This window comes from Notolabrus celidotus, chromosome 9 (genome assembly GCF_009762535.1).
Source record: "Notolabrus celidotus isolate fNotCel1 chromosome 9, fNotCel1.pri, whole genome shotgun sequence".
Lineage (NCBI taxonomy): Eukaryota > Metazoa > Chordata > Actinopteri > Labriformes > Labridae > Notolabrus > Notolabrus celidotus.
The window spans coordinates 13,940,097-14,182,731 of record NC_048280.1 but is presented as its reverse complement, the minus strand read 5'-3'; the positions used below and the strand labels follow the sequence as shown (position 1 = coordinate 14,182,731).

The 242,635-nt window shown below is 40.1% G+C and overlaps 11 protein-coding genes across 24 annotated transcripts; 7 read left to right on the top strand and 4 right to left on the bottom strand.

The window, feature by feature from the left end:
* Positions 1-2,024: 2,024 nt before the first annotated feature.
* c7a (complement component 7a) lies at positions 2,025-11,485 on the bottom strand. Of its 2 annotated transcripts, XM_034691150.1 has the most exons (18): positions 11,315-11,475; positions 11,034-11,095; positions 10,839-10,917; positions 10,543-10,684; positions 10,312-10,456; positions 10,080-10,218; positions 7,860-8,003; positions 7,514-7,757; positions 6,808-6,924; positions 6,546-6,709; positions 6,194-6,422; positions 3,875-4,046; positions 3,630-3,717; positions 3,250-3,382; positions 2,979-3,167; positions 2,746-2,845; positions 2,473-2,657; positions 2,025-2,384 (listed from the first exon to the last, which is right to left on the bottom strand). In XM_034691150.1, the coding sequence occupies exons 1-18, from the start codon at positions 11,318-11,320 to the stop codon at positions 2,200-2,202; spliced, it is 2,523 nt and encodes an 840-aa protein (XP_034547041.1). In that variant the 5' UTR covers positions 11,321-11,475; the 3' UTR covers positions 2,025-2,199. The 2 variants fall into 2 exon arrangements, with proteins under 2 accessions (XP_034547041.1, XP_034547042.1); XM_034691151.1 differs by lacking the exon at positions 2,025-2,384 and having other exon boundaries at positions 2,513-2,657; positions 2,746-2,842; positions 3,055-3,167; positions 11,315-11,485.
* Positions 11,486-15,278: 3,793 nt separating this feature from the next.
* On the bottom strand, positions 15,279-41,212 carry plcxd3 (phosphatidylinositol-specific phospholipase C, X domain containing 3). Of its 3 annotated transcripts, XR_004632406.1 has the most exons (7): positions 37,794-37,943; positions 27,896-28,152; positions 27,463-27,636; positions 25,147-25,322; positions 24,437-24,538; positions 18,388-18,549; positions 15,279-15,522 (listed from the first exon to the last, which is right to left on the bottom strand). XR_004632406.1 is itself a non-coding variant. In XM_034691958.1 (6 exons), exons 1-6 carry the CDS (start codon positions 40,899-40,901, stop codon positions 21,734-21,736), a joined length of 879 nt encoding a protein of 292 aa, XP_034547849.1. In that variant the 5' UTR covers positions 40,902-41,212; the 3' UTR covers positions 19,472-21,733. The 3 variants fall into 3 exon arrangements, 2 of the variants coding, with proteins under 2 accessions (XP_034547849.1, XP_034547848.1); XM_034691958.1 differs by lacking the exons at positions 15,279-15,522; positions 18,388-18,549; positions 37,794-37,943 and adding exons at positions 19,472-21,890; positions 40,889-41,212; XM_034691957.1 differs by lacking the exons at positions 15,279-15,522; positions 18,388-18,549 and adding an exon at positions 19,472-21,890 and having other exon boundaries at positions 37,794-38,074.
* Positions 41,213-41,297: 85 nt separating this feature from the next.
* oxct1a (3-oxoacid CoA transferase 1a) lies at positions 41,298-94,209 on the bottom strand. Its single transcript, XM_034691956.1, has 17 exons — positions 93,983-94,209; positions 92,398-92,506; positions 91,788-91,878; positions 87,133-87,268; positions 86,755-86,904; positions 86,156-86,262; positions 84,458-84,518; positions 71,959-72,066; positions 71,438-71,552; positions 71,045-71,139; positions 70,327-70,375; positions 69,081-69,153; positions 67,867-67,942; positions 55,262-55,351; positions 54,324-54,404; positions 42,280-42,381; positions 41,298-42,181 (listed from the first exon to the last, which is right to left on the bottom strand). The coding sequence occupies exons 1-17, from the start codon at positions 94,085-94,087 to the stop codon at positions 42,146-42,148; spliced, it is 1,584 nt and encodes a 527-aa protein (XP_034547847.1). The 5' UTR covers positions 94,088-94,209; the 3' UTR covers positions 41,298-42,145.
* Positions 94,210-96,155: 1,946 nt separating this feature from the next.
* Positions 96,156-99,007, top strand: c9h5orf51 (chromosome 9 C5orf51 homolog). The gene is made up of 6 exons (XM_034692012.1): positions 96,156-96,288; positions 96,980-97,089; positions 97,795-97,941; positions 98,159-98,290; positions 98,434-98,548; positions 98,662-99,007. The coding sequence occupies exons 1-6, from the start codon at positions 96,195-96,197 to the stop codon at positions 98,895-98,897; spliced, it is 834 nt and encodes a 277-aa protein (XP_034547903.1). The 5' UTR covers positions 96,156-96,194; the 3' UTR covers positions 98,898-99,007.
* A 111-nt stretch (positions 99,008-99,118) lies between these two features.
* fbxo4 (F-box protein 4) lies at positions 99,119-106,019 on the top strand. 2 transcript variants are annotated; one of them, XM_034692010.1, is made up of 8 exons: positions 99,119-100,099; positions 101,580-101,854; positions 101,935-102,155; positions 102,386-102,461; positions 102,549-102,721; positions 102,852-103,051; positions 103,160-103,245; positions 103,866-106,019. In XM_034692010.1, the coding sequence occupies exons 1-7, from the start codon at positions 99,935-99,937 to the stop codon at positions 103,241-103,243; spliced, it is 1,194 nt and encodes a 397-aa protein (XP_034547901.1). In that variant the 5' UTR covers positions 99,119-99,934; the 3' UTR covers positions 103,244-103,245; positions 103,866-106,019. The 2 variants fall into 2 exon arrangements, with proteins under 2 accessions (XP_034547901.1, XP_034547900.1); XM_034692009.1 differs by having other exon boundaries at positions 103,160-106,019.
* Positions 106,020-114,213: 8,194 nt separating this feature from the next.
* On the top strand, positions 114,214-152,045 carry ghra (growth hormone receptor a). The gene is made up of 10 exons (XM_034692883.1): positions 114,214-114,787; positions 126,131-126,255; positions 139,986-140,115; positions 140,242-140,408; positions 142,014-142,192; positions 142,850-143,003; positions 143,159-143,249; positions 143,495-143,564; positions 146,192-146,427; positions 146,828-152,045. The coding sequence occupies exons 2-10, from the start codon at positions 126,135-126,137 to the stop codon at positions 147,597-147,599; spliced, it is 1,920 nt and encodes a 639-aa protein (XP_034548774.1). The 5' UTR covers positions 114,214-114,787; positions 126,131-126,134; the 3' UTR covers positions 147,600-152,045.
* A 3,065-nt stretch (positions 152,046-155,110) lies between these two features.
* Positions 155,111-158,919, bottom strand: selenop (selenoprotein P). 3 transcript variants are annotated; one of them, XM_034691720.1, is made up of 5 exons: positions 158,792-158,919; positions 157,924-158,154; positions 157,419-157,631; positions 157,192-157,309; positions 155,111-157,060 (listed from the first exon to the last, which is right to left on the bottom strand). In XM_034691720.1, exons 2-5 carry the CDS (start codon positions 158,124-158,126, stop codon positions 156,230-156,232), a joined length of 1,365 nt encoding a protein of 454 aa, XP_034547611.1. In that variant the 5' UTR covers positions 158,127-158,154; positions 158,792-158,919; the 3' UTR covers positions 155,111-156,229. The 3 variants fall into 3 exon arrangements, with proteins under 3 accessions (XP_034547611.1, XP_034547610.1, XP_034547612.1); XM_034691719.1 differs by having other exon boundaries at positions 157,924-158,157; positions 158,788-158,902; XM_034691721.1 differs by having other exon boundaries at positions 158,788-158,846.
* Positions 158,920-163,287: 4,368 nt separating this feature from the next.
* Positions 163,288-170,546, top strand: znf131 (zinc finger protein 131). 4 transcript variants are annotated; one of them, XM_034691991.1, is made up of 9 exons: positions 163,288-163,418; positions 167,012-167,159; positions 167,245-167,346; positions 167,490-167,634; positions 167,777-167,885; positions 168,037-168,228; positions 168,312-168,687; positions 168,790-168,920; positions 169,510-170,546. In XM_034691991.1, the coding sequence occupies exons 2-9, from the start codon at positions 167,030-167,032 to the stop codon at positions 170,035-170,037; spliced, it is 1,713 nt and encodes a 570-aa protein (XP_034547882.1). In that variant the 5' UTR covers positions 163,288-163,418; positions 167,012-167,029; the 3' UTR covers positions 170,038-170,546. The 4 variants fall into 4 exon arrangements, with proteins under 4 accessions (XP_034547882.1, XP_034547883.1, XP_034547885.1 ...); XM_034691992.1 differs by having other exon boundaries at positions 163,301-163,418; positions 167,009-167,159; XM_034691994.1 differs by lacking the exon at positions 163,288-163,418 and adding an exon at positions 163,533-163,651 and having other exon boundaries at positions 167,009-167,159.
* A 754-nt stretch (positions 170,547-171,300) lies between these two features.
* On the top strand, positions 171,301-185,793 carry nim1k (NIM1 serine/threonine protein kinase). 5 transcript variants are annotated; one of them, XM_034692000.1, is made up of 7 exons: positions 171,301-171,636; positions 179,126-179,670; positions 180,428-180,782; positions 181,349-181,461; positions 183,165-183,286; positions 183,469-183,615; positions 184,177-185,793. In XM_034692000.1, the coding sequence occupies exons 3-7, from the start codon at positions 180,469-180,471 to the stop codon at positions 184,933-184,935; spliced, it is 1,455 nt and encodes a 484-aa protein (XP_034547891.1). In that variant the 5' UTR covers positions 171,301-171,636; positions 179,126-179,670; positions 180,428-180,468; the 3' UTR covers positions 184,936-185,793. The 5 variants fall into 5 exon arrangements, with proteins under 5 accessions (XP_034547891.1, XP_034547886.1, XP_034547888.1 ...); XM_034691995.1 differs by having other exon boundaries at positions 180,347-180,782; XM_034691996.1 differs by having other exon boundaries at positions 171,302-171,636; positions 180,411-180,782.
* Positions 185,794-186,992: 1,199 nt separating this feature from the next.
* Positions 186,993-193,229, top strand: creb3l3l (cAMP responsive element binding protein 3-like 3 like). Its single transcript, XM_034692888.1, has 10 exons — positions 186,993-187,131; positions 188,430-188,570; positions 188,710-189,109; positions 189,285-189,394; positions 189,618-189,710; positions 190,009-190,115; positions 190,821-190,889; positions 191,002-191,086; positions 191,207-191,300; positions 191,588-193,229. The coding sequence occupies exons 2-10, from the start codon at positions 188,430-188,432 to the stop codon at positions 191,983-191,985; spliced, it is 1,497 nt and encodes a 498-aa protein (XP_034548779.1). The 5' UTR covers positions 186,993-187,131; the 3' UTR covers positions 191,986-193,229.
* A 3,445-nt stretch (positions 193,230-196,674) lies between these two features.
* gadd45ga (growth arrest and DNA-damage-inducible, gamma a) lies at positions 196,675-198,294 on the top strand. The gene is made up of 4 exons (XM_034692968.1): positions 196,675-196,835; positions 196,944-197,045; positions 197,157-197,367; positions 197,520-198,294. Exons 1-4 carry the CDS (start codon positions 196,783-196,785, stop codon positions 197,631-197,633), a joined length of 480 nt encoding a protein of 159 aa, XP_034548859.1. The 5' UTR covers positions 196,675-196,782; the 3' UTR covers positions 197,634-198,294.
* The last annotated feature ends 44,341 nt before the right edge of the window (positions 198,295-242,635 follow it).

The following is a 242,635-nucleotide window of genomic DNA, read 5'->3' as shown; positions in this document are numbered from 1 at the left end:
TTGAACATCCCAAAATGTTAAGTATAATAATCTAACTTTTGTCTTGTTTGTCCCACTCTTGTAAACATTTTTATCCTGGAGGTTATATGGACACTCAGACAGAGTCACACAGGAGAGGAGAAAGAAAAGCCAAATCATCAATTTAAGTCCAGAATAGTTTTTGTTTGTATTTACTCATGGATGGAATAATAGAGGCAAAGAGAAAGAGGGAATAGAAGGAGAGATTCCTGCTGCCAGACCTCGGACAGGATCCACCTGCTCATTTACTTTTAAGATGAGCAGTAATTTTTCTAAAAAAATTAAAACTCCAAGGTTTACTCCGCTTGCATCAGTGGCTGATAAGTTTTATTATATAAATCCTAATTGAGTCAAAGTCAGTACGTGTGTAGTTTAAGATTTAACTTTAGACAAGCAGCTTAGCTTCCATGAGAACTCTAAAGTTCCTTCAGATATTTATGTGAGCATGAGTGTGCGCCCTTTGACAATCAGTGGACGTGTATCAAACATGCAGCAACATACTAAAATCTGCCCACACACCATAGCAGCATTAGCTTGTTAGAATAAAAGGATGCTTCTAGGGATACTGAAAGTAGTTTTAGAAACAGTGTAATATCTTCTAGATGCATTTTTCTTTGTCCAATGAAAGCGTTTTATCTCCCAGCTCTTAATTTGGTAGAAAAATTCAGGTTTGAGGATTCCTGTACAGATGATGAATTGATCCGATTCTTAAAGCTCCTGTGAGGAACTTTTTGTTTGTGACAATTTTGACTTAATATGTATAAGCCATCAAAGACATAGCCAGCAGTGGTCTGGTCATCACTCCTTCTAACACCTACCCTGCCGCAGTGGCTTCAGACAAAAAATAACAACATGGAAATAATAAATCTTCTGGCTGATGGTCTTGTTTGATCTTGTAGGTCACAAAGTTACATCTGTATCAGTCTGTTTCAGTCTGCTCCATAACCAGCTCAAACCTCCTCACATGAGCTTTAAGTTCAAAAGTCCTATTTTAAGATGGTTTTTTTTTTTTAAATAATCACTTGACTGATTTCTGAGCTTGTAGAAATTTAACTAAAAACCTGAGATATCATGCATGAAGGGTAAATGCTGTCCTGTAAATTCACTCTACGTGTACAGATGACTGACAGAGGAGCCCTGCAGGACCATAAACAGATAAGAAAACTTTAATAGTAGAGTGGAAAGATATACAGTAGACCAAGGGTTATTATACATGTTACAAAAGGTAACTGAAAATTATATTGAAAATTAAAATGAAGTGTTGTGGAGTTATTCTGTATTGATTAGTCATTAGTGATTTTTAGTTGATTTATTTCACAGGACGGTGATTGACCTTCCAGTAAAGAACCAGATACTCTTAAAGGTGCATCGAAGCTGTTCTAGGCAGCTTTTCTCAGCCCAACACATTACTTCTTACTCATTTCATTCAAGTTTTTGATGTAATAAGGTTCAAAGCTCATGGACAGTGAACACCTTCCTGTACATTCCTGAATAAGTCCTCTAAAACAAAAATACATAATTAACTAGTTAAAAAACACATATGTCCGTATGTCAGCTTGTGTGTATCACCCTCTATGAGCACAAGAGTCTGTACCAGCTCGAGTGCACTTCTAGCCCTGTCCTCTCATCCAGCAGCCTTTGGTGTAACTCAGGGACAAACAATCACCTTCATGGTGTGAGGAGACAGTAAGAAGCTGGTATCTTCACACACTTTTTCAGGCATGTTCAAACACAAACACACTTACGCTTGCACTCACACAGTGTGAGGGCAGTGAGCCAGTGGCAGGAATAGACTGTCAGCAGGGGTTTGCTTGGCAGGTGGAGTGCTGTCTGGTTTCAAAGCACAGGGCATCTTTGGAAATAGACCATATCAGTGCAGAGCACAGATTTTCAGACATTGTCTTAAGGGACAGTCAGGAAACTGGTTTCTTGCACACCCAGACTTATACAAGGTGTGATGTGTATGCAACTCAAACAGTGTGTAAATCTACAAAAAAAATAGTCAATTATGTACTGTGCAATTTATTTTTAGTCATGCATTTTTACATTATATTTATATGCATGCAATAATGTACTTTTACAATGTACAAAAGAGATGACACTAATAGTTCTCTGGGAGAGTATTATGTTGCATAAATATTTAGAGGACATTAACCAGTCATCAGGTCACATCCTTCAACTTCAGGCAACACAAGGCACAATACTGAGCACTGACACCTTTTCTCCTTTACATCTTTTCAGTCCTGCTTCACACTCACTCATGGTCTGAGGTGCTGTACTGTCATCCTCCCCTACATGGATACAGACTTGTAATCCTGGTATGGAGCAATCTGCAGAGTCCTTACAGCGGCATTCATTTGTTTGATCTGCAAGGATGGCAAAGAGACATATAAAGCGAACGACAAAAAATTGCAAAACTTTCATTTCACTGTGGGCTGTTTTTGACTTCCCTACCATCACAGGTCTCCCACGTGTGACAGTTGTTGCAGCCTATTGTGGTGCGCTCTGGCCAGTTGCAGGCGCTCTCCTCAGTTATTGTGTAATTCTTCCCCATACACTGCAGTGCGTGCATTTTGCACACAGTTAGGAGAACAGATTTTCCAGTCACAAGAGAAGTCCCACACATCTCCAGAGATGAACTGGTGGTACAAAGACATCAATGTAATCCTTTGATTTGATGCAAAAAAGTTGCATAGTGCTCTCTTTATGTTAGAAGAGGAAGTATACCTGCACTCAAAGGGCATTTTGCAGACACATGTTCCTCTGATAGACTTCTCCCATGGTTGACATTGCAACGTGGGAAAATTGGGATTTTGTGGCTGACCTACTGTGGGGTACAAAATCATTCTTACAAATTGTGTACTAAATTATATCCATGAATGCAATGATAAAAACAATGAGAATAATTATCAAGATATGCCATCCACTGACTATCTAAGTTAATCTTCTGTCATATCTACCAGGAATGCATTTGCTGTTTGCAGGGTCAGGTGAGAAATTAGTGCTGGGGTCACAGAAAGTATTTGCCTCTCCTACCAGCTGTTTCCCTGCCGGACAGGACAAAGTGACTATATCCCCAATGTAATAGTTCTGATAAAATGGTGAAGCGATGACATCTTCGGCGAGAGACTCTAGTGTGCACCTAGTTACTGAGAGGAAAGAAAGGTAGACTTTAATAAAAAACACTGGTTTTCATTGTGAAAAATTTTAATTTTTGTAACAGGTGCTTACCTGTGCACAGTCCAGGACCTGGAGACCAGGTCTGATCAGCATTGCATTTTATGGTGGTAGCACCAACAAGATAAAAACCATCAGTGCAGGTGTACTCCACTCTACTATCCTCAAGGTAAAAGTCCTTAGGATCCTGTGGAGCACGTGTTGAAAACAAAGAGGTAAATATCCGTTTTGCATCTTCACCTTTGTACAGAAACTCAGGGAGAAATCAAGAGGCTGAACATTTCATTTAAAAAGTGACTCAAATGATATGATATGTGGACCTTCCAGGAAAAGCTGAAACAATAATGAAAAAGTTACAATAATTGTGATTATTAAAAAATGTAATGTTGGAACATTTTTTCCACACTATGCTTCAAGTTGTTCTTCATCTGTACCAGGATGTAGCCATTGACCAGTGCTGGTGGCGTTCCACATCTCTCAATTGCTGCAAGAGTGTGATCAAAGCACTGAGGCTCCATTGTTCTGAAAAAAAAGTTGATAATAAGATGTTTTATAACTGCACATCGATTAAAATCTATATGAAACTTCTTCTTATTAGAATTCAAAGCGTGACTGATGGTGCAAATTGCAAAAATGTCGTTAAATTCACACTGTAAAATACACTAAATCCTCCCCTGACCGTAAGTACTGCAGGTCCTGATCCTCACAGTCAGATGTCTGAGTAGCTTCTCCATTACAGTGTTGTCCCTGATTCTGAGGAGTGGGATTGGAACATGAGCGACTCCTTGACCTTCGACCCCCAGAGCATGAGGACCAGGCAGTCCAGCAGGTCCAACTTCCATGGATCACTCCTTCATGAGCAGAAAATGGAAAAGGAAAGTGGGAGGATGTGAGTAATCGGGCCTGTGACTAACACATTTGTTGCCCTTGCAGCACCCATGGCCTCAATGTCAGAGGGCTTCTCACCAGCATTTACAAAGCTAGTTGTTTCAGTGGCTTTATATTTAGGCAACTGCATGTTACCAATGTTCCTGTTTAACTTTAACCAATAAACAGAATACAAAATCACTTCAAGGCAAGGCAAGGCAACTTTATTTTTAGACACGAGGGCAACTCAATGTGCTTTACATTAAAACATTAAAAGCATTGGGAACATTCAGACAAGCACAAAAGAACACAATTGAAATGACAAATATAATAAAACAGAAATGAAAAGTAAAATTAGAAATATGTTAAAAATAAAATTAAAATTTGCATTTAAAGTGATTTAAAATAAGCTAAGATAGGAAGGCAGTAGCAAATTAAAAAGGTCTTAGTCTTTGATTTAAAAGAGGTGAGAGTTGGAGCAGACCTACAGCTTTCAGGGAGTTTGTTTTAGATATGTGGTGCATAATGACTAAACACTGCTTCACCATATTTCGTTCTGACTCTCTGGACTGAAAGCAGACCAGTACCTGATGACCTCAGAGGTGCAGATGGTTCATGGAGTAGCAGCAGATCAGCCATGTATTTTGAGCCTAAACCATTCAATGCTTTATAAACCATCAGCAGGATTTTAAAGTCTATTCTCTGACAGACAGGAAGCCAGTGTAGGGATCTAAGAACTGTAGTGATGGGATCTACTTTTTTGGTCCTTGTTAGGACTCGAGTGGCAGCATTCTGTATGAGCTGCAGCCATGTGATGGACTTTTTAAGGAGTTCTGTAAAGACCCCATTACAGTAGTCTAGTCTGATAAAGATAAATGCATGGACACGTTTTTCTGCATCCTGCTGAGACATAAGTCCTTTAATCCTTGATATATTCTTAAGGTGATAGTAGGCTGACTTTGTAATTGTCTTAATGTGGCTGCTGAAATTAAGGTCTGAGTCTAAGACTACACCAAGGTTTCTGGCTTGGTTTGAACATTTCATCATTGCAGATTGGAGCTGAGCAGTATCCTTTCACCTTTCTTCCTTGGCTCCAAAAACAATCATTTCAGTTTTTCTTTGTTTAACTGAAGAAAGTTCTGGCTTGTCCAGTCATTGATTTGTTCAATGCATTTACTTGGCGTTTGTATGGGACAATAATCCCCTAGTGATATGGTGATGTAAATGTGTGTCATCTGCATAGCTATAGTATTTTATTTTGTTTTTCCTTATTATCTGACCTAAGAGGAGCATGTAGATGTTGAATAGCAGAGGCCCAAGAATGGATCCCTGAGGTACTCCACATACAAGTTTCTCCTGCTCAGATGTGTAGTTACCTATAGACACAAAATAGTCCCGGTCATTTTAATAGGACATAAGCCATTTTAGTACTGCACCAGAGAGTCCCACCCAGTTTTCAAGTCGGTCCAGTAGTATCTTGTGGTCAACTGTGTCAAAAGCAGCACTAAGATCAAGCGATGCCAAAACTGAAATTTTGCCACTGTCTGTGTTTAAATGAATATCACTGAGGACCTTGACAAGGGCAGTCTCTGTGCTGTGATGTGATCGGAATCCTGATCGGAAGACATCAAAACAGTCATTTATCATTAGATAATTGTTCAATTGTTGAAAAACAGCCTTTTCAATAATTTTACTTAAAAAAGGGGGGTTTGATATCGGCCTATAGTTGTTCATTTCTGATGTATCTAAATTGTTCTTCAGGAGTGGTTTAATTACTGCTGTTTTGATGGCCTGCGGGAAGACACCTAATAAAAGAGACATGTTGACAATTTGAAGCAGATCTGAGGTCATGCAGTCTAAAACCTTTTTGAAAAATAGTGATGGTAGAATATCAAGGCAGCAGGATGAGGATTTCAAATGTTGAATTATATCTTGTAGGTTTTTGTAAGTTATTAGATTCAATTGTGTCATAGTGATTGAGTTGTTTTTTGGTGGACACACAGGTAACACATTCCCAGTACCTCGTACAATAGCTCTGCCTGCTTGTCTGATTTTCTGAATTTTGGCAGTGAAGAAGGCAAACAAAAATTATTTCTTAATAGTGAAGAGCTGTTCTGTAGGTGAAACTCACCCTGCTGAGCCTCTGCTTCTGTTCCCTGCTCACAGGCCGCTCCTGATGTGCCACCCTTGCAGATACACAGGCATGTAGCACCATTCAATACAGCCATGCCATTGTTGCTGCAGGGCCGGCAGTGGCAGGGGTCGCTCTCAGCAAGGTACTGCTCTATGGCCCTGCGAAGGTAAAGTTTCTTCACACCAGCACACTGAACCTCCTTCACCAGCTCTGATATGGGCCGCAGCTGGAGAAGAAAGTGTAAGGATAGGAAAGAAAGACTCAAGAGGGATAGGAGGATCATTTAATAAGATTATACACTGAAGTGCATACAAATTAATTGATTTAGAAGTCAAAGATTATGTGTCACCTTTTTTTTGGTGACCCTTGGAAACGACCGAATAGAGTCAGCCCAGTTTGAATACATTTCCCAGTTCTTGTCTGGGTCATTCAGCTCCAGTCTCTGCAGTACTGCTATGTATTCAACGCCACCACCCACCACATCCACTTTGTTCACCAGATTTGAATGTGAATCTGTTTTCAAAAGATTTTACAGATGGTGAGTGATAGAAAGATTAACATTTAAATGTTGTTATAAATGCTGGAATATTTGTTAACATTCTTCAAAGTACTGGAGGATTGATCTTTTTGTTGAGATTGACCACTCCTGCAGCTCTCTGTTGTGATGGGGAATATAAGAAACCAACGTTTGGTCCTTTCACATTCATCATACTGCGAGCTCTGTCTGTCTAAAAATCAATGGAAAATTGAAAGAGAAAAACAGATGAAAGTGAGATTTTTTTCATTTTTGTTATGGATGTCAGCATAAGGTGATTAAGTTTGTAAGTAAAGCATGGTGTAACTTCTTGCTGCCGCCATGATGGAAATAACAACACCACAGCGCGTACGAATACCTTAATTCACTTTTAAAACCGTCCAGATGGCTCGGTTGAAAACTCAAAATGTCAAACAGTATCAAAATATTATCAAGATACTTTGAGTTTTATCTACACCTACGAGCTAAGCATGCAGGTGCTGCTAATCAGACTAATTTCAGGGGAAAACGGCATGACAATAGCTGGTAGAGCACTATTTTGGATTTGGAAAACTAAATTGAAGAAAGAATTAAAGTTTGCTAAAGGGACGTTTGGGTTTCTACTCTAAACAGTCAAGAAATGCTAAATTATGTAAATTTAAATGTGATTCAAAATGCTATTAACTATTGAAATTCAGTATCCTCAGCATACCATCACAAATATGAAAGGTTTTCATGTCTAACGAGGAACTTTTATTTATTAGGGCTGCTAATGAAGTTGCCAATGATTTTTAAATCCTTACACATGCTTCTTTCAGTTGTTTCATCAATGCTCATGACGACTTTGAAGGAGCCTCCGAGGGTTCCCTCAGACATGTAGTGTGTTCCAAACCTCTCCAGAACTTTCTTGTATGCAGAATAGTCATAGACTGATGGGAGTTTGGCCAGTGCCTTCCAAAATTCTTCGGATATGGGGAGGTACTTTGGAGAGTTGCTCTGGAATTGAGCTACCTCAATGTTGTTCTTCAAAACCACAAGTTTGTGTGTCTGGTGGGGAAAAAAGCATAAAAGGAGGAAGTTGAATTTCATAGATTGACTTTTAATTAATTTTTCATAATTACAGTGACTTTATCTCTGATTCCTACGCACCTCAGACTTGTCTTCTGTTTGGTGAAAGTCATAGTTGCTATATCCTGATGTAGTCCCGGTTACTGTTTCTCTTTTGACCTCGTCCTTTGCATAGTGCCATCTACTGGTGTACATCTCATCACTGAAGTCGTTCTGAGCTGTAACCTGAAAACAACAATAGCTTAACATGTTCCACTGAGTTCAACAGACTTAATCGTAATTTTACACACAATTGAGAGATGTACAATTCCTGATCACAAAGGATGCAGAATTGAGGTAACATTAACACTTATTTGCTCCCAGGAGTAATTGGAAAGAATTTGGGTCGCTTGATGCATAGATATCAAGACATCCTGTGTACACACAACTCTGCAGACTTCAGGGATAGTTGTAGCCACTGTGCTGTCATTCATTTGTTGCCATCTTAGGTTTTTGGAATTAGAAGACACTACACATGATTACTTGGTAAATACGTACTGTGATAACGTGGTTGCTAAGTTACTGTGGGAATGCCTCACTAATCAAAGTATACCAAGCCCTAGTGCCAGGGGCGGAGCTAGATTCTCATCACAAAGGGGGCTGAGCATCCTCAAGGGGCCCTTCTGATTCTCTGTCAAATTCACAGCTGTAAAACAGCTCATAAATTTTCTTCCCTACTTATCAATAAAAAACACAAATTCTCACTTATTGATCCAAGACATCCCATAAATAGCAACAGGTTGCATGTCAGCTGCGCCAAGGACAGCACACAGCAATCTACTGCATTGATTAATAAATGATTCAGCACAGAAGCCGATCAACAGCAAAGACAGGTGCATTGTCCTGTTTTCTCAGGAATACGAAAACATAAAGTAGGTAGAGTACACAACCATAACCCTAACCCTTATCATAACCATAACCCAAACCCTATTCTTAACCCTAACCCTAACCCTATTCATAACCCTAACCCTAACCATCACCCTAACCCTAAACTTAATCATAAACCTAACCATACCATAACCCTAACCCAAACCCTATTCGTAAACCTAACCCTAACCCTTTTCCTAACCCTATCCCTAACCCTATTCCTAACCCTAACCCTAACCCTAATCATAACCCTAACCCTAGCCATCACCCTAAACCTAACCATAATCATAACCCTAACCCTTATCCTAACCATCACCCTAACCCTAACCATAATCATAACCCTAACCCAAACCCAAACCCTATTTGTAACCCTAACCCTAATCATAACCCTAACCCTAATCATCACTCTAACCCTATTCATAACCCTAACCCTTAACCTAATCATAACCCTTACCCTATTCATAACCCTAACCCTAACCCTATTCATAACCCTAATCATAACCCTAACCCTAACCCTTATCATAACCCTAACCCTAACCCTAATCATAGCCCTAACCCTAACCTTAATCATTACCCTAACACTAGTCATAACCCTAACCATTTTTATACTCGATTAATTGTTAACATCCCTAATAGTCACCTGAAAACACTTTACAACCACAGTCGTAACAAAGGATTCAATAATAATCATGGCCGAACAATATAGCTAATCACTTACAGTGATAAGATGTAGAAAAAATGCTCAGTCCATTTGTAGCCTCCAAGGCAATTATTATTGATTTGTTTGTAAACTTTTTAGAGAAGAAATATACAATAAATACGTTATTTTGTTGTGTAGCAAAATACAAAATATGTATGACGCTGTTGTGCAATATGGGAAAAAATATTTCTATGTTTGAAATTACTTTGGGAAAAATTTGAAGGACACTCAAAGTTTAATAGGCTAAAAATGTTGTTTTCACATGTTTTAGTTTTTTTTCAAAATAAGAAACTTTGTGCAATAAATTTGCACCAAAACTCCTGATGTATCACATATTATACAAATTAATACTCATATATGAAAATTGCTATTTAATTTCTTTTTTCTTTTATTCGTCAGAAGATCTAATAAACACTCCATTTTGAAATAATTAGAATTTTCTAGCAATTATTTGATGGTTCAGGCTTTATAGGGTTAAGCGAGGCAACATGGCTAATCACCGCACCACCATACAGGGTACTGGTTTAACAAATCAGGTGAAAGGGAGTTTATTTACTCATCAGGTTACCTGTGGTTGGACTTTTTTTTAAAACAAATAGAGTTTCCCCCTGTTGGCAATTAGAATGAATACAGGTATCTTAGCAGTATTAACTTAAGAGGAATAAATACAATGCAAGTACTTCCACAGGACCTACCACAAAGCTGTATTTGATAGTACTGAGAGGCAGTCTGTAGAAAGTGTTGTGGACACCACTGAAAGTTAGGCGACACTGGCCCCCATTGCTGTTTGTATTGATAACACTGGCCCTCCACTTTCCTGTTACCACATTAAACCTGCAGACACAGAAAAGGGCCCCATTGGTTAAAAAGTGGTTCCTGCTAATTTGTCCTTGAACTGGTTGTGACTTTTCAAGATTTCACACTTACCCAAGTCCTAGGTGGTCAGTGTTTGGGGGTGGAGTTGATAGTGAGCATGTAATGTATTTTTTTATTTCACAGACACGTTCGTCAAGGCCATCTCCCTCACAGTCCGGATCCCCATTACACAACAAGGACCGACTCACACACTTCCCTGATGGTCAAAAGATGGACAAATAGCTCAGTGAATGTAACTTTATTTGTTATGATTACTCATGTTAACTAATTTTTCCTTCTAACCTGATCCACAGCGAAACCAGTCTCCACATCCGTCCTCAAGAGGGCAGCCTTTTGTGGTTTCACATGACCTGGTCTCAGTGCGACCTCCTTGGCAGGGGTTTCCACCAAACTGAGCAAATACGGCCATGGATCTGCTTCTGGTCTGTTACAAACCAAAATATGACATCTATACCAATTCATCAATCAAATATATATATAAAAAAAATCATCTTAACACAGATTGAAAAAGTCTCACATTCTCTGCACTAATTTTCTCATCAACTATCTAAATATAGAACTGCATTGATCCTGCTGACCTGTAATTTGGTGCAGCCATCACACTCTGACCAGTCACCAAAAGCTGCCCATTGGCAATCAAGCCTCTGGATACAAAACCTTAAAAATGGATTAGAAATCAAAGTAATCCAACAAAGAAATCGAATAATCGTTCCAAACATGTCATTTATTGTGTTTGGCTTTCAATGGTTAAACAATAAAGAGAACAGATTTACCCTTTATCAGAGAACAGGAGCAGCAGCAGTGGTACTACTGCAGAAAAGAGTTGTGCAATATTCTGAAAGAGTGGAGAAAAACAAAGAAGAGAAGAAGAGGAGGAAGACATAAAAGAGAAGTAGAGGAAAACAAAAAGAACGAAGATATGAGGAAGAGGGGGTTTCATAAGTAAACTAAGGACACAAAGTAAAATCAAGAACTTCTCTAAAATCAAATCACAGCTGTAATCTCAAATTATTTATCTATAGACTAATTGTTATTGAGAATAAAATCAACTAACCTTCATAGTGAGTGAGGAGCAGCAAAGTCTTGCATGGGCTCAGATTCCAGTTATTTATACCAAGTTTTTTTCCGAGCAAGGGAGTGTAACTCTTCAGGGGTCCTTCCATGGAACTCATGCAGATGCTTTGGACTGGAGAGAAGAAAATATTTGTACTACCACCACACTCTTTCAAGAGGTCATTCTGAAACTGAAAGCAAATATGTCTCACTCCTTTAAAATACTGGTATAACCATGTTTATTTAATATGAAACCTGCTAATGGTGCACCAGAAATTATAAAAGCTATAATATACGGTCCAATGTCGTCCTTTTATCAGTAAGAGGGGCAGCACATGTTTAAATAATCAACTCAAATGGCTTCAGTCCATTTTGTTATGGTGCCTTAACTCAGGGTCTTTACTACATGTTGTGCAACAGACATTTTTAACTGCCAAGTATCCGTCTCCCTTAACTCATAATTCAAGTCTTGGTAATAATATTTGTCTGGAAATAGCATCATCATGCCAAATATGATTGTTATGCAACATTTGGGCTCTGCACAGAAAGTTTTGTCCAGTTTTAGCTCATCTCCTTCACTGACAAAACACTCTATTTGTATCGTCCACTCAACAATTTTGATTTTTCACTTGTTATATGCTGAAACTTTACTTCAACTTTATGGTTTCATTTGATTTCCATCAGGCTTCAAGACACAAAGACTGCAGAAAGTGCATCATAAATGAAGATACAACATTTCCACAGCTGAAGTGAAGACAAAGATACTTCTACTACCACACTGAACCTGATACTATGCAGTTTGAAAACAGAACAGTAAAGTGCATTGACAAATGAAGTTAAAGTGTTAACTTAAATTCAGGAGCAGGACCACGCCTAAACCACACCCTCAATCACCTGACAAGCCTACTTAAATGTAGCCAGCCTACTCCAACTGCTTTTCCGTGATTCTTCAACCCACCCTCCCTCACCTTACGCTACTGCACTTAACCTATTTCCTTATCCTCTCCTACTCAACTTGTGCTCACTTCTTCTATGCCCTTGTCCACCTCCAGGTACAACCTGGGTCAAGATCAGCTCCGGCAGTATAACGCTGAGACTGAACCCCCATCCTGAGTCTCCTTCTGCTGGGCACACTACGCACAACTAATTCATTAAATGCTCAAACTTATATCCTTGTGTGGCGTGGCCCTTGCTAGTGAAGTCAGATTAAGTGCTGTGAAGAGGCAATAGATAAAAAATGAATAGTAATAATAAGTCAAGGTATGATAAATAAATAAATTAGCAATAAATCATCTAAAATTGTTAACTGTTCATTCATGCACATGAATCCAGGTAAACGTAAAAATTTCACATAGAAAAATATTTTACCAAATTAAGCATGCCAGTGTCAACAGGGATAAAGGAAGCTCTGTCTCTGTTCTAGACTTTCTGAGGGGAATGGGTGGTCAAGACACTTTAGGGTTTTTTGCAACTTATTGATTACACACTCACTGTAAATGTCATGTGGCCTAATGACAATCTCCCTACTTACTACTTTGACAAGCTTTGTCTGCATTGTGAGACAACCAAACCAAGCTACAACGTAGTAGGTGGTGGTGGACAGTAACAAAGTAAATTTACTTGAGTAAAGTACTTTAGTACATTTTTTGAGTATCTGTACTTTACATGAGTATTATTTTTTGGGGGAACTTATTACTTTCACTCCACTACATTCAGAAGACAATTATTGTACTTTTCACTCCACTACATTTCTATCAATGCTCTAGTTACTAACTACTTTTGCTTTGACGTCAGCTCATGAATTTCCTTCTCTTTTCTGAAATCTGATCCCTAAGACAGTAAAATGTGTTTGTGTAGTTCTGTTTGTCTCAGTGGTTTAGTCGCACCTGTATATTGTGCGGTTGAACATGGAGCAAACACAGAGCAGCTCACTAGGATCAGGCAGTTCATTTAGAGGTGGTAATGATGGCTATAATTCTGCACCTGAGCACCCATGTCCATATCTTCAGCTCGTGTTAGAGGTTTTTGAAATGAAGAATGATACGTATCGTGTGAAATGTTCTCCCTGTTTCCCACTCTGCACAAACATACAAAAATTCACTGTCCAATCTGAGAAAGCGTGTTGAGCTATAACATTTAATAATGGTTTCTAGATAAAAATATTGTAACTCAATGTACTCCTGTGTATTCTTGACTGCACTTATGTATTTTGAAAATACAACGTTTTGCGATTTTTTTAAGAAGTACTTTGAATACTTAAGTATTTTTAAAAGCAAGTAATTCAGTACTTTAACTCAAGTAATAAGCTGACAGCAACTTTCACTTGTATTGGAGTAATATTTGACATGGAGTATCTATACTTTGACTTAAGTAATGAAGACGTGCACTTTGTCCACCACTGGCAGTATGTGTAAACTGACTCTATAGCACACTGATAAAACATTATAAAACATTGCACAGCTTCTCAAAAAGGTCACTTGGTGCTGGACCCTTTTACTAAGAGTGTCAGTGTTGGGTTCAAAGCTTGATGAGTTATTGGTAATGGTTCTCAAGTATTTGTAATGAGTGAAAATCCCATAATCCCTATCCTGAATGACAGTTTGAGTAACAATTGGACTGTGACCTATGAAAATCGATAACCTTAGTCTGAGATATAATCATTATTTAAAGACTCACAATGACTGTCAGCAAATTTCACAAGATGCCTTTTATGAGTACATCTACTGTATATGTGATATGATGTGAATATGATGTGTGAATATCAATATGATGTGATATCGTCCAGCCAACACTGGAGGGCAACAGAGATGTAAGAACTGTTTCCTCTTCTAGGCTGAAATGTGATTCAGGCTGAGCAAAGTCATGAATATAAAGTAGCACAGACAAGTTATAATCCTGGATAACTGTAACAGGGTTACCCGGATTGTCATCAAGGCATTATTACACAGCTGAAAAAGGTTGCAATTCAATTTGTTTATAATATTTTAAACATTCCTCTCTGTGATTTTTCCACAAAGAGAGAAAGACAGAGAGGCTTGAGTATGAAGTCAGTGACAATCATATGTGTAACTGCAGACAGATATTTCTTACAACTTAACTTTAGACTCTCTGCTGTGTAGTGCCAAAGTGTCCCCGTATGTGAATTGAGAGCCAACCTCTCTGTCTAATTATGGATATATACTTGCTGTTATGCAACAGGTGGCCAAACTGTGCAAATGCTTCTCACGCTGGTACTTAAAACCAAAGAGCTTGAATGTTTGAAATGTAAATGTGAAATATGGAATGTGTCATTTTCTTTTAGTTCGGACTGATTCCAGGTGCCTGCCATGTATAGAAATACAGGCAAGTCAATTTAGTCCTGTATCTAAATTAAGGATGTCAAATGAATGTGAGACTGAATTTGAAATGACTCACACGGTAAAGGTTTATTTAACCGCAGTGGTAATGAGTTTTGGAAATGAGAACACATCTCCTGGTTTTGAACCAATTTCAGAAGAATAACATAGAGGAAATTAGGTAACACAACCTTTAAACAAATGCTTTACTCCTGCTATCTCAGCCCTTCTTTCTCGGAAAAATGAAGGTCCCCTCAGGGAGGTGTTTTATTCAAGAGTAATTTTCCAGGTACGGCAATTTAAAAGCAATGCAAAAATTGTGAGGTATTTTCTTCTTCCCTGTCATCTCTGATGAGCATTTGGAAAAGTGAAGTGTCTATATAACAACAGACAGCAGCATTCTGTATTATGGCACGGGGATAAAGTTCATTTAAAGCAGTATCTGGCATATATAAGGTGACTCGGTAGCTCCATTATTCTTGGTACCATAAGCCCTGTGCTTGGTACCTATCACTATCTTAAGTAAATTTAATCTCTGCCTGTAACACAAAAGAAACGAAAACAAGAAAAAGGTTTTATTAGAGCAAGATGTCACTTCAAACTCAAGAAAAACAAAAGACAAGTCATGCATGCTTTGTTCATAATAGTCTGGGATCATGACTTCAAATGACCACTCAATGCTAAATGACTCAGCCACTGTACAGCAGCAAGTCAAGTCCCTGCACTGCAGGCTAGAATAACAGTTGGCTCAGACAATAGGCCACCAGACCGTGCCCTCCATTAGTGCTGCCTCTGTGCCTGTCGTGATGTTCAGAGGTCATATTTGATCACCATCTGCCCCTCAAGTTTGGTCAGCCAGAGAGCGTCAGTCTGTCTGGCTAAGACAGAAAAAGATGTAGTCAATGAATATGCAGCGTATGTGTTCACTCTCCTCAAGGGTCAGGTGTAAAACATATTCAACAAGTTGTTTTGGTGAGATGATACATGTGACCTGAGATTCTAGTGGTTAAAATGAAGGCTGTGTGTCTGCCTCAGGGCTGATAGACCCTGGGAAATCTGCTGAAAATCAACCCCACATTTTCTCTTGGGTTTTACTATGTGACAATAAATATATAAAATTACACAAAAGAAGACATTTCTTGTATTTTTTAGATTTTATGCATAGTATATAACAGCAAAAACTAACAAAGCATAACAACTTGGTTGTTTATGCTAGTTGTATAGCATGCTAAAACTTAAGCCAATGGTTCCTACACCACTGGAGGTCCAGAGCAGAGCACAGTTGTTGTTTGTTTGTAGACACAGAAACTGATGGATATTCAGTAGTAATTCCTCCTGAAGCTTTCACCTATAGGACGATTTATACAGAAGCAATTCTACATTTAAGAGATGCCTGATTTTGGAATGAGGATGTAACAGAACAAAATGTAAAAAAAAGTGAAGGGGTCTGAATACTTCCCGTACCCACTGTGTATATATATATATGTATATATGAATACTTTCTGTACCCACTGTGTGTGTATATATATATATATATATATATACATATATATATATATATATATATATATATATATACATATATACATATATATATATATACAGTGGGTACGGAAAGTATTCAGACCCCTTCACTTTTTTTACATTTTGTTCTGTTACAGCCTTATTCCAAAATGGATAAAATACATTTTCCCCTCAACATTCTACACACAATACTCCACAATGACAAAGTGAAAAATGTTTTGTAGAAAATTTTGCAAATTAATTCAAAATTAAACACTCAAATATCCCATGTGCATAAGTATTCAGACCCTTTACTAAATACTTTGTTGAAGCACCTTTGGCAGGGGTTAGAGCCTCCAGCTTTCTAAGGTATGATACCACAAGCTTAGCACACCTGGATTTAAGGAGTTTCTCCCATTCTTCTTTGCACATCCTCTCAAGCTCGATGAGGTTGAATGGGGAGCGTCGGCGCACAGCTATTTTCAGGTCTTTCCAGAGATGTTCGATCGGATATAAGTCCGGGCTCTGGCTGGACCACTTGAGGACATTCAGAGACCTGTCCTGAAGCCACTCCTTTGTTATCTTGGCTGTGTGCTTAGGATCATTGTCCTGTTGGGAGGTGAACCCTTGCTGCAGTCTGAGGTCCAGAGCACTCTGGAGCAGGTTTTCATCAAGAATCTCTCTGTACTTTAATGCATTCATCTTTCCCTTGATCCTGACTAGTTTCCCAGTTCCTGCCGCTGAAAAACATCCCTACAGCATGATGCTGCCACCACCATGCTTCACTGCAGGGATGGTAATGGCCAGGTGATGAGCAGTGCCTGGTTTCCTCCAGACGTGACGCTTGGTATTCAGGCCAAAGAGTTCAATTTTGGTTTCATCAGACCAGAGAATGTTGTTTCTCATGGTCTGAGAGTCCTCTGTGCCTATTGGTAAACTTTCATGTGCTTTGTACCGAGGAGTAGCTTCTGTCTGGCCACTCTACCATAAAGGACTGATTTGTGTGCTGCAGAGATGGTTGCCCTTCTGGAAGGTTCTCCCATCTCCACAGAGGAATGCTGGAGCTCTGTCAGAGTGACCGTTGGGTTCTTGGTCGCCTCCCTGAACAAGGCCCTTCTCCCCCGATTGCTCATTTTGGCCAGGCGGCCAGCTCTAGGGAGAGTCTTGGTGATTTCAACTTATTTTATTTACCTATGATGGACACAACTGCGCTCTGAGGGACCTTGAATGCAGCAGAACTTTTTCTGTACCCTTCCCCAGATCTGTGCCTCAATACAATCCTGTCTCGGAGGTCTACAGACAATTCCTTTGACTACATGGCTTGGTTTGTGCTCTGATATGTACTGTCAACTGTAGGATCTTATATAGACAGGTGTGTGCCTTTCCAAATCACGTCCAATTGATTAAATTTACCACAGGTGGACTCCAATCAAGTTGTAGAAACATTTCAAGGACGGTCAGAGGAAACAGGATGCATCTGAGCTCAATTTTGAGTTTCAAAGCAAAGGGTCTGAATACTTATACACATGCGATTATTGAGTGTTTTATTTTGAATTAATTTGCAAAAATTTCTACAAAACATTTTTCACTTTGTCATTATTGGGTATTGCGTGTAGAATGTATTTAACCCATTTAGGAATATGGCTGTAACATAACAAAATGTAGAAAAAGTGAAGGGGTCTGGATACTTTCCGTACCCACTGTATATATAAAGGGTACATGTATGATTGGGTTGCATGTCCTCTTAGAGCCAACAATGTGAGTACCTCAAGCAGGTTATGCAAGGTGGCAGCTGCCTCCCTGAGCCTCCGTATTGTTCTGAGAAAGCCGTCCTGATTTAATTTTACATTGTTAAACCTCCTACAGCCAGCCTTGTAAGGCCTGCTTTTTGTATAGGGCTATAGGGCTCTCACTATTTTCCTTTTTGTCAACTTGCTGTGAGTGTTGCCTTCTAGCTGTCATTGTCTGGCAGCAGGGTCTTTTAATTCCTTACCCTAAAACACCAACCATGGTACACTAACCCTAAAACCTTAACCCTAACACTATACTTCTAATCCAAACCTAACCTTACACCCATCTCACCAACCCCAACCCAACTGAGCCCTGTCCTGTTTTCTTGTTACACATTCCCCCAGTTTCCCTTTATATGTAATGCCTCCATCTTTATTGCTTTTTAATAACTAACTTGTATTGTAGTTTCATAATAGCAGACAAATGATCACACTGTGTCACGCACCCTCTTGAGAAGCTGGTAGAATTACTCCTCCTCCTCTTCCTCACACTCCAAATATTACTAAAATGACTCATTTGGTTGCTGCCCCTTTTTAAGCTGTCTGAATTCCATCATCCATTTCTTCCTCCTCCTACATCTCTTCCTCCTCCTCATCTGTGTGTCCGCCTGCGTGATCGTGACAGAGAGAGATAGACAGACTAACACATACACTCACACATGCATAACAACACAATAATAACACTGTGCATTTGCATTTTCTCACTTATCCAGTCAATTATTGTTTCAAGTGAATCCAATGACATAAATTACTGCTCTTTCTTTTACACATCCCTCAGCTGTAATACTGTGATGTCCAATCAAAGCAGTCAAAGCACCAAATATCCATCCGGTCAGCTAGCCTGTGGTTACCAACACAATCAGCTTTGAAGTATGTGTGCATGTTCATACTTCCTCTTACAATGATGACATGCAGTGGTCTTTCTCTGGACATGTAATTATAATAATTAATACTATGTAGTCAAGTTTTTTACTGCCCCCTCCTGGTTGTTTAGTAGCATTGAGATGTAGGGAGTACACGGAGGACCAACATCTGTTTACTAGTTGTCTTGCATCCAATAAAAGCATCTCATTGCAGGGAAAGTAGATGGACTAAAGTACTTGCTTAAGGAAAATTATTTATGATACCTTTTTCAACCAAAGAACTTCATGTTTTACTAAATGATTGATGAAGATTTTTTTTGTACAATGAGATGTATACAAACATACAAAATTAGCCAGTCATGACCCCAGTTATATATGTGTCCTCTTCTTAACTAACACCTGCTGCAGGACAGCAGATGCTAAGGTACAAAACACTCAAAGAATGTCATCCTGAGTGCTGCTGCCCACCCACCTCCATCCTTATCACTTTAGAAAGTGTATGATTTTTAGCTCAAGTGCTGCAAAACTAGTTATTATTCAAAGTTCTGCCATCAGTTTCATAATGATAGTTTTCATGATGATTGCTCTCAGGTGAGCAACCTAACAACCAATCACCAATCAACCAGACAGGACCTGGTAGTGAAATAATACTTCATTAAGTCAGTTGTGAGGCTTAGAAGCTTTATTTGATTGGCAGTTTTTCACTAAGAACGGTGTCACTTCTATTTCAACAAAAGTTTTTGAGTTTTACAACAGCAAAGGACTCTTTTTACACCAGAACATAAAAGCAGTGACAACAGTTTGGACAAGGGAAGACACATAAGTCCTTACAACACATATTGCAAGTCTTTTGAAGTCTGTTCATGTGTGTGGGTGCAGTATTTATCTGTATAGGGTAAGAGCAGTGCAACATTTAAAAAATAAATAATTTGAAGATTTGTCTTAAAGGGTAAAAACATTTCCAGCTGAGATGAACCCATGCTCTTAAGAAGTGTATGCAGATTAACTACAGAAAAACAAACGAAGAGATGCACAGACCTTAAGTACCTAGTTGGGTTTCAACATAAAATATATGTAGATTTTTTCAGTTCATGCACAAAACACAAAAAACAAGAGGCAGTCTGACAGCCTGACCAAGGTTTAAGATAAGAAAATGTTATTAATGACTATTTTCAGTATTTTAAATCATTTACAAGTCATCAGCATTTTGCTATTTGCAATTACAGTATGTACAAACGTTCCACAATATAAAACATTTTAACGTTAAACCACACTGAAGTGAAGAAAGTACAGTTTGACCTTTAAACATGAAGTCATTATTACATTTAAGCATACGTTACAAAAATAATGCCCAATCACCTGATCAAAAGATCACACACCTTTAAAAATGGCACATTTACTCACAAGACACATACATTCACAAATTAGATTATGAGTTAAGTTTCCCAATTTGGTTTTACATGACCAAAATATTGAACAATGTCCCTACAGAATACATTCTCTGCAGAAAAGTCCTGGCTGATCAGAAGGTGTGTGATGCATGTTATTTATGCATTAAACCTAGCAATGAAATATGTTGTACATGGGGGTCATTTATCTTAAATGAGACACTGCAGGGTGTACAAAAACACATTTAACAGAAAACAAAGTTAATATATATTGCACCAGTACTGACACAGCTCAGAAACATAAAAATAAAGTGGACACCAAAGAGCTGCATCTTGTATTATTTTCTAAGTGTCAAAGCATGGCTGTTACATCAACACAACCTGACTCAGAATGATGATAATGATGCCTATCCTCTTCTGGTTTGAAATAAAAAAAGGTCTTTGAATGACTGTTCAGCAACTTTATCACCTCTTATTATGAAAGACAACACCATGATACATCTGATGATGACTCACATATACTACCGTACAGCGGTAACTATAGATGCACACACAGAGAGCAAGCGTTCTGCAGAGGAGACACAGACAGTGGATGGACTCTTGCACCCAGCTGTACTGTATTTCTATACTTAGCTATCACGACTCTGCACCCACCACACATTCTGGTAAATTTGTCACGCTTTGCCTAAACTATTAAAAATGGCTGTTGGCACTGATTGCATTTTTATCTGTCTTAATCAAATCAATGGGGAAATCATTTTTGTGTTTAAATGCACAAAAGTTAAAGTGCACATGTCGTGATTTAGTTTTCTCTTTCTTGGTAAGTCAAGCTGAACTTTCATGGGTATTTCTCTGCCGTAAAAGAGTCAGGAGTTTAACAATATACAAAGGTGTCTGATCAATGTCTTGGTCTAAAGCTGACTTGATAGAGACTTTTATTAACTATCAATCAATAGTTACTTCCAACAAAACAGATGGAAATATTTTCATTTCTGATCTAGGTCTTGATTAACACTTTTTTGACACTCTTCATTCAATCTGCCTAGTTTTACTAGAAAACAACCCTACAATGATCTGACCAGGGCTGCATATTTCTAGAACTTAAAACGTATCTTGTACAAATTTCCCAGGACAAACAAATGCTATCTAACTACACCAGCGGGTCGGGAATACACAGACTTAATTAGAAAATAACTGTCACATTTACTTGAATACTTAGACTGATGTACATTTAGCAGAAAGTGGGTTTGTTTTAAAAAACATCACACTTTGAAAAAAAATATCCCCATATTAGGAAATAAACAAAACCTCATTTCTTTGAGCTCCAACCAAACATCCACATTGTTTCTCCAAATCCAAACGTCTCTTACTTCAACCACCTTCCACAATTTGATCTCTCATTTCACTATAGCCCTAACGAAAGTGAGAGGAGCAGTGCTGCTTCCTTCATGAAATAAATGCCAAAGAGAAAAGAGTGAGAGCGCACACCAATCCACTGGTGGTGTCTGTGCTCCCTGAGCCCCCCTCCCCTTTGCACCCCCTCAGGTGGCATCATCTTCATCGTCATCCAGGTGATAGTTGAGAGTGATGACGGCGCTGATGAATTCTCCGAGCTCCACAAAGTCAGCTGTGATAATGTTGATGCCACTTTCCCCGGGTCTCTGTGACCTGATCCACTGCATCATCCCTGGTAAGGCCCTGGTGGGATGCAAGGAAACATATACATACACATACACACAGGCGTCAGAGTGAAAGAGCAGGAGGTAGGAAATAAAGTCAAAACAGATATAGATGGGATCAGAAAGAGGGATGATTTATGGTTGGCTGGTTTGACGCAGAGAGAGGGCACGCTGTGATAAAAGATCTCTGTAGCGCAGCATGGGATATCTGCAAGCCAGACACCAGCTGTGAGGATGACTCTGTGAACAGATGCTGGTCATGTTCATGTGATGTGTGCACCAGGGCAGGGTGTTACCACGGCAGGGGCCTCGCCCAGCTGTCTATACAGTGAAATAGCTGATCCACACGTCACAAAACTAATGGATTGAATTAGACTGGAAGCCTATATCACAGTAACCACACACCAAACAGAGGAGCTATCACATGAATTATTCATGACAGGAGAATTGATCGTTTTGCTGCTGAGGCTTTTACCAAACCAGGGACATTAAGAGAGGGTGAAATACAAAGCTGATGGTAAACCCGAGAAATAATATTCCCACCCGGAACTGAGAGGATGATGGTATAGGCGCCTCGGTTAGTGCAGTAGTGGATGAAGTACCTCAGAGCCATACTTGCAGAAGTACAGACATCTGCCAGAAAATTACTATGGAAGAAGTGAAAGTCAGGTATGCTGATAATACATGAGTGAAAGTCTTTAAGTATCTGATATTTACTCAAATTAAAGCTCCAGTGAGGAACTTTTGGTTTGTGCAAATTTCAGCCCCCGTGTAAACTAAGTGGTACGTCTTAATCTCTTTGCTGATCTTATCCTTTACATGTGTGGTGTTTTCTGACATGGCAGAATGCATCGCTCATTAAAAAATGTTGCCGTGGAAAATGAAAAACAGGTAGATTTGCAACATGATGTTAATCACTTTGTCTGACATCAACCCTTTGGCAGCAGTGTCAAATATTAAAATACCTAGGCGTCATTATTCATTTCAGTCTGTTTTATAATCAGTTACAAAATAATCACAGGAGCTTAAAGTGCCAAAAGTATTTTTTAAGTTTTTTTTTTTGTCTTATTCAATATGACAGTTGTAAAGAGACTGACAATAAGGGAAGCACAGAGTGGGGGAATGATATGCAGCAAACGGTGGCAGGGGTCAAAGAAGAACTGTAGCCTCTATTTTTGGGGCAAAAACATTTATCACTTGGCCGAACCAGCACCCCAAAAAACTTTATTTTAATCTGTAATTTAGCCATCTAAGAAACACAAGGTCTTCACCACTTGGTGAAAATTTTATTTGATCCTTTTTAACAAAGTGTTCTAATAGGACAGTGTATTTAACCTCAGAACTGAGATATACCAAAGACAATCTCAAGAACACTGATTAAGACAGCCAGTATTTCAAACACCGCACATCTAAGAAACACTGCTGTCTCTGTCCTCATCATTCATCTAGTATCATCGTCTAGAAATACTCTACTCAAGTTGTTCCCTCTCTTGCTTCTGACACACCTGGACTTGACTTTAAAATCTACTGCTGCTTTGAATCCTTTGTGAATGTTTAAACTTGATTTGCTTTGCATCTTGCTTCCTCTCCTTCCGCTTCAAGGACAGTATTGCTTTAATAACGACACACCCCCTCCAGGAGACCATCACAACACTTAGTAACCGTTCAGTGACAGACTTCTTCATCTGCGGGGTCTCACGGAGAGATACCGCAGGTCTTTTCTTCCTGCAGTCGTCAGACTATATAACCTATAATATATACGTATATATCTTGTAAGATATGCTTATTTTTTACATCTTTAATTTTAATTTTGATTGCTAATAACTTTTTAATAATTGTTACTTTATAGGCTCTTGTTTGCTTTATATATTTTATTTTTGCACTGTCTACTTAGCTGCTGTGGCACTTGAATTTCCCCGTTGTGGGATGAGTATAGGACTATCTTATCTTATCTTATCTTATCTAATATAACCCTCAGTTTTTTACCTCTTATTTTCCAGTCATTTTAAGCCAAATTTTCACCAAATAATATGTCCGACCATCAGATTTCTCCTGATTTCAGTAAAAGGTTAATTGAGAATACAGGTTCACATTCCACTCAGAAATATGATGGACTAACGTAAAGTAAAGTGAAGTAGACAGAAATGTAAAAAATTGAGTAAAATATAGATGTTCCCAGAAAGTACTATCCTATTGTTATATAGTACTTTTATTTTGTTATGTTTTACCACAGAGTTTGTGGCAGCTTTTAAAAAAAAAGTACTGCCAGATGCCTGAGGATACCTGTAGAAAAAACATCCTGTCTCTGTATTAAGTCATAGGATGCCACAGTGACTCACTTACAATGTTCCTGCCAATGAATGTCTGTTGTCAGGTGTTATGGGTAAACATGTCATTTGTGTCAGCTGAGGTGTTGTAATAATTTCAGTCCAACAGTGTAAAGTCATTTTGTTTGTCACGATTTGAGCTAACCCACGACTTTCTTTTATTCATAGTGCTATACTTAACATGAATATCACATGAATATAAAACATGAGTCTGTCTGTCACACACACTCACACCCACCTCTCTGTGATGGTCTCTCTCAGTCCGCTGGCCACACCCTTCATCACAGTGCTTGCCTTTGGTGTCAGAACAACCTGGGATACAAAGAAGGTCCCCTTCCTCCTGCAGGAGACACATCAAGCATTGAAACAGTTTTCTTTCCCCCCTTTTATTCGCTATATTCCTTTTTCTGAAGTATTTATGCAGAATACATAATGCCATCTGCTGCAGAATTGTGCGACTTATATTGAAAACCCTGCTTGATTTCAGCATGATTTACTTTGAGGGCCCACACAGAGACAAAATCATTTTCTAGTCAGACAAAAAAATGTCAAATGCAAATGTGTGTCTGTTTTTTGTTTCCATTAATGACGCTGAATGTTTGGACGGGGGATTGTATACAGGAAAGAATATATTTTGTGACGACAGGTTTGTCGTTGGTATGAGTGTAACACAGTCCCAAAGGTTGAAGGACTTGTGTATTTCACCCATCTTCCCATTCTCTAAATGTTATTGCTATATTGAAGTTAATGTAAGTTTTATGAAAAAAATGTCTGTCTTGCTAGAACAGTCCATTATAGTGCTGTAAAACCTTAAAATCAGATGATGATTCTTCAGTCATGCTAACTAAAGCAAGCAAACAGTAATTGCAGAATTAGATTTTGTCCTAATAAATCCCAAGTATCAGGGACATAAAATACCAACATTTATATATATATATAGAGTCTGACCTGCGATCAGTGACAGACGCCTGGAGAAACTGCACCAGCTTCTCTGGGTCGGTAGTGTTGGCCCAAGGAGAGGGCATCATCTGGCCCGGCCACAGGAAGGGCACCTCCAGGGCCATGGGGTGGTGGTAGAAGACCAGCACCTGATACTCCTTCTCCCACAGGTACTGCAAACTCACCTGGGGAGGGAGGGAAGCAGTGAGGGGTATGTTCAAGGGAGTCAGAGGTCAATTTGGCTGCATCACTCCTAAAATGTCAAGTATACTATTCCTGAAGACAGACATTGTCACATTAACAGGCATGATTTTATGTCCAATCAACAACAACAACAACAACACACAAAACACAAAAAAAAGAAAGAGGAAGAGGAAGAGTGTGAGACATAATTTAGATGTGTAATTATAGTGAGGGTTACTCAAGAGGCAAAACATCATTTAGAAACACTTTACAGAATAACAGAACAAGAGTGGAAACCACCTGTCAGGAATGACATCACTTCAAAGACATGTTTCTTTTGTGTTACATTAATGCCATATTTTTTTTTGCTGCCATCAAATCACTTTGATTTTCAATGGTCTGTGTCAATGATTCTTAAATGTCGTCCCTCATGATGTTTTAATGTCTTTTGTGAAGCTTGGTTTTTGGTTGAATGTGCTGTGTACATGAACTTGCTTTGCCTTGCTGGAAAAATTACTGTTTAAATACTGTGTGCTGAATAAGCAGGTGCTTTGCTGCTGCTGCTACTGCATGCTGAAAGAGTTGAATTTTATAAGTGACGCATGAAAGATGTTGAAAAGATTAGGCTTAACTGATAATACAGCACTTGAAAGTTGTCAAACGTTAGTGATGTGTGAAAGATGTTGAATGAACAGCTCACACTTTACTGCTCATAGAATATAAATAGATATTTTATAGTGATATGTCTGCAGTTCTGCAAGGGTTTCAACATGAGCAACATACCTGATGGTTCTATGGGTATGCCACTGCTGTAATATCATAAGTAAAGATATCAGCCAAAAAAAGAACTATGCTAAGAACAGCAGCAATAAAAAAATCTTGTTTAAAGTGACCCTGTTGTAAAGTGAAGCTAAAATTAGACTGTCCATTTGATTCTCCTTCGTGAGGTGAGGATTATTATTATTTCTCAAAGGAAGCCAACTACTGCGAGAGAAGAAGACTGTGTGGTAGGGAGATTTTGTTACAGACAAAAACTGTGAGGTTAAAGTGGTGACGGGGGAGTAGTAGAGTAAATGTAGTTAAAGCAATATAGAAAGATAAGAGAGGAGTGAGTATAATACCTGTGGAGGAAAGAACACTTACTCACAACATTTGTAGAGTCTAAATTTAGACACCACCCTAGATGCCCTCTAAAGCACTGTGAAGAAGGTCATTATGTTCCCAGAATCTCCCAGTCATATTGGCCTTTCCCTCTCATCTACACTTTAATCTCACTGAGCAGCAACAGAAGCAGCACCTGACAGGAAACTATGATCTGAGAGTGGGGATGTTGGCGTGGGAGGTGCTGAAGGGCTGATGAATTTTAAATGTGATTTGGTGTTCTCTAATGCGTTCCTCATGTGCACCATCACCTCAAAGGTGGAAGTGGGAGAGGGTGATGATGCACCAAGAGTTGGGAGGTGGCAGAAACAGATTAAAACAAAACATTGATAGTTGTTTGGTCACTTTTCCAGCGAGGAGTGCACAGTGTTTTTAGCATTAAAAAAAACAATGAGAAGTATAAAAGGCAGCAGAGAGACAATTATGGGAGGACTCTTATGCAAAAAGAGCAGACACTGAATGGATGTAATAACCATCATTCTGAATCTAAAGTGATAGTTGGAGCTGATGTATGAGCAAAATGACACAGAGATGGGCTGCGAGTCTGAGACCTGTTCATTAGAACGTCACAATCCCATTTTATATCCTTCAGAAAAGTGATGTTGCTCAATATCTTGGCTGGGCAGATCATGTATCCATCACAAACAGTCTTTTGGTGAATAATATCAGGCTTTTATCCTGATGCATGCTTGCTTAGTGTCCTGAGAAATCACACACACAGTCTTCCTGAGACATGTTCTCAGACCCTTTTCCTGGCTCACATGATTGCTTTCCTAGTTGACAGATTCTGTTTACAGGAAGGAATGTCCCCAGTCTCTAACTGACCTTACGAGACACATGCAAAAGTGACGTACTTCTGTGATATGCTTTTCTCAAGAGCTGTTAGGGTGATGAAAACTTCCCAAAAGATAGTCTGAGGCCAGCTACTCTGCCACTTTTAATCCTTCACTCTGCTAAGGGTGTATCTGAATCAGACGGTACCTCCTGTGCAAAGACGACCGGGCAGAGTTTGTCTCCGAACACCTCCTTCAGCATGGCCACCAGCTTTTCATGGTGAAGGTTCTGCACGCCGTAGAAGTGGTTGAAGTCCAGGAACACGACCTCTCTGGCATGAGCAGACAGGAAATTACTAATCTGCTCCAGACCCTCTCTGACCTTAAAAACACAAATATGAACAACAAGTAAATCCGTGTTTTCTTTAATCACATCAGGATTTGACATATGAATGGACAAAAGAATTGAGATCAACCTTAAATCTCTGCAGGACTTGTGATTAAGCTCTCAGTCTGCTCTTACATATAACTATGCTGCCACATACATAGAAATGCAAAACAATCACTTAGCAACAACAAGCATGGCAAAATATTCATCACTTTAAAAAAAACAAAAAACAAACTCAGTGCTCTAAGCTGACCGTGGCACTGAAGAGTCCGTGGGCGAAGTACAGCTCGTTGTCGGGGTCTCTGGGCTTGGTGGATATGCGCAGGTCAAAGAAGCGGACCCCGGCCTCGAGTTGGCTGTTGAAGTTCATTGTCTGTGTAGCTAACCACTTTCTCATTAGCTTCTTTGCCACCGTGCCAAAAACAGAAACAAAGTTCTGCACCGTCTCTGGCTGCTCTGGGCCCACGGGAGACGACTCATCGATGTAGAAACTGAAGGAATCATGGGAACCTGGGGGGAAGGAACACAACACAAGTATGAGCGTGTGTGCAGGTATTGACCGTTGTCTGTTTTCATTTCTGTGGTGGGACACAGCTGGAGGAGAGGGGTCAGTGCTGGAAAACAGCCCGGCACCATGGCAACAACACTGACAAAGGGAACAGAAGCACACGGGGGTCGAAGTTATGAACTCTGGCAACTTGAAAAGAAGCAAGTGTGTGCTTGCATACACTGATGTTTCTTACACAGCATGTTTCTCAGGTAGAGTAGAGCTCCCAGAGAGCAGAAATGTTGTGTTTCAATGATTATTATATGACAGTCTTCTTTTATAGCTTTCAGTGAATATTTTGTATGCAGAATTCTCAAATGCAGTAGTGAGGCGTTCGCTTCAATCTGTTTTGTTTCTCTTTGTTCCTCCAGAAACATTAGTCTAACATTTTTCCGGTTCACCCTGAAATTATCATGAGATGTTTAAAAGGTGGAGGCTGAACTGCTAAAAGAAACACAATGCAATAATTCTTTAAAAAAGTATGCACACGTCCACATGATAAGGGGCATTAGTTTATTTGTGTGAATTTGTTTTTTATAGATTAATGTCTCACTGTTTCCTTTGTGTTTTTATGTATATATTTTATCAGTGATGTGCAGGACACCCATGGGATAGAGATTCCAATACAAGTAGGTCCTCTCTGCTAAAATAAGGATAATAAATAAATGTTCAACAGTCTGGAATCTTAAATTGGTCTTGGAAGTTATTTCTTGACCTTTGAAATAACAGTTTGAAAAGAGCACGAGGTCCAATTAACTTGTTGTTAGCAAAGCCTGTGAGCCTGTAAAACAACATTATTTATCTTAAATGGACGGCCACACACTTAAACATGAATATACCAACCCCTACTTTGATACGTACCTATGCACACTGCTTTTAATGGTAATACTTGAAACTATCTGCTTCTTATAAATGAACATTTGTAACATAAATGTAGTTTTATCATCATGTTTATTCCGTCATCGTTTACACTCCTCATCATTGCACTACTGTCTTATTGTCTTATATAGGTTTGTATGCACTATTTTAATGCTTAGGGTAATCCTGTATTCATTGGTTATATGTTTAACGAATAATGTAGGCTTATACATATAAGTAATAATTAGTCAAAAACCAGAGTCAAATTACTTGTTTGTGCACACATACTTGGCCAATAAAGCTGATTCTAATTTTGGCATTTCAGTTCATTCTCATTGTTTTTGAGTCACTGTGAACATGTCAGAAAAAAATGATTTACTTTGAAGCTAATTTTACAGGCATGCAAGGTGATAATGTAAAAAATCCAATGTATATTATCTCATTAGAGGCAGTACAATAAAATTGGTGGAATTGTCTGTCAGTGTGTTGCTGCAAAGGTGACACAGGTCACGTGGTCTCGGAAGGACTTAATGTGTATGTGTTTGCACATGTTGAGTGAATCACTGTGACAGTAATTCTGGTATCCTCCTTCTGCTCTCATCAGTGCAATCAATTTCTTCTCCTTTTTTCTCCCTCCCTCACTGCAAAGGAAAAAAAAAGTACTCTCACCTCTGCCACAAGACACGCACACACAGACAGACACAGGGCCTGAACTGACCTTCAGCTAATACTCCAATGCCAGATCTCTGCATTAGACCCAGAGAATGACCATAAGCAGGGCAGACAGCTGAGTCCAGAGGCAAGGCAGCAAACAGCATCACTGCCGGCTGAGCTGTACCACCGGGGTCACTGCGTTGCAGTTTGACCTTAACCAGTCGCAACAGCTGCCTCTACTGTTGTTGCAGAGGAAGAGTTCTCTTGGCTCTTTCGCCCCCAAAAAATCAACATTAATTATTCTAATTATGTAGTTTCATATCCTTTTTCTTCGAATGACAAATCAATAAGTCAACTCATAGTTCTCATGGCTCTAAAACAAACATTGTTTCTGTTATTACTATGCGTCTAGAGTTGCAAATTAATCACAACGTTCCTTATTGTCATGATATGGTTTGTAAAGAAGCACGGCTCATATACATTATGCAACAGTCTCCTATAGGATCATAGAGCCAAGTATATCCTTCCAGGACCATTAAATGCTAAATACCTAAGGCAAACTAATAAAGCCTATATGTGCATTACTAACACTACATTATATATGTATGACACAAAGCTTGTGCATTATGGCGCACTGCGGAGAGAAACAAACACACAGGAAAACACAGACTCTCTCTTTCCCGCGTATGCAGAGCATCTGCAAGAATCTGCAGGGGAATCTTTTTCTATCTGAGCTTTGAACATGATCATTTATTGTTCATGTCATGAAACGATTTGCTCCAACCGTGCAGATAATGAATTTTCTTTCACATACAAATTTCAACAAATGATTGTGTCTTAGTTATCCGCCTTTTATTCTTGTCTACAAGACCAAAAGCTCCTCATTCATTAGATGTTGTATCAAAGGCTGTATTCTTCTTTCAACTGTTAAATTCTTGGAAAATAAAAAGACAAAACAGCAACCACACCTTCTCTCTCTATAAATAAAGCTCTTTTAGTTGGTAAAGACTTGCATAGAGATGGGGCATCAATTTCCACTGATCCTGCTGATTAAAAGGGCCATAGCCTGTCTTTTGTCATCTGTCTGAACTAGCTGACCTCATGCTGTTTGATGGCTTTCACTATGACAGAAAGTCCGAGAGGCTGTCACAGCAGCCTAACAGAGCAGCACTCTCTTAAGTGCAGGATGTGAACTTTTTCAGCAACATAATCATGTAAGACAAGGACATGAAGAAGCTCATGGGGCAGAGAAGATGTTAAAAGAGAGAGACAATGAACGAGACTGCAGGAGAGAGACTGATAAATGTTAGAGCAAGCTGTGACATCGATAACGCAGAGCTTTACTTAGTGCTGATAATGATGAGGAGGGGGATGAGGAAGACGGGTGGTGGGTGATGACTGTAACTTTGGAGAATTGACCCGTGTTAACTGAGTCACTGCAGCTGAACGATCAGAACATTCAGCGACAACAACAGGTGGTTTATGTGTTTTTCTTTATGAAAAAGCATCAGTGTTCACAAGGGGCTCTTTTAAAACCTATCTGAGGAGGCTGAGAGGAGAGGAGAGGAGAGGATGAGGGGGAAATGAGAAGTAACAGTGCCAAGATGAGCTAAAGGACACTGAAAGATAGTTATGACCTCCACACTCCTTATCCACTCCACACTCTCCCTACATGGTTCTTCTTCGATAGAATTTTATCTTAAAGGGTTGCACCTCACATCCACTTGTGCAGTCCTTGTCTTTAAACTTACTTTGTCTCCCATCTTTGCTGCACTTTTCCATCTTTTACAAGTGGCACAAACCACATACATGTTGACATTTGTAATCAAAATAAATGTTCTCGAGCAGAAAACTCATTTTACTGCCTACACTGAGACAGCCTGGTGAGAACTCACACTGAGCCATGTGCCTGTTTCTCAGATATGATATTTGAAGGAAGATATTACTCAAACACATCTAATTGAAAAGTTTGCAAACATCCTTTTTCATATTCTGAACACAGAATCTCACCACTTTTCTGGAAATTGTAATGCTGAAGCTAAAATAAACTGGCATCTCTGTCCAAAATCGGGAACTTAAAATAGGAGGAATAACCTCCAAGTCAAAGGCAATGACCTTGGTCAAGCCTAAGATGAGCTTAACAGAGATACAGATGGATCAGGACTCTTGGGGACTTAACAATTATAGAAAATATCTGTAAAATTCAAACCTCTTTTACCAACTATTTGCCTATTTTGGCTGGAAGGATTATTGTTTCTTGCACATTTTCATTCCAACCAAAGTATTTCTCCTCCTTTGTTTAATTCAATTTCACATCCTTCGATTTTCAAGTTGTTTTTTTTGTCTGAAGCTAAAACATCTCACTTCTCTACCAGTGTTTATCCTTGAATCTGATACCATTCATCCTTCTTGTTCAAGGGCTTAAGAGGCAGCAGAATGAACTAGTCAAGGGACTGACAGATTTAAGGCTACAAGTCTTTGGCTGGCCTTTCCCTCTGCCTCAAGAGAGCCAACAAACATGAATTTGCCTCTTTTGAATTAGATTCGATTTTGCTTGCAAGACTGTCTTACCTTAATACAATTGCTGTCTCCCTTTTCCCCTTGCCTGAGGTATGCTTTTCATTTCTTAAAGCCTAAAGAGTTACAGAAAGCTATTGGAGAGGTTAAGTAGGGCCCCATGAGCCATCTTATGCATATTTAACACGCTGGCTCAATGTAGGCAATGTACTATCTCTAAAGTGGTCGTTTATTCCCTACAGTGGTTTTGCATCTTTGAATGAAGCCAAACAAAATGTTATCATCCCCAGTAGCAAATACAGCAGTTTCAGTAACACATCATTTATTATATATTTTTAATCTACTAATATTAAAATTGAAAGTTCAAAATAAATACTGTACTGACATGTTTGCATTTATTTAACCTTTATTTAACCAGGTTAGTTCCTTTGAGATTAAAAATCTATTTTTCAGTCAGCAGCTAAAAAAACACAAAGCTGCAGCCATGGACACACAGGAAACCAGAGTACAATTCACTGGCTGTCTTGAACAAATCACTGCAAATTACTGTAATGTCAGATTTCATCATTAAAACATTAAAGATTGTAGTGGTCAAACATTTAGAAGGCTAGTTTTAAAGTTGCATTGATTAATATTGTTTGTTAAACATTGCTGTTAAACATTAAACTGTTGCAACTGATTTAAACCCATATGAAAAATTTGCATACAGTGCTAAATGAAGTTTGGCATGTTTTGGGGGTTTCCTGCCCCCTAGTGGCCAAAAATGTGTTCATGAAGCTTCAAAAAACCAGAAATTCAAAATTGTGGATTATTTTCACACGTTCCACTCATTCAGATATAGGTATGTATTTTTTTGCTTGGTGAATTCATACAAGAATAACATAAGCACCATAAATGACACTGAACTTAACACACATGTTTAGATCTTGTGCACACCTGTCAGTTGAAGACAAATGCTCATGCCACTCAACACATACTCCAAATCATACATCACCCACTCTAAAACTACTCAGAATCCAATTTAATTTCAATCGCAGTGAAATCCCCCACCCTGCAGTAAAGCCTGTTTCATGGTGGCAGGACCACAGAGAGACAGACTCACAGCACCTCTGGCAGCACAGCCTTTTTGACTACCTCAGTCAGATGAACCTGCAGCCAGGCAGTCTACCGTGCTCACCTAGTAGTTTTAACAATAGCCTCAGGTCAGCTTTGGGGAAAGGGACCTGGTAACTACTCCTCTTTCTCCTCTTTTAGTAACTGCATTTTTAACCTGCCATCCATCCTTAACTCATTCAGTTGGCTATGGGGTAGAACTGCCTTTCTAGTTTGAATAATTTGAGGCCAAAGAAGCATGTTAGGTCAACAGAGTGAGCTGAGTCATGTCTGAGAGCTACCATGTTCTTCCCTCACAAACAAGTTGCTCTGACCAGCAGAAAATTGGCAGGATTACATTCATGAAAAAATGTATTATCCTTATATAATAACCACACTGTCTTGGCTGCTGCATTATGTCATGAGTCACGGCATAATAACTAACTCTAAAACTGTATTAACTTGAAATAAACAACTCACTTTCCTTCGTGCTGCTTTGTGATTAGGAATCCCTCTCTAAATCAAGCAGTCCTCAATAACCTCTCGTCTCAAATTGTTTATTTTTTAAACCTATGGTGTCTTTTCACAGCTCCTCTCCTTTTTTGGAAAAATTTCATTTAGGTCTCACAACAGCTCTGAGTTAGCTCTCTCTTCGGGGTGACAAATAATTTATTGGCGTCTTTGGACTCTGAAAATCATGCAATTTTAATTCAGTTGGACCTCAGTGGCTGCTTTTGACAAAATCGATCATTAAAATCACTCATATTGTCAACCATGTTGTTTCTTTTTAATTCAGGCTCCGGGCTGGCATTGGGTTGCCTCTTACCTCCAAAACTGATCAGTTAAGAATGGAAATGATGACTTATTTTCCCCCTCTACATTCTTCTCTCCTGACTTTCTTTCTTACCAGAACTTCACTCTCTAACCTTCCCTGACATCACCTAGAAAAGCTGCATCTGAGAACACAAATTGCCCTATCTGTTGAACCGGAAATGATAAAGACCTTACCCCTCCAGTCTTCCACTTTAAAGTGTGCGCAGTGTCTGGTTGAGCGGATGTGTGAACAGGTAGAGAATTCACCATGCGCAAAAGGCCATGTTGATGCAGACATTGATATAACATTGAGAACGGCTGAATACTTGTATTTCACGCATTTGTTAAAATTGGGGATGCAGATTCCAACCACATACCACATCACTTGCCTAAAAACCAAACAGAGTATATCCATTTGTTGAGAGCAAGTCTGATACTGACAACCTCCCACGTGTGCTACATGAATGAAAAGGCAACTCAGGACAATCTCTGATCTGTTCAAATGTAAAAACTGCTTGGGTGCACCCCAGGGCTCTACTTTAGAACCCGGAATGTTCTCAGGAAATGTCTTCTATTGGATTTATCTTGCATATGTTGTTAAAACTGATAAAATGTAGTTGAATATGTGTGAACTGACCAAAGGTATATAACTCTTACTGGCTGTCTGAGGGATCTCATATACTAAATTGCTAAAATCTCTCCACAGCTTAGCCAGAGCAGGTTTCCTCACCTTTGATCGCTTCAAATTGCAACTCTTTCGTATGAGGCAGGTCACTCTATTTGAGGAATCTAAACATTTTCTCACATCTAAGCATCTAGAGACATGCTTTTATCTCTTTGCCCATTGATTACTGTAACTCTTTGTCTGTGGGAGTCAGTCAGTCGACCCTGTCTCGCCTGCAGCTTTTGCAACATATAACAGCAAGGCTGCTCAAGATGAGAGACTATCCTCCTGTCTGTGCTGGATTCCCTTTATTTGCCTCGAATTGAATCAAGGATTGATTCTAAGAGTCTTTCATTTTTTATTTCCTCTTCAAGGCCTCGCAGGTATTTTGGACAGATGTTTTTCATTCATTTCTTTTTTCATTCCCTTTTTCATTCTGATTTATCAGTAACCCCAAGGATGACTGAACATACAGTATTCCATCACTGACTGAGTAAAAGTTTACCCTTCATGATCACGTCTTTTTTGCTCACTCTTTTGAGTGTGAACATACTTTTAGTTCATTGTCTGACTTTGAAATTCCCTGTAAAGCCAATTTGGTCAGTATTTGCATTTTTTATGTTTTGTTTTGTGTATAAAAATTCTTCCCTTGACTGTAAATTAATGCAGCCTTTGATTTCCAAGATCTGCCTTTAAATAAAGTTACTAGTATATGCAGGTTGTTTCTTGTTAGGTTTGCTTTGATTCACTGGCACTGTTAGCACTACCACATCCATAACATGGACTGAGGCAATATCCTTTGGTTTATTAACTCATTTGAGAGTGATATTTAATCTGTTTTAGTTACACACACACACACACACACACACACACACACACACACACACACACACACACACACACACACACTAACACACAATAAAAGTAACAAATAAACTAAAAAACTGAAACTGACATACCATTTCATCATTCTGACCAAAGAATCTGCAGCAGAAGTGATCAGCATACATATTATGTGTGCTGTGGTTTATAAATTGTTTTCACTTAGAAATTTCTGGGCTTCATAGATCTAAGACAGAAGAACTGCACATATGGGTAGATAGATATCTGACACACACCAGCTGCTGTATCAAACACAGATGCTAGTTTGAGAATCTATAATGTGTTAAGATTATTACTATTTACAGTTTTTGTCCCTGAACGCAAGCCAGTTTCTTCAGCACATACCTAATACTTCAAGCATGAGAAACATTCAGTATAAAACAATCTTTTCCAGGCTTCTCTGTCATAATGATAATTTCACAATAAGCCAGTCATATGCAAGATTGTTTGCACTAATGAGTACAGCTGTGCAGTGTTGGCAACACAGACACAGTAGGCACTGTTTAGCCTTTGGGCACCAGCAGCGCACCATACCATCACATCAGCCCCTCATGGAAGAGTGCTCCAAATTGTCAAAACACTTTGGCCTGGATCAATGAGGCTGTCGGCTGGGGAACTGTCTTTTTTCCCCCGGAAAGCAAATAGCATCTCTGAATCACAGGCCACAGAGGGTACATGCTGAGGGTTTTATGACAGGAATCAAGCATGAAGGATACTAGCCTCCTCCAACTAAGAGGTAGTGTGAAACTTGTGGTGGAAATAATGCAGTTGTGTCTTTTGTTTCTTGTCTCTTTCACTTTAATTCTTGCCTGAACAAAAGCTTTTTATGCTGCATTGCAATGCGTGACAAAAGGATTTGATATTGGACGCACTTCTGAAATGGAATCATACAAACGCTTCAAACGGGAACACATGGTTGGTGCTGAATAAACATTCATAAAATCCTATGGATTATTAAATGTATCAAATGTTTCCATCACAAACACAAGAAAGTGAAGAGAATTGAAGGATGTTTCCAGAATCTGTTTCCAAGTAGAAGATAGGCTCAGAGCAGCTTTGCTTCAGGCTGCAAGGCCAATGACAAGTAATGATATCTAATTCGATAAAACAGAGTATGTTGCCTTGGCATATACTGCATGTCATGTGATTCAGCGAAGTATGAGGTAATACATGCCATGCTGTTTGTCTGTCATTGGTAATTGATTGAACCCTTCATGAATGGCATGTGTCCTGGCATTCTTAATAGCAGTGGTCAGCTCTGGTAATATGCCTCATTGGACACCAATCTCAAAGCCATCTGCATTTGAAATGTCATCATAGCACATGCCAACCCTGAAGGCACCAGGTATGGGAAGCAAAAGAGAGAAAATGAGAGACTGGGGAGGAGGGACAAAGGATTAGATATGCAAAAATGAAATGAAAAAGAGGAAGAATGGGAGCACTGTGTGGAGGTGTGATAATCACTAGGCAGCAGATATGGAATTAACTGGCTGCTAATAAGCTATTCCATCAGTCAGGTCTGTGTTGAGCCTTACAACCAGTTTCCACTTTGAATGGAGTTGAAGGAGACCTGTGCGCTGATTGGCTACAGGTCCAACAGCTCATTTTCCACTGGAGCAGTGCGATCATCAGAGTGAACGGACTGAATCCTTTTCTGTGCGTGCCTCTTCTTCTCTCTGGCCACCACCCCAGAACACGCAAACCAGGAGTCCTACTCTAAACACGGGAGCGTAGTACATCTGTCGTCGGAAGTAGCTTCCAATCACGATTATTCTTTCATAAGATTTTCTGATCACGTGCAATGATATAGGTAGGACATTATTAGTGGGTAGTATTTCTACAACATGGGGAAGATGAACTATTTCAAATGGATGGCACTTCTCACGTTGCGCAACAGGTCTTACCCTTTGTTGCAACAAGAATCAAAAAAGTCTATCTAGTTTGAAGAGATGCACTAAGTACATTATCTAAGTTTGCAAAGCAGCTAAACATTAAACATGAGTATCTCATTGATATTTGGGCTGATTATCATCTAAGGCGACGTGCATTGCGCATGGATAAAGAACGAGATGGACACACTCCTCACCCGATCACCCCATGGTAACGTTTTAAAAAAACACCTACCGGGAATAGCCAAGTTGGTTAGCGGGATGGTGTGCATACTCTGAGGTAAACTTGCCATCCAGTCAGCAAACCGAAGGTCACTTCTCCCGTGAGACGAAGCCATGCTGCAGCCGCGCACTACGCTCCGTTCTCCGGGACCGGTGCCTGCGCCAACCTAGAGTGCACTTGCACTCTCTCTCTCTCTCTCTCTCTCTCTCTCTCTCTCTCTCTCTCTCTCTCCCTCTCTCCCTCTCTGCCTTTCTCTCCACACACACAGAGCCACTCACAAGCAACGTGTTACTGCCTCTCTTTTCCACATACACACCAATGTATTAAGAACCGGTCCACACCCCCCTGAGCAGCACACAGGCGGGTAGCTCGGTTATGAACATGTTGTTCATTGGAGCGTTTCTAACATGGCATCACTTGGTGGTTTTCTTTCCAGTTATATAAATTAGTAACACTGCAACATGAATGTCAGTGTCAAGGTAAACTTAATTTGCACAAAATGCAAAAGTATCAAAACAAAGAAATGTTTAACATAATTTTTAGGGCACTATAGGAGCAACAGAGATGTATAATTGACATACAGGGAATTTCTGATCACACACACTCAAATACCCCCTTCAAAAAGGTACACATTCAAATGTGGTCCCACAATCACAGTTGTAAGTACAGAAGGTAGGCATATCCTAAGGATAGCAGCCTTTGCAGCATCAGCGATGGGCTTCATCTCACTTTATACTTCTTGTAGGAATAAGGTGTTACTGTTATATAAATGACCTATACGAGCATGTCTGAGGTCAGACACTTGATTGAGTGTGAGTCATATGGCAGTGATTCATTTTACTGCAACTAATATGACAGTGACAATGAATAACTGACACATTCACTGCAGTGATAATCAGCAGACATGCCACCTTAAATTAGCCATTCAGCAAACTGGGTCACTTTTGAATGAAGATGAAAATTCACAATATATATTATGAACATCAATACATGCAAAGCTTTGTTTGGCAGAGCATAAAATGATGTTTTTATAGTTTCATCTTGTTTGTGTTTCCATGTTTGAGGAGAAGTGACATGGCAGCATGAGTTGATCATATGAAACCAGGGAGTACAAAATCAATATTACAAAAATAACCACCTAGCATGATCTAAATCATTTACACACTGTCAAATAACATAATTTGGTCAGATATGATCAGACATCACTGTGGTTTACAGTCACTATTTTCCAGACTGGATGTCACATCCTGATTGGATGAACAAGGATCAAGTTTGGCCAAATATGGTGGTGGGTAGAAAATAGGTAGAACTGCAAAACAGCTCCTATTGTGCCATAATTATAACTAAAGCAAAGCCTTTCTGCTTTCTTCACACTAACAGGTTAGAAATTAGTTCAGCAGTGAGGATCTCAAAATGCATAGTTGAACCGAATAAATCCAACAGGAATGAGTGGATACTTAAAGAGAGAAATATATGATTTATATTAAAGCAACTTTGATACATTTTTTGGTGGTTATAGATCAGTCTGGAAACAAAAACTGTTGCATCTTAATGACCCACAAAAGCATTGAAAACCATCAGGACAAGATGAACTATTTCTAAATAGTCCTTATTAGTACCTGAAAATGCTGCGGTGCAGGTAGGGTGATGTGTAGCACACTGCTGAAACAGACTTTACTAAACATTTTACATGGCAAAGATTCTTGCTCAAGGAGACATTTGGTCATTTCTAGAAAGCAGAGATTTTGGTTCACTAGACACATTTGTACAGGACTAAAACATGAAAGAGATAATCGGGATCGCTTTGTCCACAGGGGGTGCCAAAATTGATAAAAACTGAAACTTCCTCACTGTAGCTTAAAGCTGGGGTTGGTAATCAGATTTAGATACACTTTTTGTTCTACTGGTTAAATTGATCTTTATGTCCTGATGGCAATCAATACATAATGTGTTCTTAAAAAAGAGCGAAGAAAAGCTGCTATCTACAGCCGGAGTAAACCTGGGAAAACACCAACCAATCAGCGTTTTTTGGGTGCCAAAATTTTAAACCATTCAAATCCCGTCCTGCCGTTCTGCCCGCCTCCTGCGTGTACATTTCCCCGGCGTGCACTCTGAGTCTCCGTCTCCTGCCTCTGCTTCCCCTGACTCTACTGACTGCCCCTCTCGCTCGACCTCGGGCCTGTCCCCTCTGACCCGATGAGGTGCTTTGCTCAGGACTGTAGTCCGGATCAGAGTCTAAAAAGCTCTCACCACGGGGCTCTGACAAGCAGAAGAATGAATGGCATTTACTAAGTCCTACAGAAAATGTAGATGTATTGTAGCGTCCGTCTGGACACTGTAGGGATGACGAGCCGATTCGTGAACACGTTGTGTTTTAATAACGGGTCACTGTCGGCCGTGATCACGCCAACCAACAAAGCAACAATCAATGTTTGAATGAATGAAGAACTTCTCCTCTTGTCTCTCCCACTCGCACACTCTACACCTCTCCTGATGCCTTCACTAACTGTCAACACTGTAGGAATTAAGAACATCTACACTGAACACGTTTAATAAACAGTAGAGCTGTTACAGTATTATATGTGTTATAACTTTCCTCCTGATATCGTGTCACCGGTACAGCTGGATAATGCTAGAATGACAGTTGTGAGTACTAACAGCAGCCATATTTATTTGTGTTTTTAACTTTCACTATGATAATGTTTTGGTGAGGACCGGTTTTGAATCAGTCACCATCATATGGTCGCAAGTCAGCGGCGCTCGTGCATGTGGGGGGGGGGGGGCGTCGTTTTGGAGGAGCTCTGAGGGGAGGGGTGAGGGGTTAGACGGAGTCATGAGGACATGCTACATTCAAATTCATGCTAGTTTTCCGAGACTGCCAACCCCAGCTTTAAAGGATTGGTGACACCATATAGTCCAAAACAGTCACCATGTAGCCAACTGCATATTCAAGAAAAGTACAGTAAGAATGTTTTCAATTGTAATGGCTGTAAAGAACTTATTGTATTGCTTTTGTCTTTTCAGTCATGTTATGAAATCATTTTTCTTGGAATTGGATTACAGCCCTAGAAATAGGTAAAAAAATGTAGGCTTATAGGGTAACACACCAATTTGATGCATGAAGGGATGTGCTGGATTTCAACCAACTGCCAGTGGGAAGAGCCCCTGTCACTTTCTTCCATTTTTCTGCTTGATGATCCAATCCAGTCGATCTTCTTGAACCCTAAAGCCCAGTGGCTGAATTCTTCAGTTATGTAACAGCCCCCAGGTAATGGCAGCGCCTCTCTACTCGAGTGGAGAAATCACATCAAGAATGTCAATGCAAGAGCACAATCCGTATATAGAAAGCTCTAACCTGTATAGTGTCAGGAGCCATCACTCTCAGATCACCCATTTGCTTTTAATCATTGTCTGACCTGACGAGCTGAACCACTTGAAACTGTCTGTGAAGGTTCTTGAACATTTTTCAGAGGCTTTTAATCCAGAAATTATGAAATTTAGACAGAAAAAACAACATTTCAGTTTTTAGCTCAGCACACGACTGTATTTTATTTCTGTACAAAGAGAAGAAAGAGGATGGTAAATGTCTGTGTACAAAATGTTAAGGCTTCATTTTTTCTAGCTCAACTACTGTCGACTCTGATACATGTGAGGCTGAGAGAAGAGACTCTTAACATTTCCTCACTATGGCAGAGCTTATTATTACAAACATACTACAGTCAGGTGATATTTTACATCCTGCTTATTTTCCCAATGAAAGAAAACAGACATCTTACATTCCTTCACATTCTGTGGCACAATTTTAAACAACTAAATACATATTTGTTTTAGTATTGAATTAAAAATTAACCTGACTGGCAGCACACAAATGTTTTCTTCATTACATTTCGGCTCTTGAGTGCATGTTTCAGTAACTTATCTATCTACAGTTAATACAATTCATCTTCAAATATCAGCATCCCTTGTCTTCATAGGTGGAGTAGTCTTGGAAGACATACAGTATTAAGAATATTCCCAGATTTTTTGTGTAATTTTCTGATAGATTTTTAGTAACAGCTTTACAAACATTAGAACAAAGTTAATAACTTAACGGTGTGATAGGCAGCAAAGTAATTTCCCTTTTTGTCAGAAAACATCACAAAAAAAAATACTCATGCATTTTGGATCATGTGAATCCCTGTCAGTGAATGTAAGTGAGCATTAAATCCTTCTGAGGTTTGCATGCCGATTACCAAGGAACTGAACATAGCATGTCTGGTTTATTAGCTTATTTGACCAGTCTCAGGCTGCTAAATCAACAGCTGTGTACCACGCAGAGATAAAATGAGAGCCACTAACACTTCTAAGATCCCTCAAAAGCTCCTCTAGATCTGCTGCATGGGCCTCAGGTTAGGAGACACCTATGGGATGGACAGATCAGAGGGATGTGTCATGGTTACAATGTTTGAAGTTTGAAAATCAAATATAGTGCTGGTGGCTAAACTGTTAGGTTACTTACCTCAAACTCAGTGCCAGTGCATGCCTTGATATCCTCTGGAGTCAGCCCCTCCCACACTTCTATCAGAGTCAGGCCTTTTGTCTTATCCACATCAAACACAGCCTGGTGAGCAGAAACAGGGCAGAAAAACAGGGAACAAAAAGGATGAGATGTTCAGGGTGAGACAGATAAAGGAGAGTAAAGACACAAAACAACATGATGTACAAGAGCTTTTCCTTAAATGTGGGGTTTAAACTCTTTTTTTTTGTCACAGGGGTTATAGACAAGGATGAGGGGGAACCTCCATTATGACAGTGACCTAAAAGAGAGCAAAACACCACAAATAACATCATGGCCACAGGCAGACTGGCAGAGCACCACTTCAGTGTCGTCCACCGATGATAAAAAACATTGCAATTTTTGATGACACATCCATGACACACCTCACAGAGTGGTCCTTGAATCTCTGGACCACTAGAAAACAGTGGGCAATTATATTATATTGTTGCACTCCTTTAATATTTGAAACAAAAAGAGAAAAATAAAAATAAAAAGAGGAATTATTGAGTTAGAATTCAAAAGCACTGTCCAAGGTTAAGTTTATCTATTCAGCAAACATAGTTGACAGTCATCAAACAATCAAAAATGTTTCTCTATATTCCGTGGTTATTCAGGTGTTCGTATTTGTTCACAATGAGGAGCTGTTCTTTGTATGTACAAACCTTCACAAGTGCAAAACATGTCCTAAACAGTGTATCCAGAGTTCAGAAAGAGGATCCAGGATATTAAGAGATGTAAGAGTTATGAAATTCTGTGGATGGCCATACATATCAATCAGGAAAGCAAAACTTCAGAAAACTGGCGAGAAAAATTCTGCTAGACTTGTCATTTACACTTTAAGACATATTACTGCAAAATACTGGAAAAGGATCCAAGCAGAGAGTATTTTCTTTTCTGTCTTCGAAAAGAATAAAAACAAAAAGACATGTTTGCCATTTCTGTGTTTAGGACCAGGGGTGCTACCACCGATTTTTTGGCCCCATGAAAAATATCACATGGGGCCCCACTACTTCCCTACCATGAATACTCAATTATTTTATTAGGGCCTCTGTCAGTGATAAAGTCTTCATCCTCTGCACTGTTGCTACTCCTGACAATTTTCCATGATTAGAGGCTCTTGAAAATTGGGGTAGTCTCTCAAGAAGCAAAACCTGTACTTGATCATTTATGACTCATTACTGGAAGACTTTTGCAAAGCTGCAACCTGTGGTGTTAAAAAAAACATTAAGCCGATGCGTAAGGGCAAAACCCTGCAGCTCCTCCACTTTTCAAGATCTATCTCAAGTGTCCACTTGAGGCTGGTTCCAAAAGCAAAGGAGACCCAGTAGGAGTCAATATTTAATTGCTTAATTTTATCAGCAAAATTAAACATGTTTTCAGCATTGTGAAAAAATGGGGTTGGTCTCTACAGCTCATTTATATAATTTCGACAACTGTTCAGGGTTGAATAAGAGTGCTAAGAGTTATGTATAATGCACACATAATCAGGGGCGTGGCTGATTTCAATGACAGGTTGGTCAGAGGCATTGGAGCTTTCTGCTATGGGGTTTGGCGATGACCTGAACTTCATCTCTTTGCTGCTTTATCTTATGGTGCGTTCACACCAAACGCGAACGATTGCACTATTCGCACGAATATAGACGCGAGAATGTTTTGTGTTTACTCGCTCAATTCGTGCGTCAAAACCGTGTGTGAGGTGTAAATGAGTGCCAAGACGCGAATATACACAAGAGGGAGGGGGGTTCCCACGCCCCAGCTGTCTGTTGTCATCAAACAGAATACGGTGGAGGCTGGCTTGACTATCGTTGCAGAAGTGGAGGCTGGCTTGACCGCAGTAACAAGGTTGAACTAGGGGACATTGAATGGAGAAGCCGGTTATGCTAAAGGGGGCAGAGCTAACTTCCTACTAGAACCGATAGCAGGATTCAAGTGACAGACAACGTTTTCACAACTCACCACATAACCCTCCTCACTCTCTGCCCTCAATGTCTGTCCTCACAGTGAGCTTCTGTTTATTCCTGATCCCATAACAACAGACTTTAGAGTCACAGAGTTTGGGGAAGCTACACAGTGATAGAATCAAAGTGTCTCATATATTCCAGATGAGGGAATCTCCGCTGGTCCATACGTCACACAACACACGTCACCGGGTGATCTGCACACTGATTGGCTATCGCGCCGCTCTGGATTCGCTGGGGTTCAGATATTTCAACTCTCGCGAATCATTCGCACGAATGATTTCGCCCTGTACGCGCGTCGCCAATCCACGGGATATGCGCCGCCAGACCACTACTCACGTCTACCTGCGGCTCTGCATTGACTTTACATGTAATTCATTCGCGAATGATTTTAATCGCTTTTGGTGTGAACGCACCATGAGGCTGATGGTCTTGTTTGCTTTTTTGATGTATCAAAGTCACTTAAACACTCATCACAGGAGCTTTAAATCTGTCCATGAATACTATCAGTTACATGATTCTCAGGTACCTGTTGTAAGTACAATAATTCCCTTCCTCTATCAACAGTTCTATCTAGCTTAAGATTCCAAAGATATCAGTCAGGGTTGGTGTTGCAAACTGAACCTGGTGATGTTTTCAGCCAACAGACTGCTTTTCCTCAACACATGTCTGACATAACACATTAGCTAGGTGTACATACAGAACAGCTTATACAATAAGCCTTTAGAACTGAATCTGGGTCAATATCATTATACCTATTTATGCACACCATGCAAAAAATACTCTATGAAGACAGGCCAGGCACACAGCCGAGCTGGTTCCTGTTGCTTCTCTCAGCAGGGACTGACAGGCTGAGCCACAGTCACATCCAGACGAAGCCCGCCAGGACTTTCAGCTCATTAGGACCGCACACACAGCGACAGGGCAGGAGGCAGATATCTCACTCCCATATAGCAAGACAGATAGAATGTCACATGGAAAAAGGGTCTGTGGGTAACACAAAAAATGACATGCATCCCTAATCGAGACTGGCGTCGCTAGTGAATGAGGATAATTTAGGATTCGTCAAAAAAGTGAGTGATGCTGCATATAGGTGCTGTAACATTTTGAATATTGGTAGTGCTGTGAAATGTCAATGCTGGCTCCGAGTTTGATAAACTAAGATCGTTTTGTGTCAAGATATCAAGCATTTATAGCTCTTTTTAAGCAATTAGCTACAGACTGACCCAGTTTCTGAAATCCCAATTTAATATAAAAAAACATGCTGTGCTTTGCAGAGCAGCCTTTCTACTGCGATACTGTTGAGTCACCTTTCTTCTCTGTCCCCAAACTCACCATCATCATTAACCAGATTGATGCCAGATAGTCAGTAAGACGCTGCTAGTCTGACCCATGTGTTGTCTAGCGAGGAGTGGGCAGATAGTCATGTTACAACAAAAAGCCGCCATCATTCAGCCCACTCACTGCTTTAGACGAATGTGAATACAAAAGAGAGACAGAGTAAAAATTAGCATTTACCCTCCAACAAATAAACTGCAATAGCACGCCCAGTATCCTGTCAGTGCACTACAGCAATTACAAGGTGCTGTTTTTTTGAGTCATTTCAGACAAAAACTCACAGTAGGACCATAAAAGAATTTCAATTTGGTTGCCGCAATTATATTCGCTGTCATTGGCACTGCTTTCATTATGGAAAATGCCATGGATAATACTTCTCTGGGCCCATTACGATGATTGAATAATTCAGGAGTTGTTCTGCCTCATTTGTGAATGAGTGAGCAGTGACTTTTTTTCTTAAATAATCCCCTAAATAGCTGTTGAAAGGAGCAACTTTTTTAATGTAGAACCATCACTGCAGCAAAGCACTATGGGCAATTTACTCGACACTAATGTTGTATACAAAAATATTTAGCAATTGATCATTTTAACGGCAATGCCCCGAGTGAGCAAGGATAGCTGTGGTTAAGGGAAAAGAAATGGCAACCTGGTGGGTAAAATGGTTCAAGCATACAGAGAAGCAGCAGAGACACTGCCTGAGGCAACAGGTTTCCTCCCACCCTGGATCTCAAATCATCGCAGCACTAATAGGACAACACTGGAATTACCATCCCCTCAAATCATCTTGGACAAAGAAGTATATTCTGTTTTTTATGTCATCTTTATAAGTGTTTATGGATGGGGGAAAAACAGTCTTAGTTTGTTTATTTATAAATCCTCCTTTCATTTTGCAACAGCTATTTTAATCATGTAGAGCTAGCAAAGGAAAACAAACGTGGAATAACAATTATCAAGCTTATTAAAGGCAACTTTTATAGGAACTTATTTTCTAATGTTGATAGTTTCTTCCAGTGATCACAACAATAATAATATTCTCACAGCCCACAAGTAATTTGGTACTTGGTGTTAATGGCAAAATAACAAAGGGCTCCAGGGTTTAGTTGTTTGGGTGTTGTATGTTTTTTATCAAGCCAAAAAGTTTCTGAGTGAAAAAGTTTTCATTTCATATCACACTTCTAATACTAATCAGTTTTACCTCCAGTGTATTAACAGTGGATGATATACTGCCTAACACTGTAGAAAGTATATCAAAGTTGTGGTATTAACCGGTGATCATATAATCTGTTTGCACGTAACTTCAACATCCTGTGAGATTATTAACAAACGTATAGTATAGGAGTATCATGAAAGAATTGACTTTCTATAGGGGGGCATGGGGCTGCACGGTGGTGCAGTGGGTAGCGCTGTTGCCTCACAGCTAGAAGGTTCCTGGTTCGAATCCCCGCCCGGGCGGGTGCCTTTCTGTGTGGAGTTTGCATGTTCTCCCCGTGCATGCGTTGGTTCTCTCCGGGTTCTCCGGCTTCCTCCCACAATCCAAATACATGCTCAGGTTGATTGATCACTCTAAATTGCCCGTAGGTGTGAGTGTGTGCATGAATGGTTGTCTGTCTCTCTGTGTTGGCCCTGTGATAGGTTGGCGTCCTGTCCAGGGTGTACCCTGCCTTCCGCCCGAAGCCAGCTGGGATAGGCTCCAGCCCCCCGTGACCCCTAACGGGATAAGCGGTCAAGATAATGGATGGATAGGGGGGCATTTTCAACTATGCTTTAAATGAACATCTACCTTCATTGATATGTGTTAACCATCAATCATAGAACATTGTCATTGTCGTGAGTGTTGATCTTCTTTCTGATGACTCACTGGTTAAATAATACCGCTAGGACTCCAGAAATCACACTGGCAATATAAGAGAAAATAATTTCCTCTCATCAAACTTTCTAATTGTGGGTTTTTACTGATTCTAAGTGTGATGGCTGTTTTGAAAGTCAATTCTTTTTTTCATCCATTTCTTTTTTTTTCTAAATATCTCAACTGGAAAAAAAGGGTGCACATTAAGGCATAGAATCTGTAACTAAACAGCTTTGACCTGAGTTCAGCTTATGGTAAAATAGTAAAGTAAAATCTTCAACACTTCTTTATACTGAACATCTGTTGAATGGTACACATTATAAGCTCTGAGATCTCACTGCCATATTGGTTTAGGTATTGGCAAGCACCTCACAATACCATTTGTATTGCAACACTTTGCTTTTTTCAACATAATTACTGAAAATGTAAAAGTAGAGCTGAGATTACAGCTTCTGTGTCATTGAGTCAAAAGTATTCAATTCAAAACTTCCACTCTAATTTATAGGGACATCGGGCTGTCACAATACCAGAATTTTAAACTCCATTATGATACCAGTAACAATAACATCAATACCTATTTCAATACCAGGGCAACAAAAATGAAAGTCCTGGTATCCAAATTTGACACGCTATCCCTCATGTGCTTTGTGTTGGTCTGCTAAGGCACAAATGTAACTGCATCTGAATGAGACGCCAAACAGACTTTACAAAAAGTCTGTGAATTAAAAAAGTTGTGTCATTGCTGTGTGAGAGCTGTGGGACTGACAGAGCCCATAGCAGAGACACACAGCGAGCAGTATGAAGAGCAGCTGTACACAAACAAAATTTAGCTCCTCCTTGCATGTTTGTGTAGAGTTGTAGATGTGTTTATTACCTTAATTTAGAGCAAAATCAGCCGTGAGAAACTGTGAATATAGCAACTTGTTTCTGTCTTCACCACTTTAACTAGCAGTGCTAGCTCTCACTTAGCTCTAACTTCCCCTCGATGTCATGCAACAACAGTTTCTCTTTCATTAACGTTCTTCCCTTGCTTATATGGTTGAATCTGTACTCCACATTTTTTTCGGCTAACCAAACTCATTTTGATTAAATAGGTAAGGTTCATTACTTGCAGAATTCACTGAGTAGTGCTCCCAGTTTTGAAATTACTGAAAACAATCGGATGATTCCTGACAAGATTTAGATTAAATTGCTGTATGAAAAAAGGCTTCTCTTGTACCTAATCCAGGTTTCTTGCAGTTCTTCAGGTCAGATGGTTCATAGTGAGGTACCATAGACTGTATAAATAATGGACGTAGTCCGTGACGTCACCCATCTGTTCCTGAGCGCTGTTTTGAAGCCCATCGACAGCGGCAGCCATATTGGAAGCATATTATGAATGTCCCCTGTGGCTAAAATGGTGTAAACATTGTTTATTGATCAAACTCAATCAATTCAATTAATGCAGAACAATGATTTAATGCACTCTGGAGTTCAGAGGGGTTTCACATTACATTATTTAAAGTTATGCCATTTAGGGAACATTGCGTTTCTCACACAGAATGTAAATTAGTGAGGAAACATCAGTCACATTTAAATTTAATTAAGAGACTTCATAAAAAGGCCTGAGGAAATGTAGATCGGGTGTTTGGCATGAGATGACACTTTGACATCAAAGTGGTATTTGATCTTTATTTTGTCTTTCAAAATGCTAGATTTATTTTGTGTTGTCTGGCAGCAATTAACTGTATTTCAAGCTAGTAGCTAACTGAGCTAACAGTAATTGCTGAGCTGCTGCACAGAAGAAACTGAAGTCCCAGTTTAATACTTGAGCTCTTTGACTACAGAAATAGACAAACATGTCAATATGACAACACTTTTAGTGTGCAACTCAGTTGATTGATTTTCAATGCCAATCTCAGCAAAAGCTAGAGATAGCATTCACGCCGGGTACAATTATTTAGGCAATATCTGAGAGGCTGTCGAGCTGACTGTCAGGTGTCAGCAATTTTCCAGAGGCTTTTTCTTCCCCACTCAAAAAAAGGGGGACTGTAATTGCCAGGAGTGTTTGTGAGGGGAAAAGTGTTTTTAAAATGTTACAGTCCCTGTTTGTTCAGGATTGAGGTCATGCAGAGAAAACATATTTTCCAATGTATTTACAGTGGAGGAAAAATTACATCAGATTCATTCAAAATGAGAAAAGGGGATGCTGTGGTCCGAATAGATGTAAGGAAGACAGAAGAACATGAGAAAGGAGGTCATAAAGAATGCAAGGATTTAAGTTATTACAAAGACACAAAAAAGCTGAGGATATAATGAAAAGAGAGGTTTCTAATGGATGAAGAGGAAGATGAAAGAACAGGAGATTAAATGAGACAGATGAAGAATAAGAGGTGGTACCAGTGTTTGCAATTCTGTAGAAAGAGCTTTAACCTTTATAGATATTGACAGAAATCTGCTGGGTGAGAAATGTTGCACAATAACAACCAAAAGCAGCAGAGTAAGGAGGAAAATCAAGGAGAGAAAATGCACGAAAACGCCCCATGACTTTTTGCCACTGACAAGTCAGGTTTTCAATGAGGCAGTAACCACCAGAGGCTTACATGGTATTAACCAGAAAACATGGAAACACATAAACCACATCAGCACCCAGCACTACTCTGTCTGGACTTTCTTCTGTCTTGCCTCCCCCACAGTTTTTTCCAGTCAGCATTTCTACCTCCTCTCCTGACCTTCCTCCTTTCCCTGTAGCTGCCCTCTACCCTCCATCCTAACTTGTCTGTATCTTTTTCAACCATGTTCTTTTGCTTACTGTCTGCCTATTCCCCTTCAAAAGAAAGCTCCACCCTTGCACTATCTAAGGCATCATTCTGACTGCTTCTTGACTTTTCCTGGGATGCTAGGATTCTAAGATTCACACAAACAGAGGGATGTTAATGATAATATAATAGCCTGTTCCCAGGCTTTTCCCTCTCCTTCATTGTATGGGCTACAAAATATGATAACATATAGTGGTGGCCACGGACAATATTCAAAAGGTTACACATGCTCTAACATTCTGCCCTCACATTATACAGGACCCAAACTGTGGAGTGCTGATGAAATTCAAAAGCCGAACAGAAACAAAGCTCTTCACGCTACAATGAAGACAGTGGAGATGGAGATTTGCCTGCAGGCTAAGCTTCATAAGCTTTTTGAAAAAGATTGAGCGGTAAGATTTATAAAAGTACACATTGTGTTTAAAAATGGGTATTCGTCTCAGTCTATAGGCGTAAAGTTGTTCCTTAAGGTAACGCAACAACAAACAGTCACTCAATCCACACCAAGTAACAATGTATAGAAGCTTTTCTTGACAACCCAAAAGACGTTCCCCAATTCTTTCATAGAGGTTTTCAAAACTTCCTCAGTGTGGCCTAAAGCCTGGCAAATACATCTGCATTAACTGCACACTGTAGCTAAGCCGTAGTGGCATATGCCTTCATGAGCACTACATACTTGTGCATTGGAGTGTATACTATGTTTACTGTCTGATTGATTCCAGTCTTTTAGAGAGAAATGTGAATAACAATAGCTTGGTATTGTAACAGTAATAACCCAGCTCTTTTTTATCAAATGGAAAAAAACATGATATCAGCCACTCATGGACACCATCTCTAATTATCAGCCATTTGAAAACCGATATCAGTCGACTACAAATGGAGACTTGATTACTTAGTTTCAGTTTTATTAGTAATTTACTTTCAAATTTCTTTTTTGCTGTAGAAGCTGTGTTGTTCAAAATGCCTGCATTTGTACAGCTGTCCAGACGGATTTGCACCCAGTATACAGTCATGGCCAAAAGTTTTGAGAATGACACAACTATTAATTTTCACAAAGTCTGCTGTTTCAGTTTTTAGAATGGCAATTTGCATATACTCCAGAATGTTATGAGGAGTGATCAGCTCAACTGCAATTAATTGCAAAGTCCCTCTTTGCCTTGAAAATGAACTTTATCTCCAAAAACACATTTCCACTGCATTTCAGCCCTGCCACAAAAGGACCAGCTAACATAATTTCAATGACACACAGGTGTCACACACATTAACACAGGTGTGGGTGTTGATGAGGACAAGGCTGGCAATCAATCTGTCATGATTGAGTGACTGGACACTTTAAAAGGCAGATGGTGCATGACACCATTGTTCCTCATCTGTTAGTCATGGTTACCTGCAAGGAAACACGTGCAGCCATCACTGCATTGCACAAAAAGGGCCTAACAGGGAAGTTTATAGCAGCGAGTAAGATTGCACCTCAGTCAACCGTCTATCGAATTATCAAGAACTTCAAGGAGAGAGGTTCAATTGTTGCCAAACAGGCTCCAGGGCGCCCAAGAAAGTCCAGCAAGCGCCAGGACCGTCTCCTGAAGGTGTTACAGCTGCGGGATCGGGCCACCACCAGTGCAGAGCTTGCTCAGGAATGGCAGCAGGCAGGTGTGAGTGCATCTGCATGCACAGTGAGGTGAAGACTTTTGGAGGAAGGCCTGGTGTCAAGGAGGGCAGCAAAGAAGCCACTTCTCTCCAGTAAAAACATCAGGGACAGGCTGATATTCTGCAGAAGGTACAGGGACTGGACTGCTGAGGACTGGGGTAAAGTCATTTTCTCTGATGAATCCCCTTTCTGATTGTTTGGGGCATCTGGAGGAAGGCTTGTTCGGAGAAGACGAGGTGAGCTCTACCATCAGTCCTGTCTCTTGCCAACAGTGAAGCATCCTGAGACCATTCATGTGTGGGGTTGCTTTTCGGTCAAGGGAGTGGGCTCTCTCACAATCTTGCCTAAAAACACAGCCATGAATAAAGAATGGTACCAATACGTCCTCCGAGAGCAACTTCTCCCAACCATCCAAGGGCAGTTTGGTGATGAAGAATGCCTTTTCCAGCATGATGGAGCACCTTGCCATAAAGCAAAAGTCATAACAAAATGGCTCATTAAGATTTTGGGCCCTTGGCCAGGAAACTCCCCAGATCTTAATCCCATTGAGAACTTGTGGTCAATCCTCAAGAGGCGGGTGGACAATCGAAAACCCACAAATTCTGACAAACTCCAAGCATTGATTATGCAAGAATGGACTGCCATCAGTCAGGATTTGGTCCAGAAGTTGATTGACAGCATGCCAGGGAGAATTGCAGAGGTCTTGAAAAAGAAGGATCAACACTGCAAATATTGACTTATTGCATGAATTCTGTGTAATTCTCAATAAAAGCTTTTGATACTTATGAAATGCTTCTAATTGTATTTCATTATACCATAGAAACATCTGACAAAAACACCTAAAAACCCTGAAGCAGCAGACTTTATGAAAATGTAATATTTGTGTCATTCTCAAAACTTTTGGCCATGACTGTAGTTCAAGTGGCAACCATTGGTGTTGAAGAGTGAAGCCAATGCAGGAGCAAAATAAAAATGTAGTTCCTTGAGTGTCCACTTAAGTTTAGCTCTATAGCAAAGGGAACTCTATTGGGGCAAATTAAAATGCCTATTTTTGCAGAATGAATCATACTTACAGCATTGTACAAAAATGGTTTTGGTTTCTACAATTCATGCCATTGAATTATAGTAATGCTAAGACATATGCATAACTAGGGGCATTGCTAATTTGACTAACAGTTGGGTGCACTGTCATTGCATGCCAGGTGGTTAGGCTGTGGCCTCAACTCGACCTCTTTCAATATGGCAACCACCATCTTCACAAACCACTATTTATAACTACTATTTATATAGAACTAAATCCCAACAATAATCAAATCAACCCAAGTTTTTACTCCTGCAGCCACAGATTCTGAAGTTCTTCAAGCCTTCTTGACCCTGTCTGAGGATTTACAGATATATCTTAGCTAAACTTTAACTTAATAATAACAATACATTTTATTTTTACAAAGATCTGCTTAGAATTTCACCAGAGAGACCACAACATCAATACCACCAGCATCATTATAAAAAAAAGCCCAGAGGCAGGGGTGGGAGCATTGCTCATAAACTCATTATTGTAGGGAAACCCAACCCTCAACGTGAAAATTAAAAAAAGGATGGAAAAACACAAGTAAATCGATATCATGCCTCTGCACAAATATAAAATGATTGAATTAGGGTTGATTCAATAAAAGTAATTTCCATCTACCCGTGCTGCTCTGAACCAACACACCTGCTTATCAGCTACAGTGTGATTGGTTACGTGTTTGTATGTGTGAAGATGAGTTAATAAAGATAAAGATACAACGTGTGATCTGTGTGTTGGGCTCATTGTGTGCCTCACTCATCATTATTAGTAGTGATAAAATAAGAATGTAAAACCATCCCACCGCCAAATGTAATCTTTGTATATTCATCCCATCAGTTTTGACTGGAAGGTTGGAAAGTGTACCCAATAATTTACAAGGTAGAAGCCAGTCTTCAACTAAAAAACACTGGACCACGATTTAAATGAACTGAAGTGAAAAAAAGCCTTCAGCTCGTCATAGACTTAAAGCTGTCAGGAAGGTAAAGCCTTGATAAACGCATTTAGATCAATCCATCAGGAGGATTAGCTGGATGTGACTCACAATCAACAGAGAAGGAATCCGCTCAATGAGGTGATGTTGTTAATAAGCAGGTAATAGTTAATCAAACACATTTATAATGACTGTGTGATTATCACAAAAGGTCATGCATACTGCACAGCCATTGCTAACTCATTGGCTCTGTCTATGCAGAGTAAGCAGTGGAGGTTTATGACTGATGGCTCAACCATCCATACACACAGAACATGCCAATCCATCCACTATTTTTGAAATGGGGTATAACTAGAATATAGGTTTTAAACATATGGTGTAAACTCTTTATATATACATTAGACTGATGGTTAAACACACCTTTTCTGTGATGATCCGATCCACACACTGCTTCCCTGTCAGAGGCAGGATGCATTTGTCCAATATCTTGTGTTTTCCCCCCTGCAAGAAAAGGGTAGTTGGTTAAAAGAAAGGAGTCATGCACTTATTCCAGTGTTTTTATACACCCAGGGACTTTGCTTTAATATTTAATTTATCCTGGGCTGCAGTTTGTTATGTCCACCCATGCTTCTCCACAGGGTAACGGATAAATATTCCACATTGTATATGTGTGCCTCAGTTTCCCCTGCGAGTTAAGAAAAAGCACACATCCAAACGGCTGTGAAGCTGCCTAAGAGGCAGCCATCATACATCACACAGGCTTCCCCCTATTATAAATGAAAACAGGCTTCAAGGCAGTAGATTTATGTTCACCTGCTGCACCATCTGGAACATAGCTGGGCGCCAGACATGCACCCATTAGGACAAAACAGCATGCGTCTTTGAATGCTGAATGTTACGTTGCCTTTGCATCATACCAGTTTTGACTTTCCAACAGTAAACTGATCGGTTGGATCAGCCCAGTGTGGTTAATCAGCTGTAGCTGCAGCACAAGTCTAATCCGCCCTCCTGAAACACTGAGTCTAATTCTAGAATCTGAAATCATCCAGAGAAGAAGAGGAAGAACTAGGAGATGGTTTGTGCGCTCTACCTCATCAGGATGAGCTTGTGCTGGTGCTCTCTGGTAAAGACGCATTTAAGCAATCTATTAACGGAATTATCTTTAATCAGTCATAACACTCACACTCATTATCGTGGAAGCAGATATGAGGTGTGCTAGCCAAGGCACTACACAGGAGAAGAAAATTGCCAATTTAATCCTCATTTCCTGAGACAGGTCTTTAGGGAAAGGAAACATTGGTTAGAACAGGCATGGCAGAAGCACACCAACATGCGTGCACTGCTTCATGTATACAAACCTTGGCCGAGTGCTCCATGGTGACAACCACTTTGGTGCCAGCGCTTGCCACCAGATCCATGGCTCCTCCCATCCCTTTCACCATCTTACCCTAAGAATGAAGATAAAGAAGTTCTCAGTTATATCATTTCTGTTAGGGTTGAAAGAAAAACCTGTAAGGCTGACTGTTTAACCTAAGCCAACCCAAAACCCTCAACGCCTTAAAATCAACATCAAGCTCAATATATAAACCATACAAACTAACATTAATCAAAAGCATCTATTAATTAAGAGGGCTTGGAAGAAATGATAAAAGAATTATTTTCTTGTCTATAGTACTTATCTAAGTAGAAAGCTCTCCCAGAAGAAACTCCTTTATTCAGATTACATACAAGTTTTTAAATTGGCTCCTTGGTTCTGTCTCTTCAATGCAAAGCTATCTTCTAAAGCTCTGTGCTTTGTTCATCTTTATTTTATCCCTGCTCTAGCAAGACCCTGAAAAGTTTCACAGGCTGAGACAAAGAACAGGAGGAGGAGATGAGAATGAATCTGCAGCATTAGAAAAAATGTGGTTAGCTTATGGTGGCAACACTACAAAGGCTTGCAGATTAGACATCATAACCATTCTCTGGAAGAGAGTAGTGACAACTGTACATTGAAGCAGTGAGGCTTTTTATGGAAAAACATGTTTCTCTCTAATCTTTAATGTAATTTTTTACATGCTGTGAGCAGCACAAACTTAATTACATATACTGACTTTGTCTAGGGCCACTAGCAGAAATGTCACCGACAGATGTCTCAAAAGCTAGGCAAATTAAACCTCAGCAATCTGCACAGAAAGATACCAATGGAGGTGAGGGAGAAAGTATGCCACTGCAGTTGTGTGGACCGAAGCTTTAGGCGTGTGAATCCCGTCCTGAGAGCTCACTTGATAGAATAAGGCAGGCAGAGGCATTCTGGGTGCGTATTTAATGGTTAAAGCTATTAAAGCTATTAAAGGTCACTGTAAGATGTAGCAGCAACAGGAGTTAAGTATGATAATAGAAGGCATCTTAGTGCTTTGATGGAGCCTTTGGTAAATGGCTTTCACAGCCATATGTTTCAAGAAGATAGCTAGGTTTAAACAGAGGTTAAATGCAAGTCAGTCATCAATAGATAGTAGTTACTGCTGAATTTATGGCAGACGAAAATATTGTTGCACTTTATTATATATTGAATAAATGTGGCTGTAAGCCCAACTTTAAGTGTTTAATTTTATTTTTCTTATAATTTCTTAGATAGCAAATACATAGAACTATATAGAAGTTCTGTCTAGTAATAATTTGGGAGTTATGTAAACTAAATGTTACCCAAAAAAAAAAAAGCTTTGAGTATTTTGTTGATTTTAAAAGGAGTGTCAAGAAAAGCACTTTCACAATAATGAGCAATCCACAAGATTATCACAGAGACAGAGGAGCTAGCATGTTGAAAAATTGGCTCCTACTCCCTCATTGTTCCCAATAAAGAAGGTTTCCAAATAGGGAGGCTGACATGCAGATATGGCCAGAGGGTGACGACTGAGTAACTGAATTAAAATCCCATTTGCTCATCAATCATGTGAAGAGCCTGCTTTGCTCTCCGCTCGATAACCAGAGGATATATATGCCAAGTGTGGTGCATCATAAGGATGCTGTCTGCCTCCAGGGGGGCCAGCTGGGAGGAGAAGATATCAACAGAGAGCGGAAGGAGGGCTGGGAGAGTGGAGGCGGGGCAGAGGAAGTGGGAGAAAAGCAAAGAGTGAGGATATGGGAGAGGCTGCTCTTAATTAGCTGGACTTTATCTTATAAAAGACTAATCGAGAGTGGCTCACCATAGCAGCTCATATGACATGCTGAAATATAACTCCTTATATCTTTCATTAAAAGCAGTATCCACTTTGGGTTTTCACCTTCAAGCACAGTCTTAAGACCTTTCATCCTTTCAGTGGTCAAAAGTGAAAGAGTGTTTGGTGGAGTGTTCAGAGGCCTCAGGAGGAAAACACTCTTTGACAGGGCATTAGCAGGACTCACATAGTCCTGAATCCAGCTATGTGAGCCAGACACCTGCTTACATACAGCACTGCCTGCAGCAGGTAGGTAACTGTAGGTCAATGAGGACATGACTGCTCAAAATAAAAAAACATGGTGAATTACCTGACTCATTGTGATCACTAGATGAGACTACAGTCATGGCCAAAAGTTTTGAGAATGACACAAATATTACATTTTCACAAAGTCTGCTGCTTCAGGGTTTTTAGGTGTTTTTGTCAGATGTTTCTATGGTATAATGAAATACAATTAGAAGCATTTCATAAGTATCAAAAGCTTTTATTGAGAATTACACAGAATTCATGCAATAAGTCAATATTTGCAGCGTTGACCCTTCTTTTTCAAGACCTCTGCAATTCTCCCTGGCATGCTGTCAATCAACTTCTGGACCAAATCCTGACTGATGGCAGTCCATTCTTGCATAATCAATGCTTGGAGTTTGTCAGAATTTGTGGGTTTTTGATTGTCCACCCGCCTCTTGAGGATTGACCACAAGTTCTCAATGGGATTAAGATCTGGGGAGTTTCCTGGCCAAGGGCCCAAAATCTTAATGTTTTGTTCCCTGAGCCATTTTGTTATGACTTTTGCTTTATGGCAAGGTGCTCCATCATGCTGGAAAAGGCATTCTTCATCACCAAACTGCCCTTGGATGGTTGGGAGAAGTTGCTCTCGGAGGACGTTCTGGTACCATTCTTTATTCATGGCTGTGTTTTTAGGCAAGATTGTGAGAGAGCCCACTCCCTTGACCGAAAAGCAACCCCTAACATGAATGGTCTCAGGATGCTTCACTGTTGGCAAGAGACAGGACTGATGGTAGCGCTCACCTCGTCTTCTCCGAACAAGCCTTCCTCCAGATGCCCCAAACAATCGGAAAGGGGATTCATCAGAGAAAATGACTTTACCCCAGTCCTCAGCAGTCCAGTCCCTGTACCTTCTGCAGAATATCAGTCTGTCCCTGATGTTTTTACTGGAGAGAAGTGGCTTCTTTGCTGCCCTCCTTGACACCAGGCCTTCCTCCAAAAGTCTTCGCCTCACTGTGCGTGCAGATGCACTCACACCTGCCTGCTGCCATTCCTGAGCAAGCTCTGCACTGGTGGTGGCCCGATCCCGCAGCTGTAACACCTTCAGGAGACGGTCCTGGCGCTTGCTGGACTTTCTTGGGCGCCCTGGAGCCTGTTTGGCAAAAATTGAACCTCTCTCCTTGAAGTTCTTGATAATTCGATAGACGGTTGACTGAGGTGCAATCTTACTCGCTGCTATAAACTTCCCTGTTAGGCCCTTTTTGTGCAATGCAATGATGGCTGCACGTGTTTCCTTGCAGGTAACCATGGCTAACAGATGAGGAACAATGGTGTCATGCACCATCTTCCTTTTAAAGCGTCCAGTCACTCAATCATGACAGATTGATCGCCAGCCTTGTCCTCATCAACACCCACACCTGTGTTAATGTGTGTGACACCTGTGTGTCATTGAAATTATGTTAGCTGGTCCTTTTGTGGCAGGGCTGAAATGCAGTGGAAATGTGTTTTTGGTGATAAAGTTCATTTTCAAGGCAAAGAGGGACTTTGCAATTAATTGCAGTTGAGCTGATCACTCCTCATAACATTCTGGAGTATATGCAAATTGCCATTATAAAAACTGAAACAGCAGACTTTGTGAAAATTAATAGTTGTGTCATTCTCAAAACTTTTGGCCATGACTGTATATATGAGAATGTGACTATGAGCTGGAAATACAAGTGACTGTAATAATTATTAGGAGTTACTTGTTCTAAACAGTGTAAGCAAATGAAAAGATGCAGCTACAGTGTCTGTGCTGCATCCAAGTAACAGTAAGCAAGCAACAGGCACAGCATTTCAGCAGGAACCCTGATTGTGTGAGAGTGTACACATGTTAAAATGTCTCACTAATGACCTTGTTACTTATAAAACACCATGACAACATTGCTGTGGAGACCTGCTGACATGTATGGGCTCCCCTGCTTTCTCAGGATTGTCAGTGACCTGAATAGCTGCTAGGATTGGTCTTTGCTTTCTTCTGATTGACAGCTTGGCATATGGTTATGTGACCTGCTTTGATTAAGCTGCTGCATAAGCTGTAATAGCAATAATAACAATGCAACAGCTAATAATTATGTATAGCACTTTAAAAAAAAAGCAGGAATTAGATTTCAGCAGCTGCTTTAAAGCTCCAGTGAGGGAGTTTTGTTTTGAATCAGTTTTTGCATCCCCTGTGAAAAGGCAAGCCATACCTCCCATCAGGCATACAGGCATTAAATATTACAGTATAGAAATGGTATTTTCACTGATTTTGCAGGTTGTAAAGAAGCATCAATATTAATTCCAGTCTGTTTTTAAAACGGCTAAAAGCTCATTTAAATACACAATGGACTCACTATTTAACAAACTAAGCTTCATATATCTTACTGGGGAAGACAGTTAAAAAATTTAAAGGCAACTATCTTCAAAGAAGCCACCCGTGGATTCAAAGTCAGCACATCAAACAGAAAAATGCCTCGATCAGATGAACATTTTCTGACTGCCATAACAAGGGCTCAATAACTTTGCAATGTGTGTGTGAGGGCCGTGCATGGGCTAAGTATTTAGTGCAGATTTGAAATCAATTCTTTGTTGTTAGGGCTGTCTCAGGTTTGGACCAGCTCTTAGTTATGCTGCTTTAGGCTTAGACGGCCAAGGGAACTGACACTGGGATCTTATCTTTCCCCTCTCTCTCCTCTGTCTGCCTATCACTTACTTTAACTCTTCCTGTCTCTTAAAAGTTACTAACCATAGACCTTTCTGGAGTCCCTGAGCTCCCTTGTCTCATAGGTTCCTCTGAGTCTCTGCCATAGACTGCCTGCTGCTACAACTACTTCTATCCGTCTCACCACTGTCAACTTTCTCTCTCTTAATCTCCCTGTATCCCTCTTTCCAACCCAAACACGGGTTGAGTCTGGTTCTGCTCGAGGTTTCTGCCGGTTAAAAGGAAGTCTTTCCTTGCGGCCGTAACTTGCTAAATGCTGCAAAGTGCTCTGCTAATGGTGGATTAAGATGAGATAAGACTGAGTTCTGTCTGTGAGATGGGACTAGATCTTATCCTGCCTTGATGTTGGGTCTTTGTTAATAATATAACATAAAGTACAGTCTAGACCTGCTCTGTCTGTAAAGCATCTTGGGTTAAAATATGTTGTATGATTAGGGGCTGTGTAAATAAAGATTGATTGATTGTTGTACCAGAAACCAATGAAGGAACGAGAATTGGTGGGTGAATGAAAACAATCTTTTGTTTTGAACATTTATAGTTAAAATTAAATTATATGTATAATTAAAATGTTTTAAACGTAACAAAGGAAAAAGTTCTAAATAATCTTTTATATGTTGTTTCCTAAAGTAATGTTATTCAGTGAAATGAATCCTCAGCTTTTGTTTGGACTTGTTTAGTCTTCCTGCTTGACTTCATTTGCTGCAGCCTCAGATTGGACCTCTCTTAATTACTTTCCTTCTAAAATTGGACTTCACACAGATTGAAAGAGTAGTAAAGTGCCAATATTATATTGTGCCAATATTTAATCCAGACGCCAAGTCCCATTAGAGACTTTTGGAGGTGGATGCCACAGCATCTGGCTTACAGCCCAAACAAACTGCAACAGCACACCTAAATAGCATCAATGTAATGTTGGAACAATATCCACAGGAAGAAATAACCTTCTGCTCATGAAGCCTACAATAGAGAGAGCAATTTAGTCATTTAATTAATGTAGCTTTGATGATATTAACCTTGTAGGTCTGACTGAAGCCCCACAGGTTTTTAATTTCCCCACCACCGAGCTGTAATCTCAGCACCATTAGGGTAGTCGGATGCCTGACCTTGTGTATCTTGCCACATTTCATTAACAGAAGCCATAGAAACATGAAGATACTCTATAAAGCAAAGAATTTAGCTCCATTTTAAACTTTAGAGCAGTTGTTGAGTTGTTGCTCAGCGTAATCACACATTTATCAAAAAAACTGCTTGAGAGGGGCTGTTTGTCTCATACAGTAATACAGAAAACCTAATTAATTACACATTTGTGAAAAATGCTCAGTTACATAAAGTATGAGGATTCAAAGGAACTTTAAGGTTTACTTTACAGTTATCTATTTTACAGCTTCACATGAGTGCAAGTAATGAGAAAATCTGCTCGCACTTTCTCCCACAGGAGGTCTTTTTCTGTCTGAAACAGCCATTTTATCTTTTATTTTATACTTCTCATACAACTATGTCTTTGAAATTAATCCTTGCCAGCAGCAGATGTACACTGTAGACTACCCATGTGCTAATTAAATAGGCGTTTAGAGAGGATGTAAGTAATGGAGCATCCAGTCACATAATGGCTTTTAAAGTGAGGGATGGTGTGGGGGACTGCAGGAGGCAGCATCAGTGGTGTCGAACCCTGATAACAGTACACGTCTTAAGTCAAAGCTCTGCTGAGATGACACCTATCATAACATGGGACAGCAGAGACAATGACACAGTCAGTCCCACTCCGCCAACAAGGCTCTCTCAGCAAGTCGCCAAAGGCAAAAAACAGAGGCTATTTACATAAGACTTACAAGGCTTTTAAAACAGAATGCATGGAGCATCAATGACACAGCACTACAATGTTTTCACACAAAGATTCCCTCAACAAGTCAAGGAAAACAGGATGTCTGGTAGGAGAAATAAAAGTCTGCTTAAGAGCAACCTCTGTATGCAAACATGTTCACATCCACTACATTTTAAGAGGTAAATAAGAAGGCTCAAAAGATATGGCATTGGTCATCCAAAATATGCAGCGGTTGCTTCAAAGCATGTGATAAGCATTACGGGAAGCATACTTTGACTAGTGCTGTATTCTCTTCCTAGACATAGGGGTTTGCTGGCATTTTTTGTGTTGCCATGACGACAGAATATTCTCATTTGTTGTGTTCACTTTCCAGTCAGCGGCAGACACACCACAGAAAATGACCCCCTTCCCAATCCAAAAGTTCCCACTAACCAACTGGCTTCCTCTCCTTCTCCCCCACAAATTCTCTGACAGTTCTTGCGCTGTCTGATACAAATGACTCTCTATTTAATAACATAGCGACGGACCGCCACAAGCCTTCGTTACCCGGACAACTAATGAGAAGAATCACAGGGAGCGATGGGACGTGACAGGGAGACAATAGAAACCCAGTTCAAAGTAACTGGAAAACGTTGCTGTTTATAGAGTATGACTGATGAAGGCTGCGGGATCTGTGGATAGAAAATACAAACATTTTCTCTTCAAACAACAACCAATAACCTTTGAATTCATTTAAAGGAGCATTGGAACCAGAGGGGCAGAAACAGGCAAAAGTATGCCCTTGTTAATAATCATAATCCAGTTAAGACAGACCATGTGGTCAAATCTATTTCTCAATTACAAACATTCTCAATGGCAACATCCGGTCTTGAGACATAAATGAGACAATGTTGAGGTGCTACAAACTACAGTTCCTTGAGGGTCCCTCTGAAGTTGGCTGCAAAAGCATTGGAAGCCACATGCATATCAATTCATAAGAGCTCATCTGAACAGCAGAAATAAACACGTCTACAGCCTGGTTCAAAAACGGTTTGAACAGCTAATTTCTCTATCCGCACAAACTGCAGTGTTGAACTTGTTTGACAACTCATTTGTTTCAAAGATATTGAGGTTACGAGTTTGGCATAATTAGGGCCCCAACTGGCTTGACTGACAGGTAGGTACAGAGTAGCTGATAGCAATGAAGCTATAGGCACGCCTCATCTCCACCACTTTGTCTGTTGTTAGTTCGATCAAGAGTTAAGTTGAGTCAGCATTTCAAATATGGTGGCTGCCATCCATTGGCTTCAAAACACTGATTCAGAGACCAATGGGAGTTGTCACTGAGCCTATGTCCATGTTTTTGTTCATACATAGCTACATTTCAAAATTTTGACATGCAATAGCATTAATAAGGTGTAGCAATAGCTATGGAAACAAAAAGTTGGAAAAAAAACGCTTTAAATTGTCAGTGGAGCTCAGATACAAACATTGAAGACAAAAAAACACTTAACATTTGTGAAAGATACAGACCATGTGATGGTTGGAATGGTACAACATATATAAAAGAATATCCTTCACTTGTGAAAGCCTCTCTAACAAGTCCAGGTTAATCTGATTATGCTACAGTAGGATAATGAATAAAGCTGTCAGAAGTAGCCCCTTCATAAAAGCTGCTTTTAGGCCTTGCAGTGTGTACTTGAGCCACTAACTGCATTTTAATAGTCCATAGCTTGAGCTATTGCAGCACTTCAGCTGATGTTACACTGAGGCTCCAGTGGTTTGGAATGTAACAGATGTAGCTTTTGTTTTTCTCAGTTTAAAGTCAAGGACTATTTGGATTCTGCCATGAAACTTTTTTTTTGTTTGACCATATACATATTTATGAATCTGTTAGTTTAAATGTGTTCTTTTATTTAAAAACCTAATTATGGAACGCTAGGATGCTGTGGAAATGTTAATAAAAACACAACTAGATGGTCTGTAAATCATTTAAACTCCAATATTCAATTTAAAATAGTGAAAAGACAACATATCAAATGTTGAAGCCTAAAAATAATGAGCATGCTTATTTTAAATGTTATGCCAGTCACAGATTTCAAAATAGTTGTGACAGTGGCATGTTTACCAGAGTGTTGCATCACCTCTTATTTTAACAATACTTTGTTAACATTTGGGAACCAAGAAGACCAGTTTCTGGAGATCTGAAAGTGGAATGTTGTTCCATTTTTGTCTGATACAGGATTTCAGCAGATCAGGATCTCCATTATCATGTTTTTTGCTTCATGACGCATCAAATGTTTTCAATGGGTGACAAGTGGGATCCGCATGAAGGCTAATTTAGCATGAGGACTCTTTTACTACAGAACCATGCTGTTGTATTGCATGCAAAGAATGGGGTTTGGCATTATCTTGCTGAATAAGTAAGGTCTTCTCTGGAAAAAGCCTTTTCTGAATGGCAACATATCTTGCTGCAAAACCTAAATAAATGGTTCCGTAAATCCATGGTGCCTTACCAGATGTGTAAGCTACACATTCCATCGGCACTTATGCACCCCCATACCATAACAAACGTTCAACTGTGTACTGATAACAAGCCTGGTGGTCCCTCTCCTCTTTGGAGCAAGAAGGGATTTTGAGCCCATGCTCAAAATCCCACTAGAGAGTCAAGACTGTTTATAATGCAGTGATGCCTGAGGGCCTTTCTCGAGATTCTCTGAATATTCTAATGATATTTGGCCGAGTAATGACAAATTCACTGCTATTTTTGGTTCAGGATATGTACTCTGAACTGTTGAACTATTTACTCACAGTCTCTCACAGAGTGGTGAACCTCTCACTACTTCAGAGAGACTCAGAGTGCCCTTTTTATACCCAGTTATGTTACTAACCTGTTGCAAATCAACCTAATTAGTTGGAAGATGTTTTTCGAGATGTTTTTTTTTTTTAACCTTTTACAACATTTTCATTGTTTTGTTATTCCTGTCCAAACTTTCTGGAAACATGTTGCTGGCATCACATTTATTTTGTTTTGTTTTAACATCTGACATGTTTTTATGTTAAGTACAATATTTCAATATATTTTGAAAGATTTATGAAACTGCATAAACAAATCTGAGCAGAGATACATATGGCATGAAACCTTAATGTCTGCATCTCCTGTAAACAGCTGGATACAAGCTTGCTTCATGTAGGACAGCTTAATAAAGCTCCAGCAGCTCGAGGATAAAATGGTGAACCGAATCCAAAATACCATGCTTTAGTCTATTACCCCTTCTCCCAATATTGTTTTCCCAGATATTTCAGGCTGAGTGGAGATGTAAAAGCATTTCAAATCCCTCAACTGGAAAATGTTCATCTGCACTTTGCATATTAAAAGCGTTCAAAATCAACATAATCACGCAGAGAATACTGCACCCTAGACTCCTACGTACATCTCCAATTTCACGCTTTGTACCCATCTATAGAGAATGAATAATTTTCATTGTTCAAGAAGGTGGGAAATGTAACTCTCTTCATAAACCTTTAAGGGGGGGTTGAAGATGGAAGTGTAGGTAGAAGCAGAGGTGTGTGAGCCTGTGTTTCTGTAATAATTGTGCTTCATAAACTGTCCAACACGTGAATGGCCAAATGAGATTACACTCCCACTAATCAATTACAGCTCCACTGCAGGTCTTCAATATCCACGTAGCTTGCTTTATCAAGGGCTAGTTAATTAGCAATCACCAAGACAAACAAGTACAACTGGAAAGGTAAAGAGAAAATAAATTAGAGTTCAGCATCAAGTACATTATTCCTTTCCACAACACTGCTTTACATTATGCACAAACTGCATATGTTATCTTTGAACAACATTGTTGTTTTCACAAGGTCCCTACATGTCAACTTCTACAACACTCTGTTTCTGCATCCACTTGGCTGCTTACAAGAGAAGCATCCAGAAAACGGTGCACAGACTGTAACAACCTTGCATGTGCACTCCAGTCAAGCAGAAAACAGCCGCGTGCCAGGAGGCATTCTGGTCGAGCTCTCCCTTATTGTAGGCAGAGTTTTAATGGGGTCTTGACCTTAGTAATCACAGAGGAGGACTGTGGCATCTGTGGTCTAGAGATCTATTGACCTGATGAAACGCTGAGCAATATTGTTGGCCACCCGTTATCCTTGGGGCTCACACAAGCAACCCCAACTCCACAATTCACAACCAAGGCTGCACTTCAGTAAATTAACAAAGACACCTCATACACTAAGAAATGTTAAAAGCCACAATGTTTATATCTATCAAAGGAATCGAGCGCCGCCTGCAAGCTAGTTCAGGCAGACAACTCGAGCTGCGCTCAGTCATACTGACACGTCATCATCCTCCCTATCAGTTGATCTCAACATCCTCATTTGGCGGTCTATTTAAGCTGCATGTCTCCCCGTCTCTGTCTCTGCCTCTGCTTTGCAAGTGCTCCTGCTGTCCTGCTCAGTGCTGTGTGCAAACTTTGTACCCACCTCCTCCCCGGCATCCACCTGCGGGCTCCGAGGGGGGTTAGTCCTATCTCATTGCTCCTAAATGTACGCATTTAAATAATGTATGCTGAGTAATGAGGTTCGGAGCCCATACGCCAAACACAATACTGTATGCTGCAATAAACTTTATCTTAAGTGAACGTGAGTTGTCGTACTGAATTACAATTATTACTAACCGTCCAAAAGATAAATCATGTCGCACAAGAAATGAAAAAAATGTATAAACCAACAATGACCAATAAAGATCTTTTTACATTTAAATTTAGATTTTAAAAAGGGCAAATTAGAGATAAATTAGCTATTACACAATGCATCCAATTAGTAGGTAGTAGTAAGGTGGTTGATTAACAAATACTTAATTTACAACTATTTAATTATTTGTTCCCTGGAGGGATAATGCTAAATAATACAATAGAAAATGCACAATCTTAGGATAATTTCCAAGAGCCAAGTACATAAGATGTTACTTGCATGTGAATGTGGTTGCATTTTATATTATTTTGTCTTGATTTAAGAGCATTGTATGAATATCAAGATTCTGTAGGGACTGGCAAATTAGGTTTCTTACCTGTGACAGTCATTAGTCTAAAAAATAGAGATTGAGTCATATGACATAAATCTAAGGACACAACAGGTTCTTAATAGCTTGTGCCCTGTAATTCTGTATATCAGAAAATAACATGTGAATCAACAGAAAAGCACTGAAAGCATCTGGATCCTGCCCATGCCTTAGTAAAGGTCCAATCATAAACTCCACACTGAGTATCTCACAGACTTTATTCTGCATTCCCCAGTAAGTGTGTGAGCATTTGGTGCTGTCCAAAAGTAAAATCATCAGGACACACTTAAAGAGTCTGACTCTGCAGACCTTACTTTGAGACTTTACCCAAGTTCACTGCAAACATGGTGATGTGAAGGACGTAATTGCATAGCCTGCCACTAAATACAAACAAATTTTCATGTATTTATGTTGTATTCCGTAAAGTTTGAACGAAAAATTGAATTATAAACAAAGTAAGAATGGATGTGACGAGAAAACACAGATACATTGATTCAGTTCCATCAGTTTTGTGGTTTTCTAATCCATGTCTGTAGAGTTGTTTATGTTTCTCAGCTAATTATTGGCACAGGATTTGAATTCATGGATTTACTGATTTTTGACAGCTTGCTAAATAGAAAACTGAAACTGGGAAGCACAAATACATACTGGAGGCTGCTCATATTAGTTCATGGTGCATCTTGTTTCCAGGAAACCTGTTATGTCATGATAGTGCGTCCCATTCCTCATTTGAATACTACCTCAGGCACTCACAATCTAAAAGACACAATTGATGCTTCACACCAATCCCTGAGGATTCAGTGTTCAGGCGTTAGGGTGCAGATTGGGATTGGACCGATGTTACGTTCCAGACAGCAGATGGGGCAGGGAGTAAGAAGTTAGAAAAAGAAAACAGATGTGATGTATGCAGCCAAACCCAAACTTACTGGAATCATCCAGTTGGCTAGGTCTCCGTGTTTTGACACCTGCATGGCTCCCAGCATTGTCAGGTTGACGTGACCTCTGCAGAGAATGACACGACAGAAGAGGACAGCTGTCAACTTCAGAATCAGTTGCACTTATGAACTCACTAGTCCAGTCAAAAGAAGAACGAAAATACTTCATTTTCATCCCCCTTTCAAACTTTTGTTTCGTCTTACTATTTTTTTAAAAATATTTTTTTACTATATTCAATCTCTGGTTGGAGTGGACTGGAGGGGGCTCCAGCCTCTCTGTTGATATCAATTTGCTGTATTAGCACACATAACTGAAAGCAATCTCAACTGGGGAAAGAAATTTCATCTCTCAATCGATGTGTGATTCGGTGTTGACAGAGAAAAGTTACCTTCTGCTTACACAAAATGTCATGGTACAACTTAAAAAGTGAAAAATCAAACAATGCCTCAAGAGCAGATAAATTGATCATTCCGATGCTTGTTGTTTAAAAGTACACTAGGATCTACGACACTGCTGTGTAGAGGAAAAGCAAAAGAGTCATGATTTGTTTCTCTGCTGTGAGTGAAAACATATAGCAAGTGGGCCATACAAAAACACAAAGACTGCAAAGTGATAAAGTTTTGTGATGAAGCTGTTCAAGTCAAAATGTGATCCCTTCCTGAGAAGTTACTGGTGTGGCTACATTGTTCACAATCCACCATATGGTGTGTTATTCTTTCCCAGCAACTCTAGACTTTTAACAGCAGACACACACACACTCACATAACCAGCGTGGTTCTGTTTAGTCCCTGCCAGTGACTGGACAGCACTATTTATGAGCACTATTGGATTTTCACTGGGGGGACAAACAGAACTGATGCTGCAGGGAGTGCGGGCGGGCAATCTCAGACAGCTGGCAAATCAATAAGTAGCAGGGACCTTGAGAATATTGACATGGCTGTTGTCTTGTTCTACTGGTGACAGTGGCTATTTGTTAATACCTACTGTTACAAATCATGACGGTGTCCTGCTCTGCGGCTATTGCTGGCTTGTGGTGCTATGTGCTATTTTCTTTTTGGATAAGCCCCACTAAGAAGTTTATAGACAGGACTCATGTTGTTAGGAAAATTATTTGAAAGTGTTAAGCTTTCTCAGATTAAATTCAGAAATTTCAGGTGTATCTTTCTTATTATTAGGTTCAAAAGCTTCTGTTCCAGGACCTTACCCTCGGATCATGGCGAATGACTCATCACTGGAAAAATAGGCGGCCCCAGGGAGCACAGTGACAGTCTCCTTCCCTGAGGAAAAAAGGGTTGACAAATTAGATTTTTGGCAAAATAAAACCTTTTGATTCATTTATTAGAACAGCAAACTTTGATACAAACACACTACAAATATTAGCAGAGACAGTAAACAAAAAGCATTAACTGAATTGCCCTACACTGGAGGTGTATTTGAAGCATAGTGAAGAACAGCCTGGAGCAGCTAGACTTTATAGACGGGTTACAGTGCCTTTCTGTGGTTGTTGTACCGCTTATTTGGATAGTATTTCATGATTTTTGTGCTTTTAGCATTAGTGAGTATGCTATGTTGTTTAAAAAAATGATTTTGAAGGTTTAAATGCGTCTCATATTTATAAATATGTTCTCCTTTGTTGTGCTGTTACCATCAGACAAAGTTAGCAGCTAAAACCCTGTTGTAATCTGCAAAGATCATGAATATTTGTAGCTGTTAACAATATATCGATCATCAATAAGTATTTCTCATATATATGATCTGATACGGTCAAGGGTCTGAGCATGGAGTTTTATTTTGAAATTGAGTGGCTGGTTTATGATGTTCGTGTGCCTGACTTCCTGTCCAGGTCAATCTTCTGTGTTCAGCTTGACGAGTGCCGGGCACAGGCTCTGTCGAAAATAGACTCTGAGATGCATTGCGGTGCCCCTTATGGAAACACGAGCATTGACTAGAACGGGCATGGATCTACTCCACAGTGCGTGACACTGACTGACAGAACGGAAATGGAAATTGGACTTTTTTGTGATATTGTAGTCATGTGTCAACAGGTGGGTGAATATCAGTTTAAACACCACCTTGTTTTGTTGGAGGATCATTACAAAATTACTAAAGTCTGTGTGCTCAAGCAGGTAATTGGACAAAATACTGTATGTCACATTGTGTTGCCAGTACTATACTGTTTAGAACAAAAAAATGTATGCACAGTTCAAGCCAAACATTTTTTTGCCTGCTGTGACAATAAAGTATGTGGCACCTTATGGTATCATATTTTATTGATGGGTGTAACATGTTATCATATGGCATCATATAGTTTGATATCGTATGGTATTGCATTTTATTGTGTTGTTGCTGAAAAGCTCTGCTCTTTCTTCCTTGAATAAGAAAGCTAAATGTTTCCACAGCTTTCCACCAAAGTGATATTATTGTGAGATCTTCATTAGGATAACACTCACCAGCGTTAATCAAGTCTGCATCCACTGCATCTTCAGTGGGGTATGGGCCCTGAAAAGGGAGGATGAAGATAAACAAGAATTTGCACACAGCTGTGTAGTCACACACACACACACACACTCCCACATATGTCAATCATCCTGACCCGCCATGATCTTTCAAGGGAGGGACAGACACAATCACATTTTTCTGATTAGATGAGACATTGATTTTCTCTGTGTTCAACAAAGGGGGCAATCCTGTCAGACAGACATGGGAGGAGAGAAGAGGAGAGAGGAGAGAAGAGCCTCTTTAAAACTGGCAGTAGTAATTAAAAGAAAATTTGACAAATAAAGCATTAGCATGGGTGCCTACATTCTCCTGTCAACACAACTGATTGGGTAGTCATTCCAAAGCAACAGCAGCAGCAATCTTTGTTGAAGTCTCAGCCAGCAAATAAAGATTGTGAGAAAGCAAAATGGAAGAGAAGGTGTCAAACTGTCACTATTTGTTACATAACAAACCCAGCACATTTCAAATGAAGGCCCTGACTAGGAATGATACCACTCAACTGAGCCACTATTTATCTTGCTTCTTGTGCAGAGGAACGGTGATGTTTAAAAGAATTTACTGCTGCTTTAAAACAGCATGTTCAGAAAATATGCTGCTCGTTAGCTAGTTTGGTTGGAGTTCAAAGCGCTGAAAGCTGAGGGGAAAGAAAGGTTTCTGTAGGCGTCTCACCAGTCCCAAAATTCCATTTTCACTTTGAAGGTGTACAGTGATGTCTGGTTTCATGAAGTTGCTGGCCAGCATGGGGATACCGATACCAAGGTTGGCTGATGGTTTCTTTGTTAAAGATGGTCACGACTATGTGTCACCATGCAATGAAACACAGGGATAAGAGATAAAAAAAAACATATCCAGAATTATGCTTAAAGCTGCTTTACCAAACACTTAGACAAGCACTCATTTTTAACCACCTTGTTGAGTCATCATAACAATCATGTTATGTAAATAAGCTTAAAAAAATGTCATCTGGACAAAGAACAATAGCATTGAATTTTAAATCTCAACACTTCTAAGATACTAAATCATGAACATGTATCATCTGCTTGTACTCTTGTAAAAGGATACCATACATGCCATCCTCAAACTCCAGAGCAGCCCTGCGAATGATCCTTTCCCGAACAATGTCTGAGTCCTTCTTTGGTTTGGGTTTCTCTGCTTGGCTTTTCTTTACTGTGCGTTTCTGGAACAAACAGAGGTACATAAGAAAGTGGGAGAAAGCATCTTTTAAGACTATTTCTGGCTGCACACGAGGACGCATATGGATAAGCGCTGGTATGTGTGTTTCTGAACAATGATTCAAGGGTTAAACCAGGCTACGATGGCTTAGTTAGAGAGGGTTTCCTCTCTATTGTTACAGGATTAATCTTTTTTTTTAATCAATTAAAGCAACTGTTAAATGGAGCATAGTTTTTGATGATGTAATTGTACTACCTAGAAAATAGGGGAGGGGGGAATCGGTGCAACATTTTGAACAAGTCAATCTAAGTGATGACATAATCAATAAATACAGAGAAAACATATACAGCCTGACATTTCATTGCTTTCACCTATAACCTCTGCATCCATGCAAAGGTCTTATTTTGTACCTCAATCCTTTTCTCGTAGCCGGCTCCCTTGACGACCCTGTGTACATAGATGCTAGGTATGTGGATGTCCTCTTCAGCAAAGGTCCCAACGTCCACCACCTCCTCCACCTACACAGAGACACAGAGAGATAAGCTCCATCTTCCCCCCATAAATATCTCCTGACCCCTGAGATTAAAGCGCAGATATGAAATGTTGCACTAATGGAACTGGGCGACCAGGAAATAACCTATGCCCAGCACAGTATGAAATTTAACAGATTGGCTGATAAAGACCAGCGCTTTCAAATCTGATAAAGGTTATTTAAATGCTGAACCCTAATTTCTGTGGACAGACAACTCATTTTGATTCAGCAGCTCCTCAAAATATACATAAACAGTATGTATGTTTCTGGAGTAAAGCAGCCCCCTATAGTGAGTACCAAATATACCAAAAATTGACATTGGAGTTATTTTTTAGACTTTCATTTGAAATGCAATGCACAACATGCAAAACGCAGTGGAGCTGCTTTTTCTGTTATTAAAATATTACGCTTCAACCCAGAACTGTATGGTTTTGAAACTTTTCTAGCTTAATAAAAAGGACATACAGTAAAAAAAAAATTAAAATCTCTCAAATTTTAGAGGTGCTGGGATTCAATTTAAAGGTGCTTCAGCACGCCCCAAAATGGGCTAGAAAGGCCTATGCCAGTCAGATTTTACATCCTAAATAGTGCTATAAAACTAGATATTTGTTCTCCTTATATGGTCTCACTGTTTTAAAATTCTGCTACTGAAATGTCTTTCACAGGATAGTGCGGGTATATATTTGTGGGAGATGGTGTTGCGTGTATTTATATTTTTGCCACTCAGTGCAGCGTTAGTCGCCTGTGCAGCGAAAGCCAGCTTGGCTGACTGAAAACACAGGAGGATCATCTGACACAGCAAGCCCAGGGTACACAGCTTGATCCGAGGATCAAAGGCGGATGAAACAAGACGGGGTGCATAGAGGATACATATTTGGCACCGAGGAGCTGTGGTTAAACCGAAACACAAAGGTCAAACAAGGCGATGCTTCCAGCTCGCCCATGTGGAGAGCAATGTTTGGCAACTTATTTTCATGCTCAGGTAATTTCCACAAGCACTGCTGCAGGACTCTTTTACAAGGTTTGCATTACAACTCAGCTTACGCATAGGGCTGCTCGAACACATTCTCTAAATACACCCTCATTTAACTTTAATAATTCTCACATTTGACAGCAAATTCAGAAAAGAATGTGGTCTTAAACAAACAATATATTCATGAATCTCATACAAAAGGGCGCCATCCTTAGTAGAAACAGAACTGAAAGTGTGCACATAAAGAGGTTATTCCTGTCTAACTAACAAGGCACAGATGGAAATGGCTATTGATTTAAGCAGAGCTGGGTCAACATGACTGGGATAAGAATCCAAGAATGAACACACCTGCTCCCTCATCCGTAAGTGACATGAGGAAAATCTGCTGAACTGATTCTCCTGCTTCTATTTATTGCTTGATCATGTGTGGTCTCTGTTTAATCTTGCGGCCCATAGAAGTGTGCTCTAGCTCCTGAAATTCACAGCTTATTTACATATTTACATTTACATTTACTGTCTGCAATTTGAAGTCAAAATAGGAATCAAGCAAAGCTTTAAAGGCATCGGCAGTAGGTTTTCTTCAGAGAGCAGATTTTCCTTTCTCAAACACAAGAGCTCCAATAGGGAGGAGGTGCAGTTTCATTCTCCCTGAAGATCCTTCAAAAGGAATAAGCACTTGAAAAGACAGAATTAAAAGGGAAATATCACGGGAGAGCACAGCAGAGGTCTCATCATATCTCTGGGGTCTTAACCATGACAACATAATTCTTGCCTTTTTACGTTTCCCTGCTTCACCCCTGTGTGGCTCAGAGTGTAACCTATTTATTCCATTTACATGAGGGGCAAGCAGCCGTTCAGAGCAAATTGAATTGAAACTCTCCTTATCTCCACTTCCTCCCTCAGCACTCTCCGCTGACTGAGAGGAGTCAATGGCTAAGAGTGGATCCCATCTTAGCGTTGTCATGGATACGCAGGCTTTGGTCTGCGGTGAGCAGGGGCCACTCAGGACTGTAAAGTGATTTAAGACTCTTTTTCTGGTTCTCTCGCAGTCTGGTTCTGGTAAATCTCTGATGCTCCGCAGCGAAAAACGAGGCCATGCACGATGAGATTGGTAACGCGAGAGATTTGATACAGCAGTCCCACACATCCACCCACAGCTTTCTCTGGGGGCTGGATGTGTCTTTTGTGAGAGTGATGATTTCCATAGACATCTTCATCAGGCAAGACGAGGCTCATCACATTACGAAACACTAACGGTAATGAAATACAGAAGACTAAGAGGCGAGGGAGTCACTGAAAATATGGAATGTGGCATGAAATTCAAGGCTTCAAGTGACTGAATTCAATTAACAGTATCAATTTGTAATTTTGCCTCTTCCCTCGAAGATGGGTTCCTCTGTATCTGTTTGTGTTTCTCGCACACACATGCAAACAAACCCAACATTCAATTTTCAATTACCCTTCCGAAGCTAAGTAACAGCACAATAACACGCTCATGCAATTTAAATGTGCCGTGTACATAAAAAGCCTCTGTTCCTTTCATCTAGGTGGTGTGTCCTGGCTGGCAGCGGCGCTCAGATGCAGTTCAGACAGGAGGTTCAACAGACAGGGACGGATCAAGCATTAAATAAAATGATAAAACTACACAAATAAATGCACACACACACAAATGAGCAGGTGTGGGGAGTCGGCAAAAGAGGCACACGCTACCACACAAACATTGATATTCCTGTATCTGTAGAATGATTTTCACATCAATGGAAAGCTGAGCAAGGCATGAAGTGAGCTGGCAGGAGGATAGAGGGAACCAAAGTGCCCTCAGGGGACACACAAAACGGTTCTTTTGAAGGTTTGTGCTTTTTTAAGGCTGTGAGCCTTGTCAAATCTTGTTAATCTCAAATTGATTAGATACATGCTATACCACATTCCAGGAATAAACCACCAATGATGCTATTGCATACAGTGTTTTCTCTGCGATTATCGACAAATGCTGGAAACAAGCCATTGCTTTCATTAATGTTTGCTCAATCAAAATAAAACAGGGTGCTACATTGAGAGTTTGAGCACGATCTTAAGTAGAATGAACAAAACAATGATAAGTAAATGAAAATCACCAGAATGCTTTCAGACAGGAATTTAGATGCCAAGACATCTTTTCAGAAACAAAGACTAACACATATTAACAATGGGGGCTGCAAACATAATATTTATATCACCAAAGATGGTTGTGTATTTAGATTCATTTCATTTGATATTTCTTTGATTTTAAACAGTGTCAGGAAGAAAACAGCTGGTAGATTATACAATGCTAATTACACATTGAATTACAAAGACAATAGACTGAGAGAATGGAAAAATTTGTCTTTACATGTGGACTACTGTTCCTGTTTGATTGGACTTTTCAAGAATCCCAAATATGTTCAGTACATGTAACTGTTCTGGTTTCAGAAATCTGGACAAGGTCTTATCCAGGTTTTTAAAAACCTGGGCTTTCTCCCTTGAGTAACAAAAAATACCCTGGACTACTGCAAGGGCCTGTGTCTATTAGTTGTTTGCACAACTAATGCTTAATTCTGTTCAAAACCAATGAATTTCAGCGTTTTTCACAATTGGTGTCCAAAGGGCAAAAACGTCTGTGGTGTGAGTTGAAAAGCAAGAGAAGGGAGGTAATTTGGATATCAACTTTGTAAACCACAAAGAAGAGGATGAGCTAACCTGTATTTTTTTTAAGGATACAGTTTTCAGGTCTTAGCTGCTGCTAAAGCCAGTACACAATTCTTTTTTTGTATTGGTTTTACATTTTCTTTGGTTTGTCTTTGAAATAAAGTTAATTTGACATGAAACAATTTTTGTAACCTTGGAATGGTAAATGCCACTGAGAGACCATCTCAAGTTGAAGTCTTAAGCAATGCCAGTGCAAAAAAATGTTTGTGGACACAGGCCCTTACACAAATTGAAGAATATGAACAAAGCTTAAAAAAAAAACAGAATACTAATGAGCATGTCCATACACTCATTGCTAAGTTTTACATTTAAAAGGCTTTCACTCGATTGCTTTGTGATTTGAACAAACCCACATGATAGGAGTGAAATTTGTCCTTGAGGGGTCACAATAGGTAAAAGCAAGAAAATGTGTTATTCTTCAATTCATTGATACATGTAACACATTTTCCTGTGCCTAATCTAAATGAACACTCTGGTGATAGGGACTGGCCAACACCAAAATCATATATGAAACATCTGCTTTGTTGGCTTTTATTTTTAGCATACTGGATCAAAGAACTAACAACTCCACTGAAGCCCCATCACTAGATAAACCACAGACTGTATATAGTCAGTGGTTATAGAAATCGATTTGAGACAAATTCAAATCAATAAAACGTCTTAGAATGGAACCATGTATTTGAAGTATTGATTTTCAGTTAAATCAGATTGTAAAAACACTCTGGCAGCCTGAGACACAGTGTTAATACTTCAGTGGCTAACACCATAATAGTGGAGCTACCCAAGTTTATAATCCATCATGGCTGTATTGTGTTTGTATGCGCATGTTTGTGCATGTACCAATATGGAACTGTCAGGAGAAAGAGACGGTGTGGCCATGGGCGACAGAGCATGAGGATGACAGCGACACCGCACTCTCATTACCCTGTGTATTTATAGCCTCTCCATTTTCCTCCCAGTGTGTGTGCGTGTATGTTTGTGTATGTGGGCACTTGGCCATGGTCTGCCGCCACTTTCGGGGCTCAGCTACTGCTTTATCCTCTAACCCAGAATACTCACAACATGGGCAATCTGTTTCCTCTCAGTAGAAGCCTGCCTCGCCTATGACAGCCTTTACGGGATCCAGAAAATGAGAGACAGCTAGCTGTTGCAAACCCTGACAGCATTACAGAAACTAAAAATACACTTTTCCAATGGCACATGCAGCACATGGACGGCTCTACTCTAAGTCTATTGTTTACATTTCATGGAACACATAAGCCGCAATGCAGTTTGCTTCAGATTGAGATGATTGATGTTTCTATGGCCCTTTGAACTTACAGTCACAGAGTGTATAATGTGCAAATAGGCTGTTTCAAATATTCAGTTTGTACATATGTTCAGCAAACCTGGCGTAGCAATCTCTCATATTCATATTCTCTGTCACCTTTTCTGTCTCTCTGTTCACCCACTTCTGCAGTGACCTACAGTTGATTATAAAACCTTAGCTCTACAGGCTGTCTAGAGCAGATTAGTCATCAGTAAATGTCAGCACTACACATGAATATAAGTCTATTTCAAACCTCACTTACTCTAACACAAGCCAAAGTGAGGTAATGTTTGCTTCAGACTGAACATGACCAAAAAGGCCCATTGTGCCCTCTCATGCTAGAAAGTACATCCTTCATATTGTGGCAATGCGTGAGCAACATTTTTGGAACAGTAGATGTAGAAATACTGTAAGACAAAAGACTTAAACGGATAAAGTACACAATACACTCGTAAATAATAAGCTTGTCTTCAAAATGATAATCCTGAATTCATGGGATTCAAAATAAATCATTATTTTAGAACAAGAACTGAATTATGCAGTCGTGCCTCAATGGAAATACACAAGCAGATGACCTTGCAGAATTTAAATGTATGACCCAACGTTGTTAAATTCTTCTGATTGGTTGAAACTCTATCAAATGGTGATTTATTCTCAATGGCACAATACCAAACCTTAGGCTTGTTGTAAAGCAGAGGGAAGAGTAGAAAAACAGTTGGAGTAACCCAAAATTACAGGAAGGCCATCAGGAAGAAAATGTATGTTATATATGTCATTGAACAGCTGAAAAATGTTATCCCAGAAACCTAGAAGTTTAGGACATGAAGAGAAAAGATGGCCAAGGGTCCTTTCACACAACTTGCTTGGCAAAAACATTTTCTTTAGCTTTCCAAACTGGAGAAATGGTGGCAAAAATCGTATTGTTCACCTTGTCTCACGTCACTTTCACTTAAAATGTTTAGTTAAATGTGCATTGTGTAAAACTATGTGGGAGAATGTAAAGTGAACAAGTGGTTATGCAAAATAGAATTAGAATCCCGATAGGGTGAGCAGGACTTGTCTTGTTGACAAGTGACATACATTATCCTGCTCATCACCCAGCTATCAACATACCTTACTCAGAGATCTTGAACATAAAAGTAGAACATCATCTGATCTAGTAGCTCTTCTAACATTTCATGCTAGCACACAAGAATATAAAAATGATGTGATGAACATCAGAGAAATTAATTCTCTCAATAGCTTATTCAGTAGTAAGGCCAGGTTCACCTTTTTATCAATATTTCATTCTCAAATCTCATTGCTTGGCCTACAAGATAGGAGTTAATTCATGAGCTCACCTTGTTAAGTGTGCTTCTTTCAAGGCTACTATAAGTGAATTTTATAACCCAGGCGGCTCATTTGTGAATGAATGACTGATGAACAGTTTCATCCTAAGAGTCTCTGACACATGCATATCTAAAAACAATTAATTCCATCCGTGTCCCTATGAAAAATCTTCCTTTCAAACTTGCATTCAAACAACTATACGCAAACACTGAGGGGTAAAAGGTTTTAAAAGCTTTCATAACCATCTGTCCTTTGATATTACAGCAAATTGCTAAAGTTGTAGGGAGGCCAGCTTGGCAATTACTGCCATTTGCCCTGAAGCTCAAAGTCAGAGAGGTGAACCATGCTAGGGGCAACTTTTGCATTGTTGCTGCTGTCACATCCTATGGCACATCAGAAGGTAGGGTTCAGTGGTGTGCAGTGCCTTTTAAGGATTCTCCTACTAAACAAGTGCTTTTGCTATATTATGGCACAATCTGGGCCTTTAAATCAATTTTGACTCAATGCCAAGCTACATTCTATCGCATATGAATCGTATTTCAAAGTTACAGATTGCTTCTATGGCACTGTTGCCAAGGGCTCATAAAACAGAATTACATAGACAACATGTGCATTTTCCATAATTTGTGAAAATTCAGGCAGAAATAATGTGGGCACTCAGAGAATGCAGAGCTCTTTAGAGGCTGGGGTCAAATGTTCTTTGATATGCAAATCTGCAGGTGCATCCATGATATTTGTTGAGTGATTTCACACTTTGGTTGAAGGTTCATCTTCTCAACTAATTGGAGATATTTCACATAGATAACAGACTTTTGTCCAAAGTAGACCATGATTTAAAATTTGATGTTAAAGCTGCTGTTGGTAGTCGTGATATAAACATCAGTTCGGAGAAAGATTTTGAATGTCAACACTAACCCCCTCACCAGATTTTGCCTACTTCTCGTTTGCATTCTATGAGGAAGTAGTGCCGGCTTCCCAGCCAATCAGGACCACATAAAAGGGGCCGCCCCTTGCTTGAAACAATGGCTTGGGAAAACACAGAGCTTTCGCCATAATCTCAAATTACTTCACTTACTGATGAGTAACGATGGGTAATATGACTTTTTTTTCCAAACCCAGCACAAAAAAGTATCATTTTCTTACCCCATTACTACCAACTGCTCCTTTAAATGCTTAGATTAAGGTCAAACCAGATTTTTGGAATTTGTAATCAAAATACTTAAAAAAATCTGTGATGGTTGGATCTACCATTTAGAAATGAGTGTTATAATTGCTCAATATCATTGCAAACCACACTGAAACATTACCTTCTTGGCGGAGGTAATTAAGACATTCATTGCACAGCTTATGCACTGAACAGCTTGTTCATAAACCTCTTTAGGCCAGGGAAATGATGTGGAAAATGAGAGGATTTATAATTATTTGCCAACAGTAGCTTGAGTAATGGAGTTAGTCAGGGGCAAAAGTCATGGTCAAGGCAAGAAAACTCAATCAGGCATGATAAGTGCTGTAAAATAGCATGAAAACATGAGGGCTGGGATTAATAAAAAATGCAACAGTGGGCTAACAAGGCTTTTTGTGCCATAGAAGTCTTACTGAGCCATTGTAATACCACTCCATAGGCTCCAACATCGATATTCATAAGTCATCCTTGACCTTTCAGAGGTTCCCACTTCTTGATTTTGAGTGGTACTTTTAAATGTGTGAGATTTTGTTGCTATTTTGATTTCAACACAACCGTACAACAGAACGCTGAGGCTGAATCCCTTCAGGAAAAGAGGTCACTTATACATCCAATCAGGCCTCTAGCCTTGTAAAAGAACAAATCACACTCACACATACATTCATTCAACTCATGCATGCATGACTGCATGGCTCTGTGCACACAAACACCCACACATCTACACAACACTGCCACGGTGACAGAATACAGTTGAGTCATTTACTGTGACTGATGGTCGAACAACAGCAGAGCCCACTGCTTTGATTCAGTCTCTGGTGCATTGTTTCCCACAATGCACTGGGGCCTTTCACTGTACCTGCGATAAGGGAATAACTGGACCAGCTGGATAGTGGATACTGTGCAACATTCAACAATTGAATAGCAGGATTTGGTTGCCTGGCAACCATGGCAGGGGCTGGCGATGATCTGGTAAATCTCAAAGTGCTTTGTGTTATCTGGTTCTCTGATACACTTCCTGCTTCTTGGGGTTCAAATTCCTTTTGAAAAAGAGTTGATATGCAGTACATATTAAAGACTACAAGACTACAATGCCAGTGATCACTGAACTGAGGCAGTGAGCAGTAGATAGCTTTCGTCAAAGTTTAATCCTTAACTCATGGAGAAAAGGACTTTGCATGATGGAATATGAAAGAGAAGAAAAAGTAAACTTGGTGAATCTGGTGTCTCTTGTTTGAAAAGAAGCTGGACGGTGAGTCCAGGGTTACTCATACACTCCCGGGACTTCAGATGAATTTGCTTCCCAGAATGTTCATCAATGTGTGACAGAAGTAAAGTCACTGAGTTACATATCTTCACATCTGTTAGCCCCTGAGGACTGAATGAAATTCACACATACACACTCAGTGAGCCAAAGGGGAAGCAGTTGCTTGGAATTCAGATTGACTTAAAAGTTTTCTTTGATGACAGAGAGCTGAGGAAACCAAATATTTAAATTAAATACGCCTGTAAGGATAATTATAGGAGAATATAATAATATAGCATAAAAGTGTACCTGCAAAACTTGCAGGTTTACTGAAAAAGTTGGACATCTGATTCAGCAAGTTAAGAGTTCAAGCAGAGGTAATTCATGACAGGCTAAACAAAGTTTTATTCAGGAGGCGAATAAGCACCAGGTTTTGCAGTGTGTCAAGGAATGAAGCCCACCATTATTTGTCAGAATCATTCTGACACACATCATTGTTTAAAATATCAACCCCTGTTGAACTGATTCATTTGTTTTGCAGATTTGGGAATTTACATGACTCTTAGGGGGCGATATATCACTGACACTGGCCTGAGCTGCCACTCTGAGCAGTAAGCAAAATAAATAGCTTGAAAACCTTAGACCCCATCTGTTGCTTAACCAGTGCACCAAGACTGCAGGGTCAGTATTGACAGCACATCAGCAGATTTATGACCGAGCACGCACAGACTCCAGAAGATACATTTATTTTCAGAGAGAGGAGGTAATTGCTTCAGAATCACAGATAAAAGGCTTTAATGGCTATTTTAATAGAGGCCAACACTTAATTGATATCAGTAAGTAGGCCTGTCAACGATAATGTTCATGTGTAACCTGCGCTGCTATTAAAAAAAAAGCACCATAAAAAAGGTGCCATAAATACGTTGTGGACATGATCTGACATATTGCCTGTTAAGACAGCAAAGCAGTGTTCTATAAGCTAGAACGGTATCTCAGGTACTTTAACACATCAATGAATGTGCTTTTTAAAACACACATTTAAAGTTATACTTAAGTGAATGCGATAAATATATCATTGATTTTGCTAAGGGAAATTTATTCTCTATATTAAAAATAAAGCTTTAAGTAATTACTAAGACTGAGAGGTTTTGCTGTGCTATTTTCAAAAGAGCACGTAAGAGATTCTTAATTGCTGCAAAGTGTGAGGACGACATTTTGAGATGTACTCAATGACAATGCAGCATTTCAGAATCCTGTCTGAGCTTATTTGTGAGACAGCGACACAATTTACACTGAATTCCCTGACAGTTTGAAGCATTACTCGGAGATGTGGATGACATGTGAGTACTGGTTTGCAGAACGTGACATGAAAATAGAGTAAAATGCAAAATTTTTGCAGACTATGATTGTTTGACACACTCTTGTTTTAGTCCTGACAGGCAGGGAACATAAAATTGCATTTAAATGGATTCATTTAAGTCACAGAAGCAATTTGAGAGTGTTCCTCCACAAAACAAGATGATTTGTGTCAGGCAGCAGAATGCATTTTTGAGTTAAGTTAATTGATTGGGATGTGACATTAATTCTTTCAACAAACAGGCTTTTCATGATTACATTTCTTCAGGCTAAACATATTTCTCTAGAACCTAATTAAAAAGGTTCTGTTTATTTAGTTCTTGTTTGAAAAGTAAAGTCAAGCAATGTTTTTGACAACTTAGGGGTTTGCAGAGGCAGTTTGTGTACTTTACTTCTCTATTCCTATTTTAACTCAAGTATGTCAGATGGACGCTGGTGGCTATTGATACTGTGGGATCTAAAACTTGCTTTTTATCCCATGTTCCTTTGTTCTTCTCTTCACTATCATCACTGCCACTTTTACTGTATGCAAGTAGAAATACCATCCATCCCCAAAAAATATTCCCCATACATGCTCCTGGGAATTAACAAATATTCTGTTCAACAGTCCAAATTCAGCCTTGGTCTCTTAATCGGTTTCCTATTGTTTCATCCTCTCTACTCCCCAAAAATCACCCTGGGCAGAACATTTACAGTTGAAGCAGACAGTTGAATATAAAATCCAACAAATGATGCATGCATCTCATAAAGTAGCTCTCTTTGGAAAGCAGCATTGTCATTCAAGTCAGTACTCTCAACAACACAACTCCAGCAGACCTCACACACTGACACACACATTTCTTGGTAGCATCAGTGATGTCAAAGCGACGAGACTCGTGATCCATGAAGAAGAGAATTGGGCAATTTCCATTAGAGCATAGCACTTTCTTCATAACTGGTTTAAAGTTTTATTGCTATCCACCATAGCTGTTGTCCCCACACATTCATAATGCTAAATAACTGCATTTCTTAGTTATTTGTGGCTGTGAAGTGTGCAGCACTGTGGCCTAAAAAAACATTAATAACTCAGCTACTTAGTGCCATAAAACAAGTTTTAGTGATCAGCCAACCATAAAGCCCCCACACAATCTTTGGTGGGGGAAATTTACTCCCCCAATTTAATCCCAGACATTTCTAATCAACAGCAGACTACATCTCAAGTCCAGCGACCGAAGAATAATTGAAAATGTGCTTTGTGAAACCCCATTAGATTTATGAGGGACCCTTTGCTGCTGATTTATTTTGAGAAGGCGCCTGTGTTTTATGGTTTTCACACACACAGTTTTTCTCCCTGCTGCTCTTTGAATCAAACCGTGTCTATATGGGAGGTGTGAAGCTGTTTGTGTGTTGGAGGGATGGCAGACACACACACACACACGGAGGAGAGGAGCAGTCGGATATTTTGGACTGTCAAATGGTAGACAGGAGGGTAACTAGACAGATAGAATAAAGCTAGGTATGGCGCAGACTCGAAGGACACTTGTGCTGCTTTTTTTGACCCAGACAGTGGAAGGTTAAGGCATGTAAAGTTGTAATCTGTGATATGGACTAAGCTTTTTAACTTCTATCCAAAGCAATATATTAAAGTAGTCTTTTCAGCCCAATAGAAAAACCTGTTCTGTCACCTGTAAGATGTTTGTCTGAAATTTCAGCTTCTGACCTTGTGTTAATAAAAGCAACTACCTCTCTGTCTACCTAGTCATTTCAGGGTAATTACATACTGTACCTGAACAGGAATTTGTTTTCAAGCTGTAGCAGCCACAGCATGCACAGAGCACAATTGCTTTTAAGAGGTGGGTTTCAAATGTCTAATTTGCTTTCTTTAGCTCTTTTTCTCATATCCACTGTTCAATGTAGTTTAAAACTTTTTTTAAACCACCAAGATACAGAAGAAAGGGGCCGACAATCCTATTTTAGTGAAACATAAATTCTGACTTGGTCTGATTCCAGATCAGTTCCAGACAGCGCTGGATTAAAAGAGTGGAGTTCATCTTAATGGTAAGTAAGAAAATATGTTTCACCCTTGGCACATTTCGACTGTAGGGGTTCAGAATGAAAATACACCTAGGGAACAGATGGCTACACAATAACAAATATGCATGAGAAAGAGTGAAAATGATGAGCTTTCACCTATTTCCTTGGGACAGTGAATTTAAACTGATAGATACATGTCAGTAGACGGGTTTCAGGTGGAAATCATTGCGTTTTAGGAGATGCATACCTCAACGATGGTGGTTTTGGCCGCCTTGCACATAGGGTGGTTGAAGTTCCTGGCTGTTTTTCTGACAGAAAAGAGCAAAACAGAAAATGATCAAATCCATTATGAGTATGGAAAAAAAAAATCAACATATGCATAAAAATAAGCAGGTAAACTCTGGTGCTCACTTTAACATCAAATAACCACGATTAGAAGTCAGTTAACTTGAAGACACTGCCCTCTTGTGGAAAATAACTTTACTACATATACTTATTTTAAACCACATGGTGCAAATTATCACACTTGAATTAGGTACAAGGCATGTGTTTCTTTTTGATTAGCTGTAGATATTGAGGATAATCAACATTTTTCATGATTTTTTTTTGGCTTTGTGCAGCTTCCTTGTTGTAATTTAACCTTCCATTAACTTTGCAAAAGTAAGGGGACTTTTTCCTAAAGTGAATGTGCAGACTGAATGATTCAACATGTGGAAGCTGATGTTTATACTAGTGTTGTAGTACTCAAGACCGGTCTTGAGACCGCTTATGTAAAGGTCTTGGTCTCGTCTCAGAACTGAAAGCATTTTTACTCTGTCTTGTCTCGGTTTCGGACTTGGCAGACTGCGTATTCTATAAAGACCAGTCGAGACCACCACTGATGCACTCTGTGCCCCTATCATTACTGTGATAAGAGAGGAAGCCCCCGTCCCTCTTTCTCAATTCATTCACCCCGGGGCTAAGGTGAATGACATGTCCCCTGCACTCATGCATTAATGAATGGAGACAGACGACAGGAGGAGAGACTGTGTCTGTGACCAGAGCTAAGTCGTTTAATTAAGTAATAAATATACATTCAATAACATACTGTGGAGGCACACTGAGAGAAGGGCACAGCTAAATACCTGCCACAGAATCACCACAGTCAACACCTATAACCCATCAGATAAAAACACTAAAATATAAAAAAATGTACACAACTAATGAGAAAGAAAGGCTTGATAAAATAATCCTGCTCAGCTTCCGCTACGACCTCCTACCTCTCCTGAGATCACAGGCAACAGAAAACGCAGTTTTAACTGTACTCAAAAGCTAAAGTTCAACTAACAACGACCAAAACGAAACTTAAGGAGTCAAAGGCTCTCACAGCGCATCAAAAGAAAGGCAAAGAGACAAAACCAAACCTTGTTTCTTGCTGTCAATTGTATTTACAACAAACTTAAATAAAATAAAAAGAAGTCTTTTATTCTGTTTACTCTCATAATAATTTTTCATTGATGTATATCTCTGTCTCTGTCTCGCCCTGCCTTGGTCATGGTCTTGACTCGGTCTCAATCCCTAAATGTCTTGGTCTTGTCTTGGTCTCGGTGGACTCTGGTTTCGGACATGTCTTGGTCTCGGTTAATGTGGTCTTGACTACAACACTGATTTATACTACTGTTTGTTTTCAATGTCAAACTAAGAGAGTTGCTTCAAAATCCATCCACTATCCTTACACACTTGTTTTGCCTTTTCATAAGACACCGGCCACATGATCTGACTGTTTTGCAAACACAACCACAGTGTTCAGGACTCATCTAACGTGCTTTAAGGCAGGTAGAGGCTGATTCTTTACAAGATAAATACTGGCATTGACGTTATACATCAGCTCTGGCCTAATGATGTGGGATCTGCTGATATTTCTGTTTAGTGTGACATGTTGGTTTTTGCCAATTTCATTAGTTACCTGAAAACAACGTTTCCAGCCCTGTCAGCTTTCCATGCTTTGATTAGTGCAAAGTCTCCAGTGATGGCCTTTTCCATGATGTATTGCCTGCCATTAAACTCCTGCACCTGTATAAATAGACAGCACAGTTCAGGAAGTGAGTGGCAATGGATGCCGTTAAGATGTGTGACCAGTTCTACAACATTTTTAGACTTGGCCCACTCACACATTCAGTTCAGACTTAGTATTGCTACTGCTAATTTTTGAAACCAGAAAATAAATAGTTAGACACACTTTCATGAAAATGCATTTCACCATGTGTGTTATCTGTGTACAGCTTCTATATACATGAGGAATGTATTGCATAATCATCTGAAACCTAAAAATCAAACCAGTCCAACAAGTTACAACTCTATTGTATAGGTTTTCAGCAATGCAGGCATTTCAGTTAGAGATTTGCTCTATGCTCTTCTTTGTGTGCATGCATGTGTGTGTTTTATTTTAAATAAACCACTTCTATGCATCCAAGTTTGGTCACAGCTCTCTCGTCGCATCTGGTCTAAATAGCCTATTTGCAGTCATCTTGAGTATGATGGGCTCAGGTATTACAGCACACTCACTGGTCTCTTCTCGCTGGCGATGGAAATGCTGCCATCTTTGTTGTACTTAATAGGAGAGCCTCCCTCTTGGATTAGCGTGCCATAACCGGTGGCTGTGAAGAAGGCTGGAATCCCGGCCCCCCCTGCTCTGATCCTCTCTGCTAAAGTACCCTGTGAGGAAGAAGATGAAAGATTAAGAGAGGAGTACTTCAGATGGATGTCACCTGCTTCTATTTGATATTGACAAGTTTGTTGGAAGTAGACTGTGAAGTCTGTTAAAATGTATTCAAGGACATCTTGAGTGAATCTGGTTTGTGAATGTGTGTTCTCATATGCAGGTTGCATTTCTCATTTGTGTGAAAGTTATGTACAAACTGTCCCATGTGCTTTCTGACCAACCTGTGGTGTCAGCTCCACTTCCAACTCCCCTGACAGATACTGTCGCTCAAACTCTGCGTTCTCCCCGACGTACGAGGAGATCATCCTCTTGATCTGCTTAGTCTGCAGCAGCAGACCCAGGCCGAAGTTATCCACTCTGTAGTAAACATACACACAGGGTAATATAAACTTTCACGAGGTCAATGAGGATACCATATACCAAACAAATACCAGTAAAGAGAAGTGTGGCTTTGTTTGTGCTCACTTCAGTTGAGTTTTATTCATGTGGATTTATTGGTAGGACTACTTACAACTATAAAAAACATACAGCAAAAAATTACAATTAACTGCAATATTATTGTAAGAAAGCATACAGAGTAATAGGGGCTGTGGAGTTATAGATTATTCTGTGAATTTCTTAACCTGTTTGCAATCAGAGCTACAGGACACACCCCCTACGTCACACACACGCATACTTGCAATACAATCTAATAAACTGCAATAGCTAACATAACCATGAATGCCTCCAGAGGTTATTCAAGGTCATAACTTGGCTAGAGCAAAGTCATCCACCTGCAGCCTATTCACTCTAAAGCTCTGTTTACTACAAGAGACTACTGAGGCACCTGAAACATCTCTTTGTTTACGGTCTATAAAAAACGACAGGGATGATTAAAAAGAAAGTGTCAACAGAGATGTGACAAACCACAGACTGCACTCTGAGCGTGCTCTCTTGTCTGCTCCTTGTGCTACTACAGGATGTCTCACATTAAACCGTCATCTTGAATTAACTATCACAGTGTGGTGTGTTCTCCTCTCTAACCTTTTATGACTGAATTAAGTTATTATGTTACAAGGGCTGTGGAAATTATCATAAAATGAGCCTGCAGCTGTGAGAGGAATGACTTTGCAAGGCTAGTCAGTCATTAACCGATAAAGGCATTGTATTCATAAGACTTTAGAGCACATATAAAACTTTTTTTAACAAGGTTTTGTCATGTGATAGGAGAATAAATGTTCCAAATGTGTTGTCAGTGATCACACCATCTCTGACTGCAGGCATTTTTTCTCTGTACTACAATCCTACAGATTTTTTTGATGTTTACTTCATGCTTAAGTATAATCATTTATCACACCACATCACTGCTTCACCTCCAGTCCTCTGCTACTAAATAGAACCAAGAGGGAAAAGGGACAGGGGAGCTTAAGAGTGTACTTTGCGTCTTTTGTGTATCAGAGAAGCTTCTTTGTAGTTAGCTCTGACCTCCAGTCAGCTGACAAGATATCTAGGCCATGTGGACAGGGAATACTAAAAACAGATGACTGATACAAGCACCCTGTCACACACGCCAATAGAGGTATGACACATCATGGGTGTTCATGGAAAAAAAAAAAGTTCATGTACACTACTTGTTGGAGAGCTAAATCCTTGGACTGTGAATTGGACTTTCCTATCAGGGTATCAGAGGCCCCTTAAATGTAGAGTAAAATGAAATCTCTCAAAGTTAAAAACTTTAATTCACTGATCTCTTAAAGAGAATATCTTTAGTTGGTGTAGCTTTTCCTGAAGCAGCAGAATTAGGAATTATTAGAAGTGCTGCTAGGGTGCAGATTGGTCACAGCCCCTTCTTTGTACAGCTGAATCCCTCTCAGCTCACATTACAGTGCACAAAGATACCAGTGTCTCAGTGTCCTACATAATAAAACAGCAGTGTGTCTCTAGACACTCTCAGCAGCCAGACATTTCCTATAAGGATGTGGAATCCTCTACCTGAGAGAGTTGAGTAGTAATAGAGACACAAACCACACCTCAAGATAACAAAATTCAAATGAACGCTGCTTTCCAAGCTTTTTATCCAAGGCTTGTAGAATGATCCTGCACATTGTTCCTGTCCTCTGAGAATAAACCACGATTTTGCTTTACTTGCTTAGCAGATTTAATTAAAGAGGATTTAAAAGTGTAGTGATTCAAGAAGAAGGAAGCTAAGGAAGGGGAGTTTTCAGCTGTAGGAATCTACCCTAAACATTTACATTGCATAACTGCTTCTCTCCCCTTCCATACTTTCCTCCTACTTTCCAATCCTCACCATGGAGCCAAGAAACTTAAACTTGATTCAGTTGTGCTCAAGAAAAGAAAGAGGATATACAGCGAAGCTTATATAAAACAACTATAATCAATGACAGACTTGTGTAGCGCATTCCCACCGATGTGAATTTATTTCCCACTCTCCTCCCCTTTCCGCAAAATAAGCCAGATGAATGCCTTTCTATCTTTAAGCCTCAACCAAACCACTTTAGTCAAACAAAACAGACGAAAGGCATTTACTTGAGGTTACTTTATGTACTAGAGTTCCCACTTGGTAAGCATGAAGATTTTTGGTGGGCTGTAATATGCATTCAAAAGTTCCACTATTTTAGAACTTGCTCCGAAACAACACTGAGAAGACTTTTTGAACGCTTTTTGAACACTTTTTCAAAGTGGTGACAATCATCCTAAACAACATGTGTCTGCAGGGGGAGAATATTGAAGCGAGCAATGATTGTGCAGACAACTGGCCTGGCTCGAGCAAACATTTTGTGCACCTGTTCCAAGAATCAATATTCCCAAAAATCAAAGTCCAATGCTAAGTCTGTTGGAAAGTTACTTCTGCATAGTATGATAACACACAGGAGGGACTCTGAGGTCAAAACAACTAAGAGCACAGAAAATATAGCCAACATGTAGCGCAGGGCTCTTTTCATTGACCCATATCAGAACTTGGACACTTCAGATATAATGAAACGCTTTGGATTCTTTTTAGTAGTGTCAGCATTGACAAGTCCTTTCGAAACTAGTTTCACTGCACTGTGGGGACCTTTTATTACAAGAACAGGAGCCAATCCCTTAAGCATCGGTTAGATTAACAAATAAAGAAGGCGTGATGAGTAATAGTAGTTGTAAATTCTTCAAATTCAACACCATCAGGTGTGACGCCCTGCCTTTCAAACAACCTCAATTAAAGCATGCACATGTGAGAGATAAGATCAGGTCTTGAAATGCCATCTTGAATTTCAGTGTTGTTATATCAACATAGAAGATAAAACTATGTTTCCTGTGTGACCGTCTGTTGGGATTAAATTACAGGAAAAGGAATGCAGCTCGACAACAGGCTATTACCAAGACCGCAAGAGAGATATCAATGTAATGCTGAACAATGTACAGGAAAATTGCAGTGAAAACCTCGGCTGGCGGTGTATAATGCTGCACTTATTTCATAGGTCATGGGTCCTTGGGTTCACCTTTTCCCTTGTAACACCCCTACACCCGTATTTTAGCAATTTGTCTCGTCTACATAACAGTGATTTTCTTTTTTGAGCCATACAGTCATTTTTTCCAACATTATCAAGCCATGAACACAGTTCTCCGCAGATTAAATTACTTCATCTCTAGTTTGAGGTTATGAAAGACAGAATACAGAGAACAGGGGCATTGAGTCAACAGCTGATCGTCCTGTGCAACAGAAGAAGTCTTTGACTGTTTTCCATGAGTCCATTTTACTCAGAGATTCTGCAACAGCACCTTCATGAAGCTCAGCCATTTTGCTGTCTTCTATACTTATACACTGACCCAAACAACGCCATCCTACTGCTGCCTCATTGGGCGATTTTAGTCAGCGGTTTGAAGTTGCTACAACAAAAGAACAGTCAGGTGTCAACAAACAGAACAAGCTTCACTCCTGCTGCTGGCTGTCCCCTTTACAGAGACATCATTTTGCTTCTGTCACTACCTCTGCTGCAGAAGACGAGACGTGACAAGGTAACAGGCCTGCCTTTGATAAGCTGTGTAAAAGTGGCTACAGTCTATCCAATTTAAAGCCATGACACTCATAACATCTGGAGGCACAAAAGCAGACCTCTTCCTTGTCCCTGCCATTCTGACAGATTTTAGAAGCTTACTTGTGGACATCTTCCAGATCAGGAATCTGGTCAAACACATAGGTCAACACTGCCTGTTTGAACATACAGCAACAAGGGTACACATAACCCCAAGAGGTGTTTTAAAAAGTTCTGCAGATAGATGTTTTTAACTCCTGATTATGATTCCTAAGCTCTGAGTTGAGAGACTCTCCCTCACTTAACCCTGTTTTCCTAAGGCCTTGCTATAAATTTAAGAGGAAATAAGCAGAGCTTTGATGTTTACATATGAGGAAGGATTCATAAAAGTCTGTTTGTTTAAACTGTTTAACAGAGAGTGACAGTTTGAACTTGAAAACCAAGTGAGAGAAGAACAAGTCCAACTTCAATCAACTTGCTCTAATCGGTGACACTATACATACAACTGTAAACAATATGTTGACATGATAACCTGTGAAACAGATGACTAGACTACCAACTTATGTTGTAATGGAAATGATGCATGATGCAATACATGACACTGCAAATATTTCCAGAGCCAAATTGAATCCAAACATATCCAGGAGTAGATAAACAAACTGTCAACATATTTACTCTTGAAAACCATATCAGGTTTTTGCAGTGTCAGTGAACATGTTAGCTTAGTAACAAAATGAAGCGCCACCATGGAATACACCATGAAATATATAATGGTTTAAGCATATATTTACATGCAGGCACTTGCATGTGTGCCATGGATGATTGGTGCAAGTTTCCTCCCCTCCACACACACACACACTTACCCAGCATTGTTGCTGACAGCGGTGAGACCCTTAACACCGGTCTTCAGTAAACTGTTGATAAGATTCTCTGGGATACCACAAAGTCCAAAACCTGTGTTGAAAAAAAAAGCATTATAAAGAGAAAAAAGAAGCAAACAATGACTTATTTTATGAATGGCTGGAAGAAGGTCAATTAAAGGGGAATTTTCACCCACTACATGAGCAACAAAGCAGACTTGTACAGCAAAAAAGGGAAGATGACCTCTTCAGCCTTGGATCACGTCCCAGGTAATTCCACTCCTTGTTATATATGGAGGTGGATCATATTTCTAATACTACTGTGAGCAGGGTGGGTATCGTTTTGTCTGATTTTACCTCACACAGAAGCGTGACACAGTGGAAAATGTTTGACAATGTCACTCTGAACTTGACTATAAATAAGAGAAGTGGAATTTGTGTGTGGTGTGTGTGAATGCTCATTAACAACCTCAACCTGCATAGTTCAGGCTCACTTTGAAGTGGTGTTACAAAACTTGTAAGTAGTTAGAGCTGAATTAAATAACAAGCACTGTCACTGAGGTGTGGTTTTATCCATCTTGGAGTCAGTTTACTAACACATTGTGCATCTTACCTCCAACTAACAGAGTAGCTCCATCTGGGATATCTTTGACTGCCTCTGTAGGATCTGAGTAGAACTTTGATCTTCTTTGACTGGAGGTAGAGAAGTAGCAACCAGAGGTCTGTAGAAAGCACACAAAAGTTAGTAAACTCAGTAAAACATGTCACAACAAGGTTGATAAGTCTTGATAAGAACACATTGGTACAGAGCTATAAAACAAATGGCATTGCAAGTTAAAAAAAAAACTAAAAAAAATCAAAATGCCTAAGGCAGAGAATATGTTTGTACAGTTTCAATGGCTCATCCAGTTTATTCTGTCGAGGAAGAGGAAAGATAAGCCAAACTGCTGCACAAATCCTACCACAAAAGGACTGGAGATTAGGGTAGCTCACAGAGAGGGGCCCTGATCCAAGAGACTCAAATTTGAAACCTCATGCATGTACCCATATATAAAATATTAATAAAAGTGACTAAAAAATAACACTATACGTGTCCTCTGTGACCAATTATGCACCTGTGGTGATCAGACATATTTTTAAAGTATTTTTTAGCCATTTGCAGTGCTTTGCTACCATTTTTTTGTTGTTGTTTTGTTGTTTTACAGAGCAAAGGTTTCACTTTTTCAAGAATAGGAGAACACCTGCCACCTATTGTAAAATATTGCTATTGGGTTTTTTTTATAAAAAAGAAAATTATTATATCTGCTTTGCATGGAGTTTATAAAATAGGGCTTTAGACAGTATTTTTATATGAATAGCCAGTTCTGGTTGCAGCTTTTATAAAAGTTCAAGCTACCATATCAACAGCAAAATAAAGTAACACTTTGTGTATACTTCTGTATTGTGCTTGCCCTGTGGCATAGATCTAAGTTACCTCTATTCCTCCATGCATATACAATATCTCTGTCCTCTCTCCTTTTGGTCTGTTTGATGAATCACAAAGATTCAGATTCTTTTGTAAGGGGGGATGAGAGTCCCTTTAAGCATTTCCTTTGGTTTCCAAATTGGTTCTAATCTCAGGCGCCACACTGATGTCTAAAATCACATTGCATTATTTATAGACATATTCGCCCTGTGGGCACTGACAGAAAGCAAACCTAGTTTTTTTTTTTAAATAACTTTGACTGTGAGGCTGTGCTGGTGAAATAAAGTGGATGACGCTTTTGGTCCACCTGCAACACACGCGCACATGTTAAACCTGAATGTATATATATGCTGTATGTTAAGCTACCGGCTGTACCCATGGACAGAATATTGTTGTACCATTGCAGAAATACAACATGTGTTTGAAGTTGGAGATGCAATGATGTAAACTCCGATATAACTGGGAATTCCCCGCCAGAATTATGTAGCCAGCCGCTTGAGGTCAACCCAGTCATATATAGTACCTATCATCGAAAAATAAACCTAATCAAAACACAAAAAATAATTTAATATTGTGATACAACCTAGCTGAAATCGTTTAATTCTGATATTTGAGGACTATGGGAATAAACTGTTCATGAGATCTGGTATGACCTCTTTATCTTGCCCAGCCATTTGCAACCATCTAAAGTCAAGCTAAATAATTGTACAGCTAATCACCATTTAATACCGACCTTGCTCAATTGCAGATAAGCGACGTTAGATTTTGTTGTACAGGGACCTGAGAGGTGTCTGAAGAATAAATTCTCCGCTCTGCACAAAGCTTTGAGGGCCGCCATGTTTTGGAGCTACACAGACAAACGGGGTGAGAGACGAGGGGCAGAGTGATAGCTCCAGCCGGTGGACGACAGATGATGCAAATTGCACTGCCTGCTGAGCACTGCTCAAACACCGAAAAGTCAGCGCTGCAATGACATTGGCTGGTTTCTCAATGGGCTGAACCATGTGGGCTGGACCAGATCAAGTTTTTTCTTTTTTTTTTTTTTTTTTTCCAAACTTTATTTCAGATGTACGTAACAAACAATGGAGGAGCATCATACATAAACAATCATTAAAGACACAGAAACAATACAGCTTCAGTTGGTAATTTAAGGTGAATTAGAAAATTGTACAAACATAGAAAATAAATAATGAAATAATTTGAGTGAGGAGAGGGAATAATTTTAAAATTCAGAGAGGAAATGTTAAGGGAATCGTATATTTTAAGTGCTCTTGGTCATTTCATTATTTTCAATGATTTTAGGTATATTTGGAATTCATTTAGAAAAACAACAAACTTTGGGGGAGATTTCATAGTCCTGATTTTATGAATTAAGAATTTTGTATTTTGCTTTAATATCAAAGCAAAAGTTATGTCATTTATTAAAAAGGAAATTGGAAGGGATTTACTCTTTCCTTTTAACCATTCATGGATATCAGTCTAGAAGGTTTTCACAGTTTGGCATGAGAAAAAAAAACATGGTTCGTCAACTAAACTTCATTTTCACAAAGGGGGCATAAATTGTCTTCACATTTAAAGCGTGCACATAGTAATTCTTTAGAAAGATAAATACTGTTCATAATCTTAAAGTGTGTATCTTTTGCTTTGGGTGGTATAGGGAATGTGAGATACATCATTCTTAATTTTTCCGTTGATTTTTTTGTCAAATTTGTGTAAAACATCATTCCTGTTCTGTCTACCTGGGAATACTATTTAATTAAGATTATTTCTTATCTTGTTGCTAGGATGAATCAGGCAGGCCAGGTTATGCTTAAAATCAGAATGGAGGCACTCAACTTGGCCAGAACTAGATTGTGAATTAACGTGTTACATTATAGCCTACCATTGTATTAATTTGAATGTATCAATATTTATTTATTTATTTATTCATGGATTAGTAATTTTTTCCTTACTTATCAATCTGCCAATATATTTTCCTGACTTACTGTAAATATCTGATAAAAAACCCATGTGGGGGTACATAACTTGTAGGCTTATGTTGTCATTTTGTTCACCTATGCATTGTCATCAACAATGACATGACTGTATGAATTGTACTGACAGAATGTATTGGACAATGTACACCTACAAAATCAGTCAAAACTGAATAAAAAAATTTAAATCTAGGACTGACAATCCTTGAATGGACAATGAAGGTAGTTGTGGTGCTATTCTTTGGTGTGTCATTATATTTTTGTTAGGAATACAAATTGTTGGGAAAGTGCTTTGTGGAGTTTACTGTAAACCACTAAAGACTCCTGTGATACATCACATACATGTGCAATCCTTGATTTCCAGGGAAATATCTCAACAACCACGTGCAATATTGTAATCTATTCTGTAACATATTTTATTATCATATTCATCCACTAAAATTTGCACTCTAGCTTAGGTTAATTAATTAATTTATGTCTTAAAAGTACTTCTACACATGTCTTTGTACAGATTATTTTATTTTATTTTTTTATTTAGAATTTTTAAGGTTAGTTTTTAGGTTTATATATTTATTGCCCTTACTGTCTTGTCCAGTACTCCACGTCAAATTCCTTGCGTGTGTGCATGCTCACTTGGCAATAAAGATTTCTTGATTATTGATAAATAAAATCAGATTCTGGGGGGTTGGACCAGCTCAAGTGGAAACAGAGAGGCTGGGCCAACTCATTTAAATGTAACCCCTTCACCACCTTGGCTGTGCAATTAAACACCCCATTGTATATCATCATTTTGTTTTAACGTTGGCATTAATTCAAAATAAAAGAGGAAAATAGATAATTCAATGTGTTTTACGCTGGTTAAACAGCTTGTTTTCTTTTGCACATACTTTAACACGAATGTATTTGGAAATAAAAATGACATTCAATGAGCACGTGAGTAATCCCTGGCTCACGTGACGAATAGTTTCAGTCATGGCCGACGAGTACAGGCGACAAGGTTTCGAGTTGGAGAGAAGGATATTTGAGTTAGACATCAAGTGTTCTAGTCTCAGAGCTGAGAAGCAAGGTATCAATGAGACGTCGTTACTTCTGTGTTCAATTACTATGATTTGCACTTCGATTGCATGACTTATATTCTTTACAGTTTATTAGCAAACTAGCGAGCTAGCTTAACGTTATCTAACATAGCTTACAATAATAACAACAGCTGCAGTCTGGTGAAATGTTAAACGATGACAAGCAATACAGATAGCTAAATGTGTACTTGGTGCTAAAATAATCACGTAGTTTATTGGTTAATGAGTGTTTTGTGTTTGTGTGTGTGTTGGAGTTAGCGGCTAGCGTGAGTTCGCTAACGTTAGCTAACATGTATTGTTGACAAACTGTCCATGTAACGAGATGCAGCGCGCTGTTGTTATCCATTGAATCCGGAAATATATGTGACTATTCAAGATAACCTTGTTATTATTCAAGTTACATTGTGTCTTCGAATTTGTCACAACACAACAATGCTGCCAAACGCTTGTCAATGCGAGTAGCTGCACATGTTTTGCTATGATAACAGTTTATGTTGTTGAAATGTCTGAATACCTTAGACTTTGTAAAGCTGTATCAAACACTAGTCGAATTGTTTTATACTTCAATTGAAGCCGCATACCATCAACAAACATTTCCCTAAAATGTATAAACCTGGAAACTGTTTTTTATGATGTTTAGATCTGATTTGGTTACATGTGAACGTTTTTGTGTTTCCCCAGATGATGACTACTTACAGAATGCGTCTGTCATATTAGACAAGTTGAAAAGCTATTACAGGCATGGAGGGGAGAGCAGTAACCTATCCAAGGTGCTCCAGGACTACACACAGGTACTGCTTTACATCTGTCTGCAGGTTGTGACCAAGAATATTCATTACTGAATAACACTGTTTTAAAGAGGTTAGTTAATGACACTTTGATCTCCATTTTACTTTTGAGAAGCAGGTTTGATTAGAAATGCTTCTCTGGCCGGCGCTAAAGGTCATACAGAGCACAGACAAACAGACTCAGAGACAGTTTCTTCTCGAGAGCCACCACAACGCTGAACACCCACAAACAGCTGACATAAACAATCCCCTCATGTGCAATATTTGTATTTATAACTGCAATAATATTCATATCCGGTATAGTGCAATACCGGGAACTGTGAAAACTGTTCATGTAATGTGCAATATCCTAAACCCAAATATACAAATTTTCTACCTGTTTTTATTTTATTTGTATTTATCTCTTGCACCTTCAGGAGCAGCACTTTTAATTTCATTATACACCAATGACAAATAAAGGCTATTCCATTCTATTCTATTCTATTCTAAATCCTTTCAAAGAAAGGCTAGTGTTGTGACTATCAGTTCTTGCCAGGTATACTATCAGCGTTGATGTAATATATGATGAAGATCTCAACTTAATAATTAGGGAGACAAGAGAGAGAGAACTTTTTCACAAGACAGACTAGTTTTGGCTATAAGGAAAGTATTACATTTTTTGCATGCTGTACTAAATATATGACGTGGTTATGTTTTTGTTTCCATCAGGTGATCCTAGACATCACATTTTATGAAGAGAATAAATTGGTGGACCAGGAGTTTCCCGAAGACTGTTCACCTTTTAAAATCCAGCAGCTACTGCAAGACCTGACTGAGCCAGAAGTTTTGGCAGGGAGGCTAGCACCAGCACAAGAAGTGGGTATATGAGTGTCTAAAAGCTTATAAGACATATAAGAATTTTTGGCCCCTTGAAATGAATATGACCTATTTTGTGAGCTCTGTTTTTGGGTGATACCACCTTTAACTTTCTCTGTGGTTTATGTTTGTTGTTGTTTTACTTAAACAATCTTGCACAATTTCACAGCCATGTCATAATAAGGCAGTACCCTACATGTCTTTTTGTTTACGGCAGGTTCAGTCTATGTTGGGCCTTGAGCTGTTAGAATGTCTCTATTGGAGACGGGGAGCTTTGTTGTACATGTACTGCCACACCCTTCACCAACGAAAACAGTGGATCAAGAAGAACAAGGACACATTCCTTAAGGTACCAAACTATAAAAACATCTGAGAAGAACCTGTAAATTACATTTGTGTGAATGTGGGCTGACTAATTCAGCCACACTGTTTTTTCTTGATTAGCATATTCTAAGAATAGGCTTAAATCTGACTGATATTTTTTAAATACAGTGTATTCAAGAGGGTGTACGCTACCTGATGCGGATGCTGCAAGTGAGAAACTCTGTGAAGCTCAATGATGGGGTGGTGCTCCATGACCCTGCGACAGCAAGCTTCTTATCTGAAGGTGAAATGTCATGAGCTATCTTTGAAAAGCAGAAACTGTTTTGCTACAACCTTTCAGTTTCAGAGAATTGTGCAATTTAATTATTTACACTTTCCCCTTTTGTTTCTTATCAGGCATCTTCTCTGACACACACCTGTTGACGATGATGTACATCGGGGAAATGTGTTTCTGGGCAGTCAAGTATGAAGACTGCAGCGCTGACACCATGGATCGTAAAGAAGATCGCCTCCAGTTTCGGGACATTGGCACGCAGATCCTCAACAAATACGTGCTCGCCTGTGAGGGCCCTCTGCAGGGCCAGGGCTGGAACACAGAAAATGCCAAGGAAATCCTTAGTATTTTACAGTGAAGCCAACTGCTTCTGTGTTGTAGTTGCCCTGAGGCACAGATCTAAGTTCAGTATTCAAATATGTGTCAACCCAAATAAAAATGGAGCCCATCAGGTGGGGTGTTATGTTACGGAAGGTTAAGGAGAGGCACAGAGAGGAAGAGTATGTGATGAAAAAGAGTTTATGGATCAGTGCCTACAGGCAACCTCATCCAATGCCAAATGGCCAAGGCCAAAGCAGGTGAATCAGAGGTTAGAAGGATAAAGATAGGTGGTGTAAAACTGGCAGGAGCTGCAGAGGAGGATGTTGAAATTTTTATTTTTTGCCCTGTCCTGCTTAACAAGCAGTTATCATCCTGATTCCAGACTGTTGACTGGGCACTTATTTTGCTCTGAGAATGTGTAATAATAACATTAATATGAGTAAAAAAAAAAAAGGTTATTAATAAAACTGACCTTTTTTTTTCTTCATTTTTTTAAGATTGTTACAAGTTTGAAGATAATCCAGCTGGAAAAAAAGATGTTGCACAGTAACATTTTATTTATTGTCTTGTTGCCATTTTGTTATGCTTTTAATATATTATAATTGCATATACATTATATATGTATGTGTGTATAAAAATACACACCAAAGGCAAAGAAAGTTGTTTGAAAACTATTTGACAATGATGTAATGATGATCAATTGAAGTATGTTCATTTTTGTCATACCAGCTTTGTAATGCACCACTTGTATTCCCATTTATTGCAAGTTCCATTTTTCTGCCACATGAGTAATCTTAATAGTACAATTAATACAGAATCTGTGTTGTTTGGACGAAAATCATTTCTTTTTTTTATGTCCTCGACGACAATAAACACGCGTTGTTTTAAGAAAAGGGGTAGCATCACATTTCTATTTACAGTTTCTACTGCGAAGTATCGTAGAACTACAATACCCATAATGCCCCGTGGCTGCCAGCAACAAGGAAGTGTGATGGCAGGCAACTGTTGACATCTCGGAAGGTCCACTTTACTATATTTTGTTGGCTTTTCGCATGTTCTCACGTTTGAGAAGCCATGGCGGGGAAGACTCATCAGCTGAACGAGTCTGTGGTGATCCGCAGCCTCCGGCGCTTCAGAGAGAGATATTTTCCAAACACTGGGGGAGCTGTCAAAGGTGATTTGACATCTGCGGAGGACCAGGGAGATGAACCTCAGCTGGGATTTTTGGATAGCTTACCGGTGAGACATGAAAATCACTGCTGACATTTTTTCTCCTTATCCAACGCTGAAGTATTTAGTGCGTCACGTCTTTACTCGGCAGTCTTTACGCTCAGTCACCGGCGGTAGCAAACTATGGGTGTTGAAATAGTTAAAATTACATACCTGGCTCTTACATGGTCATACATATTGGATACATTTGCACAATGTGAAAAGATTAAACATTATTTTAACACTGCCATTCAGTGAAAAAAATAGATCCAGTAAAACTCACAACTAGGGTTGGCAACTTTCCCACTACTAAATAAGGGACAGGTGCATGGTGCCATGGGGGTGTGAGCATGATGTGTGAATTCGTATATTCTGATTTTGATTCAACTGGAAATGCAGAAGGTGTGTATATCCCCTTTAATCCTTACTGTATCATTATGTAACCTCATATGAATAAACCTCAAAGAAAACACAGTTTGGCTCTTTCCATCAAAAAAAAGGCAAAAGAGGAGTATTTAAATGCAAAAGAGGAGTATGACTCAACAGATTTACTTTTTCCATGGATACTTTTTGCTGCTCTTGACTGACTCAAGCAGTCTTTTGTCCTTTTGCAGCCAGAGAGAAGTCTTTCCAGACAAGTCACAGTTTACAGATATATAAAGTTCATTTTTGATCAGCTCTGTGCTGCATCTGTTTCTTGAGTCTGACGATTTAATGGCCATCAGAGAGAAAATCCTCACCACACTTTTTTGCAGGTGGGATTGGCATATGATCTGCCAATGCCGTTTTATCTTATCTAGGATCTGTAGAGTGCAGTCTGCTGTATTTTCAAGAGTTAATAGTCAATATACGGGGCAATTGAGGTCCCGTATGGAACAAACCAATTTAGCCCAATATACGGGATGTCCCGGCTAATACGGGACCATTGGCAACCCTACTCAGAATTTATCTCAAATGTGTCACAGGACAGACTTTGTACTTGTTTTGACCTTTACGTGTACTTCCTCCTTTAAGAGATAAGGTACTATAGTTTTAACATACCGGTAATCAGACATTCATGAAAGGCATCTTCAGTTATCAAGAAGCCCTTCAAAGAAGAGGTGAAATGTCTTCCGAGGAAGTTCTTCCTAGGCTACTAAGTAAGATATGTTGAATGTAACAACTCTATTTATTAGAAGCAGCATTTGTGTACTCATTGCATCAGTATTAATTAATAAAACAAGTACAACATCATGAACTCATACTCATAGATTTGAAGACCCAGAAACTCGTACTAAAAGAGAATTTTAACACCTTTTATTTTTGACTTTTCCAACTCAGATTTGAGATAAACTAGTCTCCTTATTTGAAAAAGTGGTATATTATAACTGAAACTCAGGGGCCCAGAATCAATATAACACCGGATATAGTTGATATTGGTCAACACTACAGTTTATCACATGTTAGTGGCCTGAAATCATGTGGTAATATCAACATAACCATCATTTCTAATCATACTCTGCCTCTTTAGGTTGACACCCAGTTTCTGATCATGAGCTATCTGTGTCCTGCTGATATCTGTTGCCTTGGAGCCACTAGTCGGTACTGGAGGGCATTGGTGAGAGATCCGCTACTGTGGAGATACTTTTTGATCAGGGACATGCTTTACTGGCCCTCCATTGATCATGTGAGCATGCCTCAACTGGAGCTACTGGATGCACCTCTGATCAATGCAGATGAGAGCCTCGATGAAAGAGAAGAGGGGAGTGACAAAGGGATGGAACTCAAATGTGACTACATGTCAGAGTGGGTATCTTAATTGTTCTCCTACTTCCTACAGTAGGTATTTGTAGAAACCCTTTTGACCATTGTTTTTGTCACTACAGATACCTGAAAAGTTGCCCATCCTGCAGAGAACAATGGCTTCCTTCACGCCCAGCATATGAGGTCGTGACCTCATTTCTCCAGTCTCTGGTACCCTCAGCTGAACCCCGCTACGCCATGTTTGGCCCCGGCATGGAGCAGCTGGATGTCTCTTTAGTCACAAGGCTCATGCGTGCACCAGATGTGCTTCCTGTGTCTGGCACTCCACAAAGACAGATTAACGGTGAGATGACACTAATGTTGAGTGCTGAAGTATATACTTCTTATGGTCTTCTCTCAATATTAAACTACAATGAAAAGTCTCCTTTAAACCAGTCGTGAAATGTATATTTTTTCTAAGGCTTATTATTACCTGTTGTAGGTTTGTTTTCTCACCACTAGGTGGCATTATTTGCCCAGAGATGTTGTTTCAGTGAAGAATGTAACCAAACTAAAGCCAAACTTTTTTTTTAGGTATCGGCTCAGGGATCAGTTACCTATTCAATAACCAACACAAATTTAATATCCTTACTCTGTACTCGACAAATAGGTAAGCACCTTGCACGTAAAGTTGAAATGGCTTGTTATCTTTCTCTTAATTATTATTGTCAACATTACTGTGTGTTTGTGTGTGCAGGGCGGAGAGGGAAAGAGCCAGGGTGCAGCAGCAGAGCGTCAACAGTAAGCTTTTCGCTTTTGTAGGAACAGATGACTCAGGCAAGCTGATCTACAGCCTTGCTCCTCATGTCCAACAAGTGTGCCAAGTGGTGGATGGTTTCATCTATGTAGCCAATGCAGAGCCAGGAAAAGGTAAGGTCAGAAGAGGACTTTTTTTTCAGCTACTGCTCCTCAGCAGTGATGATGTTTGATCATTCAGGTTGGTTTCTACTGTGTAAACAATCAGCACATACTCTCTGCATTAAGAACAATGTCTGCACAGGGGAAGGTGAGTCTGAGATAGCTCAGATCCGAGCTGTGCTGAGCTATGTCAAGGCGTCAACACCCAGGCCTCTGCTGGTGCTCTCCTGTGTCGCCAGAGAAGATCCGGATGCAGGCAATAGAATCGCCACCAGGTGGCGAACTCCCTGTGTTTACATGGCAAAGCGACTCGGTCTATCTAAACTCGACAATCAATGGATGGTAATTGTTTGACATGTAATCATTTTAGGCCTTCACAATATTTACACCCTCCTAGTGTTACTCTGAAGTGACCCTCAAGCTGTGTTTCTATTCCTCTTTCTTGTTCAGGTGCAGGATACAGTCGCAGAATCCCTGTCAGGTCTTTTGGATGGCATTGCCTGGCTGCTGAGATGTTCTGGAGTCAAACTCTAATGGTAACTAGTTCACTGACTCCTGCTAATGCCAGAAAAATCAAAACCACAGACATTACTGATGTGTCATGCTGACATTAAGACACTTCTGGGACTAAGGCATTTCCTGAGTAATGTGCACCAAATGTGCGCTTATTGTCTCTGGATGAGAAAACTGCCTGTGGAGTTTAATGAGTTGGGTGAGCAGGAGGACTGGCAGAACTTGTATTCCTCTTGGAGAAATTACAGAGTTCATATTGACAGCGACATGCAAAGGAATTACATTAATAATGAAGGTTATACAAGTTTGGAAGAACCTTAAAGGATTTTATTGCACCCTGACATTTTTTACAACAGCAGGGTAATTACAATTTCACTGGAAGACACATTACTCTGTAACTATTGGCTTTCTATTTAAGATTATCTACTTTACTTAACTTTTTCCCCTCATTACTACATGGCACAATGACAACAATCTCCGAGCCAGTACACTGAGAATTTGCAAGTTCTGAAATACTTGGTCACTGTGATAACTCAGGCCTGCTCAGTTCTGTTGGTGATCAAGCCATGCTAATGCCAGAGCTTGTCTATCCATATTGAAATGTTTCCCAAAAAAAAGTCATACCCTTTTGCTATTTTCTCAGGATATGTCACTGCATCTTGGACTCAGTGCTAGCCAAGGCCAAAAAAATACAAAAAAACAGAATGCAGAGTTGTGACAGGCTCAGCCTGGAATTGTAAATATCCATTAAATTGCTGTAAAACTGTTACAATGGCTAAACTATTGTCTCTAAATGAGTCATGTTTAATGTATTTGTATTGTTCCTTTTTATTTATCTTTCCTTATTTTCTGTGTCTTATTCACATACTCACAAGCTTGAAAAGCTCATTATTTTCTACACTGTTGAATAATGTGCCAAAGAGTTGCCCTGGGGTTCCTTTTCTCTGAGCTCACACCTGGCTAAAAAAGTGAAATCCACATCTGCATGTCACAAGCATGAGAGAGTATTCTTTGTGGCCGCCAGGGGGGGCTACTAGTAGGTGTCTTATTAAGTGCGCCATCATTGAAAGCTTTGGCACTGCCTTTGTTTTTTTTAATGTTACTTTCAATTTTAAAGATTTGTGTAGTAACATAAAACATGTCAACCAAATAGAAGACTTCTGACTCAATCTTGGAGCAAAAAGTACAGCCAAACCAAATGACACAATGTGGGAATGAGGAGAAAGACAACTTTTATGGGCAGGAAGGACAGGGTTCAAAGTCACTGTTAGACTAAGAAGTAAAAGGTTCCCGTTTCCACAGAGATGTGAAATGTGAAAAACAATACAGATTCAAAAGAAACAGCAGGATACTCATATTGACACCATTAACTTCTTTTTTATAAAGTTTCAGAAGGAAATGATTCAGATGCAAAGTTTTAAAATGACGGCCTTTATATGTCTCTGAAGACATCAGCCAAACTCTAATTTCAACATCATTTATTGCATCATTACATGTGTTTTTTTTTTACAAAAGCCAGATTCTCACTCATTTGGAGCCTCATTGAGTCAATGTTGTATCATTCCTCTAAATATTACCACCTTTTGGGAGCTCTGTCCCTGGGCTGAGGCAGTCTCATCCCCTCATGGCAGCATGTTGACAAGATAATGTGTCTCACTGATGCTCTTTTTGTTCCAGTCCCCTTGGTAACCACAAACCTTTGTTAAAAGTACATTCTCCCCCTGCACTAGTCCATCTAAAGGTTCCTTAGTCTTGACAATCATTTTTATAGCCATACAGATTAAGAACAGGAACATGATTGGTGCAATTTAGGTTCATTAAGCTGAGCTGAGTACTGGTGGAGCAGAGATTGATTCTTTTTCCCTCTAGGAAAGAGAAATGATGGAGGAGCAACCCTGTGAGTGTGTGCGTGTCTGCCAGGCTTCAACATTTTCATATACTCTGTAAACAGGATGTCCTCTATCTTTGGTCCTTGTCAGCTTACCTACAAATGTTTGTGCGAGTATATGTTGCATGCTAGTGGTTACTCAGTCTGTCCAAGAAAGGACAAATGAAGATAGACTCACTTACATGAAAACAGTAAACCACAGGAGCCTGATTTCCAGGGCAGGTATGCAGGGAATAACATCACTTAATCCTCTGTTATTACTCTGTGATCCCGAAGAGCCCATGGAGGTAGAACCTGAGGAAGGACTGGCACTGTGAATGTGGATGAATATGTTAGGTTGTGTTAACAGTGTAGTGAATGAATGGAGAAGTGAATGAGCAGCAGTCTGGTAATGGACTGCTTTTATTTTGAATGCAGGCTAAGGAGAATAGGAGTTCAAAGATGTGGGTTTGCAGCCACAGTGAGCTGTATCTATAGCTGGAACTTGCTCAGACAGGAACATTTCAAGGTCTGTTTATGTGAGCCTGCAGCCTGTGAAGCATTAGCACACATCTATACATAACGGTGGCTGGGGTATGGTGGGGGGCCATGTTTTGAAAGTCTGAATGAACACCAGACCTCCAGCTGCCTCTTGTCTTCCACAAGCTAAAGGGGCCTCTGGGATCTGATGTCACGAGGAGGAACCCCCTATTTACTGACCCAAGACAGTTTACAGACTCAACAGATCTGCAACATTACAGCCAGGGTTAGGACAGTTGAAGCGTTCCATGCATGTAAGACATATGAACAAAAAGGAGGAAGTTATATTTAAAAAAAGGGGCTCTTTTGTGCGTCACTGATGTGCAGACTTAAAGATACAACTTTATTTAGAAATTTTAAAATGAAATAAAACATTTTACTCAAATCTAACTTCTTTTCATCTGTTCTGTTCTCAAGATTATTGTATTTCTAACCAGCAGAGAGGTGTGACTGTGTGTGTGAATCAGTGTTTAATGATGTTCAGTATATAGTGTCCAGCCTTTGGTGGTTAAAAATATGAACGGCAGGATTGCAAATACAGTCTTTTTTTAAATGTAATATGAAGAATATGTTTGCTTATTTAACTCCAATATATTACAAGTTTTCTTGCTGTGTTTAATTTGATCTACGTACTGCTTTACAGCTTTCACAGAGGAAATTAAATGTTGAATACGCAAAGCCACATTTATCCAAGGTGAATTGCAAAATAAGTTATTCTTGTGTAAGTTGTTTGTTTAGTACATAATATTGAAAAAAATATTTTGGTACATCTATATATAAAATACACTGGGGCAAAGCGACACCAGTATAATATTGATCAAGAATTCAGAATCTCAACCCCAATTTCAAAAATGTTGGGACAGTATAAAATGTTGAAAACATTTAGAAGGATTGCAAATCATTTAAAACCTGCATGTATGGGAAATTAGAGCAACAAAAGTATATCAAATGTTGAAACTGAAAAATGGAGCACTGCCTGCAAGCTAGTTCAGGCAGACAACTCGAGCTGCGCTGATTCATACTGACACGTCATCATCCTCCCTATCTACTGAACATCCTCTCATTGGCGGTCTATTTAAGCTGCAAGTCTCCCTGTCTCTGCCTCTGCTTTGCAAGTGCTCCTGCTGTCCTGCTCAGTGCTGTGTGAAAACTTTGTACCCACCTCCCCGGCATCCACCTGCAGGCTCCGAGGGGGGTTGGTCATATCTCATTACTCCTAATGTCTGCATTTAAATAATCTACGAGGAGTAATGAGGTTCAGAGCCCATACGCCAAACACAATACTGTATGCTGCAATAAATTTTATCTTAAGTAAACATGAGTTGTCTGACTGAAATGTTATTGTTTTATGAAAAACAGGTACTCATTTAATGCCAGCAACACGTTTCATAAAAGTTGGGACAGGGCCATGTTTCCCACTGTGTTGCATCACCACTTCTTTTAACAACACTCTAACATCTGTGAACTAAAGTGACCAACTAACTCCTCTTAAGTCCTCTACTACAGAACCATGCTGTTTAATTATGAGGAGAATGTGGTTTAGCATGCATTGTCTTTCTGAAATATGCAAGGTCTAAGGCATTGTCTGGATGGCAGCATGCATATCTGTCTCCTGAAACTGTATAATATACATCTGGGAAGACAGTTTTAATGCTGAGCAATATATATATTGTTCAGCATTAAAGCTGTCTTCCCAGATGTATAAGCTACCCATGCCATTGGCACTTATGCATCCCTATACCATCACAGATGCTGGCTTTTGAACATGTGCTGATTAACAGTTGGGTACTCTCTCTCCATTTTTGAGCAGAGAACACAGGTTCCATGATTTCCAAAAGGAATGTCAAATTTTGATTCATCAGACCAGGGGACAGTTTAACACTTTCCCCCAGTTCACCTTAAATGTGTTATGGTCAGAAGTCACTCTATTGCTGGATCATGATCATTCAACCTGAATTTGTGGATTCCGAGACAAACTGTGTTCACAGACATTTTGAGCTGATGCAGTAACTTACACTAAACAGTCATGTCTGTTTTTATTGAAACTTAATAAGGAGATGTTCCTCCGGGCGTTCTTTTTCTTTTTGGGGAATTACACAAATTTTCAGTGTCCCAACCTTTTTGAAATGTGTGTTGGTATCACATTTAAAATGAGCACATTTTCATTAAACACATTTTTTCAGAGTCAACATTTGAAATGTTGCCTTTCCTCTCTTCTCGATCAAATATTGAAGTTAAATGATTTGCAAAAATCTAAATCTGTTTCTTATCAACATTTTACACAGCGTCACAACTTTTTTTAAAGTTGGGGTTGTACTGCAATCACAGCTGTGCTTATATTATCAAAATACTTACATTAGATTCCTTTTAGGGGCTCCTTATGATGTGCTCATCACCCCATAATACATAATAACGTTAGGTAGAGGGGGACCCATTGTATGCAAGGAGGAACCTTGCTTTCTTCTTTCAGGTTAGTCTGTTCCAACGCTGTTATACATGGCGAAATAATCAGGTGCTTATTCGCGGCAGGAACTGGAAGAAGGAGACAACCGGTGAATTCAGGATGTAATAAGAAAAAGGGTGCAGCCATTCAGTTAGTCGGGGAGGGAGAGAAATGCAAGGAAGATAGGTCTTTAAAGAGTCACAAGTAAGGCCATCTGAAGGGTGCTAATGATTGGGAGATCCAGCTAGACTTGGGGGAGGGGAAACCCGTTGTTACGCATTAGATAATCTGCACCAACCTGAGGTCTGGCATAGTGTGATGGTTGACCAATTTGCGTAAAATGTATTTCATAGAATTGGCAGTGCCATGGGAAGACTCAGTTGGGGGAGGTGTATAAAACAAGTCAGTGAATCAGGATGAAGAGGAATAATGTCAATTAGAGGCCAAAACAAAAGTAAGAGAAAACTGTTAATTTCCTTTTATCTCCCTCTCTTCTCTTTCCTCATCCCTCATTAGAGTGGGGGAGTAAAGCAGGAGATGCAGTGTACAGCCAAACCCATTTCTAACATCTTGCTGCAGACACTCCTCCTTGCTGTGTTTTGGGTAGTGGGGATCATTAAGAGCCATGTGGTAGGGGAGGTAGTATAAGTGTTTTCACTACCTGAAGCTTGCATGATTGGAGCCTGGGTCTGTTGAGGTTCTGCTTGTGGACATGATGGGCAATGGGAGCTGGCATACAGTGGGTTGGCTTAGCACAGAGCTAACTAATATGCTTCCTTGAGGTGTCATGGGCCTAACAGTGGCAAAGGGAGGGGCCTGCTTGATGGCTCCAGCGATGTACTGTCTCTCAAAACCCATCTACCCATGCTATCTCAATTTTGTGGGGGAAATGAGCTATGTGATTGGCTATGTAATTTGCCAGTAGAGAATGTTGGTATGAAGCTGTGATTGGATGGGTTTCTTAACTGAGTGCTTATCCATTTTATTAAAGCATAAGTACCTTGTATTTAATCCAAATCAAGTTATGAGTCTAATGGTTTCTGTGCTTACCTGGGCTTTAGTTTGTGGTGGTTCATTTTTCCAAATCAATTTGTACTGATCAAGCACCATAAATACATTCAGACATCGCTTAAAAACTGTAATCAAACTTTGAAATGAATAATTAAGCTCAAAGTAATGCTAAAAATCCAATGAAAGGTTTGTTGCTGTGTCAATAACAGTTTGACTTGTAAGAACAAGCTTAGCTTAAAACACTTCTCACATGGTTAAGAAAAAAGAAACCACCTCAAAAAACCTCCTCCTATCCCACTTTTTTTTTTTTACATCACCCCTCTTCTTCTTCCGTCATCCCCCTTCTTCATCTTTGTCTCATCCCACTCTTTTCACTCTAACCTCTTTTCATTAGAGTTAAGTCCCTGATTTGTATTCTAGGATAACAGCCAAGATTAAAGTAGGCATTGAAAAAAAAAACATCATTTGCATGATGCATTCACTGATTAGGCTAAGCGGCCCTCTTAATTGTGTTGTTTTGCACATGGTGGGGCTCTCATGCTGATACTCTGTGGATCTTACTCGTCCCATGCAATCTTGCCAATTCACTTCAATTTCCTGCCCACCTCGGCACGTCCGGCCCACCACCCTCCTGCTGTTATATGTATGGCAGGTTAGGGACACATAATGCTGGATTAAGGTTCAGACGTGTTAATGGTGAATTATCCGTGAATCACTCGGAGTCTATCGAGAGCCCTGTATTAAGGAAGATATGGAACCGGGAGCAGAGTGATCTGTCTTTAGATTTGCTGCTGCTGTTGTTGTTATTGCTGTGTGTATGTGTGTGTGTGTGTGTGTGTGTGTGTGTGTGTGTGTGTGGTGTGGGTGTGAAGGTGTTTGTGTGTACCCCCTAGAGCCATGTCCTCTTGTGTCCTAATCCAATAGGCAGCAGGGTGCTGACATAGTTGTGAATGGCCACGCATGAGATGTGAAATTGCTCTCAAATGCATTACAGGTGATCTGAAGAGGACTACACAGAGGGCACTCTTTCATTATCTGCAAAATAAAAACAGACAAACAGGGAGTGATCCTTACTGGCTTGTGAAAGACATACTACTGCGGAAAAGCGGTGGCTGTTAGCAATGTTGCATGGTACATGTGCTCAGTTATGCTGCTAGGAAAGGAAAAACAACTTATGCAAACAATTATTTAAGTGTTAATTTGTAATTATGGAGCTAATATTCCCCAGATGAATCCTGTTATGTACCAAAGCTATGACAAGTAACATTTTGGTCAAAGCCTGATTTTGCATAGATTTCTGTGGCATGGAGCCTGATTGTTATTACACTTATAGATAACTACATTTATGATATCAACTCAATTCAATGTATCACAAACTCAAGGTCTAAATGAAAAAGACAGCACAATATAAAGAAACAGCACAAAACATAGAAATCGACAGAAGCATAATAAAAAACTGTTAATGTATACACAGCACCTTCAAATAGACAAACAACTATACTTTAAAAAAGAGGTACTTGTCTAGTGTCTCCTTATCTGGGACCGGTATCTTACAGTTCTGAATCTGATGTTGGACAGGGACAACATGATCTCATTCTCAGAGGGTAAAGTCAGCAAACAAATTTAAACATAAGATTTCTCAAGACAGCATGGAGAGTACTGGCTCCAGCAGTTACAAGCATTCCTCATACACTGAACTAGCCATGCCTCTTTGGTAATAGTCTCATAGGATCATTATACACTACCTGTCCTCTCTGGAAGTGTGCTTTCTTAATGTTTGTCCACAGGTGTGCACTATACAGAGATGTACAATTAACTACTCACAAACTAAACCTGTGTGATAGCACCTTTGTTTGTGCATACATCTTACAGCATTACCTGTTAATATCATCGCCAGTCATTGTTTTTGTAATAAAGTGACCCTATCACAGACATCAAGGTTATTGTTTGTTCACTCAATAACAGGAAATTTACGTCTTTTGTCCTCTGTAGTTCCACCTTGCGTGACGACATTAATGAAACACTACCGCCCCATTTTACCTGATTCACATGGTGGATGTTTGAGCACTCCTCTTTCACTGAGTTTAACAAACAACTTTCTATGATTAACTTCATCAAAAACTTAAGAGGCATCAATAAAACACAAGAACTGATGAGTTTAGATTTTTATTGAACATAGGCTACACCACTGATCCACCATTCTTCATACCCCTGCTGTAAATACTCTTTTCAGTGCTATAGCCACCACTGAAAGTAGTCCCCTACCAGTACACTGTTTATTTCAGTGACTGATGTGTGCTAAAAGCAACAGTCACCAACTGCAAATGATTCAGCCTTTTAATTTATGTATATTTAATTAAACTAAACATGATATATTTCCTTAAGATATGTCAGAAGAAACCCAGTCCCAAGAGAAGCAGGCTGACAAGAAAAGTTGCCACCAGCTCTTTGCCTAACTTGGGTTATGTGGGTTATGGTGAATGTCAGCTTTTGTTGTTTCAGCTGGAACAGTTCATACATTAATCCTTGGTGAAAAAAACAACCTTCCACAGTTATTACAGATGACACCTCTACAAAGAAAAACTCCCCTTATTCAGTAGCTTCTGTAACAATTAACACCAGACTCTCCACCAAACATCCTCTACTTGTGTCACTGACCAGGGGAACCCAGCTCCGGCCCTCCACTGCAGGCATGAACTATGTGCCAGATGCATTGTTCTGTTGTCACATTCAATCCAGCACAGGTCCACATGATCACTCACAGCAGACAATCACAGGAATGAGTATTCCACAACAAAGGAACTAATTCAACGGACGCCCCCACTCTCCTCCAATCAGAGCCCTCTGTCCCATAACTCTTGGTTGCATGTTCAGGGGTCATTTAATAGAAATTGTTTGGCACTGTTTTTTTCTTTAAATAATGTTGCACAGTGCCCCAAGTCTGCAGAAAGGTCAGCAAATTATTTTATAGTTTTCACATAAATAATGTAAAGGCAGCACTGTGCATATTGAGAGACAGTAAAAAAAAAAAAACAATTCTAAACTTTATTAAAGCAATATATCTTTGTTATATCTTCCTCCTATAATTTACAGGGGTTTTTTGCTACATGATAGTAGACCTGCTGTGCCACTGAACATTTTCCATGCTCGCTGCAACCAGACAGCTTGGAAAAGCCAGGTCGTAACTTATAGACCCTGTAAATGAGAAGGGGACAGGGATTTATAACAAGGATGGCTTGGCTCATTACAGACAGGCCAATTCCATTTCTTTCCCCACGCATCACAAATTATGTCAACAGTGCACTGGCAGAAAGAGAAAAAGGCACTGGACCAATAAAATAGAGCCTCCAGGCCTTGTCTGCGTCTCTGTCAGTACATATGTCTGTCTGTGTCTCAGTTTTCAGTGTCTTACTAGAGCTGAAATGTTTGAATAATACACATTCAAGCTTAGGTAGTATCTTTTCTAGGTTTAATTTGTTCACTCACATTACGAGTTTCAGTGCATTCAAGGCTACAGGCCAATAAAGTTGCTGTTATGTGAGAAAAAAAGGGTTGACTCACTTTTACAGGTTGACATATGGTCTGACTTCAACAGTGGCATGATGCATTCATGCAAAGTTTTAGCTTGATCATAAGGAATAATGTATTATCACTGATAAATGACTGGCCTTAGATGATCATCGATTGTAAGCCAAAGAGAAACAATCTCAGCGTCCACGCAGGCGAATACATACATCCAGTTTAAGCGCAGGAAAAACTGCAAACCATGCAGCAGCAACAGCTGGGGCTCATGGGTGTCTTTTTCTCTCACGTGTTGGGGCGGGCCGTCCATACAAATTGATGGCTCTTGGGTCGGGGGAGTATATCCACTTACAGCTAAAATTCTGGGCGAGCCTCTCACGGCGTCATTTCTCCAGTGGACCCTCCACGTGAGCCAACACAGACTGGGGTTTTTCTCAGACAGGCGCAGCCATTCATTACAGGCTGAGGCAAGAGTGAAACACTGTCAATACCATTTCTGCTCGTTAAACAGTTTGATGCATATCATTTTGACAGTTTCTGTTCAATCATATGTGAACACCATACGTTGTTGAAGAGTTACAAAAGGTAGAAAATCACATGTTGAGAGGGGATAAAGGAAGTTGATTTAATAGCCCATGTGATTGATAGAGCCTTAAGTTTTCTCCGATAATATAAACGAAAAAGCTTGTCTTTTTGGTCCTTTCCTCGGCCAAGTGCGCCACAGGTGCAGCAGGCGCGCCTGGCCGCGTATGGTTATCGAAAATGCGTTTGGCACGCAGACGCAAGGCGTTCTGCCATCTACGCAGCGTTCGAGTAAAAGCGTCACCCGGACCAAAGCAGAAATAGTTTTAAACTGGAGTAGGTGAGCTGATGGAAAGAAACTGATGAGGTTTATGGACACCCACATCATCCAGACTTAAAGCGTAAATAATAATGTCAAATCAAACGCCATGAATCATGTTGAGCCTGCATGGTTCTCTATCCAGCTTTGCAGATTCGTCATAAACAGAACCAACTGATCGCGCTGAACGATTTACCATCACAAACATAAGGATTTATTTGTATCCTGTTGTAACCGCACACAATATGTTAAAAATTGGAACTACTAACGAGCACTTTCACGTAACATTGTCAAAAAAGGCACGTGCGCACGGCAACGCCTCCTGCAAAAAATATGGTCCTTAGTTGTGAAAGTAATTTACATACAGCAACAGTGACAGGCTTTACTTGACACCTATGGTTGTGTTTTGTATGCTTGTGAAGCACAAACATATTATTGTAAAACAAATGGTGAGAAAGTAAGCTGTAGCCAGCAAGCTTGAAACAAAGTTGACATGAGACTAATTTGAAGCCTAATTTTACAAACTTGGTGGGGAATACATAAGAAATATTTTGGGAAATGCAGTATCCAAAATGCATTAGAGGACTGAAATAGTGAAAAGATAGTCTATAAACTTCTTCAGACCTAACAGAGCTCTCTTGAGTTCGATCCAAAGGTTTTTCATTTGTCTTGTATTAGTATAATATAATCCTGGTGTGGGTTTTTTGACACCAGAAAAACACAGCTCATTATGATTTTCTCAGTTTCTCTCCTCTAAAAGAGGTATAAAAAATATGTATCTGATTGTTCGTTTTAAATTATTTTTCTAAACGCAATTTCTTAACCATACTGTGAGACTCTTGTTTTACCTCGAAAGGCAAACATCACATATATTTCATTTTAACGTCTGCTCTTCCCAAATAGCGTGGTAGCTCATTACTATATGGCTTTATTTTGGAGGTCTGGCCCGGCAGTCTGTGGCCACACTGGAGCAGATTAGATTGTTGGCGGATGGGGGCGCTTCACCGCCATTTGAAACACACATACACACACACACGCACACATTCACAGTCTCTGCCTCAGCTACGTAGTGCGAGCAGCCTCGAAAGTAGGCTTGAAGATGAAGTGAGCAACAGATTAGAAAACGAAATTCCCTAAAGCTAAGCGGTACAGACCCGATCCAACGATTGGGTGATGTGAAAATCCTGATCGGAGAGATCGATCGTTCTGGGACAAGCAGACTGAAGTGAGGGAGCAGGACTTTTCAAGCTCGCTGGTGTTCACGCTGGCCACCAGATGAACAAGTTCTGAAAAGTCGGTCTGCGTTGTCCTTGCAGTTTTCCAAACGAGACTTCAAATTCAGTAAGTGCTTTTCTGTTTTAAAGCGTCAGATGATTGTCTTCTCCTGTGTTTATCAAAAAAATTCCACGTTTTACGCAGTTTACGCACCACTCAGGAAAACTTTGCTTAGATTGCATGGCATTTTTACACTTTAGACTGCTTATTGCTCACTGTTTTACTTTTAATCATAACATTTCTCATGCGTAATCTGCTGCTTGATATGATGTGCAACGTGAGTGGTGCTCAGATGAAAAACAAAGGAACTGAAAGTTGTCCAAAACTCCGCTTTAACTTCTTGTAGTTCTAGCGGTGGGACACTCTGCAGGGGATGGGGTGAAGTGACAGCCATGGCTAGTATGTATGGATGTAGCCTTGTTGTGCCTCCTGCTAATAACAGGTCTTGGGGAGTATAATTGGTGATGTGTTTAGAAAAGCACAATGTCAGAGATAAATATTGAAACTTGGTGGGTGGTTGAAGGGAAACTGACTCAAGGCTTTGACTGGTTGGTAACAAGATGAACTGAGAATATTTTGAGATATTATGCAGTGTTCCTTAATTGTTGACACAATCTGATGTATTTATTGCTTTTATCATGAAGAGCAACTATGATGATTACATTTAAAAGTTGGATTGATAGCTCAAAAAATAATGACTAGCGTTAGTGAAAAGTTTGATGGGAGATGATGCTTTGAAGTGTTACTTCTTTACCAACAATTTGATAGATTTAGTTTTAATTTACATGAAAATGAAGCAGAGACAGCATCAGATACGTTTTTGTAAAAATAGTATTTTTTAATAAGTTAAAAATATATTTAAAAGTAGATTTAATCACTGTCACACTAATAATTTCCACACCAAATCTTCAACCAAGTTCAGTTACCTTTTGGATATGACTTATCAGCATTAAAAAAAATCACAACATTCATTTAATTGAAGATGGTCAATTAAGCAATGGTATTCACATGGATTTGATTTGAGCATCATATGTTATCTTCTCTTCTCAGGCTGTTTGCTCCTCAGAAGGGATTGACATACTATTGCACTAAGCTCACCGTGCTGTGATGAGATACAGTGTGGGCACACTTTCAGGTGCTTTTTTATACAGGTTTTCATCTCCATCATGCATATTATCTGTTACGTTCTATTTGAGCCACAGAAGTTAATTCTTGAGGATTCACATCGTGCACTTGTAGGTCATTTTAAAAAGGTTTATTGCACTCTCTCTTTCTTTATTGTAATTCTTAATGCCTTTAATCACTGAAAAAGCTCAGGTGTCAGACCAGACAATGCTCAAAATGTTTTTGTTTTTTTTTACTTTTAATACAGGACCAATATTTACAGTGAGTGATTAATCTCCTGCCAAATGAAAACAGGATGAGATCTTTTGTCAGAAAACCCAACTTCCACATGTACAGGACAAGATCAGCAAAGGGATAAGCAGTATAACTTTGTCCGCAGGGAGTGCCAAAATCAAGATAGACAGAGAGTTCCTCACTGGAGCTTTAAGTTGTGATGTTGTATTAGTTTAAAAACACTTTACCCCCTCACAGTCTTCCTATTCGCTCCATCTTTTTTTTTTTTTTTTTGCTGTATTTGAACACATAGCTAAATGCAACCTTGCATGTTTACATTTACTAGATAGTAGCTAGTAGGTTAATTCAGAGGCCAAATTAGAGACAATGAGCAAAAAGTTTGGGTATTCATGATATGAGACAGCATTTTCTTTAAGGATACATAGTTTGAAATTGTTCACATAAGTGCACCCAAACCTTTCTGAATGGGAGTTATTGCTGTAAAGGTTGCTCAGTAGGTACAAACGCAGGGGAAAAAGCATGATGAGAGACATGCCTAATGGTAGCCATTATAACATCCACCAGGTATCTGTCTGTAGAAAGGGATGTTTTAATAGATGAGGCGAGGAGTTTTAAGAGACATTAGTTCCATCAGTTCTTTCTTAGTGTTCGCTTCACTCCCACATACAACATTAAATACAGCTGTTATGTTCTATACCCTTTGACAGCTCGGGAAGCCATTAGATTTTACACACATTCAGGATGTGTGTGTGTGTGTGTGTGTGTGTGTGTGTGTGTGTGTGTGTGTGTGTGTGTGTGTGTGTGTGTGTGTGTGTGTGTGTGTGTGTGTGTGTGTGTGTGTGTGTGTCAGTGTCAGAGGGAAAAACAGCAGGATTTAGAGCACATCAGAGAGGAACATGCTGCAGATCTATATTTAGCCTTATACAAAACAGCATGTGGGCTAATAGAAAGTTTTATTTGCTCTTTTAAAAAAAGGATTGAAATCCACAGCCTTAAGCACTGAATGTGTACCTATTCAACATGTAGGAAATCATTACAACCAAATCCCACATACAAGCACATGTGGCTGAACTAATTTCTCCAAAATAACCATCCATGGCAGCAAGTTCTCCCCGATAACAAGCATCTGTAAGAGGAACAAGTTCAATTTTTGGTGGCTGAATTTGTCTGCACAGTGATTGATTTTAATATCTCAGACGAAGTGCTACATGCCCATGCATGCACACACTATGTGGAATGCTGCAAAGCTGAGATTTTCCACAAAGATCACTTTTGAATCCAAACTCTCTGTCTCTGCTAGACTCTGGAGTATCTTGTTTGGGATCTTTACCTTTCTCCTTCTTGCTCCGATACACACACTTGATTTTGTGCAAACACACACATGCACGTGCACACTCACGAGCAGTAGCCCTTTTCTTTCGCTCACCTCCTACACACACACACACACACACACACACACACACACACACACACACACACACACACACTCACACTCACACTCACACTCACACTCTCTCACACTCACAGACTATAGCTGTGTGTGCAGATGTGTGTACTAATCTGCTTCCAGCACGGTCTCTTCTCATGCCAGCGTGCTGACTCTGAGTTTTCCACTCTCTCTTATGAAATGAGAGTCGGAGACATTAGAGCCATCCAGATCTGCATGCCTGAGAGCTCACACACACACACACACACACACACACACACACACACACACACACACACACACACACACACACACACACACACACACACACACACACACACACACACACACACACACACACAGGTCAAAACTACATTCTGTGTGCCTGGTCTATACCCTCTGCACAAACAACATACTCTCGCTTAATGCCTCAATGTAAATACATCCAGCAGTCCACAGGCCCATAGGAGCAGCTGGAGCAGCTGGTGGAGCTGCAGTTTTTTCAGCCCCGCCTCTCGTTTGACAGGCTCTGCCTTACCAGTGTCTGGTGTAACGTGCAGGCTCATGTTTGAGTCTGCGGTATGTTTACTTAGATTTTGTTTATTTTAAAGAAAGAGGTTAGTGGTGAAGGGACTGGTTGACGGCAGAAATTCTATTTGCATGATTCTTGTGTAATTAAGGAGATACCAGACAGTGAACCTTGGACAACTCTTTGTATCTTTGTTCACAAACATGATTAGAAGGAAATGATTGTGTTAAATTGAATCAATACTGCCAAAACATTATTGAAATTAACTGTTCTATCGTGAATTATATGTCTTTACCACACTTCCTTAATTACAGTGTCATTATTTCATTTTCAATGTCTTGATGTGTTAAAGTTAAGGAGTTAGCTGATGCTGCTTAGTGAAACGACAAATGCCCTGAAGCTCTAGCTGTGAATGTTGGGAAGTTGCTTTAAGTGACCTTGAACTGCAGTCAGTGAACAAAAAACAATCAGGAAAATCTAATGACCAGAATGACTATGTGGGTTGTGCAGCATCAGGCGGCTTTTTGAAGACACTAGCATCTTTCTTTTAAATTTAAACCCTTTGTCTTATAGTGCATCATTCCACCTCCAAGCACTGTACCTCTTCAGGGCTGTCATCAGAAGTGCCAAACACAGACATTTTATTGTTCCAAAACAGCGAGGTCACAGTTCAAAAAGCAAAACTGCATGAAATCAACCATGATTCAGAATGTTTTGTGTCATTTATATCTGCGTGTTTTCCTGTGGGAGCTTAGCTGTCCGCACCACTAGCTTACAATGGAGTAGTATAAATAAATTGTCATGTGCATATGAAAATAAATGTTTCTGTGCAGCCCCTAAAACACTTCCTTCAAAAAGTCTTTGCTCCTCTCCGTGGTCTGAAGGCCATTTCAAATTCCTTGTGGCAGCACACTCATGCTTTATTCATATGGGCTTCATTCCATGATTATAGTTGATTGCCTTTGGTTGAGTTTTTGTCTTTCTATCTGTCTTTGAGAAATCGGACCCTAAATAGCTCTGGATTTCGTTACAGTTCCTACCAGTAATTCATCGACTGGCACAAAGTAATTTACAAGGGCATAGTAAATTGATTCACATCTTCTTTTTATTCCCCCTCAGCCCTCCGTTAGCCCTAAGTACTCGGAGCTTTGAGCATCAAGGTATTTTGATTGATGAGAGAATGAATGAGAAAGAGAGAGAGAGAGAGCAAGGCTTAAGAAAGGAATAAAATGCATAATGAAGAATGGATGGTGAGAAAGCTGGAGATTTGAAATGCACTAATGGGTGGTATTACATTCACACTAATGCGTCAAGACTTGAGGAGCCCGTAACACCTTTTAAGCCCAAGGGAGACTAGTGTGCTCATGCATGCCTTCATACAGTACCATACTTTTAAAACCCTTTAGGACTGAAGGAATACTGTATATCAAATTAAGTATCACCAGCAACAGCCACACTCCACAGTTCCTAATGAACTGGAGGATGCATTAAAAATGTAGAGGAACGCAGGATTAACAGCGATGCACCTAAAGATGAGGGTCAATCAGCAATTCTATCAGCTTTAGCACAGATAACATTTATCCTGCCCACCTGCTTTAGACACACAAAAATGACTTCTTTGGATAGAATCCTTTGGGTATCTACCAGGCCACAAACTGTATTATGCAAAATAGTACAGTCTTACAAGGAGAGACTTGTTTCTAATCTTGCTCCTGGCGCTGATGCCCTTAAGGTGAGCTGGGCAACAAAAGTGATCTGGCAGCTTTATAACATCAGATCAGATTTTACAAAATGGGTCTAATAAAATCTTCAATTGAATGAGTTTTCAAAGAGGTGTCAGACCCTCTGATGGCTCCAAGTGCTAGCTTGTATCAAATAGGGCTACATGATATGAAAATAAATGTAGATGTGCAGTTACATTGTTGAATATTGTGATGAGGAGTATTGTTTGGCCTGTGGCAAGCAGTTATTGAAATGAGAACATCAGTTATAACATACAGTTTGTGCTCTACTGGAAAGGCCAGAATTTCAGATGCAGATGTAAATGTATGGCACATAATCATGAAATAATGTTTCTGTTTCAATTTGAGAAAGACACTTTATCGCAATGATTGAACTGTGCATGCCATGTAAAATAATTTTCAATTTATTGTACAGCGATATATTTCACTTAATTTCTTTCACAGTTAACAGTTGGGACAACTTTTCATAACATGATTTTGTCCCAGCTGTGAACTTTCCTCTGATAATCAGATAGAAATGAATGACTCCCCTTGAATAGCTTCATCCATGTTGATTTTATCTATAGTAACACCCTACTCCTCACCTCTGCCAGCCTTTCCCTCACACTCCGTCTGCTCACACCTCATTTTTTCTGGACCAGCAGTTGACTCCACTCAGTCAGTCATCACGGCTGTGAGATATTACTGGAATGCAGACAGAGAAAGACAAAACCAACCATAAACAGAAAGGCTGATGTTAATTATCTGAACCATAAGCCACACGAAGACACCCATGTCTTCCATCTCAATGACTGTGTATAGATACATGTTTGACATTCGTGTCTCACACAGATTGAGGTTAAATACTCATTAAGGGTTGTGAGACTCCATCACAGCAGGGGGCTGTAATCCCATTTAAGGGCAACTTTATTTTGCCCATGGGATGTATGTATTTGCATAACTACGTTAATAAATGTATTATCAATATTTACATGACTATTTTCTAACTAAAAGTACACACCCCAGGTTTTAAATACTGTAAGTCAACAACCAGAGCATTGTTTGCATCCGTTGCAGCGCATAATGTGTTTCCTGAGGTATAACAAACAGGTGGAATGTAATGACTCCCTCCTTAATCGTTTGCATAACTAATATTTTATTTATTTTTGGGTGCTTGAAGTCGCTGTCACTGCAACTATTCCCAATTGAAGACAGTTTATCAGAAGTGGAAGTAACATCTGTTTTTTGGAATGAAAAGAAAGTGCCTTAATCCTGCATTAAACGCATCTTTTGAAAGGTAGAAGACATGAATCTTTCGGTTTACTTATCAGCTTAACTAACATTTCCTTGGTGGGTTTATGGTCCCAATCAGTTGATTCATGCCTTTATCAATACAGCATCATGTTAGTTTGGTAAATTAATGATGAACCAGTTCGGTAAAAATAATCCATGATAAACCAGGCTGTGCTTTAGGGCAGGGCTACTTGTGAGTGACACGTCATAACCAGGATAGAGGACAACAATGCCACTCCACCCTTGGGTACAAATATGCTCACTTCTGAAGCATCTAATGCATAGTTAAAACAAAGTACAAAGAAAGCAGGTGTGTCTGAATGACATCATCATGTTGTGCTCCAAAGTCACTGGAGTCCTGCTTAAGGACCTCTGCTCCCTCTGGACAGTGTGGGTAGTCCAGAAAGCGAACCAAATATTGACCCAAACGGGACACATACTTGGCAGTGAATTCTCAACCACGTCCTCAGGTTGGCGGTCTATGTTCAGGTGCGGAAAACAAACCGCTAAGCTAATTATTTTATTCCTTCCGCCATAAGGCTGCTAAAGGAAGAATACACCAAAGGCAGAATAAATCAAGAACTACCAAGCATCCCGCTCTGCTGTATGGTCACAGGTTGTGGTAGTTGCTGATGTCACGACATGTTATGTATTTCCTTTACTGTATATTTTGTACTATGGACAGGTTGACTGTAAAACTGAATTACCCTCATGGGACTAATAAAGTATTCTGAATCTGAATCCGAATCTAAGTACTATTCCCATGGTTTAATATTGTATTGTATCATGTCGAATTGGATTGTTTTTTTATCGTATATCGTATAATATCTCAATATATCGTATTGTTTGTACCTTTTTGCAACCATTATGCAAGCTGGAGGACCTTTAATCAGTATTAAAAAATCACAGACACAAAAAAGTTTACAAACTTTTAGTAAGTTTACGAGAGAATAGCTCCATTTGAAAAAAAGAAAAGAAAAAAAAAAGACATGCCCCATTCTTTGGCAAGGGATTTTCTATATGCCATCCCCAAATGACCCCTCCACCCTCAACGTCGAGATCCTCTGCCCTAGCATATTATCTCAAAAAGGGAGTTTGTTGACAACCACACCACATTTGCTTACAAAAACTGAACCATAACCTTAAAAGACCCCTGACATATTTATTTATATTTACAAGGTACAGAAGTAAATTTGGACTATAGGATACCTGTCACATTAACATTGCTGTGAAGAGTAAATACATGCAGTATTTCTGACTTCTTTTTAAAGGAGCCTCAAACTAAACTTGAGCTTGCAACACCGCTCCGTGTTTGTGCACGCTTTTCCTCTGCAGCTATAGAGGAGCAGATATAATGTGCCCTCTCACCCCCTAACCTTTCTTTTTCTTTGGCTTCCCCCTCGCACCATCACCCCATCTGCTTCTAACCTCCCTCTCTTCTCCTCCTCTCACTCTTGTCAACTCCTCTTGAACAAACACTGATGATTAATAGAGATTTGAGGAAACATGGGAGAGGCATGGTGCTGGCAGTGGGGTGCCAAGTTAAGATGTTGCATGCATTTGTGTGTGTGTAGGGCAGAGGTAGTGGGAGGAAGGTTGACCACAGAGGGCTTAGATGTTTACAGAGGGACCCCAGGAGGCCTGAGCTGAGCCTCCCTCTTTTCTGATTGGCTTAGGCTGCCTCCCTATGAGTCTCAAAGCATGTAATTGGCTGGAATAAGGAGAGAGATGGGAAGAAAAGTGCAGAAGATGGAGATAATCAACGAGCTTTTGCAGACTTCTCGCATGAAAAGGGGAGACCAATATTGGGGCTACCATGAGGCACTCTCTTGGAGTAGAGGGGCTGTTTGGCCCCTTTTCCCTTTGTTCCTCAACTGATCAAGCATGTAAGACTTTACAAGGAAAGACAACAGAAAAACTATGAAAAAAACCCAACTTGAAGCATCCCAGAGTCATTAAGAAAACTGATTTGATAGTGTTCATCTGAGGGTTGTTAAGTTCACCAGAATAATAGTGGCTTTGGCTTTTCATGAGGAGATGGTTTTAATTATGATGTTAGAATGACAGATGATCAAAAGGGAAGGCCAATCGAGACAGAATGAAAGAGAGAGAGAGAGGATCTGAGGGGAAACTTGGGGAGATGACAAATGCTGAAAATGAATAATAATTTGTCGTAAATGGAGCGTTTTAGTCTGGCCAGATGAGCCTGCAGCTTGACAGCCCTCTGCTATAAATTCTTGCATTGTATAACTTGGCCTTGTATGGCCTCTGACACATGGAATTCATCCACACATCCACACATTCTCTCTCTCACACACACACACACACACACACACACACACACACACACACACACACACACACAGACACAGACACACATACTTATGATAGGGCGTTTATATGGATGGAAAGTCAAGTGCATTAGGGAAAAAGTCACTGTGTGAGTTTGAGAGTCTTACGTAATACATATTATAAACTTAAATTTTGCAACATTTGAATAGTTTGAATCTTTTCGGTACATTGTGTTTGTTTCTTTTGCACTTTATGTATTGGTTATTACTAATCTACAGTTCATATAACCCAGAGTTCTTTAATGTTTAAAGTTTTTACTAAAATTGGTGTCATTATTTTTGCTAAATCTAAACTCATGTGAACTATCTGCAGGCGGTCTCTTGCTACCAGGTTTATTTATTCTCTGTAAATGCTTTGCAGTCATGAAACAGTGTCCAAGGGGGCAACATTGTTGCTCAGAAGTTGTTGCTTTTTATGTGAAAATGAAAACCCTGTTGACACATGGAATTTATCCACACATACAGAGGCACACAAACATCTTTTTGACTAAACATTTATACAGATGGAAAATTTCATAAACCACATGTGGCGCAGTAGAATTTTTCCTCTGTTTCTTTATACGTTCTCACACTGCATTTATAAGTAATGTAAATTATTATTATGTTCTTGCTGTAATTAGGCGTCAATGTTTGAAATGTGCTGCTTTACAAACTTCTGTAAACTTTGCTCAGATACTTTCTTTCAACTCGGTTTAAATGCCCCATGCTTGTGAGTCATGACATTTGTCTGAGGTGGCCATATTATTGCTCAGTAGTTGTCACTCTTGTGTATAAACAATGCTGTTTAACAACCCTTTGGTGTACCTCTTCTAGCCATGGAGCCCAAACTTTCTTTCATGCAGAGACAGCCAGAGACTTTGATTTGCTGTGTATCTTGCTGTTGTCATGTGGCTTTGAGGTCCTCTGTCCTCAGGCTACACCAGAAGTTGGGGAAAAATACTTAGAGCTTTGCCCTCAGAAACATAGCATCTGCATTTAGGTTGTTGGCCGCCCAGCAAACTTGTGGAGACATAGCTGTAAATAGCCGAGGGTGCGGACGGAGACTTTGGCCTATATTTAGTGGTTGAACTTGACTGGTATAACTTGTCCTCAGACACCAGCTCATTGACCAGAAGACAGTGTTACTGTTTGTTCTATATTGAGCTCCAAAAACTTTTAATTTAGGTTTAAGTGCATGGCTGAGATATGAGAAGCATTTTTCACATTACTGTGAACTGTTCTGTTGGGATACAAGAGGGAAAGCAAGGTTCTGGAAAAAGGTTTCCATCCATTAAAATAAGATTATTCTAAACAATTCTGAAATTAACTGTAGCATGCAATGATCAGCTACTTCCTAAATGAGTTTCTTTGGGATTTTAAAAAGCTCCAATCTGCTTTTGACTGATCTTTTGGTACTAAAACTGGATCAAGTGGATACTTATGATATTGCTTGAAGTGATAAATACAAATGTATTACCATGTTTCTCAGCTCTGTTGAGCCTTTTGGTTTCTTTTATAGGTTATTTTTACAATCATTCAAGCACCACACTGCAGACCCATAAAACAAGTGACAAGCATGTGAACATGGTGCAGCCAGATTTTTATTTCAGGAGTTGGTGGAGACCAAAACAGAGCCAAAGGGAGAATGAGTATTGCACTTACTGTATAGTCATCAAATGTGGAATAACAAACTCAAAATTGATGTTGATGTCCCTCTCATCTCCTGCATGTGCAAGTGTTTGCCTACTTTTTTTGCCCTGTATCAAAAGTTGGTCTTTTATTAGTGTTTGCTGGTTTATGCTTTCCCCAAAAAGTCAGTTGACGCAAGATTTCATGGCGTACTATATGCAGCTTTTATAATCAATTGTGATTAATCAAGGAACAAAAGAGGCCTATCATCACTGATCAACTTCTGAGAGTAGCTGGCCAAACAATAAACATGTCTTGTTACCCTGATTTTATTTGCTTTTAGTTGTTGCACGAAGGATCATATAAAAGTGACTTTCTGCTCTTGTTGTAATGGCACTTCCTGTAGTTTTTTCAAAGGCTGTTGTAGATGGTTTTCTGCTTCAAATAATGGACAATTAAAAACAGTTTCAAATGGATAAGAGCTGAATTGTCATAAAGAAAGCTATATTGAGGGGCGCTGGTGGCTTAGCGGTCTTAGCGCCCCACGTACAGAGGCTACAGTCCTCGTCGCAGGGGTCGCTGGTTCGATTCCCGACCGGTCGACCATTTCCTGCATGTCTTCCTCCTCTCTCTGCTCCCCACATTTCCTGTCTCTCTTCAGCTGTCCTATATAATAAAGGCAAAAAGCCCCAAAAAATATAACTAAAAAAAAAAACGAAAGCTATATTGAGATTAGGAATTTTGTTTTGTGAATGAATGAATAATGATAATTTTGAAAAATGTTTTTTTAAAAAGAGGAATTAAGAAAATAAAACCACAACATGCTTAAACAGAGTAACCTCCTTCAACTTTCAAATGTGGCAGCAGCAACCTGGCATGATAATTAATTATGCCCTGCTCCGTGTTGGGTTTCACATACACCAGCTGAAAATAAATGGCAGCCAGAGTTTGTGCTCACAGTTCAGGGAGAGGGGAAGACAGAGACACAGAGAGCAGGGCTGAGAGCAGCAAGGGAAGGGTGTTTTTTTTTTCACATGGGCATGTCATCATGGAGTCCAACTGATAATTGTAATCCCAGTGTCTCTGTCCCTCTCTCATTCCCACCTCTTTATCTTCGTCCAGCATCATGGCTGTCTCGTCATCCACCTCCCCCAACCTCCTGCTCCTTGTCCTGGTTTCCTCCCTGGATTGGCTGACTGCTCCAGGGTCTGCATTTCTAATGGGCCGGGACCCTCTGACATCATCAGGTAGGTGGTTTTTCCTTTTTTTTTACTGCTTTCAGGACAAACAAGCAGAAGAAATAGATTGATGGAATATAAATAATTCTTCAGACAGTTTATCGCCTCTCTATGTGCAGCTCATCAAACATTAACAAGTGGGATTCAGGTAGTGCGCACGACATGCTGTTGACACTTGTTATCGCATCTTATGTCAGACATTAGTTGCAGAATGCTGTTTGCTCAGATACATGTGGAAAGGTTTGCTGTTGAGCAAACGCAGCGCTTTCCTGGTTTGGCTTGTCAAACAGGCTGCTGATCAATAGAGCCTGGGTAAACAGACAGTCAAAGCGTCTCTGTCAAAGTCCAGGGACAGGACGTGGACGAAGCAGGATGTTCAGCCAGCTCGTCCTGCTGTCACTGAACTATCTCAGATAATTAGGTGAAAGAATGTTTGTGGCTGAGGAAACAGGCCAAGCTTCAATTTGATCATATTTGCCGCTTGAAATCCTAAAAGCAAAAGGTGGCCAATATTTTTGAAAAGCAGCTGTAATGTCTTTGACCACTGATTGAGTCCTGTCTACTAAAAAGGATGGAAAATTATGATTTAGCATCTTCTCTAATGTTTGAGGTCAAGTTTGAGGCCTTTCATCACAGAAATCATTTTTTATTACTAAATAAGAATAGCACGATTTAAACCTCACAGCCAAGAGGCTACAAGAATGTATTGCTGACTTCAAAATCAGGAGTAGCACCTCTGGAAGCAGTCTAAGGAACCTTAGTTCTTGCTGGGCCTCATTAAGTATGGAAAAAGTTTGGGGTGCCGTAGGCCCAGTGGTCTAAGTGCGCCCCATATACAAAGACTATAGTCCTTTTTGCAGAGGCTGCTGGTTCAACTCCTGGCCTCAACCATTTGCTGCACTTCTTCCCCCACTCTCTACTCCCCACATTCCCTGTCTCTCTTCAGCTCACCTATAGTATCTATAAAGGTGAAAATGCCCCTGCCTCAAAATAAAAAGTATGGATAAAGTTATGTCTATAGAGCTTTAAATACTGATTTTAATCTTCAATGGCATTCATTTTCCTTTATTTGCAGAAGTATTTGTTTAATCATTAGTCTACTTAAAATATCACAAAAAAGTTAGTATTTTGTGTTGAGTGTTCTTATGATGGACTGGTTACTCATTGCAGCTCTATGAGTATTGATTCAAAATACTTGTATGGAGGATATAAGGCATCCTTCTTCCTTCTGGCAATCTCAATTAAAATCTGTCTATTTTCAATAATTTGAATGATAGAGGCTTTGGAATGTTTTCTGGTCATGAAATGTTGGTGTTTGAGTTCAGTGTGGATGTGGTACTGAAAGCATTTGGCTACAATAACAAAGATTTCCTTGAATGTAGATTTGAAGAAAGTTGCTGACTCGCCTGTAAGGTATATTATTAGACACATCTGCTGAAAGCCATCGAGACAGAGATCTGAGAAATCTCTGAACCGCCTCTGTCTGCTGCAGCACCTCCTGCCAGCATGGAGAGCATGCATGTTACCTGGATAATGCTCGAGGGTGTTTTGGCTGCATCATATTGGAGCCTATTGAGGCTCTATTGTTGCAGATATACTTGATACCTGCTTATGTACAGCAAATGATATGTAGAGTGTAGAAATAGGACTATTTTGCATCTAGTGATCAGATTCCAGATTGAAACACTCCCTTGCTCACTCCTCTGCTGGTGAAGCAACTATGGCCTTTGAGGACAGAAAGCCCCTGTGATGCATGATAAGTATGATCCTCGATTTGTCTTTACCATCTTTAACATCAAAAACTAATTTCACTACTAATTGCTTTGCACACAACAACCACTCTCTTCTTTGGCTTCTAGTCTGTTACTAGTTTGTCTGTTCTGAGCTACTGTAGCAATATGGCGGTGCAACATGGCGGCCTATACGTGGAAAGAGACTTGCTCCTGAATGAGCAAAAGGCTCATCTAAGTTAGCGGGGAAAAAAAAGACTTTTATATTCAGGTAATTTAAACGTACTTATTAATATTATATTCACTTTCTACAAAGCCTGCTCTACTAAATGACGCTAATTACTACAATCTGTACCTTTCATAATAAAACATAATCTGAGAATGTATTTGCATTATTTTGGACCTTGAACTTAAACCTTCACAATGTATGCATCGATAAAGCTGACATGCATGTTATTTTGCTTTCACATTAAAAGTGGCTTTGAGGTACATTTTGTCCAATTTTTATTATTTTCAAGTCCTGCCATAACTTTGTGGCATCCTCGATCAGGACAGTGAACCCCTACATGTGCCACACAGAAGGAATGGCACTTAGAAGACACTCTTTCTGTTCTTTAGTGCAAAAGCTGGAAAAATCAACAACCATGAAACGCCAGCTCAACTTGTGTTCCTCCTCAAAGTAAAGACCAATTCCTTCTCTGCTGTCCTGGGAGACTTAGTTTTGGTTAGCTTGGGCCATTTAGCAATCCTCCGCTCTCTTGACACAATGATAATAATTGCGCCATAACTGAAATAATTGAATATTGGTTAAGTCAAGTTTTTCGAAACAGCTTAGTGGACCAATGTTGCAATTTTTTTCTTATCCCCTGAACATATTGTTCTTTTTTCTCCACAGGGTTTCATATTGAAATCCATTTTGGTGTTCCCAAGCCAAAAGTAACTCTGGTGCCAGTTGTGAGACCAAATCAGCCAAAATCTTCAGTTTCACAGTTCTCTGGCTTGGAATCATCGTCTTTTATTTTCTTTTAGAGAGTCTGTTAGACCATAAAGTATCTGGTATCTGAACATGAGCAATCCCATTTGTATAAAGGAGTAATGGTTAACAGCCAGTTTGGTATGCTGAAGAGAAAATAAGAATCTGTTTTGGTTTTTGGATGGATATTACATTTTTCTTTTTTATTGCCATGCTTTGGTCATTACTTTTTCAGAGATTGTGGCACATGGTTTTGCAGTTTGGTTTGAGGACTTTAATTTGGATTGCACCAGAATCTGTGTCCACATAACATGTGGGATAACATAGTTCCCTCATTTACATGATTCGTATAAAACTGGGGCAGTAAGTTATATCATAGTTATAATATGGAACATTATTCACACAGAAATGCTAATGTGAGATACTGTGCTACATTAGAAGTACTGGTATAAAACCGATTAAAAAAACAACAGGTGTGTCTGCACTGTATGAATTTATTTAAAATAATGATACAGAGTTCTGAGGAATTTGCCCTCCAGCTTTGTGACTTTCTGTTTGTTCACAGACTGTAGCAATAGTCTATATTTGTGTAGGTGTACTGATAAGCTCACAGACAAACCACAGAAAGCCAGGTGAGGTCACACGATCAATCAATCTGGCTGGCCCACCTCCTTTAGTCATTAAAATGGCCTCTAGCACTGTGCACTCTGGGTAATCTAGCTCACGGTCCTCAACAACCGTTAAAACATCTGTAAACACAAAGCAGCCGCTGATAGCATGAGCAAACACACTCAGCCTGGTTCTTTCTTAAATTAACCAACCCCGACACCTCCTTTATACACTTTAAACCTCCCATATTTGACTTTTTAGCCACAACTCATCCTCAGGTGCATATACGACATCATCAAAGCCTTAGAAAACAAGATAGAAATCATGGCCACTAGCATCTCCCTGATATCACACACAACCACAACTTCTCATTAAAGTGGTCTGAAGAAAAAGGAGGAGCAAACAAAAGCTCTGCCGTCTGTATGTAATCTATTTCACTGGGTCAACCATTGGTGAGCTACAAAATGCTTTTCCATCTGTAACATAGTAAGCAGTTAGCATACACGCCACATAAGCTGAGCTACCCCTATTTGTTCGCAACGCTACGAACGCAATGCTAAATGATAGCTCTGTAGTGTAAGCTAGTGCTATGTTATTACTGAGCTAAGTTTCCCCCGCCAACACTCAACACCTTTCCCTGAAAATAGATCATCAATGACCCAGCTGAAGTGAGTTAGCCAAAAATAGACAGCATGGTCCACGTTTAACACCTGTGGCCGTCAATACTTTGCCCAAGGTTGATGCTAACACTGGGTGCAAACTGCTGGAAAGCAGTTCGGAACCTGAACCTGGGTATAATCAGCCCAAATTAAAACTCTGTACAGATGAATTTCACAGCAATTAAATTTTGTTGTGGAGCTAATATCTAATATTTCAAGGAAGTAAACTGATGTGTAAATTAAGTTTGTAGTTCAAAAGCTATACAGGATTTCAGTCTCTGGATGCTGTAAATCTTGTGGAAGAGGTGAGTAGCCAAAAACACATTGTGTTGTTTGGTGATGTTTTAAATGGTTTTCTTGTTCCATGTCAGGCCTTATCAAGCCTTTCTGGAAATCTGTGGCGTATTCTCTCTGTAAGATTGTATGTCTGTTGCAGAGCCAGCCACATAACAAGCCATGAAAAGGCCTGTGGAGATGCTCCTATATATTTAAAGGCTTACCAGATGATTATAGACAGTGGTAGTCATTTGTCTTCTCCTGTCCTCACACACACACACACACACACACACACACACACACACACACACACACACACACACACACACTCACACACACACACACACACACACACACACACACACACACACACACACACTTTTTTCCTTACTTTCCTTCAACCTTTCCTGGAGCATCCATGTGTGTCTCAGGAGGGCTCTGGCCTCAGGCTCTTGCATTGATTTTTTTTGAGTGAGTCTGTGTTCTTGGCCACAAAGGTGGTAACAAGCAGTAAAAGTGTAGAGCCTTGGTCCATCTGGCTTATACACACAATCTACGGTTACATCTGCCTCAAAGATGAGCAGTGGGTGCGTTTGCTCTCAGTGGTGGAGCTGGGGCCTTGTGTGGGACATGGTGTCTGAAGCTAAACACGAAGTTGAAAATGCATACGGATGACAGTTGGAGGGAGGATGCATGGTGGAGAAAATGCCATGTAATGAAAGGGTAGCTTTGAAGTAGCAAATGCAAAAGGCAATGTTGTGTGACTAGTATATGTAATAGACAAGTGCAGCAGGAGAAAAGGTACAGAGCTCCAAGGTGAAACTGCAACCTTCTTTGCAAGAAGAGCTTACCCAGTCAAGCTTACATTAGCAGTAATACAATTATAGTTATACAATATTACATAGATTCTGTTGACAAGGATACATTTAGAGATGCACTATATGGATCTTTTTGGGATGATACCAATAATGATAACCTATTGCTATCCTATTGATGATAATGATTGGCTGATTTAATGAACATGGATGCATATCAATATTCTTTACTTTCTAGCTATGTACGTCGCTTTGGATAAGAGCGTCTGCTAAATGACATTGTAACATTGTAAATATTGACAACACAGAAAACAGCGCAGTTCAAACTCTTCAGTTTCTTTCTTCCTTCTGCAAACCTCCTGTGCATGCAATAATGTCTTTGTCTTGTTAAAGTCTTCATCCAAACCAAGTGTACTCACTGGACAAAAGTCTGAAGTCCATATGTTGGTGGTAAAACTAATGTCACTCACATTGTTGTGGATCGGACTGTGTGCAGAGATCACTTAGAGAGATGCTGTTCCAAATACACGGTCGGCTGATGAAAAAATTCAGGCCTCAGGAAAAGGTTGATAATTAAATACTGTAAATTGATTATTTTTGTTATTAATTGATGTAGCTTGGGGTTGTCTTTGGAAACTTTTTGTGATTCTCAAATCAGCAATATGGCACCTGAAAGAGTGAAAAACCCCAGGTGATTCTGGTTCCAGTTTTCCACATTCCAATTTTTTGTTTCGATTCCAGTTTAATGAAGGAAAAAAGATAAATCCCTGTAACAGTTCATTTTTGTAACACCTTAATGTCCCAAGATTGAAGCCAGGCTATTTTTTGTTCTTATAATATTCTTTTTATTCTTACATTACTCCTTCTTAATAGGACAGATCAAGGTAGTTATTATTGATCATCCAAAAAACCTAAACAGAACCATCATATAACATACGTTTTATCTAACCAACTGATTGTCTCCTTGAAATAAAATCTTGGTTCACCTCAAACTTCCTCAAATTAAACAGCAATAAAACTGAACTCCTTCTAATTGGCACGAAATCTACACTAAACAAACTCCATAATTTCTCTATTCCCATCGACAATTCGCCCCTCTTCCCCTCCCCTCAGGTTAAGAGTCTGGGTGTCATCCTTGACAGCACCCTCTCCTTCACCTCCCATATCAACCACGTCACCCGGTCCGCCTACTTCCACCTCCGCAATATTAACCGTCTCCGTCCTTCACTCACTCCCCACTCCACTGCCATTCTTGTTCACAGCCTCGTCACCTCCCGTTTGGACTATTGCAACTCCCTTCTGTTTGGTCTCCCCCACAAAACCCTCCATAAACTTCAACTGGTTCAAAATTAAGCCGCCCGTATCATCACACGCACCGCCTCCATCCACCACATCACACCCATCCTACAACAGCTCCACTGGCTCCCCATCACACACCGGATCAACTACAAAATACTTCTCCTCACCTTCAAATCCATACACAACCTCGCCCCTCCATATCTCTCTGACCTCCTCCATACTGCCACACCCGTCCGTACCCTCAGATCCTCCTCCTCCATCCACCTCACTGTCCCCCCTGCTCGCTTTGCTACCATGGGGAGCAGAGCCTTCAGCCGCTCTGCTCCCCAGCTCTGGAACTCTCTCCCACCTGACCTCCGTAACACTGACTCACTACCACATTTTAAATCCAAACTCAAAACCCATCTGTTTAAACTGGCTTACTCCATCTGACCACAACTCCTCTGTCCATTCACTTAAAACTTTTTAAAATGTGATTTATTAACTGTTTGCTATCTAAACTCTGTTTGTTTTTAATGTTGTAAGGTGACCTTGAGTGCCAAGAAAGGCGCCTATAAATAAAATGCATTATTATTATTATTATTAACCTTAAATCATAAAATGCTCAGCCAGTCCCTCAGTTATTGTTTTTGAATATTTCCACTGAACACTGGGAAAAGGTTGAACTAAATACCAATTTGGGAAATCTGGATAGGAACTCAACGCAAGTATTTGATAAGTAGAAGCTTGGTCATTAAGCTGGTGTGTCACTTGCCTCTGATTGATTTCTGAAACAGCAGCAGCCACCAGCTGAACCGAACATGTGAAACCATTTCACACCCTGCAGGAGACCTAAAGGAGACAGAGTGGAGCATGTCAGAACAAAAATGGTGAAATGTGCGGGTGTCTGTGCTGTCAGACAGAAACCCTGCTCATCTTTTTGTAGTCTCACTTGAACATAATATGAAACAACTAAGCCTGTTCTGTGGGCAGTAATGGAATAAAAGAGATTATCTTCATTAGTTCAGGCTGATAAATCTGTGAGACTAGATAAAGCGTACTGGATCACACCATACTGTGAGTGTGAAACCTCAAAGCTTTGAAAACTGATGGGAGTCATGAGTATCTGGAGTTATCATTTTGTGGTCCTAAACTTTAACCCAGAAGAAAAAAAGCGAAAGGTTATTGTTGTCTAACTGAGGAGAGGCCCAACATATTCGAGGCGTGGGACAATGGTGCTTTGATATTCTTTGCCAGCTTTTTGTTTTGAGCGTGTCAATGTGTCAATATGCATTTTGTGGACGTATGTGTGTAACTGCAAGTAGGTGTGTGTTAGAAGTTATTTATATCACCTGTTTACATTCCCTTGTTTGTATCTTATTGCAGTCTCTCACCTTTCTGCCCCTCTCCTCTGGCCAACTTCTCAACGTTCCGACCTCGTTTCAGTGCCCCACGGCCTCTTTAACATTTCACCTAGAGTATTATTAAGCTCACTTTGATATGTCCAAAAAAAAAGTATCCTATTACGTAAGAATGAAAAAGGAAGTTATTAAATTTCCAGACAGTCTCATTTATATTTTCCTTGTTTCCCTTTACATCTGCTCAGTGTTTCTTTAGATTTTTCAAAAGACAAACTGTGCCGTCTGCTGCACAAACGTCAATCGGTGTGTAGAAGAAAAGACGTGCATACAAATGTGTGAAGTATGTAAGTGTGTTAGTATGAGCTGTGGAACGGGGACATATTGCAGGACTTGGCATGTGCAGACTGATAGGCACTCTTACTCTTCTCTTCACGGTATTCGTGTGTGCTGCCAAAGTCTCCATCTGGGAAACAGACACACACACACACACACACACACACACACACACACACACACACACACACACACATACACACATGCACACATGCACACACTGATTGTGCTGCAGAAAATGATCTGGCATGGGTGTTGCTATGACACACAGAAGTTTATGTTAAGCAGTCATACCAAAAGTTTGAACCTCATACATTAATCCTAAATCCTAAAAATGCTTTATTTTACTCTTTCTGTTGTGGTTAAATTGAGACCTGCAGCAACAATTCAACTCAGAGTGTCTTCTAATTGTGTTTACCTTTGTCAGTGGAGAGCAGAGTACCAGTTATGTGAGTGACGTGATCAGGGACAACAGGTTTTACTGTTCAGCAGCCGCTTGTATGTTCTCTTCGAGCTGAGGCAATCAAATCAATTATGTGCTAATACCAAGATGAAGAGACACTCAGAGTCTGTAGTGTTTCTATGTCTGTGTGTAATTTTTAAAGTATGGAACCCTAAGTCAGAAACAGATAAAAACTGTACATGTAGTCCAGGATAAGTAATACATGATCAAGTTAATTATGTTATGCATTGCATTAAAAATAAATAAAATGTGTGCCAAAGTGCATTGCAAAGGAAAAACAGACCACATGTCAAATCTTTTCTCTTCATCCAGACAGCACGACAGCAGCAGCATTCTACACTAATTGAAGACGGGAAATACCAGACAGTAATATATGAAATGTAACAAGTTGCAGAAGTCAAGTGTTGGAACATCTAAAGGTTTTCTAACTGTAGGATGGAAAAAAGGGGAGTGCCTGCCTATGGTAGTGTTGGTGCATTTCTTTAGATTTAAAGACCAGCTTATTTTATGATCTGATTTTGATTTTGAAACCTTAATAATCCAATATTCACCTGTTATGTAATGACTGAAGTGTTATTCACAATACCAGACTGTTTTACAACATAAAGCCTACACTGGCTTCCAGTTCAGCTGATTCGACATAATGTACACTTTATCTGACTGATTCCATCAGTCTGCATTCAATTCTTTCTATCTCCTTCCTACCTTATATCCCGTCTTTCACTTCAGCTTCCCTCTGAAGCATCATTAACCTGAACACTCACTTTTAAATCTGCAAATGAGCTGGAAAGGGTGATAATTAAAGGCGTTATAGCCCCATTTCCCCCAGGCAATTTACAACACGAGGATAGATAGAGCTCCTTTTAGTCAGCACTTTTTAGTGCTGTTTGGCAGCTGGCATAAGGGCCCGGATACGAGTGCTTTATTTAGGCTTTTTACTAGATTTTAAACCGTAATGGCTAAAGCTGACATGAAGGTAGATAAGTGGTTTCCTAGTTCGTCTGTATGAATTCAGGTGCAACCACAGCTCAGGGAGACAGACGGACAGATAGATACAGATGGCCACAAAATTAGGTTTCTTCTTTCAGCTGAAGCCTCTCAACTGCTGATCTTTTCATGGAAGCTGGCAGGTACAGGCAGGATAATCATCATCAGTTAGACTGGTTATATATGGAGAAAATGGGGTGTATGCGCCCTGCAACAAAATTACCAGCATATGGCAGGTAATCAACTTGTTGCTGTCAAGATGTCCCCTCTGGCTTGTTAGCCAGTTACAACTTGAACATTTTCTTTCTATACAATCTAGAAACACAGCATGGTGACAGGTGAGAGGGTCTTGTTTTTCTACAGGAATTTATAGGTATATAGTACACCATATGATATAACAGAAGAAGTGTAGGGAAAGACATATATTGCTGTCAGCAAATGAGTGAGAGAGCGTTACACAGGTAAGAATGTGAGCCACTCCAGGGGTTGTTAAACAGCTTTTCACCTCTGACTCGCAGAAAGTTGGGCTCAGAATTAGAATTTCAAACATGGCTGACCTTTCTAATGTTTACCAGCAGAGCCTCATTCCTTATGGAGAGGTTGACTTTAAAACCTCACTGGGTTTTTCAAGTCCTCTCCATCGGAAACAGAACAACCCTTGTGCGTAAACATGTCTTAATAATCAAAAAATGATTGAGTAGGAGCAGCAGTTTGGAGTAGCACAGCGCTATAAGTAGTTTGTAAAACAGAATATGAAGCATTAAATCTTATAACAAAATGTGGCTAAGCTGTCAGGAAAAATATAATGCATATACTGTATTTTGACCAAGAAGCATGCATATCTTTGGCTGTTTTGTGCTTTTAATATAGCATTTTTTCCTTCCATTTGCATCCAGTGTCTGCAGAAAGCTCTTTGATGGTGGCAGCTGGAATTTGCTGAATGGGGGCAGGGAGGCTGAGTTGAAATAGCAAAAGCTCTGGGAACCGAGACAGTATGCAGAAGATGAAGGGAGGGAAGGTATAGAGGAGGGGGTGGGGGTTAAAGCAGAAGTCACAGTGGCGCAGGAATGTGATGAATTACTAGGTAACAGTGGCATCAAATAGAGAGTAATCAACTTAATGGTGTACATTCTGCTTCAGTATTTACACTTGGCTTTGCTTGGCCTTAGTTTGTTTTTCAAGGTGTTTTTTCAGCTTGTTTGTTGTCTGAAGCGCGTTATTGTTGACTGAGGAAGCAAGTTGGATCTGTGGGCAATAGTTGTACACATGCACATTGTGTATGAGCTGCATTTCATCATTCTGAAGTGATTCTATTTTTACAAGTCTATGACAATTCTCCAAAAAAGTGATCGTATGACATTACCCCGCTGTGTTTGTAGAATATTTCTCCAGTCGTTCTCTGATTTCCTGTGTTGTGTTGTGAAGCGTGTTTATGTTCTGGGTCTGTGTGTGATTTATTCCTGCTGCCCACACTGGAGGAGAGCGAGCAGAGCAGAAATCAATGACACCTTCAGTCTCTTATTTATGGCTGCACCAAACCCCAGGGCTAGCAGCTGAATGAGAATCTGGCCCTTGAGAGGAGAGAGAGATGGCAGTCGGGAGATTCACTGGTGATGAGGAGTGACCGGGTGCCAAGGGAGCGGTAATAAGGGCTGAACAGGGCCTCAGGGTGGGGCAGATGACAACCAACATGTGGAGAGATTGTAAGATTAGAAAGTTGTGGTGACTCACATTTGATGTGACATGACTCCATCTTTTAACAAGTTGTTTTCATCTTAATTACAGGTGTGTCACAGGTGAACAGGTGGCAGTTTTAGTTTTAATTGGAGGTTGTGTATTAGCCCCATCTCACGCCAGTAGGAAATTACAATGCTTTTATGAGGGTTGTAAGTTTTACTCATTGCAGCTTGAAGCTACAGGTTAGCTATAACAAATTGTACGTATGTAAGTCGAATGAGCAAGTATGGCCTGAGCACGGTTACCTCTCATCCATACATCATCATGTTGTAATATGACACACAAAACCTTACATCAGGATGTAGCGTCCTTAGTTTTCAAGAGTCAAAGAGTCAGCACAATTGATGGTGTCTTAATATTTGCATCAGCCCAAATTTTGCACCGAAGCAACCCTCTTCCAACTGTGCCAGGACCAAGGAAGTGAACCATACTTGAGCACAGTACTGAGCGCTCAAATTAGCCAAACAAACTTGGTATTGGGGTTAAACCTGCTTGGGCACAGTTTGGATTCCCTAGCCTAGCATGAGTGCGCCCTAAAACACAACTTAAAATAAATCTGTGATACTGCATTCACGCAATGGTCTGAAAAAGGCTTATCCACTCTTAAAGACTTGTACATAGATGGCAGATTTGCAATTTATGCCCAACAGCAAAAACAGCTGATCACAAAATGAGTCAACCTTTTCTCTATGGCAACCCCTTCTCTTCACATCAAGGAAGCTTGGATTAAGGTTGTCTATCACTTGCACTACTCTAAAGACAAATTACATAGATTCTACCCCACTGTCTCGGCTACGTGTGACAGATGCAAATCAGATGTGGGGACTTGTGCTCATCTTTTTTGGTCCTGCCCAGCACTCAATAATTTTTGGGAAAGCATCTTCCAGCTATACAGTAGCATATATAACAAATCACTTCCGCCCTACTGCCTCACCATTATCCTGGGCTGCTCCGATTACTCTCTCACTCTTCCATCTGCCCTGCAACAGGCCTTTAAGCTTGGTTTGGTTACAGCTAAGAGAGCGATCCAGCCGCATTGGAAGTCCACTACGCCTCCCTGCTTTAACTGTTGGTTGAGTGAAATGGTTTCCTGTTTGTTCCTGGAAGAGATACGATACACTCTTTCAAACTCACACACTAAGTTTGGGAAAATTTGGGGTCCCTTTATTGAATATATCAAAAGTAAAAAAACTGCTACCTGATTAATTAAAGGCATTGTTTGGACTGCACTGATGGTGGGTTGTTACGCCTTGGACTGAACATATGGACCCTGCACCTGGATCTTTAATTTTTTACCCTTGAACTTTTAGACAGTGGAGTGTCATCCATTATTTACTTACTTCATTTTGGTCTGACACAGATTCAATATCTCAACTTACTGTTAAATGACAGTGTGGGCTTGTATGTATGCATATTTTCTTTTTTCTGTATGTTTGTTTTTTTGTTTTGTTTTTTGGTCTTTTGATAGCTTTCCATTCCAATGATGTGCGTGCCTATTACTTTCCTGCCTTTTTATTATGGTTTGTCTGTCTGTTTTCTTGTCTTGTTATATAACAAAAAACCTAAAAATAAAGTATTTAAGAAAAAAAAAATCTGTGATGTGGAATTTTCACAAGCTTGTTTCAGCAGCATGCTGTTTATGTCTTAGTCTGGCCCTGACCCTCAAGCTACAGGTGGACTCTGATTTAGGTACTTCCCTTTTAAATGTTCCTCATTTGTCTCACACATGCACAGACCAGAGAGCTTTCTGTTTTTACGCCCCTAAGCTTTGGAACTCTCTGCCTCTGGACATTAAAATGGCAAGCTCTCTGGGTGTTTTTAAAAGTAAACTTAAGACTTACCTTTTTAATCTAGCTTTTAATTTGGAGTAATTTATTTTTAAGAATTCTATTGATCCTCTAGAGTCAGACTCATGTCCCAAGCAGTCCATTTCCTAGTCTGCTCTTCAGTTGTGGTCTGCTTTACAGAATTAGCAGGTGTTAGGATACATTCGTCAAGACTGGAGTATGTCGTTTACAATCAGACGAGTGGGTCGTCTCTCAATCGGAAGGTTGGGGGTTTGATGCTAGCTCCCTCAGTCATATGTCAAAGTGTCCTCAGGCAAGACACTGAACCCCACATTGTTCCCAGTGATCCAGTCAGTGGTGTGTGAGTGAGTATGAAGGAATTAGTTAATACTGATGGTCTCTGGTGTGAATGGATGAAAGTGACATGTAGTGTAAATGCGCTGAGTGACTAGGAAAGCGACATATAAGTAAAAGTCCATTTACCATTTAAAATCCAGGTATTGTCACTACCTTACTGGTATCTAGTATCCACAGTGAAATAGTGTTTCTTTTCCCCATTAACATAAATCATGGTGAAAGTATGGGGTTTGCAGAGGTTGGATCTTGTTGTTATTGCTACACTGATAAATCTAAACCTGCACCAATAATGGGATCAATCACTCAGATCCAATCTTCAGTCTGTTTTGTCTCTAATCCTTCCCGTCTTTTTTCTTTCTTTTTTTGCCTTACAGCTACCCTTGAACCTCATTTCACAGAGTGTATATCCAGAGAGCAGGAGACATTCCGATGTTGGTGGAACCCAGGTGACTTCCACAACTTGTCCTCACCTGGATCTCTCAAAGTCTTCTACCTTAAGAAAGAGTGAGTTTGACATCCACCCGACTACTTTACGAGTAGCTCAAGTTATCGTTATTCACATCTTTGCACTACTCAACAACCATTTGTCATTTTTTTCTCTTCTTCTTCCTTCATTGTTCTATCCTTCAGTTCCCCTACCAGTGAATGGAAAGAGTGTCCAGAGTACATCCATTCAAACAGGGAGTGCTTCTTTGATATAAACCACACCTCCGTCTGGATCCCTTACTGCATGCAGCTTCGCAGCCATAACACAACCTATTTCAACGAGGACGACTGCTTCACTGTGGAGAATATCGGTTCGTTGCAAACATTTGTGGATAAAATCTGGATTGTAGCATTGTGTCAATGAATAAGGGATTTTTGATTGTATTCCAGTTGGACCTGACTTTGAAAAACATGTATTCGCACAATATTTCCAGGAAATGTTGCTTGCTGCAGCATATCAGCTGAATCAGCAAACATCACATGCTTGTCAATATTACAGCAAGTGTCAGATACAGAGTGTTTACACGATCAATGTTTTCATGTCTGACAGTCTTTATCTGTCCGGGTCCGGAGAAGATGAAGATAGAGAACTGTTTTACCCCATGTCTTTGCGGATGTTTCTGACATGGAAGAACCTTTGTATTAGCATTTATAGATCACACAAGGATGTTGTCTTCTTCACTGGTGAACTCGACTGTAGCCTGCTGATAGCAGGTCTGTTGATCTGGGTAGTGCTGTTGTAGTTCCAGCACATGGCTGTGAAAATTCAATTCAGTCTTTATTGTTTTAAGTGACTACCCTTACCACTGTGAATTTAAAAGCACTGCTTGTACAAAAGAGTGATTGAAATTAGATTTTAATGGGGTACATTTCATATCACTGAAAACATTTATTACCCTCATTTATCCCCCTTAAATTTATAGTTTCCTTCTTTGTGTAACCCAAGGCCAGTGATGACTATTTAAGCTCAGCAACATTGCAAAACATGCTTCCAGAAACCCCTTTTAATTTGTATTTCCCCAATGCTGTACAACTACTTCCACCATTGAGACAATCTTCACACATTTAGCTCAAGTGGAAACTATCAGTGATTAAAAAAAAAAGCCAGTGCCAAAGAGAAAAAAAACACTTAATGTACACTCTGTGTGTAGGTCTTTATTTATATCTATTTTGACGATATTAAGATTAAGAGTTCTGCATTGATTTGCAGAATTAGGGCGTGGCTGAGTTGTCTTGCTGGCAGGTGCCATGTAGGTGTTTGCTAGGAGGCTCAAGGCCTGCTTATTCCACATTCAGTTGACCTAAAGTTCAATTGAGTAAGTATTTCCAGTAGGGCAACTCCCATTGTTTGGCTTTAAACCCCTCTTCAGAAACCAATGGGTGACATCACTGGGACTATGTCCATGTTTTATACAGTCTCTGGTGTTAACTTGAGGTTGGCTGTAAAAACCCAGATGCCCCAACAGATCCCAGCCAAATACAAAAAATATGTTTTAGTCTCTATACCTTATTTCTTCATCTGTCACAACTGTTCATGCGTTGATTCCTTTACAAATTACAACTCATCCATATTGAGTATATAAAGGGGAGGTATTATGTGATTTGACTGACAGATAGGCCTGTGGTTGTTGTTGTTGTTGTTGTATGCCAGGGGGTATGCTATGGCCTCTACTTGCTGTTTTCTAGATTAGCAGCAAGGTACTTGGAGTCATCATCACTATATGGCGTGCGCCATCATTGGGCCTCATAATGCCTCTTCAGAAACCAAATGGTGACATCACAGAGATTGATCCATGCTTTATACTGATAGAGATAGGACCAGGAAGTTCTTTCTCTTAATTTAATGTTTATTTTATACTAATATATACCAGTTTTTCCATTTGGCTCATACTTAACTTTTTTCCATTTTATGACAGTGCGCCCTGACCCTCCAGTGTCTCTAAACTGGACCCAGCTGAATATGAGTCCCTCTGGAGTGAGTTATGATGTCATGGTCAACTGGGAGCCCCCGCCCTCTGCAGACGTCAGGGCAGGCTGGATGCGCATTGAGTACGAGATCAAGTACAGAGAGAAAAATACCACAAACTGGGAAGCAGTAAGTCCTTTCTCTAATACTTGCTCTAAAACTCTGTCTCTTCCTTTGCTTGTACGCACACACAAACACTAACATGTCCTGACACATGTAAACACACCCCACAAAACTTTACAGACTGTTTCTGTGCACCAGCACAAGCTCGAACAAATGCAAACACTCATGCACCCCTTTAAAGTGAAGCATAGGTGGGTCATACGGCCACAGTGTCATGTTTCCTTCCCCCTCCTCCTCCAAACTGTGTGGCTACAAAGCAGTGGAAGCCTGAGCAAAGCCCTCTGGGAAAACACAGCCTGTCTAAAGGAAGTAAAGGGAGGGATCTGTAGGTCAGAGGCCATGGGACCTTGAACAGACACATATTCATTACAACTGGGCCAGCCAGTTCTACAAACTCAGCCTTGGAGAATGTTCTAGTGTCCTCCATTATAACGCTATGCCCTACATCCAATTTGCCAAAAATACATCAACCTTAGCCTTAACCCCTTGGAAAGATCAAAGTTACTGCTGCCAGGAATAAACCTAAACCCCTTGACATGTTGTTTAGCTTCAGAATGAGATGTTTCTGCTTGGATTTTCAAAATTGGGATAACGTTTGTATTTAATGAAAACACGTTCGTTTGTTTGTTCTCACTCTCTTCCCTTTGTGTTTCTGTATATCAGTTGGAAATACAGCCACATATCCATCAGACGATCTATGGTCTGCACATAGGGAAAGAGTACGAAGTGCACATCCGCTGCAGGATGCAGGCCTTCACTAAGTTTGGAGAGTTCAGCGACTCCATCTTCATACAAGTGACTGAGAATCCCTTCAAGGGTAAGATCATGTGAAGCTGTTTGTTGAGGTACTACCTGTTTTTGTGCTCAGCTTAGACGAACTGGGGGCACCGCCCACAATAAGAAGGGAAATTGTTATTGTGATAAAAATGATGATGATTGTTTCTGTTTTCTGTTTCATGTTTTGTTTTTCAGAGTCCACTTTCCCACTCACTTTAGTGTTTATTTTTGGGATTGTGGGCATCCTTGTCCTCATCATGCTCATTATCGTCTCACAGCAGCACAGGTAGGAACAAACAATCTCACCACATCATGCATGTTTCACAGCAGTGTTGTCTAAAACATATTCAACCTCTGCTGCATTATCAATGAAAGATAAAGCAGGATGAAGTGTTTACTGTCTGCTGCCAATCGGGCAGCACAGCTCCCAAGGTGGCTCCACTGAAATTAAGACACACATGCACACAAATCCTTACTACTGTGGATAGATAGTTTTCATCACGTCCTCATCCTCTCTCCCTGTCGTTGCAGATTAATGATGATTCTGTTGCCACCAGTTCCTGCACCCAAAATTAAAGGCATTGATCCTGAGCTGTTGAAGGTACATTTATGTCTGTGTTGTTATTCTGCCTGATCTGTGATGTGCTTCTGCGGACATTCAGTTCATTCTGCAGTCCAACATACATACATATATAGAGCATATATGGTGCTTGCACATTGTTTACCATTGTATGGCAATAGCTGTGTTTATGTAACAAGAAACTGCAGTGCGGAAGATGCCAGAAAACACTGCATGATTGTGGTAATTCAAAACAGTGTCAACAGCACACGGTTTATGCATCTAAGAGGACATGCTTTTTTTAGCTGGATGGTATTACATTTGTGTTACTGTAGAACCAAAATCCTTAAGAAGTCCTTTTATAACAGATATAAGGTAAAGTTTTTGTTAACAAATGCGCAATTACAGTACATTTTAAAGGGATTTTCTTTGTTATTTTTCCATAATATATTATATCAGGCACAGCTCTACAGCTGTAATACATCTACAGTATTAGAGCTGTAACTAACTGTATTTTCTTTAATCTATTAATGTGTTGTTTTTTGCTGTTTAGTTCAGGGGTTCCCAAACTTTTCAGCCTGCGACCCCCAAAATATAGGTGCCAAAGACACGCGACCCCCACTGTCCCTTTAATGTGGCTTAATTTAGCTGGTCTCCATAAATTTAGCCTACCTAAAAGAGCATGTGGCTGTGTCCTATGCCGTAATGATTTAACCTACTGCTACTGATGGAAAATTGCATTGTTAGTTCAGTGATCTTATTGTATAATGTGTTGTGTAATCACAGTTTTTTTGGTACATTTCTGTTGAGATATTGATTACAAACAGATACTGCTGGGCGTCCACATGGCTCAGTTAGCTCAGGCACTTCAGGCCTCATAAACATCACATCTCCCACTGTCCCTCCTCCAATCATGCCCTGTTTTCATCCATGTCAACAATCTAATCAAGGCAGAAATGCCCATAAATAATGTAAAAAGCAAACAGTCCCTGTTGTTTTATGTAGGTAAACAAGGACAGGAGCAGCACTGAGGGATAACAAGATGTGGAGATGGTCTTGGTTGTATTGTGGGTGTATTATTGTCAGATGATGTTGGATGCATTTAACAGGCAGCCTGTTTGCTCTTTACAAAACAGACCTCACCCCTGGACCTCAACAAAATAAGTCCTGATTATAAAAAGGCAGCCCTTTCATGCTCAAACAAAGGTGAAATAGGAGGAGATTATTCACAAAGCTGTGATGAAAATAAGACTTCTGTTATGAAAGGACATTCTGTTTACCTTTTTCAAAACACACTAATACAAACACTAGGAGCATAACAATATCAAAGTCTCACAATACTATAATATCACAATGATATCCACAGTACAATATTTATTGCAGTGTTTCCAAAAATTAAAAAAAGCACACATAAAGACTGAAAAAAGAATGGCATTTACATACAGTAGCTCTGAGTATCTCGTGAAGTCCAGAGTACATTTTGTGGATGGTTTGAGGTGCAGTCTGCTTCTTTGAGGCTCTGTGTAACTTCCGCCTTTATCTCTATGTAGAGTGCTGGTAATAGTGTTTGATTAAGATTAAGCAGAGCGTTTGTTCAACCAGGCTACGAAGTCAAGCTCAGCCCACAGTTCATCGGCTGATCTTAACACCAGCACATATTAGCTGACAGCTCATCGGATTATCTTTCCAATCAGCAAATGTCAAATGGGCGGTTTATTTAAACTGCTTCAGCCTCCCTTCTCTTCCTGCTTCCTCTGCAAACTGCTTTGCAACCCACCTCCAACCCAGCTCCTTCTGTAACCTTTGGGGTTTTTGCTGCTGCTCTCCCTGCCTTGGCTTTTCAAGTATGCACATGAAAGGGAGGGGAGGTGTACTCTCCCCACCTCAGGCTTTGGCATTCCACATCAGCACATGGAAGGGCATGGAACTCCCAGAACAGAGCAATACCATCAAATATAACTTATTACATGCAAACTGTAATTCTCTTTGATGAGAGTGGTCCTGTCTGAAGTATGGCCGCAATTGGAATTTATAATTTAGCTCCAGCGTGTTTGCTAACCTTCTGAATCTTGTTTTCAACCAAAGAAAATATCTGTAGGTTGGACTATATATTCACAATACTTCTTGTGATCTCTTTAGCTCTTGCACAGGGAAGTAGGGATGTAAGAAGTTCCTTTGGATCTTTTGGCCTAGCCAGATCTTTTTCCTTGCATCTTCTTGAATCTTTTTTGAAGAGTGGCTTCTCACATTACTTGCATTCCCCAATGAGTAGGTCACTACAATCTGGCAGTTACTACATATTGTTTTTCACCATTCCTCATTCTCAGTTCTTGACACAGTGAAACTGAAAGCTTCCACACATCACGTTTAACAGCCAATGGAGCCTCCACTATTTCAAGATTGTCTCTCTATTCTCACTGCCAGTGTGCGCCATTTTTGCTGTAGGTCCGAGGCAGGAAGCAGAGCGAAAAGGATGATGGGAACGCATTGGACGATAGTTTCTATAGTTCCCACTTCCCTTTGCTCTGCTCCTCTGCAGCTGAAACAAAACTACACTTTAATTTTATACTCTCCTAGGTCCATGACAAAATCAAGACACTTTTTCTCATAATATCGTGAAATTGACGATACCATTACATCCTTAACAAATACGCATTGCCTCCATGCAGAAGGGGAAACTGGACGAGTTGAATTTCATCCTGAGCGGTGGAGGGATGGGTGGCATGCCAACCTATGCGCCTGACTTCTACCAAGACGAGCCATGGGTGGAGTTTATTGAGGTGGATGCCGAGGATACAGATGCTGGAGAGAAGGAGGACAACCAAAGCTCAGACACCCAACGACTCCTGGGGGTGCACCAGCCAATCGGCCACCACATGAACATAGGGTGCTCCAACACCATGGGGTAATACAAAGATCCTTATTTAAAGGCTATTGAAGTAATTTTATTGTATTTCATAGATAATATGACAGTTTTATTTCTCAAATGTTGCTCCTAGTTGGGTTTTTACATGGAGTGAGATTAAAACATGTAGCTTTTAGTGAAGTACAACAAATTACACCAATCATAAAACACCCAAACTATGGAAGCCCCAAGCCGACATACTTTGTTTTCTGTGTTAACAAGTTCATTTCATTTGTTTTCTTGAGATTGCTTCTTATTTTTGTCATTATCTTGGAATAAAGAAGCGTGTCTTCAAATGATGGTAGAATCCCATTTATTTTTTGTAATTCCAGAAGCGCTCTATGGATATAATTATAATGTTCTTTTCTCCTCCGCTTCTACTTGTTTCCCTTCTCTGCAGTTTACCTGATGATGACTCAGGCCGGGCCAGCTGTTACGACCCAGATCTGCCCGACCATGACGCCCTAATGCTGACGACCACCCTGCTGCCTGGCCAACCCGAGAGCAGGGAAACCTCATGTGATGGTGTGGACAGAATCCCAGCTCTAGAGAGAGATGATAGACCCCTAGTTCAAACCCAGACTGGAGGGCCTCAGACTTGGATCAACACAGACTTCTACGCCCAGGTCAGCAACGTGATGCCATCTGGAGGGGTGGTTCTGTCTCCTGGCCAGCAGCTTCGAATCCAGGAGAGCGTCTCGGCCACAGAGGAGGAGGCACAAAAGAAGGGAAGAGAGCAGAAAGGGAGCGAGGACTCTGAGGAGCGAAAGAAGAAGGAGCTGCAGTTTCAGCTGCTGGTAGTGGATCCTGAAGGGAGCGGCTACACCACAAAGAGCAGTGCCCTGCAGATCAGCACTCCCCCCAGCTCTCCGATGCTGGGTGAGGAGTATCAAACCATACACCCTCAGCCAGTGGCGACCAAACCTGCAGCCACAGCAGAGGGAAATCAGTCCCCTTACATCCTTCCTGACTCTCCACAATGTCCGTTCTTTGCCCCTGTTGCAGACTACACAGTGGTTCAGGAGGTGGACAGTCAGCACAGTCTGCTACTAAACCCTCCTCCTCCACGTCAGTCTACCCCTCCCTCCCTAACACAGCACCCCTTAAAGGCTCTACCTGCTATGCCTGTTGGGTACATCACCCCAGATTTGCTGGGGAACCTCACACCATGAACTGAAACGGACAATTGTAGCCTTTAAGGTGTTTGCTTGTTCGACCAGGAAGTCCCCTGCATTCACAAAAGCCTGTTTCTACCTGATCCCTGCTTGATAAAAAAAAAAACTCTCAGCACACAGGATGTGAAGAGTGTACAGGTGTTTTGTTTTCAGAGTGTGCTGAAAGGGAGATATAACAAGCTGTATTCTTGACTAATTTACCTCTGCTACATCAGTTAATTGGATGCAGAGGTGGAAAAAAAGTAAACATCACAAACCAAATGTGCAGCCAGTCTTGTTTGTTGACGTCCATGCACGCAAAGAAAAGGCTGTGACTGTGATCGAGTCAAAATATATTAGCAGCACACTGCCAAACTGCCTCGGTTTGCATTTCGTGTGGCTAATTATGTTAGATTAAAGCAATGGTATGTTGAAGTCTTAATCCAGCTGAGAGACGTCAGTGAGTGATTTATTGGGAGAAGACAAGCACATTCTAGTCATGTTTTCATGCCCCGCCAAGACAAAGTCATTGCTCCAAGAGATGTTTTCCTCCAAATCCTATTAGTCCTTCATTAGAGATATATTTTTATACAGAGAGGCATTAGCTTAAGGACTGATCCACCCTAAAATCCAGTTGAAACACAACTATGCAGTTTCACTTGCATTCCTAGCTTTATTTTGTTGAAGGGTATGTTGTTGATATTTTTCATGAGAAATTGGCCAGATAGATTAGATGATGTCAGGACTATGTCTGTCTCTACAGCAACAATAGAGTTTGAAAACACACTGCACATGCACACGCACAGGGAGACATGAGTTATTGGGATGAAAAAGTATCAACAAATTCAAAAGAGTACATACATATACAACCATTATTATGTATTTCCTTTCTTTTGGGAGTCATTGGAAGGAATTGTGAGAAATAAAGGAAATCACTTACTGTAAGTGGAGTAAATGTCACTGATAAAGGGAAATTCCAACATTCCTAGGATGCATTAAATATTACAGACTCATTATGAATTTTCTTTACACCTGGTTAATTGTTCTACATTTTATTCTGACATCCACACCAAGAACATGTTACAGTGCTGATCAGCTGTAAGAGGAACTAGTTACTCAGATTCACTCAGAGCTATGAGCCACTCAGTACAAACTGTGCTATAGTACACTAAGTGCCTTGCTCAAGGGTACAATTATATAGCTATTCAGCAGAATCGCAGGGAAACGCCCAGCCAGCAGAAAGCATATTTCACCTTGTGACAGCAGACAAGTCTCACCTTTAAAAAAACAGCACTCATTCATAATCTGTCCTTTGAACAGAATACTTAAGAAGCTAACTTTCTACTCACTGAGTTATACTCTCTTCATGTTTGATTGTTATTGCAGGGAAAGTGACTGGAACAAATTGAAAGACTGTGAACGTAGGCGATTAGCTTGAAATATATCTGTAAAGTGCGCCCTGTTAACAAACCGTGCCTGTGAACATGTTACTGGATCACCATGTATTGGCTCAAGAATGCTAACAAAGCTTAGATTTGTATATTTATTAATAGCTATAGATGATACAGTGCTAAACCTCTCTGTGCATTGATTCGCCACAATAACCTGCACATGCACTAACACTAAGATGTGTGCATGCACGCTTACTTGCCACATTCAAATATCTGCCTTATGTCAGATTTAATTTAGCCTTCCTGACAGAGTCATAAAAGCGTGGGGCAAGTCCGAGGAAATAGTTACAAGGGTGAAAATGTTCCGAGACCATTAAAACTGTAATTTACACATTTCCAATCATGCTCATAAAACTGGCCGCGACTTTCAAACCAAAAGTGCTGATCAGGGAAAGTTCTGAAAAGCTTTGAGTTGCAAGTTCTGCAACAACTACAACCACAAATGTGCATTTCTATTTCAAGTATTTGCCCCCAAACTTTTCTTAAAATAACTAATATAATAAAGACATTATTTAGGTATAATAAGCTGCTTTATCTCTAGCTTAGCAACACTAGCTTGTAGTGTAATCTTAGCTTAGGTTCATCGTCAGTGGAAGCTTTTTATACCAGCCTGTGTGGGTGAGAAAAGTGAAGAGGAGACCTTTTGTAAAAGCTTTTGTCTCCTCATGTGTTTTACATCCTATGAATTCAATCATAAATACTTTGACAGTATGCCTGTGGCGAACACAGCAGCATGGCATACTGCAAACAATAAGCTATCTAACTTTAGGCCTACAGAGGTTTTGTTGTGAAACACAATGCATTTTCATTTCAACAATTCAATGAATGGGTTTGACGCACTGTTATGGTATAGCATCAGTGTAGCCTTCAAGTAGGGCCATCTCAATATAAACACAACATCCTCAAGGTGAAAAGAGAACACATCCCACCTTTGGATTGTGTTCTTTTGAAATCATCCTTGAGAAGAAGCATGATAATGACTCAGACAGAGAACGCTTTCGTTTTTTGTATCAGACAATCTCACAGTGAAGAGAGACACAGCAAGAGCCATAACATGACAATTCTATACAATGTGAATATGATAAATATGTGCCATTTCTCTTTCTGTACTCTAAAAGAGCTCAGTGTTCTGTTGTTGCTGCCTAGTGCTGATGATACCAGCAAGTCAATGCTGTTGCAAAATGTCTTAATATATAAATAGTGCTGTAAATGACAGTTATATTTTTATGTCACTAATGTTACTAATCACAATGTATTGCTGCTCGGTACATGTATTTTTCCTGCATTTTAGCCTTTCTGTGGTGGGAAGAGGTCATCCAAGAGAGTGCAGGTATAAATGTGTGTGAGAAAAACTGCATATTGGATGAGAAGTGGAGAAACTGGATGATATGATTTGGTTCAGTTATTTGTTCAGCCATCAGTAGCATTTCAAGCTGCAACATGGTCACTATTCTCAAACGTTTTACCGTGTTAACACTGATCCAAAGATCCCCAGAAGTGCTCTCTGTATAATGTTTCATGTACAATGAAGGAAGATCAGATATTGGACAAAGCACAGTCAAGGTTCTGTTTCGGTTGTGTCATGGTAATTGTGGATATGTACAAACTGTAATATGCAATGCAATTAGAGTATTGAGAAAAAGTTTGAGGAAAAGGTGTTTTCCTCTGAGGTAAGAGAGAGGGAAATCTATTTTGGGGTGCTTTTATTTTGTTTCATTTTTTATTTTATTTTTTGTTTACGCTTACTGTAATGGTGTTTACTACATTGTGTCTGCAAATATTCTGTTAGTTCACAATGAGCTCATCCTTAATGTAGAGTAAAAGTTTGCTTCTTTTATTATGAGCTTTTAAATGTTGCAGACACTTTAGAGCAAGCACTTTTACCCACACCCTACAGTACTCTGTTCCAAATAGTATTCAGATGTCTTTTATTTTGGACTAAATCAAGTCTAAATGTTGTCATAAAACAGCATTATGTTCTTTATTCAGCACAATAATCACAAAATGAGGAACCTTTGATATGAATAAGCTTTTGTTCTACAGAGTTTATGTGTATAGGATGTATTTTACACTACCAGATTGATAGAATGATGTACTGTAATGGAGTATTTAATGTTTGCTCTAAGATTTATGGATAGATGGAGCAGGTAGGTAAAGTCTTTTATGAAGTCATATGAAAATACAGACAGAGTGAAATAGTTATGCTTTAACTCTACACTCTTAACCTTATTCCCATTAATAATTTTGGCATTTAATTATTGAAAAGTGCATTTAAAGGGGCTACAGTGTTTTATAATGATGCCTTTTCCCCTCCAGCGTCTTGGTTATGTTTGAAATCCAGGCTTGAATTTGTCGCTCTTTAATGTCTGGAAGTAATTTTCGGAGCTGGAATTTTCTCTGGTTGCTACTTTTTATCAAACAAAGAGAGTTCAGCCAGATATGTCTGTCAGCTGGTTTGGGGGAAACGGTTAAATTCTTGACTAAACTACAGCATTTACACCCTGGTTATTTTTTTAATTCAGTGGCTCTGCTTTATAGTTCTGTCCATGAGTTATTTATTTGTCTGCTCACAGCCCTCAGATCCCCCCTCCACCTTATCTGACAGCGGTGGATGAGGCAGCATGAGTAATGTGTGCGCTGTTATTCTCCACAGTGTGTCATCCAGGCTCATAAAACTAGAAATATTCTGCATATCAGAGTTGGATCGGCTGCATAGCAGCCGCAAGTGTTGGAGAGTCAACCATCATATATCAGTTTTGCATTGGCCTCATTAATTTAAGTGGCCTCCCTCCATTTTTTCTTTTTTTTTCTTTTCTCAATAGTTTTTTTTGTAACCTCTTGACCCCTGGAGCCACTGTCCTTCTCAGTTGATTGTTGTTTTTCAAGGCCAAAAATTGTTGATCTTTTATGATATGATATTGTCCTCTTAACCAGCAGAGCCTTTTGCAGGTGTTGTATGTGTAATCGATCTGCTTTCAGCAAGTTACACAATAAATGTATATGCAGCATCTCAGCCATCTTGTCCAGGTTTTTTGTCATGAGGTATTCAAATCACTTTTAACTACCATCTTTTGATCATTGACTGTATATAAAAACCAACACTGCACTTTCATGCTCCTCCCATTGTGAGATGTGAAGCCAAAATACCACCTACACGGATGCTGAAACATTGTGCTGATCAAGCCAAGGCAAGCACAGAAGTGACCTGGCTGGTGGAGCAACAGGATTGATGTCACAGCCCCTTCGCTAACCAAAAGCTGCATTTAACTAATCAATAAAATGTCAGAGATCCTTCATGTTAGAACAGTCCACAGCAGAACAGATCCTGGTGTTGGTTTGAAGAAGACACTCATGGCTATAGAAAATTAAACAAATCCTGTGTTAGCGTTTGTTAAATATTCTCTCACTGTTCCTCCCCTACTCTGATAATCGCTGCAGGAGTGTTCTTTCATCAATCATCTTTTTAAAATAAATAACTCTAGCTGGCTAACTCTAAACAAATACCAAAACATATATATCAGCATAAGAACTAACTACGATAATAGAAACCATGTTTGAAATAAAAAATGTTTTATGTGTATCTTCATTTTTTGGTTTGACCCATGTTCCATTGGTAAAGACAGGGTTTATGACCTATGCTACAGCCAGTTAGGAGACAGACCTCTAAATATTTCTCCTCACTGTCAGTGAACACATAGACGTCCATTTTAATATGCAGTCTATGGATTGAATTGATCTTTCTAAAGAAATTCCATGTGTCTCTACAGCATTGAGCAGAATGCTCAATCCAAGTTTGAACAGGGAATGTGCTAATTGGCCAGTCAGTTAATTGACTGTGAATGTGAATATTTGTATAACTATAGGCCTAAAATGCCAATCATATGCGGTAGCACAGCCACCCGATTCTAGCTAGGGCTGTAGCTCAGGTTAGTGGTGAATGCCATAATGCTATAATGATCTACTACCTGGATGTAAACAAACACAGATGACAGATGACATCTCGTAGCGCGGCATAGCTTTACGTGGTTTGATCTAGAAAATGGAGATAAAGTTGTATGTAGGCTGTGTCTGGGGAAAACTGGCATATAACAATCCCACTTGAGCACTGACTGACCAGTGTGGTCAATGTTAACCTGCAATGATGACGCAAGGCTGGTGGTTCTAGCTCTGCTAACCTTAGCCACACTGGGCCAGCCAATTCGACATCATTTACCCACATACTCTATGATCTTGTGTTTAGCCATGGAAAATAATTTGTGCTCAATTTTGACTTTTTGCTGAGTGTCATCTTACCTCTGGATGAGTCAGTTAGTCTTTTTAAACAACTAAGAAATTGGTGGCTTTGGAACATCCTTGGTTTATCCTCATTTAATTGTACCCCAGGATTAGATTAAGCAAACAATGTCATGCTAGTGTTAGAAACACAAACTTGAAATTGAGAGTATGTATAATTTCACTTCAGTTAAAAGAATACTAGCCTTACTCAGTTCCCGAGGCCTTTTTAACTAACTGTGTCATTAAAAGTACACAAGCAGCACACTGAACAGTAAAGGTCGGCTCTCAGTGTCAGAAAAGGATGATAATGAGAGTTCAAATGCGACTGGATTAATGTGTCTGAGTTAGAGGGGGGGAGGGGGGATTGTGTGCATGTGTATGTGCAGTGGCTGCAGGGCATAGAGTGCGTGTGAATGAGTTCACAAGTGTCAGATTCTGTCTCGCTATCACTGGCTGCTGGAGAGCTCAGAGGAAGCAGCCACAGAAACAGTTGTGCATCGGGGGAAAGCATATCGGACAATTAAGACTGAGGCTGTGTGCTGTTCTGCTCTGTGTGGGGCTGATTGAATCACAGAGACAGCCACTCACAGCTCTCGTCTCAGGACATTGCAGGTAATTACCCATAAGTCACTGTTCCCCTGTATTGGATCTTCAGCCCAATTACGCCCACACAAGCAGTCCACCTCTGCCTCATTTATTACCTCCGGTTGCTCGTTGACCTTTTCAGACACACAGTCAGACAGACAATTCAGATGCTTTACACCCTGCCCAGGGTGGTACGCTTTAAGTCTTGGAGACGATTTCACAGGCTTGGAGCAACACTTTCACATGTTGTTGTGGAAGTGTGATGGTATAGAAAAAATGAATTTTTTTTATGACTATACACAGATACTACCAAAAGCAAAAATACTACACCAGCGAAGCAAAAAACTTTTAATCCTCATAAAAAAAGGCCACTTTTTTTGGTTTCTATAATTACAAACAGAGATGCGACTGAAGTAGCCCCACAGAACGTCATCAAACCACAATACATGCAAGCATGCCCTGTACTGAACTTTCACCTCATGTCAGCTTCTCCTGGAAATATTTCAAGCAGGCATGGGGTATGTGATGAACGTGTTGCTCATGTGACTTAAACATCATGATATTTTGAAGCAATGGAATAGAAAATGCAGTGGTTGTTCATGTTTGATAAGGTAATGTAAGACAGAAGGTTGAGAAAGGTGTCCAATGTGCATGATACTTTGAATTGTAAATAAATAAATTCACTTAAGGTGATGATTTTAAAGCACAGAGACACTGGTTTGAGTTCCACTGGGTGGAGTTGTTTAAGAATGTGGTAAGCCTATATGAGGTCAGGGAGGTGGACAAGCTTCATCAGTTGGCTATATGAGTGGTGGTGGGTCATTGTGTGGAGCTTCATCGCCATCTGCTGGCCAAACAGTGAAGTTGCACAATCACTTACTTGCCAAATATTTCACGTTACAGCAGTTTGATATACATAACAACATAAATAGCATTTAAATCTGCTGGTACTTCGACTTAGATATTATTCTACAGACAAGTGCAAATATTGTGTGTAATATGATCATTTTTCTATCCACAGTCACGTGTCAAACTTCTCAGGCACGTGCAGGATAACTGCCAAATACCATCAAGTGACACTCCCACATCGAACACCCAATACTCCCGTTCTGACCACTACAGTCGTTCTAACACAGCAAGTGTGACCATCAGTGTGCTAACATGTATACATTCACTGACATGTTATTGCTATCTTTAAAAAGAAACACACACTTAAAGTCGTTAGTAACTCAACCATCTTTATTCATCTCACAGTTTCCACAGTTTACCTTAACACAATACAGCCTCAGTGCAGACATCAGGTATTCAGGGTGACTTTCGTCTTCCCACAGAAACCGTCATTAAACACAAAGAGTATTCCATCAGTCATTTTTGCCTAACTCTCATTTATCCTTCAAACTTTCCCAAACAACTGAGCTTGTTATTTTTAAGTAAGCTTCTTTTTATATAGAAATGTGTGCAAGTTGCAACCTAAAGAGAAAATCTTAAAATGCAAAGAAAATAAACAGAAATGCTAAAAACTTAACATTCAAAGTGTGCATGTTTGTGAGAATACATTCATTTACTGCTCTTAGATATGCTTGAAAACAATCCAATCAAATCACATTATTGGAATTAGCATTTTTGGGGTTCTAATACAAGTTTTTTAATCCTCAGCTTTTATATTTCCTCAAACAAAATTTCTGTTATTAACCACATCATATTTCCTCACAAAACTTGATGATGACCTAACTCACATTAAAGTTTTTCTTCTTCTTCTTTAATAATTGCCTGTGTTGTTGCTTTTTTAGTATTTAATGTTTCTGTTCTCTCAAATTATCTTCTTTTTTTTCTGAACTTGGAATGTTCTGAAAGTGTTTGTCATGTCCAAAAACGAACCCTCTCCTCTCTCCCCAGCCGGACTTCATACAGACGCCACTAGTGCGTAGTTTCTGCGCCTGGGTTCATAGAGGATGGAGAGAGTAAAGTGGAGGAGGCAGTTAGAGAACATGACAACCACATACACTCCTGAGAAAAGATGAGAGCGACCCATACAGACATGCTGACAGGTGAACAGGTGAACTACAGCATTATGTGTTCTTCAGGGCATGATCAGTTTAACAAGCTTAAAGCTTTGAATGGTGTTCATATACATGATATTTTTCTACTTCAGTGTGATGTTGGATCCCACCTGTTCATCTATCCCATGCTGTCATGGACCGCCCTGCTCTTCTCTCGGGGTAATACTAGTTGGTATAAAGAGCGCTGGGCCCCTGGTGTTTCTGGTGTTAATATCAAGCTGATGTCAGAGCCAGCTTACAGCTGCTCTCAGGCTCAGCTGGCACCGGGGGGTCAGGCTCAGGGAGCTGACTGAGGCTGCTGTCAGTCAGCAGGAGGCGAGCGTCACTGTCAGTTCTCCGTAACAGTATTGGCTACATCGCCTGTCAGCCCGTGTCACTGTCAGGAGGCGGGTAACGCCCCTTCACAGTGTCAGAGACCGACTGGCTGCTCGCTCCCTGCATCACCAAACAGCCTGCGTCAGTGTCAGCATCAGCTGGACTTAGGAGAGGCTTCATTGTCAGAGCCTGCTGTCCACTGTCAGCTGTGCTTTGACTTTCACCTCGCCTTATCTGCTACTCAGGGTGCCACAGGGGCCGCCTGGGTGTCCCGCTGCATTTGATGCATTTGCACTACTAGCTGCTCTAAGTCTGAGGGATGTTGCCTCAGAGATAATCCTGCGTCTCTCTCCTGCCCTTGGTGCCTCAAAACCTGATCACCACCATGATCTCCATGGTTACGGTCATGTGTGTTATCACCGCCATGGCCTCCATGGTGACGATCATGGTGGTCATCACGACCATGACCAATGTCACGGGGATGAGAACCATGATGTCTACGCTGATTATCACGACCACGACCATGATCTCCATGATCGTGGTTATCATGGCCAAAGCCACCATGATCCCCACCCTGGTTTCCATGGTGCTGACCATGGTTGTGATCACGGCCATGGCCTGAGCCACCAAGGTGAGAACCATGGTGAACCCCTTGGTGACCTTGACCATGGTCATGTCCCTGATGGTGAGCACCATGCCCGTGACCATGATGGTGACCAGTGTCTTCCTCTGGGGGATTGTCAGGCTGTGGTGCATCTGGTCTCTCTGTGCACTCCTCTGGTGTCTCAGTGCTCTGTAGAAAAAGAGAAAGCAAAGGAACATTTAAAAAGTTCATTTCAGGTTAATATGTGACAAAAAAATATTTTAAAACCTATACTTGACTGAACCATTGTGTATATTCTTGAATGTATGTGTAGTTCATACCATATAAGGGCATTCCCCACAGAGGGGTTTGCAGTAGGTGTCTTTGATGGCACTCTCCACGTGGCCTTGTCCAATGATGGAATTTGGAAGTGAAATGTAGTGGGTGAGACGACCACACCTGAAGGAGTTAGGATGAAAGAAAAGGCATGGTGAGAAAAGGAGAAAAGGAAATAGAAATGTTCTCTTTTTGGTACTTGAATGGAAAATATACACAACATATAACAAACCTGTCATAGATGAAAAAGTCATCCTTCATTCCATTCAGTGTCTGCCAAACATTAGGCTGTTGTTCCTCCTGTTTGTAGAGTGTGATGTTCTCTGATAGTTTCTGTGCCAGCATGGGGTGCAGGCGCTGGGCTTGCTCTCCTTGGTCATTTACGACCATGTAGAGCACATCCTTCAGACCCTGACGCTCCAGCTTCTGGCGCAGGGATTCCAATCTGATCAGGTGAAGAAATGTGATGATTAAAAATCAGTTGCAAAAGAATACATGCATGATAAAATGTTTGTGGATAGTCTGGCCAACAGTGAAGACTGAACAGTATACATTATTCTAAAAGTCTTACCCTGGTATATTAGAATAATATCTGTGACATATCCTGACTGACCACAAAGTTTGTAAAATTTAACTCTTTTGGTTCTGCAATGAAATTAAATGGTTTTCTTGAATGGACAAAAGTGAACTACAAGAGGTCAAGGTTGAACATTGGCTAACATAAGATGAGTAAATACCTGGAAGCCTGCACCAAGCAGAACAATCAGCTAGCCTGGAAAAGGGCCACCACCGTCACCTGGCCCATGGCCCCCTTCATCGGCTCCACCTCCCCTATCCTCCAAGTTGGTGGCAACTGACATCGCCGCCCGCCTCCGTCACTCTCTGCTCCGCCCCCATGGAGCAGGCAGAGAGTGAGGAGCAGGCTGAGGCACGCCCACATGCCTGCAGTGCCTCCTCACTCCCCAGATCTGCTTAAAAAAAACAGAGGGGAGGGGAGGGTGGGTCATTTGGGGAAGGGGCAGGCAGAAAGAGGAGATACAGGGAGGGGAGAAGATAGGAGATTGGTCAGACTGAGCAGGCAAAACTGAGCTATTTGTGCAAAGGGTCAGAAGTGGGTTACCATTTTTGAATTCCTTAGCTGTCCTCTCTAACTGTTACCTCCCTCAAGCATTGACTAAACTGGACTGTGCAGCTCCCAAAGTAAACAAAGCAGTTTATTGAAGGTTCCCTGATTTGTTTTGGAGTTGTTTCAGTGAAAATAAACACAAAGTTCATACAAATAACGACAAAAAATTTGCAAAAAACATGCATTCATTTTTAAAGTAAGGTTTCTGCAATGTAGACATAATAAACATGACAGGCTGAAAAGTTAAGGAAAAAAAACACAAGTGTCAGTGGCTCTTGCGACAGACTAATACTTGGCATACCCCCCCCCCCCCCCCCCCCCTGAAAAAAACAAAACAAAACACAAAAACAAAAAAAAAATAAAAATGACAAAAACAACCCTAACCCATAACTAATACACATATCTTGCTTAGAAAGTCACTTTCTAGTTGTTTTCTTTAGTAGTTGGATTAAATGTGTCGAATTCCATGACTTACTTACATGAAAAGTTATTCTTCTTTCAGCTCAGCTCTGCGTTGCTTCAACTCCTTGAACAAAAACAAGTCTCCTCCTCCACCTCTCCCCCCTTTTATACCCTGCCTGTTGTTTTTCACTCTGGTGGGAGGACTAAGTTCAACCCCAACTCTATGCTGATGCCAACACTTTTCTGAAGTTTAAAAAGTCACTGCAGAAATTGTCCCAGTTAACAGATTTCGAATCCTGTTTTTAGAAATGTTTCAAAATGTCTGGCAGCTTGACAAAAACTGCTCAAGAGAAAATTGTGTGAGGACAACTTCAATCTATTAGATATGTCAACCCTTGATATAGTACATATATCTTCCTTGTAAGTCAGACAGAATGGTTTTTCATTGTACATAATAGAGTGATGTTATGAGCTTCAATGCGTATTGTGCAATGCCATTTTGGCTGAAAGCACAAAGAGGGGAAGTGAAGGAAGGACATGGGGGGGGGGGGTGTCTTTGGTTAGTGTCCAGCCTGTTTTTGCAGGGTCCACACAAACACTGATAGGACACATCTATCTGGATTTCTGAGAAAGTATAGCATAGTTTATCATATACGGAGTTGGAAAATATGAACAGGCAGCAGCACAGTCGTATACACTGAAAATCACAAGTAAATAAATGGTCTCTTTAGAGTTCAGAGAGGCCCAGAAGTATATGAAGCATGATCAATTACAAGACAGAATTGTGTTAACCCACAGCAAATGGAAAAAATAAAATAATGGACTTTATAATAGAGATTAAGTTGTAACAAGTATTAATGCTATGTACGTATCTTGCATAACACTGCATTAAAGGTACAGTATTGTAAGCCTGACACTAGATAAGAATCATCATAAACAGCTTTAAACTCTTATCAGGCAAGTGTCTGACTGCAGACACAGGGCAATCAGTCTAGTGTTATGTAAAAAGGGTTGCAGGTCAGTTTTAAGTAGGCCAGCAAAACTCAAATTAACATTTACTTCATGTAAGTTTAGGTGTTGTGCAAGAGTCAACTCCCCTAACAAATCTCTTACAAATCTTGTTGATCTATTCAACCATGTAGTAGCTGGGTTATAATTGCAGCTCTGCAAGGACAGACTTAAACACAAACAAAGAAGGCTTTGTTGTAACAGTTTCAACAGAAAACATGTCCAGGTGTAACAGTAAATGTAGGTGTCAGTGTCTATAAACAGCACCTGAGATGTGACTGGTATAGCAGTCACCTGATTCAGCAGAGCATGACATGTGACTGAGAATGTCCTGCAAGGACAGGGTTACTCTGTGACCCAGTGTTACTCATTCACAGAATCTGACGCTAAATACTTGTTCAGGACACACTGACCTGCAATATAAAAATGCAATTCAGTAAGACTCGAGAGATCTGAATAGATAACATTCATTTACAGTAAACTAAGTAAAACTTAAAGATATCTCTTAGACGCCTTAAAAAATAAAATAAAATGAGGTTGTTTTTCCTACACAAGTTCTTTCAGAACCTGACATTGTGCCTGAGAGGGTCTTGCGATTTCACAGAATGCTTTGCTTTCTCATTCTGCAAGTGTCAGGGTAAATTTTCCATGTTGATGAGATCGGGTGACTGCAGTGAGGTGAAGACTTTTAGATGTGTTTGGGGTCATCTTCTTGCTGCAGTGTAAATCTTCTCAAAAAGGTGCACCCAGGAAAAAGCATGTCTCTGAAAGCACTATCTGACCCGTGAATAGGCAAATCTCCCCCAAACTACATAATGCATATCATCATGTATTAGTTAGAAGTAATGCATTATCATTCTATTTTCCTTTTGTGTCCTTATGTACACACTTCTGTTACTAGCATTAGAATAAAATTTGTACTAACCAGAATGCAGACTTTGTTTTACAGTTTTCTGTGGTGAAATGCAGGTATTTCCAATCGAATCAGGCCTTGTTTCACCTGATTTATATTTTAAGACATGGTTTAGAAAATGCAACTCATCCTCAAATAAAACACTGAATGCTTTTTAATCTCTAAGCTAGATAACTGATGTTCTGAAGTTATCACATTTATCTGCATGGTTGTACCCTAGATACGATGATAAGGTTTTTTTTTTCTATGCCCTCTCTACGAACTCTGCCAGAAACCTTTGACCAGGCCATGATTGGATACTGAAAAAAAATTATTTTTACTGCAATACAACTCTGTAAACAAAATTATGATCCAACAGACACTTGACACAGCCAAACTTCAAAATATGTACTTTGACATTTGATGTGTTTTTTTCTTAAAGATGCTGAATTTAAACGTATCAGATTATTTTCAGATTACCTAAGATTATTAACATGTCTTCATTTGGTCTGTTTTGTATGTTATTTAATATTTAATTTGATCACATATGTGCAAACAGTATATATTTTTTTCTGTATCTATACAAAATGTCAGTTCAGGTCAAAACATTTTGGAGAGGATGTTGCTCAATTCAATCACATCTCTTTAGTCTTCAACCTTTTACATTGCAATGAATGATACAGGCGGCAGCAGATATGTTTGACCTATAACACATTTAAACATTTCATAATAAGTACACAGTTTTCAAAATCAGCAGTGTAAGGCCCATAGACTGTAGGCTGTAATACTTACAACAACTGAATCAGGCCTGGTCAAAGTTATGACACTCGTTCATTGATAGGTAAGAGACCACCAACTATTTGACAGACATTTTGGAGAAAATTTAATTGTGTCTGTACTTAGGAAATATTTTAATGTAGGCTTCATGTTATATTAGGCCAGGAGCCAGGCCCAGCCCTCAGGATGTTTTTTGCTACCCTTTTCTCACTAGTATTTCCAGTTAGCCTATACCCTGGGCCATCTCAAAATGATAATGAGCACTCTCAACTTGGGGACGTTTGGTCGTGAGGAGCCAAAAAACCCTTTTTTGAAAAATGTTCCTGGCATGACAATGTAAATCTAGAAAATAAGGTGACAAAATTGCATTCTTTGATATCCAAGTATGAAATTTGGCATAGAGTATCCTTACACATAGGGGGATGTGGCAAAATAAGATTCTGGTGCTTCCGGATTTTAGTTTTTAAAATATCATCCACATAATACACAAAAAGACTATAAAAATAACATCTGTTGGATGAAATCTCATACAAAATGGTCACTTTTGAGCATTATATGGTCAATGTCACTGCCTCATTTGTATTTAAAAAACTGCCCAACTTTGTAAGCTTCAATTAGAGCTCTTGGTGACCTCTGCATCTTAAATATTACACTTCCTGTGGCCGTAAATACTTCACCATACCCCAAGTCAGAGAGAACAGAATTTTCAGTTTCCTGCATTCCAGATGGAGGTTAGCCTGTTACCTGAATCTAACACTGCCTTCATATATTCTGCTTCTGCTGCTATCTGAGGTGGAAAATATAACAAGAGAGCAGTAGGTTAATCCATAACAGCACAGGAAACACAGCCACATGCTCATTTAGGTAGGCTAAATTTCTGTAGACCAGATAAATTAATCCACATTAAATCACTTTGAGGGACAATGGGGGCTGCAAGTCTTTGGCATCTATATTTTGGGGGCCGGGGGCTGAAATTTTGGGAAACCCTGTCCTACAGGGCTACTTGGGTAAATATCTTGATTTCTCCTTCTCCACTGCTTATAACTCTAACCCTCTTTCAAGATCCAACTCGGTTGAGGCATAATGGCTGTCCAACATGAGTCTAGTTCTGCCTGAGGTTTCTGCCTGTTGAAAGGAAGTTTTTCCTTGCCACTGTAACTAGCTAAATACTGCGATGTGCAATGCTCATGGTGGATTAAGGTGGGGTCAGACTGAATCTTACCCTGTCTTGAAGTTGGGTCTCTATTCATAATTTGACATAGAGTGGTCTAGAACTCCTATGTTTGTAAAAGCGTCTTGAGTTAACGTTTGTTGTGATTTGGCGCTATACAAATAAAGATTGATTGAGTGATTGATTGATTGATTGAACTCAACTCATTTTAGTTATCTTAAACCATTGTCATGTGCTTTTGTGTTTTTTTTTTCTCTTGCTATGTCTTGCACCATGTAAATCACTTTGTAAACCTGTATTTAAAGGGTGCTATATGAATAAATGTAATATTATTATTATTATTATTATTATTATTATTATTATTATTATTATTATTATTATTATTATTATATTATGGTTGTTGTTGTTGTTATTATATTATTATTATTATTATTATTATTAGTAGTAGTAGTAGTAGTAGTAGTATTAGTATTATTAGAATTATAATTATGGTTGTTGTTATTATTATTATTATTATTATTATTATTATTATTATTATTATTATTATCATTATAAATGACTGAGATAACCTCGCTATTCAGTCAATCAGGCGTCTTGAAGTAAATGTAATCTTCTGCATTAACACAGCCAGGTACACTTGATCCGTAGCAGTTCAACGGAGGAGCATGTAAACACTTCACGCCGTCTCTAAGCAACGGTGTGCGGCGTCCTTGACTGTGCAAGGGATTCTGGGAATCCGAGTCCCTAGGCTTTAACGACCGCCCTTTTCAGAGCAACGAGAGTACAACAGTGGTACATGCATCGAGGGAAATATCATCGCAAAACAACTTTCTGAATCAGCGTAGCCAAACTCGAGGTACGTATACCGATGGTTTTTGACACGTATTGTGACCCACAGCGACCATAATCAGGAAATCTGTTTGCGAAAAGTGTGTTTTAATGCGCGGTTTGATGACGTAATGTTGATTGTCAAACGCGAAATGGCGAGCGTGCTAAGAGGCCCGTTACCTGCAACTCCCCGGGGTTGTACAATGTTTATATATTTCATATGCCAATGCCGAAAGGATTACATTGTTATTTCTAGTCCTGGTAAGTTGGCCTCAGGTTCAATTTCTATTCCACCAGCATGCGAAATTCTAAAGGCGTTCTTCTGTCGGGGAGGGGGAGTCGGTGTTTTGGCTAGTTTAGCTAACATGAAGATGGACTGGCAACTAGCAACACAGCGGTAGCTAACTGAGCAAGCATGCGTCAGATCATCTGTTCAGATATTCTCCAGTCTCGGGTGACATGTCAGTACATGCTGTTGAAATGTAGCAATTAATTGTATGACATTTAATACTTCATTTCGGTGTTCCTTGCTAGCATAATGTGTGCTAGGGATGTTGCTCTCTAGAGCCATCATGTTGACTTCCTTGTTCAGTGTAATAGTGTTCTGTGAAGCCCTTTTGAACTCTGAACCTCAGATCATTTCACTTTCTTTTAACCCAATGCAATGTATGTATAATCCTGCTGGAATGTTTGCCAGCTACATATTCATATAGGATATTATTAGATGTTATATTGAATTCATTGAGATTTAAAAAAAAAAAAGTGAAGTTCACACAATGCTGAATGTGTAATTCTGCCAAATATTCACAATATTCTCAGGCCTTTTCACAGTAATGACAATAAGTGCAGCATTCTGTGTTGACTCATTCGCTGTTTATAAATATGTTATAAATATGTATAAGTACCTTATCTATTTATCAGATAGAAGTGTACATAGTGTGTATATATCTGTAATAGTTGCCATATTTTATTTTATTTTTATTTTATTTTATTATATTTTACCCTTGTCATTGCTATTATTATTGTTATTATATTTTTTAACTATGTTAGTACATGGTTGTTTTCCCCTGTCCCGTGTTGTAAGCTGCTGAAACAAAATAATTTCCCCCAACAGGGGATGTTATATTAAGTATAACATACTGTATATATCATGAGTCTGTTGTAGGGGTAAGTATTGCCAAGAACCTCACGATACGATAGGCATCACGATACAATAGTATCACAATATATCATGATATCACAATATTGGGATATATTGTGATATTCTACACAGTAAACTGAGAAAACATAGGGATGGTGTATATGTAAATCACACAATATTACTCAAAATTGAAAGGACAAATTAAGTCAAAACTATTTGATTGAAAACAACTTTTCCACTGTATTGTTTTTGAAATACTGACGTTGTATTTTAGTTCCAACTCGGCTAAAATGTGAATTTTTATTATTACAAAAATATCGATATTAAGAGTTGAAATATCGATATCATATTGGAGGTCAAAGTATCGCGATATATTGCTGTATCGATATTTTTTCACACCTGTAGCCTGTTGTCACTCCGAAGTCACCTTTAAAGGAAGATGTAAGTCTGCTTGTGGAGTTGCACATATGACTTTGTAAACTAAAGCTAGAATTTTTTACAAACATTTTTTAAAGTCCTACTTCTTGCAGTGTTTCCCCTGAATGCACCAAGCGGCAAACTCCGGTCTCAAACGATGAAGCCAATGCGGAAGTGATATAAACTCCAATACATCGAAAATCCGCTTGAGGCTGGCTGCAGAAACACCGGAAACCACATAGCTATGAATGGGAAAAAGACGATCTTTGCAGCATTAATAAACATGTTTACAGCCTGGTTCAAAAAACGGCTTGGCCTTATGAAGCTAATCTCTCTAATGGCACACACTGTACGGGGGGTGAATTTTTTTCTAACATGACGGTTAAGAAGATATTAAGATTATGAGTTTTGCCCAAATAAGGACATGACTGACGTGACTCCTGGTCGGGAACACACAGCCATTGGCTAAGAGACTCACACTACGTCACACTCTGCCTAGTTGAGTTCCGCATTACCAATATGGCTGCTGCCGTCGATTTGCTTCAAAACAGCTCTTAGGAACAGATGGGTGACGTCACGGATACTACGCCCATATTTTATACAGTCTATGGAATGCACCTGCAGTGACAGTCAGCTCACGGCACTCTTTGATGCCAAGGAGTTTATCAAAACTTACTAAATGTGTCTGATGTATCACCAAACTGGATTAAATCAAGCTGTAGACGCGGAGCTTGTTACGGTGAGAGCATAGACTGTAAATAAGACAGCGTTGCTCTGCCTCTTCCCGTTGTACGGTTCTGAAGCCAAGAAATCCTGCTCCTGGGCGCAGCCATTGTGCAGCCAGAGCCTGTGAAGCCACTGTAACGAGCTCCGCCCTACAGCGTAGCGTCAAAAGACGCTGTGTGTCCTTTGAAGTTTCCCTTTTCAGCGGCTGTGAATCAAAGCAAACCCGGAAGTAAAACCCCGTTTTTTAAACTCTAATAACTAACGAAAAAGAAACTTTTCAGAAAAAAGAGGCCTTGGACACAAAACAGTCAAATAATAACTACATATCACCACAGCATACGGATGTGAGAAACATTCGTATGACGTGTATTTATTTTTTAAAGTTTGACTGCAGCCCCTTTCAAATGAATGGGGGAGATGGATTTTTTGACCTATACTGCAGCCAGCCACCAGGGGGCAGACACTCTGCTGAAAGCTTCACCTCCAGCCAGGCGAGCTGAACCCCTGGGTGAGAGCGGCAAAAACGGCAAACATCAAATATCAAACAGACGTCCCCTAGTCGTGTTTTTGTCACTAACGCACACCGGAAGTAAAAATCCTCAATGAAGATGAGAGCTGGTTCACACAGCACACCTGCTGCAGGTAGAGACCAAGCTAACACTGAGCCCCTCAAATAATAACTCGGCCTGTCACAGGAATGCATAGCTTTAATTCCTTAAGATTAGACGCACAGCGGGGAAAATATGAGTTGTTAATGTCCGACGGTTCTTCTTAAGTTTTCATCTGAGTTCGTATTATCAGTGATGCACTTTAGCTCGTCATAGTCTCGTTTTCGTCTTGAAAAAACGAGTTGTTGATGGACATTTATCGCATCGTTGTGCTGTGAAACACGGAACTCTGCCATGCGATAGAGAGCAGAGGAGCATAATGACATCCTGTCATGTAAATAAGATAAATAACATAAGGATATTAAGTCTGTTTAATAAAATAACAAGGTTAAGACCTGATCTATAAGAGAGGTAACCTTGAATGACTTCTGTTGTGATCTGGCGCTATTTAGAAAATAAAATTTACTGAACTTCCAAGGGGGGCGTCTGCTGCTGTTGGGGGCCCCCCAGTATAATGGTAGGGGAAACACTGTCTTGTGTGCATTTTTTCTTGGTGGCATCTGTTCTGACAGCCTTTTCTTTAACAATGCACCAAATCACTGGAGAACCTGTAATTTGGAATACAGAACAATTCAAGTGATCATGCTTGCATGTGTCTTCCTTGCAGTACAGATGTGATATTTGTTTATTTTTCCCAATATATATGACCTTGTTATCTGTTCCCAGTAGAAAAGGATACGGTGTATCATGGCGGCTGAGGTGGAGGGTGAGGTGGATGGATGCAATGAGTACCCAGCGCATTACAAAGTCATGATGGATAAATTAAATGAACAACGACAGCTGGACCAGTTCACAGACATTACCTTGATTGTGGACGGTAAGTTGGCACACATTATATGTCATGATGTATTAGGGAAATTCATAAACAATGCATCTAATGTATGTGTCGCTTTATATTTCAGGACACCAGTTCAGAGCCCATAAAGCAGTATTGGCAGCATGCAGTCAGTTTTTCCACAAGTTCTTCCAGGATTTTACCCAGGAGCCACTTGTGGAGATCGAAGGTATTCTAGATTTCAGTTTGTATAAAAAGTCTGCTCCTCAGGAGTAAAATGTGAAAATGTGCATCACCTATTTGCAACCAAAGATGTGACTACAACATAGTACAGCTTTTACTCACTACAGCTGCTCTGTCCTACTCTTTCAGGAGTGAGTAACACAGCCTTTCGCCAGCTGATGGAGTTCACATACACAGCAACACTGTCTGTAGCTGGAGAGGAAGACGCCTATGATGTGTGGAAGGCTGCTGAATACCTCCAGATGCAGGAAGCCATTAAAGCACTCACAAACACGTGAGACTCTCTCCTGTCACTTCTCAAAAAGCTAAAATGATGCCACTGCCCAGCTTTAATGGATGCAATTTACAAATGTGGTGGTGAAGGGTGTTTTTTTTTAGGACATACAAACTCTATAAAAGCTTATGTTCTCTTGTAGGACAAATGATGCTCCTTCGCCTTCAGCCCGGGGCAAAGGTAAAAAGAGGAAGATTGCAGAGACATCAAATGTGATAACAGAAACTCTACCGTCAGCGGAAGGGGAACAGGTCAGTGGGTTCCTGGTGGTCTCATTCATAGAACTATAGATTTCTGCCAAAAAAAAGATTCTCTGAAGCGTCTTCTGGTAGACTCAGAGAACACGTTATGTGCACTTTAACCCCACCCATGTCTAGACTGAATGTGTACCGTGTTATCCAGGTGGAGATAGAGGTGATAGGAGAAGGAGCCATTGAGGTGGAGGAAGCTGGACTGGAGGAGGTGGTGGATGCCGCAAAGAATGCACAGGCATCAGATGACTCTGCACTGGCTCTTCTCGCTGACATAACCAGCAAGTATCAACAAGGGGAACCTACCCTACAGCTCGTTAAAAAAGAAGAAGAACTAGAAGAGGTATGTTGTACAAACCTTAAGATGGCTTAACTGTAAATTTCTACATATGACATCACTAACTCCACTTTGTTTGTGCTCATTAGGAGGTGGTTTATCAGGAGGAAACAGTGACTGCTTCCAAAGTGTTGGAAAATGTCGAGGTCGTAGAGGTCCAGATTTCCCAATTGGACAACGTGTTCCGCTGCAATAAGTGCGACCGTAGCTTCAAGTTGTACTACCACCTAAGGCAGCACTTGAAAACACACATGGGGTTACTGGAGAAACCCCATGTGTGCAACCACTGCGGTAAAGCCTACACGCGGGAGGGCGCCTTGAAGCAACACATCAGCACGTTTCATTTTGATGCAGAGGAGCTTTCTCGAAGCCAAAAACCACAGAAAAAAGTGCACGTTTGTGAATACTGTAAAAAGCACTTCGACCACTTTGGCCACTTTAAGGAGCATTTGCGGAAGCACACTGGTGAGAGTGGAAAAAAAGATACCAGTTGTATCAGTTATATTGTTATATTGTTAAACATGGTACATTAAAATTCATGCTTGGCCTGTTATGTTTCATCTTTAGGTGAAAAGCCTTATGAGTGTCCAGATTGCCATGAGCGATTTGCAAGGAACAGCACATTGAAGTGCCATATGGCAGCCTGTCAGAACGGGGCTGGAGCCAAGAAGGGACGCAAGAAACTCTATGAGTGCCAGGTACAGTTTGTGCAGGATGGAGGCCATACAATTCTCCCCTTCTACTGCAGTTTGTGCATTCAAAATATATATCTTATGTTTTTTCCTCATTATTTCTGAATTTTTCGCTCCTAATGAAAGTGATTTATTATACATAATCTGCCTAAATTGGGTAACCTGGTCATTAAACGTACAATGATGGAAAAATATGGTGTAACAGAAATTAACTTTTTAGAACAGGTATTAAATGCTTGGACTTCTTGTGTAATAAAAAAAAGTACCACGACCTTTGATAGGCACAAGTTTTATGGCCCCTATAATTAATCTTACATTAAGATTAAAGGTTAATGATGCTTATAGCTTGGGGTGGCGTTGGCCTAGCTCGCCATACACAGAGGCTATAGTCCTTGCCGCAGTGGTCGCTGGTTCAACTCCCGGATGCGACTGTTTGCTGCAAGTCTTCCCCCACTCTCTACTCCCCACGTTTCTAGTCTCTCTTCAGCTGTCTTATCAAATAAAGGCGAAAAAGCCCAAAAATAAAACTTTAGAGGAAAAAAAAAGCTTATAGCCCTCCCTTTTCTTCTCACTCTGCCTCCTCTATCTCCATCAGGTCTGCAGCAGTGTATTTAACAGCTGGGACCAGTTCAAAGACCATCTTGTGAGCCACACAGGAGACAAGCCCAACCACTGCACGATGTGTGACATGTGGTTCACTCATCCAAAAGACCTAAAGGCACACCTCAAACAAGTCCATTCCATTGAGGACGACAAGTCAACAGAAGAACTGGTCATATCCGACTCTGCAGCCACAACAGCCATCGCCATCGCAACACAGAGCATAGACGGATCCGAAACTGTGCTGCTGGAGGACGGAATCCAGGTGGAACACGTCACCATGGAGCCGGTGGATGTGATGGAGATGGAGGAGACCACAACAGTTGTAATGGAAGACGGAGGGGTTACAGAGATGTGTGAGGAGGACGTTGAGAGACTAAAGCAGGCTGGGGTGCAGATCCAGGTGGTGCATGTGACGACCACAGAAGTTGACGGGCAGCAGGAGTTGAACCCTCAGGTGGAAGTTGAGGTGGAGGGAGAAATGGTGCACACTGAGGAGGCAGTGCAAGCAGTGGTTGTATGAGAATGAGACAAACACTGACTCAGACTTTTAAAGTCCTGTAGCTGACATTTTTGTGAAGAAGACTGCATGTGGGATAAAGCATGTCACCTCAACACATCCTTCTGTCTGCCATCACATTGAATGAATTGTTTTCCACCATCATAACTCTTTGAAACCTGAGTTACAGAGCTTTGGAAATATGTAATTTCCTACTGATAATCCTGTATTTATTATGAGCTGTTTGCCATCATATCACATGTTCTTGGTGACTCTACACTGGTTCACCAATCAAACTTCATGTCTTTTCTTTTGTCTGTGTCATTTTACCTCTAATTTATATTTTCCTTTAGTTCTGGTCACCTACCCAGACAATTTAACAATAGATGTTATGTTTTGTTGCAGCTCATTGAACAGCTGATGTGTGAATATTCCCTTGAGAAAATGCTCCATGCATTTTTATTCAAGCTGATTTGAACATTGTTTTTTTTGTAAGAAAGACTCAGATGCAGAATAAAATAATTTTTACAGAATGGGGTGTTTCTAAGGCTTGGATCCATCCGATGAATCCTTTATGATGAAATAAAATTAGCAGGGGTGTAAGAAGAAATGCTTTAGTTATTATGTCTGTTGACAGTCAAAATAGTCAACTTTTTGCAATCAAGTGCCCAAATAAGGAAGGTAATTATCCTGTAAACCCATGTTATATGGGATTTTTAGCTTGTATCTGCTGTCCCCTAGTGGCCAAAGGGCAAACTGCACGTAGAGTCAGGTAATTAATGTAAGAGTGGTTTTAAACCATCCAAATCTGCATGTATATATATTTGAAAGGATATAAAGGAGGTGGCCTACCATTTGCATAGATGAATTAAATGTTGAAGGGTAAAGGGTGAAATTAAAAATCATCTGCTCTGTGACTGTACAGTCGAAGAGGTGTCATACAAAAAGTCTATACAGCTCCACTGATCAGTTTTGTATAAGATACGATAAGATATTACTTTATCTGTTCATGTTATCCCAGCTTTTAAAATCTACTAGGGTTATTCCAAAGAAAGGTTATTCATGGATGAGTCAGGTGGATCGTGCACTTTTTTTGAGTTGTTTATTCAACCATGAATGAGATTAATTAGTGATATGAAAGAAACAGTGTGTACTGTATGTATAAATGGATGTTATCTTTTAATCAATTGCATATCAACACACACCAGATGAAAATTTGGACATGGTGACTCCTCTTTGAATCCTGTTAAGACCTCCTTTGATCCCCTGACCCCACGTTGAACCTCTGCTGTACTGGAAGCGTGGCCAGTCACCATGGTAGCTAACATACACAGGTTAGGTTACCTGGTGCGTCTGGACAGCTCCTGTGGTACTGAATCACAGAAAAGCTATCATTCCTGCTGCTCATTGGACAAGAGCTACACGTTGTTCGCTCCGGCTCGCCGCTGATTGGTCCTCTCGCCTGCCTGTCATTGGATTTCCCTCACAACAGACTAACTGAGCAGGGGGAGCAGCTGCTGCGGCAGAACCAGACCTTTCAATGTCACCAGACACCGAGGGAGATGGTTCTGAAGCCAGGGTGGTAAAGATTGTCACCATGGGTTTATGATGGCATTCTTTCAAGTAAGTTTGAGTGATGTGTCACTTGTTTTGTTCTGTGAGGATTTCACTGAGAAATGCGCCGGTTTATACAGGGATTGGCCTGTCGCGAGGGGTGTTAACTGTTGACTGTAAGATATTGACATTTCACTTCTGATACGACGCAATGGTTCATTACTGGAAACAGACATTTGTTCAGAATTTACATTTGCGTGAAAAAATTGAACGTCAATGTCTCTGCGGCAGACTATTAAACAACACCCTGTAAATAGTCTCTGAAGGTTCTTCTTAAATTCGTTCACTTTATGCCCTAACGTTGTACTTTATAACTATTTACAATGGTTGTTATGTTTAATGTATCTTTTCTTGTGAGGATAACAATGCATCATTATTCACTTACGCACGCACCTGCCTCGTGCACACGCGCAAATTAAGATATCAACTTTGGGGATCTGTACTGGCCGTACTGACCCATTGATGAACCTCGTTTACTTTCATTGTGAACAGTGTTGCCACAACATCAGGACATGAATGAAAGAGCTCAGCTTTGGCACCTGTTGCACTGTTATGTGTTTGTCTTTATTATAATAACTCAGTATGGGTCAATTAAGGATAGCGTGACTCATAGATGGTCAAATGAGGCCTGAGGACACTATACTGTAAAGAAGTTTAGTGGTTGGATTTGCACGATCCATACACATGATGTGTGAAATGTGTTTGTCAGAGAAGATGAATGATGTCAATTAATTTACAAAAAAACACGGCAGTCATGAGAGAGCATTTATGGTCATTGTTCTTGCAAGAAGAACATTTATGAATGTCTCAGCAGCTAGATGTGGATGTTACTGTTCTTTACATGTCTTATTAAACTGAGCTGTCAGTTTGCAACTACATTATATATATTTGTCTATTTCAAGTGACTCTGTTTTCAGCTGCAAAATGATGGAGCTGATCTGCACAGCATTGCATAACAATAATAATATTTGAAACATACTGTAAACACTCATCTCCCTGTTTGAACCTTGACAGGCTGGAAGTATTTCCATATTTTTGAAGCAAAAATAGCCCTTTTGGGATCTGTTTATCCCCTCCTGAAATAGATTTGTTCCTGATTTTTATTCTTTTGATGGTCAATCAGTCAGAGCACATGAAACATAGCGCTTCATGTGTTCTTTCTTTGATGCCAACCTCTTTGAAGCACTGACAGTGATCAACGTGCAAACTGAGATAGCCCGTTAAAGCAGGAGGAAATAATTTACCAGAAAGATTTTGGATTTGAACCACCGGATGCAGGTTTGATGATGTTCTTTGCATTGTGTTATTGTGCTCCTTGGGCATACTGTCATGGTGACTCTGTTAAGGCCTCAGAGACTGTTGTTCTCTAACCGAGATGTACTGGGAGCAATGGAGTTGAACATGTACTATACATCCCAGGCTTAGGCAATAAAACTGCGTACTTAAAAAGTTTTGGATACACACAATATAATGAATATATGCATGTCTGAGTAAGAAGCTGTGATGCTACAAAGTAAAGCCAGAATCAAAGGTAAAAAGTATCATAGTGCCCTGCATGCATTGTCCGTTTGAGTTGGTCATTTGCAAACCAAGCTTCTGCATCTGTGCTTTTTTTTCAGAGGTTTTGGAGTGTGTGTATATGTGTCAGGGGGAAGGGTTTTAGAGGTCAGTGTTTTTTGGAAATGTGAAATATTTGTCCCATAGATTCCAGTGAGGCCTGTCTGTCTGTTCCTAGGGTGCATAGTCTTCATTGTGGCAGCTCTTTCACTGTTGAGCTCTTTATTCTTGTCAGCCGTGCGTCTCAATTAACACACTGGGGAGCTTTGTGTGGAGAGAGCTGTCTCTGTGTGTGCACACTTGTGTGTATGCCTTTACATGAGTGTGCTTGTGCATGTTTCTATCCGAGGAAAGGGTGTGCAAATGTGTGTGTGTTTGTGTGTGTGTTCGCTTTGTGCCTGGATGCATAATGGCAGTGAAAAAGAGAGAATGGGACACAAGCACAGGGGGAATGAGGGTTTGGACATGAAGTGAACGTGAGGAGGACTATTTGGAGTCCAAACAGAGAGGAAGAACTCTTTCACAGATGGACGTTTCAGAGCTTGTGATGTGAAGAACAGCTCCTTGTCCGCAGGAACAAACAGGCGTTTAGGAAAGAGTGACTAATTCTTGGACCCCAGCTGCTGTGGATGGGCTCTCCTGTTTTCCGTTGTTGAAGTGTGTGAAGAGGCTGCTGATGCTGGCAGTGTGATCAGCAGCAGAGCGTGCCAGGCGAACCCTCCTCCCTGTCTTAAGGGATCCTCAGACACATGATTGATTGTCTGGTGAGTAAGACGCCGTTCTTGGCTTAGCTGATAGTGTTTGCTGATAAAGGGCTGGCTGCGGATCATAAACCTGCTTGTGGAAAGCAGTGTCCGGAATTAATTGAGGGAGTTTTTGAATAGTTCGTATGTCGGTAAACCAGATTAGAGATAAATGTCTTTATCTTTATGTACACTGGATCTCCCACCTGGTAGGGAGGCAAATAAAACTCCTAAAGGAAGATAAGCTTACCAATCAGACACCAAAGCCACTTGCTGGTCCACTGTCCTGTAGCCATAACAGACTCTGCATTCCTCCTCCTTTATCTTAGGTTCAACTTCTCCAAGAAGGCATGCTGGATGCATCCTGATGAGATGCTTCAACCCTGCAAGAGTACAGCGTTTGCCCACTCTTGAACAACAACCGAATAATCCCTCATGCCCTTTCTGAATCTGACCTAAGACGATTAGCCTAAACTTCCAGTCCAGCCCTGAAAAGGAGGTTTACAAGGAAGCTTAGCAATGTGATACTCCAATAGCAGAGCACATCCTTTAATCCACCCTTTTAAGAAATAGGAATCACCACCTGAGACTGGCATGCTTCAGGCGCTGTTGGACCTCAATATTAAAGAGACAGACCTTTCATGTCAAGAACCTTCATGTAACACGGTGCGTCTTATCCACACCTAGCGCCTCATTGCTTGGTAGTCTCTTGACTTCCTCACAGACCTCTAATAGGGATGTAGGTGAGGCTTTAACACAATCTTTTAACTCTTCCTCCTCCATACTGGATGTTTTTTTGGGGTTCTGTAGTTCCTTAAAGGTTCCAGAACAACAAAGCAGTGAGCAATGCTTTTACTTGCTGAGTCATCTGATGGTTTGCAAGAACTAAAGCCTTCTGCGACTTTCCTTCTCTTGGGATGCTGCCACAACTGGACCAGACTTTTGACCACAGTTAAAAGCTGCCATCTCCTCAATAAGGACTTTGAATATAGCCTCAATAGATTCTTTATCCACCAACCTCCTCCAGGGTGACTCAAGGGAAGGAATTCTTCTGGAGCAACTTTGCAGAGGGAACCTTAGCCAGATACTCACAGTTCACGTTCACTTCTCATGTGGGTCTACCAAGTCCTCCTGACTGCCAGACAGATGACAGTTTGCCTCTATTTTCAACAAGAGTGTTACACATCTGATGATAAGACAACATCAAAATCAACTACATTGGACTAAGGTGATCTGGCAACAAATATATGCTAACCCTCTGCTAATGAAGGAATTAGAAGTGATGTCTTTTTCACAGGCAAAGGGACAGACTCCACTGCAGCAGTACTCAGCAGGAGGATCTTATCTCAAGTACTCTTATATCTACCTAGCACTTCTCTTCCTGCGCATTTCCAGCAAAGGAGTTTTGATCCAGCTGTGTCCCTGTCTAGTTGGGTATGTTCCAACTTCTGCGCTACCTGTCTTTCAAACTCCCCAGAAACCAGTCTGGAATGCCAGGGGGTCAGCATGCCCTGTCTTTACTTGCCACCCAGCTGACAACACATTTAGCCCAATTGTCTCCTTTTACAGATGCGGGGCCCAAAAAGCAGCAGAGAGGTGTAGGTGGTGCCAGGCCTGATTTTTAGTTTCAGAAGTGGGCAACATATACAGTTTGTGACGTATATGTACAATTAAGCCACATGTTATTTGGCAGTATAAGCCAAAAGTAGACATCACACGTGACTGTGTTTATTTGAAGTTTTTTGTCATATAGGCTTTGTATTTCACATAGCCTTCTGAGTGTGGACTTGCTTGTACTCTTGAAGGTTTTCTAACAAGATGTGTACTTTTAAGGCTACCCATTCTTTCCTCGGCGCTCTGTTTTGTCTCTGTTTTTGTGTGGGTTGACGTGTGTGTATAGGTCCACCAGTTTGCTCACGTGCATAATTAATATGAGCACTCCGAGGCTCCATGCAGCAGAGTGTAAGCATAACCATGGCACTGTTTGGTCTCTTTCTTGACACTCAGCCCCTGTTAATACCTAATCCTCAGGATGACAGAAGACACACAAAAGAGCTCGGCCAGTGCTCATCACCAAGCAACCAGGTAGACATAGCCTCTCACAACATTTGTAGAAGCAAAGCACAAAGCAATCTGAGTGACTATTACACATCTATAGAGCCTCTGCTGAGATGCTTTCCAGATGGAGTAACAATCAGTCTTCAGTCAGGAATTAAGAACTTTATTCTGGTTTGTTATTATTATTGTTGAAGCAGATTTAAAAAGTATAATGTTGAATAGTAAAAACATCACATTTTAGATGTAAATGCAGATGTAAGACATACTTGTAAATCCTCATACTTTGTACTACAAATGCAGAATGTCCCGATGGCCATGTTGTCTCTCATTATTGATGTGGTTATCTCCTGCATGGCTGTTTTGCAGTCTTTTTATTTACATACATAAAAGGCTGGTATTCAGGGCCCAGTTGCTTTGTACTGTAAAGTGGAGGCCTCTCCTCTCTTAGCGAGTCCTTTTAGGCAACCTGAGATCAATGCCTAGATATTCATGCTGCGATGGCAGGAAGGTGTTTGAAGGCTGGAACTCTACTGCAAACCTTACAAAAGAGAGTTTCTTTGATTTTCCCAGCCAGGCTTTAACGTAGATTCATTCATGTTGATATGGAGACAGATGAGAGAAACCCATCCAGAGAACCATATCCAAGTTAATCATATTATGTCATGACAATGTCTGGTCATGAACCGCCCACAGCAGTGTATGACCCTTAATCTACCTGACTCATGTTACAGCATGGAGTTTGATTAGTGATATCGTTTTCAGTCATACTGAAAGAAGAGAAATATTCTTACAGCAACTGAAACTTATATCCATATAGTTGTTAATCAATGTATGATGCAAATAAAATAATGATATTACTATTACGATAATTCTTGATGATAGAAACAATCCTCTCAATACTTTTGAGTTATTAATAGGTAAAAAGAGATAAATGTGAGGGAAAATGTCTAGTTAACAGACGGTTATGTGAATTAGAATCCTGACAGTGAGCAGAACCGCAGAGGGATCTTGTCTCATCCCCCAGGGTGTCCCCACTATCCGGCTACCACCTATAACAAGTTGACATGATATTTTTGTTGAAAGATGATTTCTTTGATTTGTTAATTATTTATGTACAGATTAAAAAAAATCACTCTGATTCCACAGTCATTAACACTTAGATTGCAACACATTCTTATCAGCCTAAAAGGGGAAAAAAATTTAAATCAAAGAACATTTCAATTCACTGTCAAGTAAAAACACTAGCCTGCTTCTTCAATTAATTACATTGAACTGAACTTTTCTGTTGAAAGCGATGTTACCCAAAGCGGACAGGGCTTCTGTTTATTTATGTTGACATTTCTGTTCTCATTCAGCTCTCCTTCTGTGAGCTTTGCAATTTTAAACATAAAAAACATCTTTAAATATAAATGAGGCAAAAGTCACAACTTTTAAAATTGTTGCTATTATCATTACCTCTCTTGTTTTAAGTCACGGTGTAGCAGTCAGCAACTTTTTGATCCACTCAACAGCTCTGCTGCCGTTGCCTTGATTGATAGTCAGGATTCAATATTAGGAAATATCCTCCATGTTGTTCAGCCCACTGATTTGGCATGCTAACAGTGTGTTTTTCCAATAACGTTTGATGTGAACATTTTTTGTTACAGTGTTAACAGGCAAGGATGAAATGTGCTGGACTCCTTAACATAGACAGTTTGTATGATGTGTTGTCAGGTTGTCCCTGGCATCACCTTTGCTATTGAAAATGAATAACCATTGTTACAGGGTTTCGACCAATCAGAATCTAGCACAGCCAGATAATTAGTAAGAAAGCTTCATGCTGGGAAGAATGCCCATTGTAGCTTGGGCTAAATCTATTTTTGTACATGCCGTTTAACCCTCCTGTTATGTTCGTTTCTCAGGAACAGTAATAATGTTCCTGGGTCAATTTGACCCGGGACATATTCAATTATGCAAAAGTGTCAGAACCCCCAAAAATCCCAATACACGTTCTTTTTAATCAAATTTTTAACTCTATTACTAACCATTTAAATCAGAATTTGGTCCGTTGGTGTTCTTTAATTCTCACAGATCATGGTTCAAAGAGAATATTTCACTTGTTTTAATGAAAATTCACATTAAAACTTTTTTTAAATGTACATTGGAAAGACCTAAATATAAATACAATAGTTTTAAATGACATAGATTTTTTTTTTTTTTTTTTTTTAATGAAGTGATGTTGATAAATTAACACGAGACACCTCTTCTGTCACATGTTGCTCAGATTTTAGGCTGTTTTTTGCTGGTTTGGAAGGCATATATTACCTAAAATGTGTAATGAACCATTTTAATTTTATATGTTGATTAAAGTGTACATGGTAATTAAACTCAGGTGTTTTATTCTAAACAACTGACATAAGCTAGTTGGAAGTGTCTGTTTCACAACTACAACAAGGAAATACATATAGGGTAATCACACTTTGGCTAAGTTTAATACATTTCTGAGACAAAAATGTTGATATACAGTTCTGCTCAGTTGAGCGTGATTTAGGATACACTCCTCAAATAATCTGATGATACAGGCTACGTGAGTAAATGGCTTGTACTTTATTTGGCTGATAAAATGTTCCTTATAGAAGACATACGTTTCTGAAAACACAGGGTCATCTTTTCTTTACCCGACTCATGGGACATTGTTAGAGCTCTCTTTGCAATGCAATTATCACCTTATTACAAATTATTTACACACACACACCTGTATGTTCATAAGGGAGAACATACATTAGAAGTAAAAATCAGCTGGTCAGCCTGTAAGTATCTTCTTGGTGCTGTAAAGTGAGGAGGATCTCTGATTTGTTTATGGCAACCTCAGTGTGCATCACCCTTGGAGCAGGACTCAAACACTAAATTAAGTCAGGATTACAATAGGCATTAACAGACACTCAGTCACACACTGCACAGGCACACTTGAGTTGACATGTGCACACAATCTCGTTCACCTTTCAAATAGGCTTCACTGATTCTTGTAAAAGATACAAAATAGTGAGGAATTTGCAAGATTTTTAAAATAATAAAAGAAGGAAAGGGAGGATTTTATCACCAACAAAATTAACATAAATCAATAGTATTTATTTTTGTGTCTCTCTTTTGCTTTATTCCAGGTTGTCTCACTCAGTGCCTGAGGCTGTACCCTGACACTATCATCTGTTCAACATCTTTCCTCCAACCCCCCCTATCCAGCTCCTCTTCCCTCTGCCTCCTCCTCTTCAACCTGTGGCCTATTTATACCCCAGAGACTCAGTAGAGCCCATTAAAGCTCCACAGACCTCTTCAGCAAAGAGACAACAGTGAGCATGCAGCCGATAACACAAGGTCGATGTGATCACTCCAGCATCATTACTTTTTCTTTAACGTCTACAAATAAGGCTTCAACTGCTGGGGATTCCTGAATGTAACACGACCACAGCTGTGCCCGGCTTCAGATGAGAGAAAGCAGCTGATAGTACGTGTGAAAGATTTGCAGTTTGCAGACCTGAAGGTTGGGGTAGTTTTGGATGCTTCGTTCACTTGGATCATCAGACTGGAGCTTTTGGGCCTTTTTTTTGTTGGAGCCAAGAAACTACTTTGGACTCAGCTGTTCTTATAGCTGTGTTACGCACAAGGACTGTAAAATAATTCACCTTTTAAATGGCTTACACATCCAAAGGTAAGTTAAGAGTTTTGATCCCAATGAATGTTCCCTTTAAAACTAGATTTGATGTGTGATGTTGGATGCATGACAACAAAGAAATCAGATTTGTTTGTATTTAAGATAGTACAAAAGCAGCATTAATGGAAATTTAATGGGAAGCTTCTAGACATTTAACTTTTTTCTATGTAGAATTATCTATGTTTGTTTGTAAACAAAATACACTAGCTTATTAGGTGCGTTATTACACTATCTACATACTTATCGCTGCGGTCAGGCAGAAAGCGCATATCTCCATATTTCATTATATTTTCATTTTTTCAAAATGTAATGTTTTTGGTCACCCTTAGTGCCTGTCAGAGGGCATTATATAATTTCAGCAAATGAAAAAGGGTCAAAAAGAGCTTGTTACTGTCTCACATTCAGTGTGTTTTTTATTTAAAAAACAGTGTTTTTTATTTCCTGAAAAGTTGCAGTTTTAAAAATATGAAGTTTCAGCCAGACAGTAGCATTTAATTTGTGTACTATCCAAATAATTAAGGGCAGTCGATTCTTTTTTGAAACATAATAAGTCAAGAAAAACATGACCTAAAAAACAATCAGTTGAGGTTCCGTGTTTTTAGGTTTAGATTTTAAAAAGTTGCTGGTTCCTCAAGAGCACCTAACAATCCTAACGGATATTTTTTTTATTAAGAAACAGTACCAGAAAGTGGACACAAACCAGGAGAGAAAAAAGTGCTTTCTCGTTGTTCATACAGCCCTTCCATACCTCCAGACATGAGCTAAGCCCACACCACCCTGGGCTTCCCTCGCAGGATGACTGCTGTCTGCCCCTCTGAGAGCAGCCCAGAAGGAGCTGAAGCCAGCACTGGGACAGCAGCCTCCAGGGGATCAGGGGCAGCAGGAAACACTTGCAGCATTTCAGTGTCTGGGGCCGAGACCTCTAATGAGTCTAATGGAGACTCTGTCAGAGGTTCAGTCGGAGGCACAGCTGCGGTCACTGGCGGCCAAAGGTACTCCCGCTGGAGCAGACAGGACAGCTCAGACATCAACACGGATGACGAGGGGGCCACTATCCGCCGACTCACCCCACTGGAGAGGCTCAACCTGGATATGTGCCAGGATGATAGGTGGGTGTCAGGAGATAAAGCACTTTAAGTATGTCCTCTATTTAAAGCTGCTGTGAGGAACTTTTAGCTTGTATTGATTCTGGCGCCCCCTTGTGGACAAAGTGATACCTCTTATCTCTTGCCCTGTACATGCAAAATAAGTGTCTTCAGAAAATAACCTCATCCTGTTGTCTTTGAACATTTAGATTTATCACACAATGTGATTATTTTCAATGAAAACAATCAAAAAAAGGTGTTTCTAAAGCAAGATGTCAATCACCTGTTCTGACACCTACCCCCTCAGAGCAGTTTCAGGCATTAAAACGACAACAGAGAAGGTATCAGTGTTGTTGTAGATGGTCTTTTTTGCTTTTGAGGGTCATAAAGAGGCTTCAGTATCAGTTTCAGTCTGTTTCTTAGCCAGTTAAAAACTCCTCATAGTGCCTTTAAGAATCAAGATTAATTGTATTTTGATTTGCTTTTGCTTTTTGAGTAACCAGGTAGTTGAATTCTAACTGTCGTGGTTCTACTTAAGTTTATCATAGTGAATATTTAGTTTTACATCCTCTGTAATGCTCTGGTCACAGGGTGGTCCGTGAGCTAACAGTCGGCAGGAGAATCGGCTTCTACAAAATTCGAGGCGAGATCGGATGTGGGAATTTCTCCCATGTGAAGCTTGGAATTCATGCCCTCACCAAAGGTACGAAACTACAGACATCAAAGAAATCTATATTCTTTCGTCTATTAATTTTATGTCATTTTAACATATAAACTATAGACAAAATATGAAATAAAAATGCTTATTATGTTATTTAAAAAGAGTTACAATAAGAAAATAGGTAACAGAAAAATCAGCTCCACTGAAACATAAAAAAATAAATCTAATTGTAATGGCAGCCATAGGGGCGCCAGTTTAGCTCAGTTCACGAAGCAGGCGCCCCATGTATGAGGCTGCAGTCTTCATTGCACTGGTCATAGGATTGGTTCCTGGTCCCCAGGGATTTCTTGTATCTTCTTCCCCACTCTCTACCTACATTTGCTGTCGCTCTCTGGCTATCTCTTCTAATAAAGCTAAACAACCTTTAAAGCAGCCATAAAGAGTTACCCTGATGAGTTTAAATGTACAATTTAATTATAGGAGGAAGACATTTCGACTTAATTGCCATCTCCACACATCCATCTTTGAGAATAAAATCCTCAGTTAATCTCTTATTTGCTCTTTACTCTGAGATTTAAGTGATAATTTGGCCGATGAACTATTTCCATCAACGGGCTGCAACACTAACAACCGTGTCCTTAAGTGGCAATTCCCTAAAAAGACGATGTGTGCGCCGGGCCAGGGGGCTGATTCAGCCACAAAGAGACAGACTGTCTGCTGCCCTTGAACAGATGGATTGATTAGAGATCTCCAGTTTCCTTAGCGACGTCTGAAATTGCTGCATGCCTTATCAAAGGCTAAAGAGAGGCAGTAAAATGACTGTGCAGCTGTGTGCACGCTTGATGTTTTTAGGGTTGTATGTACTTCACTGTCTATAGGCCAGGTTATGTTTGTGTGTGCGTGTGCATGTAGGTGGTATCATTTAGTCCTCTCAAAACAATATGAGCTGCGATGCATTTTGAATGGCTCTATTGAGAGCTGAACGGGAGCCTAATACTGGCCTGAATAATGCATACTGACGCACAATTAGATATCTCAACACCATTTTGCCTCTTAAGAACTTTTATGTATTCAGTTACCTGGGGTGTATTTTCTTCTCTCTATGAATCATTTAAGAGAATACAGTGCAGATATCACTTATTTGAATTTGATATACTTGCTGCATAAATGCACAAGTTTTTTAATTTGCTTTATATATTCCTCTCAAAACATTTTAACAATTTAAGTTGAAGGGAGTCCAGGAAACTGTTGCTAGCTCTGCACTTTTAAATGTGATCGTCACACTGATTTGATCATTCACATCAGCTCAGGCCTGAAGTCATGCAGCATCAAAAAGGCAATTTCCCTACATTTACAAAGATGGGGCTTACAGTGAGAACCGACACCCAGGAGAGAAAATAATCAAGAAAATTGGTTTCTGTGAACAGCTAATCTTCTAACAGATTACCTGGAGCACAGCGTGAGGCTTGGTCACTTCAGAGGTGACTCTGTTTTTGCTAAGTGGTAAGATTCTTCCATCTGCATTACATTTATGTCACATATCTAATTGTAGCTACCAGAAAAGTAGAGGTGCTTAATGATGATGGATAATTCAACACATTTTTCCCCCTCTAACAAGTATTTTCTGATGAAACTAAATGCCACATTAGAGCATGCTTTTGATCATCTGAAACATTAGCTCTTCTGTAGAAACATGCCATTCATTAGTGATCGCTTACTTCCATTTTTTCCACTGGCATCCCCAGATAAAGTGGCCATAAAGATCCTGGATAAAACCAAGCTGGATCAGAAGACCCAGAGACTGCTGTCCAGAGAAATCTCCAGCATGGAGAAACTACATCATCCAAACATCATACGCCTCTATGAGGTATGGCTCACTCACATCCACATAGATTCTCACATTGATTTTTGTATTGATGATGATCTACTGTCTCTGATCTCAAGGGGCTATTCACGACTATCGCTCCACCCACTCCAGCCTCTTTAATACAGCTTAGTAAAGCACTCTGACATGCCAGACACAATTATGTGCTTATTTTTTTTCTCTAGGTGGTGGAGACGTTGTCACGGTTACACCTGGTGATGGAGTATGCAGGGGGAGGGGAGCTTTACACCAAGATTACCACAGAGGGGAAACTTTCGGATACAGAGAGCAAGACTGTGTTTGCCCAGATCCTCTCTGCGGTTAAACACATGGTCAGTAGAAATAAATCTAAACTGAAATGCTATGCTGATGTAAGATATTCACAAACAAATTAAATAATAAGTGAGATCAAGTAAAAAACTCATGCAGATATAACATGTACAGGACTTGAATACAATCTAGTAGTTGATTAAATGGGATCTTAGGAATACAACCTATACTTTCTAAACATTAGTATACACTGTCATTAAGGGTAATGCTTCATCTGTGAAATGTAGTGTCTTCCTCTTATGTGTGTGCTTGCTCCAAGCTGTACAACAAATGACCCATTTGGGATAATAAAGATTACCTTGAAACTTGAAAATTGAGACTTGTAAGTAAGCAGCTATGTCCTGCATTAAACAGAAAGGGATTGGAAATAGTTTTTTGGACAGATCCAATTATAAATCACCAGTTTGTACCTTATAATTTATTGTTTAACCTTAATGTTTGGAGTATTTACACCCCATAGTTACTGTTATAGTCAATCACGATCATGATTGGATAACCTGTAATCATGAGTCTCTGCGTAGAAGTATGGCCTTTAATGCTTCTTTCCTCTTTTTCTCCCACAGCATGAAAATGACATCATCCATCGTGACCTGAAAGCAGAGAATGTCTTCTACACCAGCAGTTCTTGTGTCAAAGTGGGCGACTTTGGCTTCAGCACTCTGAGTCGCCGTAATGAGACACTAAACACGTTCTGCGGCTCTCCGCCTTATGCCGCACCTGAGCTCTTTCGAGACGAGCACTATGTTGGCATCTTTGTGGACATCTGGGCCTTGGGGGTGATGCTGTTCTTTATGGTAACTGGCACTATGCCATTCAGGGCCGACACTGTCGCTAAATTGAAGCGGTGCATCCTAGATGGAGCCTATGTCCTCCCCCCATGGGTGCCTGAAGCATGCCAGAAGCTGATCAGGGGGGTCCTCCAACCAATACCATCGGACCGCTGCACAGTGGAGCAGATGATGGGCTGTGAGTGGATGCTCCCTGTGGACTTCCCACGTGCCATGGAGCCCTTTAAACTAGACCCATCCTACCTAGCAGAGAGTGAACCAGCTGAACTCCAGGAGGAAGAGATGGAGGTAAAGACAGCTCTGGAAACATTGGGAATATCCTCAGAACACATTCTCAACAACCAGGGGAAAGACTGCAGGAGCTCCATCACAGGAGTGTACAGGATTCTGCTTCATCGTTCTCACAAGAGACGGGCTGTGGCGAGCTTGCCTGCGGTCACACAGGCAGTCAAACCATCTACATCCAGTAAAAAGGAAAGACTTAAAGTGTACAGAAGTTTAAGGCATACATCTAAACTCTGTGTGGTTCTGTGACAATATGCTTTCCTTTGCTCTGGAAACATCTTGATAGTATGGGATGGGATTGCATGGACTTGATTAGAAATTAAAACATGCTTTACAGCCAGCAGTTTACATTAAATCCGTGTTATATAACTACATGCAGCTCCTGAAATCTGAGATTTCTACTTTAGTATTTTTTTTCTAGGAAGTAAAGTTAGTCTCTGTGAGAATGTTGCTGCTAGAAAAACATTATTGATACCATTTTAACAGGGAAAGCAACTCATAATCCTCATGAGATCTGAAATCATTATGAAACATTATTTGTTTGGGTAAGTGTGATAATATAACTTTTGATTTTGGATATGCAGGCCAGAATTTTATAGCCCTCACCTACTCTGCTAGGACACCAATAAACCCCTCTGAGAAAACAATGTAGCATATATCTTAAGAAAAGGGACATCATGCTGAGGTGATAAAGTTGTGAACATGCAGTCAATACATGACATGTGGTGTATTCAATGTTTACTTGCACTTTTCTTTGATGCCTTAGTTTTCTGTCATTGTATGGAATCCGACAGACTTCATTGTACTCCTTGACCTTTGTGATGAGAGATGGCACATTTACATTCTTATGTGATGTATCTCTATGAGATGTTAGACTACTTGAGCTGAGTGACCTTACTCCATTTTCCCTCTGGACCTAAAAAGCCAGTAAATCACATTAAGCCTGGGATACCATCCGCCAAAGTTTTTGGTTGTTCATGTGGCAAAATCAAAAGTCAGTTTTAACTCAGGCAATTTCAGAATGAGTTTATGATTGTGAGATTTTTGTATGACTTGATGCCATGTCCATGCTCATTTACTGATTAAAATATATTTGAATGCACCAAACTGTTCCTACGAGTTATTTTCATAGACTGTATAAAATATGGACGTAGGATCCGTGACGTCACCCATCTGTTTCTGAAATGCTGAAGCCAGTCGTCGTCGTCAGCCATATTGCTGCTGTCGAGCGATTGTGATGTAAAGAGGCGGGCTTTGAGCCTCCTCATGTGCAATATCTACCCCATATATTTATTAACGTGCAATAATTGCTCATCCCTCCCTTCCCACATGTGCAATACTTTGTTCTACTTTTTTTCTACTCATCTTCTCAGTTCTGTTCTGTACATTGTTTTATACCTATGCTACAAGTCTGCACATTTCACTGCGTCACTGGTATTGTAAATAAATTTGTAAATTCACTTATTTAGTTGTGTATATAAAATATGCTTATTTTTACTTCTTTATTTTTTTAATTGCTAATAACTTTTTAATAATTGCTATATATGTTATTGTTTACTTTATACTGTTTTGCACTATCTACTTTGCTGCTGTAACACTTAAATTTCCCCGTTGTGGAACGTATAAAGGACTATCTTATCTTATCTTATCTTATCCTAGCCAACAGCTACAGTGTTCCCACCTGTCAGTCAAGTCAGCTGTGCCTCTCATTGGAAGACTCGTAATCTCAATATCTTCGAAATTACCACGTTAGAAAAAAATTCACCCCCCGTCCAGTGTGTGCCGATTGAGAAATGAGCTATCCAGACTACACCTGTCTTTTGTACCAGGCTGTAAACATGTTAATTTCTGCTGTAAAGATCAGCTTTTTTTAATCGGTGTGTATGTGGTTTCCAGTTATTCCGGAGCCAGCCTCAAGCGGATCCTCCATGAACTGCAGTTTTTAGCCCTTCCGCATTGGACTCATATTTTTAGATCGGAGCTTGCTGCTTGGTTATTTTATAAAGCTTATTATTTGCATGTGGTGAAGAAATGTTGGTGTGTTTATAATTTATTTTTAAATGTTTATGTTAACAGATTTTTAATTGTTTAGTTTATTTTTTTATTAAATTAATTGTATTGTGTTCGATGTTTTAATGGCTATAATTTACTACGGGCGTGTATGTGATGAATGCATTGAATTTATGTACAGTGAATGGACTATAGCATGGACTGTGTTACTAGCATATCAGGGTACCGTACTACATTACCCAGAAGCACTCAAGACGCCCACGTACTCACTTCCGCCCTTACGTGATGACGCATTTTCTGCCTTGTTGGAAGGTGGTTTCAGAGTAGGAGGCACGGTGACGGTAGACTGTAGCGGCGAAGAAACGCTGACTAGAGTAACCAAAAGACAACTGGACCCACTCACTTGAATGGTATTTCGTGTCCTGCCATTGAACGGTAAGAAATATACCACTGAATGTAGCTGTATTTACCGTTTTAGTATGTTTAATGTCACGAGGACCACGCCCTCTCGGTATAGTAGATATGACAGGATTATTAAGACAACAGACGAGCTGTCTGGCTGAAGCTGGCCTAGTGAGACACTTTCTTCTTTCTATGAAATGTGTTGTGTTGTGGGGCTAATATGTTTTTCTTAATGTAAACCTAATGCATTCCCCTGCAAGACGCCTTTGTTTTCAATGCTACATTAACCAGGTCATTTCGTTGTAGGCTTCAGTGGCCATGCTGCCAGACAAAGCTCTTATTTTACAAGACAATAAACCCTGCATCAGCACGATTTCTTTTCCCCCTTGTTCCAGTTTTTCTGATCGGGGTTTACCTGCAGATAACCAAAACAGCTCCACTGTACATCTTATTTGTTTTGACACTTGATATTGTATTATGATCTCGTGACAAAGGCATGTGGGGGCGGGGCTCGGTAAAAGATGAGGTCATTGCTTGAGCGTGGATATGATGCAATATTAAGTTGTGTACACGGCACTTTTGAATACGTGTCATTAACCCATTGTATGCAAAGATGTAGCATGAAAAACTGTTTGATCTGTCTTCATTTTTTTTCTTGTTAACAAATACCGAACTGTCAACAGTATCCACATGCTTCTGCAGCCTCCACATGGAAGCGTGCATGAGTGAGCAGCAATATTACCCAATGTACTTACAGATTCCATCACATTAGCATCAATAATATGTGTAGAAGGAGTGACAATATTTGACCTTACGTCTACAGTGTAATGATTTATGGGTTTGAATACTAGGATTTTATGCAATATTTCATCATGGCAGAGCAGCAGTGTGGAAAATTTGATCTCTTAATAACAAGCACATGATAGTCATAATGTGGAGGCCTTTTGCTTTCAATTAACTTGGCTTGAAATGTCAAATCCGTTCATAAAATTACATCATTTTGGTCAGTGAGTTCCCCCAATGCAAATTATCTTCATAATCATTTTTTTCGCAACTTAGTAATGCCTAAAGGAATAACTTTTAACGGCCTTGTCTAATAAACTATCCAAAATCCAAAGAAATGTCAGTTTAGTTACAAAAAAAACCCCAAACATTTTTTATATCATATTTTTTTGTTTAATAAATACATTTTCACCACTTTTTCATAAACAGGGCCATCTCCTATGTCCTGCAAGCATCATACCACAGTCATAAAAATGTTGTGTGGATTAATTGTATGTGATTATTGATAAATATTTAACTGGTGTGTTTAATGCCATGTGTTCCTGCAGATGTCAGCCACTGGAGACCTACCAGAAATGGATGGAGCAGACCTGATGGGGCTGCTGTTCCACAGCAGAGAGGATGGATCCACTGAGCCTCTGTTTCCTGATGAGAATGGACTCATTGAATCCTGGCTGTCTGAACAAGATGTAAGAAACAGAAAAGAGAGATAAACTTAGGATGATGTTAGTCAAAGACCACATTTAACCACACAACTCCTCTTTGTTTTGGGATTACTGTACTGCTAGTGTGCATTTTGGGTGTAAAACAGTTTGTTTTCCTTTGCAGATGCTAACAGGTATGGACACTGAAGACTTTCTGTCCAGCTTGTTAGAGGGAGAGGACAACATGGGGGCTCTCTGTCCCTCTCACTCTCCTTTGGGCAGCGACAGCGGGATTTCTGATGACAGCAGCACTGGAGTTGGAAACAACAATCACCTAGGTTGCCCCAGTCCCCAGGGCAGTGATAGTGACGTTGTGCCCAGTCCAAGCTACTCCCAGCCCAGCCCGGTCCCCTCTGACCCTGCTGTTCCCCCTGGCGAACAACAGATGGAGAGCCCGGAGGCCTTGACGGTCCAGGCAGACCACAGCTACTCCATGCTGCAGAGCGGGGACAAGGATATGGACATGGATGTGCTGCAGAGTGTGAGGGCAGAGAAGCCTGACACAGATGTCTTCATTGATCTCGGTATGTGGAGTCCAAGGATTCTGACAACATTTGAAAGGCTTTGAACATTGAATGTGCTATAACTCATCCATAAAAATGTGTTAAGGGGATGCTTCATGCAATATAGACAAATGGGACACTAGCCTCCTATCACAAAATAATTTGATGTATGACAAATGTATCTCCCTTGTGTCAGATGACTATGTGAGTGAAGTGATGGAGGAGGATATCACCAGCGAGCTGCCTTGTACACTCGCCATAGAGGACTCAGCACAAGATTCAGATGATCCAAAATCAACCGATGAGGTCCGTTTTTCCGACTTTCCCTCTTTTAACCATGTTAGGGTCAAATCAAAGAGTTTGCCTCAAGATGAATGAAAGTGTTGGTTTGATGTAACACACATCCAACATACTTGACGAGTGCTTCATTTATTGCATGTTGCATGATGCAACTGTGGAACAATCTTTGGCTTTATCGTGCAAACATGAATGTAACAGGTGTGAAAATCTTTGTCTGTTCTTCCTCCAGTTCCAGTTTAAAGAGATCGTGCTCACTGAGGAGGAGAAGCGGCTTCTGTCAAAAGAGGGAGTGACTATTCCCACACACATGCCCCTCACAAAGGTAATCAAAGTCAAAAGTGTTCATCAACTTGATCTCATTGTGTTTTTATATTACTGAATCATTTTGTAAGCTGGAGTATGACAGGTATCAGAGTTTATGGTGCATTTCTTTCCTTGCAGTTATCCATATATGAAAGGTTTTGTTTTCTCTCTGTTTGAGCGCTCATCTCTTAGAAATGTATCCACAGTGGATCATCTGTTTGTTGTTTTTTCTTTGGGCATAGCTGTTAAAAGCAGCTATATACATGTTATTTGCGATGTCAACATTGCATCGAAACAATTGCTTCACTGTCCAACAGGCAGAGGAGAGGACCTTGAAGAGGGTCAGGAGGAAGATCCGCAACAAGCAGTCTGCTCAGGAGAGTCGCAAGAAGAAGAAGGTTTATGTTGATGGACTGGAAAACAGGTGAGATTAAAGGGTTAATACTGAATACATTTTATGATGCAGGCTCTCCACAGGGCGCCCTCTGCTCTGCTCTTAGTTTCTTATTTCTTATATATTTTACATGCAACTAAGGCTAATATGATAGCATTTTCAGAATATCTTCATTACCTAAACATCTGAATAGATTTCTTCTAGTTTTGCCTATGAAATGGTTTAACATCTAAATTCAGATTGAAGAAATCAGAGATCAAAATTCACATTCATTAATGATTGGATAGAAGATAATTTTTGCTTATGAGGAAAAAATGTTTTCGGATAGGATTTAATTGTTGACCACAAAAAAGTCAACAAAGATAAGAACATTATGAAGTGATCTCCAGTGTTTTGTTTTGTCCTCCAAATACCAATGTGTAGTAACATGCTGACAAAGAAAACCACTGGATATGGTTAGGGTTGCAAAAGGGTGGAAAATGTCTGGAAAGTTTCCATGGGAAGTTAAGCTGGGGAATTTTGGAAATATTCCAAATTGGAAATTATGGGAATTAACTGGGAATTTAATGGAAAGGTATTGAGTTTCCATGACTCTACCAAGCAAAAGAACACACACTGCTAAAAAGAAGAGTGTGTCCTATTAAGTTCCCTTAAATAGTTAAGCTAGTAAATATTTATGATATGATTTACTTGGTATGGTTGCTCAATTCCTCTGCACATGTTTGTCGACCACAGGGTTGCCATCTGTACAGCACACAACCTGGAGCTGCAGAAGAAAGTGCAAATGCTTCAGAAACAGAACATGTAAGACCTCTGAGATAACGCTCCTGCACTGATAAGTAATTACATAAACATAGAAACTGATTAGGACTCTGTTGATGTGTGTTAGAGTAAATGTTTTCTCTTGTTCTCACAGATCCTTGATAGAGCAGCTGAGGAAACTACAGGGAATAATCAAGATGTCGACCATGAAGGCCAGCACAACCAGCACCTGTGTTATGGTAAAACTTGTCACTACATTCATCTTTTTTTCTGCATATTATCCTTCTCATATTAAGTGTCAAGTTCTTTGTTGTGGTGCTGTTTTGTTTTCTCACTGTTTTCTTGTCTTTGTCCTCCAGGTGTTCCTGCTCTCTTTCTGCCTCATTATCTTCCCGTCAGTCAATCCATTTGGTGGGAACACAGAACAAAAGGAACTCTACACTCCCACCTCCAGTGAGTAACCTCCGAATAAACAGACACTTTCTTTCATCTACTGTTCCTCTACCTCTGTTGTTACCACTGTTGATTAGTTTACTTGTCATCTGAACAACGTGTCTGTTCAGTGTGTTCTAGCAAACTGCATCACATCCCCTCAAAAGATTCTTACTTGAAAAGCACCTCTGTCTGCATGCCATTGTGTTGTTTTCTACTTATTGTGTGACTAAAATTTGAGCTATCTTTTTCAACGATTGGATTTGTTTGCTCAGTTTTGCTAACTATTTATTTCCTCCTCATTGCAGTCATTTCCCGGACATTGCGCTCGATGCCACAGGACAGCACAGATGCCATTGGTTACTTTGAGCATGAAGAGGAAGGAGATGTCGTCTTCGTGCCCAAAGCAGAGGTAGACCATAAAGCCATCTTAGCTGGCAGTCAAAAGAATCACACTCCCGACTACCAGAGGATGGAGAAGCCCGACACAGAATCCGGAGTCAACAGCAACTCATCGGCAGACTTCTCCGGTCCGGCTCAGGCTGCAGAGATGACGCCGCCTGGGGTAGGGACCCTACAGGAAGGATCCATTGATGCTTCTGTGAAGTCTGCTGTGGAATATGAGGGCACAGGATCCAAGGATAACTGGATAGACCCGAACCCCCAGTCTGTCATATTACAACAGCACCGCTCAGATGAGATGTAGTGCAGGGATGTGAATACATTTTACCAGCAGAGGGAGCCATATTTTTAATTTTGTAGTAGAGGGATGCTTGAACTTTCCCAAGGAGAAGGGACATAACCGTATATAATCAAGTACTATGATCAGTTTATCTGTCCCAACTTTACCCCTCCATCAGCCCTTTGATGTACTACTGTTACTTCATTTGCACTTTTTCACTGACTCCTTGTTCCAGTGGACAAAAAATAACTTGAGAGAGATGTCCATATTTCAGCAGCGTAAATGTTGTAAGTTATAAAATGTAGACCTAGGTTGCTGGAGGCTACCAGGTATCACTCTAGGCTCTCCCAATTATTGGCATAGTGATGCTAATGACCAACATTTTAAAATGTTATAGAAAACACAAATATGTTTAGTGAAACTGCAGTATAATACTTCAAAAGGAGTATTACTTGTTTATGAATAACCAAATTCTAGGAACAGCTTTGTTTGATTCTGTTCTAAGTGATCACTCTCCAGCAGATCCAGGTGTGAAGCTGCTCATGAATAACTCTCTCATGTTAAATTATTGTGAAACTAAGTCGTCCAACAGTTTGCAATGCAAACTAACCTGAAACCTCCATTGCATTAGTAGGAGATTAGCTGCTTGACTCATTAAGCTTGATCAAAGTGGTTTGACCACCGTAATGCTTAAGCCATTGCAGGACATTTGGCCATTTAGAAGACTTGTTAAGTTTGTTAGTATTTCCCTTGTAACAAGGGTATCAGTGCTCCTTTTAATTTTGGAATGTTCTGTTATATGTTGTACAGCAAAAAAAAAAAAACATAACATCCTCATTGTACCCCTACAGTCTCCTCTTTTTAAACTTCATGGGACAGTTCTTTCTTCCATATACATGCCTGAAATATCACAACAAGGGGTCTAAAGTATTTGCTGAGAAGACCATGTGGCAGTAAAATAGAACAAGATGTAATGACCTGTTCTGTCAGTGATACATTTTTGTAATTTTTCTGTGTATTTCTTATGTTACTGTCAGTAATTAATGGAATCTAAGTGGTTTTGGAACAGCTTTTTATCATGATAGACAGTCAATGAGATTTTAAATGTTGATCATGTTGTACAAATGCACTGACATTTGACATAGTGTAAGAAGGGAATGTAAATATGCTTATATATGATTGTAGCTCTTCTGTACATTTGAACTCTTTATGTATAAGACATGTCTGGACCTCTATAATAATAAGGATAATAAACTTTTTATAAATCAGAGAGACTCAAGTTTTTCTTTTTTTGCACCAGCTTGACTAAAGAAAGAGCCTAAGAAAACAAGTCCACAATGTTGTCCAGCTGGAGGTACACTTAATTTTCAGTTTCACCCTGCAAGATTACTTCAGACTTATTCAATGACATCATAAAAAGAAAATGGCAAAATCCAGTTATATTGATAGCTTCAAGCTGTTTCGGGATGTGGTCTAGAAATGATCTTTTTTTACTGCTTCTCAAGGCTCCACAGTTTTTGTAATCTATCAGATAAGGATTTTTCAACAGTCCAGCAAGTGACACTTTCACCAACAAACACCCAAGAGCCACTGTGGCCCCTTAGTCTGAAACAGTTGGTATCAACGTTTCATCATTACGCTTGTTGGAGTAATTTTCAAAAGTTCAAGCATGGAGACTCTTTGATCTGGATTTCACAGCCAGCCTTGGATTTCCCCCATCCTCTTAGCCAAACTGCTTACTACATTCACAAATACAAAAGCCAAAAAAAGCTTATGTAATGTTGCTGATCTGACTTGCATATCACATGAGCAGACTGGGGTTTTTACCATGGGAATACAGGGACATTTTCAGGATTTCTTTTAGGGAAGGCAGGGGTTTTCAAATTTGCTTTCAGATTTGGTGCTTTTCTTTCTTGCAGATGTTTTCTGTTCTTGAATGTCCTGTTGACATACCTGCTGGTAAACATTAGGCCTATTAGTCTGACCTCAGAGGTAATCTCCGCTATCAGGGAATAACAACTGGCTATATATGGGTCCGCTGGTGACTCACCAAGTGTGGAGGTCTAATCATGAGTCACGGGTTTATTCAACATGTTGGGACTAGTTGTGTTGTAAGGAAAAGGTCACTTACTCAACGACCAGCAGATGGCGATATCAGTCCAGATTTGTGACACAATCGCAGCCTGCTGTCTGCCACATACAGTAGGCTATGTGGTGCACATTAGGGTAAAGGTCATCCAGGTATCATGTAGGCACCTCAGTTCATTTACATTCAACCAATTGTGAGATTGGTTTGGTATTTAACTCACTTTTTTTATCCAGACAACCACTATCTCCACTATCACGGGATCATTGATTGATTTTAAGATTATTTTTATTGACTTTTAAAGCACAACATGGACTTGCCCCTCTATATATCTCTGAGCTTTTATCCCCCTACAAACCTGGTCGCAGTCTGAGATCCTCTGGCAGTTCTCTGTTAGCTGTTCGAAGGACCCGACTGAAACCCAAGGGGACAGGTCTTTCTCAGTCAGGGTTCCAACACTCTACCTGCCAGAGGAGATCAGACTTGCAGAGTCAGTCCCGTATTTTATGTCACTACTCAAGACACATTTTTACAGGAAAGCTTTTATTGTGTGATTCTATTTAAATTTAGCTCTGATTTTAAGGTGATGTTTCATTAGTTTATAGGGTTTTAAAGCTTTTATTTCATTTTATTTTTTATTGCTTCATTTTGCTTTGCACTTCTTCTTGTTTTTATTGCCCACTGTAAAGCACTCTGTTACTTGTATTGAAAAGTGCTATATAAATAAGGTATTCTTCTTCTTCTTCTTCTTCATCTTCTTCTTATTATTATTAGGGTTAGAATTAAGCCTTTTTGTGAAGTTCGCCCCTATTTTTTGTTATCAATTTGTGTGCAAAGGGTGCAAAGTGTCTATGTGAGAACTTATAGATTTGTAAATTGCCCCTTTAGCTCTAGTTTGCATAATTACCCATATTGATGCGATTTTAGAGCTAAGACAAGGACCCCGTACCGGTGTTAACAGTCTGCAGCCTTCAGCATCTGTCTGAAAAGCGAGTCATGTTGAATGTAAACATATGCAGAGCAGTCCCACTGATAAGATATACTGCTGACCGTGGCACGTGGCGCTTTTAAGGAGGGGGGCCCACACGCATCTGTCGGGCATCTGCCTCGGGATACTGAATAGAATGGGCTAATTAAGAGTGTGTGGGGTGCAAGCAGGACACACGCACACTCACTCACTCACTCACTCACATCCCCCCTAACCCAGTGAATAGACCGGGGGCAGGTGGAGGACGTGAGTATTGTTGTAACACAAAAAAATGTGTCGCCGTTTTTCTTCTCAAGGAGAGACGACACGCGCCAAGTCAGACTGACAATTAAGCCTCCTTTTCAAAGGGCGAACAAAAACTGGCGTGTGCCCACCACAAGCTGTTTGGGTCATTCTCCCCAAAAAAACACCACGCTACGTTGACACGTCTCGCTCTGCGTGGGTCCGAGCAGACTCATTTGTTTGACTTCTGTGATTCCAGGTAGACAGTTAACATAGTTGGATAACAAGTCGCGAGGGTGCACAAGCGCGCCCAGGTGCGCCACCCGCAAGCTGTTTATTAAGGGCAAGGTAAAGCTCGGCCACAGGGAAACTTCAGACTATATTTAACGCAGCAGTGATTCCCCAGACTGGGAAAGTCCAGTTCTTAAAAGAGTGTTCCAGATTCTATCACAGATTAATGTCACTCCTTATGCCACTGCTGCTTCACCCACACAAAAAGCTCGACAATGTTGCTACAAGTGCTCTGTATTGTGGACCCTGGTTTAGGCTTATTTACCTTATTTCATGTCTTTAAAAGTACTTTTTGGATTTTTGTTTAGGTTTATATATTAATTGTTCTTACTGTCTTGTTGTGTCCTTACTGTCTTGTTGTTAAGTACCAGTGTTCCATTCACCACGCCAAATTCTTTTGTGTGCGAGCTCACTTGGCAATAAAGCTTTCTTGAATCTTGAATCTTAAATCTTGTATTAGCCCAAATTAGTCACCTATTCCCCACTCTCCCTCCCTCCCTCCCTTCCTTCCTTTTCCCCAATTGGAAGAACAACACTTGTTGGTGCAGGACAATTATATAAGTCCGAAAACAAGGCAGGTTTAGGTTACTGTTATTAAGTGATGAACTGGTGACTAACACAGGGAATCAACTATAAACTCTCCCTGTTATTATCATATAACAAATAATACACAAATTTTATAAAAATGTATACAATTCATTCATAATAAATGTTGTTTATCCTTTAAAAGAGTGCAATTAAACATTATTTATACGTTTATTTTATATTAGATGTAGTCATAACCACACCAGCATATGTCAGAATATCATATATTGTAGTGTTAAACAGGTCGCCAGTTTAAACAGCTTGATGTGACATTACATCTGTTTGCAGACTCTGAACGTCCATCGTAAACAGGACTTTTAGTTTTTGCTCATTGTGATGATGTTGGATGTTGACAAGGCAAGTAGGAATCGGTGGTGGGTGGGGGGGAATTTCTTGAAAGGTTGTAATCTTGCCCCACGTGGGGTTGTCAACAAGCTCCGCGTAACTGCCAGGGGACTTTTGCTTTCCTCACCCCGGCTGCTCTGAGCCAATGGCAGGGAAGGACCGCCCCTTGCCGAGAAACTACGCCGAGCTCCTATAAAGCCACCCACCGCCTGTTCCAAGCTCAGAATAACGCAGGAGACTTTACTGACAACCACACAGCCTTTTTCTACTCTTTGACAAGCACGATCGCGCTTGGATTATAACTATGACTCTGGAAGAGATCCGCGGACAAGAGAACACAATGGATAACGCAGACAGGTAAATATTTATCTCAATGATTCAACATGTTAAAGCTGTTTGCTTTATATTTTGCTGTCTATTAGAATGTGCCCGGTGTCCTGATGATGTGTGTTTTTCTTTGTGAAGGGTGCAAAGTGCAGGCGCAGCACTGGAGGAGCTGCTAGTCTCTGCCAAGAAGCAGGACTACCTCACAGTTGGAGTTTATGAATCTGCAAAAGTCATGAATGTGTAAGTATTGCAATCCGTGAACGTTTACCTAGAGCTGTCATCTTTTTACTTTTAAAAAAAAAAACGCGAAATGGGACTTTTCTCTGACCATTTTTCTCCTCTCCCCTACAGTGACCCAGACAGCGTGGCATTCTGTGTCCTCGCCACAGATGAGGAGTACGAGTGTGACATCGCTCTGCAGATCCACTTCACCCTCATCCAAGCTTTCTGCTTTGATAACGACATCAACGTGGTGCGCGTTAACGACATCGAGCGTCTAGCCGACCTCGTGGGTGCAGACGAGACCGGCGAGCCCAAGGACGCGCATTGCATTCTTGTCACGGTACGTTTCCCCGGATGCATCCGCACTCAGCCAACCACTAGCCAATGAATCATGCATGCATCACTCCCTCTGTCTGACTTTTCTGCACAGTGTTATTGCATGTCTGTAGCAGGTGTGCTGACTCTAAATGTATCCTTCTTATTTCATTCCAGAGCCCAAGTGCAAACCCGTGGAAAGACCCTGCTCTGGACAAGCTGAGTCTGTTCTGCGAGGAGAGCCGCAGCGTGTACGACTGGGTGCCCACCATCACTCTCCCAGAGCGCTGAAGTGACATTCCACTAACAATGCTTCACATGCTGATGATGAAGATGATGAAAAGAAAAGTCATGGAGCTGAGTTTCAGCTAGGGGTGTTGAGCCTTGCTGCCCCACATGGCTGGATTAAGTGGCTGCAAGAGTGGTGCACCCTTCCAGTGCATTCTGGGTCAGTACGGTGGCTTCTGGATTACCCTGAAGGAAGGGGGTTCAAGTTTGGAGGTCGGAGTGTGGACTGGGTCATGTGTTTGAAGAGTGGACCAGAAAGCCTGATGGACACTGAGAAGGATTTGGAGTGTGCTGCATACTGCATGAAAAGTTATGACCCAGTTGCTGCTCTAGATTGAAGGCAACAGGGGAACAGAGCGAAGAAGGTCACAGAAATATAGACTGTGCAAGAAATGGACATATGAAAGTGCAGAGGCTGGACTGAATCTCATCAAGGATGATACAGATTCAGAAGAGAACTTGAAAATGGACTTACCTTTCTTTTTCAGCGCAGCTATCAGGAATTTCTTGGAGACTTTGCTTGCAAATCCTGATTTGAGCTGTGTCTGCACCTGAAACACAAGGACTATTATTTTTACTTTGAAACATGCAAACAAAGCATATCAACATGAACATGAATTGTACTCATTTTTAATGTTTTGTGAATAAAAAAACTGAACTCAAACTCATCCTCTGGTCAGAAATGTTATTTCCCTTTTGCATTGAGCTCCACAGCACAGTAGCACTCAGCAGCAACTCAGATTGGCTAAGAGTGTGGGTAGTTTAAGCAGATTGTACCGATATAGTAGCATCAGGAAGTGATGCAAGACATCAACTCTACCCAGTAAGATGGAACAGGTAAAGATTAACACGTGGGTGGTGTTCGGAAAGTCAGAGATAAAATTGTGAAATTGTACTTAGTATGAATTGATATTTGCGATATCTGCCTTTTCCAAGCACTGATCTTATACTATACTCAGACCAGCTGCTTTTTGTGACAGCTTGCACAATCGCTGCAGCGAGGAACCAGGCCGGGGCTGGGGGGGGAGGAGGAGATAGTGGGATGGGGGGGGTAGGAGAGAGCTTTCTTTTGTTTTCTGAGCAAAGGCAGCTGAGTCGAGAGGTCTGTGTGTCAGTTTTGTGCAACCAAGTGGAAACAGGAGACTGCATAGAAATAATAACCCACTTTTGCTGATCGACAGTAGAGTGCTGAGGTAAACTTAATGCATCAAGGATGCATTGTTGGGAAATTTGCAGTGTTGCATAGTTTTCAATCACAAAGGCTTAGTTTAATAAATGCTGAAATGGCTTACAAAACTATTCAAACCGTAAGGCAACACGTGGTAAGAAATATAAAAATCACAAGTTTTGTTTTCTTGTAAACGTGCTCACACAACCACGTGCAAACCAGTTACTGGACTGGAATTGGAGGAGAGCTTTAGTAGAATGAGGGTCTGTGAGATCACCAGTGGCAGGTAAAAGGAAAGTGAGGAAAGGCGTTGTGGTGTCCTCTGAGCTGAAGCTGACGGTAAAGGAAGGACCACATCAAAGAGGTCGCACACTTCGGAGGAACTCAGCTCAAACTTTTTCTTCGCAGATACCTCAGTCTCAAGCCAACTGCCGGTCATCCCCTGCATACGTGCACGCCTGAGCACAGGTGCATGAGCGTACACATGCATATACCTTGACGTGCACACACACACACACACACACACACACACACACACACACACACACACACACACACACAAACACACACACACACACACACACACACACACACAAACACAGTATAAAAATCACACATAAGCAAAACAGTCAGTGCTTAGACTGACTGAAGGTGATTCTAAGAACAGAGGAAGCCTTACTCGCAGAATAAAAGGAAAAAAAGACTATAGAGAAGTCATTGAGGGGCTTTCCATGAACATTACTGTCTGCAGTGGTAGGCATATGGGAAAATGAAATAAAAACCTATGAGTGCTGAGAAAAGTCATTTTTGTACATGCATTGTCAGAACTATAGCTACATCAACACTTTTTGGAGACACTGATATACAGCCCTGTGTTGCTTGCTATGACTACTTGTTAGTGGCTGCTGCACTCTGGAATCTGATGAAACATGAAGCGTGTGTCAGAGTGAAAGTTCAATTTCAATAACTTGTAAAAAAATATGCCCTACAAAAGTTGCGGCCAACTCCATTTGGAAACATTTGAAATTGCCAGAGATGAACCAACAAAGGCAACAAAAGAGAAAGTATGATTTCATCTGCACATGCTACCAAAAGCATCCAAAATGTTCCTTTTTCCTTATCAGTAAATGCAGGTCAGTGTTTTTCAGGCAGCCTACAAAAAAAAAAAGATTACCGACAACAATGAAAGAAGCAATCATGTTAAATCTTGACCTGCTTTTGACAAAAAAAAATGTAAATGCCCCAGATAAGACCATTCTTACAAGAATATAAATGTTGACAGTTTTATTATAGGCACCTTGTACACAGTAGTGTTAGATAGGTGTGAGGTGGTATGATTAAGTAGTGCATGTGCAGTAGTGTTGACGAAATCCTTGACCCATTTTGGATAAAAGTGACACTGACAGTCTGAGCGATAGATCAGATTCTTCCTCTGAATTTGTCTGCTCTACTCTTGCCCTCATTGCCTGCAATCTGAAACCTACTATCTGTGTGCTAGCACCTCATGCAAAGTTTTAAGACTGAAAACACAACAACACAGGTGTTTCTGTGCCAGCACAGAACAAATAAGACAGCAGGTACTAGAAAAACTTCCAAGTGTCTGCCTCTGTCACCGCTTGTGTAGAGTTAACAAACAGATCTTCCCCTGTGTTGGCTGATGTGCAAAAGCCTGAAGCAAGAGTCCAGACTGTCGAACAGCCCGACTGTCTGACTGTCTGCACGAGGTCTGAGCCAGAGATCTCGAGCTACGATAGACTGGGAGGGAGGGAGCAAGACCAGACAGATGTGTGCTCTGACTTAGAAACATAAGTGTGCTCAACTGTGGCACAGAAAGATGATAAACTCGGAGCAGCAGTCAACAACAGAGTGCTTTCCAGACTGTTCTATTTTCTACCTGTATGGAGTGTTGACACTGGGCTCAGTCACCAGCATGTACATAGAAAAGTCCATTCAAGCAGATTAAGTGCATGCACAAAACTCCTTCATCACGTGTGCTGGCATATTCTGCTTTTAGCATTGTGCATAGTCAATCTAAACCTTCTGAACTTTCCTTGCACAGGAAAATTTGAACACTTTCACTGTTGCATATTTGCATGAATGAAGACAATGAGTGATGTAAATCACAAAAACTTCAGAAGCATTGGTGTAAGCACAGATTTGTTGTGCACACAGTTTAAGAATGAGTCTCAGTCAGTCTTACTTTGCTTCACTGGAGCCATGACCCCGGACAAAATATTCAACCAGTCTATGATAGATGTACTGGTGCATGTTTGAAGCATAGACTGTATGGACGTAGTATTCGTGACGTCACCCATCTGTTCCTGAGTGCTGTTTTGAAGCCAATCGGCGGCGGCAGCCATATTGGTAATGCTGAACTCAACCAAACTTCGTGTGAGGTAAAGAGGCGGAGTTTGAGCCTCCTAGCCAACAGCTATGTGTTCCCGTCTGTCAGTCAAGTCAGTCATCTCCTTAATTGGGTAAAACTCGTAATCTTAATATCTCCTGAACCGTCCCGTTAGGAAAAAATGCACCCACCATACAGTGTGTGCCGATAGAGAAATTAGCTACGTAGCTGTTTTTTGAACCAGGCTGTAAACATGTTTATTATTCATATTTTGAGACCAGAGGTTGCCACTTGGTGTGAACTCCAGATGCCACATTTTTCACCCCAACCTTATCTGAACTTCTTCCTGGTAAAATTTGAAGTTGATGCGAGCTAAAATGTGAACAAAGCAGGTGAAAGTCTGAAAAGCTCCCCATGAGCAAGTGGGCGGATGTCCTTCATGTTAAGTGCACTGTCTCTGCTTATGCATTACTGATCGCCCCATACACAAAACATTCACTCCCCCACCCTCATCCGTGGGTCTCCGAGGCAGCAGACTGAGCAAGTCAACCCAGACATCCCTCTCCTCAGCACCATTTTCCAGCACCTCCTGCGGGATTCTGAGACATTCCCAGGCCACATGGGATATATAATCCCTCCAGCGAGCTCTGGGTCTACCCCGAGGCCTCCTCCCAGGTGGATGTGCCAAGAACACCTCCTTTTAGAAGTGTCTACAGTGGAGTATCTGGGTGCAGCATCTTAATTAAGTCTGTGATGGAGGCAAGGCAACAACATAGACTGCAGGTGCTGGTTCTAGCTTTAGATTGATTAGACAGATCTGAAGGTGGTGTCACTCTGCTTTCTAACTCTAAGATTAAATTGAATGCACCAAGGTCAAAGGAGGATAAGGGCTCAGAAAAGTCTCTTTCAAACATGCAATTCTGAAGTTTTGTCAAACTTTTAGCAGATCTGCCCCCAAATGTTTCAAAATTGTGTGTCCACACAGTCCAAGTTTTCCCTGTCAGATAGAGGAGTGGAGTCTCAGGAGGCTGGACATGAAGTCAGATGTATGGGTCTATTCATAAAGAAGGGTTTCATCATCATCAGTACCGAATCACGCTCGCCTTATTCTCACAGCCCACTTACCCTTGTTTGTTATTGAAAAAACAAGAATACATAGTGGGAAGTGACAGCCACTGCTCTCAATTAGCATTTTTGGGCAAAGTAGAATAACTTGACAGAGCGCCAGTTAAATGCTGTAATCACCATCTCCTGGACTTTTCCCTGACATTTTCACACACACAGCTCACTCAAAATTTCTGGAATTTTGAAGGAGTTTTGTGTATGGGTGAAAGTACTAAGAGGCTTAAAAATTTGTAAAAAAATTTGACCTCCTTCCGCCTCACAAAGTAAAACAAAACAAAAAATGGAATAAAGAAATCCTGAATACTGTTGTAGCATTTTTTTACTAAGTTGAATGTGAGGATCTATGGTGTATATGGATACATCTCATTGTGAGAGGAAAGCCCTATGCAATGATAACATTATAGCTACTAATTTATTCTGCACTTTTACAGTAACACATTATGGCTTCTGCTCGGCTACTTTGACCCAGTTGAAATGTTACAGTACGTGTTTCCATATTGGGATACGATTCCTAGACTTGTGGTTCGACAGTAAATGCTAAATGTTTCAGAGGGACTTTGGTAGAGTGATACTCCTCCCTTCCCAGAGTCATTACTTTCATGGGTAGCTGTGGTCCCTTCTTCCCATTCCCTTCTCTGTCTCACTTACAGTAACCACAGCAAGATGAGATTACACCATGAGCTGGCAGCGAGCATCCCCTCTCACCCCACCCTGCTCTGAAACACTCCCTCCCTCTCTCTGTCTCTCTCTCCCTCCGTCCCTCTCGCTCATGTCCAGATTGGTACCATGAGCTCAGGGCCCAGCTGGCTCTGGCAGGCAGCAGAGAAATAGACGAATAGATGGACGCCTGGTGTTGGGTGTCTCTAATCTAAGTATGTGTCACTCACTGGAGAGACGAGCTGCACCCTTAGCTGCTGCTGCTTCTGCTCAGCTTACGGTGAGCTCACTCCGCTGAGGGTTGTGTGGTGAGCCAGCACGATGTACACCTTTCAGACCTTCTCAGATTTACAATGCAGGGAATTTCTCACAGCTGCAGTGGCCAAGTTGATTCTAGTGCAACAACATGTACACACACGGAGGCTGCTGTTTGTTTGAAGTCCCTCTCTTGGTCTGTCAGTGTGACCTAAAGAGGTGGTTTTGAGTTCGAAGTTTGCGGTTAGATTTAGGTAGCTGTAAATTTTGAGGCAAACACATGTACACACACACACACACACACACACACACACACACACACACACACACACACCTGGGGCACCTGTGATGACTGCACCGCACACTCACACGGGATGAGATCACATGATGCAAACCTTTTAGTTCAAGAGAAATGATCTGCAGCAGCCTATAATCACACGTAGTAAAACAGCTGTGTGTGTGAGCCAAGGGGTTGACCAGGTTACCACACGCACCTGATCAACACTCAGAAATCAGCTCTGTGTATAAGGGGGGAGAGTGACACACAGCAGGTAATCACACATGAAGTCATGACACTAACTTAACTGCTGTTAATGTGAAATCATACTCTCAGTTGAAACCAATGAGACAATTATCTTAAATATATAGTAATAGAAATAACAGCTGGGCAGAGAGAATGGTTTCAAATGGGTAAATTATTCCGTCTGCTATCTGTGCAGGATATAATCATTTGAATGTTTGCTTTCAAATTGGTATGTCTGCATAAATTGCCCTGGGATTGCATCAGAGTGTTTGTTCAGTGGCAACTAAACGGATTGACTGGATAAAGTGTATCATTTCTGAGAGCAGTGTTCAGATCATGTAAGTGCACTCATCGCCTTAAACTCACCGGTCACTGCAGGGGTTGTGCAAAATATGAGCTGCTATAGCAGTGAACTTGGATAAACTTCAGATCACACAGCTAATCTTAGATCACATGGTGCTACAGCTAGATTCCTAATTTGATTCCCCTCTCATGGCATCGTGCATAAAGTGAGCACCAGTGCGGCAAACATGCAAAATACTTTGAGACACAAGTTACGTTGCAGAAAATTCAACGATGTGACCTGAGTCTTCCAAGCAAGATCTGATTCCAAATGCATTGATCTAATGAGGCTAGGGCTTTGGGTTTGCCTTTTTACATAAGCTGCAATGAGCAGAGGCTATTTCAGGACAGCTGAGGGAGCTCAGAGAGAGTCTCAGACTCTTATAGTCTCACCTGGTTTGATCTGGCACTGAAGAGAGCACAAGAGGAAAGAGGAGGGATAAAAAGCAAGACAAATATAGAGCCAAATGCCTTAAAATAGAGCCTGTAACATAACAATAACACAAGACTATAGGATTCAATGAATGTAAGAATGCACTTTATCCTGCACTCATGCATCTCTCAGTTATCGCATGTCTGCTTCTGGATTCTGTGCATGTTTTCTGCTTTACTGTGCCTCCAAGTCTGGCTGAGGTGAGGCGATGTTAAGTGATTTGCCAAATATGGGGAGCAGGCTGTAACCTCAGCGAGGCTGACACATTACTGACATAGCTGAGCTTATCCCTCCAGAAGCACATGTACTCAAAGCCGTGCCAGGAATCCCCTCGCATAACCTGCGATCCTCAAGTAGAGCAGCAGACCGGAAGGCACAGCCATAGAAGTGCAGGAGGGAGAGGAGGACTGCTGTCTACAAACAGACAGGCATATTATGCAGGTACACTGTAGACATATAAATGTTAAGGAGATGCAAGTTGTGTTTTTTTCTGATCATGACAGAGTCTCTGCTTGATGCTGGCATGCAGACAAAGAGGGCAGACTGGATGACTGGGTTGAATCAAGGATAGATAGGGAAAGTGCAAAAAAAAAAAAGCTGCATTGCATGGATGGCATACATTCCACATTCCCTGAGGTGATATGCAAGGCTATTTCAGGATAAACAATGCAGAAGCAGGAATAGCTGCACTATTCTGTGCTCATATTTAATTTAAGAGCAATACTCAACATATGAAAAACACTTAGAGGAAGGAAAGCACAGATCAGCCAGCTGTTTTCCTCTGAGTATTCACTGTGAAGTCACATCAGGATTCTGTGCGAGCATGAAACAAACTGGCAATAAAAAGAACAGAAAGCACTATGTGCTAACAATAAGGACGTTTAAAACAAACTGCAGAAGTGTCGAGGCAGCATGATATTTTCTGAGAGAGGGTGAGCAAGAAAGAAAAAATAGAGGGAGAGAGAAAAAGAGTAAACAGCGTGTCTGTCTCCCTGCCTCGCTGCTTCAGTGCACATGCTAATTAGAAACCTCGAGCAGCCGGGGACATGGCCTGCCTTGACACAGTGAGGGGAAAAAAAAGATAAAAAGAGGGAAGAGAAGAGACAGGAGAAGCAAAAGAAAGGGCATGGGAGGATCCCTGACACAGACCTTGTTTGCCTTCGCTGTGCCGTCACTTGTTTCAGGTCAGGGTTATGAGGGGAGCGATGATGCATTAGCTCATCGCTACAGCCTCCTGCACATGCACAAACAAATTGCCTCTCTTTGAAACAATTTGTGCCTGTGTGTCAGTAAACAGTGTAATTATTAATACTCTCAAACTGTGCACACACACTTTTCATGCACGCATCACAACAAAGGCTTGTGATAACCCCTGGGTTAAAAGGTAACCGGACCACAACATGCTTTCTCTTTCCATGTGGGGCTCACATGCTTCCATGCATGTTGAAAACATGTCTCTAGAACTGCTGTTGCATAATAACATCAGATCTGGACTGACTGACCAAGCTCTTGGCAACATTTCTTATCTCATGGAGCCTCTACTCTAACAACAGCCTTCAACAGATCAAAACAAACAGCAGCTGGCTGCATGCTCATACACTTTGTCTTAACTGCCAGCAGCAAAGAGGAACAATGAGGCTGAGCAGGGCTGAAAATCATCCTTGTTTTTTTTTTTTTTTACAACAAGAAGCTCTGAGAAGATTTTAAATTGAAGGAATCTTTTCATGCATGAGAGAAAATTTGTAAGTTTGCATGGTTGCACCAATGTCCAGCATTTTAATTTGAACTTCCTCCCAGAGGAAGATTTGAAAGCGCAATTAGAATTTTGCACGGGGCAGGAAAAAGAAGTGAGAGACATGTTTTTCAAGGACTTTTCATGGGAATGATGCAATTGCCCCTCTTCCTTGCGCTGGGTTTCTTTTCCTTCTCATAGCAACATACCATACTTAACCTAGTAACACACTGAGGGTGCATGGCAACAGGGGTTTAGCTCAGCCCGCCTCCTCTTCCTCTCTCCTCTCTCTGCACCTCTACATCCCTCGGTGACATCACAAAGCAGATACCTTTGCATCCAAACAAGCTCCATGTTTGTGTGGGTGCACTGTCATGAATGCAAAACAAAAATAAGCTCTTTTTGTTTTGCCGGTGTTACTTAATCTGCTAGGGGAGAAAAGCAGAGGGAGACCAGGGAAGAAGGAGGGGGGAAGGGGGCTGTGCTCCGAGGCTCTGGAATCAGCCAATCAGAAGGCAGGATTAGCTGGAGGCAGGCATAAACAGGAGCTGTTGCTGCTGGAAACAGAAATGTGATTGGCTGTTGGGAGTTCTTGCTCAATGGGATAGGTGTCTGTGTGTGTGGGTATTTTGATCACTGTTATGAATGTGTTTATCTTCTGTTATGTTCCTTAATAACCTTGTTATTTTGCCCTCTTCTGTTTTCACTCACAGGGGAGGACTTTCTGGGGTGGGCTCTGATGCCAGATCGTAGTAGTTTCTGAGCTGTAATTTACCACTCCACTCTAATACTTCTGAACTTTGGTTACCTTTGGGTAGCTGCTGGCCTGCAGAGGAAAGGCCAAGCTGTGCTATCTGGGCTACAGAGGTAAACACACAAAGCAGCACAAAGGGCTGGACTTGCTGTAAAATGACAAGTAGGGGAAAGATGTGACGTTTGAGGACAGGTCATTGACACCAGAGTTGTGTGCATGATGCATCTGCTTTCCCGCTCTGATGTCAGACTGTTGTTTACTTGCAGGAAATCATCACTTTACCTAACATACAGTGTAAAACTCATTGTTCTCCCCTGTTTTCGTGTGTGTTTTAGGACAAGTGTGATGTTTCTCTGTTATGAAAGTCATACCCAAACAACATTTCCAGCCCTGACCAAAGTCCTCGAAGTCAACGGAATAACATGTAACTCTATAGGTCAGCCTCAGTCTGCCCAGAGTCACACTCTGTTTACCACACAGCGAGATAGAGGGCACAATGCCGCACACACCGGGTTTGTTTACATGCAGTTTCCTTCCTCAAAGAGGCGGGGCTACACACCCGGCATTCCAAAGTTGCTTTGGAAACAGGGCGGCAACAGTAGCCAATGGGAGGGTGGGGATTATGACATGTGTTTTTGTGTGTGTGCGTGAATTAATCAAACAGTGGTATCTATCCGGGAGTGTGTTGACAGGGGGGAGTTTTATTTTAATCAGCTCACTCAAGGAGGAAAACACACTGGGCAATAATACAAGGATCAAATAAACACCGGCTGCTAAGCCAATTAAAAATCAACATCTAATCTACCAATGATTATGAGGAGTGTGTGCGTCTGCCTGCGAGTGCGTGTGTTTTAAATGCTGAACACACTTTTTTATGGTTTCCTTTATTTTGTTATTGTAACAGAATCATCTTCACCCTTTTAATTTCTTGAGCACAAAGAGTTTGTGTATTTGTTTTTGTGCATGAGCAACTATCACACAAGTATCAAACAGAGTGTGTGTTTTTGTGCACAAGTGTACATGTGTTTCTCTTGCACAGCTGTTATTGTTATGACAGGTTGATTGCTGATGCTGGCACCTGTTTTAGGTTTCTTACCGACAAGGTCTCGCTGTCTTCCAGTTAGCACTCACTTTATCACTCTGGACACACATGAAACTCTACTATCTGTCCTTATATACATATTATAAACTCACACGCCCCCACCTCCAGCCATATGTGGTCATTTTATTTAGTGTTATAAAACAGAGGCAGACACGCCAAACTGATTGTAATTATTAATCAGCACCAGTGTTCTGCAAACATGCTTGTGTTTGAAGATGTGTGCAGATGAAAAAGAGTATACAAGTGGTCTGTGTGTGTATTCTTCATGTCTCTGTAACATGTGTTACCTGCCACACAGGAAGCAGCTGCAGCAAGTAAACATCAGCTTCACAGGCGTGCCTGTAAGAGTGTACTTTTGTATTTGAGTGCGTTTTACTTTTTATTCTCTGGAAATGGAGTCTTCTTTGTCTCCTCTGTCTGCTCTTTGTTCCCTCTGTCTTAAATCCACACGCTGCTCTTCAGCTGATGTGGCCTCAGGGCAGGAGAGGAATAATCTAATCAGTAATCCACGTTTTTTTCCTTCTTCCTCTCATTCACAGATAACCCTCAAAGCATGCGAGCGCAATCATGTTTGCCTAAGCACTGAGAAACTGCATTAAATGAGTGACAGTTCATCCGTTGCAGGACTTAGGACAGAAAAATGTAATGCCTGATTGAGCTCCATATGCCTCTTTCCACCTTTACTGTGAAGTAGATGAGGTAGAGAGCCTTTCCTGGAGTTGGAGATCCAGAGTCTGTGAGAGGTGACTAACAGGGGATTATACCAAAGTCCAGTTTGTTGTTCTGCATTTGTTGAAATAGTTATAATAAATGTTTTTTCCCCTCAGACAATTCAGGATTAACCCCAACTGGCTCCTTTGTCCCGGCCTGACAGCAGAGTTGCAGACAGTTTGTGAAACAAAGAAAGGGGTTAGCCAACCACAACAGACTCCTCAACTCTACCCAGCAACTACTGTACTGTACTCAACGCTGAACCAGACTGTTTCTGTTGCAAACACTCAAGTGTGTGTGTGTTCACAGACATTGACACAAACCACAGGCTAAAGATCTCACATGCTTTTCTGTAGGTCTGTCAGCTGCATGCCTTTTTTTTCTCAGCTGTGTAGATCTTGTGTTGTGGCGTGTCTGCATTTTGCACGCATGCCTGCATGTTCAGAATGTCTGAAAGAGGAAGTTCTGCATCTGCTGTTTATCTTTACAAAATTATTATTTCTCGTACAGTGTCCTGCTCTGTGTGTGTGTGTGTGTGTGTGTGTGGGGGCGGGTGGTCATATAATAACATGTAGATTTTACATGGAGGCACTGTGTGGGCAACACTTTATCCTCAAGCCTGGAGCAAGGCGAAGTCTCATTGACGTCTCACTCGGAAAGTGACAAAGACGAACTCTGTTGCCGTTGTGGGCGAAGTGAAAGAACCCTGCCTTTGAGCATCCCCCCGTTGATTGCGTATGTGAGCGTTTGTGTGTAGGTTAGTGGGTGGGAGTGTGTATGAGAGTAAGGGAACTTTAGCAGCAGATTGAAAGGCTATCTCTGAGGGTTATGAATGAGGTCAAATACATAAATCACTGACTAAAGATGATGATAAGCCTGATTTCTCCTTTTTTTATTCTCTCTGCTCTACTTTCCTTCTTGTCGTCGTCCTTTCCTTCAATCCTTCTTTCCTTGCTTCCTTCTTGTTTTTCCTTGTACCTTGCTTGACTTAATTCTTATTTTACTCATTCTTCACTTCCATTCATCCTTCCCTTTTGTTGCCTTTCTTACCTTTCACTCCTTTCTTTCGTTCTCTTGGTATCTCCTTCCTTCAATCATTCTTTCATTTTTCCTTGGTTCCTTCCCCCGATTCCTTTCTTCCTTATTTGATTCCTTCCTTCCATTCTTCCCACCCTTCCTTGATTCCCTCCTTCCTTTCCTTAATCCTTCCTCCCATCCTTTCCTTCAATACTTCATTGATCCCTTCCTTCCTTTTCCTTCCATGCTTCCTTGATACCTTCCATCCTTCCTTGATTCCTTCCTTCCCTTGCCTTCCATCCATTGAGAGTCCTTCCTTCCACCCTTCATTTTCCCCTTACTTCCCTTTCCCCTCCAAGTGTTTGGGGCCTTGTTTCCTTTGTTCCTTCTTTCTTTGCTTTCTTTCTTCTTTCTTACTTTCCTCCAGTACTTTTGTACTTCTTTCTTTGTTTCTCCTTCTTTTCCCACTTCTTTCATTCTTTTTCTTTCATTTTCATGCAGCACACAAGTCCTTTTCAAACTCTCTCTTCCAACCTCTCTATGAACACTACCCCCACACACCCTACAGAGCCGTTTGCAGTTTCACTCCCTCCTGCCACCTCCCTCTCTTTCTGTTTGTGTCTAGGTAAAAGTGCTGTATAGAAGACTATTTGTAGTGGTTGTCATGCATGCAGTCTGCAGTACACAGCATTTGTGCCACACACTGTTGTTTCAGCTCTCTATCTAAGCACAGCCAGACATGAGTCGTCTTTCATTGAAAAACAAATCCTCTTTGTCGGCGTTGATTCAGAAGCAGTGAATGTCTCTTCAAACACACACACGCAAAACGCACATAAATGCACGTACACGCAAGTCCTTGGGGGCTTGTTCCTTTGATCTTACTCATCCATAGACAGTGCAGCAGGTGTGAGGCAGCCGTCAGGTGTGTGTGTCATCAGCCATATGGCCTTTTAGTTGCCAACTACACACCTAGCCCACCTTTTGCACTCACTTTAGCAAATCAGCCTCCACATAGGCTCACACATGCATACACACGCTCACACACACACACACATGCACACACACGCTCACACATACACGCTCACTTTCACGCTGTCTCCAAAGCAGCTGCAGTGTTTAGAAAACACTCAGACTGGTGAACACTCACCAGTGAGCAAATCAGAGCGACTTCTACACTGATCCTCCACCAATCAGGCGGATGAAGTTAATGCAATTCAGAAGCCCAGCCAATCAGGGAAGGAATAGGGTTAACCAATAGCGGCAGGAGCCAGAAAATGAAGCAGTTAGAGATAAAGATGAACCAATCACAACGTGCAGATGAATCCATTGATGTGTTGTTTTTGAAACTCAAAAGAAGTTTTACCTTACAGATCTAAATGCTTTTACTCTGTAATCCTAACTTGTTGCTATTATTACACAGGGAGACTTACACAAGATTGGTGTGTTGCAGAGGAAAATCCTTCCATGTTTTTTCCCCAAGTACACTGAAACCCTTAAAAAAACATGCATGAGTCTGTTGCAAGATGATGAAATCACAGGAGCAGGCAGAGCAAACAGCATGTTTCTGTTTTTCTCTTCTCTTGGCTGGATCCATACTGTGCGCTATGACTGTCCACACACACACTCACATGCACATGTGTCTTTGTTTGTGTGTAAGTGTGTCAGCGTGTTTGTCCCAGGTCAACCTTAACCCTCCTAAACTTCATGGACAATAAAGCAGAGAGGCGTGTCATTGACACGCGTGCTGCCAACTGTTGCCGGGACACAAAGCCAACATAAAAACCACTTTACTGACTGTGAGGGCCCCCCTCCCTACAACCACGGCACACTCCAAAATCATGACACACGCACACACTCACATACACATCCCTATCCTGGCTCCATTGTCCCAAATGAATGAGTGGAGGGGCGTGTGTGTGTGTGTGTGTGTGTGTGTGTGGGTGAGTGTGTGGGGACAGCTGGCTCTTTGGCTCCATCAGTAGCAGCTGCCCCGGCCTCGGGCCCTCAGGGTGGAACAGTGCAGATTAGAGGGTGGCTGGGGTGGGGTGTAGTGTGTGTGTATGTGTATGGACGAGTGGCCGCACACTCCATGAATGGAGGAGACGACATCTCCCTGTCTTTGTCTCTTCCTCTGTGTCATTTTCTTTTTTTGAAGCCTCTATTTCTTTTCTATATTTAATGTAATCTAAGAAGCAAAAAACAAACAAGAAGTGTGTTTTGTCCTAAGTAAGAAATGATGAATGCATTGTAATTAGAAGGAAAAGATGGGAGAAGAAAGAGGAGGACAGTGAAAGTAGCCGGAGACAGCCAGTCCAAAGCCCAGACAGTGGGATGGAGACAGTGACAGGCACAGAGAGTTTTGGGTCCCCACTGGGTGCTGAGTGGGAGCCAGCTATGGTGGCTTAGCGACAGCTGTTACTCCTGTCTGTAGGATATCTGAGCCAGGCCCTTTCAAAAAAAAAAAAAAACTCTAAGGCTGTGATGCAGAATGAAGGGGCCACTTTACTGCAGACGGAAAAAAATAAAGAGCTTTTGAAATAGATGGCTGTGGATTTGTGCCAAGACTTAAAGGGCGGCACACGTCGCTGTAAATTAAAAGAGCATTCTAGCCAGACTGATAGCAAAGGACGGAGGGAGACAGACTTTCAGCACCTGAAGAGGCGTTTATGGCCCTGTTTTCATCCATGTGGATTCAGTACGACACAATGGCATCCCCGGGAGACGGCTGCAGCTTGTTGACAGAGGAGTCATTCACAACAACATGATATTTGCACAGCAACGTGGGCTTAGGAGGGTCATGCAAATGCATCCATCAAATGCCTCATTTTTTTTATGAGCCGGGGCTTATTTCAAAACATGATAAGAAGTACAAACAACTGAAGGTTAAAAGCCCTAAAAAACACTGAGTCATGTTTGCAAATTCAAGGTAGTGGTGATAAATTATGGAAAAAGGATAAAGGAAGTGAGTCTCACTGAGAGAATATGACACGCTGTTAACAGCATTTTAAGACATCCCATGATGCTTTGCTGTCCCTCAGACAAAATTGTGCAAAGTCTGTCTCCATGCTTTGTTAAACTACTCATGAAATGCTAATGCAACACCAACTCCCAGCTGATTCTTGGATCTAGATTCTCGTTACAATCTCCACACTTCTGTCCTCCTCCTCCTCCTCCTCCTCCTCCCATCGAACATCCTCCACATGCACCGCAAACCCACTGACCTTAGTAACCAAGGCAACACGTCAGTCTGATCCAGAGTGACAGCTCTATTCAAGTTGTCATTGTCTCCCATGACAACCAACGAGCGCTGCTTAATTGGGGTAGAGGGATGCCCCAGAAATTAAAACGACGGTTGATTCAATTATGGAGCCTTTTGTCTGCTCTTTGTTTGTGATACACGTTGTTTTAAGTCAAAATGAAAAAAGTCGTTTGTGGCACAACATAAATTTGTCTAGCAAAGCAAACAGAGAACAATGATCCTTTTTCTGAGTCTTTAAAAAAGTGTTACAAAAGGGTGTTTGATCCCACATGGGTAGTAAGATCGGGATAATGACTGGCTGTGAATGGCTCCTCCAGAGAGTGTTCAAAGTTATCTTGACAGCAGAATATGCCTGGGGTGAAAGCAATGAGCCAATCAGATGCAAACAATGGATTAAACCTGGGAGCAGATAAGAAAGCTTGAATGTAATTCGATATATTATCATTTTGCGATAATCCTGATAGAGATTTAGATAAAGCTGAATGTTAAGTTGATGTAGCATTTGTTTATCATAGAATAGTTAGAAATGTTAACATATTGTACATTATGTAAAAAAAAGACATATTAAAGGGGTAGTTTGGACTTTTTTGAAGTGTGGTTGTTTGAGATATTTGTCAATAGTAAGTTAATAATTAGTTGTTAATTATATGACACATTTATTATATGATGCTCCCCTCTGTGCAATAGCAACACTGTGCAACATAAATGTGCAATAACATCAATGTGCAACTATACAAATGTTCAATAACAACACTGTGCAATAATAATGTGCAAAAATAACATGGGGAATTATAACAATGTGCAACAACTATGTGCAATAATAGTACACAGATCTTGTTACTAGGCCAGCGTGTTTTCTTTTTTACCTTGACATATTTCTATCAAACTATAATATACAGTGTCAGACCAAATTAACCTTTTTGAACTAATGTGCAATAAAAATCAGCAACATAGTGAAATAATGCAGTGCAATAAAAGCTGTGAAAAATCTCTGAACAACAGATGTGAAAGACATCATGACCAGAGTAAATTAATTTTTTTGTTCTAAACAGGGTCTCCTTTTAAGTGTATATTTCTTGTATTTCCCTTTTATCCTTTTTTTATACTTTATATTTTATAGAACTGAGTCTAGAAGTATTGCACAAAAAGATCCTGTGTACTTGTACTGTCTTGTAGCTGAGCAAATGGCAATGAACACCTATTCTCTTTTATCCATGGTTGAGATACCAGACAGAGAACAGGCACAGAAGGTAGGCTATCAATCTCTACAGACGAGGTCAACTTACAATGTAGTTTAGCTCCTTTAAAGACAGCCTGATCAAACACATTAATGTCAGTGTCAGTAAACCCTATAATTGGGAATTTTCCTCTGCCCTCTGAAAGCGCATTTATTGTAGCACTGTTTGTAGACACAACACATATGTGCTCCTAGCTAGGCTATCAACCCGTCTGCAGTGGCTGATAGCTTAGCTTGTGTGCTGGTTCTCTGGCAGGTTTCTCAGCTAAGGGGTAAGTCTGACCAGGATTTCCTGTGGACAAGAGACTTGCTTATTGCAGGTGCCCAACTGAAAAAAACAGAACAATCCTTTAGGTCATTTTACATGTCACTAGGGTTGCAAAGGGTTGGGAAATGTCCGGTAAATTCCTGGAAAGTTTTCGGTAAATGTCCATGGGAAGTTAAGCTTGGGAATTTTGGAAATATTCCAAATTGGAAACTTTCCATGGGAATTATGCAAATTTAAGGGAATTAATTGGGATATGAAGGTAATTTAATGGAAAGGTATCATATCCAAGCATAAATGTTTGTTTTGTTATAAGCAGACATCCATCCAAAATAATAAAATTAAGACAGATTGATTTGTAAGTAGAACTTTATCAAGGGTTAAATATTTTATTGAACAATCAATTCTTTCATTGAAGAACAAAAACATGAATGTTGAGTTAAATATTACTCATCCCCCGACCCAACCCATTGATATTTGTAAGTTAAACATTAGTACCATACATCAAATTTGTTAAATATATTACCACATAATATCATCAACTTTGTGTAGTCCACAGACTCATATGTGTGGCTTCAATAGTCTTGTGCTCTGGGCTCAAAAGTGTGGTCCAGGATTCTAAAAATCATCTGTGCATGTGATGGAGGAATGCAAATAGATATTCAACCGTACGTGCATGAAATCTGGTTGTTTTAGTCAGGATTACGCGAAAATATATTTTCCCCAACCATATTTAAGTTCCCTATTAAGAGCCAACCTTCAATTTTTTAGTAAATTAGTAAATTCCTGGTTTGTTCCTGTTTATTCCCATAAATCCCCATTAATTCCCATGGAAAGTTTCCAACTTTGAAAATTTCCGGAATTTTGAAGCCTACATGTCACAAGCTTCTTTGTGCCAAGTGTTGCAAAGTCATTCTTTTTGCCTTTATTAATAGGACAGCTGAAGAGATACAGGACATGTGGGGAGCAGAGAGTGGGGGAAGACATGCAGCAAAGGGTCATGGCCAGAAGTTGAACCAGCAACCACTGCGACTAGACATAAACTGCTTGCCCAATGCATCTTTACATTCAAGTTTACCATTGGTTGTGAGCTTCTGTGAGGAACATCCAGTATGTGTCAGTTTTGGCGCCCCCTGTGGACTAAGCGGTACCGCTAATGTCTTTGCTGATTTTGTTCAGTAAATGTGAAAATATGTTCTTTTATATTCTGATCCTGCAAAACATAAAACGCATCAGCCATCTGGAGTCTTTACCATCAAAGCTTTAAATAAAAAGCTTGCTTTTAATGACTTCCCCTGACACCTACCTTGCAGCAGTGGTTTGAGGCATTAGAAATTACTATACAGAAATAATTGATCTCAATGCTGACTGTCTTGCTTTCTTTCGTTGGTCAAACAGAAGCATTAATGTTAACTTCCTTCAGTTTCATTACCGGCCAAAACACGACTCACGGTAGCCTTGAATCGAAGAAAGTTTTCAAACATGAACATAGCATGATTTAGAATCAGTCTTATTTTCTTAACAGCTGCATCCACTTCAGTTTAATCTCAAAAAACAAATTAGAAAGTAGAGGTTCACTCACTTCCCAGCCCAGCTGTCAGGGAAGCTTTGCAGGGGCCTTCTGTGTATTTGGCAGATATGATCGGAAACTTTTTAGCTGGTGATTACAAAACAAACAGGGCACAGCGAGTACCAACGTGTTGTTCATTCGTTTGCACACTCAGCTGATGTTAAAAGTGAGGAAGTGCACTATGTGACATTATAAGTGTGATATACTGTATGTAAGGATGTGGCAGCTTAAGTATCCTGGAGCTGAATGAAAAGCTTATTTTTGATGTCTGAGACTGCATGAGTCATAATGTCTAATACATATAAATAAAAGTGTCTCATTTAATATTATTAGACAATGTAAGTCAGTTTTTCCTAATGTTATAATTGTAATGCAACAGTGTGAAAAGTTTGGAACTTGTTACCCAGAACAGATCAAATGTCAATAACTGTCATGAATCATATACGTCACATACATCATCAAAGTTATGTATGGTTTTCCTCTGGCTCTTTCATTTCAATGTATCACAATGGCTGCTTATTCAGTTACCAACCCTTGCTAGCTTACATTGTCTGTATATTTCCATCATCATACATGCCCTTATTTATCACTGAACCACTATTAACAAGCAAAGAAAATCCATGTCAGCTAACTGCCATGACCTTTGACCTACAGCAACTTGGGCACCTGGTCTGGTTTTCCTGACACACTCCACTGCCTGTTTTTACCACTAATTTACAGATTTGTATCTGGCTCTGATGACAGATTAGGTTGGAAAAACACTGCACACACACACACACACACACACACACAGACACACACACACACACACACACACACACACACACACACACACACACACACACACACACACACACACACACACACACCTGTACAAATCAAATAGAAGACATGCTTCTGCTGTTATATGTCAACACACACACATATGGATAAGGACTTTGCACGTGTGTAAACATAAACTCAATATACATTCAGGGCTATAATTGTCACTTAGCTCCACCATCTTGACTGTTTGCACTTACAACAACACATGTTCCGGCCTGGCTGATAGCAATCTATCTGCTTTGTTGTCTAACTTGGTACCTGCGTCTACCTGTCGAAACCCGCCGGATCACTGCCCCTTGGTTTACATCCCTGATTTCACCAGCAAGTTTACGAAGACCCTGGTCTTCTATTTACAGCAACACATGTACTGTTGGTGGGAGAACCTGTCTTATCTGTACACCAATACACTACCACTATGTCTGCATCGCCATCCATCCAACTTCAACACTTTGTGTATGTGTTTATTTGCTGACTGACTGATCTGATCAGCATGATTCAACTGTCTAACATCTGAAGACATAACTCCTGACGGCATGGGTGGAGAAGCAGTTTTCCAAAATGCTATGAGGTTATGAGTGTATACAAAGGTGTGTGTGAGAGCACTTCAAAACACAAAAGGTGTCCTTTTCTTTATGGATGACACACTTCTTTGAGCACTTACAGACTGCATTGTTATGAAGCTTTTTCATGTTATGTGTATGTGTGTATACTTCACCTAATCCTGCTCATTTTTAACTATATGTAACAAAATTGCTCCTTCATCTTTCTTGAGAGCATCATGCTAGGTGTTGGCACCAATACATGGACAATACATACAATACCTCTTGATGTTCCACTGTTCTCAGAAGCTTGCAGGTATCACAAAACTAGGAGCAGATTGACAAAGTAGGGCACATAAAGATGCAAACACACAAAGTTGACATGTTTGCAGATTGACTGAGTCCTTAATAAAACTCCTTATTAATAGATTGCTACTACAAAGACAGGTGCATGTTCGTGTGTGCATGTGCGTGTGTAATGGATCTATGAATGTTTGGTGCAAACACAGAACAGCATAAGCAGCTGTGCATATACTGAACCCAGTTCTTAAATCAATACAGTGCTATATTTTATAAGCTATAGACTATAAATAACGAGTAAGGTAGCATGAGGCTTTATTTACTCAACCCTGTGTGCACTGTCACTGTTGAGCTTTAATATGAAACTGAATCAAATCTAGAGGCCAATAAGGGGAACATTATTTCAAAAACAATCCACTTTTCCAAATAACTGCTTCACCCACATTGTGAGTGAATGTTGACCTATCCAGGCTCCACTATTATTTACACTCACAGATTGAAATGTAGATACAATAGTTTCTCTCTATATGTGCAAAGAAAGGCATTGCTTTGTCGTGCACATTGATGCAGATTTCATCAGGAAACTTGAGCAATAGCTGGAACACCGAAAGTTGCAATCTCATCTGACCTGGTTTGCATTTTTGAACTATCAGAAGTGATGGAATAACAAACAGCTTTGCATTCCTGTAAAGGTTAGAGGAAGCTTGCAAAACAATGAACTATGTATGCTGTACATCACTATATCAATGGTTTTTTATACTCTTTTTATTACCAAGCTTTCTTACTAACCACCAGGCTGTGTTAAATACTTGATCCTGATTGGTCAACACCCTAAAATATCAGAATGGGGCTTTGCAGAATTGCAGGACTGCTCAATTTAGAAAATGCTGATGGAAAAGTTACATGGAAAAGGACCTAATACAGGCGCTGTCGTTATTTTCTGCATCTGAATGCCAATGGAAAGCGCCAAGCTCTACCCTGTATTAAACATGGTCAGTTACATAACTATCAAACTTAAACCTGGTTTATGCTTCTGTGTCTGATTGGCACCTTAGTTCATGCCGTAAGTCCATGTAGGCCTGTTTCTAAGCAGAAGCCTAACCAAGTGCACCTTTTCCAAAATGCAAGGCCTGTGTAAGTGCAAGCCCTGTGATTGGTCCACTGAGAAGCATCGTATTTCCTGCATTTATAGCATTTTCAGAACTACCGTGCATCGGCCAAACATTCCATCTCCTCCAACTGTTATATGATCAATGAAACATTTATCAGCTATAAGATTGTTCACTGGAAGGTTGGTTTGTTGTCTTTGTTAAAACGTTTTTTATATATTAGTAATAATAATAATATATATTCTGTGTCGGTACAATTAGAGCAATAAAAAACAGATCAGTTCCTGGTTTGTGTACTCATACCTAGTCATTGTACCTTTATCTGATCTAGATTTTAGGTTCCTGCGGAGAATAAAACATGCTTCTTACTTATGCTGCAATGCACTTGTAATTAGCATCATAGTGCACGCATACACGTGACAGGGGATTTAACACTGTCTCCTTAACCCAGAAACCTGTGTGCGTGCAGCTCAGGTGCGGAGTGTTGTGTTTACTCGGCCATATCTAAGAAACACTCAGTATTTCTCAGATAGGGTTCAGGTTAGGGTGTGAAATTGGACTCCACATTGGCACACTCTCACACCCAGGTAACAGTACACTCAACCTGTCCATGCTAGACCCCAAGCCTCATGACAGGAACTGAGCTAGAGGAGAGAAAGGTTAAAAGATCAGCCTCACACTCCACTGTGACATGAGGCTGTCTCTCAGGGGCGCCCTAATCCTGGGGGGGATTGCAGCGCTCTTCATCCCCTCAGATGGGTGAGCAGGGCCCTGCTTCAGGGAAGAAGTTGAGCACTGAAGAGAAGGGAGGAGGTGCAATGTTAAATACCTGTGTGATATGTGGTGTTTCCCAGAAAGGAGAGAAAGGTTGTATGTTGAAAAGTGCGTGCATGCTTGTGTGTGTGAGTGTGTGTGTCTGTTTGCAGCAGATGCCAGGAAAGGCAATGGGAGGCGCGTTCTTGGGAGATCAAGAGGAGAGGCTGGAAAGTCCGAGCTGACTCACCATGCTGTCACCTTCACAAAATACAGCAGGGGAGAGTGAGAGAAAGGGAAAGAGAAAGAGAGAGAGAGAGAGCAAAAGAAGCAGACTGAGCAGCTGAGGTATTATTGGTTGTGTTCATGTTTGCTGCCAGCCTTCACCTCTCTGTCTGCAGCTCGGAGCAAAGCAAACGCCGCTACCCCCCCCTTGCTTTTTTTTTTGCTGAGCTGAAGTGTGTAAGAAGTTTGAAGCCTTTGAAGTCAGGGAGAAAAAAAAGGGATCTTAAGAAGAACACATCCTTTGATCATATGTCAGGGAGTTTCTGTCTTTGTCTAAGAGATGAGTGAGTTAGAGTAACTTTGGTGATCTCGTGTCATGTTAGTCCACACACCAATAGCATACAGTGCTTTTGTCTGAGCCAAGCACTTTTGGATACAGATTAGTTGATGCATTTGAGCTTTGGAAGATCTGCTCTGAGAGAAAAGACAACAAAGAGATAGAGAGTAATCCTTTATCAAATGATACATTTACTCCAGGATTAATCACATTAGAGGGGCGGATAGGCTTAACCTCCCTAAATACCCGTACACAGCACAAAGCGAAATAATCTTGAGGCACTGTTGCTGGAACACCATCACACATTCAAAGCCTCCTTTGAGGGACAGAATGTCAAAGCATCGCTAATTATTATTTCATTTTTATTCTATTTCTTGTTGCCTTAGCTTTAACCTGAAACATTCAAAGTCCTAATATAAACACATTTAAACCAGACGACTCACTGAAGTGGGATTTTTATTGCTCTGGCTCAAGCAAATTTGCTTTGATGTCATCTTTAGTGGTGAACCAGTTGGACTCAAAAACCATCTAATGTGGGCCAGACATCCTCCCTCTCAGCAGAGCAGAATTTACCTACATCCTGTTCCCCTCTGCTGATTTGTGAAGAGAAGAGGAAACAGAAAATGATGGTGGGTTTTGATTCTTTCAGCTTTCAGACTTTTTTAGATCATCTGTGAATCACAGATATACTTGGATACATATAGTTTAAAAGAAGTGGGATAATGAGCTGGTAAGATAAGGAGAGTTTCAGGACATTTACAAGCCAATTTTATACATTTCCAAGTATTCATGTTTGCCTTGAGCTTAGATTCATCTTGTTTTAACATTTCAGCCTTATATGTTTATGTTTATCATCAGGCTGTGCATTGCTACTTCAAAGTGTGATCCAACGTTAGTCCCCCACAGCTAACACAGGTGTGCTACTTAAAGCTCCTGTGAGGAACTTTTAGTTTGTGTTGTTTTTAGGTTTCAGACATTAAAGACCACTAAACAGAAATAGTTACTCTTCTTGACAATGGTCTTGTTTACCCTTTTAGGTCATGAAGAGGCATTAATGTTAATTTCAGTCTTTTTCAAAACAAGGTAAACTCCTCACAGGAGCTTTAAGTATGATCAAACTCAAATTAGTACTTTGTTCTGTTTTTCTTTGTAATGAAGGCTGCCACCAGCTTTGACGGCATTAAGGTCCAGAACTTTGGAGTTAAAGCTAAATTTTACATTTTTTTTAGCTATTACATTGTTGAAGAAGGACATAGTCACTTTCTGATCTAAGTGATCAGCCGCACTACATCACTCTGTCTGACTTCCTCTGAGTTACTGCGGGGGCACTCTGCTTATGTCACTGAAACGTTTTTGCGAACTTCCCTTTTATCAAGAATAAGATAATGTTAAAACAAAAATATAACTTCTGTTTGGATTGTATTTCCTGACCGTATGTGTCATATTTTGAATCCTGATTAATTTCATTCTGTTTTACCTTTCCTGTTAGCTCACAAAGCAGAATTAATAATGCAAGAGTCATATTATACAAAAAATCATCTATAAATGGGTTTGTGTGGGGGAGAAGGGGGGGCACTTGCTCATTGCCAATTGCATGCCTGATGAGGCTAGGCAAAAAAGGCCTTGAAAATGAATCAGATTGGTTAAAGGCACAGTAAGGAGTTTTTAACTGGCTTTAACGGACGCCTTTTCATGACCTACATGGTAAAATGAGATTATCAGCCACAAGATTGGTCCTTTTTAATGCTAAATTTTAGTGTCTGTAATAGTGTTGTAGTACTCGAGACCGGTCTTGGTCTCAGAATTGAAAGCATTTTTACTCAGTCTTGTCTCGGTCTCAGACTAGGCGGATATTAGAAAATGTAAAAATATTAGAAAATAGAAAATGTACACAACTAATGAGAAAGAAAGGCTTGACAAAATAATCCTGCTCAGTTACTGCTACCGCTTAAGGAGTCCAAAGGCTCTCAGCGCGTAAAAAGAAAGACAATAAAGACAAAAACAAACCTTGTTTGTTGCTGTCAATTGCACTTGAAGCAAACTTAAATAAAATAAACAGAAGTCTTTTATTTTGTTTACTCTCATAAAGATTTTTCCTTGATATATATGGTCTTGGTCTTGTCTCTGTCTTGCCCTGTCTTGCCCTTGGTTTTGACTCGGTCTTGATCCCTACATGTCTTGGTCTCGATGCACTCTGGTCTCGGACATGTCTTGGTCTCTCCAGTTCTTAGATCTCTACACTGGCTTCCTGTCGGTCAGAGAATAGACTTTAAAATCCTGCTGATGGTTTATAAAGCACTGAATGGTTTAGGCCCAAAATACATTGCTGATCTGCTACTACTTTATGAACCACCTGAGATCATCAGGTACTGGTCTGCTTTCAGTCCCTAGAGTCAGAACGAAACATGGTAAAGCAGCGTTTAGTCATTATGCACCACATATCTGGAACACACTCCCTGAAAGCTGTAGGTCTGCTCCAACTCTCACCTCTTTTAAATCAAAGACTAAGACTTTCTTGTTTGCCACTGCCTTCCTATCTTAGATTATTTTAACCCACTTTAAATTAAAATTTTAATGTAATTTTTAATATATTTCTAATTTTCCTTTTCTTTTCTGTTTTATCATATTTGTCATTTTAATTGTGTTCTTTTATGCTTGTCTGAATGTCTCCAATGCTTTTAATGTTTTACTGCCATGTGAAAGCCTCTGCAGGTCATCCCCCCAAAAATCAGCTTTAGTAATCCATGAATACGCATTGTCTCATTAGATAACCCAGTGAGATTTAAAGCTCCTGTGAAGACTTTTTTTTATCTGGTTATGAAACAAACTGACATTAATCGTGATACCATCTTTACGAACTACAAAAGCAAACAGCATGAAGACTATCTTTTTCTGAATAGTTCTTTTTAAAGCCTGAAACCAAAGCCGCAGGGTAGGGGTCAGACGAAGTGAGTTACGGCCCTCTGCATAAACAGAGTTTTTTAAAATTTCCACAGCAAAGATTTTGGATGAGTGATGCTTTAATTGTAAAAGAAAGTAGGAGGGTTTTTCATTTGTAAAAACACTTTTTAGAAATGACATAGAGGTATTGCTTTATACTCAGGGGTTGCTAAAGTGACACAAACTGAAAGTTCCTCACAGGAGCTTTAATTTGGTTTAGAGTGAAAGAGTGTGTGTTATGTGATACTGGGCTATTAAACAAAATAGGCTCTGAAAGACGTGTCCCTAACATTGATTTCATGGATGGATCGAAAAAGAACTATTTGAATACTTAGAAAGTCAAATATTTATGAGAAGGAGACGTCAGCAGTGAGAGGAGCAACAAGGAAGAATCGGGTCAGGCAAGACAAGTTGAAAACAAGCAGCTTGTTGAAGTGAAAGGAGGTCAGATAGTCCAGGGACACTTGATGATCATGTCTCAAACAAACGACTCTCAGTGTAACCACAGTTCGGTGAGCATCAAATATATTTTTCTCAGTCACCTGTATTTACCTCCTCACTGGCACGTGGGCCAGGCACGTCTCTTTGAAGTAGCTGCCAGACCCAACTGTAAACTGGGCTGAGGGAAAGGAGGACAGGGGAAGTTGAGTCCAGCTGAGTACATACAGGAAAGTCCACCACCAGCTGCACAGTGACTAATCAGCTGAGAGAAAGAGGTCGGAAGCAAAACTGCACTGTAATACCGCAAAGTCACACAGACTCTTTGCACCAAAACCCACCTCCTCATATAAACTTCAATATGCTTCCACAAAGATAGCAGCCTACACTGCATACACTCCCACACAGGATCATTAAACTGAGGAAATAGAGGTGAGTAAGGAGGTAAATTAAATGTTAATGCTGCTGAGAAAAACTGTCCAGTGGAGCAGTGTCGTCTTGTAAACACAGAGGCAAACAGAGGCCCACAGAGGATACTGTTACTTTCTCAGTAGAACTCTATGCTCTAACTTCCAAGTAGAACTCTGCGTCCTTGCTCCCTCTTCTAGTGGGAGTTGGAGCCGAAAAGAAACAACATGTTCCTGTTAAATTAAAACCATGCACAATATGATGCTGTGTAGTTCCTTTTTATTTGACTTTTTCCACAGCTTTTTACTGTTTGAGTTCTGCTGACAAAGGTGCAGCTAACGCACTCTGCTGTGCAAAAATGCCATGGTAACTTCGCTCACTTTCTGCACTCTTATGAGGGAAAATAAATATTGCAAAGCATTACATGGGGCTGGTGCTCTTAGAGGAGGAAAGAGCAAAATGCCCCACTCAAATTACAGGGATATTAAAAACTCTAACTCTGGTTTCATCATGCATATTAATAGAAACTCAGAAGATATTCTACCACCATAACCACACTAAAAGTAACCAAAAAATGACGGATCACTCACAACAACCTATTGCTGACATTTTTTCAAAATATGAAGTACAACCTCACATGACTGCCCGAGATCTTTTGCAGAGGTAGATGTGAATGAATGCCTACAGGGTGCAAAACTAAAGCTGAGAGGTCAATGAGTTTGAAGACATGGATAACAAGGTTTGTCTATTCCTTAAGCAAGAAGTCGTTGAAAGTTTATATGTTTTCTGTTAGCAGTAGCATGAAAGCTAACCTAAAAATGAAGCCAGAAGAGAAATGCAAAACACTTCAGTTCCTTGAGTGTCCACTTGAGGCTGGCTCCAAAAGCCACCAAGGCCCCATTAGAGCCTATATTAAAATGCCCACTTTACAGCAGAGGTAAACATGTTTACAGGCTGGAACAAAAACAGCTATTGTCTTGCAATACTTCAAACCTTTATTTTTGACACCAGTACAGGGGTGACTTTTTTTGAAAACTCATCAATTTTTATCATGTCAAGGTTAAGAGTTATGACAAACTATAAATAAAAAGTGGTGTGGCTGATTTGACTGATTGGTGGGTGCACTGTTTCTGTTTGGCAAGCAGTAAGGCTATGACCTAAACTCCACCTCTTTCACAAGTTAGATGAATTCATCATTTCCAATATGGTGACTGCCCTTTTTGGGCTTCAAATCCAAGCGGGAACCTCTGGTCTTAAAATATGGAGCTAATGTGAAAGTGTTCAAATCTGCAGTTCATTAAGTGTCCACTTGAGGCTGGCAGCAGAAACACTGGAAACAACATGCACACTCATTGAAAAAAGACGACTTGAAAATAGACATGTTTAGAGCCTGGTCCAAAAATGGTTTTGGTCTGAATAGCACATTTCTCTTTTGGCACACTCCGTACGGGGAATGATTTTTTTTTATAATGCAACACTTAAAGATATTAAACTTATAAGTTTGTCGCTGTTAGCTGAGAGGCCCCTCAACTCCAGGTGTTGGTGTCCTACTAGATAGACTGAAGTTAGGGTGAGTCAACATTTCAGTATGGCAACCACCAACAAAAGGCTTCAAATCACCTCCTCAGAAACAAATTGTTGACATCACGGAGACTATGTCCATTTTTTTAAACAGACTATGTTCAAAATGCATCTTCAGAAACTAATGGATGATGTCACTGAGGCTATTCCAGCATTTTACACATGGTTAACTTCAAGGGCAACATTGTTTATTGTTCCTTGGAAGCATCTGCAGCAGTTCCAACTCTCCTTCCCTCCAGCGGTCTCTCATTGGCTGTTGTTCTGCCCGGAAGGTACTCAGAAAATCATTAAGACTTCAACAATTTCTGTATGTGTTTCCTTTAATTTAATCAGTGTAGACCTTTTGAGTTCTGTAAAACCCTCAGATTACAAAATCATCATTACCAAACATCTTACACCCAAGGTTTCCTAACTGATTTTTAGGAATGGTGAACCTTCTACAGCCTCAGTGAGCCAAGTCCAACCATTTTTTCACCAATTTACTCATGTATCATTCACAGGCATGATGCAAATAACAGGCTGTACAGTATTAATCAAGAGACAAATTACCAAGCATTGACACTGAACAATGCATTCTTTTAGCAGGACTTTATAAGTTATCTCCAGCTTCATGGAATCCTTGCACCCCCTCACCCCTCAGCTCACTAACCCCTCTGTGCAGCGTCTCTGGAGGACCTACTGTGTGGCAGCAGCCGGTGGTAAAGTTTCATAAACACAGACACACTCTGGGTGACAGATTTCCACTTTACTCATTCTCTCTTTTCCTTGACATGTCCAGACACATGTGGCTAATCACCAGAAACTGGATAACTGAACGGTTGCATCGCTACAGTGCACGTATAGAGATATAAATTCAAGATCTAAGCCGGGCCACTTAAACAGTCCCCCCCCCCCCCCCCCCCCCTTTTTGTTAACCCCCTCCTTATCGAGTCTTACAAGCCACAGCAGCTGCCCCACGCGCATAAAATCTTCAAATCCACACTGGACAGGTAGTGCCACATGTGTGGAATTAAAAGCCTCTTGGAGGGGCCGGTCTCGTGTTACCAGCTGCACGCGACAGCTGCCTGAAAAAGGATCTGGTTTCTGGTGGTTTTTGTACAGTTGGTGATAGATGTGCAGCAAAAAGCAGGAATTGTTAACCGCCCCCCCCTCACTCCAAAGCCCTCCTAGTGAGTTTAGGGCAGTTTTGACTGTCAGGGACAGGAGGAGCATTATCTAACCTCTATGAACTCAATAACACGGCTTCACAGAGAAAAACATATGGCAGTAAAGAACGATAATGATGCCGTAATGTTTGCACGTCTTGGTTTTACGGCTGGTGAAAAAAACGTACATAAACAGTGCAGTGTATTTTCTTCACTTTGTATATGTTAAATGGATTACCATATTTTGCTCTAAATGTATGTTTTCCTTGTTTCTATCTTTAGAGTGAGATGATGTAAGTCTAAGGTAATGCTGTTAGAGGATGGGTTTATATATCAGACTCAGAATCGTGGTTTAACGCCAAGCAGATTTACACAAACAAAACATCTGCTCTGGTGTTTTGGTGCAAAGCAGTGACAACATCTGTCAAGAAACTTCAAACAAACCATAGAAATATAGAAGAAAATATAAGAGAATGTTTAGTAAGATATATATATATCTATATGACGTATGACAAGAATGCAGAGGGGAAGGTGACGGTCTCAGCTACATACCAGACACATGAGCTCTTCTCTCCTGTTGCATTCTCATCTGATATGAACAAAACACACACACATACTGAGCTTAATCTCCTGCTCTACAGCACAGACTGAGTGTCTGTACAGACTGTGAGTGTCTGCCTTCTCTTTAACAATAAGCATCTCTAAGACGCATGGAGAATAGGCTCTTGTCTAAATTCTGCACCGGTTTTGAGATAATGACCAATTCATGCAGGGAGATGACGAGCTGCGAGGGTTTATGTAAGGAGATGTGTGATGCTGTCTCTGACTGCTGTACTGTACTACCTTTCTGTTAAGAAAGAGCTATCTGTTTGTTCTGTATCTCCTGTTTACTGTTCAGGGAGATTGTGCCGAAGGAAGATGATGTCATGAGTTTCTTTTCTACATGTTAGGAAGTAGATATTACTCTGAGAGATTTATCTGTGGGTTGAATAAAGTCAAGGGATGAGAGACGCTTGAATCTGGAACAAGAGTGATACACAATCGCATTTACATTGTTGAACCATGTATCACATGCAAACACTTGTTTATCAAAACGGAATCTTTCATGTCACCACTTAGCAATCAAAAAGATGCAATGGTTTTGTATCCAACTTGAATATCCCTCAAGATAATTTTTTTTATCAGATTTTTTCAATCATGTTTTTTCTCTCAGTGTTCTGAAAGTGAGACTCTTTAACTTCAGCCAAACAGCTGCAACAGTGGCCACAAGCAAAGAGTTGGCCTAGCTGCCGGTTTGTTACACCATAGTGCTACAAAAGAGAAAAAACGCTGCTGGGATAGTAAGTCATCTGTGCAAAAAGAGACCCACTTTAAAAATGGAAATATTTCCTGTCTCTCTTCAGCTGTACTATGGAATAAAAGCAAAACATAATTTTAAAACTGGCCTTGTGTCTTTGGATAATCGTGTACACGCAATATGACGCGTGAATTGAGCAAGCAAGTTATTTTATTCGTTTCTGGTGTTAAAACAACATAAACACTATCAACTGGGGTACATACCCCAGGTAGGTAATGTAGAGTAATTCATGGAAGAAATAAGTCAGATAGTAATTAACCATCTTGTTAGCGAGCTAGCTAAATTAAAGTGTTGTCTTCTAGTACCAGTGGACCCAGCTAGCTAGTGTTAAAGGCCAAATTCCACCAGATCCGTGTCCGGTCCGTCTCCGATCTGTCACGGCACCGGGTCTGATAGATTTCTATTCTAGTCAATGTGTTAACTTCCACTGGGTCCGCTCCATTGCGTTCCAGTTACTTCTCTGATCCGGCAGGTCAGAATGCAATGGATCAGATACGCAAGACTTCTATTTTTGCCGGATGCCGGAGCACAACAAATGAATTCAGCACAGAGCAGATAGAGCGGGACAGGAAGTCAGGCACCAAAACAAAATCAAAACCTGGTTAATTTTCAGAATAAAACACTCCGTTTTCTCGTTAGATAGTTTCTAACTTAACTATGACAAAAAATGTCACTTAGAGCGGAGCCAGGCCTGGAGTCATCAAGTCAGAGGTTTTCAGAGCCTGATAAAGACAACATGGATGAGGAGAGGAGAAGAAGAATCCTTGATTCAGTGATTGCCACAGGAAAACCTTGGTCGCATGACTCCAGATGTTAGACACAATCCCTGTCTAGATATGGTAATATTGAATGCTCAGAGCCCATGAAAGTTGTTCATCGTGTTATTGTCTCAATATAAAGTTTTAAAATAAGGCATTCCAACATTGAATAGGTCACACATCATAAAAGCATAACAGCGTTGCTATCAAAGCCTTCTAAAAATGCTAAAAATTTGCTTGGGAATTGATGGGAAACACTAGGAATCTTTTATCTGGCATGTAACTCTGTGGCATGCTACAATTAAGTCTGGCATAACCATAGTAAAGTCTAGTCATAAAGATGGCAACATATTTCAATAATGGTCAACCTGCTGTTGACCATGACAGTCTATTTCAAATGTGTGTATACAGTAGCTAACATTAGCCACTGTATGCCATAAGACTTGGCAAAATAAGTTGGTTTGTAGAAATGAAGCCTTCAGTGCAGAGTTGCAGTTAATCTTAAAATTTCACTTTAAGTATATATAAAGATATTTTTTCGCCTCAAGCTACACAGGCTCACTTTGAAGTTAAAAGTGGTATTTAAGAAAGCAGCAGACCTCAGACTTTGCCAATGGTAAGAGGCAACACATGTGACAAAAATCTGAAACAGACAGTCAGATGCTCCTTTCTGAAACAGGGGGACACTTGTGTGTAATTTGTTGTGCCTTCTATGCCAGTCTGAGACAGAGAAAGTGTAAATGTTCATGCATGTGTGGATGCATGTGTGCACCTCCCAGGATATTGTATATCATGAGCAGTGGACCAAATGCATCCATGACATACGGCAGCACGTTGACCCTTACATAACATTACGCGTGGCTTCCCTCAGTTATGCCCATTGAAACCCCATAAACCCAGCTCTGTGCGTGCATTAAAGCTGGGTTGTCTTGTATTCCAGCTGTTTAACCATGTACTGATTTATACCTGGAGTGGCAGTTGAATGCAACTCATTCACTGTGAGGACAAGAAGCCACTAGTCCTGCAGCTTGAATGACCATAACATGAATGTAGAGCACATGTTTTCTTGTAGCCTGCTCACACTGTTCTGTTTGATTGTGTGATCCAGGGTTGTGTAACTTTATGGGAGCATGGGGACACATCATGCTGTTTGTTTGGCGGGGTGCTTCAGTCTGTGCTCACTCGCATATAGACGCACAGAGAGGAAATCTGAACTGTCACATGGCATCTGCACAGGCCAACACTGCTCCATTGTTGCATGGAATAACTTCCATAACGTGCGCGGTTTCACATCAGCTGGAGGAGAGGACCTGGACAAAAAAAGTCACACATGGGTAGAGATTGCATGTACGCATTTGATCATTGTTGTCTTTATGTTTTGCACTGTCATAATCTGACACAAAATACAACAAAAGGGTCAGCATGAGTTTGACATGTCAGGGGTTAGGAGCCTTCTGGAAACTCATGTAACATTGAGTTAAGCAGTGTAAATGATGTGCAGAAGTCCCCATGCTGCTGCTGGCTGCTGCCTCCTCTGCCAGTAACATGTGCAGAAAAATCCCCTGCTGATGAATCTCTGCATCAGCTGTTCACAGTCCAAGCTTTTTTTAATGTACTCTTTATGCCCGAACATCAAACCTGTCATAATGCATATATATAAGTTTGATATATGAGTCTTTGACCTTTCTGTTTGAGAGTTGAGTGCTTAATCAAGAGACATTTTCCTACAATGATTCATTTGTTTTGTGCAGAATTTCTTCTTATGAAATATATTTTCCCCTTGAAGAAAAATTACTGTGTGGAAAAAAATGTCTTATACAGTCATACTTCACATTCATACATTAATTTCTGTCCTTCTTTAAAAAATTCCCATGATACCATATCCTTACAAGACAGTCAATAATTTGTTTTATGAAGCTCAGTGTGCATTACTTGCTGACAGGACCGCCCCTGTCTGTTCCTTTTTTGAATTTTGATTAAAACTGGAAAGAGCTAAATGTGTCAAGCATTCAAGTATTATCAAACCATATTGTATCATATAATATTGTAACATATCTTATTGTACTATATTGTTATCTCATATTGTATATTGGTTTTGTCTCGCATTGTATTTTCTTGTATTGCTTCGTAATGTCTCGTTTCCTCAAATATCGTATCGTTTTCGTCTCAAATCCAATCCTAGATTCTTCTCGTACTGTTTAATATCGTCAGTTATGGTCTCCTCTCATTCGATACTGCATCGTGATATATCCTATGTTATTGTCTATTATTGTCAGTGGTTTCCTCTCATGTTGTACCATGATGTTCAAGTCTAAAACAAATAGATGTAATCGTACTGTGTCATATTTTACCTTATCTTATCTTTTGTATTGGTGTCTTCTATTGTGTCAGATTGCTGTGTCCTCCCATTTAGTATTCTAATGTATGATATCTAATATTATTGTACTGTCTGTTTTTGTTTTTTAGGGTCTTGTATTGTCTCCTCTCCTTTTATAACATATTGTATTGAATCATGTAGCATTGTCTTGAATTGTCTTGCCTACTTTCAGTATTGCATCGTATGGTCTCTTAACATATATTGTATGTACAAGTGAATAATATAGAATATAACAAGATGCGTTTCTAAATCCCCACTTTAGATTTTTTTAAAAGCTGATATATTATGCTCTTTTTCATCAAAATATATTGGTCTAAGAGGTCCCCAAAACATGTCTCAAAAAAACACTTTGAAATCAGATTTTGGCATGCCTGTAAACCCCTCTTTTTCAGCCCTGCTCAGAACAGGCTGCTTTCTGTGTCTGTGCCTTTAAATGAGAATGAGCTCTCTGACCACGCCCCCTCAGGAAGTGGATGTCCCCTCATATTTACATGTTGGCTGAATATACACGGCTGCTCAAAGACCCGCGTTACTTCAACTCTCTGAATTTGATCCAGAATCTGATCCTGATGGAGAGGCGCCTGCAGCAGGATCTTTCTGAACGATTGGTCACAGATTTTGTGTTTCTTGTTGTTTTATTTGTCAGTATGTCGACGTGTGTCTTGGTACACAGCGACGAACATGTAGCTATGTGGCTGTGCTAACTAGCGCTAGCACTTTTCCATGAAAAATAAAAATCCTCCACTAGATCTTCAAATCTGCAGACGTGGGGAGTAAAACCGACATTTGTGTTTATTAAGACTACAACTAGCATGCCTCCCTCCTAAGCTCCTTGTTAGCACACCTGTGCAGGTAATGAAAAACGGAGGAGGAGTTGAGTTGTATTTTATGCAGTCTCTGGGCTGAACAAGCTCTGAGCTCTGACTTCCGTTACAGACTGGATATTGTTGTGACGTATGAAAAACACTGAAACCTGAAACGGCTCGTTTCAGCACACATTTACAGAAAGGTGGAGAAATCAGAACAGGAGCAGAATAGATTTTTTTCATTTCCGAGGGGTTTGTAGACATGCCAGGGACACATATTTCAGGTAGAGAACCATTAAAAAGTCGATTTTGCATGATATGTCACCTTTAATCTACTCTTTAGGCAGTTTGTAAGTTTTGTTTTGGATGTCTTAATTTCCCTCCTTAAGAGATTTTAAACCCCATACTTGTGTCTTAACTACCACATGAAAAGCAAAAGTTGTGCCACACTAAGAGCGCATGATTAAAAGTGATACATATTTTCCAGATTAGGAGTGCCTGTATATTTTGGACGAACACTCTGCATCTGTGTTTGCTGGTTGGATGTGTGTGATGTTCTCTTTTTTGCAATAATAAGCCTGGAAACCGAATGTGGGACAAAACGATCCGTCTCCAAGCAAATAGTTCTGCAGATTCAGGCCAACGATTGTCCCCATCCTGTCATAAGCAGAGAAACCACAGAAAAATGAGCAGCACCCACATAACTCAGCCGCCTACAGGCTGTTATTCAGAAATGCTCACAGTTCACAAAGTTGTTTTTTGGTATCACTGTAACAGTGAGTTGGATATAATACATGGATCTTGGAAAATAAGTCTTTTTTTGAGTTCAGAACATGTGACGTTAATATTTCTGAGAACATACACATGAACTGAACATATTTGCATATCATACTATCACTTGTGTAAGTATTATGATCTAGCCATTCATAAATGTTAACTGCATATAAACTGTGGATGCAAGATTTTAATTTTCAAAGAACGTCTGTTGCCTTTGAAATCTGGATTCATAAACACCTGCTTGTGTTGATTTGGAGACCCGGCCAAACCTACCACATGACTCATTTATATAACAGCACTCTGTTATTGTTTGTATTTCTCCACTTTAAGAAGACACTTTACCAAGTTACATTGTTTACTAAATAATAGTTATTATCAGACTGAGAGCAACAAAGATTTGTGAATGATAGGATCTGTTGCCACAAAGCCTGAAATGAAACGGAACAAAAAGGCACATGTAACAGGTCCATGTGAAGTTCCAGTGAGTCAGCAGCTCCTGAAGTACAGCGTCTATTTTTGAACATTTTGGCTATGAATAAAGCAGTGAGTTGCTGCTTGATATTTCCTGTGTTTCTGCCTAAAGGGGAAACAAACATGTCATAAAAAATTGTTTTAGGGAGTTTTGTTGTTTTTCCCACGTGTGGCTTGGTCTCATGGATAGATTTTACTCTTTGTTGTGGAACTTTGAGGCAATGCATAATGTCTTAAAGCCTCTTTTTCTTTGCAGCAAAAACATTTGCAACAGATTTTGGAACCCTAAAGTAGGAGCTTTGACCCTTTCTATCTGGCCCTTGTGAGCTTGTATCATGTGATCCTCAATGAGAAGTAGATTATCAAATAGAATTGCAATGCTCATTATATGCACTTTTAACCATCTAATTGTAACTACCCACGTAGTTCCACACATCATAAGCATAGACGATAAACAATGCATCAACTTCTATTTCTTTGCTGTACAACCATAGACTGTATAAAATATGGACGTCGTATCCGTGACGTCACCCATCTGTTCCTGAATGCTGTTTTGAAGCCAATCGATGGTGGCAGCCATATTGGAAATGCAAGGTAAAGGGGCGGAGTCTGAGCTTCTTAGCCAACAGCTATGTGTTCCCAACCGGGAGTCGAGTCATTCATGTCCTTATTTGGGCAAAAACTCGTAATCTTAATATCTTCTGAACCGTTGTGTTAGAAAAAAATCCACCCCCGTACAGTGTGTGCCGATAGAAAAATTAGCTACGTAGAACCAAGATGTTTTTTGAACCAGGCTGTAATCATGTTTATTAATGCTGCGAAGATCGTCTTTTTTGAATTGGTGTCTATGTGGTTTCCGGTGTTTCTGCAGCCAGCCTCAAGTGGATTCTCAATGAATTGCAGTTTATAACACTTCCGCATGAGCTTCATAGTTTGAGACCGGAGGTTGCCGTTTGCGTACAACTATCATTCAGTTTTCATCTGATCTCCGCCCAGGGAGTCTGTTGTAGATGTCAGTACCTGTGCCCAGGCTAGGCAACATCATAGTAAGGGCCTAATGAAATCCGCATTCATTTTTTCCAGATATTGTTTTCCATTTAAATTTGTACGATTTCTGTTTTACGATGTGACCACATTTTGTCACCTTAAGATTGTGTAATCGTGTGGAGGATGAATAAAAATACCAAAATTCAATGGGAAAATATCCTAAATTTAATTAAAATGTATACATTTCAACAAAAACATTATAATTCAATTCATTTAATAAGTGACTATCCATATTAAATGTATTTCAGAAGACTTTAAAGTTGATATCCATTCCATATTTTGCAGGGTTTAAGACTTTGATTTCCGACCACTGTGTTTCAAACTGTATCTGTTTAAATTAATCTATTGTTTTGTGAATGATTGTGTCTGTTTGTTTGTTGTTTCTAATGTGCCTGTGATCTTGATGACATTGGAAATGAGGGAAACCTCAATGTCTTTTTTGAGAATAAATAAAGGTTGAATTGAAAAGTCTTATATAGCCTACAGTACTAGTGTGACTTGTCCTATAGACTCACTCACAAATGACGATGTTCAGGATGCTGCAATCTCACGTGTCAGATGTTTTTTTGGCCCTATAATTTCCAAATTGCGCAAATCATAGTGCCACATTTCTTTTTGTTTATAGTGTCTTAACAACTTGTGCAATCTTTCCTCGAAAAGTTCTGCCATTTCAAAGTATTCTTCTTTGATGTGTTTTGCCGTTTTGGCTTGGACTGTTGGCAACTCTGCTTGACGCTGCCCCTCATTTCCACTGGTGGTACTGCGATGCTTGATCAATATCCATAAGCTTCTAGATAATTTGTAGAAAAATGGATGAAATTAACAAAGGCAGAAGGCTCTGTTAGTATCTGTTTCATTATTTAACTTATCGCACAAATGTTCCTTAAACACAGCTTTAATGGACTGTTTTTTACTCTGGGTAAATAACAGATGTCATAAATAGCCAAAAACTATTTTCTGTGAGTAAAAGAAGCAACTTGATTAAACATCTCTACATAAAACAAACTTATCTTGCAAATAATGAAAATAAACCCACAAATAACAGCAAGTTTTTTTACACCTGTGGTACTACTCCTACTTCATCCCCCACAAACCTCCTACTTCCCTCCTCTTATCCTTTTGTTATGACCGCTGCCCACTACATGCTGCCTCATCCTTCTGTCATACCACTGAACCACACAGTCTATATACCACAGGACAGCTCAGCCTCTTTGCATTGTGACTATCAATATCCACAAGCACCTGCATAACATGACTGTCATGTGCTGCCATTAGTCTTATTACCTCACATGACAGCAATGGAGGCGCAGCTATGAGGACACTGAAAATACTTGTGGTGCTCTGAATCATACAGAACTATAGTGTACATGGTATGAATTAGATATGGTATTATTATGCAATCATGATCAAGAGGCCTTTTGTTTCTTGCTTCAGAGGAGAATAAAGGAGGTGGGGGAGTAAGAAGAAGAAGAGGAGGGAGAAGAGGAGGAGGAGAGAGTTGGCAGGATTGAAAGAAACCTTGAAAGCAAACAAACTCTGCATGTGTGGGGGATATGATTTCTCATTCTTGGAGGAGGGTCACTCTTACCCCCTGCACACATTAATCTGTGAACAAGGCCCACTGCTTGCACTGGACTCCCTCCAAACAGCCTTGAAATCAGACAATCTCGGGTCCAGAGTATCGTCTCTTTGACGTAGAAAAGGCCATAACCTGGCAGCTGAAGCTAGGCAACGTTGACGCTGTTTCACTGCTAATCAGGACCTTCACCAGCTGATTATCCAGAGGACGCATTAAACCACCCTGTGGGGCCTAGACACACACACACATGCACACACATTCAGGGACACAGGGTGCAGAACTGATGGGGAAAGCATGCGATAAAGTGCAAAACTGATGCATCATTAGCAGCCATACACAAATAAACACACACACATATGCACACACCCCCCACACTCTCACACACACACACAGGGGGATTTGCCTCTGGCTTCCAGTGGGGGTGTTCCTTCTTACAGATGTGTTTGATGTCCTCTGTTGCCTTTTGTTGCATCAGCACAAGGCCCTCTTTGTATGCCTGGTGCACAGTGCAGCATAGTACCAGCAAAATCTGGACTGTAGGATCAGTGGCGCTCCAACCACGAGCCTATGTAGGGCGATGTAATCTGGGTCACATGAGGGTAGATTATTGAAGGTGAGCTGAGGACGCGGCCATAGATTCTCTCACTTATGCTTTCTGCAGAGCAGACAGGCTGTCTGTGATCACAGCTACTAATGAGCACGTGGATGTTTGCTTCAACATTTTTTCACAAGGTGTTAGTAAACGCAACACGTGAATGAAGTGTTATGAAAAAAACAAGAAATGTGCTCTTTGGAAGTGTAACCATTTGTATTCTGAGTTAACTTCTCTTAAAAACACCAAGCAAAATAAAACAAATAGAGTTGTTTTACCTCATATTTGCAGTGTTTATTATAAATTGGCTAAATAACTTTTCTCTTTTTTAATATTGAAACTTCCTTTAGATATCCAAGAGTATTATTCCCTCCAACAGCTCATGGTACTCTGGTGTACTACACTAACACTGTTAGCCTTAAATGACCCCCATGTTTATTGTACTGATGAAAACATCATCAGAAATGTCAGCTACACAAAAAATCGCATTTTATGTGTGCGCAGAAAACAAATGATCCTCACATAATGAAATAACCACATCTTGAACATTGTCCATATATTAAAGGAAGAGTTCAACATCCTAAGTAAATCCTCTATCACTTTGTCCTCAGTTGTGAGTATGTCAGGCAAGCTAACAAGCTAGCTAGCTAACTAAAGAAAAACAAAAGCTAGGCTACTCCTTTAGATTCTACAATACAGCTTTTTTGTAACTCTGTTCAACAATTGTTTAAATTGTATATAATACATTGATAAGCTTTGGAGGTATAAGTGTGTTTTTTTCTAATCGTTTTTAGATCACAATAAAGGCTAGCAGATTTCTTCTGTTTCCCCTCTCAATGTAAGCTTAGCTAACTGGCTGTTACAGTGGCTTAATTTTTATACGTTGCTCATCTTATTGTCTTACTTTAAGCAAGAAAAAAATAATGTCCCCTTTAAAACTGAGTGTCTGGCTAAAGCAATAGCATGTTATGTTGTGGCACATCAACAGCACTTCACAAGATTACAACTTGGAAAACAATAGGGTACTTTGATAAAGTCAAGTCCAAGTAATATACGCTATTTCAGGGGTTCCCAAAGTGTGGGTCGGAAGACACAAATAGGGGGTTATGAGATATCAACCAGAATGATTTTTTTAAAAAGTTATCTAAAAATATTTATTATCATTTTTATTTTCTTATGTTTATCTTCCTTTTTGTTTGTACTGTTAATTATTATTATTTGTTTATTATTTGTTTATTATTCAATTTTTTTGTATTATTTATTTTTTCATCTCTTTGTTGGTTTTGTATTACTTCTCCTAAGTTTAGGGTTAATGAACAGTGAATTATCAAAAGCATCAGTAGCAGTGGATTAATTCATAACGGCACAGGAAACACAGACTCATGCTCATATAGGGTCATTTTCTCCAGACCAGCTAAATGAAGCCACATTAAATCACTTTGAGGGACAGTTGGGGTTGCGAGTCTTTGGCATCTATATTTTGGGGGTTGCACCCTGAAAAGTTTGGGAACCCCTGCGCTATTTCACATAAAAGAGAAAAATCCAAGATCAGATGACTATTGTTGTCATTCGAACATAATAAGCAGGTGATTAAGATTGTGAATTGGTTTAGTTGAGAAAGATCACAGTTTAGAATAACTGTATTATTTTTATGTTTAGTTACCTATGAAAGTAATGTGATGTAAGTAAGATACGCTACCTCATACAAGTTTATATTAAGCTGGTTTCATTAGACATCAGCAGTTGCTTGTTTGACCCAACCAACATTCACTTTGCCATTTCCTTTTAAAGTGACATGCTATTGTGATACATCAAATGAGTTCAGACCAAGCGGAAACCTCCAGTCTAAAAATATGAGTCCAATGTGGAAGTGTTAAAAGCTGCAGTTCATCGAAGATCCACTTAGAGGCTGGCTCCGGAAGTACCGGGAGTCACATACACATGAATGGGAAAAAGACGATCTTTACAGCAGAAATAAACATGTTTACAGCCTGCTACAAAAGACGAGTGTAGTCTGGATAGCTCATTTCTCGATGTGCTCTCACTGTGAGGGGGGTGAATTTTTTTCTTAAGTGGCAATTTCGAAGGTATTGAGATTACGAGTCTTCCAATGAGAGGCTCAGCTGCCTGCAGGAACGCTGCAGCTGTTGGCTAGGAGGCTCAAACTCAGCCCCTTTACGTCACAATCGCTCGACAGCAGCAATAAGGCTGCCACCTCCGATTTGCCCCAAACAGCGCTTCAGAAAACTTTTAAAGCTCCCCTTGGTGACTGGCTGCAGTACAGGTTTTGAAGCCATCATTTTAACATATGGAACATGGATCAAACTAGAAAATACATGTCAAATACATTTTTCTCTAACATGCTAATCTTTGTCATAGCAGTTCTATGCAAGTTTGAAGAAGTTTATTTTTAATTAGTTACTTGATGGGATGTGACGTCATGATTGCTGTGACAGCATAGCACAAGTTGTTGTTCTTTAAGTCAAATTTTTTGGGCATTTTTCGTCTCTATTGGATAGGACAGCCAAAGAGAGACAGAAAACATGGGGAGCAGAGAGCAAGAGAAGACGTGGTAAATGGTCAAGGCCAGTGGTCGAACCAGCAACTGCTGTGACGAGGACCACTGCCCCCTTACATGGGGCACATGCTCAAACTGCAAGGATAACAGTGCCCTGATCAGTGTGTTTTTTTTGTGTTTAAGCTAGCATAAATGGAGTGGAATCAATCCTGTGGCTTCAATAATGAATGCTGTGACTCCAAAATATGTCATTAGCACAATATGTCAGTGCCCAGTTCAACAGCAATTTGGCTTAATTTTTTACAATTGAAGAAGACGGAAGTGTGGCGTCCATATTTATATGCAGTCAATGGTTAAGACACTGGCATCTTATCCATATGCCAATAGTGAGACCAAACTGTTCAAGAAATTTACATTAACTTTTTGTCTTTTTCACTGTTATTGACAGTACAGCTGAAGAGAGACAGGAAACTTGGGGAGTAGAGAGTGGGGGAGGACATGCAGGAAATGGTCGACCGACTGGGAGTCTAACCAGCGACCTCTGCAACGACAACTATAGCCTCCATACATGGGGTACTTAGACCGCTAGGCCACTAGCGCCCCAATATAAGTATTGTTGTTCATATTAATCATTGAGGATCTGCTGCAGAGTTCAATACAGATGTTATCTAGGAGCACATGGTGACTGGTTGCTAATCGTACAATGATTGTTTTTTCCTGGCACTATCTTTTGATTCTTTAATTCTTGGCATTTAATTATTTAATCCATTAATGACTACAAATCTGACACCAAGAATTACTTGCGTATATTTTAAGAGCCAGATGTCAAGATAAGTTGGCACATGGCACTCCACATAGAAAGCAATGTAAAAACACCACACATGGTTATTATTGTAGGTTTTTTTTTTTATAACACACTGGACTTTGTCATAATCCTGCTGCACTGCTCTGCATAGTCAAACAATCCTTTAATGAATTCAGCTCCCAAAAGGGCACAGTGTTAACCATGAGGATGTCAACAACACAGCCGCCACATCAAAGGCCACATGCTGGAAGACAGTACATCCCTGAAAACAAAAACAGAGCAATGCATCTAGATACACATGTTTACATATTGACACATACACAATCTCAGAGGATCAGTGCTCGCTCAAATCCCCCTGGGATGTTTTTCACAGCGTGAGGCTGCGGCTGAACTGCCTCCCCCTGAGGATTTAAGTGCGTGCGTGTCAGTCTAAGAGTGTGTTTATGTGTATATGGTAGAATTTGGAAAAGAGAGAAGTGTGTTAAGTGAGCGGCCAGTTTTAACATGCATAAATATGGGTGAAGGGATCATATTGTCAGTGTTGGTTACAAATTACTTGAGCTTCTTTCTGACTTTCTAGTTAGTCTTGTAGGAGGTTGTATTGTCTTTCTTTCATATTTCTTGCTGTTTCTATTTCTCTTTGACCACCTTATTCTCTTTTTTTAACCTGTTCCCACAAAGCAAATGTAAATTTAACTTTTCCTGCACTAGCACTACCTCTGCCACCCACTTACACTCATGCATCATTCAAGTTTAAACACATTTAAACATCTTCCTTCATCGTACAGTCATCTTTTTCACAACTCTCTCCCTCTTGTTTTCTCCAGTTATCTTTAATATTCCGGAATTATTCAATTTCCGAGCCTCAAATGCTCTTCTTCCTCTCCAGTTTCTCATCTTTACCTCTTTATTGCCCCAATGTTGCTCACATATCCACTCTGTTGTCATCCACCTCAACCTCTGCACCCTGTATAACCAGGAATATGGTGGTAATAAATAGCAGAAGGAATTTAAGTATTTAGTAATCTGACATTGAGGGATTACAATCCCTACACTTTGAGGGGGAGACACCATTTAGAGATAACCATATGGAAGCAGCAGATCACGTCATGGTAAACATCCAAATTCAGAACAATAGGACTGCTTTTGTCTCTCACTGTTTTTTCTTTCTCATAAAACTACAACACTTAGGTAAATCAGCTAAGTGGGGAATCCCATCACAGTAGAGCCAATGTCTCTGTATTAAGGAGTTGTTGTTTTATCCCTCTGATTTCCCTTTGTTCCTCTAAATCTCCTGGGTTCGGTTGGAAACGAGGCTGGGTTGTAATACGGGATGAACAAGTACCCTATTGTTTTCCAAGTTGTAATCTTTCAAACGACCACAGAGGAGGAGATAATGAATGTATGGAGATTAACACATGCTTAAGGTTAGCAGTGCTTACCAATGATAAACCTGCAGACATGTCAGCTCCGATGAAATGACACAATTTTAATCAGATATAAACACATTTTAGAATATGTGGCATGATTTGTACTTATGGTTAGAGAAGTATTAACATTTTTAATTCTTGGGTATTAGGGAGAAAGAAGCATCACCAAGTTTTGAAAATAATCAATGTAAGAAGTCTTATATTTATTCATAAAGTACAAAAAAATAAGTGAAATGTCACTCAGTGTAAGAAGAAGTGTTGCTTTTCATGCACATTACATTTCTTAAGATTCTTAATTGATAATAGTTCATTTTTGTATTGCTTTGACTCATGATAGATGATATTTTACTGTGGTAGATGACTGGGGAGATGCTATATAATATGCTATTTTAAAATACAAACATTATGTAAAGTTCTTGATCATGTGATTTGTTACCAAGCAGAAACGGTATGTTACTTAGAATCAGTGGTGGACAGTAACAAAGTAAATGTACTGGAGTACTGTAGTTAAGTACATTTTTTGGGGGGTACTTATTACTTTTACTCCACTACATTTAGAAGACAATTATTGTACTTTTTATTCCACTACATTTATATCAATGCTCTAGTTACTCACTACTTTTGTTTTGAAGTCAGCTCATGAATTTCCTTCTCTTTTCTGAAATCTGATCCCTTGGTTGAAAGTGGCAGGTCATTTAGTGGTGGTAATGATGTCTATAATTCTCCACCTGAGCACCTATGGCCATATCTTCAGCCCGTATTAGAGGTTTATGAAATGAAGAATGATACGTTTCGTTTGAAATGTTCACCCTGTTTCCCACTCTTCCCAAAAATTCACTGTCCAACCTGAGAAAGCGTGTTGAGCTAGGTAACACTTGTTTCATTCCAGATGAACATTTCAAACTAAGTTGTTTGTGCTTGGAGTAACTAAGTTCCTTTTTTATTACCTGGTATAGTTTTAAGAGATTTCAAGAAATGTTTTCTAAATAAACACAATTTAACCAAATGTACTCCTATGCAATCTTGACTGCACTTGTGTATTTTGAAAATACAAGGTTTTGAGATGTATTTTTAAAAGCAAGTACTTCAGTACTTTAACTCAGGTAATAATCTGACAGAGCAACTTTCACTTGTATTGGAGTAATATTTGACCAGGATGATCTATACTTTGACTTAAGTAATGAAGCTGTGTACTTTGTCCACCACTGCTTAGAATAATAATTGTACCTATAAAAAAATTAGGTAACGCAAAAAAATAGCTAGTCATGGGAATACCCAAGTAAAGAGACAGTAGAAGAAGTCTATCAGTTTGATAAATTATCAGCCGATAACTATAATAATAATATAATAACTAAAATAATACAACTGCTAACAGGGAAGAAGAAGTGCAGCTG

What these genes read in the sequence shown, in the direction of transcription:
- ghra (XM_034692883.1), top strand. Translation starts at nt 126,135, where the DNA reads ATGGCTGTCTCGTCATCCACCTCCCCCAACCTCCTGCTCCTTGTCCTG. An exon ending in CTTCACTGTGGAGAATATCG is followed by an intron (nt 140,409 to 142,013) that starts GTTCGTTGCAAA and finishes ATTTTATGACAG; the next exon opens with TGCGCCCTGACCCTCCAGTG. An exon ending in ATCGTCTCACAGCAGCACAG is followed by an intron (nt 143,250 to 143,494) that starts GTAGGAACAAAC and finishes CTGTCGTTGCAG; the next exon opens with ATTAATGATGATTCTGTTGC.
- oxct1a (XM_034691956.1), bottom strand. Translation starts at nt 94,087, where the DNA reads ATGGCGGCCCTCAAAGCTTTGTGCAGAGCGGAGAATTTATTCTTCAGA. An exon ending in GCTGTCAGCAACAATGCTGG is followed by an intron (nt 87,269 to 91,787) that starts GTAAGTGTGTGT and finishes TGTTTACTACAG; the next exon opens with AGTGGATAACTTCGGCCTGG. An exon ending in GCACTGGCACTGAGTTTGAG is followed by an intron (nt 42,182 to 42,279) that starts GTAAGTAACCTA and finishes TCCATCCCATAG; the next exon opens with GTGTCTCCTAACCTGAGGCC.
- creb3l3l (XM_034692888.1), top strand. Translation starts at nt 188,430, where the DNA reads ATGTCAGCCACTGGAGACCTACCAGAAATGGATGGAGCAGACCTGATG. An exon ending in CCTGGCTGTCTGAACAAGAT is followed by an intron (nt 188,571 to 188,709) that starts GTAAGAAACAGA and finishes TTTCCTTTGCAG; the next exon opens with ATGCTAACAGGTATGGACAC. An exon ending in GTTGATGGACTGGAAAACAG is followed by an intron (nt 190,116 to 190,820) that starts GTGAGATTAAAG and finishes TGTCGACCACAG; the next exon opens with GGTTGCCATCTGTACAGCAC.
- znf131 (XM_034691991.1), top strand. Translation starts at nt 167,030, where the DNA reads ATGGCGGCTGAGGTGGAGGGTGAGGTGGATGGATGCAATGAGTACCCA. An exon ending in GCCACTTGTGGAGATCGAAG is followed by an intron (nt 167,347 to 167,489) that starts GTATTCTAGATT and finishes CTACTCTTTCAG; the next exon opens with GAGTGAGTAACACAGCCTTT. An exon ending in GCATTTGCGGAAGCACACTG is followed by an intron (nt 168,688 to 168,789) that starts GTGAGAGTGGAA and finishes TTTCATCTTTAG; the next exon opens with GTGAAAAGCCTTATGAGTGT.
- c7a (XM_034691150.1), bottom strand. An exon ending in AAACAGAAGACAAGTCTGAG is followed by an intron (nt 7,758 to 7,859) that starts GTGCGTAGGAAT and finishes TTTCCCCACCAG; the next exon opens with ACACACAAACTTGTGGTTTT. An exon ending in AGAAGCAGAGGCTCAGCAGG is followed by an intron (nt 4,047 to 6,193) that starts GTGAGTTTCACC and finishes CTGCTCATGAAG; the next exon opens with GAGTGATCCATGGAAGTTGG.
- c9h5orf51 (XM_034692012.1), top strand. Translation starts at nt 96,195, where the DNA reads ATGGCCGACGAGTACAGGCGACAAGGTTTCGAGTTGGAGAGAAGGATA. An exon ending in ACAAGGACACATTCCTTAAG is followed by an intron (nt 98,291 to 98,433) that starts GTACCAAACTAT and finishes TTTTAAATACAG; the next exon opens with TGTATTCAAGAGGGTGTACG. An exon ending in AGCAAGCTTCTTATCTGAAG is followed by an intron (nt 98,549 to 98,661) that starts GTGAAATGTCAT and finishes GTTTCTTATCAG; the next exon opens with GCATCTTCTCTGACACACAC.
- nim1k (XM_034692000.1), top strand. Translation starts at nt 180,469, where the DNA reads ATGACTGCTGTCTGCCCCTCTGAGAGCAGCCCAGAAGGAGCTGAAGCC. An exon ending in AATTCATGCCCTCACCAAAG is followed by an intron (nt 181,462 to 183,164) that starts GTACGAAACTAC and finishes TGGCATCCCCAG; the next exon opens with ATAAAGTGGCCATAAAGATC. An exon ending in TCTCTGCGGTTAAACACATG is followed by an intron (nt 183,616 to 184,176) that starts GTCAGTAGAAAT and finishes TTTCTCCCACAG; the next exon opens with CATGAAAATGACATCATCCA.
- fbxo4 (XM_034692010.1), top strand. Translation starts at nt 99,935, where the DNA reads ATGGCGGGGAAGACTCATCAGCTGAACGAGTCTGTGGTGATCCGCAGC. An exon ending in GATTTTTGGATAGCTTACCG is followed by an intron (nt 100,100 to 101,579) that starts GTGAGACATGAA and finishes CTGCCTCTTTAG; the next exon opens with GTTGACACCCAGTTTCTGAT. An exon ending in AACTCGACAATCAATGGATG is followed by an intron (nt 103,052 to 103,159) that starts GTAATTGTTTGA and finishes TTTCTTGTTCAG; the next exon opens with GTGCAGGATACAGTCGCAGA.
- gadd45ga (XM_034692968.1), top strand. Translation starts at nt 196,783, where the DNA reads ATGACTCTGGAAGAGATCCGCGGACAAGAGAACACAATGGATAACGCA. An exon ending in TCTGCAAAAGTCATGAATGT is followed by an intron (nt 197,046 to 197,156) that starts GTAAGTATTGCA and finishes TCTCCCCTACAG; the next exon opens with TGACCCAGACAGCGTGGCAT. An exon ending in CGCATTGCATTCTTGTCACG is followed by an intron (nt 197,368 to 197,519) that starts GTACGTTTCCCC and finishes ATTTCATTCCAG; the next exon opens with AGCCCAAGTGCAAACCCGTG.
- plcxd3 (XM_034691957.1), bottom strand. Translation starts at nt 37,896, where the DNA reads ATGGCTTCGTCTCACGGGAGAAGTGACCTTCGGTTTGCTGACTGGATG. An exon ending in ACGGACTCTTCAGTGCCACG is followed by an intron (nt 27,637 to 27,895) that starts GTCAGCTTAGAG and finishes TGTGTTTTTAAG; the next exon opens with GTCAGAGAGGGTCTGGAGCA. An exon ending in CGGTCGTCTTTGCACAGGAG is followed by an intron (nt 25,323 to 27,462) that starts GTACCGTCTGAT and finishes CTCCCTCCCCAG; the next exon opens with GTGAGTTTGCAGTACCTGTG.